The sequence below is a fragment of the Pipistrellus kuhlii genome, unplaced genomic scaffold (assembly GCF_014108245.1).
Source record: "Pipistrellus kuhlii isolate mPipKuh1 unplaced genomic scaffold, mPipKuh1.p scaffold_m20_p_11, whole genome shotgun sequence".
NCBI classification, from domain to species: domain Eukaryota; kingdom Metazoa; phylum Chordata; class Mammalia; order Chiroptera; family Vespertilionidae; genus Pipistrellus; species Pipistrellus kuhlii.
The window spans coordinates 1838017-2126374 of NW_023425416.1; the positions used below are offsets into that span (position 1 = coordinate 1838017).

Here is a 288358-nt window from a genome sequence, read left to right on the forward strand (position 1 = left end):
AGGTCAACAAGGCTGAAAGACAGGCCATATGCTACCTTCCTTCTTGAAAAGTGAACACAACAAACAGAAATAAAAGAAAACCTGATATGGACATCCCTCATTTACTTCGCAGGGCAGGCCCTCGTTGTTGGTCCCCTGGCCGGGAGGGAAGGTGCTGGGGAGGACCAGTCACGGTGGCTCACATCCTGATTGGTCCTCCTTGCTCTGACCTGTGAGGTCTGTGCCACAGGCCACCGTGTCTCTGGCGGGAGGATGCAGTCCTCCTCAGCGAGGCGGGCGGTGCTAAGACACAGGCCGGCTGAAGCCACGAGTCCTAAAGAGATGCCGACACTGGCCCTCGTACAAACAGCACGCCTGGCTTCCATGAAAATAACTTTTCTCAGCTGCAGGGGGCCTCCTGTGGGGAGGCCAGGCGGGTTGGCCGGAAGTCGGGATGATAGTTTCTGTCCTTAAGCACCCCAGCGCCCCCCTTCAAGGCCGAGGCCCTGGGTTCTGGTCACGGTTGGGAAAGAAGATGTCCTCGGCCTTCTCTTGTTCTTTCAGCCTCGCTCCCTGGCGGAAGGAAGGCAGCTCCGAGGAGATGGGGGGGGGGGCCTGCCCACAGGCTCTGCCTGGAAGGGACCACAAAGGGGTGAGCACGGTGCCACAGCTGTCCTGTCTCTGGGCCAAAGGCCGCATTGTCTCCTGAGCCAGAGCCCTTTGTCCCGTGAAGGTGCGGCGCCCGCAGCACCATTCCGTCCACTGTTCCAGAACGCATTTCCGTTCCGTCCACTGTTCCAGAACGCATTTCCGTTCCGTCCACTGTTCCAGAACGCATTTCCGGACGCGCTCTTCAGTAATTGTGCTTAAAGCTGAGCATCCGCATGCGATGATGTCCCATCCAGGCCTGAGGTCACTGTGATTCCCATGCGTCATCACCATCGAGAGGATATGCTTGTTTCACAGCTCGCTTTCCCGGACCCCCCCCCCCCCACCTCCCCCTCCCAGGTCCATCTGAATGGGCACCTCAGGTTTCCCCTCCTTGTTTCCTTTGCTGTTAGAGAAGTGGAAACTGAAAATATGCCCAGCTTTCTTTCAGAAACTTCTTAACCAATTGAAATCACTTTTATAATTTAAAAATAAATATATGTTCATTTCAGCCTTGCATGCAATTCTGAGATCTTTCTCCCCCTTGGATTTTGGATTAAATCAAAGTGGACATGAGCCGAATAGGCTTTTCATCCATTCTGAATGCCTCAGAACAAAGCACACGGAACTCTACCCACGTATGGGGAGGGGGAGGGGATGGGCTCTGAGAGAGAGAGTGCCATCGGTCAGCCCCTGACTGCAGGACTTTCTGCACTGCGGCCCCTCCTTGGGGATGAAGTGGAGTTTGGAGTCAGAGCAGGGAGAGGGTTGCTCTGAGTGAGAAGGCAGGAGGCTTCTCCTGGTCTCCCATAAAGCAGCCCAGACGATACTGAAACAAAGGAGAGCAGCGGGCTCCAGCCAATGCTGGACAAAGCGGGGAAGGACCAGATGCGGCCATGGACTAAGCCTCGGGTTAGTGCTTTAAGTCAATAAGCTCACCCTCACTTTTGACATGTTTTTCCTTTTCTGCTTGAGCTGAATTGGTTTGGGATGCTAAGTGGAGCCGTGTTTCCTTTCTGTTGCATTGCAGTGTTCAGAAACAGGACCTGAGGTGACTGCACTGTAGTGCCCCGGCTTCGCAGTGCAGAGGAGACAAAGAGCCTAGAGCACGTGTCAAACACAAGGCCCGCGGGCCAAATCCGTCCCGCCAGGCCTTGCAATGTGGCCCGCACCGCGCTGTCATCACTGCACTCCGCTGCGTTTCCATCACAATGACAGTTTATGACTGTTCAGTAAACCATTCGGCCCGCGATTTAGGCTGGATTTTGGATTTTGGCCCCTTCTCTGATTGAGTTCAACACCCCTAGCCTAGAGTGACACCCGAAGAGGGAGAGCGGGGCTCTGGTCACACAGCCTCAGGGACCCCACCCCACCCCCCGGGGGACGCGGTGAGCGGTGAAGAGGTCTGGGAAGGAGGCGAAGGGCTGAACAGAGACCAGAGGCGTGAGGACGCCCTCGGAGAAGAGCGCCCCTCCTGCCCTGCTGGGTGCGGACACCTGAGGGGCCCTGGGGTCAGCTCGGAGTGATTTTGTTCCCTTTGGGACCGCCTGGCGGCTGGAGACCACAGAGCTTTGTCAGGCCCCGAGCGAGCCCTCGGTTTGAAGCCACTTCCATCCCTGCGGAGCCGCACACCTTGGACTCCTTACCTACCCTCCGAGCCTCCGTTTCCATCTCTGCGAACACTCACAGAGCTCACCAGGCAACAGCGGAGAGCCGTGGAGGAGGCGGGCGTGGAGGGCTCTCTCGCTGGCCGGGGTCCTCTCCTCCGGTGGGTGTGCAACCAGAGGCCGCAGCCCACGAGCAGGCGGGAGCACAGCTGCCCACGGAGAAAATACTAAGTCTTATCCCATCACTGGTGCGCATTCTTTCTTTCCTAGTGGCACTCACCTGTTTTTATCTTAGTCATTTAACTGAGTTTCATGATTAGGTGTTAGGGATTTAACTCATTTGTTTGATGCCTGCTTTTAGGGTTGTTCAATTGTTTATGAAAATCAATAAAATCTGCTGCATCAACTAGTTATTAAAACTATAATTCTTTTATTGACTACTACCAAGAGGGTGAAGCAAATGAAAAGCGATAAAGCATTGCATGAATCTCGACTCTAAAGCAAGCTTCTGCTGGTGGCCTACATACTCTGCATTGGCTGCAGCCTGTTCAGGACACGTCCATTCTATCTTTAGTCAAGAAGGGAAGGACCAAGTGGGTAAGCATATGTGCAGCTCATGTTCTAATTTATGCTTTAAAATAAACACGGGTTTGAAAGAAGCAATGTGTTCCGGTCTTCAGAAAGGAAAAGTGAAACACTTGCTAAAGGAAGGGTGTGAATAGTGTCCAAAGACGCTTCCCTCGTCCTTCCCCCGAGCCGGACGCCACAGGCCTCGGAGGCAGAGCGTGTGCTCCCTGCATCGCCTGCCCTGAGGGCTGCTAGCGGAAGCTGCCTCGGCAGTGACTCTGCCAGCTTGCGACCTTCGGAAGCCTCCAAGGACCCCGCCTCAATAGGAAGCCAGATCCGCTCCCTGAGGCAGCTCAGGCCGGAGTGCTGACTGGCAAGCCCTGCAGAGAGAAGGCTGTGGGGAAGCCAGGCTGCCAGGCCAGGCTAGTAAGCACCACCTTCTGGCACCTTCTACCCCGCCCGGCCGCATGGCACAGAGCCCTGCCCGGTGGGCTCAGCCAGGACGCCCGCTGCCCGTATTGTGCAGGACGAACATAATGGTTTTAATGTCGCTCTGCGTCCCCCAAACAGATAACTTAACGGAGGCCGGGGGTGGAGGGGTGGGTACAACGTTTTACAAGAGCTCAAAAGGAAGAGCCTGGTTGAGTGGGTGACTCTGCTGACCTGGGATTCTCTCTTTCCCGCAGACTAATTCCCTCCTGTGCAGCAGGCAGGGAAGGGAGAGAATGCCCCACGTGTCACCCCCAGGAAAGGCCGCTGGGCCAGGAGCCCGTCCTGTGAGGTCCGAGGCTGTGGGGGAGACTTTCATGCCCCCGTGTCTGTGTTTTCGTGGCCACATCTGTTCAGTCAGCAGCAATACTGCCCCACACAGACCGCCTCTCCCTCCGTTATGGGAATCTCACCTCCGTTTTCCTCATCTCCAGGTGGGGGGGGTGGGGGGGGGGAGGTGCTTTTAACCTAAGATTAAGTACCTGAGAGAAGAAATAAAACAAGTAGCAAAAATATAAAATACATGCAAATTAAAGCAGTATAATGCTATTATTGTTTATCAAACTGGACAATTAAAAAATAATCCTTAATGAAAGCCAAATAAAGACATTTTCATTCTAACACACTAAAAGAAACTGTCACCAGCACATGTCCCTCCACCGGAGAATGTTAAAGAGGATTCTCTAAGCAGAAGAAAGATTATCCCAGAAAAAAGAACCGAGTTACAGAAAACAGAAAAGTAACAAAAGGGCAAATACGTGGCTGCATCACACTGGAGATCACATGTACAGAACAACAGCACTAATGCTTCATTTGCTCAGTGTCAGATCAATTAAAAGGGAATAAATAGCATTAAGATGACTAGCACTAAAGTCCTCAGATTACCTATAAAGAGGTTAAAACACTAATACTCAACTTTGATAAGTAAAGGATAACCATGTAAGTAACAAAATATGAGTAAAACTTTCAAATCCATAGAAAAAATTTAAGACAATTAAGAAGTCTTTGATTCATTTAAGATAATACCCTCCCCCCAAAAAAATAGATGATGGAGAAAGAACAGGCTGACAGATAGGAGACATGCTGCAATTTATTAGCAGACACATTAAATATAAATGTGCTAAGCACTCCATTTAAATAACAAAGACTACTCAAATGGCCTTAAAAACACCAAACAAAACAAAATTTAGGGAAACCTGTTTATAGTGATAAGCAAAATAGGTTGAAAACAAAAGATTTTAAAGAAAAATATGTTATGTCATACAAATTAAAAAAGGAAGCTGTGAAATAACAGAAAACAGGTTTTAACTAAAAAATACTTAGCATCTATAGAATTACTATATTTTCCTGATGAGTTAAATATTTATTATTTAAACTGTACTCTTCTAGCATTGAAGAGTACAATTTAAATAATAAATATTTAACTCATCAGGAAAATATAGTAATTCTAAATTTGGGTACACCTAAGAACTGAGCTTCAAAATATAGGAAGCAAAAATGGACAGCAATGGAAGGAGACAACCCCGTAACTGTAGCAGGAACATTTAACACGCTGTTCCTGCAAACACCACCAGCAAGGCTGCGGAGATGAAAACAGCGTAACTAGCAAACCCAGCATTAAGCAAGTACAGCGAAAGCTCTTCACAGCGGATAAGGCACTCTTAAAGGCACATATGCATGTAACCACAACTGATCATACAGTGTCCATGGCCTCAGGTTCCAGCAAACCTCAAAGACTTAAAACTGATATAGACCACACTCACAATTAAATTAGAAATCAAAGATGAAAAGTTAAATAGAGAATCCCATGTACTGGTTTGGAAGACATCCTAGCTGTGATGGAATTGGTTCTTGATAACAATCCTTTTCAATACATCTATAAAAGCTGGATAAAAACATAATGGTGATGAGTGAATGTAACTCAGCCACTGTGGGGAGAGAATCGTAAGTAATTTGATGGATGGCTTTTCTTTACATTCATATTATTTTCCCAGTTTTCTAAATTTCTAAGAATTACTTTTTCTAAATTCAATCAGTAGAATGACCGTTCTACTTAGTGACCATAAACAGTTATTACAAACAAAGTGTCATTAAATGTTTCCATTATTTCCATTTCAATCAATAGTTACAGCTGTTCTCATGTGAGGCCTTCCCCACGGGTTGGTGTTATTAAAAGTGTGTGTATTCAATCTACAATAGCCAGAATTTGGAAACAGCCTAAGTGTCCGTCAGCAGATGATTGGATCCAAAAACTATGGTACATCTACACGATGGAGTACTATGCTGCCATAAAAAAGAAGGAATTCTCATCATTTGCAGCAACCTGGATGGAATTGGAGAACATCATGCTGAGTGAAATAAGCCAATCAATGAAAGAGAAACACCACATGACCTCACTCATTTGTGGATAATAAAGAGCATTATAAACTGATGAACCAAAAGATAGATATAGAGACAGTATATCAACAAGTAGACTGTCAAATTACAGCGGGGAGGGGAGGAAGATCTGGGGGAGATAATAGATCAACCGAAGGACTTTTATACATGCATATAAGTACAACCAATGGACACAAAACTCTGGGGAGGGAGGGGATGTGTGGGAGGGAGGGAGGGGGGCAAAAAAAATCAATAAAATATATTTTAAAAAATAAATAAATAAATAAATATAAAAGTGTGTGTATTATTTCACCCACCAATTTCACTTCTAGAAATGTGCCGCCCAAAACATACTCATCCATCTTTCCAGAGAAAGAGCACAGGAATCAGTGCATTGGTGCAGACGCACGTTCTGAAGGCCTTGCTGGTAGGACGCCAGCAGCAGCCTGCGTGGCCGCGGGACGGAGACTCCGGAGCCACAGGACAGCTGGCACAGCAGGGGCGGGTCTGTCTCGGCCAGCGCACTGCACTCTGTGGTTTGGTATCTTCGGTTGCGAGCAGCAGAACTCCCTTCTGGAATGCCCAAGCCAAAGTGAAATGACTGGAGAATAGCAGTTGGTCCACAGGACAGCCGAGAGGCTGGGGAACAGGAAGGGGTTGCTGGTTCCACGTCACACAGCATCGGATCACCCCATCATCTTGTCTGGGTGTGGGACAGGACCCCCAAAAACTGCAGACCTTGAGTCACTGGGTGAGGATACCTGGCTCCTGGCCACAGGGGACCAGGGACTCCGTTTACCGTCCCACAGAGCATGCAAAAGGAGGAAGAGGGGATTTCCTGAACTGAAGCGAGTGCTGCTTGGAAGGGAGAGAGAAGGGAGTGCCGTTGGGGAGTCCTCCGCACACTGTGACAGAAAGAAAACAAACAGCAAGTGGAGGGTAAGTCCCCGGTCACCAGCTCTGTTCTTAAAGATGAGAGAGTACATGTTACAAGTACCCACTTAAGATGGATGCTTAAAAACCATCAAAACACCGGGAGGCATTCAAGACCTAAATCCCCCGGGACCCTCACTCCCACGGGCCCAGGACCTGCGTCTGCCGCTGGCACGGCTATGCCCTATGCCCACGGAGGCTCAGGGGCGGGGGACTGGCCGCGGAGAGAACAAAGCAGTGTGCTTCCAAAGAGAACCGGGGACGGAGACTTACTTCCTATTTGTTAATCTTAATCATTAGAAAAGGGGGAAAGAGAATAGCGAGTAAAACCATATAGTATACACACACACATCTCCGCGTATATACATTTATGTTTGGGAATTGTTGTAATGATCTTGTAACAGTTATTACAGTGTCATTACATTTCCATCCCCCCTTCTCCAACACCATCTGACCGTGTGCACGCGTGTGGCTACAGAACACAGCAGACAAGGCCTCCTGGTCCCTGGGACAGACCGGCTCCAGCGGGCGCCCCCAAGGCACACGCTGCTCCGGTCCGGGAAGCCACGCCCGTGGAGATTCACCGCCCAGTGCCTGGCCCTCACGCTCCGGGTCTTCCCTGTCTCACTGACACAGAAACATGCCGAGTGTCTACGTGTCTCCAACGGTGACCGGGGAGACCCCGGGAAGAGGGACAGCATGCCTGACCACCGGCCGACGGGGCGGATGAGAGGTGAGAGGATTGCGAAGGCAGAGCTGGTGGCGCTGACCTTCTGGTGTCAGTGTGCGGCGCTGCGATTTACGGAGAAGTGGGATTTCACACAAAACAAACAGACTTGAATTTGTGAACTAACACAGTGAGCACAGAGCGCTCTGCCACGTGAGCAGAGAACCGGGAATGTTTTATTTGCTCCTGCTGTTTGATAAACAGAAAAACGTTTCCATTATCGTTGCTATGCCTTTGATGCAATCTTGCAAACAGACATGAAATGGGGGTGGAAGTGGGATATTGTGAGTCCACATCACTGTGTAATTACGTTTCTGTTTCTAAATTGCCCAAGAAAAACCTTCCAGAAAAATCTAAAAATAAAACAACATTTTGAAATTATAATAAAAAGTCACTGTCACCCCCAAAAACCTAAACACAATAAAAATAAAAGAATAACTCCAACAGCTCATTAGAATTCACCTGGTTGAAGTACACTTGCAGTTTTATATTCAAGCCTTATTTAATCATGGATGTGGTCCCAGGACAAAGATAAACAAGTTCACTATTTTAATGACATTTGGGCGATATCATTGGAGCATTTTCCTGAGGGCTGGAGAGCGTGCTTTCAGAGCAGGTGTTACTATGTTTGCTGTGCAAAGTAGCCGCCCGACAAAGGCTTCCACGAGCTCTTTAAAAGTGAGCTGTGAGCACACAGCCCTTCGAGTGGCTCTGTCTTATTTATTAATTTGTGGGCCTGCCGTCAGGGGACAGGAATAGCGGCTGGGGGAAATTTTAAGAAATTAAAGAGACCTTTGGCTTCATGCCCAGAAAAAAAAAAGCCAGCCCTGTGCGGAAAACCAGGCAGAAGATAAAAAAGGCCCATTATCTCTGTAATGCACTCTCCTATGGCGTTAGCACAAGCTTCTCGCTAGCTCAGGCCTGCAGAGGGGCCGCCCAGCTCACAGTGTCATTGGCAAGCGGAGCTAAATCGAATCATGTAAAGGGCCTGAGAGCCCCAGGCCCACCCCAGACCCTCCTTCCCGGGAGTCGGAGAACTCGGTCTCTGGAAACCGGTTCTACGCCGATTGCCGGGAGCACAGTCTGCTTTGTTGACATCAGTGCAAGCTCTTCTGAGGCCAAAGAGAAGACAGGAAGCCATTAGCTCCTCGTGATCCTGCTCTGAGCCAAACCCCGCTTCCCCTAAATGAACGAAAATGCTTGTTACGCGGCCCCACGAGCGCTCTGTCCATTTGGAAGTTAATTAGACCGTAGCTCCGTGAACAGCCGTAACGCGCTTCCACGGTGTTCTCAGATGGATGACCCTGGCCGAGGTCCCAACTGCAACAAGTTCCCCCTCAGGGAAAACACGGCCTTTTGGCTGAGCCTCTGCCTCTGATTGTAATGCTCTCCTGACTGGTGGCCAGCTGCTGGGCACAGCCCCCCGGAAAAGGACGTGAGGGAGGGGGCACACAGCTAACACACCATCTAATAGATGTTCTGGCAAGGCAGTTTTTGTTTCAAGGAGCCAATTTAGTTACTCATTTTACAGCTGGACGTGAAAAATCTTGAAATCTGTTGTATGCCATGATCCACTCCTTGAGGGCACAGCTTCTGTTTTCCTTGCAGTGCTTTCAGCAGAGGGAGACCAAGTGTGGAAGGATAAACCACATGGAAATTTGGTTTTCACAGTATCAGGCCAATGGTGCTCTCTGCTGGCTACAGATCAGAGAATCTTTGGGTGCAAGATTCTGAGAAACTCCACTCACAGGGACTAATCACTACATTCAGAAGTAACCAGGACATGACTACCCGTAGGAAGGCCCAGAATAAAGATATTAGTTATGACCATAAGGCTCATGCTTAATTATTTGTAACTAGAGGCCCAGTGCACGAAATTCAGGCACTTAGAGGGGTGGAGGAGGTATCTCAGCCCAAATTGAGAGAGGTGCAGGCCAGGCCAAGGGACCCCACTGGTGCATGATCTGGGCTGGGGAGGGCCATGGGAGGTTAACCAGTGGGCAGGGACCTCAGGAGGGCTCCAGGGCATGTCCAGCCCATCTCACTCAGTACTGATCACCAGACCCCAGGAGTAAGCTAACCTACCAGTTGGAGGGCCTGCCCCCTGGTGATCAGTGAATGTCATAGCAACTGGTTGACTGGTTTGTCTGCCTCCTCTTGGTCAGTGCATATCATAGCAAATGGTTGATCAGCCTTAGCATATCATTAGCATATTACACTTTGATTGGTTGAAGGGCCGACCAAATGACCAGAGATTTAGCATATTAGGCTTTTATTATATAAGATGTGGAGATGAGAGCAGTGATAATAGGAATTGAACATATTGTGTGGAAAATAAAATTCCAGAGACTACCAAAAGTCAAGACATTTGGAAAGTTTGCCCAACCCACATCTTTACTGCTATGTAATCTTGCAAATTGACTCCATCCTATGACAGCTGATTGGGCAAGAATAGATATATGACTCTGATGGAGCCTGTTCATTGGCTGATGCTGACTGATTACATTCTTTCTGTCTCCATTGGGTTCTCTCAATCTCTTCTGCCCAGGTTCTCTTGTTCTGAGGCAGACAATGGAGCATTTTGGGGCATAAACATGACTATAGTTGGAGAAGGAAAGGAGTCAGGTGTTGAGAGAAGAAGAGAGATAAGACTGCATGTCCACTGTAGTTTCTTAATCTGTAAGAAGACCACAAAAGCTTAAGAAGAAAAACAATGGAGCTGGCCATCATGAACTCTAAATTCTTTCTGCTCGCCCACCCCCAACCAGGAATTTGTATGGTTAGAGTGCAGAGACATCAGCATACAGAAGCACTTCTGGGGGTTTCCTAACGTAGAAATTGTTTTTAGCTCTTCCCCTTTTTGCTCTATGTCCTTTTGTGACCTGAATAGTTCCCAATCACCATCCCTCCACACATCCCCCCAAAGAGAGTTCTGCAGGCCTGGGCTCTGGGACCCCAGCCCGCAGTGGCCGGCAGCCTGCGCTGCAGCTCCACGGGCCCGAGAATGCACGGGGGAGGGACCTGGGGAAGGGCTAGTGCTGAGCTGTACAATATGGCTCCACAGTCATCCCTTGCACTGAGTTAGAGAAGTCACACTGTTTGCTCCTGAGTGTGATTTTGTCTGCTCCAGTCTGAAACATCCCCAAGTTGCCTGCAGAACTGGCCAGGGTTAGGCCATTGGAACCCACAGGAGGTCACTCTGTGGCCAGAGAGTAAGAAATCCCTTTTTCCATAAGGGAGGCTGGCTATTCTGGATTTGCTGAAACACCACCCTATCGTTCCAATAAGCTCCCTTCAGTTAGGCTCACTTACACCAGATTTTGTCCCCAAGCTTTTTGTCAAGTCCTTTCACCCTCTGCCTAACAACTGAAACTTTCACAGAGCACCCAACAGCATCCAAAAACGGACAGATGTCAGGTTCCTGTCTCCAGAACCTTCTCTTCCATTTAGGGAACTCACAGCTGGGACAATTTTCACAAGCGGACTGACCAACAGAAGTCTATGAAAAGGCTACCAGACTCCCAGGCTGGCTTAGAGGCCCTAGGATAAGCATGAAATATAGAACAGGAAACTTTATCCAACAAATATGCAAATAGGACTCATCACAGTCAAATTAAAGTGTTGCATATAAAAACACAAATTAATATTAGCAATTTGCGAATGAATAAATGAGTGAATGAATGAAGAAGCTTTATACTCAGAAACCCTTGGGGAGCTGAGGGAAAAGGACCATAACAGAGCAAGAGCTGTTCTCTTTGCACATTCTCCCAAACGGATGCATTTGCAATAGCTTTAAAGAAATAGCACCATTTAATTATGCAGCTGGTTAAGAATCTTTGGGTGCAAGCTCAGATGAAAATGTAACTTTGGAGGGAGAGTGAAACACAGTCTCACTTCAGAGGTCAGACCCTCCGCCAGGGGGAAGACTGTTCCGGGGATGCAGTGTGAGTCTCGCCTCCCTCTCCTGCTCCAAACCTGGCACACCCGCAGCTCCAGCCTCTGTTGGCCCAAGCTGAGATCAGACCTGCACACATCTCACCATTTTGGGACTGAATGGAACCTCAACCTCCTGACCTCCATCCCAGTTTTCTATCACCCCATGTGACCTTCGGTGCCCCCGAGAGGATTCCATAAATGGACTAGGATCCAAATGAAAGGACAGATTGAATTTAGGCAGAAAAGTGAGAGTGTCTTTTCAATGCCAGTAGGCATTGCCTTTGGCATAACAAAGAAGTTAAGACATAATTAAGATCTGAAGACTGATTACAGGAATGTGTATGATTATTTTTATTATTTTCCTCTTTCTATTTTTGTGATAGGATGTGATCAACCTCTGCCATGCTCCGTTGCTTAGTAGCAGGCAGTGGAGTTTTAATTATACACTAAAATAAGCCAAAGAGCAGGAACCGCTCTATGTCTGATGCGTATGTATCCAGAAAGGCATGTGACAGCATCTAAATTGCTTTGGTAGCTGATAAAGAGCCTCCGTCTACGGTTGTCATTAAAAGCCCACGAGCGGAGAGGGAAGTATTATTAATAAAGCTGCTACTCTATTTATATGTCCTCCATTGTTTGTGACTCCTTGTTCAAAGTTGGAAATGAATTTTTATCTACCACTAATTTCATCAGGGGTTTTTTTTGAGTCAGAGAAAAAATTAAAAAATAACTTTTGTCAATTCTACTGCCAACCCCAGTCCTCCAAATAGAATTCTTTTCACTCCTCCAGATTTGCAAGTCCCAAAATATTATATCTCACAATGAAACATTAAAGAATTAGTTCATTCATCCTCTCAATGTCCAACAGAACCATGTGCCAGCAGCACACCCCAGAGGCCCGCTACCCTCACACAAGTGAGTCCAGGGCAGGGAAGATAATGAACAGGTGAAGCAGGGGGTTTATAACAGAAACAGAGTCTATGGCTTAGGCTTTGGCTTAGCTGCACGTGGCAGATTTGAAATCAATGTGGCTCTAATCAAAGCTGTGTTCAGCCAGTGTGCATCAGGGCAGTCACATTTTTTAAAATTTCTTTATTGATTAAGGTATCATATATTTGTCCTCATCACCCATTCCCATCCCAAACCCCTTCCCACTCATGCCCCCATCCCCCTGTTGTCAGTGACCACTGGTTAGGCTCATATGCATGCACTCAAGTCCTTTGAACACTGGCATTTATTCTGATTGATCAGTGCTGTTCCGTTAGGTGGTTCAGAGACATATGCTGGACAAGCTGCTATATTTGTGGAATATTGCCTGTGGCTTGTGGAGTTTATTTATTTCTCCCACAGTAAAGAATGGGCACGGCAGCTTCATGAATTCATCAAGGACTTGTGTTGTCCAGCCTCAGCACGTGGTTCCACCTCATGGGCCAGGATGACCGCTTGGGTTTCAGCCATTACACATTCAAGAAAGACTAAGAGAGCCAGACCTTCTCCCCTTAAGGATAATGTAGTGTTTCTCTCAACATCCAGAACGTAGCCCTGGCTGCAGGAGAAGCCAAAGCAGGTAGCTTTGTTGCCCATGTGGATGTGGGAATAGGCAGTCTTTCTGTCACTGAGACAAAGGAAGAGCAGAGGGAAAGGCAGGCGGTGGGCACTGAGGCGTGGTGAGGGGGAGCGTGACCAGCATGGGGGGGAGGTTAAAGGGGGGTCCAAGGCCCTCCCCAGTTCACAGCTAAGTGAGGCCTTGAGGCTGCAGGGAGTTTCCCCTGGGACTGGGCTGGGGCAGGAGGGCTCCTGCGCAAAGAATGTCAGATTTCAGACCAGAGTGACTTCTGCTCAGAATGATTTTGACCTCGTTTCATAGTTTTCCTGGGCTAGATGATATTCTGTTTCTTCATTAATTTGTAGTTCTCCAAATTTCCAAGCATGTTACATTATATTATAGAAACTTTTGATTTATTGAAAGTCAACTACTGTCACCCTATAATATTGGTAGGAAGATGTTTGAGAATATATTTAGTAGCAAAATACTATTTGATATATTATTTAGGCTGTGTGTATTGGGGATAGCCAAACCAAATAAAGTGTGTCTAGTCTGTCTTAGAAGCCACCCCGAGTGTTGTAAATAACATGCTAGGCTCAGACAAAATCCCTTACAAAGGAGGTAGTAAATCAGCACGCACATCACAATAACATGACTTGGCTGGGTGTTCACGGAGAATAGAAGCATTCGTACGGAACTAATGGGATGTTTTGTGTGAATGTCATGTTAGTCATGCATTTGTAACGGGATTTCTATAGATGCCAGAAAATAACTCATTGGAATAAATGGGAGAGCTAGGGGCCTTAAAGCTTTAAAGGGGAATTTGCCTCCTTCAAGCCTCCACACCTGTAATTAAGGTGACATTATATCCAGAGCATTTTCTTAATAAATATCTTACACTGACATCAGACAAAAGAAGAAAATCAGCAATACTGTTTATTCCTGCAGATTTTATGTGAACAAGATCATTAAAAAGTAAGTGGGTTTTGTCTAAATATATTATGCAGTGCCTTTGTGCCCTCCCACAGACACAGCGATGACACATGTGGATAAACGTGGACGTGTTTCAAGACATACTCTTGAGTCTGTTGGCAAGCCACGGGAGAGGTGAACGGCCCCAGAGATCAACACAGGCTTAGAGGGAAAAGCTCTAAGGATATCCTTTTTCAAAACTGACCAGATTGCCCACACATTTCTACATGTCTCACTATGAACATAAGGCTGAATTTATGGAACCAAGAAATCCTATCTATACTAAAACTGTTAGAATGTGAGCTTCATTTTCATGAGCAAAGACTATGTCCTTTTCACCTCTGTAACCCCAACACCTAAGACAATGTTTGACATATAGAAGTTACTCAGAAAGGTTTCAATGAGTGAATGGTGGATTTCCTTTATAACAATTTCCACTTAGTCCGCAGCTCTAATTCCCTATCAATGAATTTGACAAACCCAATGTGTAATACAATTCCAAGACAAGAGAAATCAGAATTAATTCTGAAGAGACCAATGCCAGATAGTGCTCTATTGGGTACATCCATCAATCTCCAGAAATCTGTCTCAACGTGAAACATTGAAAATATCTAGTGAACATGTGCTGAAACTGGTTTGGCTCAATGGATAGAGCGTCGGCTTGGGGACTGAAGGGTCCTGGGTTCGATTCCGGTTAAGGGCATGTACCTTAGTTGCGGGCATATCCCTGGTAGGGGATGTGCAAGAGGCAGCTGATCGATGACTCTCTCTCATCAATTTTTCTAACTCTCTATCTCTCTTCCTTCCTCTCTGTACAAAATCAATAAAATATATATTTAAAAAAAATCTAGTGAACATGAACATAGACTATAGTACATACATTTTGATGTGCAAATATATAGAACTTGTTTTATTTTTCTAAAACTTATTTTTATTTTTATTAATAGCAAAAGAAACCATCAACAGAACAGAAAGACAACCAAGTGAATGAGAGAATATATTTGCAAAGGACACTTCCTGTAAGAGGCTAATTTCCTAATTTCCAAAGTATATAAAGAACTCATACAACTCAACAACAACAGAAAACAATCTGATAAAAAAAAATGGACTGAGAACCTGATTGGACACTTTTGCAAGAAAAACATACAGACAGCCAACAGATATATGAAAATACTGAAGGCCAAGTGCACAAAATTTGTGCCCAAGGCATGAGGATCCCTCAGCCCAGCCTGCACCCTGTCTAATTCAGGACCATTGGCTTCTAACCTCTCACCTGCCTGCCTGCCTGATCACCCCTAACCAACTCTGCCTGACTGCCTGATTGCCCCTAACCATCTTTGCCTTGGCCCCTGCCACCAGAAGGACATCCAGTCTATCCCATCTAATTAGCATATTACCCTTTTATTAGTATAGATGCTCACCTTCACTAGCTATTAGGGAAATGCAAATCAAAACCAGAGTGAGATACCACCTCACACCTGTGACCATGGGTATTATCAATAAGACAAGAAATAGCAACTGTTGGCGAGGATGTAGAGAGAAGGGAACCTTATACATGCTCATGAGAACGTAAATTGCTGCAGCCACTGTGGAAAACAGTATATAGGTTCCTCAAAAAATTATGACTAGAGTTACCATATGAGCCAGCAACCCCTCTTCTGTGCATCTAAATTTTTAAAACATTTATTTGTAAAGATATATGTAGCCCTATGTTCATTGCAACCTTATTCACAATAGGTGAGACTGAGAGACAGCCCAGTGTCCTTCAACCGATGATTAGATAAAGAAGATGTGGTACATATATACAATGGAATGCTACTTGGCCATTAAAAAAAAAAAAAAGACACTAGATTTAATTTCTAATTTGAGTCTAATTTGGGGGTTTCCTTTCTTTTCTTATATAGGGTTTTGTCCAAATTTCATGGGAATCTATATAATAGCCATTGGGCCTGCTAAGCACCATGTTCCCCATGTCCCTCTCTCTGGTCTTTGGCGATGGGCCCATATGAATTACTGATGAGTCTTTTCTCATCCTCCTCTACAAATTCTTTGCAGAACCAGCTGCTTCCTCCTTTAATCGGGGAGTTTCTCCAAGGTGAATATGCTAATGCCTACAACGTCCCTCTGTTAACCTGCACTTGCTCCTTCCGCAGCCCAGACACACTTCCTGTTACTACTGACCATCCTTTCTGTGCTTACAGGAAATCATCAGGTAGAATAGTATTTTTGTAATACTAACCAAACTTCTGAGTATTATAACTTCCTCCTGGTCTGGCAGCTCAATTGTTCTGTACTATGGGTTTGGAACAGCCATGTTTCTCGGAAAGTAGAAAGCAGAGGAGGCTTTTCATAGGAAAACGAAAGACACACAGCATAGAACAAGTATTTGGATGCAGTTTCCCTCACAGACTCCAAGGAGACTCCAGCTATGGGAGCAGAGGAGGTCAGAGGAAGAGCAATGAGAGACCAGGGTACCCTGGGCACTGTAGTGCAGGCCAGGCCTGGGGAGCCAGCAAGCATCTCAAGGAATGTTATGAGAGCAAGAGACTGAGGCTCTTCCCAGGCACATCCTGGAGAGGCAGCATGAGAGGAGAAAGGACCACTGAGTGCTTAGGTAGAACGGGGCCTTAGCATATTACTTCCTGGATGGGCCCAGGATGAGGCGGTAGTTAAGTGAGACAGCTGGGAAACAAAGCCCAGGAGCACACCAGAGTGCAGTGAGTGGGGCTGTTACTGCAGGGTAGGAGGACGGCCAAGAAAAGGAGGCCTGGCAGCCAGCAGAGGATCTGGATGCCACGCCCAGCCTGCTTCCAGCAGCCAGGTTCCAGGTCACTGCGAGAGCCTGTGTGGCCCCACAGGCCCTATGTGGTCCCACAGAAATCTAGAGACTAGAGCAGGTCCTATGGCATTTTTCATAAAAGCAAAACAATTACTGGCTTTCCTTCCAAAGTGCATTTGAATAAAGAAAATTAATTCTGATGTCTTACACCATTTCAAATGCTAAGGCCAAATACAGTTGGGCTTCAGAGCCACTAAAAGATGTTGGTTAATAACAGAGTTATTTTCTATGGAGAAAAGACAACTATTGTTTGAAGAAAGACACTATGATATAAACACAATTGAAGAAACAGTAACAGCCATCAAGTGTTGCCAAGTGTGGAAATAGGTGCTTCTGTATTTTCTCTCAAACTTCAGAGCGGCCCTGAGATTGTACCTCCTTTCTCTAGAGGAGGAAACTGAGACTCAGAAAGCTTATTTGCTCTGGAAGTTGCCATGTATTCCACGGCCTGAAACTCAGCTGAGAAAAATGACACTGCAGCCCTGCCTGCGCCAGGCTCCACACAGGACTGTCCTGGAATCCTTAAAGTGAATTTTTTTTTCCCCAAAAGCAAACTGCCTTTCCCATTTAGCAACACTGTTGAGACTTATTGGAATTGGATCCAGTCCTATTACTTGCAGTATGTCTGGGTTAGGTAATGGGCTACACAGATTGTAAGCACCAAACAAGTCTGGTTAGTTATGCTAAGTTTCACACATAAGAGAGCCTGACAATTTTAATATGACAAAGTACTTGGAACTTCTTTTTTTTTGGGGGGGGGGGGGAAGACAATGCCTCTTGGAAACAGCAGGAGTGAGTGCAATGGAAACTTTTTCGTTTACATTCTGCATGAGGTGCAGACTAAAAGCCCTGCTGTGTGAGGATAGAAAGCCGTTGCTGGTAAGCTTTTACTATGGCAGCAAACATGGAAGGTCATCCCTGCCCTTGCTAAATGCAATGAGTCTAACTTGATTACACTCCCATAAATGACTTTTCCTCATGCTACTCAGCTATGCATTACATCTTGGCATACAAAAACAAAAAACGAAAACAAGAACAGTAGTTCTAAAGGTTCATTCATGTGGGCTGGATGATGAATATTAGCTCTCAGATGCACTTTTGAAGAAGTCAGAAAGTCCTGCCAAGCATGGCTCAATGATTAGAGCATCAACCTGAGCACCAAAGGATCACTGGTTCAACTTGCAGTCAAGGGCACATTCCTAGGTTGCTTTGAGTCTTTGCCTGATCTTATTAGTCAGAAACGTTTGACACTGTTCTGCACTAGAGATTCAGAGGCATAGCAGACTATCTAATACATAGTCACAAATGCAAACAGGCAGCCAAAATGAGGAGACAAAAAAACAACCCCCAAATGAAAGAGCAAGAGAATTCTCTAGAAGAAGAGATAATGAAATAGAGATAAGAAACTTATCTGATATAGAATTCAAAGTAATGATGATAAAGATGTTCAACAGCGTGAGAAAAGATATAGTAACTATGAAAACAGAAATAAAGAATGACATAGCACAAATAAAGAACACATTGGAACTAATATATAGCAGACGAGGGGAAGCTAAGGATAGAATCAGTGAATTAGAAGACAGGGTTGAAAAAATTACTCAATCAGGGAAACTAAAAGGAAAAACAATTAAAAAACAGGAAGACAGCTTAAGGGAGCTGTGGGACAATGTAAAACATAATAATATCAGAATAGCAGGTGTGTCAGAAGAGGCAGAGAGGGTAAAGAGATAGAGATCATGTTTGAAGAAATAATGACAGAAAACTTCCCTAAATTGGTGAAGGAAAAAGTCACACATGTTCAGGAGACAAGAAAACCCCAAATAGGCACATTCCCAGACACATAATAATTAAAATGTCAAAAATTACAGACAAAGAGAGAATCTTAAAGACACCAAGAGAAAAGTGAACTGTTACATACAAAGAAGCTCCCATAAGACTGACACCTGATTTCTCATCAGAAACAGGGCCAAAGAGACTGTCATGAAGTCCTCAAGGTAATGAGAAGCAAGGATCTGAAACCAAGATTACTATATCCACCAAGGCGATCATTCAAATGTTTCCCAGACCAAAAAAAAAAAAAAAAAAAGAAAAAAAAGGCTAAAGGAGTACATCACCACTAAGCCATCATTACAAGAAATGCTAAAGGAACTGCTGCAATGAGAAGAAGAAATAGGGAGAGAAACCTAGGCATACAGAATTAAAATTGTGGTAAGTACCTATCAATAATAACCTTAATTGTAAATGGATTACATGCTCTACTCAAAAGGTATAGGGTGGCTGAATGGATACAAAAACATGACCCAAATATATGTTTTCAAAAGAGACCCATGTCAGAACAAACAACACACACAAGATGAGAGTGAAATGATGGAAAATTTTTTTTCAATGCAAATGGAAATGAAGAAACCTGGAGTAGCAATACAAAATAGATTCCAAAATTAAGGCCATCACAAGAGACAACAAAGGTCACTACATATTACTAAAGTGATCAATCTAACAAGAGGATATAACCTTGGTAAGCATATATGCACCCAATATAGGAACACTTAAATACACACACACACACACAGACACACACACACACTTCTAGAGGACTTCAAGGGAGAAATCGACAACAATACAGTCATAGTAGGGGACTTTAACGCACCATTGACTTCACTGGATAATCTGCCAGACAAAAACTGAACAAGGAAACAGTGATTCTAAAGGACACATTGGATTAGATGGATTTGATGGACATTTACAGAACATTTCACCCCAAAGCTGCAGAACATACATTCTTCTTAAGTGCATATGGATCATTAACAAAGACAGACCACATGTTAGGACACAAAACATGTCATTGCAAGTTTAAGAAAACTGAAATCATATTAAACATCTTCTCAGATCACAGTGGAATGAAATTAGAAATCAAGTACAGTAAAAACACCCCAAATATTCAGACACCTGAAGGCTAAATAGCATGTTACTAAACAATGAAAGGGTTAACAATGAGGTCAAGAAAGAAATAAAAATCTTCCTTGAAACAAATGAAAATGAACACACAACAACCCAAATTCTCTGGGACATAGCAAAAACAATCCTGAGAGGAAAGTTCATAGCAATACAGGCCTACCTAAAAAAAAAAAAAAAAGAAAAATCAACAATAAACTATTTAACCCTGCAACTTATAGAACTGAAAGAGAATAACAACAACAACAAAAAGCCCAGAGAAAGTAGAAGGAAATAGTGAAGATTACAGCAGAAATAAATAATATAGAGACTTAAAAAAAAAAATCAATGAAACCAAGACCTGATTCTTTGAAAGGATAAACAAAATTAATGAACCATTAGCCAGACTCAACAAAAAACAAGAGAGAGGAATTCAAATAAATAAAATCAGAAATGAAAGAGGAGAAGTAACCACTAGCACCATATTAATGCAAAGGATTGTGAGAAAATACTATGATCAACTATATGCCAGCAAGCTGGACAATGTGGATGAAATGGACAAATTCCTAGAAAAATACAATCTCCCAAAACTGATCAGGAATAATCAGAAAACTGTATAGGCCAATAACAACTGATGAAACAGAAGCAGTAATCAAAAAGCTCCCAGCAAACAAAGCCCTGATCCTGATGGCTGTACAGGGGAGTTTTACTAAACACTCAAAGAACTAACACCTATACTTCTCACACTATTCCAAAAAATCCAAGATGAAGGAATACTTCCAAGCTCTTTTTATGAGGCCAGCAATATCCTAATTCCAAAACCAGAATAAGACACTACAAAGAGAGGGAATTACAGGCCAATATTCCTGATGAAAATAGATACTAAAATCCTCAACAAAATACTAGCAAATCAAATCCAGCAATATATTAAAAAGATCATATGCAATGACTGTGCTGTGTTAGCATGGCCAAGGGTGAATCTGAGGGGTGGCGAAGGAGTGAAGAAAAGACAGAAAAGAGAATACAGATGGGGCTTGGTAGATCTCCCATGCCTGGATGAGGACACATAAGACCCAGCCTGCAAGCCAGTGCTTTATTTTACAATCTGATTAATCTATACAAATGTTATTTTGGCAACACTTGCTGCACCTCCTATTAGCTAATTAGGAAGGAATTAGGGAGGTCTACAAGGTTGGATTTAATTAAGCTAGGAAAGCTCTGTCCTCCAGGTTGGGACTTGTTTGTGGCCCTGACACAGGTCAGCCCAAGGCTTGTCCCTAGAGCTGTTCCCTACCCATGACCAAGTGGGATTTATTACAGATATACAAGGCTGGTACAATATTCTCAAATCAATAAACATGAAACATCACATAAACAAATTAAAAGACAAAATTCACATGAAAAAAAACCCATATAAAATAGATGCAAAAAAAGCATTTCACAAAATCAAACACCCACTTTTGATAAAAACTCTTAGCAAAGTAGAAATAGAAGGAGCATATCTCAACATGATAAAGGCCATATATGACAAACTTACAGTGAACATCATACTCAAAGGGCAAAAACTAAAACCATTTTTCCCTAAGAACAGGAACAAGCCAGGGAGGTCTGCTTTCACCACTCTTATTCAGCATAGCACTGGAAGGCCTAGTCACAGTGATCAGACAAGAAGAAGAAATAAAAGGCAACCATATTGGAAAGGAGTAAGTAAAACTCTCATTATTCACAGATGACATGATACTGTACATAGAAAACCCTAAAGATTCCACCAAAAAAATACTAGATCTAATAAATTAATTTCACAGGGTAGCAGAAGACAAAATAAACACCCCAAAATCTATGGCTTTTTTATACACCAATAATGAATTCTCCCAAAGAGAAAGTAAACAATACCATTTAAAACTGCAACAACAACAAAAAATAAGATACTTAGGAATAAACAACAGAGCAGGTAAAAGACCTGTACTCAGAAAACTACAGGACATTGAAAAAAGAGATAAACAAGAGGAACAATATACCATGTTCATGGATTGGTAGAATCAATACCATTAAAATGTCCATACTTACCTAAGGCAATCTATAGATTCAATGCAATTCCTATTAAAATGTCAACAGCATATTTACAGATATAGAACAAATATTCCAAAAATGTATATGGAAACAAAAAAGACCCCAAATAGCTGTTGTAAGAAAGTAAACCACAAAGTTGGAGAAATCACAATACCAGATATCAAGTTATATTACAAAGCCACTGTATTCAAAACAGCCTGGTACTCACACAAGAACAGGCATATACATCAATGGAATAGAACAAAGACCCCAGAAATTGACCCAAACAATTACACTCAGTTAACACTTGACAAAGGAGGCAAGGGCATACAATGGAGTCAAGAGAGTCTCTTCAATAAATGGTGTTTGCAAAATTGGGCACATACATGCAGAAAAATGTAACTAGACCACCAACTTACACCACACACAAGAATAAATTCAAAAGGGATAAATGTCTTAAATGGAAGCAGGGAAACCATAAAAACCCTATAATAAACCATATGCAAAAAACAAACAAACAAACAAACAAACAACCTCAGACATCTCTTATAATAATACTAGAGGCCTGATGCATGAAGATTTGTGCAAGAACAGGCCTTACTTCCCCTAGCTGCCAGCACCGGCTTTCCTCCAGAACCCAGGCCTTCACTCCAGCCAGAGCCGCCTACCTGTATTTCCCTCCATCCCCTGCTCCTGCCCCATCCCACCCCGGCCACTCCAGAGCTTCAGAGGTGGGGCAGAATGCCTGCATCATCACAAGTGTCTTGATCCAGCCACTGCCATGTTTGTCACATCAATTTGAATATTTCCTCCTTATTGGCTGTGGGTGCCACCATCTTTGTCACAAGATGTATGGTCAATTTGTATGTTCTGTCTTTATTATATAGATAGAATGTTTACGGATACATCTCCTAGTGCAAAGTAAACTAAGGAGAAAATAAACAAATGGGACTACCTCAAAATAAAAAGCTTCTGCATAACAAAAGGAACCATAAACAAAATGAAAAGGGAGCTCACTGTATGGGAGAACATATTTTGCAATGATACATCTGATAAAGGGGTAATATCCAAAATATATATAGAACTCATACAATTTAACAAAAGGAAGACAAACAATTCAATTAAAAAATGAGCAAAGGCCCTAAATAGACACTTCTCCAAAGTGGACATACAGATGGCCAAGAGGCATATGAAAAAAATGCTCAAAGTCACTGATCATCAGAGAGATGTAAATTAAAATGACAATGAGGTATCACCTTATACCTGTCAGAATGGCTGCCAGCAACAAATCAACAAATGGTAAGTGCTGGAGAAAAGGGAACCAGTGCACTGCTGATGGGAATGCAGACTGATGCAACCATTATGGAAAATAGTATGAGTATGGAGTTTCCTCACAAAATATGGAAATGCCATTTGACCCAGTGATCCCACTTCTAGGAATATATCCTAAGAACCCTGAAACACCAATCAGAAAGAATATACCCACCCCTGTGTTCATAGCAGCACAATTTATAACAGCTAAGATCTGGAAACAGCCCAAGTGCCTCTCAGTAGATAAAAAAGCTGTGGTTCATACACCATGGGATACTACGTAACAGTTAAAAAGAAGGATCTCTTACCCTTTGCAGCACGGGGAACCTGGAGAGCATCATGCTAAGTGAAATAAGTCAGTCAGAGAAAGACAAGTATCACATGATCTCACTCACATGTGGAATCTAAGTAATAAAATAATTTGATGAATGGAATGGATCCAGAAATATAGGAGCATGGAACAGAGTGCAGAATCTCAGAGGGAAGGTGGGGGAGGGTGGGTGGGTGGGAGGTAATTATCCAAGGACGTTGTATGCACATATGTATGGCCCATGGACACAGACATTGGGGCAGTGAGGGCCTGGGGCGGGAGGCGGGGGCAGGGTACAGGGAGTTAAAAGTGGGGGTGAGGGGAGACATATGTAATACTTTAAACATTAAGAATTATTTTTTTAAAAAGAAAATGGCTCCTGCTTAATGGAAATGTAAAAAAATAATAGAATAAAAAAATAAAGACCAGTTCACTTGTGCTGAAGATGCATTTAAAAGGTGATGAGTTGGGTTTATTACTAATTCTCTACAATGTTCTGATCCTGGGTCCTGGAGACAGCCAGGGCCTCTTCTCTGAAGTGCTGTAGCTTCCGGCCTCGGCTGGTTCACACCCGTTAGCCTCTGCTCCAACAGTGTGTCCCAGATGCCTGCTGCTGCGGCACAGCCTCGCCTCCGCTGCCCGGAGCGTGCTGGTTCCCTAATGAAGCCGGTGATGACCATCATCTAAAACAGCTGCCATGTGCTACGTGCTGCATTGATGTCTGGTTTCCACAAGACCACCGAGTGGCTGGTATTACCTTCATTGAACAAAAAGTGGGACGCAGCAGCCAAGTAACTTGCTCAAACCACACACTGGACACAGGCAGAGAGAAGATCCACACTCAGAAGTCTGCCGAGTCCACGCTCATGTGAGGGCACCACGCCACACATGCATGTGGTTTTGGTGGGGGCTGTGTAAGGGGAAGCTGGCGACTAAGGCTCTCTGTGGAATGTGAGCTGAGTGACGGGCACCGCAGTGTTCCGGTGAAGTCCTGCTGCCGGCCTGGCCTTCCGACAGGCAGTCCCAGCACCCCGCTCACCTGCTCTCGGCACTCGGGAACCCCCTGTGCAGCAGAGCTTTTTCTTTTACACGTTTTACACAGGACACCACATAACCACACTTCTATGGGAAATATAAATAATTCAAATGAGTCTGAAAAGAAAGAGCTCAATCATTGTATATTATAATTTTAAGGGGAAAAAAAAAAAAGCTGACAATCAGATCAGAAGCATTAAACGAAGTTTCTTGCTCATTTTCTCCAGAGGTTCAACCAGAACGTTTTTAAGAGGGCATAAGTTTAAGGTCTAGCTAGGGAATAAAGACATGTTCTGTCAGACCCAGGAGTTATCAAATTATCTCTAAGTGCTGTATTTAAAAAAAAGAAGGCGGGAGCTGGCAACCTGCATCTACTAAGCTCTCATTATTATAAATTTGTGTTCTAAAACCCAGTACCTTTTTTTGTAAATATGCAAGGGACCCTTCTCTCCTGGAGAAGCACCTCTCACTAACACATTTAAAATAATACCCTTATATCTATAATGAATTCTTGGCATTCAGGAATTCAAATCTCCTCAAGAGTCAGAGGGGAAAAGCTGCATAATTATCGTTCATCTGAGTGCAAGTTATAAAGTAATCAGTGTTTGAAACAAAAAAGCAATACCTTAGAATGACATTTAAAACAAAAAAGCGTACTTACTGGCACTTAAATTTTTTTTTCATGCAATTTGTTATTCATTCAATGGGAAGAAAACGTGCACTACCATTTTTTGATAAGGCAAACAATATTCAAAATTGGCATTAACTAAACACAACTTGCCAGCACTGTGTGAAAAACCAAATGCTTTAATGAAGCTATGGAGAACAACAGTTCAAATATCACGGATACATTAATATTGATCCACAATATACAGTGCTGTGGACCACACAGAAAGCACTGCTGCACCCCAGCAGGTGACTACATTACAGTACCGAGTGTCCGAAAGAGACAGTCATTTGTCTTTTTTTTTTTTTCTTCAAGAAATAGGAGTTTTGTAATACACTGTTATCAACATAAACTTTTCCCCAGTGCATTTTTAAAAAATATTAGTAAGTGCATTCCTTTGTGCTTTATTTTGTATCTTTTATCTTCCTATGAATTTTATTTATTCTTATTGCTTTGTATTTTTAAAAAACAACCAGAAAGAACTTTGTCATCCTAGCATGACCAAGTTGGTTGCATGTTTTTGGCAAAGTCAGGTTTGGTATCTCCATCACCAGAGGCTAGTGGACAAGTTTGGCATTTCAGTCCCCCCAGATGGAGGCCCAGGCCCAGGCCACAGCTCTGCACCCGGGGACGGGGTGAGTGGATCGTTCTCTCATCACAAGAGGCAAGCCCAGACCGCCCGCTCCTGGCTTAACTAGTCCCTACAACAAACCCGCACACTACTGGGCAAAAAAGAAATAAATAAAACCACTCCCGCAGCTGCAGCCTTCTGGCTCACTCGCCTGCCACTCCCAGAAACTGTCTGCTAAGAAGGTTGGGGCAGCAGGCGGCGAGCTCGGCGTGCGAGACCCAGGGAAGTGGTAGGAGATGCCATGCTTTCCCTCTCAGGGCTTCCTCTGCATTCGCTTAATCCTGGGCCCCGGGTTTTTAAAGAACCTTGCTCTATTTTTAAGAACCTCCAAATCAGCACAAGAAAACTAGCATCAGGCTATCACCACCTTCGACTTTGGCACCAGGCCCCCTCCCCCACGTCAATCGGGAGAGAAATGGACGATGCTGTGATTGTGTCCGTGCCACGGTGGCACAGTTACTTGCTCATGCACACCCGTGTCACTATTCTAGGAGAAGAGCTTCTGTACAGTGAAGGAGGCTGAAAGAATGGGAACCAAGTTCCCTGCCCCTAAGTAATGAAGCTATAAACGGACAGCATTCTCCAAGTTCCAAGGACTCCCGCTGCCCGGCGTGCCTGGGAGCCAGGCATGGGCTATTTCACGTAAGTCACCCATTCACACGTTCGACAATCACTCCTCCCTGAACCTTCTAACAGCCATCGCCAATTCACATTTGACACTTAAACTCAGCCTCGTTTTTTATAAAACCCTCCTGAATGAGGTTTCCTGATGAAAGAAGTTGGCACTCTGTCACTAAAATATATCTAATATTAAAAATATCTGGAGAACTGGAAGCTCTGGTACTGTCCACAGAGGCACCCTGCCACACGCCGCTCTCCACGAGACCAGCTCAGCCGGCGCCGGCCCACGCGGCTCTGCTCTGTGTAAGGCACTTCATTCCGGATGGGTGTGCTTGATGCCACCGGCTGCTCAACTGCACCTGCTGCTGAGACATCCACTCCACAGCCTGGCTCCCGGCCCGCGCCCGCATGACGCCTAGCCCGACGGAGCACGGGGCCGCTGCTGCCACCTGGCAGGACCGCCCGAGCCCGTGCACGGGAGGTGGTGGGACAGCAGCTGCCTGTGTGGCACTGCGCTCAGCGGAGCAGAGCTACCAAGCACCAGTCATCTGCCAATACACTCTCTCTCTCCTTAGAAAAGTTCAGCAAGCTTGCTGAAATAAACTTCAATTTAAATGACCATACTGGGCATATTAACACTATGGTTACCAGTCTCCAAGAATATTGCTACTTTTATATCACTAAAAATAAATATGTGAGTTTATTCTCTCTAAAAGGCCAGTTTTACCTATTAATCTACACCTTAAATGCGTGGAAAACCAGTCCTGAGACTGTAATATACAAAATATTCGCAAAGCTCTCTTTAAACACAAGACCTTGCGTGAAAGTTTTCTTTCATGTGTGTACAAATAATGCAGAAAACCATCAGTGAGTTGTAAAAATATTGAAAACTTGCCATTTTAAGATGCATATTCTTACAAATTAATACAAACATACTGAAAAGAACGATGATAATAAAGAATCTGTACAACTCAAATGAACAGTAAAACATAATTTAAAAATAAAAATAGGAAAGCCAATTAGAAATGTGCCGTTTGGTTTTCTTATCAAAAGCAACATTAAAGAAAAAGAGAGTAAAACATTCAGTGCTCCTCAGTGTCTTACTTTGAGTGGACATTCATTTCATTTCAAAATAAAGCAGAGGTTGGCAAACATGGCCCACTCCTCGGTGAGGAAGACCGTGGCAGCAGGGCAGCGAGCCCCGGCTCAGAGCCCTGCCCGTCCCTGCGGGTCAGCGGTCAGGACACATCAGCTACTTTTCTCACCAGCCAATCCTCATGAAAATGGTTGCATTTTTTCTCTTTTGCAGAATATAGCATTTCTTGAAATAGTTTGCAGTATAAAGACTGATGCTAGAGGGTACTGTATCTTTAAGGCAGTACCAATGAACACATTTACAAAATGGAAAAGGTTAGTGTGAATTTTTTTTCTTTTGTCTGTCTGTCTGTCTTTTTATTTACTTATTTTTGGTTGGTTTACATCCCTCTGATTAAACTTTCAACTTAATTTCCAAGGAAGTCACAGGCATAAAAATCTCCAACCTGCGTCCCCTGAATAACAGTGGAGACACATTTCTCTGATGAAAATCCTTTTGCTCAGGAAGCTGGCATCCAGGGTGAGTTCGGTTCACAGGTTCTGTACGCTTATTGTACAATACTTTGGAGGCATATATAGTTGCAAAATAGAATATACAGGTCCGCTTCACAAAATTCTAAAAATAAAATATATCCTTGGCTATTGAGAAAGCATGAAAAAAATTCATATTAAAGGAAAATTATCGAGAAAACCCCTCAGGTCAGTTACGGAATCCCCCGGAGGTGGCGAGCGGGTTGCTAACACGCGTGCTCGGGCTCCTCCATGCTCACGCTGCTCCGCCGGCTGCTGGTTTTGGAAGCTCCCGGGGACACGGACGAAAGAAGTGGATCCGTTACGCCAACAGGAGAAAGAGTGTCGTCCATCAGGATGTCTTCCAGTTTAGAGCCCATTTTTGTGGGGACACCGAAGGCCTGGCTGCCCTCGGTGCCGGCGCCCAGGCTGCTGCTGAAGCTGATGGTGCCGTCGGTGAGGTCGAGGGTGCTGGTGCAGGAGAGGTCCGCGTGGCGCGGCAGGAGGTCCTGGCTGCAGTTCTCCAGCGAGGGCTCCTGCTTGATGATGCGGTTCACCAGGTCCGCGGAGCAGAGGCCCGAGGAAGGAAGAAGGGAAAGGCCATGCGCTCGGGCCTGCATCTCAAGTTCCTGAAAGAAAAGGGAAAGTCAGACCCTGGACCCGAAGGGGCACAGAGGGCTTGGGGCACAGACACTGTCCATGCCCACAGGACGCGGTCGGGGAGGGACAGAGGGAGAAGGGGGAGGGAGGGGGGGGAGGGAGGGAACCTGGAAGGGTGAGGACTTGCGCTGGTGAGCACAGGCTCCCCGCCTGTGGTAAATGCACCCCGTGGTAGGAGAGGTGGGTCATGGGGGGCAGGAGGTGTATGGAAAGGCGCTGTACGTACCTTCTGCTCAGTTCTGCTGTAAACCTACACTTGTTCCAAAAAATGAAGTCTATTTTTAAAAAAGCATACACTTAGAGAGAAAACAATAAATATTATTTATGTTCACAATGAGGAGAAGTTAAAAAATCAAAATAAAATTTTCAAATGTAAGCTGCTGATTAAAGGGAAATGTTCAGTAAGCATTATTGGTCCGTGGTCACTAAACTATGCACTGAAGTATTCGGGGGCAGCAAAGCACGCACAGGGCCCTGGGGAAATCACCTCAGGGGAGTGGTCATACGCTGTGAGGGCCCTGCCCACGTAGGGGTCCACCTGGGCCAGCTGCGCCTGGGCTCCTCCGCTGCATGGAGCAGGGCCTGGAGGGGGTGGGGTGGCAGTTCTGACAGACGTCAGCACTGTGTGGGAGTCACCCTGCAGCGGAGATGGTGGCAGCTGCCACCTCCCACATCCAGGAACAGGCCAAGAAGCAAGTAATGCAGGTATCCTATCCTATCTAATAAAAAAGTAATATGCAAATTGATCATCACTCCAACACACAAGATGGCTGACCCCATGGGGACACAGATGGCTGCCACAAGACAGCCAGCAGGAGAGGGAAGTAGGGAGGGACTAGGATTGGGCCTAAACGGGCAGTCAGACATCCCTCAAGGGGTCCCAGATTGGAGAGGGTGCAGGTTGGGCTGAGGGACATACCACCCATGCACAAATTTGGTGCACTGGGCCTCTAGTTTTAAAATAATATAAAAATGCTATTTTTCTTAATTTACATGTTTAAATTTTCAAATGCCTACTAAGTGGTCAGGATCTAACAGAAAGGGGAAGAGTTACTAAGACACCAGGGCCAGCAGCACTAAGAAAGTGGGCAGTAGTGGCAAAAGTGATAAAGGTTTGCACAAGAACTGGAGGTTGAGAAGCATCATTCTGGCCATTTCATCATGAGAAATGAACATTTCTTTTAATTCCAGAAAAAAAGTTCTCCTCTGACTAATTCCTTCCTCCACCTCCTTCCCATGTGCTGAGCTGACACCTGCCTGCAGTGCCTCAGCATGGGGCTGTTTGGAGACAGTGTCTTCAGAGAGGTCCCTAAATCACCACAAGGTCACTGGGGCCACACCCAGCCTGCTGCAGCCCTGGGTCCTTGCGGAAGAGGAGGCCAGGGCGCAGGCGCAGAAGGAAGGTGCCTTCCACGCCCAGAAGTGCTTTCCGGAGAAACCAGCCCTGCCGACTGCCTTCCCGGGACTGCACTGAGAGGAAACGAAGTCTCTGCTGTCTACACTGCCTGATGGACTCCAGCACTCATTTCAAAAGGGGCCCCTTCTTCCCTCCTGAGTATCCCTGCATCCTCCCAAAAGGAACCCTAGAGACCCGGACAGACTCCCCAGTGCGCGTTCTCCCTCCCAGTTCAGCGCCCCTTCTGCTAAGAACAGCAGTGAGGCTGAGTGAGCCCCATGGCCTCCTCGGAGAGGAGAGCGGCCCTGCAACATAACGAAGCTGAAGCCTCGGCCCACACACCCAAAGACCTACCCTGCGGAAGAGTCGTGTTCAGTCTTTATTAAAGGCTGTTTGACCTGCAAGACCTTTGGATGCAATACATCCAATTACTTGCATACAAATAAGAGCCACAGCCAGCAGCACCTGCCTGTCCCCTCCTCTCACCCTCCAGAAACACCTGTCTCTTAGCGTCAGGTCAGAGCCTGGCTGTGGGGTAAAACGGGGATTCCAATGCCATTCAGCCTCATGCTTTCCTCTGTGAGACTCTGTGCGGTCATCACTTAGGATGGAAACGGAAAGAAGCCCTGGCTGAGAGCGGCCACTCTGTAAATCCATATCAATGTGCTAATAAGAACGCACTCCCACACAAGCAGTTTGTCTTTCAAACCAAATAATAAAGTTGAACTAAGAGAGGCAAACATCCTACTCTATCTTCTGTTATTTAATTTAAAATATTTGTCAGCTGACTAAAGCCTTACTTATATTTCTAAACAATGCAATGCCTCTCATCCAAGTGCAGGCTTGAGCCAGCCGAGCTGTCCTGACCGTTCACACTTCCAGGACACGCTAAGCCTGAGGACTGCCTCACTAACACGTAGGAAACCCTGAGATTCTCCCCTTGGGGATTTTCCAATTCACTGTTTTACAATACTTGCATTTCACACAAAAAGACATATTTGGAGCCTTAAAACAAAACCTAGACTCTCTTTCAAAAACAATTACTATCCTATATAATAAAGGCCTAATATGCTAAGTGTTTGGTCAACTGGTTAGCCTTCCAACCAATCAAAGCGTAATATACTAATGATATGCTAAGGCTACTCAACACTCAGTATGATGTGCACTGACCACCAGGGAACAGATACTCTGACCAGTAGGTTACCTTGCTGCTGGGGTCTGGCCAATTGGAACTGAGCAAGAATGGGCTGGACACACTCTGGAGCCCTCTCGCAACCCCTCCTAACTGGTCAACCTCCCACGTCCCTCCCTGGCCCTGATCATACACCAGTGGGGTCCCTCGGCCTGGCAATTCGGAACCCCTCAGGGGATGTTGGAGAGCTGGTTTCAGCCCAATCCCACAGGCCAGGCTGAGAGATCCCACTGGTGCACGAATTTGTGCACCAGGCCTCTAGTATCTAAATATTTGTATGAGGAATGAGCACATTAGTACAAGCTGCTTTTATAAACTAGTGCCTAGATTCAATAGATCCAAGACATGTAGCTCCTCAGTGAAGAACGGGACATAGGACCAACAGCAAAAGCCAAATAAAGGGAGGGCAAGAAGCAGAAATCTACATTTCAGCTGACTGCTTCTTCCCTGCTGAGGTTCTAAAACGTGTCCCCAGAGGACAGCTGTCCTCACCCCCCTTGCGGTGCCCACAAGTGTCACGGTGGTGTGGCATGGAAAGATCAAGAGCATTGTTATCCGTGAACTACTCAGCCATTAACCCCATGTCTGGGACTCCCAGCACTATGGCAGACAACTGGTTGCTAAAGTGCTGCACTTTGCACTGCCATTCCATGAACAGTTGCCTTGGAAACCTGAAACGAAGCCTCTGCTTTATGGCAAAATCTGGTACGAGGTGGGTTCATCTACTCAAGAAGAAGGCAGTGACTCCTACTGGTGGGCCATGTTCAGTTGGCCAGGACATTAAAAATACTCCTGCAAACTCCTTCATCAGTAGCAGCCTCAGTTTTTCTTCCTCTTTTTCAAGGCAGTTTCAGAGGAAGCTGTGTTTACACTCGGCGCCAGAGTCCATGACTGAGAGAAGGCCTGGCTGACACTGGGGACCCTGCTCACCTGCACTGTACACACACCCCCTGAATGAAATGGCGGTGAATCCTATAGACCCGTAAAACTAATATTTTTCTCGCTAAGAAAATACAGTGTAAACTAAAGATGCACCTGGTATAAGTTCACTCTCTGTCCTACTTCTTACACCTATGTCTTTGATGATAAAATCCTCTGGGCATCCCCAAGTTGCCTATTAACATGGGCTCTGACCATGGACTAACCCCTCCCCCCCAATACTAAGGCATCTTTGTACTGAGCAACCACAGTCAGTTCTCGTCATGCGCAGGAATCAGTCACCACAATGAACTGGATGTACGTGCTCCCCAAATTCCTCCATGGAAACCGATGGCCCGGGTTATGGCGTTTGGAGACAGCTTTGGGAGGTGCTGAGGTAGTAAGAGTGCAGCCCTCCTGGGCGGGACCTGTGTCCTTATATAAATACCCCGAGAGCGCCCTCGCCCCTTCCCCCACGTAGGACTTGGGCAAGGAGGCACTGTCTCTGAACCAAGGAGCGAGCCCTCCTCACCCTCAGGACCAGCTGGCGCCTCAGAACGGTGAGACAGTCTGTGCGGTAAGGAGGAGGGTGAGCCCTCCTCACCCTCAGGACCAGCTGGCGCCTCAGAACGGTGAGACAGTCTGTGCGGTAAGGCAACTCTGTCAGCCGCAGAGCGGACTGGGCTGCAGTCGCAGAGGGACTCCTCGCTCCTGGGGACACAGCTGGGCCTGGGGGCCTGCGGGCCTCTGGCCAGACTCCGTCCCAGAGCCAGGCTCCCTCATCTAATATGTAATGTTATTGGTGAGCACTGAACTCGCTAAGAGCACTGCAACTTATGTCCCACGTCAGCTGAGCTCCATCAGACCCAGCACAGCCCTAACTGCTTGGGAAACTAATCAACACTCTGGCATGGTGCTTACAGGCCACCGTAATCAGCAAAATCACCTACAAAACCCTCAACAATATAAAAAGCCTGGCACTAACCAGACTGTGAAAAGGACATGGTCACAGGTGGCGCTGAGAGCAGAAGGCAGAGCCTCGCCTGCTTCCCCTGAGGCACATGTCCCAGGCAACTCAAGTCTGCCCTCTGCAATTTCAAGAATGACCAAAAGGTGCCTTGAATGTTTCTCTGGGTTACAAACATATTGTTACAAGTGGCAGATCCAAATGGGGAATCCACAAATAATGCGGATCATGTGAGTCAACTCCCAGGGGGGGGGGGGGGGGGGGGGGGGCTCCCTGCACCCTTTCTTCCCAGGTGAAGCCATACCTGGATGCGGAGCAGCAGGTGCCGGTTGGCATGCTCCAGCTTCTTCTGCCGCGTCTCCAGCTCCTTCGCCCGCTGCTGCTCCCGCTGCAGCTTCCGGATGTAGTCCACAGACGCCTTTAAAATGGTGCCCTTGTTCCAGCGCATGTCCCTGGTGAAGGGCAAGGAGACAGGCTCTGTATGACTGAGGCTCAACGAAATGCAATGGTCGGAGCAATTTCTAAAAATGCGCTACGGAGTGCAGGTTGGTACAGCTACCAGTCGCTGCCATCCCCTCTCCCCCATGTACCCCGAGGAGCACCCTGGCAGGGAGGGTGTGCACGGGCTAGCCTGGGTCAGAGTTACAAGGTGTAGTCAGGACCTAAACACTTAGGTCTGTTGGTTGCAAAGTCAATATTCTTAACTTAGTTATCATAGTAAATAGTTACAGCTTTCTATCACATTAACTATCACATTAACTCAGAGAATAAGCTGTGGCAATAACATCCCATGATGTCTCACTGCCTGATTGTGTGAGGCACACAAGTGGCATCCTTGAATTGAGTCGTGATTTCCATGGACAGGTTATCTACTTCTCCGTCTTTATTTCCTCCTGTAAACCGTGATATGACCCTCGCAGGAGCAGCCTCCGGGATGTTATTGGAATCAAAGGGAGCACTCTCTATAGAAATGCTGTGAGAAGCTGAGGGTGCAATTGTGTGAGGGGCTCCATGTACTCACCGATGGCTATCTTTAAATAGCTTTCACTAGGTACCAGGTGCTTTGCCAAGAATCTTACAGCTCATTTACTCCATCTGACAGACTGGGAAACTCAGGCACAGAAAGGTCAAAGCATTTGCCGAAGGCACATGGCTGGGAAGCAGTAGGCCAGGAAGCTGAGATTGCCTGGCTTCGGACGCAAGCTCTACACCACTGTGCCATTCTTCCTTGTATGTATCTGAGTCCTCAAAACCACTCGCCTAGGCAGGATACGCTGACTGCCCCTTTGACCAGCTGAGGAGGATGAGCCCGAGAGCTCCAGGCCTTCCCCACACAGACGTCTAGGAAGGTGCCGTCTGGGAATTCACACCCAGCACCTGCGGTCCAGGCCCCTCAGTCTGTGATCGCCACAGCTCTAATGCACTCGTATGTGGAACAAACAGAACACCACTTAGAGCACTCCAGATCAATGACTAAGGATGAAGTTATAATTACGTAAGTAATATTCCTATAGCACTTTATCTGAGCCCTTTTATAGACAATATTCATGATGATGACAATGATAGTGATGACAACAAAAACAATTTTAATGCATGAAAACCTCCAAAGCTTTACTCTACAGCTGCTCAAAGTGGACCAGAAGTATCAGGTGGCCGGGTGAATGGAGGGCGGTTAACACAAGTCTCCAAGTCATGGATCCTCACATGGTCAGATAAAGAACAAAACTGAGTTCTCCCAGGAGAGGCAGCGTTCAGGCCCCTGAGAGCTCCTGGGAGCTGATCCCCAGGGCCTAAACACCAAAGATGGCAGCACAGGAGGTGTCCTGGGATTGAGCCAGCTGGCTAATGTCAGGGCTAATATCCAAGGAACAGAAACTTCAGCAGCCAGCAAGAAATGCAACTGCACTGAAACGTACGCCTTGCTGAGGCCAGCAGGGTGAAGAAAGTTACTGAGACACGCACACAGCCGCTTCCTGTGGAAGAAGTGGCCATTTCAACCAGTCATCTTGGGTTTACTTCCTTGTGAGAGCCAACCAATTAATTATGCTTCGGGGCTTAAAAGAAGAGTTTTTAAACTCCTTTGTTGTAACGAGAAAGAACCCATTTTCACATAGAAGTGTACACAAATCCCTACCATGTAAATGGACAAGAGCAGGTCTGCTAAGGGCAGGGAGGGCATGGGGCAGAGACCATGGTCTGTGACTGTCTCTTCAGTCGCCCCAGGGTCTGCTCCCGGACCTGGCATGGGGGTTTGGGGGTTTCCGTAACAGATGACAGTCCATTTTATCTTAAAACAATGCCTACCAATTCAGATCATTATCAGTTTAGATGGTAAACTTAAGTAATGACTAAAGGAGAAAGGAGATAGGCAGGGGAGGCTTTCACTCCCGCCCAGAACTTCATCCTTCGGTAAAGAGATTCCCATGCTAGCCTAAAAGTACATGCTAAGAAGCAAGAGCTGATGAAGAACAGGAAAGGAGGGATTCAAGCTCCGCTATCATGCCAGAACGAGGACAGGAAATGAAGGTCACAGCCCTTTCGCAGAGCTGAGAATGCGAATGTTCTGAGTTTCAAAATGGTTTTCCTTGATAAACCTGGAAAATAAAATGTGGATGATGGAAATTGTGCTTGAACATTCATTCATCAGAGCCACCTTACAATGGTTTCATTTTATTTTGTCACAAATACCCTGACAATAATGTGAATAGCAAACTTAATAAGCCGTGCATGAATAATGGCTGATTTCATCTTTCCATTTTATTAGATAGCTAAAAGGTCATATTCACCCGCTAATTTCATCGAATGCCTGTGGGAGCCATTAAATGTGTTCATCCTGGAGCCCCTCACTTCAATGGGCCGGTGTCTAATGGATAAAAACTCTGTGTTGTCCTGTTTGCTGCTGCTGCCAGCAGGAAAGAGACCTTTACACTGTGACCCCCCAAGCAGTGGGCGGGAAGATAGCTGAATCCCCAGAGCTGACCCATGTACTTAGAAGAGGATTAAAACGTACTCTTTTTTTTTTTTTCTAGAAAGGAAAAACATACAAAGAACACGAATGTTTAAAAAACACACACAACTGTTAAACGTGAAGTCTGCAATAGCAGCTCTCAGTGCCTACAGATGCCGTTCGAGATGAAGAGCAGCCAGCAAAGCCTGGCTTCAGCAGGCACTGCGATCGCTGTCCTGCAGAAGCTGGTACGTTTTGCTTAGCAGCTCAGCGTTTGCTTGCCAAGGATTCTCCTCACACCCAGAGCTATCTCATGTCCAATCACCCTGCTGTCCAGTTCGGTGCACTTCCCTCAGCATCTTAGTTGATGAGACTATCAAAAGCAAGGTGTATGGCGTATTTAGGATGAAACCCAAGAAAAGGGGGACTTCTTTACACTGGATTTCATAACGGTGCAGTTTTTGCAATATATGAAAAAAACATTAAGGTACAAAAATATACGATGCAGATTAACATGCAATTGTACTCACGGATCATTGGACTTGGGAATCAAAGTACCTAGTTCTTTAATGCGGTCATTTATGTTAAATCTTCTTCTTCGTTCAACTTCAAGAAAAGAGCACAAGAAGAACTATTAGCAACAGCATTGCATTGGCATGAAAGTATCTCATTAATGACATGCGTGTATCAACCTTATGGCTCAGGACCACGGAAACCTGACCATGTATTTCCGTCTTTCTGTGGTTTTGGTACTGAGGTTAAAATAGCTTTTCAAATGAGCTATAATTATTAAGCCCTCAGATACACATTTCTCATCTGATCCCATCTGATCCCATCACAACCCTGAATTGGGGTTCCTATACACCATTACAAACAGGAAAACTGCCCTGAGACTAGGGAGGCAAGGACACAGCAGGAAGTGGGAGGGCCAGGTCCCCACCCTGACTGCAGACCAGGCAGACTTGCTGCAGAGGGCCCTGGGGATTTCGGCTCTGCTGGCTGAGCTGCAAGAACTGAGGCCACTATGTAGGCACTCACACAACAGGAGATAAAACAGACTTCCACACTTATTTACTGACCAAAGTCAATGTCAACGATCACATTAACCAGGTGAAACGTGTGTGCAGTTCACGTCTACTAGTAAAAAGCCTGGCTGCCGAAGCTTGGACTTTATATAACTTTTACATATCCCAAAATGTCATTCTTGTTTAGATTTTTAAAAACTATTTAAAAATGTAAAACACTTTCTTTGCTCAGAGGCCACACAAAAATTCCTGCTCTGGCCCAGTGCTTCCCAATAGGAACATAATGCAAGTTGTAGATGAAATTTTAAATTTCTAGCAGCCACATTAAAAAAGTACAAAAAGGTGAAATTAACTTTAACATTTTAATAAACCAATATATTCAGATTGTCATTTCAACATGTAGTCAAATTTACATTCTCTCCTTTGTACTGAGTGCTGTACTCATACAGCAGGTGACCGCTTCAACGTGCTCGCCAGGCCCTGTGACGTGTGGCTGTGGTCCGGATAACCCACCAGAAGGTATGTCCAGCACCCTTACCTACATCACCAGCCCAACAGTGCCCCCACTCATAAATCTAGTTGCATGTTCTTCTTAGAGGAAGGTGAAGGAAGTAGCAAAGCATATGTGTTAATAAATGTTCTTAATTTATTAATTCCAAATAACTTAAGGTCTAATAAATTGAATTAAAGATGTTAACTTTTTACTTTAAATATATTATAACCTAATACATATTTATTATTAGATTATTTTGTATAACTGAGTACATATTTACATTTGATTCACTTGAATAAAAAATATTGTTCACTACTTCCCAAAATATGTTGCCTTTTTAAGCTGAGTGATGATCTCTATCATTAAATCAGTCATATATCTTACTGTCTGTCACTGAGCTTTTATAAAAACAGAAGTAGCAGGTCATATGCAATGGTGCCGAAGGAGGAGCTTTCGCACCTCTGATCTGCTTAGCTAACCTCCTCTGACAACGTTCCTTCCTTTTCCAAAGCACATAATAATCGTAACATTCACACAACACTGAAATACACCGAGTGACATGAAAGCCTCCTACAACCCAGCAACTGCTTTTACATGTCTTACATGTCCCTGGTGATTATTTTTAACCCTAAAAATACACACACACTGGCTCCCAGCAACAGTTCTGGGCCTCTTCTAGGTCCACATTCACTTCCTGTGACTGGTGCCGCCTCCGGGTTGAATGCCACACACCAGCTGAGACTCCACAGGTACACATCTAGCCCGGCATCCTCCTGGAACTCCAGACTCGCAGGTCCGCCTCCTTGCCTCCCTGGGGAGCTCTAGGGGTGGCCTACACTCCGCCCAGGTTCCCTCTCACTTGGCAGAACTCTCTCCTGGAATCAATACTGCACCTCTGTCATCTCATATCCCACCGCTGCTATAGCATCAAATCTGTTGGCTCTATCCTCACAGTATTTCTAGAACAGTCCATGCAGCTTGTATGGCTACTGATGGAAGCCACCATCTCCCACCTGGATTCCTGCAATCCAACTACCTCGTCTCTGTGCTCCACCCAGACCCACCATTCCCCACCCCCATTGGTCTAGCCAGAATACCCCAGCCGGAGGGGTCCCGTGAAAAGTAAGGCAGAGCACGGCTGTCCTTGGTTGAAAACCCTCCATCACTCCCCATCTCACCTGGACAAAAGCCCCGCCCTCAAGGCAGGCCACAAGCACGGGCACCTCCATCACTCCCGCTTCGTTTTCTATCCTCTCCCACTCCAAACCTATCTTTTATCGTTACTCCTCTGGGTCCCCCTTCAGCCCCAAACTTCTTGCTATTCCTCAACCTCTTTGGGACTCCACTCCCCACTTAGAGCTTCATACTGGTGTCACCCCTGCATGGAGCACTTGTCCCCAAGCATCTGAGTGGCTCTGCTTCAGGGAGTGACCCACATTATCCTGTGAGCCTTCCCTGGCTACCCTATTTAAAACCCAATACCCACTCCATCCTGACACTCCACTGTGTGGTTGCATTTTATCTCCTCATAAAACGTCCTGCCATCCGACATCCACATCATTCATTCACAGGTTCACTTTCTACCATCTAATGCCTGTATTTTCTGTATGTATGTACATACTTTCACTGAGGCTTTCAAAACATCCACATGAGCTTGGATCATAGTAGGCCCTCGGTAACTAAGTATTAAATAAAGAATGATGCAGTTGCATTAGAGTAATTTTAAAAAATAGAGGCCCGGTGCACAAAATTCGTGCATGAGGAAGGGGAGGTGTCCCTCAGCCCAACCTGCACCCTCTCCAATCTGGGACCCCTTGAGGGATGTCCAACTGACTGTTTAGGCCCGATCCCACTCCGGGATAGGGCCTAAACAGTCAGTTGGACATCCCTCTCACAATCCAGGACTGTTGGCTCTCAAATTCTCGCCTGCCTGCTTGCCTGATCACCCCCCTAATCACTCTGATCAACACCTAACTGCTTCCCTGCCAGCTAGATGCCCCTAACTGCCCTCCCCTGCCGGCCTGGTCACCCACAACTGGCCTCCCCTGCAGGCAATCTTGTGGCGATCATCTTGTGTCCACATGGGGGCAGCCATCCTGTGTGTTGGAGTGATGGTCAATTTGCATATTACTTCTTTATTATATAGGATGATTCTATATCTATCATTTCTTACTTAACAGCATATTGTAGACATCTATCCCTGTCAACATTTAGATGTACTACATTTTATTTTTAATTCAATGCCTTCTTATAGCTTTTTAAAATTATGCAAGTGGTATAAGCTTATATAAACTTGCAAAACATACAAAAGTATATAAAGGAAGAAGTAAAAACCACCTTTTTACACCATCAAACACCTATATTTCTTGTCAAGGTTGAGGGTGACGCCCAGAACCTTCCACCATGCACTCATAAACACACACAGGTGCACATATCAATACATTTCACTCTGGAAATCGTCTCTCTCTCTACCCCTCAGAGACCTTCCCCTGGGAATCAGCAACCCGAGGCAGCAGCAGACAGGAGCCGGGACTGAGGAATAGAGCTCTACAGCAGAGAACATTCTGGCTGGGCTGTGTCAGCTCCTGAGCCCCGAGGTGGAATGGCCCCCTGGCTACTTTCCCATGAGACCAGACAGAGCTGCGCTCAGGAACTGATTCCCTGGCCCTCCCCTGCCCCGGCAGCTCCCGGTACAACTCGGAATCCCAACCCACAGTGCCCTGTGCTTTATCCTATAGAATCTGTAACGACACGCCATGCCACCGGGAGTCCAGGCTCTGAGCACTAGCTGCCCGCTCTCCGGGGTGGCATCATTCATGATAAAACAGCCAGTCTTCCTCCCCAGTGCTCAGGACTTCCGGTGTGGCTCTGCCAGCACTGGGTGGGGGGAGAGGGGGTGGCTGGTGGGGGGAGCACAGGTTCTTTCTATTTGGTAACAAACACAGAGGCTCATGCACAGATGTCCACGTGGCATTGTTCACAGCAGGGACACATGGAAAGAGCTCTCGCAGCAGGCGGCCACGCTGTGGGACACTCAGCAGCAGTCTTTACCGGCAGCGGGTCAGTTATTACTGCGGAGTCTCCAGGGCCCACCACAGAGGAAAGCAGCAGGCATGGAGTGTGCACCATGCGACAGTGTCTGTTTCCTCATCACAGCGCAGTGCTTTCTATTTTGGGTGTGGCTTAAAGACAAGGAAAGAGGCCGAGAAGACCGACAGCAAATTGAGAAAAAGAAAGATTATCCCAAGGATCAGAGGAGAACTCTGGCCTTATTCTATCATTTCCGTCAGAACAGAGCATTTTATGTAACCTACATTCTTAAACATCAGTGTCGGAAAGAGAGCAAGGCGGCCATGGGATGAGACACTGACTCACAAGCGAACGGTTTCCTGCCTCCAAGCCCAATCCTTTTTGTTTTGTTTTTAATGCGCAGCCTCTTTACTTATTTATGAAACAAAAATCTTAAGTTTTTATAGGAACAGCTTAAACATTTGATTGAGAGTAAATTAAACACATACAAATAATTTTAAATGTTAAATTATTTTTATGTCACAGGTAAAGTAAAAAACTTGGAAGGCTACCTCACCTACTGATAGACTACCCCCAGAGGATTCCCTTTTTCCTTTCAAATCTCTCCGGAGAAGGTGCTCCCCTAACCCTGTATTGTTAATAAGTTCCAGTGTGAACAACACTTACAATTGGGTAGTTGGGGATCAAGTGTCTTTTACTCACACACATACAAAACCAATACTATAAACAAGGAAAACAGTCTTCAGGGTACTGGAAAATTTCAATTTGATATGAGATAAAGCATGGGAAAAATACCTTGGTTTCTCTGAAAAAATAATTTTCTGCTATAAAATATGCCTTTGATATCATAGAAGTCAATTTCCCTCTAAATTTTCTGGGGGAAAACTTGATAAAAAGTGAACATCAATTCCAACATTCACTATGACAAACAAAACCAACTTACTCAGGTTGTGATTGTCCTTTTTCTGTCTCTCTTTAGCCAAGGCTCTCGCTTCCGACTCTGTGGGGAAAATACACGCTGTGCACGTGAATGAAGCAATTAGAAACTGGAACTGGTCACGGCACAAAACAATGTGAACACAGAACAGCCCCGTTTCCAAGAGGCCAGCTCACCTGACCTGACTCCACACAATATGAAAAAGCAGGCAGTTTTCAGTCTAAATATATATCAAGTAAATGCAAACCTGGGGTTTCTACAAAATAGAGAGACCAGTCCCCTGGTCACAGTGCAGGCGCACTGGGAACAGACAGGCCGGAGGAGAAAAGCAGCGAGTGCGAGCACCTCGCATTCCTCCCTCAGGAGCCAGACCAGCTTTCCCGGCAACAGAACTTTTAAGTCTTTCTTTGATGCCTTTATAACACACGCCCTAGAACTTCCAGCTAGAGAAGCACATGGAGTGGTTAGATGTATATTACTGTATATATTTATATCCGGAATTCACAGGCTGAATTAGTGCAATTGGGGAGGCCAGCCTCAGTATTTCCAGGCACTATTATTTATGCCCCTCCACCTCAGGATTTTAATTTGTTTGGTTTCCTTTTGTTTCTGGGTTCCAGCCAGACCCCACAGTTCTCTGCCTGCCAACCTCAGCTCACCAGCTGCGGGCCAGTTCTGGTCAAGGCCCCCAATGGCTTCTGTGCATCTGCTGTGGCCACGTCCACCCGCCCTGGCCCTGGGAGGAGGCTCCCTCTCGAGGTCGGGCACTCATTAGTATCCACCCCTTTTTAGCAGTTCATTGCCTCTCTATGGTTAAAGAACATTTAAACCTCTGTTCAAATCACTGCCCGGTTTCCTCCTCGTGTTAATAAAGACCACTCCTCCCCTCCCTTTAGGTCAGACCCTGGCTCCTAAGCCTGTCTGCCTTTGGTGACATCATGCACGCTCCCCTCTAGCACCCCAACTCCTGCCCATTGCTCCCTTTCCTGGCATGTTACCCTTGGCCTGTCCACAGAAGTCACTTTTTTAGAGGCAAGTGACTTTAGAAGTATACTCTCCATTGTATCTGCTTTTTAAAAATTTAATACATCCATGCCCCTTCACCCACTTCTCCTACTCCTCACCCTGTCTCTGTGGTTTTCCTAGGTTTGTGAACAATCATATAGTACATAATTCAAACTCTACTTCGAACTCAAGTAGTAAGAATTTTAGTCATGTCACTCTAACCATATTTTATTATTTAGCAATATTTTCTAAAACCTCATGGTACTTTTCTTTCCTGTAGGGTATTCACTACTTGATTGGCCTCTGATGGTATTTATTGTATTAATTAATTAGTTATCTTTTTTAGCCCAAATCAGTGATTTTTTTAAAAAAAATTTTCTCCTGCCACAATTTTCTGAAGTAGTTTTTAAAGATACCATTGAATAGGACAGAGATTTTTGGCACCAAATCTATGTACCATATTCTCAGCCTATTCACCCAACACCACAGGATGCAAGGACCAAACAGCAACAGGGGGTGGGGGGAGTGCCCTACAAGTCAGCAAGGAGGAATGCCTGGCCTACTATCCTCATGTTTTAATGGCCTACTGCCTTCCCTAACGTGTTGAGCAAAAGGGAGAAATGGGTCATTTCACACTTGCCTCAGAACAAACAAGACCTGTCACTCCATTTTGTAATTTATTTTTCACTCTGTGTAATACGTCTCTTGCACTTAATACACAAAAATAATAGGAGGCATGTGAAAATGTAAGAAACACATTCTTCCCCATCCCAGCTGCGGGCTTCCGGGTCTGTGGCAGGAAAATTCACACAGGGGCCCTCAATGCCTCCAGGGCTTGGCAAGTGACGTAAACATGGGCCGGGCAGCAGCTTTTACAGTTCTGTCAGCTGCCCCCCCCCCCCCCACGCTCCCTCCCCAGAGCAGCAGCCATCACAGATACACGGGGCCACAGAGAGGTAGTCCAGGGGCAAAGGCAGCCCTGACTCCCGGAATCTCACAGAGTCCTGGACACGAGGATTTTTAAGTCAAGTCCTCCACCTTAAAATATTGCTCCCAGTTTCACCTGCTGCACAGATGTTAAAAAGTATGTCTGTGAGTGGGAAATAGACTGGAGGTCACTGTTTTGATTACTTTACTCATGAGAAAATGAAGCAGCACATTTGCTGGGTGTTACCTGTGAGCTCCCTTTTGATGTTGGGAAGGTTGGCTGGACAGGAGTTGCTGACGGTGAGGCCAGGGGGGGGCAGTCCTTGATTGCCATAGAGGTCAATCAGGTTTCCGGAGACGGGTAACTGGAGAGAGAAATCAGTAACGGAAATGAGTTGCTGAACAAGTCCTAAGTTACTCAGACAAAACCCATACCTATATTAGACTTTATTTAAAAGAAATGGTTGATGTAAAGTGGTTTTTTTTAAATTAGAAAACATGAGAAGTTTGCCTTTTTGTTCGCTTACAGTGTATAATCTCCTTGTCTAGTTCCCCTTGTGAGAGGAAGGGACAAAGCTCACACCCACAAGTGGTACAAGACCGGCTGGCAGAGGGCACCCCGCACAGCTAGGGCCCGTGCGGGTGCTGGCTGATGCTGTAAAATAGGGTTCTATATGGCATGCCTTTCTCACTCAGTCGGGATTTTCACCAAAGCCAATTTCTTCCTTCCCTTTCTTCTTCTTATTCTTATTCTTACTTATTGTTAATCTTATTCTTTCCCCCAGCCCCCCAATGAAAAGCATCTTATTGGAAATAAGCATCTCCTTATTGCCAATGAAAAGCTTTTTTCTTGAAACTGAAATCTTTCACAAAGCCACAAGAGGGAGCTCACAGACTTTAATAAAAGTAAAAAATTATACTTAAAAAAAGGAGAAAAGGAAGCATTTAGCTTTCTTAAGATAGATTAAAAGGAGCTTTCTCTAGCTCTGAACTGAATATTTTACAGTAGTAAAAATATTTTCCCCTAACAATGGCTTCCTTTTGTTGTGTATATATTTTCCTCTGACTAGTTCATAGTAAGAGTTTGATGGGCCCATTTTTTGTAAACATAACAGGTCCAAGACATTTTGCTTTTCCCACTCCCTGAAATAAATTCTAAGGATTAACTACAGGGAGAGTGAAGTGAAACTTCCCATTTCCACCCAGTTCAATTCCTGTAACTACTACTACCTGGTAAGGCTTTGCATCCCTCAGCATGCCCTTCCTTGATTACATACCTGAGCTGTAAACTTAGACAGCATTCAACGTGATTAAAATGGATAGTGACCAAGAGGTATTGCGTAAAGCTGTACTGCATATTTTACCTTCCATTCTCTCAAATAGCCACTGACATGCAGATGTAAATATTGCACAAATAAAGATGGATCAAATGTGTTTCCCTTCCTGGGCAGCCACCAGCCATTCATTTCTTTCATGGCTTCTAAATAAATACTCTATGAACTAAACTCCACGCTGAAGAGACAGGAGGCCTGCACACAATAAGCTTTTTCCTGGCAGGAATAGGCGCCAGCTCTGCTCCTGCTGCGTGGGGGAGGAGACGCCTACCAGCAGAGCAGGGCTCTCTCTTTGCTCCTAGGCTGTAGCTCCTTTTGGAAGGACACCTCTCTCCCGGCCCCGAGGCATATAAACCAGGCCATGGGGTAATGTAAAAAGCTCCAGGACCACCTTTCAAGACCCTCTAACTAAGAAAGTGATAAAAAGGTGACTTTGATTATTAGCTATCATTTCATAAAATTGTTTTATTTTAATTAGGTCACCTTTTTAGGGTCAACCTTGCCTTGTGTATGTTCAGTTTTATTCTTGTCCAGCTTAACACAGCCGAGCGAAAGGTACTCCAATGTCTTAATATTGTAGAATTGGAGTTGAAATTATAGAGCTGCTGTGACTTCTCGTCACCGTCTGGATCACAAAGACTCCGCCTCCCAGCTTTCTGAAATTTCGGATTCAGGAAGAAGTATTGGGTACTATTAAGCCAAGAAAATGACTCCAAAATTCAATATAACAAGCTAAATAACTATTCCTGTAGCTCTGGAAATAAATCATCTGTATCATGTTTTCAAATGTAACTTGAAGGGAAAGGTGCAATTGTGTATGATGATGATTGTTAGGAATTTTAAAATCCTGTCACCGATGCATCTGGAGACACCTAACTGACAGCTTCCCCAGGACAAGGACATATTTCCTAACCATTTTCTAAAGGACGATGGTCTGTGTACACAGATTTAAGTGCAGAATCACAGAAAGAGAGACAGAAGGTGAAAGAATAAAAAACTGGGAACAAGACAGAGACAGACACAAGGAGTGTGGGGTAGAAAACAGGACGAGAGAGCCACAGAGGCAGAGGGGACAAGGGATGGAAAAGCAAGTAAACTGGCCAGCGGGTGGGGAGATAGAGCCAGACAGGGGAGACTGGAGGCTGGAGTGGCATGGACTGGCGGTGACTCCTGGAGGAGAGGACCTCCAATCTTCAGAGATGCCTCACATTACCCACCTAGTCAGACAGCGTTCCTTCCAGTTAGAAAAGCAGCGCAGAAGCCTCCATCTGCTTCAGCGTCCTTCCCTATCCTATCCTCACGATTAGGAGTTGGCAACACAGAGCCCAGCAGCACGTTTTGCTGGGGAAAGCTGCATTCTGTGGGGGCTAGACTGGCCCAGGCACAGAACTAGGCAGGCTCTTGTGTGTTATATTACTGATTTTGAAGGGAGAAAAGCCACAGTTCTAGCTGCCTGCATGATAGGAGGCCCATGTTCCGCATTCTTGGCAGTAGTGGGGGAGGGCAGTTTCAACCTGCTGATGTTAGTGAGAAGCTGCAGTGTTCAATTAATTTCCAACTGGATCTGAACAATTCAAAGCCCAGAACAATTCAGAGTACGGATAGTCAAACTCACAAAGTAATAATGTGGCGACTCTACACCTGGGCTAGGGAGTCAGAGACCAGTTCAAACCTGCTTTGGGCATGATTTGCTTTGATATAGGAAACCGTGCACCATGTTCATTTGTCAGCCTGCAGCACCATTAACACAGGAATCAGAGTCTGTGGGGCTGAGATGCTCACTCAGTATCTCAAACCAGTGATTTTCCCTCCAAGGAACACGTGTCAACGTCAAAGACATTGTTGGCTGTCACAACTGGGAGGGGTGCTACTGACACCTATGGGCGGAGGCCAGGGTGCTGCTACACACTGTGAGGTGCACAGCGCGGCCCACGCCCAGGATTACCCACTCACATGTTAACAGTGCCACGGCCAAGGGGCCTGCCCTAAAGGGTGGCGTCTGCTCTTTGTATTAATGGCTGTGATTCGCTGAAGCTACAATAAGGATGGCTGATTACAATGGTACGGCTTTCTAACTGAAAGTCAGTCTCCTAGTCGTGATGCTGTGGTTCCCCTTCTGGATTAGAAAAACCCCTCATAAACACAGTGAACATCAACATCAGGTCAAAACCACACCTTTGGAGCTAAGCAAGCAGAGGCATCTCCTCCTCCAGGGAGCGGTGTCTGCTGGACTTTACCAGCACCTCCGCCTGGAAGACCAGACCTCCCTCCGGCCCACCAATGACATGGACAGTGGGAGCACAGCCCCTGGCACACAAGAAGGTGGACTCACTGGGGGTGTGACCCCAAACTTGGTCTGGATCGAGTTGTTCAATTTTCTGATCCACCAAAAATGATTACTTTTTCAAGTAAATGATCATTGTAAAATATCTCCCTCTGGATGGTCCCTTCCTCTGAGAATCAGTTGGGCACTGTTCGCACAAGCAAACTGGGACTTCTATTCTTTGTTTCTGATGCCACAAGAGGCCCTTGTGCTCTCAGAAGAGTGGTTTCTAGACTCCAATCCCCTAAGGACAGTTTCCTCTCTGTGTTCCTTCCACTTATTTTTTTTTTTTTTAAATAACTTGAAACAAAGATTTCAAAGAATCAAATAAAAGGGGGAAATGCCTAACATGAAAAACATTGTTTAAGCTTCACTGTGGAAAAAATTAAAATGTTAGTAAGTTGTAGTAGCTTTGTTATTTAATTTTGATAACCAAATTTATCAAAAATAAAGGCTTAACTAACATTTAGTGAGGGCATATCAGGGCCAGGACTGTTCAAATGCTGTTTTGTAGATGCATTCTTAATTCTAATGTTTAGATGCTGTTTTTATCCCCATTTTCTGGACTAGAAAAGTGAGGCAGGGAATCACTTAAACTTTGCCCAGGGGGTCGGGGTGGGGGTCCCATCTGGAAACTGCTGAGACAGCCTTCCCGCTCCTGATGCCCTGTTCTCAGAGGAGTAGCCCCTGGCCTGCTGAGGCCTCACCCAGCGCGGGCTGGTTATTCGGCATTTAGTGAATGCTAATCCAGCCTTCCTTCACTGCAAGAGCATTCAGACAACGAGGGAATGACAGACTGAGGAGACACATGGGTTTAGGCTAAAGCAGAGAAGAATGGGTCATGACAACTGTCTCCAGAGGTACTGTCAGGGCCGAGTCCTCCGTGAGGTGAGCTGCGGCCCTGTCTGGGATTCCCAGAGACTCCCGGTGAGGACATCTGGGTTACTAAGTATGAGGCTATTCTAACGTGCAGCTGGACACAGTCAGGTGCTCAATAAATAGCGCCGGAATAAAATACTATCACAATTATTTTACAGTGTAATAAATTACACTTAATAATTAAATATGTGAGTACAACTTGTGTTGATGCTAACTGCTTTCTTGGATGACCATGTGAGGGAGAGACCATTATCAGCCCCATCTGACAGAGGGGAAGTGCAGGGCTTCAGGGAACTAAGTAACTGCAAGGCCACCCCGGACTGGAAGCCAGGCCTGCTGGGAATCTCCGGCTCCTGGCCGCTGTGCATCGCTGCTTCCCTGAGAGGAGGGCACTCCTTCCCTGGAGGCGCCAAGCAGCTTTCCGGCTGGGGACACAGGACATGCAAGAGAAGGTCAGTGCAGAGAAGGGTGGCTCAGATGCCCTCACCCTTGGAGGAAAAGAAAAGCGATGATGATTTTTAAATTTTATCGATTCTACAGTTGTCCTGAATGGGGCCAGCTGTCCGCCACACACCAGGGGCAAAGAGGCCACCTCACCCACCACCACGTTCTTTTGAGATGACTGGGGCAGGCTGATGGATGCGGCCGGGCATGGAAAACACTAGAAATATACCCCTGGCTTGGGGTGCATTTATAAATTCCCGAGGGCAAGCTCACCTGAGCTTTTGCCTGCCGACAGGTGTGGTCTGCCTCACAGGGGCACAAAGCTGGAAAGGGAAGGGTCCACGGAAGCCAACCAAGGGCTCAGAGAGGACGGTGTGTTTGCATGGACACATCTGTCAAGATGGCAGGATATTTATCAATAGTTCTTTCAAAACCAGGGAGTGACTTTAAATGGGAAGGAGTTGAGAAAACTAAAGATCCTAGAAGAGGCCTGAGGTTGCAAGGAGTGTCCTCACTCTTCCAGGCATCAGGTGACTGAACTTGATGGAAAAGAAAATGCTAACTCTAAACATTGAGCTTACTAGCAATGTAGGTGGAAATTTTTATAGGTTATCATGCTTCCTGGCCAAGAGAACTTATTACAGGAATTTAGTTTGTAAAAATTATTCTATTGCAGTAAAAAAAATCATATAAAATATACCATCTTAACCGTTTTTAAGCGTACAGTTCAGTGGTGTTAAGTATATTCACATTGCTGTGAAACATCTCCAGAGCTTTTTCATCACGCAAATTTTAAACTGCGCCCCGCAACCAAGGGCTTCCCTGCACCCCTGTGCAAGTCCGCGTTTACACAGCAGTCATTAACGACTACGATAGCGCATGGCATTGCTCTCATAGAAAGCGACAGGCCTGGCTGGGCACACAAAAACTCCTGAGGAGCTGACAGCCACACCACACTCCCTCACCCTATGACGGCAGCAACGCTAAACCCCACCTGACCAACAGAACTCATAGAATGACTGCGAGGACAAAAATACCTGCAAGAGACTGGCAGAAGAGTAACATAAGACACACATGTAAGGAGTGAAATACAGTAAACAATACAGGCAGCGCTCCAAATTATAGGGGGCAGTGACACCTAAGGGCAAATATTCTACTTTTTAAAAATTCACTAAAACAGGAATAAATTTTGCTGCTGACGGTAACCTGACTGTCCCCCGTCACCTGTGAACAGCAGGACGCTGCCTGTCAGACTGCACTATCCTCCGGTCAGAGCCCTGCTGGCGAAGCCAGCGGCCGGGCAGCGGTGCCCAGCGGGAGGAGGACGCCGGGGGACAGGAAGGCCTGTCCTGCTGAAAGTGGACCTGGCCTCTAGGGAAAGTGGAGTTTTGTAAACTGAACGTTTGATGTCCAAGTCACTTCTTTGTGATCCTGAGATAATTCTGTTTTATTATTATACATTTCTTGATGAATCACTTCCAAAGATAAACTAAAAGTTCTGGGAAAGGAAGCGAACACTGAAAACAGCTTAAGGTTTTCCTTAAAGAAAAGTCATCAATACCGTGTTTGCCATTTGCAAGGCAGGATCCATCAAGCTCAGGATTTCTTCATTGTAACTTGACTCTAGGCTAATGATGTCATCGATAACATCATCCATCTGCAGGAAAAAGGGCAATGGGAGAGATGTAAGCAAAACCAGGCAAAGCAATCCAAAAAGAGATCCAACTCTTTTCTGATCCAAAGCAATGATGCTCTTTAGTTAGATTCTCAGAACTGTCCTTTCTCCCAAAATGTGAGCATGACTGAGGCCGTTAGCACACACAGGTGGCGGGGATGGCACCCACCAGCGCTGTGTGCGTGACGAGCGGGCACGGCACTGCGCTCAGAGATTTTAGCTGCTGCAGGAGCCCACACAGGGACAGTGCTGTTATTACAGCTGTTTCCAAGCAGGATAAACGAGAAGCAACTACCCCTAAGTCACTCATGCAAGGCTCAGCATCCCAAATAGAAACCAGGCTCTCATCTGCGGTGGTATTTCACTTCTGGGGCCCTCCTTGGAGGAGGGAGAATATGGGGCAGTCCAGCCCTTCGCTCCCGTCAGGGTGTGGGGCACGGCTCGAGGGCCCTGGTAGCCTGCTCTGACCTCACAGTGACTTGTAAAGTAAGTTTCTCCTGGTGCAGGTGCCCTGTGCCCTGTGCTCCCCGGGGACTCCCCCAGGACGGGGTTATCATCACAGCCCTGAAGCTGACATCCCACGGGACAATTTTATTCCTAAAGTGTCAAACCACCACCGTGACAGTAAACAGCAGTGATTATGTGCATATCGCAGCTACTGGAAGACGAGTCTGCGAAAACATTTCTCCACCAGCAAACACCTTATGTACATGGGCTGGTTGTGTCTGTGTGTCTGTGTGTGTGTGCGCGCATGGGCACGCCACAAGGCCTGGATCTTAAGAGTCCTTCGTAAGCACATGACGAAATCTCAAGATTCAGAGACATGGTCCTGTGGGTCTTCTTCTTTTTTTTTTTTTTTTTGACGCTTCCAATTAAAGAGGACAAGCTCCAATATCATGGGACTTGTTGGAACTTTTGTTCTCCCTCTTTCTGTACTGGATGCAAAGCCCCCAATCCTTAATGCTTCAGTGGGCCTGTCTGTAAAATGGGTTCATAATGCTCACTGCCTTGCTGGATTCTTATAAGGTTTCAGAATAAATCATGCAAAGTGCTCACAGGGCCTGAGAAGAGTGACTGCAAGTCAGTTTTGAATAACTGCCAGCATACTTTATTAAGTTCCACCTGTAGGTATACCAGCTTTGTTTTTAAGAGATAATTTTCTAATTATGCTAGTGAACAGGCAAATGGACCAAGGGACTTAAAAAAACCTTCCTTTGTAAATTTTTATTTTCTTTTTACTATAAAAATTAGAGGACCTGGTGTGATAAAATGTTTTAAATAATTTTTTTCTTTTATGAAAAAAGTAATGCAAGCTGATAACGAAAAATATACAAAAAGCAATAAATTTTGTGGCTTATTTTGCTTTCTCTTATACATCTAGACATACATTTTAAATATATAACTATATCAATAAGTGAATGTAGCATAATTTATATACCCATTAAGTAGACTGTCATAGAACCTTTAATTACTTGGGAAAATATCCATGAAATATTAAATTAATAGTTTCAGAATATATGCTCCATGAGATTCCATTTTACAAAACAATATATAACATATGAACCTATTACTGATAATAGCCTATCAAAACTGCTAAACTACACATTTGCATAATGTGCACATATGATGGTATCTAAATGAATTATAGCATTTTAACCTTGTTTACTGAACTTTATGTATTATACGCACTATTTAATTGCTTAAAGCAACTTAGGGAAAATGCATTTTAAGTCTAATCTCTTAGTAACTATTTAATCTTGAGACACTGTGGAGAAAACGGCTCTATTTATAGCTTTTTATCTTTAAAACTAAATCAGTAAAGGGATTAAAGGAAAATTCACTTTACAAAGTGTACGGACTCTGACCTCATGAAGCTGAGAGCTCTAGGGCACCTCTCATCATAAGTAAAATAGCTGAACGGTTTTCACTAACGACAATTACTGGATATCTGAGTCCCATGGGATACTCAGTACTGTGTAAAAATGGGAAATAGTGTATATGAGATAGTCTACTCTGATAGACTATCTGAATAAGCAAAATTCGCAGTGAACATGAGAACTGAAAAGGCTCTCACTATCCCTAGAGAAAAAACAAACAAAAACCTGCTTAATTGTATTTATTTATACAAAATTCTCTCTTTTTGGACCACAGCATATTCCCTACTCCCTTGGCCACGCGCAGTAACCCTTGTTAGTATCCTGTAGCGCAGCCCAACAGGAGGAGAAACTAGAGAAGTGACCGCCTGCGAGGTGAAGTGTTACATCTGCGGTCAGGGGGCATCCAGACACATGGACGTGCCGGGGTGTCTTGAAGGATAAGTAAGGACCCAGTACAATCCAGAGAGAGGAGTCTTGGCAAAATATAAGAGCATGTGTGAATGCCCTGAGTTGTGAAACAAAATGGAATATAATGGAGTGAGTAGGAGTGGTATGAGTTCAAACTGAAATAAAAGGCATACTATATAAATACATAAATAAACAAAACAAATACAAAAATCAAAGGGTGGGGGGGTCTTAAACATCAGGATGGTGTGATTAGCCACAAATTCCGATCCTCATTCCCAAGTGTTCCATCCTGGGCCCCAAGCCCCTCAGTACCTGCATGCAGGATGCTCGGGAGTGTGTGTTCATTGTTGGGCATTCACTCTCCGCCCTGTTTTGTTCTTCAAACTTATAAAATCCCTGCAAAAACACAAGCGAAATCAGCCCTTGACTTGGGTTTGCAAATGACCCTTCAACCACATGTTCACATGAGGCTGATTGTGCAGCAACAAGATGAACTACATTTTCGAACAAAGGTGAATCTGAGCAAGAAATGAAATAATGAAACTTGCATCAAATCAGCCTGTTAGATGACAAATATGGACAGAGAAATAGGACAGTTTGTTTGGGCAGGGGGTAAAGACTTGGTGCCTTTAGAAATTAAAATCAAGCAAACTTCTGAAAAGTCACCTTGGAGTACACCGAAACTCCATTAAAATGAGGCTCAGCACCTCGTAATCTGGAAATGACAGACTTAAATCACAACTCTCTTCTCGGATTTCCATGCACCAGATTCTGCGGCCACAATTAGTGGCAGGTGTGTCTGAGTCTTGTCTCCAATTAGCCTTTACAAAAGCAGGTTGGATGGGCAGCAGCTTTTATGATAAACTGAATTTACCCAGCAATTAAACACTTGCCTTTCTGTTAGATTCTCATGGGCTGCATTATTCAAATCCATCCACACACATTCTGTACTATTTTTTCCACTCAGGGAGAAATACAAGCGGAACTTCAAACCGCCTGTCCCACACCTTGTCTATTTTTGCTTTTCCTTTTCCACCTTCCCTCTCCTCTCTCACTGCACTTTCACTGCTTTGTAAATGGAAAGGCATTGAAGAGAAGAGAACCCTGAGCAGAGGCAGTGGAAACTGGCAGAAAATGGCCAGGTCTCCACATGCACCATCGCCCAAAACCCAGAGAGGCTGCGAAGGGCTGGGCGCTGGGCAATCTGGGACAAGGCCCGTGAATGGAGCCACGCAGATAGACCATAGTCCACAGTCAAGTGCAGGAACAATATCCAACAGACAGTCATTTAGTGTAAGAAAACAGGAGAGGGAAGAGACATGAATTACCTCTTTTTCACAGTTGGAGTTAAGTGTGAGCATAGCCATGGGGCTGTTGGGTGCGCTGCTCCCCGGCACTGGTGGCATGACATGATCGCCAGGCTGGTTTGGACATGGCAAGCTCAGGACTTGGTTGGCATGTTTATTTGCTAAAGTGGTAGAAAGGTACTGCTTTACCTGCTGCCTTTGGGCTTGCTGTATGTGGTACTTGGTGGGGTTTTCCAGGTGGGTCTGCACCTGAACATAGCCGCGGAGGGAAGAGAAGACAGCACTGTTATTGGTGAGTTCAGACAGCTCTGGTTTCAGGCACAGATGTGAGGCGTGCCAGTCCACCAACAGAATCAAGACCAGTCCCGGGTGCATACCAGGCACTGTGCTCATGGGTTCTCATATCACTGAAGTCCAGAGCCTCACTCTGAGGACTTGGGCTCCCACTTTGCCTGTCTGGTTTCCTGGGGAATGAGGGTATATCTCTGTAAACCGGCCCTTCTTCTCAAGTAGAACTAAAAATATGAAACTAACTGTAGGGCAAAAATTTCCCCAGTACACCTGAACGGATTTATTAAGGTCAAAACAATAGTCTAGAAGAAGGAGCATAGCATAACTCAACTTATTTCACTTTCCCTGGCAAACAGAACAGCTTCTTGTTTTGTTTTGTGTGTGTTTTTTAATTCCATAAGAAACACCTGAAAAATGGTTACTGAAAATAAAAACGTTCTGATGATTAAAGCAGGTGTCGTGGATTAAATCCTTCACTTTCATTGGACACAATCAGTCAATATCCTAATTAAGATCGTGAACTCAACCGAAAAAGCAAATGCCCATTAAGCAGCTTCTTACAAAGCACTAACACTTATCTGTGTTTTTAAATACATGAGTATTAAGTTACCAGAATATTTCTCCTCCTTTCTTATTTCTCATAAACATTAATACAGAATTAAAAATGTTTTTAAAAAAATCAGTGATACTCAGTCATTTTTCCTTGACAAACATAATTTACTCTTACGAGCTAAGCACAGCCAAGCTCTGGGGGGAAAGCCTGCTAATATTTACCTAATTTAAAAGTAAAATTGAATTACTTCTTAAGGTAAATAGCACCAAACTATAATTATTTCAACAGTTACACTTCTTGAAAGTAGTGTCTATTGCAATAATGTGAAAAAGCAAATTACTCAATACATTGCATTATATCTCAGAGACGGAATAGGAAGAATAAAGCTCACCTGATAGTGATTATATTCTAGCATTTCCAGCATAACAACGCTTTGGGTGGCCCACTCCAACGAGAAACGGTAGGCTATTCGCTCCCTCTACTCCCTGCAGTTCCGATCGGAGACTGACTGGCATAGAGAAGGCACTACACAAGGTGTCCCGAGGCACCGCTGGAAACTGCCACAGCAGCCTGCTTATAATAACCTAAGCTAATTAGTTATGCATGTAAAAGCCCGTTCACACAAGGGTTGTTGTTATTTTTTCTGGAAGCACTACAACTTGGTCTTAAATATTGATATAAATGTCCCCCCTGACTTGACGTCATGCTTTTTTTCATAAATATAAAAGAACCTTTTAAAGTGACGAGCTATCAAAGTCAAACTCAGTGTCAGATCAAGGCCGCTTCACTATTCATCTTTAGTTCCAGTAGGATTAACAGACAATGGCGTTTCTCTTCCAGCCGAAGGTCAGAGCTCTGTCCCTTCGGAGAGCACTCTGCCTGGAAGCTGCTGCTACACATGAGGCTTCCTGAAGGCTAAGCAGCCGCCACTCTGACTGCAGGACCATGATCCTTCCAGTGTGCAGGCGTCTGTGCCGAACCTGCAGGCCCGTCAGCCTCACCTCTCATCTGGTCTTCAGTGCACCTACCCCAGCTGGACAGATGTGTAAGCTCCCTCCAGACCTCACATTAGGAAGAGGGGAGCACTCCTGAATACAACAGAACGTGTGCACTTGCACACACACACACACACACACACTCTGAATGTACCTTTATGTGCAAGTATATTTAAGTGGAACATCTCCCTGATTTAACCCTCAAATTAGAAAGCATGAAAATTTACGAAAGATCTTTCAATACAATTCTGGGGCTAAAGGAGAACAAGAGTTATCATATACACAACTGATGCATTTATACATTTACTCATTTATTCATTCTATTACTCACTGTTACTATATGCTAAACACTGTGCAAGGCATTGAATTTACATTGTGAACAAAGAGATGGTTGCCAACTTTATGAAACTTATGGTCTGGAATGAAGCAAAGGAAGAAAAAGGCTAACAAATATACACCTAAAACTATGATAAGATTAATATTCACTGGTGAATTGGGAGCTATTTTAAGCATAAAAATTTGAAATGTCCACATGGCAGGGTAATGAAGCCCTTTAGATTACGGTCTCCGGTGGTTTCAGACCACTGATCTGATGAGCACCAGAGGTTCAGAGACACTCCAAGTTTCAGGAAGCGCCTGGACCCGGGAATAATGAGGACAACAGACATTACTAAAATAAACACAAATGAGGCCAGTGAGTGCAAAGTGCTTATCTCACTATTACACTTAGAAAAGAAAAGGCTGCACATTTAAAAATAAATGGCAATTCACTGGCAGATCCTCATTCTTTACTGAATCAGAACTTTGTGCTTTAGTGAGGAGAGAGGCCACGTGGTCTCCATTTAGCTTTGCCAGTGAGGTCTGCACTACATTTGCGGTGGGGTGACCGGAGCGGGATGTCAGTGCCTTTGTAGGTTTCAGTTAAGTTGAGAACAGACTGGCTATAAACACTACGCAGTAGATATATCATCTCCAGCCATTCCATCCAAACACCTGGGTCAGGAAACCTAACGGAGGTTCATGAACTATGGGGCAATAATAGGGAGTGGTGAGGTCTGTGGCAAACTAAGGGATGCGCACTTCACCTAAAAGAAACGGCTGACTGGTGGCCTGGGAATAGCAGCCAGTAGAGCTAGATCTTCCACTTCTTCAATGTAGCTGGAAGTCTCAACTTTTTTGAGTGACATTTCCCAGATTAAGAAAATGACACCCGATTGTTTGATTGTACAAATCAAACTCAGCTCACAAGTGACTAGAATGTGGTCTCTGCTCCCCACATGAGGACACCCTCATATCCATGTTCCCTGGGGATGACCCCAGTTATGAAAAGTTAGTCCCTCTTCTGAGAACTTAGTGTCAAAACCTGCTGTTTCTCTGAGAGGCGGCCGCCTGGCTGCAGTCAGCAGAATAGGTAGTAAGAGTTCTAGAACTGGGGTTGAATTCTGCCTTTGCAACTTACAACTTATGTGATCTTCCAGGAATCAGCACCCTTTGTAGGCCTTCCTTTTCTAGGTGCTCCAGGAGGTGCTAACAGAACCCACCACACAGTATTTCTGGCTTTAAATTAAACCATGCTTCTGAAGACTACCTGAAACAGCTGTTCTCAAACTGTGTATGTCACAGCACCCTTTAACTCTTTAAGTTTGTTGTGTTTCTGTGGATTACACCTATCAATATATAGCATATTAGAAAAAATGAGAAGTTTTTAAAACATAAGAATATACACTAGCACATACTCCACTGAACATGAGAATAATGACATTTTAACACATCCTGTAGCATTTATAAAACTATTCTGCATACTCGTGAGATGAGAAGGAAAAAAGGAAACTAACAAATTGGTATTATTATGAAGACTAGAGGCCCGGTACACAAAATACATGCACGGCAGGTGGGAGGGACGGGGAGGAAGGGAGTCCCTCAGCCCAGCCTGCACCCTCTTCAATTTGGGACCCCTTGAGGGATGTCTGACTGCCCATTTAATCCCGATCCTACCAGGATCGCACCTAACTGCCCCCTGCCCAGTAGGATAGGACCTAAATGGGCAGTCAGACATCCCTCTCACAATCCAAGACTGCTGGTTCCCAACTGCTCACCTAATTGCCCCTAACTGCTTCTTCCTGCCAGCCTGATCACCCCCTAACCACTCCACTGTCAGCCTGATCAAGCCTAACTGCTCCCTAGCCAGCCCGATTACCTGTAACTGCCCTCCCCTGCTGGCCTGGTGACCCCTAACTGCCCTCCCTGCTGGCCTAATCGCCCACAACTGCCCTCCCATGCAGGCCTAGTCCCCCACAAGTGCCCTTACCTGCAGGCCTAGCCCCCCAAACTGCCCTCCCCTGCAGCTTGGTCCCCCTAAACTGCTCTCCCTTGAAAGCCTTTCCCCCACCCCCCCAACTTCCTTCCCCTGCAGTCCTGGTCCCCCTACTGCCTTCCCTTGCTGGCCTGGTCACCCACAACTGCCCACAACTGTCCTCCCCTGCCAGCCATCTTGTGTCCACATGGGGAAGCCATCTTTGACCACATGGAGGTGTCCATCTTGTGTCTTGGAGTGATGGTAAATTTGCATATTACTCTTTTATTAGAGAGGATAGCTTTGAGCTGGTAAGATCCCTGCAGGCCCTGACCTGGCCCAGCTGTACTCTAGGATTCTCACCCGCCAGCCTGCCTGCCATTCACGCCTGAGTGAGGAAGCAAGGGGCACAGAGGCTGCCAATCACCTTCCAGAGATGCCGGAGGAAGGCAGGAAGCCTGCATTAACTTCCTCGTCGCATGTCTGTGAGGGTCTATAGTCCTCTATTTTAAAAGACATATAAATATAATTTTCTGTCTTCAAGACTCCTAAACCATAGCTTTTAAATTAGTGACTTTTCCTTCATTAATTTTAAATAGCCAGCAAATGAGCATGCAAATGAAAATATATGTGGCATTAAACATCTGCACAATTTCTTAATCATTTCTGCATTCTTTTTTGGCTTCAAACCAACTATTCAAGTTGAGAAATTAGAACAGCGAAAACTTGAAGCACAAACCACAAAATAAAGCTAGAAAACTTTATACCCTATCAAAACATCATATTTTATTGACAAAATTTTTATTTCACATAAAGAATGATCACTATCTGGATAAAGTGCAAAAAAACAAACAAACAAACAAGCAAACACAAAGCCTTGAAACTTTTCTTCCTTGTTACTGTGTTGTGCTGCATACCCTTGACTCAGCAGTGACCCCTGGTGACCCTATGAATGAGGGACATCCACAGTGCCCTGTCCTCAACAGCCTGCCCAGCTCCTGCAGACTCAGGCCTGTGATTCTCTCTGGGTCAGCCTGCCTCACCATTGGTCTTCCTCTCTGCCTGCCGCCTTCTATTTAATTTCCCAGCACTGTTCCCTTTCCTAAGAACCTGCCTCCTCATGACGGGCCGGAGTAGGACAGCTTCGGGGTGGCCACGTTTGCCTCCAGTGGTATTCCTCTCCACTGGCAACTCCTCTCCGCAGCCCTCTTTCCTTTCTTCATTCAGAAGTTGAGCTGATAGTAAGAGAACTGAAATGGATCACCTTCTAACTGTCCCAGTTGAACTCTGTCACTTCCCAGGTGACACTGACAGGTCATTTGCCATCAGTTTCATTCTGAAGACATCCTAGCACACTCGTATGAGACAGTGCAGCAGACACTACTGTCTTGGCTAAAAAAATAGTTCACTGGAGGAAAAAATATCCCCATCTGATGTCCACTGTTCTATTCCCTGTACTATTTATAAACCAGAATATTATAAATAAAATTGAGTGAAAATCACATAATCCCTTTAGTTTATAATTGATTTTATTTTTTTAACAAGTCAAAAAAGTATTTCAATTTCTCATTTTATGTTTAGACAGAGAATGTGTTCTTTTGCTCATTAAATTTAAAGAAAATTAAAGTAATTATAATTCAACAAATTGCTACCCACTGTCACCAACACACCACCATTCTTCTCATAAATCTAAAGTTTAGATTCTAAACGACAGTTTATAGAGGTCAATTATGCAATCACCATTCTAAAAAAAATGGGGAGACTAGGATGGCAGAGGAGTTAGTGAGGGATGACCAAATGACCAAGCAGCAGGCTTAGTGGGGTGACCAGGCCAGCAGGGGGATTAGTGAGGGGCAACCAGACCGGGGTGGGGGTGGGGGGCAGTGATGAGTGACCTGGTTGGCAGAGGGGCAGTTAGGAACAGCCACACAGGCAGGGTGTACAGTAAGGGCGACCAGGTTGGCAGGGGGGCCACTAATGGGCTACCAGACCTGTGGGGAGGGGCAGTTGGGAGATGAACAGGCCAGCAGGGGGAGCAGTTAGGGGTAACTATGCCTGCAAAGGGGGGCAGTTTGGGTGACAAGGCCAGTGGGGGTTGGGGGGGCAGTTAGGTGCAATCAGGCAGGTGAGCAGTTAGGAGCCAGTGGTCCTGGATTGTGAGACAGATATCTGACTGCTGGTTTAGGATCAATCAGGCCCCAGATTGAATAGGGTGCAGAACCCCCCCACCCCGAATTTCATGCACCAGACTTCTAGTCCTATATAATAACTAGAGGCTCAGTGCATAAAATTCGTGCATTGGGGGGAGGGGGTGATGGTGTCTTCAGCCCTGCCTGCACCCTCTCCAATTTGGGACCCCTTGAGGATGTCTGACTGCCCATTTAGGCCAAATCCCACCAGGATCTCACCCAACTGTCTCCCCCCCCCCCCCCCCCCACAGTGGGATTGGGCCTAAACAGGCAGTCAGACATCCCTCTCACATTCCAGGACTGTTGGCTCCCAACTGCTTGCCTGCCTGCCTTCCCGATTGCCCCTAACTGCTTCTGCCTGCCAGCCTGATCACCCCTAACCACTCCAATGCCAGGCTGATTGATGTCTAACTGCTACCCTGCCAGCCTGTTTTCCCCCAACTTCCCTCCTCTGTCAGCCTGGTCACCCCTAATTGCCCTCCCCTTCAGGCTTGATCACCCCAACTGCCATCCCTTGCAGGCCTGGTCCCTCCCAATTGCCCTCCCCTACTGGCCATCTTGTGGTGGCCAACTTGTGTCCACATGGGAGCAGCCATCTTGTGTGTTGGAGTGATGGTCAATTTGCATATTACTCTTTTATTAGGTGCATGGGTGGGGGCCAGCTGGCTTGCCCTGAAGGGTGTCCTGGATTAGGGTGAGGGTTCCCTTGGGGTGTGGGATGGCCTGGGCAAGGGGTCTGTGGCGGTTTTCAGGCCAGCCACACCATCTGGCAACCCAAGCAGAGGCCCCTGTATCTGGCATTTATTTACCCAAGTCTTCCTCCTACTCTCTGTGGCTGCAGTCATCTTGGTTGGGGTTAATTCGCATACTCGCTATGACTGGCTGGTGGGCATGGCTGGTGGGTGTAGCGGAAGTATGGTCAATTTGCACATTACTCTTTTATTAGATAAGAAGAGTTAATATGCAAGTGGTTGTCACACCCTCACACCTTAATGGCTGAGACACTCAACACTGGGGAGAGAGGAATGGTGACCAGCCAGGCTGCACCTGGGAGAGGGACAAGCCGCCCATCCCACAGTCCCCGCGGTCTCAGACACCAGGGGCTGCACCTATGCCTTCGAGAGCGAAAGCCACCCACTCCGAGGTCCTGGGTGCCACGTGCCTATGGCTCAGGAGAGAGGCAAGCCTCCAATCCCGCAGTCCCGGGCGCCTGCGGCTGTGGCCTGGGTAAAGCCTCCCACCCATGATCCCCGTGGCTGCGGCCTGCCCAGGCAAAGCCAGCTTGGGTCCTGGATGCCTTTGGCTGGCCAACGGGAGGGAAGCCCAGGTCCTGGGTGCCTGTGACTGGCCAGAGGAGAGAATCCTGGGTCCTGGGTGTGGGGCGAGGCAAAGGCGATTAGGGGTGATCAGACCAGCAGGGAAGCAGTTAGGGGCGATAGGGCCAGTAGGGGAGCAGTTAGGGGAAATCAGGCAGGCAGGCAGAGGTGGTTAGGGGTGAACAGAAAGGCAGAAAGGCAGTGGTTAGGAGCCAGCAGTCCTGGATTGTAAGAGGCAGTTGGACATCTGCCAAGGGGTCCCACATTGGAGAGGGTGCAGATCAGGATGAAGGATACCAACCCCCTGTGCACGTATTTCATGAACCTGGCCTCTTAGTCCTTAAATAAAGGAAAGTTAGAAGTGTCTAAGGTTGATAAGCCCAAGTCCTTTTTCCCTCTCACAGGAGTCCGCCCAACCAGCCCAACCTGTCCCTCCCAATGTTTGATAAGATCTATAAAGTAAGGAATATATTTTACATTTTTAAATGGTTAGAAAAGATCAAAAGAAGAATGATACTTCATGATACAGGAAAATTATATGAAACTAATCAATGTCCATGAAGTGTCCTTGCACACAGCCAAGCCCACTCCTCACATGTTGTTCAGGGTGGCCACGCCCACTCCTTACACTGTTCAGGCGGCTTATGCACTGCAGAGGCCCAGGAGAGTCCTTGCACCATTACTGCAGGGCCCCCATACCTAACATATCTACTCTCAGGATTTTTACAGAAGGTGCAATCCGGCCCTGTAGGACATTTCACTGGGCTAGAATTCAGCTTTCCTATTACACTGACGTTTTGGCCAGGTTTGAAGAAAAGAATGAGGTCATTTTTCTAAAAACTAATATATGTCTATATAATTTTGTGTAGTTGTTTTTCCAAAGACATCTAAACTGAACAAGTAGCCATGTAAGAACCCAGGGTGTGCTTAATTATCCCATTTTAAATATAAAGAAACAGAAACCCTGAAAAGAAGGTGAAAAGACTTGCCAGGATGAGAAATCAAACCCAGGTGTCCATCATTCTGTCCCCAGCAGCAAAGGAGGACACAGCCTGCACTGCTGGCGAGTCTGGATCTACGGCACTGAGTAAAGAGGAGAAGGTAAGCTACGCACATCCAGAGGTGAACTCACATACCCTTTGTCTCCACATGGAAACACACATGAATTTATGTCCCACTTTTAATGGTTTATATACTTTCACATTGCTTCCTGTCATGCTATTTTGTAGGATTCTGAATTCAGACAAATCAGTTATAAATGTGCACATAAGGGAAGGATAGTAAGTACATTTTTCTAAACATTTGATGTTGTAATGGAATAAACTAGACCAAAAATTCCTAGCCAGTCATCTATCCTTAGCTAATGTGCATGTTATAATCCTCAAGACGGGATGCTTTGCGATTAGGACAAACAATATTTAGTAGCCTCAGGAAAAAAGGTATCCTCAAAGAAACTCCATATATATATATATATATATATATATATATATATATCTCAGACTAAAATAAGGCAAAGATCCAAAAAGAATTCCACATTTTAATGTTGGCCAAATAGAAATATGAGAGATTTAAGTGTGGGAGCCATTATCTGCAGAATATTTATAAACCTAGATTAAAAACATCACTTACAGAATCAAATTTCTAGGAGAGAAGCAGCAAGACATAATAAACTTAATCCAATACTCACTTTGGGAGAAAACCATGCATGTACAGGTCCTGCTCTCTGAGGATCATGCCAGTCATTATGCATGGGTATTAACTAGCATGTCCTATTAAATGGCGAGGCTTAAACTACAGAAAAGAGAATAAGAATTCCTTCATTCAAAAGTGTCTATTATGAATGAGATGCTGTGCAATTTATATTCATTCCCAGTGCAGGTCATTCAAAATAAAACTAAGAAATCACTTGAATGACCATATAAAATATTCTTGAAAGCCTCTTCACACAGTGTTTTAACTACAGGATGACATTTGATGGAATATAGAAGCAACTATAGTAGACGTATGTGTTCTTGGTACATCTGAGAGTATACATAAAGAACTAAGTACAGGATTGGGTACAAACCTTAATGTGCATGTAAATCACCTGGGATCTTATTAAATAGGGTAATTCCATAGATCTTGGGCAGGACCCACGATCATGCATTTCTATAAAGCACCTGGGGGTGCTCCATGGACCACACCACACCTTGATGCTTCACGCATTCTCAGCTGGAGTTCTGCTCCCATGAAGAGAGTTATATGATCACCATTCATTCAGCAAATATTGCTGAGTGCCCACCAGATGCCTGACAACTATCCCCTTCTTCCACAGGCTGTCCAGGGAGGGCCTCTCGGAGGTGGCCTGCAGCACAGACCTGAGGCAGGGAGAGGAGCCAGGCAGATGCAAGGGAAGAGCATGGGCAAGGGCGGAAGTAGGGCCACAGCAAATGAACAACCTCATGATTTGGGTGAGAAAAGAAAAGAAATTGATGTAAACTTTGAAAAGGTCCATACATATCCATCAGCCATTATACTTTCAAGAACTTTTCTAAGAAAATCATCAGCTACAGCAGGAAAGATTTAAGGACAAGGATGGCAGCCAGAGCATTATCTGGAACAGGAATGGTCACAAGTTTCCCAGGCACAATCATTAACATTCCATCAGTGGCAGTCAAACAAAGTCAAGCAGTGCTGGAGCAAAAGCTTAAAACACAGTGGAGACTCGGTTCTCAGGTTCTATGTGTTCCCAAAGGCTGTCTGAGAAGCAACTTGTTCAAAAATGAAATAATTTTTCCCATTAGAAATAATGTAAACTAAATTAATCCATTTCAAATCCCCAAATGATCACACACCCCCCCCCCCCCTTATTTTTGTTAATCCTCAACCAGGGGTATTTTTTCCATTGATTTTTAGATTGTGGAAGGGAGGAAGGGAGAAAGAACGAGAGAAACACCGATGTGAAAGAGACACATCTATTGGTTGTATCCTACACACTCCCTGACCAGTGCCAAATCTGCAAGCAAAGTATGTGCCCCTGACCGGGAATCAAACCCACAACCTTTCATTCCAAGGTCGGCATTCTAACCATTTAGCACACTGACTAGGGCTGATTCCCTGTTTTAATCTTTCTTATATACAATACATGTCTAATGCATTGTTTAATCTATAAGTAAACACTTTAAAAACATAAAGGGCATCAAATGTAAGTGAAAATTTAATAAAAAGGAGATGAAATGTACAGTAAAAAATAAAAATCACACTAGAACTCACCTTTCCACCCATCTATCTCTCCATCCTTCCATCCCTTCACTCCTCCACCCATCCTTCTCTCCATCCATCAATGTCCAGAACTACCAATGACTGACTATGGAGAGGAGGGATGGAGGAGAATAGGGGAGGTGGGTGGATGGAGGGGAGGATGGAAGGATGGATAGGTGGAGGGGAGGAGGGAAGTAGGGATGGAGGGTTGGAGAGGAGGGATGGAAGGATGGATGGGTGGAGGGGAGGGGAGATTGAGAGATGGAGGGGTGAAGGAGATGTAGGGATGGAAGAATGGGGGGAGGAGTGAAAGAATGAATGGGTAGAGAAGGATGGATGGATGGAGAGGAGGAGGGATGGTTGGGTGGAGGGAAATAGGGGTGAAAGGATGAAAGAATGGAAGGGTGGAGAAATGGATAGGTGAAGGGATGGAGGGATGGAAGGATGGAAGGGTGGAGAGATGGAGGGATGGAGGGGTAGAGGGATGGCGGAATGGAAGGGTGGAGGGATGGATGGGTGGAAAGATGAAGGGATGAAGAAGTAAATGGATGGAGGGAAGGGTGGAGAGATGGAAGGATAGAGGGGTAGACAAATGGAGGAGTGGATGGATAGAGGGGTGGAGAGGTGAAAGGATGGAGGGGTGGATGAATAGTCAGGTGGAAAGGTGGAATGATGGAGGGGTGAAAGGAGGGAAGGATCGAAGGGTAGGGGGGTGAAGAAATGGAGCGGTAGAGAGATGGAGGGGTGGAAGGATGTTAAGGTGGAGGGATAGATGGGTGGATAGGGTGGAAGAATGGAGGGGTGAAAGGAGGAAAGGATAAAGGGTAGAGGGGTGGAGAGATGAAGGGGTGGAGGGATAGATAGAAGGATGGAAGAGTGAAAGAAGGGAGGGACGGAAGAGTGGAGGGATGTCATTGTTAGGGAAACCCCTCCATAAAAGCATCATGTAGCTCTTCTTTCTCTTTGCTCCACTAGAACTTGCTTCAAGCTCATTGGGCCTGTCTCACTAAACACTCTGATGATTTTGCCTGTATTTTATTAACACTTGCCTAAAGTGAAACACTGCACTGTCATTGAACAAGTTTATTGCGTGGCTTGCTACTTCTTTGTCAGGATATTTCTCAATAAAACTTTACACTTCTCCCCATTTCCCAAGCATTGCCTTGATTAGTGAGGTAGAAATCGCCTCATTTCCCTCCCCATCCTCTGAAGAGTGCTCCTCAACCACTGTCTGTGGCTGGCCCTCTGAAGGGCTTGGAGTTCCAGAACCCCTAAGGGTTCAATCAGTGTCACAGGTCACCTCAAAACACCTCTGAAACAGGGCCCTTGTGTAGAGCTTCCTAAAGTTAGAGGTGACCTGCCGGTCCATGGCTGGCTGAGAGGAGCTGGCGGATGGCGAGGACCTAGCAGAGATGAAGCTGTAGGTGGCCAGGACCTCGCAGAGAGGAAGCTGTACGCCCCATCAGCTGTGCCTCCAAGCCCGGAGGGTGGCAGGAGCCCTGCCCATTACAAGAAGTGCTCTGAGCAGTGACTGTGTTTCCTGGAAGTATTTCTTCAGACTCAGGCAGACACTTCATGAATTCACTAAAAAACTGCCTAGTTACCCAAGCTTTGCTATTAGGTCTCTCTGTCACATTCAACTTATTGTTCATGACATTCTTTTTCTTGAAAACTCGCAGGTTTTCAGGTTGGTAGCTGAGTAGAGGGTTCCATTGAAAGTCCTCACTCACATTCCCACTCAACAGTAACATCAGCTTGCCCACCGGCTTGTGTCCCAGCAATGACTTCTCCTGTGAAATGGGGGTCCTTTTCAGCGCTTTCTTCCAGAAGAGTCCTGTCATATCACAACTGAACACTGTTGGAAACAAATCCCTCACCTCTACGTATTCTTGAAATTCTGTCATGAAATTATCTGCAACTACAGTATCACCATAAATTAGCTGTCAGGTCAAGAGCCAAAGTTTTGTTCAACAACCAAGACATTCTTTCCATGAAGAACTTGATGGAGAACTGAATTGCTCGCAATGGGAGATCTTCAAGAACAGAGGTTTGACTCTTCATTCTCTGGCCCTTCACAGAAAGTGTGCCAACCATTAATCTCCAATAACAAAAATATGGGAAACAAATGCCTAGTACTATGCAGTGGATTAAATTCATCATGAGGCAACCATGTAAGTTCAGGGTTCCTGAACTTGTACACTAATGACCCTGGGGCCAGATACTGCTGTGTGGGGGGCTGCCCTGTGTATTATATGTAGCATATGGAGCAGCATCCCTGGTCTCTGCCCAGTAGATGCCAGTAAAACCTTCCCCAACACCAGCTGTGACCTCCAGACCTTCCAATGTCCTGTGGGGGCCACTTAGGCCCAGTGGAGAACCTCTGCAGTAGATGGATACAACACAGTCCTAAAGCCCTTATTTTATAAAACAACCTAATGAGGGAAAAGATGCTTACGTAAATAGGAACCAAGCAGGTTAGAAACAGTACATACGCAGTGATCCCAAATTGCCCTAAACATGTTGTTTATACATATGCAGAGACCAGAAGACCAGTTATAAATCATTGGGCAAAGTCTTAGTAATAAATATCCTGTGATGATGAAATTATAAGTGACTTTTACTTGATTCTTTTCTATATTTTCTATTATATACATGGCACTGATTTTGTAATTTTAAAAAAATTTATAAGTTCCACAAAAAGTGAATTCTGTAGATCTGGACAAATAAAAATATATTCAGGCAGAATTCCTCTACTGAAAATGTTGCAAGCAAAAAATAAACCCATGAAGTTATTATATTGATGAAACTTGTCTCATCTCCACTTTTTCTTTACGTCCTCCGTCAGAGGAAGAAGACCCTGCTATTTATGATGCTTTACTCTAACATTCGCCCAGTGTGTACAGTGTTTAACACACTAAGGTTCTGTAGATGGTGGTGATTCCTAGCTCAGTGGTGTCCTTACAACAGGCCACTGTGAGGACCGTGCAGTCCCCCACCATGGGAGGTGTGAGAGGGGTATGCCACGTGCTACAACTTTTCCATGCGCCCCAGTTTAGCACTGCTTAGAATTGCAGACTCCTTATATTAGCCTTTCCCCCCAAAAGCCCCATTGTTTGCAGTTTATCGGGTATTAGAGATCATTATGGCACAGGCAGATACACTTATTTTCATGAGGACAGACACTCTTAGATAACTGGCAGGGGTCAAGTGTGTGAGAGATGAAAACCTTGCCCCAGGCCTAAGCAAAGGTCAGCCAGAAGTGAGAGCTGCATGCTGCAGGTTTGAAGGTCAAGTCCTCAAGAGCTGACAACGGGCACAAAGCAGCTGCCTTGTCATAACACAAAATTCAGGACCTAAATCATGAGACTGGGGTCTCCCGTGTTTGCAGAAGGTCACTGTCTGGGGCAATTCTGAAGACGGTACAGAAACGTGAGGATGAAATCCCAGTTTGGGATTAACAACCCAAAGTAGCAGCAGCTCAAGAGCTGTGCTAGCACTGTGCTAAGCTTTACACGCAGACGCCCTAACTATCCCCACCTAATGACTCAGTCATTCATTCAATCACCACTTCCAGGGCACTGAGGTGAGAGCAGAACTCAAGGAAAGTTCCTGATCCCACAGAAACCAGGTTTCAGTTCTGAAGCAGCAACAAACTCGATGGAAACAAATCAACAAAGAAGGAGCCTTGCAGAGAACAGCAGCAGCTTGAAGCAGGAGAGAAAGCAGACAGCCACTGAGAGGGAGGAGGGAAGAGGGAAGAGGGAGGAGGAAGGAGGGAGAAAGGAGAAGGGAGGAGGGAGGAGGGAGGAGGGTTTGGGGGGAATTCTGCAGCCTGGCCTGCACCCTCTCACAGTCTAGGACCACTTGGGGTATGTCCACCTGCCAGCTTAGGTGAATTGGGCCTAAGCCAGCAGTCAGACATCCCCCGTGAATTGGGCCTAAGCCAGCAGTCAGACATCCCTCTCACAGTCTGGGGTCCTTGAAGTCTGGGAACCCTGGCTCCTTACCACCCATCTGCAGCAGAGGCAGGAGAGGCTCCCACCACCACTGCTGCACTGGCTGCACTTGCCAACTGTGAACCTGGCAAGTGCACTGTGGGAGTGCACTGGCCACCAGGGATGCAGCTCCTGTGTGGGGCAGGGTGGGACACGGGAGGTTGGCCAGGAGGGGCGGGATTGCAGGAGGGCTCCAGGGTGTGTCCAGCCTGTCTCACTCAGTCCTGATCGGCCAGACCCCAGCAGCAAGCTAACTTACCAGTCAACTGTATACCCCCTGGTGGTTAATGCACATCATAGCGAGCAGTTGAGCTGCCTTAGCATGTCATGCTTTGATTGACTGAACAGATAACCAGACACTTAGCATATCAGGCTTTTATTATATAGGATGATGCATACGATTATAATACCCCGTATATGCCTGCTTGGAGTATACAAACTAAGTATATTGCCAATTGTCAGAGCACAATGGAGAGGGGTAGCTTAGTATTGTTAGAATCTAGCTGGAGTTTCACATAGATCTCAGTTCAAATCCTAGGCAAGTTGTTTCAGTGTTTTTGTTTGTTTAAATATGTTTTTATTGATTTCAGAGAGAAAAAGGGAGGGAGACATAGAAACATCAATGATAAGAGAGAATCATTGATCAGCTGCCTCTCACATGCCCCTCTGCTAGTGATAGAGTCTACAACCTGGGCATGTGGCCTGACCAGGAACTGAACCATGACCTACTAGGTCATGGGTCAAAACTCACCCACTGAGGGCTGCTTCTATGTTTGGAACTTGAGTTTTTTATTTACAAAATGGGACCATGAATACTACCTACCTAGTAGTTGCTGATCTTGTTGATTAAGTGATAAAAATGCATAAAAGGTACTCAGCACACAGTACATGCTCAGTAAATAAACAATGTTCTCTTTCATGGTTAGTCTTGGACTTTTTGCTTTCACATTCAAGTAGACCAGTGTTAGATCATTTCGTTCATCCACCTCAAAACAATTTAAGGCCAACTTGAAGGAGTGGAAAGGGCAATGAGGAGAGGACACATGTTAGAAATCTTTTCATCTTTGTCTTTTTAGCTGGCTCAATTATCATGGCTAGATGGTAAGGGTATTAATCAATGAAAGAAACAACAGGAAATAACTGCTGGCCAACTATGAGTCTCAGATCCAAGGAGGATGTCTTGTCCATTAATGAAAGGATAAGAAACTTCATTATTGCTGTGAATGGCTTAATTCAAAACCCAAGACTTCATATCACCTTGAGTTCTGGACAGCAAGATGGGCAGAAAAGTTATGCTGACAAACCCAATGTCCAGATGACAAAGCCTTAAATATTCAACACATCATTTTTTATAATAATAAAAATGTAACTGCAATCACCAACATTAAAATAATGGCAAAGTAAGTATATTCATTTTAATTTTATGCAGTTACTGAAAATAATATATATGGGGAATATACAGCAGTATATAATAACACATGATTTGAAAATTAAATGCATATGCAAAAGTATAAAAGCTATGAATTCACAAACTCAAAAATATATTAATTGAAAAAATATATATTTTAAAATTGTTTTGTATCAGAATAATTTAATATGATATTCCCATCCTTCCAAACTTTCTGGTATAATTATGATAATAAGAAATTGCCCTTTATTTTGGCTGAGGAGATAGCCTCCTACTGGAAAAGTGGGAAATACAGGCATTTCTTTTCCAGCCGCCCTTGCAGTGCAGAAGTGAACATCATTTAGCATCCACCAATGAGATAGACTCTCAATGACTCCGGAGCTAGAGATGAGAGGCACACACAAGGGGTCGTTTGCAGGAAGACTGAGTCTGTGGGGGTGGGGGACCAGTGGAGCAGGTTCCAGTGATTAATTTCCAGACCAATTCCGCATGGTTTGAGGTACAGCTTCTGGCAACATTGCTCCAAGCCTGGTTCTTGATATAGAAATATTAGAGGCCCAATGCATAAAAATTCATGCAAGAGCAGGCCTTCCTTCCCCTGGTGCCAGAACCGGCTTCCCTCCGGCACCCGGGACCTGGGCTGCTTCCCTCTCGCTGTTGCCAGGCACCCGGGCCCTGGGCTTCGCTCCGGCCCCAGCTTCATCTAGATTAAAGGACATTTGGAATGATGCCCAGGAGGATGTCTGGTCTGATTAGCATATTACCCTTTTATTATCATAGATGTATATACTTAAATATGTGCCTACATATAAATACAAGCATCCTTCCAAAAATATATACACATTTTAACAGCTGGTAGCTCAATTTTGTAAATGAAGTATATTTTAATAAAAACTGCCTTTATAATTATTCAGAGTGTATATACATTTTGGGGATACCCTGTATTTACATGTATATAAAGGGGAATTATTATTCCTTAATTTTTATGTAGAAATGTTTAACACAAATAAGAACTATATGTAAGTCATTGTTATTACACCTGATTATGATATACACTTCTTATATTTAATAGAACACAGGCTTAGCTTAGAAAATAATTCTGCAACATAGAAAAACCTCAAATGAATGGATTCTTAAGATTTCCTTTCATTGGAAGCAAGTGAAATGAATTGTTAGCATTTTTCTCTGGGTCATATCTTACAATTGAATGTAATTATCTGGAAGCAGATACTATTTCCTCTTCAAATTTGGAGAAAAACATGACTGATTGCCTTTCTCAGTGACTGACCCACAGAACACAGAAACTATTACATACAGATGTTTATATTTCATTAGAACCTAGTAAACTAGGATTTATATCTCCTTCTATGCTTAGTACAATACATTACTATAGCAGGTGTTCAATAAATATCTGCTCCAGTATTGAACTGATATGAACAAGCCGGGATAGTTCATTATTTTCACAGGTCAAGCCCCACTAGAGGAAGTGAAGCTCAGGGGTCCTTGACTTAGTCTCCTATTTTAACAACCACCCCTGTGCACAGCACCCTTAGCAACCACCCTCATTCATGTATTTACTCATCCACCACTGCTCAAGTATGGCATCTGCCCAACTGCCACCTCACCAGTGGATGGAGAGTCCTGCAGTCTGAGAAAGTAACTATTTGCACACAAAATAGACAATAAATACACAACAGTGCCGAGTTCAGCTGTTGCAGAGTTTCTACTGTTTGACCATACCCTCTGAAGTGCAAAATTGTCCATAAAAAAAAGTATTCAAATCTAGTAGTAAGTATCGATGAGCATGAGTCGTGTGTGTGTGTGTGTGTGTGTGTGTGTGTGTGTGTGTGTGTCTAATAAAGGAAGGAGAGGAGGGCAACCTCAACAGAAACAATGAAAAGGCCATGAAAACCGTTCTTCCTAAGAAGAGGCGTTTTGTTAATTCACATGAGAGAGAGAGAGAGAGAGAGAGAGAGAGAGAGAGAGAGAGAGAGAGAGAGAGAGAGAGAATATGAATTCCCTTTCTCATTTAAAGTGCCATAATTCATTGGGTCACAGTTAATAAAAATTACTATCAAGTCTATACTGCATTTGAGAAAGCCAGTCACAGCTTAACAGCATCATGGATCCCAAGGGCTAATTCACTTGGCTCCTGCTGGGATGCCCGGGCACTGCAGGCTCTCTCTCACCGGAGAGCTGAGCTATTATTTACATCGAAAGAGTCGACTGCAGCCCCCTGATCAGATGCAGTCCATCACTGCACATGATGATCAGGTATCCTAAGGGCTGAAATCCAAGTCACCTTCATGCAAACTCAACAATGAGCTGTTGTCACTGCTCCATTACCTCAGCCTTCTCTTTGGAACCACAGAAAAGCCTTCCATTACAAATGCAGGGTGAATGAGTGCTCACAGAATTCATCCCCTGAAGAAGATGATGGCACATGACAGGAAATGCAATCTATGGCAAGCTCCCTTCACACAGTCAGTCAGAAGTGTTGTTCAAGCCTCAGTAACACGATGATGTTCATTAAAAAGGGATAAAATAAGCTCATTAAAAAAATCTTAAAGACAAATATAAATCCAGGCCACAAAACCCCATCTTAATGCTTCTATTTCTACTCCCCAGAATTAATCAATTTCAGAGTTTACATGGATTAAATTAAATAGAATTAATAAAATATAATTGTATACATCTCTCATAAATTGCATATGCTCCTGCAGTTTCTTTAATAATGTGAACTTTCCAGGTCAACACACCCACATTTCCCCTTTTTAAAAAGCAGCCATCTCATGTTCCATTCTATTATTACAAATGTTAAATCATTCCAGATTGAAGGCCATTCAGGCGATTTCCAATCTTCACTATTATAAGTAAGATGGGATTGCATCTACCTGCATCCATGCACATCCCTCTGCCCCATGAGCTTCTGGCTGGAGTCTAAGAAAGCAGACGCCAGGAAGGGAAGGAGAGGACCTGTTTTGTGTCGGACAGGTGCTGCACAACTCCTGCAAGAGGCTCCTCCCTTTGCATGTCCAACAGAGAATCCCAGTGCCCATGTGCCCTAACCTAACACCAACTCCAACAGGTTTGAGAAGCTTTTTTAACAAATTGGTGAGCAGCTAAGCTAACAGAATTAATGTCACACTTTCTTTGGGAAATAGCATGAAGCTTGACTTCAAAGAAACCATAGGAGACATCACTGCCCTAAAGATAATTACAGTGTAAAGAAAAATCGGCCGAAACCGGTTTGGCTCAGTGGTAGAGCATTGGTCTGTGGACTGAAAGGTCCCAGGTTCGATTCCGGTCAAGGGCATGTACATTGGTTGCCGGCACATCCCCAGTAGGGGGTGTGCAAGAGGCAACTGGTCGATGTTTCTCCCTCATCGACATGACATTTCTAGCTCTCCATCTCTCTCCCATCCTCTCTGTAAAAAATCAATAAAATACATATATTTTTAAATCGCAATACAGAAAACAACTAAGAAACGACCAAAACAACCCTGGCCAAGTGGCTCAATTGGTTGAAGCATCGCACTGATCACCAAAAGACTGCGGGTTTTATTTCTGATCAAGGCACACACATACCTAGGTTGCAGGTTTGCTCCTCAGTTGGGGTGCACAAGGGAAGCAACTTATTGATATCTCTCTCTCTCTCTCTCTCTCTCTCTCTCTCTCTCTCTCTCTCTCTCTAAACATGTCCTTGAGTGAGGATTAAAAATATTATCCATGCCAAAACCAGTTTGGCTCAGTTGCAGGCACATCCCCAGAAGGAGGTGTGCAAGAGGCAGCTGATCAATGTTCCTCTCTCATTGATGTTTCTAGCTTTCTATCCCTCTCTCTTCCTCTCTGTAAAAACTCAATAAAATATATATATTTTTAAAAATAAACAAAACACATAAATGTTGACCATATGTATGAACCAACTTGAGTTCATCACTCAGAATTACATTTCTGAATCTATCCACATTGATACAAATGCTCTCATTTATTTTCTTGATGCTGAGTGTCCATGCAATCCATCCCTTACTGATAGTCATTTAAGTTGATTACAATTTGTTGTAAACACATATGTACTGCAGTTCATGAATCCTTTAGGATTTCTGTAGGGTATAAACCTTAAAGTGGAACTGCTAGATTGTAGGTTCCACATATTGAAAACTTTATTAAATGTTGCCAAATTATAACCAAGGAGTCCGTACACTCTATGCTCATACTGGCAACATATGAGGGTTCTGAGTTCCCTGTTCTGTCCAAACAGGGAATTATCAGGCTTCCTAACTTTTGCCAATCTGAACATTTGTTGTAAAATAATATCTGCAGTCCCTCTGACTAGAAATCAGGTTGAGCTTCTGTGAGCCATATTCTTTACTTTTGTCTTGTACCATTGATTTCTTATTGCTTTTTAAGAGTACTTTATATATTCTAGGTACTAATCCTATGCTGTTCCTTATATCACTGATATTGGTTTCACATTTATTGTCTTTTACCTTTGTATTTCTGTAGCTCCGCCTGCCTTTCTTGAAACCAGGCCCTCAGCACTGCCCGCATCAGCTCTCCAGAGCAAAGCAAAAAGCGCTTATAAAAATAAAATGTACGTTGTAAAAGATTTCAAATAAAAGTACATTTAATGACCTTATTAGTGAACTATTCCATAAACATTATAATATAGTTATCAATCTATAATATCTGGTTTCTAAACACTGGAAAATCGCTGTTTTGAATGAGAACTTTTGTATACAGACAGACTCAGCATTTAATCACAATCACTAACTATGATATTCAAATTCAATACCGAACATTAAAACGTGTGTGATAACCAAGAATCAACTCTGTTGCACTCAACTTACTGCTTATGTAAATGTCATACAATCATAATTTTGACGTCCCAACATTTACAATACCATCTTTGGAAAGTGTGGTTAGAAACTTAACGGGTTTTAGCAGCTGGTAAAGGAAATCACTGTAGTCTATAATCAGAAGCATCAAAGACATTTTCTAAGGACTTAATTCAGATTAAACACATTTTATCACAGAAATCATCTACCTCACAGTGACAATGTATCAAATGTGACATTCATTAAAAGTATTTAGCGCAGCGACGGACACATGTTAAATAGCTAATAAATAAAAGCTGCATTTACTGTACCAGTAAACATGTGGTCAAGAGGCAGAATGGGGGCTGTGTTGATAGCTCCTACTATAAATCATGCCCAACATAAGCTGTCTCCACTCTAGATCCTTACACTTGGGCATCATTCTAAACAAGAAAACAAAATCCCAGCCACTGTCCTCTAGACAGATCTGTAATCCAAGTCAGATCTATCAGGGTTTAATCAGTTTTATGACAAGCATTCTGAAGTCACTGTCTAAATGGTAAATAATTATATCATTAAAGACCATGTTTTAAAAAGGCAGAAAATTTAAAGATTATACAAATGGACTTGTGCAGAACTCATCCTTCTGCTATTTGGGAAAATTGTGAAATGTCTCAGATAAATTATTTTAAGAGAAAGAAACCTGGTGGAATGCCAAATAATGGCCCTTATTAATCAGAGTGGTAAAGCAAGGTTTCGGGTTTACCTCCTTAAAGACTGACACCATAGACATGACTAGTCACCATTAAATCTTACTAACAGCAGCAGAAGAACCATCTAGAGGGCAGACATTACCTGACTTCAAGACATACTAGAATGCTACAGGAATCAAGGCAGTTGGTAATGGTGACAAGATAGATCAGTGGACAGAGAGTACAGAAATGGATGCACATGCATGGATCAGCTCATCTGGCAATGCAATGGAGAAATAACAATTTTTCAACAAATGGTACTGGACAACTGGACATTGTATTTACAAGGATGAACTTTACTCACATCTTACAGCAATACAAAAATTACCTCAGAGTAAATCTTAAAATGTAAAACATTTAGAATAAGACATAGGAGGAGTTTCATAATTTTGGGTTAGGCAAGGAGTTCTTAGATATGACACCAAAAGCATAATAAAAGAATTAACTGATAAATTTGGCTTTGTCAAAATTAAAAACTGCTCAACCTGTACTATTAATAGAACAAAAAGACAAACCACAAAATGGGAGAAAATATTATACCTGATACAGGACTTATAGATCCAGAATAAATAAAAAATTCTCAAAATATCTATAATAATAAAAGCATACTATGCTAATTAGACTGGACATCCTTTCAGATGACCTTCTGGATGACGCTGGGGCTGCGAGGGAAGCCGATGCAGGCAGCTGGGAGAAGGAAGGCCTATTATTGCATGAATTTCGTGCATCTGATCTCTAATAAAATAAACAGCCCAATTAAAAATTGGGCAAATTTCCCCAAAAGAAATGTATAGACAGTAAATCAGAACATGAGACAATGCTCTACCTCATAAGTCATTAGGAAAATGTAAATTACAACCACAATAAGATAGCATTATGTATTTAACAGAAAAAGAATTACCAATTCAAGTGTTGGAGCAGATGTAAGAAAATGCAGCCCTCATACACTGCCAGCAGGAACATAAAATGGACCCAGCTAGTGTGGCTCAGTGATTGAGCTTTGACTATGAACCAGGAGGTCATGGTTTGATTCCTGGTCAGGGCATATGCCCTGTTGTGGGCTCAATTCCCAGTATGGGGTGTGCAGGAGGCAGCCAATCGATGATTCTTTCTCATCACTGATGTTTCTCTCTCTCTCTTCCTCTCCTTTCCTCTCTGAAATCAATAAAAATATTTTTAAAAGAATATAAAATGGCCAATCAATTTGGAAAAGGAAAGAATGCATTCATGAAAAGATTTGTACGTAAATATTTATTGCGGTTTTACTGATTAAAAATTGGAAACAACTCTGAATGTATGTCAACAGATGAATGGATAAACAAACTGTGGTATATGCATCTAAAGCAGTGGCTCTCAACCTTTTTAATGCCGCGACCCTTTAATACAGTTCCTCCTGTCTGGACCAACATGTTGAAAACTGCTAGCAAGGTCGCCTAAGACCATCGGAAAACACAGATATTTACATTATGGTTCATAACAGTAGCAAAATTACAGTTATGAAGTAGCAACAAAATAATTTTATGGTTGGGGGTCACCACAACATGAGGAACTGTATTAAAGAGTCGTGGCATTAAAAAGGTTAAGAATGACTGATTTAAAGGAATACTAATTAGCAATAAAAAATGAGCTATTTATTCATGATGCAACACTATTGAACCTCAACTTAACCGTAATTACGCCTGAGTGAAAGAAGCCAGATCCCTCCCCAACCAAGAAAAGACTACATAATGCATAAAGCCATATTTATTAAACTCTAGAAAATTGAAACTAACTATAATGATGAGCCACATCAGTAGTGCCTGGGGATGAGAGGACTGAGCAGGATGGGAAAGAAGAATGATAAGGAGACACAGGAAATGTTTGAGGGTGAAGGGATGTCATCAACTTAACTGTGGTGATCAAGTCACAGGTGTGTAATACATCATGGGTTATCAAATTCCATACTTCTACAATATGTGCAACTGATCATATACCAATTATATTTCAAAAAGCTGTTTTATAGATTAACAATTATTAGTTACTGAAACGGTGCTATTAATGCACTGTGGCCACACACACACACACACACACACACTCACACACACAAACACACACATACACACACACACACTCATACACACACACATATACACACACACACACACACACACACACACACACACACACACCATGCTTTCTTCCAGCCTCTGAGATAGGTATTTCTTATTTTACTCCTGTTTTACAGAGGAGTGAAGAGAGGAAAATATCATTAGTAGACTAAATTTCTTTCTCTCGATTAACTCTGTGTCATACTGACTATTAATATACCCCGAGGACTGTCCTCAGAGCCAGGATGGGGCCATGTGGTCCTTCTGACACGTTACTTACACAGAGGAGGGTATAAATAAGTAATGACAGTATTAAGGATAAGCTGGTTTGTACAGTAGGTGGAATACGAAGAAACTTCTAGGAAGGAGTGGGTGGAAAGTGGAGAGGAGCAAAGAGGAAGGAGAAGAAGGAAAGTCCAAGACATCTCCCTGGAAGGCAGTGCTCAAGCTGGACCTTTGAGGCTGAGTAAGATTTGGCCAAAGATGGAGGGAGGCAGAAGGGCAGACAGAAGAAGACATGGTGAGCAGTCTCTGCTTTCTGCTATTCTTCCTGCTGGCCAGTGCCTGATCTAACCAAATACGCTCACAAAATCTAAAAATGGTCAAGCATCTCAGTTCTTCCCTCTCTCCAGGGTGCTTAAATGGGGGAGGAGGGAGGTGTTAAAGGGCAGTTCAGAGTCATTTTATAACTGTCATTATGTTTTCTCTCTGTTCATGGTATCCCTACTGCCTAGTATCCTACTTGGCACACAGTACTAAATAAACATGTGTGAAATGCATGAATGTTTAAAAATACCAAAGGAGACAATTAATGAACAATCAGGGGCAACACTATTTCAACCCAAGTTGAAGAGTATTTATTAAAAATGTATAGTGTTGTCTAGAGTTTTCATTAAAATGTATAGTGGTAACAGCAGTCATTACATTAACATGTGCAGTCATTACCTTAACATGTGCAGTCATTACCTTAACATGTGCAGAACACTTACTTTCTGCACACATTGGCATTTTGTCAGCTATCCAACAACCTTGCAAACTATTATTGCTGGCTTGCTTATGGGGAAATAGAGGTACAAATAAAATTGATGTTTCTATCTCTCTTATGGGGAAATAGAGAGGTTAAGGAATTTGCTGCCAAGATCACACATCTAGCAGGTGGGAGAAGCAAAATCAGCCCAGGTGATCTGGACCCGGTGCTGCTTGCTCACAGGTTCCTGAAACACCTCCACGCCTGGCAGTCAGAGGTGATGACTCCCGGGAGGGAGTTACGCTTCTGAATTCTAGCCCCAGTGGGAACTGGGAAGGATCCTGGAGTCTCTATTAGTGGCAACTCATCACTACCCCTGTGCTGAGCATTGATTAGAAAAGAAGGAGAAAGCCCCGTGACAAGGCTGCTGTTTGACACAGTTACCAAAGCGGGCTGGCGTTAGAGAGGATGATCATAGCTGCTGGGCGTCCATGAGCGCTCAGAGTCAGACGGGTCTCAGGCCACAGACTCCAGCACAACTGAGCACAGACACATGCCCATGGCCTTGAATGCTGATCCCGTGTTCTGAAGCAGCCTTCGCTCATCATCAGAAACTCCTGGGAGTCGTGTTGTTTTTAAAGTCCAGATTGAGAGGGCACTTACAGGCTCTAGGTCTGGGCCAGCTATGTTTATATTTAGGAGCCTGAGTAGGGTACTTCTATGATTAGCTTGTTTGTAAATCGCTGTTCTCAATCACAAACTATGCCCACATCTTAGGGGAAAACTGTTCTTGTGATACACATTAAATTTTCAACTCTATGGTTTCATAATAATTGAAACTAAAACCCATAAAATGTGGTCAACTTAAAAAGAAAATGTAGTTCCTGAACCCTTTGAAGATTCACAGACCAGAGCTTATAAACTACAAATGAAATAAAAAATGATAAAACATGCCAGTGTTTTAATTATTTTAAGAACAATTTATTTAAAATTAAAAAAACAAACCCATTTGGATTGGGGGGGGGGGGGAAGGCTTTGTCTTTAAAAAGATAAAGTGCATATTAAAAATGTTCCAGAGGCAATTCCAGCTAAATATCATGAATTGTCAACAACCAAGTCAGAAGGCAAGATCTCTATAAACAAAGAGCTGAATGTGCTGCCATCTCAGTGCTGAAAGGTTGAGTATAACTAAAGACTGCAGTCATTAAAAGTAGTATTTTTGTCAGAAGATCAAATTAACGTCATACTTTTTTTAAAGGAAGCCTCAGGCTGGTTTTCAAAGGATCTGTTTTATAGGAGAATTGCCTCTGAGCTGTTTAACCCTTCCTTTAGAGAGACTATACATCTCCCACAAACCCACTGCACAGCTGGTCACTCACACGCAAAACTCCCGGTGAGGAGTGAGTGAGTTGCGAATTACACGTTAACCCCCTTCAATGTGCATCAAGGCCATGGTGTCTCCTAGGTGCCAAGCCCCAGCAGTAGCCAAGTATCAATAGATCCATGTTCTCGTGAAGTTAAGACAGCTTTAAGTGTGATATTAAGTGTGAAATAGCTATGAACTTACATAAATACAGAGAGGAGGGGGAAGCACAATGACCCGTCACGCAGGAACAACCACACAGCATGAGTGTGTTTCCTCCTGGTGGCTCTTATGGCTGAGGGAAGGGGTCTCCCTCCCACTGACTCCACCTCTCAACCAGGGGCACCCTCTGGAAGGTGCCCCCCTCTCCTGCCAGCTGGCCCGGGGCTGCCTTTGGATTTCTAATGCAAAGCCAATGGGACTACGACCACTGGCCCACACCTTGCCGCCCAGATCAGGCTGCGCCCCCACTGCTGACCCCCTACGCTCGCAGTGGACAGCTCTGAGTTTCCAACATTGCCTCTTGCTGAGATAAGTGGGTCAGGTGACTGCCTGTACCACATGAGCTCTTCCACTGAGCCCACACCATACCACGTTTCCACAGATCTCTGGATTAGATAGAGGGGCAACACGTTAAATGTCTATTTTCAGAATTTTCTATAAAAATCATTGTTTTCTTCATCTGCTTACAAAGTGTGCAGAAGTATGAGCTGCTCATCGGACAGGACCAGCTGACCCTGGGCTGTCCAGGAAAACAGCTGAGCACCAAGTCCCCCCACGGGCACACACCAGTCACTGGGGGTGCGCTGACAAAGATGGACGTGAGGAATTCTATGATTGGGAGGGATGAGGATGAGCAGAGTCACATCAGGTCACAGTCAGGGCATAATGGAAAAACCTTGAGTTCTTGAACCCATAAAATGTATCTAAACCTTGGATACATTTTATGGGTTCAAGAACCCAAGGTTTTTGAGTTCTTTCTATTTCTATGGAAATAGAAAAAAATGATATAAAACATGTATAATAATAATCTATAATAATAAAAGGGTAATATGCTAATTAGACTGGATGGCTGAATGACCTTCTGGACAGACGACCTTCTGGACGAAGCCGGGGCTGAGAGGGCCGAGGTGGCAGCCTTTGGAGCCCCTTGCATGAATTTTAATAAAGAACCAAACTAGCCGAAACCAGTTTGGCTCAGTGGTAGAGCGTCGGTCTGCGGACTGAAAGGTCCCAGGTTCGATTCCCGTCAGGGGCATGTACATTGGTTGCGGGCACATCCCCAGTAGGGGGTGTGCAAGAGGCAGCTGGTCAATGTTTCTCTCTCATTGACGTTTCTAGCTCTCTGTCTCTCTCCCTTCCTCTCTGTAAAAAATCAATAAAATATATTTTTAAAAAAAGAAAGAACCAAACTAATTGCATTAGTAGCACACTATTCATACTTAGGAAGAAAAGGATCCAAATGAAGTAAATACTACTAATGTTCACCGGGACAGAAACAAATCTAACTAAGAATTGTTGGATTTTTAAAAATCACTGCTGCCGAAACCGGTTTGGCTCAATGGATAGAGCGTCGGCTTGGAGACTGAAAGGTCCCGGGTTCGATTCCGGTCAAGGGCATGTACCTTGGTTGCGGGCATATCCCCGGTAGGGGGTGTGCAGGAGGCAGCTGATCGATGACTCTCTCTCATCGATGTTTCTAACTCTCTATCTCTCTCCCTTCCTCTCTGTACAAAATCAATAAAATATATTTAAAAAAAATAAATAAATAAAAATAAAAATAAAAATCACTGCTAATTTGGGTAAAGAGTAATTTATTTTATATAGCTGGTCTAGGAGTATGTTTCTTGAAATTATAAGCAACCCAAGTCATAGATATATAGAAAGTTATACAGTAGCAACTTTCATCCAAAGAGTTCAATGTACTTCACACATATTTCATTCCCTCCTCACAAGTTTTTTTTTTTTTTTTAATTGAAACAACTGTTCTGAAGAAATTTAAAAAGGGGAGCTTCTTTTCTGCACAGCAAAAGAAGCCATTAACAAAATGAAAAGGGAGACACTGTATGGGAGAACATATTTGCCAATGATACATTCAATAAAGGGTTAATTTCCAAAATACTTAGGGATCCCATACACTTTAACAAAAGGAAGACTACCAATCAAATTAAAAAATAGAAAGAGGAAATAGACACTTCTCCAAAGTGGACATACAGATGGCCAAGAGACATATGAAAAATGCTGCCCTGGCTGGTTTGGCTCAGTGGATAGAGTGTCAGTCCTGGATTCGATTCCAATGGAGGGCACAAGCCTGGGTTGTGGGCTCAATCCCCAGTAGGGGGTGTACAAGAGGCATCCAATCAATGATTCTCATCATTGATGTTTCTCTCTCTCCCTTCCTCTCTGAATTCAATAAAAATATATTTTTTAAAATGCTCAATGCTATTAATTATCCAAGAGATGCAAATTAAAATGACAATTTTCACCTTACTCTTATCAGAATGGCTATCATCAACAAATGACAAGTGCTGGCAAGGATGTAGAGAAAGGGGAACCCTAGTGTACTGCTGGTGGGAATGCAGACTGGTGCAGCCACTGTGGAGAACAATACGGAGCTTCCTCAAAAATTTAAAAATGGAACTTCCATTTGATCCAATAATCCCACTTCAAAGACTATATCCTAAGGAACTCCAAACACCAATCTGAAAGAAAATATGCACTGCTTTGTTCATAGCAGTGCCATTCACCATAGCTAAGATTTGGAAGCAGCCCAAGTGCCCACCAGCAGATGAGTGGATAGAAAAGCTGTGGTACATTTACACCATGGAATACAACTCAGCTGTAAACAGGAGGAAAAGTTTACCCTTTGTGACAGCATGGAGGGACTTGGAAAACATTATGCAAAGAAAGATAAGTATCACATGATCTCACGACTGTGGGATTTAATGAACAAAATAAATTGATGAACAAAACAGATCCAGAGACACAGAAGCATGGATCGGACTGCTGAATCTTAGAGGGAAGGCAGGCAGGGCGGGTGGGTGGGAAGAGCACTTGTAAGCCTATATGCATAACCCTTGGACACAGGCAACAGGGTGGCGAAGGCCTGGGGTATGGGGTGGGGGTGGGCTAGAAGAGGTCAATGGGGGGGGGGGGGCGCGGGGGGGGTGGAGGGGGAAAAGACATGGGTAATACTTTCAACAATATTTTTTCTAAAGGGGGGATTCTGGTGCTTAACATATTTTAAGCCCAGTTTTCCTCTGTAGCTATCACTTTTCCAGGCAAATTCTTCTAATTTTAATAGGTAACAAATACTGTCTCTATAATAAACTTCATCAATCACTTTTCACTCTGTCCATCTATCATACCTCCTTAGTAAGCTTTGCCCCTATCCTTTATTTGCTTTAATTATATTAAACTTCTGTTCTTGAGTAAATTATCTAGTCAAACATTCAAACCATAACTTCCTCTTAATGTATTCACTGCGCTGCTTCTGCCTACTGAAATATGGGCCAGCTGCCTGCTTTCATCCCCCTTGTTGCCTTCCAGCAGCTTCTGTCGACTCGAGCTGGAAAAGAAGGTCACTAGTTTGCCCAGCGTCAGCTAGTGTCACCTCCTGGGTGGATCAGGATGAGCAGGAAGAATGGAGACGTGGGAGGTGTCTGGTTAAGCAGCGCCAGGAAAGAGAAGAATTCAGGTAATTATACCACATATTTTATGCAAAGCTAATTAAGGAGACACTCTTTGGTGGGAGGCTTACAAGGGAGAACACAGGTAAGAACAGGACAGGGAAGTATCACAATTTTTTCATTCCGGAGAGAAAGTTTATTTATCATCAATGTAAAAATAACCCGGCCACATCAGAGTGTGGGAGGTAAGGAAGGGGCCGCCATGCGCTGGGACCCAGGGCGGCAGAGAGAGCCAAGGCTGCCTGCCTTAGCCCCAAAGGCCCGCCAGGACTTGCTCTGAAGACCCATCCCTTTTCCTTCTCCCCCAGGCCAGCAGCAACCACCTCCTCTGAGCACAGACCCGCCACCCGCAAGGCCAGTGGCCAGCAGCCATCACGCCCTCCGAACACAGCTGCTTTGGAGTTTATCAAAAGTGAGGACACTTCCTGAGGCCTCTTGGTCCAGGTCTGGGAACAGGAGAAGGCAGACGGGCGGCATTTGTACAAATGCTCTCACAGGGGGAGCCTGAAAACACCTGTGCTTTATGATCATGTCCCAGGCAGAGCCCAAGGACAGACACCGCCCAGAGGTAACTCCAACCAAAAGCCAGTGAGTGGCCTTTGAAATCACTCCCGTCAGAGGCACTTGCCTTTGTTTCTTTCCTGCCTACCACTGGCTGACGCAGAAACTCAGGGCTCCTGCAGGCACAGCATGTAAGTCCCTGAGGACATCATTCTCAGCAGAACTGTCTCAGGTGCCTTAGGTAGGGCAGCACCCCAAGGCCAAGGCAGGCGGCTGCAGTGAGCCAGGCCCAGGTCCCGGAGATAAGGATGCTTCCGAGGGTTATCTGCCTGTACGTCCTGAAAGGTACTCCAGTTCTCACACTCTACAAACGCTGGACTATAATTCTTACGTTTGGCTAAATCTGGCTCCGCTGGTCTATGCTGCTCCACAGGTCCTCACTGCTCTTGGGAGAAAGACAACACTCCTCAGGACCTGCAAGCCCTGCCCACCTCCAGCATGCCCCTTGCTTCTCCACACCAACCTTCCACTTCCCTTTTGTTTCCTGGGGCTGCGGAGCCTCTGGCACCGCATCTGTCTCCTCTCCTAGCAGTAAGCTTTCGGAAAGCACATAAAATTCCTCACACTGCCCTGGCTGGTAGGCCCAGTGGTTAGAGCACCAGCCCATGCCCTAAAGCACCCAGGGTTTGATTCCGGTCAAGGACATGTACCTGGGTTGCACTTTGAATCTCCTGGGTGTGCAGGAGAGGCAACCAATAGAAAGATAAAGATGTGTCTCTCTCACATTGATGTTTCTCTGTCTCTTCTCTCTCTCCCCCTCCCTCCTTTCCTTGCATTCTCTCTAAAAACCAATGGAAAAAAATCCTCTGGTGAGGATTAACAACAAAATTATCAAACCAAGGACAAAGCCTTGTACTTTGTTTTGTATGTTCCTACTCAAGATCTTTATAATAATTAATCCTATCTAATAAAAGAGTAATATACAAATTAATCGTCACTCCACTACACTCTCAAGCCATGCCCACAAGCCACGTTCAACAGGCAATCAGAGTGATTATGCAAATTAACCCAACCAAGATGGCTGCAGCCACAGAGAAAGCAGGAGGAAGGCTTGGGTTGCCCCCTGCGATGGAGGAAGCCAAGCTTTCGCACACCCTGGCCTCTTCTTAAGGTGACAAAGTTTCAATTATAGAAGATAAATAAATCCCCTGCCTACAGGGATCGAGCAGAAGGCTTGGCTCCGATCCAAGCTACAAATAATGCGTATAATTTGGAAGAAAGTTAAAAACTGTGCCCAAGCATACCACTCACTGCCTCACAGAAAAAGTCACTGTTAGGGAACCTGCATCGCCAGGTGATGTTTCAGAATGAAAATTCCTTGCTGCTAAAACAGCTCCATAGCTATCAGTTAAGAGTCTTTGAACACCCCTTATGCCTCTAGAACACATGTGTCAAACACAAGGCCTGCGGGCCAAATCCGTCCCGCCAGGCCTTGCAATGTGGCCCGCACCGCGCTGTCATCACTGCACTCCGCTGCGTTTCCATCACAATGACAGTTTATGACTGTTCAGTAAACCATTCGGCCCGTGATTTAGGCTGGATTTTAGATTTTGGCCCCTTCTCTGATTGAGTTCGACACCCCTACTCTAGAAAAATCAATGCCAGAATCAACTTCCTCCCTTTTGCCAAAGCATTAACATTGTGGTCATTTCTCAAGAGCCCATTATGTGGCTCAGTCACTGCGGACTTGGTGTGTGTCCCTGGTGGAAACATTGCCTACAGGGCTCCGCATTAGTAAGTACTGTGCCCATGCTAAGTGCTTTGCAAGCCTCGTGTCACTTACTTCTCACAGTGACACTGAGCTGGGGACTTCTGTCATTCCTGCTGCACAGACAAGGGAACTGAGGTGGGAAGGACTTGGACATAGCCCATCTAACCCTAGGGCCCCTGCCCTACATGAATGCTGCATGCAGGGAGCAAGTGTGACACATAATCAAACCCCTTTGGGCAAGAATTCTTTGAGTGAATTTTAATTGAAAAATGGAAACCCAAACAGAGAAGCAAAGTAGGTCCATGTAACAAAGTTCATGGTTAGTGCAGAAGTTTACAAGGGCGTTTTAGGATTAATTCTGAGTTTTCCTCTCACAAGAGGGAAGTAAGAAGACACACCGTGTGGGGGGAGGAAAAGCGCGCCTTGTTCCTATGTGAGCTGCTCTTCCAATGCGGGGCCGGCCCGAATGCTGAGCGCACAGCCAGGCCCCCAGTGAGAGCATGCTCAGGTCCAGCATCAGAAAGTTTCTCGATCCCGGGAAGCTTCGAACACATGTTTTATTCCAACCAGGAGGCAAGCAGGCCACATGCGTGGAGGGACTGCCTTCTGGCAGAAAACTAATACTGAGAAGAAAAAAGAAAACCACTTTGTGTTGATGACAAGGCTGCAGTAAAAGGCAGAGCCAAGAGGATGGCCGGCCAGGGCAGCCCTTGCTGCCAGGGCCCACCAGGGCCCACTGCTTGTTAGAGTAGACATGCCAGGCCCCTCACACTCTGAATGGGCCATTTTGTGTTACATTTAGTGAATCCAATGTATGAAAAGAGAGTAGACTATGCAACTGTAATTTAAATACTTGAGAGTTTTAAAAAGTTTCCTAAAAAGAAGTAGGTCTTAACTTTTTTAAAAGTCAAATATTTCAAGACCCCATTTGATGAGGCCCTATGCTTAGTTCTCATTGATTAAGAAAATGTGAAAAATGAAGAAAGAAATATATGGCTTAGGTATCAACTTGTACTGTGTTCAGCAGAAACTGGTTTGGCTCAGTGGATAGAGCGTCGGCCTGCGGACTGAAGGGTCCCAGGTTCGATTCTGGTCAAGGGCATGTACCTTGGTTGTGGGCACATCCCCAGTAGGTGTACAGGAGGCAGCTGATTGATGATTCTCTCTCATCGATGTTTCTGGCTCTCTATCCCTCTCTCTTCCTCTCTGTAAAAAAAAAATCAATAAAATATTTTTTTTAAAAATTGTACCATGTTCATCACAGCAGTCTACATGTATTTGGCTGGTGGGCATGGCTGGTGGGTGTGGTGGAGTGATGATTAATTTGCATATTACTTTTTTATTAGATAGGATATATATTACAAACATTTGTGGACAGTGGATTCATTGACCTCTCAGAGTTCCTCCAAAGGCAAAGGATTCTACAGCTCTGAGTGGGAACCACTGTGTAATGTTAGAGTTTTTTTCTTGTATTATTTGCAAATCATCTCCCCTGATTTGACAGGATTAATCTATTTTCTCAACTTTGCATATAATAGAATGCATATAATGGAATGTGTACAAGAGAATCAAAAGAGATATTGGGCCGAAACTGGTTTGGCTCAGTGGATAGAGCGTTGGCCTGCAGACTGAAAGGTCCCAGGTTCTATTCCCATCAGGGCATGTACCTTGGTTGCGGGCACATCCCCAGTAGGGGGTGTGCAAGAGGCAGCTGATCGATGATTCTCTCTCATCGATGTTTCTAACTCTCTATCCCTCTCCCTTTCTCTCTATGAAAAATCAATAAAATATATTTAAAAAGAGAGAGAGAGAAAGAGAGAGAGAGAGAGAGAGAGAGAGAGAGAGAGAGAGAGAGAGAGAGAGAGAGAGAGATATACTGGGAATTTTATAATTTCCACTAACAATTTTACACAAAGCAAAAAATCCTAAAATCCTTTGCTTGTCTTCCTCTTCCCCTAATGTGTCCCTGCGGGAGACTTGCCCCAGCTCTCCGCATGGCTACTGGAGGTCTAAGAAGCCCCTAAGTAAGGAAACTTGGTGGAGCCCTGGCCAGCTGCCTTAAGTTGGTTGGAGCATCATCCCATCCCATACCCCAAAAGGTTTCAGGTTCGATTCCTGGTCAAGGCACATTCTTAGGTGGTGGGTTTGATCCCCAGTCAGGGCATGTATTGGGAGACAACTGATTGATAAATGTTTCTCTCTAAAAATCAATAAAGAAACAAAAACATATCCTCTGGTGAGGATTTAATAAAAAAGAAATTTGGTTGATTTTATTTGCACTAATATTGCCCAATTTTTCTCATGTTTCTTACAAATTAACTCGCAGGTCCCTACAGCAGTGATTCTCCAATATGAGCATGCGCTAGGCTCAATCTGAAAGCAGCTAAACCCCGATAACAAGCCCCACTCCAGAGCTTTAGCTCAGAGACTTGGGAGGGACTCAGGAGTTTGCCTTTCTGAACAGCTCCTAGTGGTGCCGGGACTGAGGCCCAGAGGACCCTGCGAGAATAACCCCAGAATACTTTCCAAGAAATTCCATTGAAGTCCTACATTCCTTAGATTCACATCAAACTGAATGAGGGTTTTACATAAAAATTAACGAACCTTTTAGAATGTTCTGGTTTTTCTCTCATCTATGAGATAATCGGTGATCCTATGTTGTCAATAATAATGAGCACAACAATCCATACTGGTAACATTGCAATATAAATTCTATCAAGATTATGCCAATAATTGAGCTGGAAAAATTATTGTGGCATATGATTTTAATGTACATTTGGAAAGCTACTAGAAAATTAAAATCAACTTTACAAAGGCCTGCATGCTTATTCACATATCTTATAAGACAATAACAATATCGTTAATAAGCAGTGAGGAGAGTGTGTAATTCTAAACTAAGAAAACCAGGGTCTGCCAACTCAGTGGCTTTTTTCAGGAAGTCGTGAGTGTTGGTAGCCCTGCTCTCTTGTCCTTCTTACTGTAACTGAGGGAGCACAAACCTTTGTGGGCGCTTAGTTTTATATGAAGATCACATTAAATATCTCCAACAGTTTTCTGATTCCAACACAATAAACTCATTTGCATTAGGAAATGACAAGATACCTAAAATATATAAATTATCATTTAAGAATATTAATTCTAGTTTAATAAATGGTTAAAAACTAGTATCAAAACAAACGTTGGCGCCTCATCCGGTTTGGCTCAGTGGATAGAACATCAGTTTGCAGACTCAAAGGTCCCAGGTTCAATTCTGGTCAAGGACATGTATCTTGGTTGCAGGCACATCCCCAGTAGGGGGTGTGCAGGAGGCAGCTGATCGATGTTACTCTCTCAATATTTCTAGCTCTCTGTTCCTCTCCCTTCCATTCTGTAAAAAAATCAATAAAATATATATTTTTAAAAACTCACAAATGTTGGCAAAACACACAAATGCTGGGTGCCTGGTTGGCTTCACTGAGTTACCAGCCGTGCTGTAAAGTCCTAAAAACATACTGCAGTGAACAGAGAAAAGAGAGGGCCTTACCGCCACAGCACAGATAAAAAGTATCTGAAAGTCGCCAGAACACTGGTCTTCAATACCCTGCCTGTCAATGTGACCGCTGTGGAAGTGCAGTCAAAGAACAGCATGGACGTCCTCCTCCCTCATGAGCATGCAAATTCAGATGTGCTTGTAGGTGTAAAACGTACACCTGATTCTGAACACTTAGTGTGAAAGACTCAGATGAAGACTTATTATAAAAAAGAACTTTAAAATCTTTTAATAATTTTTATATTGATTACATGTTGAAATGATAATATTGTAGATACATGGGTTATATAAATATATTCTTATATTGATTTCGCCTGTTTCTTTTTTCACTGTTTTTAGTGTGACTGTTATGGAATTTAAATCTTCTATGGCTCATATTCTATTTCTTGTGCGGAGTTGTGCTGGTAAACCCTCACCTTACCCTCACCAAAATGAGGGCACTGAGGCCCGCGAACAGGAAATATGCCAAGGTCATCCATGTCAGTAGTGGAGTCAGGCTAATCCTAGACTTTCCACAGGGATGCTGAAGATGGTCACACCTCAATACATAATGAGGCACATCAGTTGTCATTAATGGGGATCTGGCATCCAAATAATAATTTACTGTTTGGATGCCAAGGTTACAGGGCTGAAGTTATATGGTTCTGTGCTTCTCATAAATTCAATCTTTCAAGGTTAACCTGGCTGTCCTAAATCTCACCGAACACTTGGCAATGCAGGAGGACCAAAGGCCATTACTACCTCCTGTCTAACCAGAGGAAGGACTCCAACTACATTCCATCAAACCACAAGGAGCCAACACACTCTGACAAGCAACTCACAGCCAAACCTCCAAGAGCCCAATTTGCTCCCGTCTCTTCACCAGGAGACAAAAGGAAGCCTGGAATATGCTGATGGGGTAAAAGAAAACACAGCAGAGTTAACAGAAGCCTATAGATGGCCCTTCAAAATTTGTAAGAACAAATACAAGAGGGCGCGTTCCCATCGCCGCACAATATAGCTTTGTTTAAGAGCCAAGTCTCAGTCTTGAAACGTGTTGGTCATAAATCAGCAGGCATCACTTTAAATCAACCAGTTTTATGAAATAAGCCAAGAGTTGAAAGCGGCAGGCCTAATTACCAGCATTCCTTGGTGAATTACTTAGCAGGGTGTGCTAAGTCAGAGTGCCGCTGCCTCTTGATCCCCAATTTCAGCCTGTACTTATTTCCCAGGAGGTGAAAAGAGCATGTGGCTAATTAAGGCACGGATCCCCACAGTCTGTACTCAAGGTAAGATTTCTTTTGAAAAAAAAAGAAGAAAGAAAAGGTTCTTTGCCTGGCACTCATTAATCTAATTTTTACTACTTCAGTAGAAAAATAGAGCTAATCTTGTCACCTTTAGGCATCTGAACTACCTTGCAGTGTTCAGAAAAAATGTTACATATTTGTAATTTAGCCAATAGGAATTTCTTAAGCCTTTCCTAACCATCAGGAATGTCTCTGGTTTGTCGTTTCTAATTAACTCTCAACAAAATTTCTAGCTCCTAAATTTTAATTATACAAAACTCAGGGCCAACAGAGGAGATTACGCCAAAGCTATGCGGTGGTAAGGTAGCAGAAATCTGAATTTTTCTTTTTATGTTGGGCCTCTTAACTACTTTAAAATTTTATTCACAAGCTAGTGATTCAAGGCCTTTTATTCCTTTTTAGTTTTCAGGACCTTGCTGTCTTTCTGCAGAAAAGACCACTCGTCACATAATGTACATCAGCAAGTCCAGTAAGCCTGCCCGACTGAAATGTGCTACCCACCACGGGGGTGAAGAGAACACCCAGAGACTCCCAAGTGAAAGGCAGCCAGGACACTCTGCATTACATTCAGAATGAACTCATATGCTCTCCTATAAAAAACAGCAAACAGGCTCAGACCACCACGGGCTCCACTCCCAGATCTCACCCTAAGGGTAACTGGTAGGAACAATCTGGGGTAGATTCCTGTATACACTGTTCTAGGACAGTCTCTCTTTTCTAAAAGACTGACAAAAACACCTACTTTCCTAAGATCACTCTCTACTATAACAGCCTCTTACTTCATCTGCTGCATAAGCTCCATTTTTATTCTTCTCATTTTCAAAGTTATAAATCAATACACAAAAACATTCAACTTTATAAACAAGGACCGGAAGACTATTGTACTGCCAGGAGCTAAATTTTCCTTAAAGTTCAGGCTCACAGAAGTCAATAAAAAGAGTCATATTCAGGGCAAGAGCCAAGATTCTAGTACCGACTGCAGCTATGACCTTAAACAAAGCCACTGTTCTGATTTACATATTTTTAACACAGATCCCACCCACTTTTTTTTTAATAGGGCAATGTTAAAATTAGATTCTGCTTACGCATGTCCATAATTGCTACTATTTAAGAGCATGTCTATAAAACAGTGATTTTCAACCCGTGTGCCATAAGAATGTTTAAAACCTGCAATACCTGAGTGTGTACCTCCAACCTCTTTTCCCTAAGATTGTCAAATAAAAAGAATGACAACAGCCAACACAACAACAGCTATCTGGTATGAATGAATCAAAAGTATACCTATTTTTCTGCATTTTGGCAAAATATATATATTTTTCATATGTCACAGAGTTTTAGTAATTAGTTTACATGTGCCACTATAGAAGGTAGTCAAGTCAATGGTCTTTAATTGTTGAGATTAAGTAGGTAACATTCATAAGACTTGGTAACCTTTTCATACAGTTATTTAAAATTTATGACAGCTGACATTATTCATTTTAAAACAAAGAAAAATAACCAGAACCAAAGTTCCAGTTTCAAGTGTTAGAGCAAAGCGCTAATACTGCAGGGAGGCAGTGAAAGAAACTCTACAAATGCAACCACAATTTCAGCAGAAAATTCATATGGAAAGATGTGTGTGAGTCTATCAAATTGAGTATTTAAAAATCCTTTAAAATAAAACAAATTTATTAAAATAAATAGAACTGTAACACATATTGAATTCTGATAGTCTGGCCACCAGGACCTTTGGAACATAGGTGACCTTGAGTTATGTTTCAGAAACTTTCACTGTAGTTCCTTTTTTATTTTTTTAATACTCACCTAAAAGTATGTTTTTATTGATTTTAGAGAGAGAGGGATGGAGAGAGAGAAAACAACAACAACAACAGGGATCGAACCTGCAACCCAGGTCTGTGCTTTGCCTGGGAATGGAACTTCCATCTTTCAGTGTATGGGACGATGCTCCAACCAACTGAGCCACGAGGCCTGGGCACTGTAGTGCTTTTTAATGAATAACGATGGCTATTACTAACCATAAAGTACTATCGTGGTCAAGGCAAGAACAATTCTAGATCTTTAGTCAGGCATATGGTGGAGACTAATGGAGACGTGTTCAGTATTCAATGTGGATGATCTTACCAATTCCAAATGCCTAAGGTCATGCACCTTTCTGTTAAGTCTGGAGACCCCCTGTAGTCTCTCTGTGCTCCCACTTTGCTCTAACATAGTGTTACTGGTGATTCTTTGCAAATGTTTAGGGCACATCCTTGAACTCTGTAGAAGCCAGAGGCATAAGTTGCTAGGGTAGAATATGGAGCTTAACTCTGTGACCAGGAGCCAGGGACAATATTTCTACACCTATTTCCTCATCTGGAAGACAGGCTTTTTCCTACCTATTCCATAGGGTTGCTGGAAGGATATGGCCTGTCAGCCTACCACCCAATTCACCCACTAACTCACCTCGCGGCAGTCACCTCCTTCCTTCCTCCAGGCTGCTTTAGGTACTACCACCTTTATGCCAGTAATTCCTGTTAGCATTTTAAGGCATGGCCTGAAGCTCTATAATAAACATTTGCAATACACCCTAGGCTGCCATGTATGTGGGTGACTGCCTCTCCCTTCTGGAGTTCCTCAGGCCATTCACTCTGGGACAGGTACTCCCACCAATAGTTAGGAGTCTGGTGTTCAATCAAGTGGATTCCAATCCCGCTGCCTCACTTACTTCAGCGACTTTGGGTGAGCTACTTATCCCCTTTGTCTCAGGTCCCATCTGAGACACAGGATGCTGGACATGCCAACAGTTCTCCTAGGGCGACACAGACCACTTAGAACGTGGCGTTATGAGCCTTGATAAGTGTCCTCTACACACAACGCAAAGGGAGTTCAGATGCTGATCCTCTGCCAGGATGTTTCTCCACCCTTCTTTCATAATCAGCACCCCAAAGAGCCTTTCTATACCCTTTCCCAATTCCCTCTCACACATCCCCATCCCCATCGCCATCCCCATGCCCAGGAAATCTCAACAGGCACATATTCCATGGGGCAAAAAATGAGCCGAAACCAGTTTGGCTCAGTAAATAGAGCGTCAGCCTGCGAACTGAAAGGTCCCAGGTTTGATTCCGGTCAAGGGCATATATCTTGGTTGCGGGCACATCCCCAGTAGGAGGTGTGCAAGAGGCAGCTGATGGATGATTCTCTCTCATTGATGTTTCTAACTCTCTATCCCTCTCTCTTCCTCTCTGTAAAAAATCAATAAAATGTATTTTTAAAAATCATTCAAATTAAGACTTTTTTGCCCTCTAAGATGTAATTTTCACTCCCCTTGGGGCAATATCGCCGCTGCTGCAGAGGGATGTCACCAGAGAAAGAAGTCACCACTCAGAGCCACTCCTAAGCTCCAGCCCCCGATAGTCTCCTTAGATGCTAACCTGGCTCCAGTAGCATGGGTCACCATAAGAAACGTGCCAGTGAGGGTGAGAGCCCATCAGTCTGGCTCCTCCTCCAGCAGACAAAGAGCTAAGGTGGTGACCCTCACGGAAACCCAAGGTGCCTTCAGTGACTGCGACGCAGCACGCTGACGGCACAAGGGGCCTCCCAAAGCTCCCGGAGCAGCATCCACACACAGTGGGCCCAGCCACATACTCATGTCCTGTAATCACGGGGGGGGGTTGGAGGGGGAATCATTTCCACTTAGTGCCACGTTCCCAAGTGACTGTGGGATTGGAACAGATGTCCCAGTGTTTTCAGAAAAGTGAATTAATTCAGAGGCTTAGCTTTGTCAAGGTGGAATAGCTTGTTTTAGATAGTTGCTCTGCCTAGGTCTACCCTTTCAAGTGGACTAGACCTAAACTTCTACGTGAAGCGCACTTTCTTCAGCCAGTGTCTCATCACCAGGTACTAGTGCAGACAGAAAACATCTCAATAGCAATCAACAGGCTCCACTAAGACGGCCGCACTACTTGGCACGTGTCACTTCGTGTCACCATGCAGGACAGTTCTAAGAGCACCTTGTGGTGTCAGCCCTGAAATTACATGTCCTTCCCCACAGGGTCACACAGCAGGCAGGCAACTGGCCGCCAGCTGGGGCCCATGCAAACGGGGCACACCTATGACGCCAAACAATCTAATTGCTTTCAGACCAATCTGCCTAAGGAAGATTGGAGGCTGGAGCCATATTCTCAAAAGTAGAGACAACCCAGAAAGAGAAATTCTGTTTCTTTTGTTCTATTTGCAAATGTGACCAAAGAGCAAGCGTTTATGTCTACCTGACGGAACTGCTCACCAAGTCTCTTTGAAGAGACCTCTCCCCACTGCAAGGGCAGGTGGGCAGCTCTGGCAGGAAGGCTGTGCCCTCCCTGAACAGCAGCCCCAGGCCCGCGAGGGAGGGCTGGGAGCCCAGAGCGGCACTGGGCGTTGTTTCTTCTGCACTGGAAATCTGTACTAGTCAATAAAAATGAGTTTTAAACGAAAGAACACATCAAAGTGATACTTTTAGGAGACTCCTGCAGGGAAATGTGGTCTCTTGCTCTGCGAACCTGGAAACGGAGTCCCTTTGTCCCTGTGAAAAAGAATGCCTTACACATACAGAGTTTGATCCAAAAACAAAAGGACTCTGAAGTTCACAAACAGTCCTGGATCAGGCTCGCTGAATGCTCCTGTGGCTCACAAGGTGACAGAGGACTTAACAGCCAGGGACAATGGTATTAGAAGAACGCTCAGCTGTCCTTTCTTATGGAGACAGGGCCTCTAGCGACAGATTCCCCTAACTGAGGGGCTGAGGCAGCCGATCTGAAAAGCGAGTGCTGGGCCTGCTTCTTATGCTGCGGCAGCTCTGCCCCCAGATACATAAACCGAACGAAGCCTAATGCACAGGGTGCTGTGGGAGCTTCCCTCCTGCTGCATCGGTGACCGCCAGCCCTCTGTACCTCCACACCCCTCCAAGGTCTTCATTATACCCAAGGAATAAGCAGCACCTAGGACGGTCTACACCAGGTACATTTCCTAAGTTGTACAGAAAGGCCAGCAATTCAGTCACCTGCCCTTGCCTTCATTAGCAAAAGCCCGGATGCTGGGTGTAGAACAGGGAGACAGGTAGGACTTCCCTAGAATAACTGTCCCAACAGGACGCCCACCGATTATGCCGGAGCAAATGAGTACCGTGTGGGCCTGGTAAGAGTGTCTGTTTAAGGAACAGCACAGCAGCTGCCTGGTCCCTTAGGCTGCCTGAAATGATCTGCAAACAAGGAACATTTAAAAATAAAGTTCTCCAAAACTACTTAAAATATCCTAACGTTACAAAAGTCTTCTTTGTTTTGTTTTAAATTCTTATAGCCTTTCTGTAGAGCAGAAAATGTCAATGCCTGATCTATTCCAGAGAGAACATCTTCCTTTAAAGTTTTAAATTCCAAGGCAAAGAAAGGAAGGGAGAGTGTAGAAATCCTTGGCAATTCCCTACAAAGCTCTAAACAGAGGAAAGTTTTCAAAGTATAAACTAATTTTCTCAAACGATAAGCTGTCTGTCAGAGGCTGTGCAGGCCGGGTGGGGAGAGGAGTGAGGGTGGGACTGAGCACTCGGCGCTTGGCGTCCTGTTAGGCAGACGGGACAGTGAAAACAGTGCTCCGTGCGGGTGCGGACAGCGGCCAGGGCTGGGCGCCATGCCGCTCTAGCTAGGACACCCGGCGTGTCCCAGGGCCTGCACCTGGGTGCTCTGCTTTCCTCTGAAAGAAGGTGCATCAAACTTCAAACCTCAGGTTTGTGTGATTCCTATGTCAACAAAACCCACCTGGAGAAGAAACTGTTTCCATTAATGGTCTTAATGTTCCTTTTTTATAATTCATAATTTAAAATACAAGGTGTGTTCACCACTGCAAAAAAACATATTATGCACTACATTGGTTAATTTATGATGAAGCAACCTTAATTACAATATTCAACTGAGCAGGGCTGTTCAAACCCAGAGGATATCTCTAGTACTTAAATACATCGCAAAGCGTCTAACATTCCATGTCACCCAACAGGAAAATCAACAACAGGAATAAAGGTACAAACTAATTAAATCAATAGGGAAACTCAAGGCTGATCCTGCAAACCTTCACAAATGTTCAGACTAAATGACGACCGTGGGAGGATAAGTAAGCAAATTTCCAACCTCTATTATGAATTCCAAGGACTAGACCTAGTTTGCCAGATGCTGTGAACAATTTTTAAACACACTTTATAGTTTCATATATTTTAAGCATTACTGCCAAAAAAAAAAAGGGGGGTGGTGGGGGTGGCGATTAACCTGAAAATACCCATTTAGCTTTTGAAATCCGTTCCTCAGCCCACTGACAGCCTGTCCGTGTCAGCAAGCTGGCCCTGTGTGCGATCCTCTCTCACGTTCTCCAGGCCGGGGAGCGGAGATTTCCCGGGGCTCTCCCTGCAGCACGGGCACCGCTGCCTCCGCGGAAGCGGGGTTCCACCAGGGCAGTATCACTCCTTAAAACCCAGTGAAGAGTTTCCTCACTACACTCAGAAAACACACCTTCCATTAAATCAGTATCATAACGCACTCAATTGGTCAACTTGATATTACTCATTCAAAAATTAAGCATATTAACTTTTTGCTATTAACCATTTATTTTATAAAATTATGCTTATGATTTAAATGGGAAAAGAAAAAAGTACATTTATCTCACCTTTCTACAATATAACAAATATTTCATATTTTATACATAACACTTTTAAAAATATGTAAACAATTTTTATAAAGTACTATGTCATTAAGTATCTAAAGCAATCACTAATATGATAACTCTCCTTAAAACTTATTTGTGTTTCTTAGAATGTCACATGAAATCATATAGTTTTATTTGGTCTTAAGGTTACTAAAATCTGCCTAGCTTTCAAACCATCATCATTGCTATGCCAACAATTCTTGTTCTTCATTTACATGACACACTTCACTACTTTACGCAGTGTAAAGATGCATGGCAGAGATCACCTGTATTCAACATGAAACATAAATTTACCAATTGCTCGTTTTTAGTTGGATGAAGTCTCCTGATTCTAACACTTTAGTTGTGCTTTAACTCTGGACATTTTCCTGGCACACCTAGTGGGGACTGTAGCTCAAGCCATTAGTATGGTATTACCAGTTAACCGAAACATATGAGGAAAACAAATACATTATTCAAACCACTTACTAAAGATTTTAATATTAATCATTTTTAAAATAACATATTTTAAGTAACAAGAACATGTAGGAATAATGTGCATTTTTAAGATGATATGAAAATGGTTCAACACATTGCATTTGGATAACTTCCCCACCATGGAATATAATACCATTAATAGGAATATTGATTTCAATTAATATACTTTAACATAATATCAAATATTACCTTTGAATTGGACATAAACTACTAATAATACAACCCATGTTCTCTTCTAAAATTTGACCTTCAGATATTAAAAGTTGATTAATACAGTAAATAAAATGAACATATTTCTCTGTATTTTTTACTAACTCATACTTTAAATAATCTAAAGTATAGATAAAACAATTACGATTTCTGTAATTAGTAGACAACTTAAGTCTTAAATAAATCTTAAGTCTATAAAAACTTATTGACTGCCAATCTTCACCCAAATAGAACACAAAGATTTAATATACAACCTTTTCCCAAGAGAAAACCTTGCCTTTAGTTGGGGTGACTGGGGTGGGGTAATATATCTGTTAATTGAGCAATATCCAGAATTTCAATCACATTAGAGTAAACTTTTATGCTAAACTGTTTGGGTCTTTTTTGTTCTAAAAGAATTTTAATCCTTTTTTCCCCCCATTAAAGAGTTTTATGATTTCATCATTACATTTTTAAAAAGTCTTTGCAAGTAAAAAACAATTTACTTTAAATTATTTTTAAAGAATCTCTGTCCTACTTCCTGGGTAGGATCACATATTGCTTCCCAGTTATAACACATCATCCCACTACTTGTTTTAACAGAAAAGTCTAACTTGTGGGAGATGGTTTTGTGAGCACAGAGGAAGCAGAGACCAGCAATGAATCTCTGGTGTGTTAAGTTCACAGTGTTTAAAGAGTAGCTAACTCAGACTCTTCAGAATGAGTCAATCAGGTGAATGGGTTAAAACTTTTTTAAGGGAACTTTTCTTGCATCAGTCATATTTAAGAGTTGGGGTGTTTATCTTTAAACTAGAGAGTCTCTCCCAGATGCGATGTGGAGTACGCCTATGTGAGATGGACGGCTACGCTCACGTTACAGCTTTACCAGCAATGAGGAAGCGGTGGCTCTGCTGGAATGAAGCTCACGGGCTCCATCCACAGCTTCCCCTCCAGCACGGAATCAAAGGCCCACACAGACAACTCCCTGCAGCCCAGGGTCATGCCCTCTGGCAGTGAAAGCCAGGGACGAGAGCAAGGGAGCTCTTCCCGGTTACACCTGAAGAGCCTTCTAAAAGAGTCAGGCTCTAGAGCCAAGATTACTCACTACAGAGAGAAGAAACTTAAAGAAGGGCCAGGAGAAAATGCATACAACTCATTAGAAGAGGCTCCTTTTACATTTTCAACTTTCCCAAAGGAGGATGGGAAGATACGGATGCAGCAGACATCCATTCCTACTTGTGATTTCTCATGGAACTTCCCTCTCCTCAGTAAACAAGGTCAGCACTAGGTGACAAGAGCATGCAGGTAGGTATCTCACAGTCCAAAGCATGGAGGGACAGGCGGGTTGGCGATGACTGGCATGATTCAGACAGGTCGCTAGGACCAAGTACACATTCAGACAAATAAAACGCCTAGAAGCTGGAAAATGCTGGTTTGGCAGAGGGCTCGTCTAACCAACAAGAGCCACACTCACGTACCTTAAGGACTTCCATGGGCACCTGGGCGGCAGAGGGAAGGGTGGTGGGCACGCTGACGTTGATGGCTGGCGTCGGGCTCGCAGGTACTCGCTGCTGCATGAACTGGGCCGCCTGCAGCCTCTGCTGCTGCTCCCTGCGCTCCTGCTCCTGCATCTGCTCACGCATGAGCTGCTGGCGTAGCAAGATGCGTGATGTCATGCTGGAGGAGCTTAGCGGAGGCTTGGAGGCCCCAGGATGCTCCTCGGAACTGCTGTGGGAAAACCAAAAAGAGAAGCACTTTAGTTCCCTAGTGAGACTTTTCATTTGCATTTGGGGTATCCTAACTTGTATGATGCCCCATGAAATGAAGCTGGCAAACGTAATCAAGTTGCACAGTAGTTTCCACATAACTGAGAACGCATGGTGATAGAAAGTCATTAGCAGTTGAATTAAAATAAGTCATTGTGATTCCACTGAGGCATTTTATCACATGGCTGAGAAGCGATGTACACAATGGCACCCGATTCCTACATGTAAAAGTGAATTGCTAGATTTGCTTCTTTGTAACAGAATCTAACTAAATAACTACTACATGCTGTCGCAATTCCTCGAAGATGTCTGAAATGTTTACTAACATGGAGTACTATAAAGGAAAGGTGTATTTCGCCAATGGGGTCATTTAAGATACAGAAAGTAAAAATCATTAATGAAAGAAGTAATTGGAGGGAAATATTCACACTGAAGTTAGCTGCTGGGAAAGGGAGCAGAAGCTGGCTTGACCCCCAGCTCCTCCGCCTGGTTTTCTCTGTGAGTGTCCTCTGACATACCGGGCATGCCCTTTCCTCTGAGTTCCCCAGGAAGCTGCCTTCTGGCAGGGACTGCCTCTTCCCAAAGCTATTTCTAAGGCTTAGACACCAGTCACCAGTGAAGAAGAAATGACTTCCTAATTTTCCTAAATAGGTTTTTCAATCACTTATCTTGCCAGTTCTATGACATTGGCAGTTACTAACACTTCCAGAACAGAGGGATGACAACAGGTGTTGCCAAACTATCCATTTATGAACGTGGGAGGTGTATTTTTTAAATTTCCATTGCATCATTATATTTTAAAGCCCTGGCTAAGAAGGGTTTTGTGAGAATCAGGTAAAATAAAATAATTCACATAAATCCCCTAGTACAATGAGCACCATACCATGTATTATTGCCTCAATAAATAGTCACTGTTACCTAGAACATTTAACTGTTTTTTATTTCCATTTTTATTCATCATACTTTATTATTGCATCTTAATTGTCCATAAAAACGTAAGTGATCTTAAAATACAGTAGGAACAGAGGAATGTTTACAGCAGTCTTACAACATGGGACTGTTTTTCATACTTAAAGGACTCCTATCCCTTTGTCCACTTTTACTAAAGACACTAACAACAGGAATGAGGTTAGATTTAAGCTGCCTAAAGGGCTACACTGAATACAGAGGGCTTTCCTCACTCACTAAACGGTAGGCAGAGCCCGCAGTGATGCCAAAGGGAAGTGTACTGGGCTGGGCTGAAGTCTGAAAGGCTCTTCGCCTCTCCAATGTGCTTTTCTAAAAGCTATGTTCAGAACAAACAATGCAAAATCTTAGCATCCAGAAATGGAGAAAGGTGACATTCCAGAAAAGATTCACTCCTGTGTCACTCTTCAAGGGAAGCAGCTTGTTAGAGTATGATCCCCAGTATTGTCTTTACCTTCTAAGAAAAAAACAAAATAAAGCCTTTAATTCATCGACCACCCTCAGGAATTCTTCCAGACTCTGCCGGTGGGTGCGGATGAAGAACTGTCTATGCTTGCCCCGCCCACACGTCCAGAAAACTCCATCACAGAGGGCTAGCTGGCAGTTTACCTATTTAACCGTTTCCCTACTGTGGCAGGTTCATATAATACTACGCTGCCATTAAAGTGGTAGAGAAATATATGTATTGTTCTGAATAAGAACCACACAGTATAATCAACTTACTTTTATTTGTTCTTTTAAGATATATTTTGTTACATATTTTATTTTATTATAAAGAACTTAAAGTTTTACTTTTCAATCACAGTTTACATTCAATATTATTTTGTATTAGTTTCAGGTGTAGAGAATAGAAGTTAGACAACCATATACTTTACCATTTGCAATAGCACAGATGGACCAATAAGTCATTCAGAGAAACACAAATACCATGTGATTTCACTTATATGTGGAATCTAAAGAACAAACTAAATGAACAAACAAAACAGAAACAGACACATACACACAGAGAACAAATAGTTGCCAGAGGGGAGGGGCTTGGGGGACTGGTTGAAAAAGAAGGGATTGCCCTGGCAGGTGAGTCTCAGTTGGTTGGAGCAACGTTCCATGCCCTGACGGGTTGTGGGTTCGATTCCGGCTTAGGGCACATACCCCGGGTGAGGGTTTGATCCCCAGTTGATCCCTAATCAGGTCATGTACAAGAGGCAACTGATCTATGTTTCTCACGTCAATGTTTCTCTCTCACACCCTCTTCCTTTCTCTCTCTCTCAAAATCAAATAAAAATGTAAAACATATCCTCCAGTAAAGATTAAAAAAAAAGTTGAAGGGATTAAGAAGGACAAATTGTTAGTTATAAAATAGTCACAATAGGAGATGTAAACTATAGCATAGGGAATAGTCAATAATATTGTAATAACCATGTATGTAAGGTGTCAGGTGAGTAGTGGAAATATTGGGGGACAAAATATAATAAACTTAGAAAAGCCAGATGCAAAATAGTATTCTATGTATGATCTAATTTTTTAAAAGTGCACCAATGAAGAAGTATAAGGATACCATCACTCTGGACCATTGCAGGTAAGTATCATTACAGTCTTTTAAGAGCACAACTTAGAGGTCTTATTAAAAGCTGTGAAATTGTTCATACAATTTGACTCAAAATTTCATTCGTGGAAATTTAACTCAAAATGTAGAAAACCTGACATTAAAAAGCTATCTTCAAGTTGCTAAAGGTTCTGTGTACCTAAGTTTGTTGAGAAGGGTTAAGTAATTAGGAGTGAAATGCTGGTCAAAGGGCACAACGTTTTTGCTACACTTTGAGTAAGGTCTGAAGACCTGAGGTACAGTGTGGAGGCTGTAGGGAACGATTCTCCTTGTTACAAAAATAAAAAATGGAACTATGTGAGGTGACAGGTGTGTTCTATAGCTTGATTGTAACCATTTCACAATACGTACATATAGATATATACCTCAAATACAGTACATACAATTACACCTGAACAAAGTGGTGGTGGTGGGGAATAAAACCATTTAAGAGATTTAAGCATAAAATAGGTTTTCAAAAAGTAAATCAGAATACATGAATGATATATGAATTTGGTAATGTAGCATTTTTTAAAATAGAGACTACAAAGCAAAGTGGAAAATACCTGTAATAAGAGTACATTAAAAAGTAGGATTCAAAAATGTATTTACATTTTAATTTAAAATAAGAACAGCATGTGTATGCTCACAAATACACATAACTACAGGGAATGCCTAGAGATGATCATAGTTGCCAAGTTGCCAGAATCAGAGTGGAATTACAGGAAAATTTCTTGCTCAGTCTTTCCCTCACTAAGCTAAATAAAGCCATAATGATTTTTCTCAATGGCAGACTATATGCTGCTAATTTCAGAAAATGAAAAAGTGACCTGAGTGGTCAGTCACCACTTGGCTAGAAAAGGGGACTGGATCCATCACAGACAGGATACTGACAACCCGATAGGAACGCAGGGACTGCCTCCAGCACAGGGTGCTCTGAGCCTTCAGAATCCCAGAGCAACCCATCCCTCTTCCATCACTGTTTCCTCCAGGCACACCGAGTGGACAATGCTGATACCCTGCTTATGAGTAAACCATGTGCTCATCCACATCATAAAAGTAGCCATAACTCAAAATAATCTGTTCAACTGGCAGAAGATCAGCAAAACTAAAATGCACTAGTACTTCCCCAAACTAAGGAAAAAGGGCAGGGTGGGGAATTACTTAAAATGAATAAATAAATAGTCTTAGCAATCAAAGCCTGTCAGGTTAGGACATTTCCAGAGAGGCTGATCCTTTTGATAGGAACATGAGCAACCCTTTGTGCAGCAGCAAATGCAGCTGCAGAATAATTGCACTAATTAGCTGCCCACTGGCTGTGATATGGGGAGAGGGGGGAAGAGGGAGGGAGGAATCCTGTCAATTAACAGTAAAGCATTCTGGAGACTCCTTAAATTAAAATTATGAGCTACCAACCACATTAAGGCTTTGGACTTTAATGTCAATAACAATGTCATTTAAAGTATTTACTGAACTATCCAATCAGAAAACAAAACATATTGAGACAGTAGATCCATGTAAATAAAAGGAAACCCCACTAAGAAAATCTAGCAGAGCTCACTAGCTGACATTATTAACAAATGTTCAAAAATAAAGTGCACAGGAAGATTGCAGTTACTTCATTGCACACATTCCTTGTGGGATATTTCTATGTCATTAAGATAACTCCAGGTTCTCAGCTTCACTTTCAACCTTTTAAACATCCTTTTCTCTTCAAAAAATTGAATCTGTAATGAGCACTTTATAGACAAAAATGAAGATATCCACACTTCTAAATGGTAGCAGGACAAATAAGCATAAATGTTTTAAACTCATAATTGAGGTGAGAACATTACCAGTGACCATAAGCATATTTTTTCTTTTTCTTTTTTAATGTTTATTGAATTTATTGGGGTGACATTGGTTAATAAAATAATATAGGTTTCTGTACAATTCTATAATACAACCTTACAGAAATTACCGTATTTTTCGGACCATAAGACGCTCCGGACCATAAGACGCACCAGTTTTTAGAGAAGGGAAATGAAGAAAAACAGATTCTGAAACAAATAGTGTCCTAAAATATTTTATGTGCATTAAAACCCAACATCACAGTCATAAACACATGTAATCAACCCTGTAAAGTAAACAGCAGCATTTAGAACCATTTTAGAGCCGGGCAAGCACACAGAGACCACACAGAGCCGGGAAAGTAAAAAAACTTTTTTTTAAAAGTATATGTGTAGGCTATATTTGGACCATAAGACGCAGGGACTTTTCCCCCCCACTTCTGGGGGGGGGAAAAGTGCGTCTTACGGTCCGAAAAATACGGTACTTTTTAATTATTAGCTCCTCTTTTTTTTAAAAAAAAAATCTTAGTTCTTAAACTGTCTATTGTAAAATAAGACCCTGATACTGAAGTCTCTGATATGAGTAAGCAAGGAGAGCTGTCCAAATGCATTTAATTCTAGAAGCTAACTGAACTCATCCAGGGCCAAAGAAACTCAACCTGCCTTAGATAATCTTAATTCCACAAATCTGATTCCTTTTAATCAGATTATTTAAAGGTCATTTATTCAATAAATTCAGGGTGTCCCTAAAAAGGTACAGCTAACAGCTCAATTTTCAAAAATGAAAAGTATTTCAATAAACACTGCCTTTTAATTATTCAGTGTGTGGGGAGATACCGCTCGGTTAGGGAGTGCTTCCTCTCTGCCAGGTGCTGGGACCACCTGGTCTCTAATCTCAGAAAGTTTAAAGCCATGGACATATAGTTTAAAATTAAGTCAATCATCTAGATTATCTGACCGTTACCTAGTTCTGTGTGGGAACTAGAAGAAACCTCACCAGAAGAAACCACCCTTTGAGAGCCAAGAGGCCAAAGCCTGCACTGGCTCACACAGGACTCACGGAAGCCATTCACACCTCCCTGCACAGTGACCTGGGACTGCCATCAATGGGGCTTGCATTCCAGTTCAGTCCCTGGTAAGCAGTGATTTTTAAGGAGCCCTCCCACCTCTCCATACCTCTCCAGAATGTTCCTCCCAAAGCTATGATGTTGATTAAATGAGCTTGTTACTAAGTTAAAGTGCTGGACCCAGTAGCTAGAATATGGACACCAATTAGCCACAGATACTTGAGGACTTGTGCTCCACATTATTTGGCCCACTCTAAATTCAAATAGTTAATCCCACTGCCTTCGCTGGCCACTTCAGAATATCAGGAACTCCATGTAACGCACCACCTAGCACCTAAGCACCACCTGCCGCCTTCTCCTCCCGGTTACAGCCAGCGCTGCCGAGCCCTTCACTAGGCCCAGGTTCAGGCTCTGGCCTCCACGCCGGGGTCTCTGTAGGAGACCGAGGTCATTTGGAACTTGTCCTGTAGGCTGAAGGAAACGACAATCTTTCCCCTGCATTTCCTCTTTTCATTTCCTCACACCGAATCAAGCTCTGCCATTTACTAACTTGTAACTGTGGCCAAGTTAGTCCATCTCTGAGCTTCAATTTTCCTTATTTATGGAGTATTTGTTTAATACCTCTGTCTGTCAGCACTGTGATGATGATTAAAGTTTGTAACAGACGTAAAAAGCTAAGCAGACGATGCTCATTTCGGCAGCACATCCCTAAAGTTGGAACAATACACAGAAGGTGAGCATGGCCCTGCAAGGGTGTCATGCGAGTTTGTCAAGCAGCCCACATTTTTTGAGTTGTTCACTTGCAACCTGTATAGCCTTGTAAACCAATGAAACCCCAATAAATCCAATTTAAAAAAAGCTAAGCACATAACTAAAACATAGTCCAATAAATGGGAACAGAGTTCAAAATTTAGTTAAAAAAAAAAAAAAAAAAAAAAACAAGGAGAATACAAAACTGAACATTCTACTTTATTCCTGATGCACGGAAGCGACTTCCTACATGCCTCTACGCAAGTCTGGACCATCTCAGATTTGTCTTTTAGGGTTTGGGCATCCATATTTAAATCAGAGAACTTGACAACATGTTTCAAAGGTGAAGAGAGAAGATAATTTATCCTGCAATTATCACGAGTCATAAAGTCCTAGTATCTTTCTCCAGGAAAAATTAATATTCATGATAATCATTCAGTTGCTAGAGCTCACAGCCTAGCACTGGCCTGCACTAGGGCACAGTGTGAGACTGCACAGGAAAGCACAACGTGATGCTCACGTCCGCAGTGGAGACACAGAAAGGCACAGAACATCAGCTTCCCAGAGTACAAGTGAGGAAGCTATGTCATGGAGGAACGAAGCCACTGGGTTTCCAGACGCACAGGCTGGGTGTCACTCCATCAGCTGAGCACCTGTCTAAGATCAAAATGCCCAGTCTCTGTCCTTAGAAATTGATTTAGTTTAGGTAAGTCCCAGGAATCAATATGTCTACCAAAATTCTATAGTTGCCCTGGCTAATATGGCTTGGTTGAGTGGGGATGTTCTGTGCACTGTTTCTGGTTCAATTCCCGGTCAGGGCACATGCCCAAGTTTTGGGCTCAATTCCTGGTAAGGGGTGTACATGAGGCAGTCAATTAATGTTTCCCTCTCACATCAGTGTTTCTTTCTCTCCCACTCCCTTCCTCTCTCTCTAAAAGTCAATTAAAAAAATCTTTTAAAATATATTCTGCAGTTGATTCTGATGTCTAGCCATGTTTGGAAACTAACAAACACCCACGTTCACCCAGCCCTTTAGTTGCAACTTGCACGTGAACCCACACCTTTGATTCTTAGACCAGAGTTCTTCCGTCCTTATCTGAGAAAATTCGCACTCCATGCCTACCTGCAGAAGGCTGGCAGCTCTGAAGAGCCCTTACAATACTGAATCAATGTGTGAGATGAGGTGGAATAGGAGGACTGGCAGACAAAAGCACCAGTCCTGAAATGCCTGTGCACCTTTATGGTTACAACAGAAATCTTCATCACAACTAAAAGGATCGCAGGCTGTATCTACGGAAACTGCCCTGACCAGATTGTTCTGTCAGCTGGAAAAAATTCTCAGGAGTCTTTTGAAAGTGCCTTCAAGTGCAAAACCCACTGAAGTACGCGCTGGAAAATGGATATGTCTTTCTAGGTGACACTCGAACACTTTGGAATGATTGCACATCTTCCCAGTCCTTCCAAGGCAATCACTTTGCAAATTTAAGGAAGACTTTTTCACCATGTACCATGGAGGCAAGTACCAATAAGAAAATATTGAAAGTGAAATAAGAAAGTAAGAAACTGTCATTTGTACTTAAAATAGCCAAGTCTAACCATGGAAATGTGAAAGTACCAGATTTCACAGTTCGGCTTCAAAAATTGAGATCTTCTGGATTTTTGCCAACCTCGGGTTTTACTAGTCAAAACTCAAACCAAAAAATGAAGACCTGCCAAAATTCCAGCACGTCCCAGTAATATTACGAGCCCAAACAACCAATACTACAGGTTCCTGGTGCAGAAAAAATAAAAAGTTCTTGCAAGGTGTTGTTTCTCTCCTCTTCTTTCCTTCAACCAATATCTGAATGTTTTCAAAGGCCAGGCTCTCTGCCTGTGAGGGACATCATGGTGTCCACAGTGGATGGGACTCCTGCCTCTGGGGCTGTGTGCCTTTCACTGTACAGAAGGAGGAAAACATACTAAAAAGACCAGCAATGATATATAAGTTAAAATCTGAAATCTCCTTTGTTCAACATGTAGGCCCTATCAGTTGATAAAAATTGAAGGCGCTCGTTTATTTAAGATCAATATTCCTTAACTTGGACCTTTCGCAGGTACCTTTAAAAGAGTAATCTCAATAATTGATTAGCTCAAAATCAAGAGAACCTTAATAATGTTCCCAATACATCAATATTCTCCTAAAAGAGGGTACAAAAAAATGACAGGCTGGAGCACAGGAAGGAAAAATTTACAGACACTCTGTGATCGTGATGCCGTCACAATGGAATGACCAAAGGCTGGTCACCAGGAGGATGCATGCTGGTGAGGTGCACACGGGTGTGTAGGGACTGACTCTGGGTCTCACAGCATGGCAGGAGTCAATCTGGGTCCCACCTGTGCGGCAGGTCTGGGCCTCTAGCATATATACGTATATTAGATGCCTGGTGCATGAAATTTGTGCACAGGGGTGGGGAGGGGGTAGCAGGTCCCTCAGCCGGCCTGTGCCCTCTCACAGTCTGGCACCCCTTGGGGGATGTCCACTGCTGGCTTAGGCCTAATCTCCCCGGCACTCAGCCATCCCTCTCACAGTTTGGGCTCTAACAGACTGAGACCGCTCATTCCTTACCACCCACCTGCAGCAGAGGCGGGAGAGGCTCCCATCACTGCTGCTGTACTTGCCAGCCATGAGCCCGGCTTCTGGCTGAGTGGTGTTCCCCCTGTGGGAGCAAACTGACCACCAGGGGGCAGCTCCTGCGTTGAGCGTCTGGCCCCTGGTGGTCAGTGTGCATCATAGCGACCGGTCGTTCTGGTCATTTCACCAGAAAGGTCGCTTGGGCTTTTATTATATAGATGTGTATGCATATATACATATGTGTATGTGTATATATTTCACCATTTTTATTTTGTGTTTTTGTACATCCTGCATACTATAATACTATTCCAGTGGCACATGTACACAATTTATAAAATAAAATAAAAATAGCCAAAACCGGTTCGGCTCAAAGGATAGAGCATCGGCTTGGGGACTGAAGGGTCCCGGGTTCGATTCCGGTCAAGGGCATGTACTTTGGTTGCGGGCATATCCCCAGTAGGGGGTGTGCAAGAGGCAGCTGATCGATGACTCTCACTCATCGATGTTTCTAACTCTATTTCTCTCCCTTCCTCTCTGTACAAAATCAATAAAATATATTTTAAAAAATAAATAAATAAAAATATATTAAGAGAGTTTGCTTGAAAAAAACTCTTCAACTAGGAGTGATGACCAAAAATGTTTAACAAACCTCAGTAATATATGAACAATGTTCTTCCAAGCAATTATTATCATCATATTTTTTTTAAATTTGGTTATTTTCACCACTCCCAAAGAGTTTCTCACTTCTATACACTCCAACTAAGGAGACGGTGCATCTCAGTATTTTCAATCAAGGATATGAGGATGCCATTTCCTCACTTTATGAAACTGCTCTCCATCTCCAAGATGCCACTATGGTGTGACATACTCTTAACACTCTACTCCCTTCAAGAAACTGTCCAAGAGCATCACATGGTTCTAAAGCAGATGGGGTTGGTGTGGCCCACACTCAAGCTTTCTGTCTTCACACCAAGCCCTCCTTCTACTAGACCACACTCTGTTCCATTCACACCCAGCTGCCATGTCTTAAAAGGTTCTGAAAAATGCATCCCCTATGAGTGTGTGTAATTGGCACAGCAAGGCTCACCTAGAGTATTTTAAAAGGGAGAACTTTTTATCCCAAACTTGGACAATCTAATGACTGAAATCAGTCATCAATCTGAAAATAATTGCAAGGATCTCTTCAAAGACAGAAAGCCCTTCTAGACTTACTCAAACAATTGCCTCAAGTATGCTCTGTGGGCCTGTCTGGTCCACATCCTAATAGGTCAGAGAAGACTCGGAAGCCTTACCCTACCATCACTTAGTAATTACTTCATGCCGGCCAAGTGTGCATGCTGTGTGGAAATTGAGACAACAGTACAAACTGTGGTCTCAGGAGCAGTTGAGGGAGGCACTATCAGGTGGAGGAGGCAGCCTGACACATGGGAATGATGGCCTATTGTGGTCACATGTCATCGATGCGTGCCCAGGATCCTGTCCCTCTTCTTTGGCAAAATATTTTGATTTCACTTTGAAGAATCAGCCTGCTCACTTTCAGTTCATGAGGTTAGGATGGTGCTACTAATTCCAGACATAGAGACACACCCAGGCTGGCCAATCACATTGAAGCTCATGCTACAAGATGGTCCAATAAGAGTCAGCTCTATGCCCTTGACTAGAACCACTACGGTAAAACAACTCTCTTTAAACTCAATTTTGGGAAAGTAATAGAATGTAGAAGGTAAATCTGAAATTTCCTGGACCTATCTAGGAAAAGAAAAAGCCAAACCAGATGAAAGAGGGGACAGAGAACTGAGAAAAGGAAGATTGAAAAAGGAGCTGGTGTTTAGATGACAGTGAGCACCTGAATCAAACTATCCTTGAAGACTTGATAAGCCAGAATGCTGGATGTTGATTTACAAGGGCCAATATCCATTTCTGATTAGGCCATTTGATGTGCTCTGGTGTACCACAAATGGCTTTTGTGACATTTTAGAAAATACCAGTAAAGTGGCAGGATACAAAATTAATACCAAGAAATCTATGGCATTAGATTTCTCCAAATCTACTCCAATAACAAATTCACAGAAAGAGAAACTAAAAATACAATCCCATTTACCACTGCAACAACAAAAAAATAAGATACCTAGGAATAAACTTAACTAAGGGGGTAAAAAACTGTACTCGAAAAACTACAGAATGTTGAAAAAAGAGATAAAGGAAGATATAAACATGTGGAAGAATATATTATGTTCATGGATTGGTAGAATCAACATTATTAAAATGTCCATACTACTCAAAAACAACCTGCAGGTTCAATGAAGTCCCAATTAAAATACCAATAGCATATTTCACAGATGTAGAACAAACTCTCCAAAATGTATATGGAATAAAAAAAGACCCAGAATAGCTGCATCAATCCTGAGAAAGAAGACCAAAGTTGTAGGGCTCACAATACCAGATATCAAGCTATATTACAAAGCTATTCTCAAAACTGCCTGGTACTGGCACAGGAACAGACATATAGACCAGTGGAACAGAACAGAGAACCCAGATATTGACCCAAGCTATTATGCTCAATTAATATTGGACGAAGGAGGCAAGAACATACAATGGCATCAAGACAGTCTCTTCAGCCGAAGCCGGTTTGGCTCAGTGGTAGAGCGTCGGTCTGCGGACTGAAGGGTCCCAGGTTTGATTCTGGTCCAGGGCATGTACATTGGTTGTGGGCATATCCCCGGTAGGGGGTGTGCAGGAGGCAGCTGGTCGATGTTTCTCTCTCATCAACGTTTCTAGCTCTCTCTCTCTCCCTTTCTCTCTGTAAAAAATCAATAAAATATATATATATATTTTTAATCTCTTCAATAAATGGTATTTGGAAAATTGGACAGATACATGAACTAGACCACCAATTACACCATACAAAAAATAAACTCAAAATGCATAAAAAGACTTAAAAGTAAGATGGGAAGCTATAAAAATCTTAGAAGAATCCATGGGCAGCAAAATATCAGACATATCTCATAGCAATATCTTTACAAACACATCTCTTAAGACAACGGAAACGAAAGAAAAAAATAAACAAATTGGATTACATCAAAATAAAAAGCTTCTACACTGCAAAAGAAACCATAAACAAACAACAAGAGAACCCACTGCATGGGAGAACATATTTGCCAATGTTATCTCTGATAAGGGTTTAACTCCAAAATTTATAGGTAACTCATACAACTTAACAAAAAGAAGATAAACAATCCAATCAAACAATGGGCAAAGGACCTAAATAGACACTTTTCGAAAGTGGACATACTCAAGAGACATATGAAAACATACTCAAAGTCACTAATCATCCAAGAGATGCAAATCAAAACAACAATGAGGTGCCACCTCCCTCCTGTCAGAATGGCTATAATCAACAAACAAGTGTTGGTGAGGATGCGGAGAAAAAGGAACCCTCGTGCACTGCTGGTAGGAATGCAGACTGGTGCAGCCACTGTGGAAAACAGTATGGAGTTTCTCAAAAAGTTAAAAATGGAACTGCCATTTGACCCAGTGATCCCACTTCTGGGAATATATCCCAAGAAACCAGAAACACCAATCAGAAAAATACATACGTATCCCTATGTTCATAGCGGCACAATTCACCATAGCTAAGATTTGGAAATAGCCTAAGTGCCCATCAGCAGATGAGTGGATTAGAAAACTGTGGTACATCCACACAATGGAATACTATGCTGCTGTGGAAAAAAAAGAACTCTTACCATTCACAACAACATGGATAGGCCTGGAGAGCATTATGCAAAGTGAAATAAACCAGTCGGAGAAAGATAAATATCACATGATCTCACTCATTTGTGGAATATAATGAACAACATAAACTGATGAACAAAAATAGATAGAGACACAGAAGCATCGAGCAGACCGTCAAACCTCAGAGGGAAGTCAAGGGAAGGGGAGCGTGGCAAGAGTTCAACCAAAGGACTTGTATGCATGCATATGAGCATAACCCATGGACACAGACAGTAGGGAAATAAAGGCATGGGCTAGGGATGGAGGCAGATAGAGAGAAGTCAATGGGGGGAGAGGGGAAGGAGACATATGTAATACTTTCAATAATAAAGAATTAAAAAGAAAGAGAGATATACCATTCTTTGAAACTTCTGCCATCACATTCCCTGGAATTTGACTGTAATGGCAGAAGCCCCAGCAGCCATGTTGGACCATGAGGATGAGGCCCCTAAACTTAGTGATGGAGCTGGAATATACCTGGTTATTCATGAAGACAGGAATCACATTTCTATTCTCAGCACCTACAATATCTGGCACATAATAGGCTGACATAAATACATGTTCGATGGGTAAATTTGGTGTATGTACTCTAACAAATATCCCACCTCATAAAGTCAGATAATACTAGAATCTTGGTATTGGAAGACCTTAACTCAAACAATTTGCTTAAATCATCCAGTGACAGAGAAACGTTTTTTCCAAGGAGATCTGAGTACTAGAGACCATATTTTCTTAATTCTAAGACAAACTTTCCCTTTGCATTTTAGACTTTCCAAATAAAACAGATCTTATAATCAATGTATAGATTTAATAGAGTTTCCTCCTCTCTCAAACAGCTGCCTTATAATCAATAGCTGATTCGACATAATAAATACACTTGATAGACAATTCTGTAACATCGGACTCTTCCTGGCCCCTCAATAACTGAACATTTGGTTAATTCAGAATCTGGGCTGGGAGAAACCCATCCATAAAAAGGCAGAGGAAGCCGAAACCGGTTTGGCTCAGTGGATAGATAGAGCATTGGTCTGTGGACTGACGGGTCCCAGGTTCGATTCCGGTCAAGGGAATGTGCACTGGTTGCAGGCACATCCCCATGGTGGGTGTGCAGGAGGCTGCTGGTCAATGTATCTCTCTCATCAATGTTTCTGGCTCTCTATCCTTCTCCTTCCTCTCTGTGAAAAATCAATAAAATATATTAAAAAAAAAAAAAAAAAAAAGGCAGAGGAAGAAATGTCACCTCATTCAGGATCTTGAATGAAAACCCAAAGGACAGACAGGAAGCAGCACAGGCACTGGAGCCCCACACCCAGGCTGACATCCTGGCTCTCCCCCTTCAGTTCTGTGACTTCACCTGCCCACACCTCCATGTTCTCATTTGCAAAACAGGCAGGAAAAAGTACCTGTCATCCAGCGGATATGAGATTCAAATGTGTTAATGAGCTGTGGTCAACACCCCATACAGACAGCCAGTAAAAGCTTGGCTAGGATTTCTTCGCCATGCGTTTTAATTCCTGCACTTGCACCCCCTGAACATCTCAGCATCTCACAACTAGTGAAAACTAAAGTGATTTTCGAGGAAGCCCAAACTCTTAGACTGTTGCTAAGCTGTGCCTTTCTCTCCTGGAGGAAAATACAAAGAAACAATTAACTCACAGTGCCCGCCCTGCCCTCCCTGAAATGACAGGCACAAAGAAGTTAATGGGCAACAGCTCCCTGGACAGGCTGGCAACAGAAGCGCTAAGAATGGCATTCTGCGAGTCCGCAGGGAAGCATGCTCCCACGCAAGTATTTCTGTTCACCGGAAGGAAACTTCAAAGTAATTAAGCAAAAGTAGTTGAAATCAAGATGAACTTGGCACTCAAGGGTTACAGCACGACTGCTCTTATGCTGCATCAGAATGACACGTTTAGCCATTCACAACATCCAGCAATTTAAAATTAATATCTTAAAAATTATTAAGTCATAAAGGACATTCTTATGGAGTATGAATCATAAGGGGTGATTATCATCTCACTATTATCTGCATTACAAAGTAGAAATTTAAACATTTCTAGCATAATACCATTTAAAAGACATAAGTATATACGTGTATACTTTGTTCATAGAAATTACCTATCATTTTAAAGAGATAAGTGATTAAACTGTTTTAATGACATGCAGCAGGGGGAAAAAAATCCATAAAAGTAAACTCCATGCAGCAAAAATAGCACAAGAAATTTGAAATAATGTTAGTAGCTTCTATAAGACCTTTTAAGATATACCTACTGAACATGAACTCTAGCCACACTTAAATTTATGGGAATTTTCTTTCAAGAATCAAATTCTCAAAATCGTTCAGCTACATCTAGTATTTTTCCATTATTCCTGCCGTCTTTGAACACCTTCACAAGCTGCTGAACACAATGCTCTCCTGACTTAAACAGAGCCTCTCTCATGACCAGGGAATGCTCAGTAAATAATTATTAAGCCCAGAGGTGGCTTTTGCATAAGTTGATTTGCCTGAATGCCTATTCACCTATGAATACAGCTCCTAGTATTATTTGCAAATCTTACCACCTAACATTGAAAGTAAATGTTAAAAAAAAAGGTGGGGAGAGGTATCATCCATTTAGTATTTCTCCATTTTAGTACTTTTTTTGAAACTGACTATTTCAGAATTCGTTCTACATGTATATGTCCGGCAGATGATTCTGATGTTTGGATGTTTTGTTTTCCCTCACAAAGAAAACAATCAATATGAAGAAATGCAAAGATGTTTATTAATGCTGTTACCATTAATAAACTGTTACCATTCCAGTCAGGAGTGAAAAAGAAGCAAAAAACCAAGTGTCTGCAGGGGACAGTTCTAGCAAATGTAACTAGTAAGCACACTCTTCTTCCTGAGAAAATCCTTTCCAATTCCTAACGAAGCTGGACTACAGTCTACCTTGTAATTATACACCAAGCCCTGTTCTGAGGTTTTGTTCAAGCAGTCATTTTTAGCATTATTAACTTAACACCAACATTCGATTTAAACATAAAGGCAAAGAGGCTAACATTCCAATTCCCCCCAATTTTGCTGTTCTCCTCGTCATGCCCGCCTAGAGGCACAGTGCAAGCTGAATAAAGCCACAGGAAACAGTTCCAGTGTTTTACTCCCAATAAAACCTTCCCTTTCTCTGGCCTTCCCCTTAAAACAAAAATAACTCCTGCTAAGTGGTCCCTGGATTATTTCCAGAATAAGACTTCACTTACAGATGCAAGCTCTCAAAGGCACAGGGCATGAACATCTGAACTCTCAGCGCCTCCATCTTTTTCCTTTAAGGTGTTCTGCAAGCCCTTGGCGAAGAGTGAAAGTCAAAGTCAGTCCTGGCACTGGCTGTGTCACTAGGGGTGGCTCCTGATAAGGCCCTGGAAACTCCAATCCAAACACAGCTCCTGCTAAAAGGTGCCCGGTGTCTGTCTGTGACAGCAGACCTGTTTAATCCAGTACCTACTGTACCTGCAGGACGAAAGTGCTGCCTCGCACAGCACAGGGCTCTGCAAGGACCCGGGCGGCCAGACCGGCGTGGGCCACTCAGCCCTCCAGAGTGCAGGGACCTCTGAGGCTTGCGGCGCTGGCCATTCTTAGAGAAAGGAGAGATGACTTCACATAGCAAAGGGTTTTTAACACTGAACAGAGTCACAGAATCTAGGAGAGCTCGGGGGCTGCTGTGCCCCTTCTTGGCCAGGGATCTCAGCATCCACTCAGCACACACCACTGGCTGCCCTGCCCCATGAGTAGGCACTTTTGGAACCGGAGCTTGCTCAAGGCACATGCTCCTCTACTGCCAGCAGTCCTTACCCTCACACCCCAAGCCCCCAGGAAGGTGGCCTTGCCCAGTCTTGGGGGAGTCAGAGGCAAGCTGCTTCGCACCGTGGGCACCACCTTTCAGGACACGCACATCTTTAGCCATGAATCGGTGCATTTTTAGACTGTTATGCAATCAAATTCTAAACACACTTGATTATAAGAAAAAACACACAGAGGCACATGTTCTTAAGAGCCACTAAATGCCAACATGAAAACTGCAATGTTATCAAATGTTGATGCTGTTCCTGTGGGCTCGCACAGCAGAGATGCCAGCAGGGATGAAAATAGGGTCTTTCTCCCCACACACAACTCCAAGGTCAGAACAAAGACATCTGGCAGTGACTAGCTGTGACCCTAGGAAGGTTCCCTTACCTCTCTGACTACGAGTTTGTCCAAAGTAACTGGCTGGAAAACAACGCAGTCTCTATAAGTTATAATCAATCTCAAATTCCATACTGTAATGAAATTATCTTCCTAAACTTCCCTTTAATAATAGGAAGCATCCAGCCAGAAGTCTCAAACAAGCTATTTCCAGCTCTTTTTATTCTGTTAATTTTTTTATTCATTCATTCATTCATTCATTCATTCATTCATTGTTTAATATATACTTCTGGATCGCCGACTACGTCAGGCACTGTATAAATTCTTGGGATTCACAGTGCAGTGGGACACATATAAATAATCACACACATATGTAATGACATGTGATGATCACTCCAGGGAGCTGGACAAGCCTCTGAGGCAGGGGTCAGGAAAGGCTTCCCTTAGCAGGCCCTGGGCTGAGTTCCGTGTGGAGGAGTGCCTGAGAAGGGGTAACAGCATGGCAGAAGCCCTGAGGTGAGAAGCTACAATAGAAGGAAGACCCATGTGTCTGACAGGCACAGAGCACGGAGAAGGCGGGCACCCATGACATCAAAGCTGTGCCTGCCCACGCTTGTAGGACCTGGTGGCCAAAAAAGGGGCATTGGTTCTGATCCAAGATGAGCGGGTACAATGCCAGGTTGTAAACAGGGGAGCCATGGGCTCAGATCGGAGTGTTAGAAAGGCCCCTCTGACTGCTGTATGCAAAACCAAAGGGAAAAGGGGCAGACTGGCAACTGCAGGTCCTGGTGGGAGGCAGACAGCTCATGGGAGGAGGGCAGGAGGCAGGAAGGGGTGCACACAGTGAGCAGATTATTATAAAATTAAAGACCAATAAAAAGGAGAGGGGAGGGGGGAGGAAAAGGGGAGAGGAAGAGGGCGAGGAAGAGGAAATGATACAGAATGGTGTTCATTCACATTATTATAAAATTCAAGACCAATAAAAAGGAGAGGGGAGGGGAGAGGAAAAGGGGGGAGGAAGAGGGAGAGGAGAGGAAATGATACAGAATGGTGTTCATTCGCCCTTTACTGAGCACTTCCTCCATGTCAGGTACAGCTGGGTGCTGCCGTGGACACCACTCTCCCCTCACAAGCCTCAGCAACTCGCCTCCTGCCTCTGGCTCGGATGGCAGGAAAATGCAAGACACAGTGCTGGTGTCAACATATCCAGGAAATCCCGTCCTTACAGATCCCAGGACCTTTCAGGAGCAGGTTACTGAGTCTCTGTGCCCGGATTCTTCACCTGAGGAAGGGAACAGCCACCCACCCATTCCGGTTAGAGACAGAGGTGATGGCATGTGCCAGGTGACTTGGCATGGTCTCTGCCACACAGCAAAGCTCACACTTTAAAAGTGGCTCTCACGCTGTGGTGAGGCCTGTTACCCCAGATCACCTTCCCCAGAAACAGAGCAAGGGTGAGACCAGGGAAAATGGAGACACAGGACATTACCATGTCAGGACAGTCAGGGGACTGTTTCTAAAAAGCTGAGCTGGCCTCTCCCCCTTGGGCACTATTTGTGACGGTGCTAAGTTATAAGCTATTGGGTACATTTTAGTACTGAAACCCTGATGCATTACATGCTTACACACAGAAAAGGTCTGTCCCTGCACGGGCTCTCAGGGACCATGAAACCACCAGCAGGAACTCCCCTCCGCCAGGAGGGACCTACGATGGTGCCCAGTGCTCCCTGGCTGTTCACACAGTGACATCGCCTGCTTTTTACCCTGGCAACCGACCCAAGGAAGCTATCCATTGACCATTTATATCATATTTAAATACCATTACTTCTGAGGGGCATAAGTCCCACTTATGGATGGTATTCTGGAAAGATCTTACTGCACCAGTGCTCTACAGGAACCTGCATGGACACAGCAAGGCAATGGCCACCAGTAAATGCACTGAAGCAGGACTTCAGTGTGCACATCTGCCACCACCTACACAATTCTCCCCTGGACTGAGACTGCTTCCCAAGTGGGCACCCCATTACTCTGCAGATGTCCTCTGAGCGGCAGGTGCCACATGGTCTGGTTTCCATTGTATCCCTGACAGTCCATGGTTGGTATTAAAATGAATTACTCTATAATACATAAGCAACTCTCTTTAGTACATTTTCGCCATCCATATGAGTACCTAAATGCATATAAACACACACACACACACACACACACACACACACACACACACACACACTGCTAATATGCTAAGTGTCCCGCCGACCGGTACCTATGACACACACTGACCACCAGGGGGCAGATGCTCAACGCAGGAGCTACCAAGCTGCAGTGACTTGGCAGCAGTGGTGGTTCTTGGATGACGCACCCTGAAACTAGAGAGGGGAGAGCCCGATTCCTCCCCTGGCCGCGAGATTCCACCTTGGGCCGTGGGTGATGTTGTTGCTGGGACACTGTCGCCCTGAATCCAGTTTACTGCACACTTGCATTTGTGTTCCACACCCTGAACAACAGCAACTTGGCAGAGTGCCCTCTCACACTTTGGACCACTAGGAGGATGCCAGAGAGCGGTTTTAGCCCGATCCCCGAAGACCAGGCCCAGGGACCCCACCTGTGGGAGGGACCCCACTCACTCCGCAGATGCCCTTGGAGCCACAGCACCACCTCAGGTGCAGCTGGCAGGGGAGGGACTGTGGGAGGCTAGCTCCAGAGTGTGTCCGGCCCGTCTTGCCCAGCCCTGCCCTGCTGGACACCTTCTAATTAATTTCCTTTCAATGTGCATGAACCTGTGCACTGGGTCACTAGTAAATGTATATTTGTACACACACAAACCCTAATTTAAACACAAACTAAGATATGATAGTAAAGAAAAATAAATATTTTAGAAAACAAACCACTGAATGCAATGTGAAAATATTATCTGTATTATAATGCATTTCAAATCTTAATTATACTTCTCGCCCCAAATTCCAGCAAATCAACTAGAGTCGGCAGAATTTTTACTGGCCCTTTTAAAAGATGACCTTGACTGAAATGGAACCTAAAACTATCAATCATCCTAGAGAGAGCCAACTTTTTCTTTGGATATAAAATTTGGGTCTCAGAATATTTTTGGAGGAAAAACTCAGTCACTATATTAAATGGGTTAGAGAAGAGAGAGAGGCATTACTTGTTATCCTTTTCAAAACTCTACTGGAGAAAAGCAGAAACACTGCTTCATCATAGTCAGAATTCCTCTTATTTTATCTGGGTATCGAACGCTTTACTGCCCAATGCAGTCTTCTGTCTTCTTCTGACAGCCAATGCCCTTCTCAGTGAGCTCACAGCTCGGCAGGGCCTCGAGCAGCCAGCACTGAGGCTTGCCCCGGGCAGCACTGTAAGGACCAGGGACTAGCTCCTCCTCACAGCCAAGGAAGCAGCCCCAGGTGTCACAGGTCTCCACTGCGGTGCCAGCCACTGGCTCCCACACCTGCAGTCCTACAGAAACACCTGGGACCCTTCTCCCCACACCACCCCCTTAAAATTAACTCAAGAACATTTAAAAGCCTAAATGTCAGGGATTTTTCCTGAAACATATAGGAGCATGGTTTGGGGAAAAAAAATTTTTTTTAAGATTTCTTATAAAAGTCTAATGTAAAGTCAGGCCTGGGAACCAGTAATATATAATATCACATATTATAATGCCCTTAATTATATACAATACTAGAGGTCCAGTGCACGAAATTCATGCGTGGGTAGGATCCCTAACCAGCCTTGGCTGGCCTGGGCCTGCGGGCTGGGGGCAGCTCCTGCATTGAGCATCTGTCCCCTGGTGGTTAGTGCACATCATAGCGACTGGTCGACCAGTCAACTGTCTGCGCCCTAGTGGTCAGTACATGTCATAGCAAGCAATTGAGCAGCCTTAGCATCTCATTTGCATATTATGCTTTGATTAGTTGAAAGGACGACCAGATGACCAGACACTTAGCATATTAGGCTTTTATTATATAGGATATTCTTTGTAGAAACCTCTCTAAGGGTGGCAGTAAAACATTCAAGAATGTAAGCTCCCTTTATTTGTTGAATAAAGAAGTCTTTACTTGTACAGTTCGATTATTTAAAGTGTCCACCTGGAATTCCTATGGATGTCTTTTGACTATTCAATGAAAGCCTTACTATGAGGTGATGAAGAGTACATGACGGTGGTTAGAAAGCTCCAGGAGTCCTCTCTCAGCACCGCCCCTCTCAGCACCACGCTAACTGCAGGAGAAAGTGGACCACCACGGACAGGCCCGAAGCCACCACCCATGACGCTCCAGACAACAGTGAGGTGTGAGAGGGTCAGCGTTTGAGGGGCTCCCACCAGAGAACCCCAGACCCCAGGCCCAGGCCTATCACCAGTAGAGAGAGCGGGGAGTGGCCACTCCTCCGTCTTCCAGGTAAGTGCTCACAGGTTACACTTCTTCCCCAGAGAGTCTCCCCTGCCCATCTTTCCTGAGGCAGAAACACCCATGTCTGTTTTGTGCTTTCTAGGAAATCGTTTCTTTCTTTTACAGCACTTACTCCAACTGGTAATCATTCTTTTTGTTTAATTGTCTTTTTCCCTTCAGAGCAGGGTCTTTTGTATTTATTTTATTCTCAGTGATGGCATATAGTATAAATGCTCAATAAATATTTTATGGAAGGACAGGAAGGAGGGGGGAAAGAAAGGAGGGAGGGAGAGAGTGAGAGAGGGAGGGAGGGAGAAAAGGAGGGAGGGAGGAGCATGATAAATGACCAGGTAAGGAAGGACCTATGAAGCATAATTTGAAGGTGGCACTTAACTATTAGGAAGGAAGTCAACAGGCATAAATGGGACACACAATTGTATACTCTTTGAAGCCTTGTAGTTGCTGAACACAACTAACTTTCCATAAAGTACTGGATACAAAGTTACAAGGAATGGATTTAGCAGTCCTCATTTGATACTCTTTCAGCAGTGAATAAAGGACATTTAATGACTTCCTATCTGCAGAAGTAACTGTTCAGTACACTCAATCACCTTCATCCTTCCTTCCCGGTTCTATTTTTTCTACCACCAAGAACAAGTCTCTCAGAAGCAATAATGGTACTCGTTGTAGCTGGCACAAAGCAGATGCCCTTTAAGGCCTTAAAGGAAAATACAGACAAGACCAAAAGGATCCCAGATAAACCTGATTGAAGCTCATGCAACATTATTAAAGAACTGTTCAGATGTTTACACAAACATCCGAAGGGAAAAATTAATGTTTTTTAAAAACTGTTTAGAAAAATTTGTCCTAAGAATAAAAGTATAATTTACAAAGAGGTGTCACAAATTCCCTCTGAAGTTCATTTTTAAGCAAGTGAGGGGAGAAATGCATGAAATAATATGTTGGACTTTTCTTTTAATATAACAATCAATACAACAGATTAATTTCCTATTTTGGAATCCCTGATATTCTCTCTTAGGGTTCACTTTACACAAAATATTTGTTCCTCATTAAAGGAATATTTGGAGGTTGTTTCTTATCATAAAAAGCAACAGAGTGTCTTCAATAAGCAGAACACAATCTACAATATAAACAAAATTCATGAGAGAGCACAAAGTTGGAGAGGGAAACGCTGAGGAGATTAGGCCATTTTGAAGGTAGTTCTTCAAGTGACAAATTTAGTAAAACTGCAACTTACTTTCCTAATCTAGATAAATAATCAGTAAAAGATGATATTGCTGCCACTGGGGGGGGGGGGGGAGGTGTGCAAAGTTATTCGCAATATGACTTCACAATAAATAAAATCTTCTACTCCAATACTTTAAATTTGTGGAGTATTTCTCTCTATTTAGTGGTTGTCTTCTTACTCACTTAATAAAAATGTGGACCTCTCTTTCACTGTAGTGTCTTTTAAAAATTAATTAAGGATAGAAAAACAAATGAAACTTGATCACCAACTTACACCATACACAAAAATAAATTCAAACTGGATAAAGGACTTAAATGTAAGACAGGAAACCATAAAAACCTTAGAGCAAATCACAGGCAGCAAAATATGAGACATTTGTCGTAGCAATATATTTACCAATACAGCTCCTAGGGCAATGGAAATTAAGGAGAAAATAAGCAAATGGGACTCATCAAAATAAAAAGCTTTTGGATGGCAAAAGAAACCATCAATAAAACAAGAAGACCCAGTGCATGGGAAAACATATTTGCCAATGTTATCTCTGATAAGGGTTTAATCTCCAACATTTACAGGCAGCTCACACAACTTAACAAAAGGAAGATAAAAAATTCAGTCAAAACATGGAGAAAGGACCTAAACATCACTCCCCTCAAGCGGACATACAGAAGGCCAAGAGAAACATGAAAACACGCTCAAAGTCACTGATCACATAAGAACTGCAAATCAAAACAACGAGATTCAATGCCACTCCGCTCAGAATGGCCGTCATCAGCAAATCAACAAACAATAAGTGCTGGCGAGGATGCGGAGAAACAGGAACCCTCTTGCACTGCTGGTGGGAATGCAGACTGGTGCAGTCACTGTGGAGAACAGTATGAAGTTTCCTCAAAAAGTTAAAAATGGAACTCCCATTTGACCCAGTGATCCCACTTCTAGGACTATACCCAAGAAACCAATCACAAAGAATATATGCACCCCTATATTCATAGCAGCACAATTCACCATAGCTAAGATGTGGAAACAGCCTAAGTGCTAATGAGTGGATTAGAAAACTGTGGTACATCTACACAATGGAATACTATGTGCTACAAAAAAATGTTACCATTGCCACAACCGGTTTTGCTCAGGCAGGGGTGTCGAACTCAATCAGAGAAGGGGCCAAAATCTAAAATCCAGCCTAAATCGCGGGCCGAATGGTTTACTGAACAGTCATAAACTGTCATTGTGATGGAAACGCAGCGGAGTGCAGTGATGACAGCGCAGTGCAGGCCACATTGCAAGGCCTGGCGGGACGGATTTGGCCCTCGGGCCTTGTGTTTGACACATGTGGGATAGAGCATCGGCCTGTGGACTGAAAGATCCCAGGTTCGATTCCGGTCAAGGGCATGTACATTGGTTGCAGGCACATTCCTGGTAGGGGGTGTGCAGGAAGCAGCTGGTTGATGATTCTCTCTCATTGATGTTTCTAGCTATCTATCCCTCTCCCTTCCTCTCTGTGAAAAATCAATAAAATATAAATAAGGAAAAAAAAGTTACTATTTGCAACAGCATGGATGGGTATTGAGAGCATTATGCTAAGCCAGTGGTTGGCAAACTCATTAGTCAACAGAACCAAATATCAACAGTACAACAATTGAAATTTCTTTTCAGAGCCAAATTTTTTAAATTTAAACTTCTTCTGATGCCACTTCTTCAAAATAGACTCGCCCAGGCCGTGGTGTTTTGTGGAAGAGCCACCAGTTGCTTGCGAGCCGCAGTTTGCCGACCATGGCTTTAACCAAATGTCTGTGAAGCATTTTCCCGTGCCTTATCTCATTTGATCCTTCACAGAAGTCCTGGAGTAGGCAGATAGGAGACTCGGTGGGATTCTATTTTCTTTTCATTAGCCAGAGAATGGAGATTTAGAAAGCTTAGAAACTTGACCCAACTGAAAGTAAGTAAGAAATGTTGGACCTTGAAATTGACTTCAGGTTTTCTCACTGTGCAGAATATAGTCAAACACTGCTACAGTTAAAATATTTTACCCTTTGTTCTCCCTGCATGAACTACAATAATAATCTGCTTTGTGTTGATATTTACTGTTGTGTTGCTGAAAGGGAAGGGAAGTTGGGGTGCTTCACTGGGCTGGAAAAAGTTTAGCTAAATCAGAAAGCAGGCCTAATTAATTAAGTTTATCTATCTATATATCTATATCTATATATCTATATCTATATCTATATATAGCTCTCTCTAGCACCAATGACATGTGTGTGTTTTGAAATGTCATTGCTGATCATGAATTTGGTTGATACTTCTATTACAGAAAAGGCCACATAGCGATATTAAAGTATTTCTTCTAAATTAACTTCCTTTCAATGTGCACGAATCCGTAAACCAGGCCACTAGTACATCCATAATAAGTAAATAAAATCTAAAGATGTTGGTGATGACAAATAACTTTTTATAGTGGGTAACTGACAACGTCTTTTCAATGGTTGTCTTAGCTACAGGCAAAAAGTTCTTGACAAGGAAGCCTCCTGTTCTCACTCACTGCAGCAATTACATTTTAACTTAATAAGTATAAACGTATCCAGCGGTCAAGCAGGAATGCATGTATTTAAATAAGCAAAACTGTAACCAATGTTCAATAGATTGCCTTATGGTAGTTTGTGTTAATAGTCAAAGTTCCCAAACTTCTAAAGTATCTCAATACTCAAGTCTTATACTAATGACTTCCTGTTTCCGTCACGCTAGGCAGACAAGATTTAAAATGAGAAAAATAGGCCCAGCCAATGTGGTTCAGTTGTTGAAGCATCATCCTTGACACTGAAAGATCTCGGGTTAGATTTTTCGATCAGGGCACATACTCAGGTTGCCGTTCAATCCCCAGACAGGGTGAGTACAGAAGGCAACAATTGGATATTTTCTCTCAAATAAATTTTTCACTCTCTCTCAATCCCCCCTCTCCCTTCCACTTTCTCTGAAATAAATAAGAACAGAACCTGGAGTGAGACTTTTAAAAACTAGATAAATAAAATGAGAAAAATAATATTTGCACAGAAATCCTTCCTGTTGATTAAATTCAATGGATCATAATAAACTCAATACACATTAGCAGCTGTATTTCATTTACACTCTCAGGCATCCTGCCTATAATCTAACTGTATATTTATGTTAATAATAAAACATGAAAATAAAAATATCAATATTTTAAATTAGTAGCCTATGTAATTTTAAGGTATACTGCTATTAAGTGACAAAAAGGAAAAAATAAATCTTTGCTTACAAAAACTAAGTCATGTGTCCTTCAAAAAAGTGTGTAACAAAGCTACGTAATTATTTCTTTAATGTTTAGTATTAATTACCTGCCAGGTATTACAGGCCAGAAAGGTAATATAGATGCAGATAATAACCACTTCCATTCACGATTTCTTCACATCTTAGGTCAAATAATATTGGTTCATTTAAAAAATATATGGACAAATGATGAAAAAACTTCAAAATATTTTTATTAAAAGTCATTTATTCAACAAATGTGTACTGAATACTTACTATGTCCCAGGCACTGTCCAATATGCTTATACCTCAGTGATATACCAAGGACCTTAGATTCTAAAGAGAGAAATATTCTGAAATAATTCTAAATTTTAAAATCGTTAATTAACTTAAACTGACAATCTGGAAATTGAATGGATTTGCAATTTTTAAGCACCTTCCACCATGATATTCCCATTTATAATGATTTTGTTTCTACATTGGACAACATATTTTTACTTCCTAGTGTGTCAGGCAGAAAATTTTAAAATTTTAAAAACTAAGATCATGCCCTAGCTGGTTTGGCTCAGTGGCTAGAGTGTTGGCCTGTGAACTAAAGGGTCCCAGATTCTATTCTGGTAAAGGGCACATGTGCTGTTGTAGGCTTGATCACTGGTGATGGTTGTGCAGGAGGCAGCCAATTAATGATTCTCATCATTGATATTTCTCATGTTTCTCTCTCTCTCCCTCTCCCTTCCTCTCCGAAATCAATACCAAAAAAAAAGGGGGGGGGGGGTTGGGGGAAGGGAGACAGAGAATTCATCATCCTATATTAGGGGTGTCGAACTCAATCAGAGAAGGGGCCAAAATCTAAAATCCAGCCTAAATCGCGGGCCGAATGGTTTACTGAACAGTCATAAACTGTCATTGTGATGGAAACGCAGCGGAGTGCAGTGATGACAGCGCGGTGCGGGCCACATTGCAAGGCCTGGCGGGACGGATTTGGCCCGTGGGCCTTGTGTTTGACACATGTGTCCTATATAATAAAAGCCGAATATGAAAATAGACCAAATGGTGGAATGACCGGTTGCTATGATACACAATGACCACCAGTGGGCAGATGCTGATCATAGGAGCTGCCCCAGGCCAGCCAAGGTGGGTTGGCCCACAGTGGGAGGCAGGTGGCAGTGGTGGGTGATGAGGCCAGCAAGTGGGTGGTGCCAGGCTGGCCAAGCCAGGTGCCAGCGGGGGCCCTGCTGGTTGCCCCACAGATTGGCCCTGATCACTGGCCAGGCCTAGGAACTCTACCCATGCACAAATTTCATGCATTGGGCCTCTAGTATCATAATGATAACTGTACCTCCGATTGGCATATTACAGCTCATGTTTATTTCATCTCTTTTCATTTAAATAAAGAAACTGAGGGCCAGGAAGTGAGGTATGTGCCCCAAATCAAGATGATAATGAGCAGATGCAGATCTGGGGTCTGAAACTCCAGAGCCACATACCTTTCACTGTGGTTCTCTGACCAAGTTTTGTGAGCCACCCAACGCTCACGAAAGCAAACAAATTCTAAAATTAGAACTTATATTGGAGTTGTCTTTACCCAGCACCCCACACTGGGTCCTGAATTCCATTAATTCATTCCCTCTTCATTCCTGAATCAGGCACAAGTCCAGGCCCAGACAAGGTGCCCAATAACTATTTGTCAGTGGGTTAAATGATCAACTGACCATGGCGCTTTTTCTGGCCTCTTTTGGCCATCACCTTCCTTTAAAATAAAACAAAACAAAAAGGAGAAAGAAGTAGGCTTCCCTGGATATTTATACAGCAAGAGTGAAATTAATGGCACTGATTAGAAAGAAACAAAGAAACATATAATGTTTGTCCTCGAAAACTTAATCTAGTTGGAAGACAGAGTGATTAAATGTGGTTACAAGGAGGGGAAATATCAGCACGATTCATACTTGCTAATGGGAGAAGAAATGAGGAAGCCCTCAAAAAAATAAAGAATTGTTCAAAAAGGCTTTCAAGGAGAAACAAGGTCTTCGGAAATTTGGGGAAGAATGACGAACTTCCTTTGGCAAAGTTGATACCGTAAGTAAACCTTAGGCAGTTTCCCAAAGTGTGGGAGATAAGATGGTCTCAGGTCCAGACACACAGACTCCACGGTAAATAGCCATGGAATCGCACGAGGAGAAAGGCCCTTTCACATCTTTCATCCCGGGAAAAGTCCCTGTTTGATGCTAATATGTCTTCAATCTCTTAACAATTGCCCTTTGTAACAAAAAAAGCTCAGACCTCAGGCCCTTCCAGACAATACACCTAGTAAGAATCTAATGATTTTCTTCCAATTCTATTATATTTATTTTACTTCCATTTGTGGTGTCCATTTATTATAACATCTCCATTGAAATATACTTTAGGTCCTGGCCGGGTAGCGCAGTTGGTTAGAGCAGTGGTCTGCAAGCTTGGTTTGCCGCTCTGTTGACTAATGAGTTTGCCACCACTGCATAAGGCATTATTATCCTTACCCAGAAGTTTTGACTTCAGGTTAAAGACATTAGTACATTAGTAAAATGTTTTTTAAGTGTTTTTTCCTAGCAGTGGTCAGCAAACTCATTAGTCAACAGAGTAGCAAACTGCGTCTGGCAAGCAGCATGTGACTTGCGAGCCGCAGTTTGCCGACCACTGGGTTAGAGCATCATCCACATACACTAAAGTTGTGGGCTCGATCCCGTCAGGTTTTAAAAAATGAATAAAGTACATCGTACATCTTTAACTTTTGAAGGGGGAAAAGTCATGAAGTTAGCATGAGAATGCCTAAATCTGGAAACACTGGCGGAGAGAAACAAGTAGCCAGCATCCTGCAGCGGAGACAGGCGAAAGGAGCCCACAGACAGTGGCCCCTCTGCTTCAGTGAGAAGGTAACAGACACAGAGAATTTCAGTCTGAAACTTTGCCGGGTTCTGAAATCAGAGCCCAGCAGGCCTGGCCTAACGGCTCCCTCGCAGAGGGAAATGAGCAGAATGCTCAGACACGTCTCCACACGGGAAGAGGGGGGCCTGGCCCAGCGGGCTGAGAACATCACATGGAGCAAATGTCGGGCGTGCTGGATGCTGACACTTCAATACTAGTGTGATAGCACAAGGCCCTCTCCTCTCGGGCCGTGGTCCCTTCTCCTGGGGCATAAATAGAGCTTACAGTCCAGTTCTGCTTGGGTTTGGTTTTTCCTCCTCTCCTAAGGAAGTAGAAATGAGTGGCCTAGGACAGAGACCCAGCTGTGTACTCTGTTCACACACTAATGGAGCCAACTTTGTAAGCTTCAGGGTCCATGTACAGGTTTGTGTGGCACGTAAGGAAATCCAAACACAAAGCTATGGGCAAGCTGTATACCCTGACCGGTGAAGAGCTCTGTGTGCCCAGTTGTTGCCTGTGGGAGGGGGTGCTTGTGATAGCACAAGGACAGGAATTTTCTGAGACTCTCACAGAAGAATGAGTGGCATTATTAGCATGGAATTACATCTCTAAGTTTCCAAGGTCCTTTCATCTCACCAAGGTGACTTGAGCAGAGGTAGGATAAAAGCCCAGAGTTTCCGTTCCATCACTGCACAGTCCGGTCTAGCACCAGGCTACCTCCACTGTGTTTCCAGCTACAGTCCATCAGTCCATCGCGTGAGGGCCCTGCATGGCTGTAGGCCACGTGGCTTCTAGGGACACGGAAAACCAGCAAATGCAAGGAAGCAGGAGCGAATCAGGGACAAAAGGGAACCAGAAAGCTAGGCCTCCTTTGTCCTGGGATTATATATCCCCCGTTTTCACATGCTTACAGGGCTCTGCCCTGCTGACCAGTGAGTGATCTCTGTTCAGGTTAGACTGACAAGCACCTCTCCTGTGTCACCCCGACTTCACTGCGCATGCATCGTCTCCCCTTTTGTTGGACCCTTTACCCCAGTGCTCTACAGTGGCTCCTGGGGAGGGTGAGGTTGCAGTTTCCTGGTGAAGCTTCCCAGATGACCATGCTTATAATGTGTGACCTCCCCTTTGCTTCTTCCTAGTAATATTAATGTTAACTAGCTAATTACAGCAGTAACATAACCTGAATATATTTTAATGTAAATTTCTTAAAATTTCATTTTAAAGATCTAAAGTCCCCTCATTTTACCATTCCACATTATGTTTTATGACCCTTAAACCCAAATTAATATTAAATGATCAATCATGTTATGTAAAAGTATGTTTAAAACATGTACATGTTCTAGTTCACTGGCATTTTAAACTTTGGTTTATTAAATATGTAATTATAGTTTTAATCTGATAATTTCAGAAAAATACTTTTTTTGCCTTGGGGAAATGGAAAAGACTTATTAATGCAATGAGCATGGCTGTTCATCAGACACATAAGAAAACTACTGCTAGGATAGGCGGCTTTAGGATAGAAAGTCAGAGGTAGGCAGAATGGAGACTCACAGTCAAGGAGAAAAATAGAAACCGGTGGTCAACACCAAGGAAATCAGCTAGCACACTTGCAAGAGGAATGGCTGACCTCCTGAATCAAGAGAAGGTCCGCTGTGTAAGACAAGAACATGCCATTGCTCACAGTCACTAACCTGGGGCCTTTTCATCAGCCCCTAACACTTTAAAGCAATGACTCCCACCTGGGGATGACTTTGTCCCCAGGGCATATTTGACAAAGTCTGGACACACTTGGTTGTAAGTGGGGGGAGGGAAGGGGAGGGGGGGAAGGGCGGGCGCAGCGGGGAGGCGCAGTGCTACTGGCATCTAGTAAGCAAAGGAAAGGGATGTTGCTAAACTGCTATGCTGGGGACCATCCCATCAACAGACAATATCCAACCACAAATGGCCTGTGAATATCGCAGGCATAGGATTGCTGAAACCCAGGCAGTGCCTCCAGCAACAGATTCAGTTTCTCAGAAACACCAGGCTGCTGGCCAGACTGGGAGAGAAAGAGAGAGGCAAGTCCTGATCAAAAGCTGCCACAGAGGCAATGGATCAGTCCCTGCTTCTCCCTTCAGGCCTCTCTCTGGCCCTCATTTGCAGCCCCCTCAGCAGTTAGTGCTAGGGCACCATGCCTGCAGCGGAAGCAGTCAGCAGTGGTTGCCATGGTTTTTATATATTAGAACATTCCAGGCGTCTTCAAACTATGGCCCATGGGCCACATGCGGCCCACAGAGGAGTCTGATCCGGCCCGCCAGGTTTTTTGGGCAGTGAGCGCAGCCAAGGTGTTACAGTAGGAATTAGTAGTTCATATAGTCCGGCCCTCCAGCTCTCTGAGGGACTGTGATCTGGCCCCCACTCTAAAAAGTTTGAGGACCCCTGATTCATCCTAATATATAATATACTAATATATAAAGTGTTTTTATATGTTAAGATATGTAATATCCTAATATATAATGGACTTTATATATTAGGATAACATTCATACATAAGTATATCTCACGTTGCACCCTATAGTCAAACTACAAATGTTACTTTAGATTTTGCCTTGATTTATATACTTGTGATGTAAAAATAATATTTCTGCTGGTAAGAGCAATGAAAATAATTTTTGTAATAAATGGTACATTGTATAGATGCTGAAAACTTCTGTTTAATACTAAACCCATAAAATTATCTAAATTATCTGCAGATAATTTAGATAATTTTATGGGTTTAGTATTAAACTCCTTTTCCATTTTAGGGCATCTACTTACTACAGTAATACACATATACAGATGTGGTATCATTTCTGAGACATAAATGCTAAACAGAAGTTTTCAGTATCTATACAATAAAAAGTTACCAAGTTCAAAAAAAAAGATCTGTACATGTATGTTCACAAAACCATAAAGCAATAATGTTCACAGCAATCATGTCCTACAATGCAAAAGTGTAGGAACCCAAATGCCCATCAAGAGTAGAAGAGATAAGCCCGGCTGGTGTGGCTCAGTGTTGAGCATAGAACCATAAACCAAGAGGTCACCTGTTTGATTCCAGTGACAGCACATGCCCGGGTTGTGAGCTCAATCCCAAGTCTGGGGCATGCAGGAGGCAGTCAATGGATGATTCTCTCATCATTGATGTTTCTATCTCTCCAACTCTCTCCCTTCTTCTCTGTCTCAAATCAATATAAACATTTTTTTTTTCAGTAGCAGAGATAAACACTGTATATACTCATACAATGGAATATTCCACAGGAATAAATTATTGCCACATACAACAGAGATAACTTTCACATATGTAATGTTGAGAATCCAGATGTGAGAATACACGCTGTATAATTCCATTTGTATAAAACAAAAACAAAACAAAAAACAAAAAAAAAACCACCGGACATTGTTAGTCTATCGTGTTAGAAGTCAGAATGGTGATTATACATGAGGTAAGGGTTGCCTAGTAGAAGGCATAGGGGTGCTGATAACTTGGTAAAGATGCATCATGTCTATGCTTTTCTATAGGGTTGCTATACTTATTTAAAAAAATTTTTTTTTAATTTACCAATTCTTCAAAATTATTGCTTAACAAATCTACTGCATTTTCTAAAAAAAAAACCCAAAAAAACAAAAAACAACCTGTGATCCCAACTAGGTGTCTCTTTCTCCCCTAACTTCCAATAATATAATTTTAACCTTAAAATTACCTTGCAGCTTTTTGTACATTTACCAAAGTCTATTGTTATACCACCAAGCAAAAGGACCAGTATTTCCTTTATAATTTCCCATAACACACTGTATCATAATAGCTAAACAATAAACATTTATGGAATTTAAATGACATATATTGCCCTTTCAAAGCAAGCCCACATTTCTGAGTGTGCTGAGTAAATGTTGTCATTCCCTTTTTTATTATAATTATAATTTTATTTATATTTATATACATTATAATTCACCTTTCTTGGCATGCAGTTCTGTAAGTTATGAAATACCTATCCTGTTTCCCCGAAAATAAGACAGTGTCTTATATTAATTTTTGCTCCCAAAGATGCACTAGGTCTTATTTTCAGGGGATGTTGTATTTTTCCATGAAGAATACGGTACACATTTATTGTTAAATGAAAATAAAGAAAATTTATTGCTTGTATATGGTAAGGTAGTATGGTAGTTGTCAACACAAACCAGACAAACTGTGAATCCTACAGTATCAAGAATTTACTCAATTTATTCAATGACAATCATGTCATCATCTTCTGAACATCATCATAACAATCCAATTCCTGAATTTCCTGGTGAATTTCTTGTGACTCCATTTCTTTCAGAATCAGTGGACCAAATCTCTCATGTTTAGTCTAGGGGGGCCTTATCTTCGGGGGGCTGCTTTATATTTCACTCAGAAGGAAACCTATAAGTAGGTCTTATTTTCGGAGGATGTCTTATTTTCGGGGAAACACGGTAGATTCATGTAACCACCTCCACAATCGAGTACATACAGTCCCATCTGCTCACACTACCCCCTGAACTGTGCCTCGCAGTCAAAGTGTCAGTCATCCTCAACTCCTAAAAACACCTTGACACCCCACACTGTCTATAGTTTTGTCTTTCCCAGAATGTCATCCACAAAAAATCCTTCGGCTGCAAGTGTCAGCAGCCCGCCCCTCTAGTTACTGGCTCGCCTTCCCTGCAGGGAGGAAGCACAGCCGGTCTGTCCTACCAGTGGAAGGACATTTGGATGGTTTCCAGGTTTTAGTGATTGTGAATTAAGCTGCTATCCAGTTTTAAGATTTTTTTTAAAGGAATACTTGGAAGTAACTTACATTAGTTTTTATTGGTGATTTTTAAAAAATGTTTATGGACTGCCCTAGCTGGTTTGGCTCAATGGATAGAGTGTTGGCCTTCCGACTGAAGGGTACCAGGTTAAATTCCAGCCAAGGGCACATGCCTGAGTTGTGGGCTCGATCCCCACTAGGGGGCATGCAGGAGGCAGCCAATCAATAGTTCTCTCTCATCATTGATGTTTCTATCTCTCTCCCTCTCTCCCTTCCTCTCTAAAATCAATAAAATATATATATATATATTTTTTTTTAAATGGTATGGAATGATGATGGGAAAAGTAAGAGTAGACTAGAACCCTTTTCTAAGGCTGCTTCTGGCCCATGGGCCCTCTGACCACATAGCTGTAATGATGCACATCAGGATCCGGCCCAGCTCTGCCCAGTGCCGCGTACACAGGAGTACACCCACCAGCCACTGCCTTTCAGCTGGCCTCCCACGATGTCCAGAGGGGATGGCCAGTGACAGGCAAGGAAGGTTAGCTCCAGGACTGCAGAGGTGGCTACAGCTGCATTTTTTTCTGTTGATTTAAACACAAAAAAACGTATGTCCAGACCCTGAGGGGCACAGTGCCCACATCACAAAATTTCCATTAGCTGGCGTTCCAGGTGTCCGTCTGTGAAGTGACTGCGTGGTGGGGTCAGGCCAAGGGGAAAGAAAATGCCCAGGAACATTTCAGGGAGGACCTGAAGCTGTCCCTCCTCCCGGGGCTAGAGACAGCGTGTTGCTTCCAGGCTTCCTTAAAACTCATATGTTACTATCTGTGTAGCTGTCACCAGGAAATTCATGACAACCTCCTTCTCCAGCCATTTAAAAGTTCTTAAGTTAGTAATATCAATAACTAATTAGAGCAGGTATGCTGTGTTTCAATCCTCAATAGCAACTCTAACTTAAAGACTGTTTAGATGTCCCCACTACCAATGAGGGGAAAGAGGCTTGGATAGATCCCATCACTTGCTGAAGGGTTTGCAGAGGAGGAATTCAGTTCAAGGACCAGTCATGTTTTTAACGCAGACGCTATACCACCGCAAGCTCTACTAGTATTCATTCATTCATCCAGACACTCAAAGACAATTATATTGTTCCTGGGGTCCCAGTGCACGAAATTCATGCACAGGGGTGTGTGTCCCTCAGCCCAACCTGCACCCTCCAATCTGAGACCCCTCAAGGGATGTCTGACTGTCCTACCAGGATCGGGCTTAAACAGGTAGTCAGTCATCCCTCTCACAATCCAGGACTGCTGGCTCCCAACTGCTTGCCTGCCTGCCTTCCTGATTTCCCCTAACCGCTTCTGCCTGCCATCCTAATCACACCCTACCCACTCCCCTGCCATCCTGATTGATGCCTAACTGCTCTCCTGCCAGCTTGTTTGCCCCTAACTGCCCTCCCCTACAGGTCTGGTCACCCCTAACTGTCTTCCTCTGCAGGCTTGATCACCCACAACTGCCCTCCCTTGCAGGCCTGGTCCCTCCCAACTGCCCTCCCTTGCTGGCCATCTTATGGTGGCCATTTTGTGTCCACATGGGGGCAGCAGCCATCTTTGACCACATGGGGGCAGTCATCTTGTGTGTTGAAGTGATGGTCAATTTGCATATTACTCTTTTATTAAATAGGATAGAGGACTGGTTCATGGGTGGGGGCTGGCTGGTTTTCCCTGAACGGTGTCCCAGATCAGGGTGGGGGTTCCCTTGGGGCATGAGGAAGCTTAAGCAAGAATTCTGTGGTGGTTTGCAGGCCAGCCCTACCCCCTGGTGACCCAAGCGGAGGTCCTGATAGCTGGGATTTATTTATCTTCCATAATTGAAACTTTGTAACCTTGAGCGGAACCAAGCCTCTGTGGCTGCAGCTATTTTTGTCGGCATTTAGTTGTCTTCTATAATTGAAACTTTGTAGCGGCGGCCAAGGCAGGCCAGGGCTGCGGTAGCTTGGTTTCCTCCATGGCTGGGGGCAACCCAAGCCTCCTGCTCTCTCCAGCTGTGTGGCTGTCGCCATTTTTGTTGGGATTTATTTATCTTCTATATTTGAAACTTTGTAGCCTTGAGTGGAGGCCTGGGCCTGCCAGGGTGTACAGAAAGCTTGGCTTCCTCCATTGCCAGGGAAACCCAAGTCCCCAGCTTGCTCCATGACCACAGCTATCTTGGTTGTGTTAATTTGCATACTCACTCCTGATTGGCTGGTGGGTATGGCTTGTGGGTGTAGTGGAGTGGTAGTTGGTTTGCATATTACTCTTTTATTAGATAAGATATCCATCCAAGCAAGTCAACTGAATAAACTATGCCCCACCCCTCCAGGCCTCATTACTTGGGGGTGGGAGGACCCCATAATAATATCTTAACCTTTTTGGTCAAATACCTTCCTGTGACTCGTATGAAACCTACAGTGTCTCTGGAAAAAAATTCACCCAGGCAAAGACACACAAAACTCAACTGATTACTTGGGCCATAGCCTATCTAAAGAGCAAAGGGGAGTGAAGTAGGAAAATGGGTGGCATGTTAGTGCAATATTCCAGGCAAGTTCCTTTTAGAAAGGCTGTGATAAGAATGAGATCTGAGCCCAATTACTCAACCCCACCAAGATAGTTTCCTCAAATACAGTCGGGGAGAAGAGCCCCCATCATAGGCTGCTGTGACCATGGAATAATGCGTGGTGTGCACCGGGCCCCAACCCTGACATGGTCTGGCATTCCATGCACTACAGCATCATCAACAACATCACCAGCACCGTCACCACCACGTTCTACCAAGGCCACTCCTCCATAGCCGCAGCACACTGAGCTTCTGGGTCTGTTTGGGCCCACGTGCTACCTTCTCAGGCACAAGCTACTATAGAAAGATCTTTGCCCAAAAAAGCCCCAGTGCAAAAGCCACCTCTCTAACTACTGTCCTTGTAGACTACTTGTAAATTCAGACCCATTACTTGTTCTCATTAATCATATAAAAGTACAAAGAGTACTCTAGAAAAGGGAAGAACATATTGTGGGTTTGGTTTGGTGTTCAACATCATCAGTGTCCACTCTTCTCAAGTGAGAACAGTGACCATTCTCAAGAGCTAGAGAGATGTTGCATGTTATCATCATTACTATCATGTCCATAGCAAGAGACGGGGGGAAAGTCTGGGAACATCAAGTCTTACAAAGCCTCTCTGCCCCCAGCCCATCTCTGTCACCACTCCTGGAATGGTATACTCTGTAGAAAAGAGAGATGGTACTATCAATATATACTCTCCCCAATTCTTAATTACTGTGTTTTCAGTAACATTTTATTTTACATTCTTCATGTGGTCCAGGAGTTAACATAAAGAAATATGCTGGAATCCCCCATGAGTGCACAAGGAAATGAGTGCAGAACACGTTGTTTTCATTCCTCAGCCATGGCAATAGACGGAACATTCATGAAACCCTTCTTCTTAAAAATGTTCCATGGCCAAGCAATATTTGCCAGTGACACTGCCATAGAGTCAGCACTGGAAAAATAAAGTCATGAGGAACACAATCATTCTCATCTTCCCCAGAAAGCTGGCCAGGGTATCTGCTTCCCCTGCCATCTAAGCTGACACCACCTACAACATCCACAATGTCCCCTCACTTTAAAGCACACAAATCAGAGGAAAAGTTGGGATTCCAATGATCTACTCTGAGCCCAAGAGACTGTAACAAATTCACCAAGCTTTCATTAGTTCTACATTTGTTCCCCTGAAAAAGCATAGTAATAAATGAATCCATGCCATGGAAAATGAAAATATCAGTAGAACAGCCAATTGTGCTAAAACAAAAAGTAGCAGCAAGGTTCATCAGTTGGGGACAGGAGGAAGGAATGAGGCTGACAGAGATAATGTTGCTAGCACATCAGCACATCGTTAAGTGTGAAGGCGATGGAAAGGACTGATAGGCTGTGCAGCATGTGGAATGTGACTATGGCAGTTAGAAAATGCCTGTCTCACCAGAATCAAAACAAGGATGCACGCGAGGACAGGGTTCCCAAATGGCTCTCAGAAAACCTAATAAATCCTCAAGCACCTGAAGCAAAGCAGTCTGAGGTTTACACAAGGAAACTAAAAAAGTGTGAGTCACTAAGCAGCTTTTCCTGCTTCTAAAACCTGTCATGTGTGAAAGACACTTATTTCGACTGAAAGGATCATCACTTATGCCACCAACAGAGCTCACTTAGCCTCAGTGGGTCCTTGCATATTTCTGTTTCCATGCTTGCTAGTTATTCTTTCTTGTAAGCAACACACTCCAAGGGTTAAGAACACAACCCCTGCACTCAAACTATCTGGTCTTGCCACTTATTAGCTCTAAGCCTCCATTTCCCACCTGAAAATGAGGATGATAACTAAATGAATTAAAGCAAATAAGACATTATATATGGCCTGGACACCACCTCACTTTTCCATCTTCTCTAGTCCCAGTGTCTTTCTTGAGAAGGAAACAAGCAGAACACATACCTTCCCAGCGTGACCGCGCATGGCTCTAGGAGAGTTGCAAATGTGTGCATGCTCTGGTTGAGTTGCACTTTAACAAATTGTATTAAGTTCCTACTATGAATCCATAGCTGCTATGCTAGAAGTTAGATAACAACAAAGACACAGACACTGCCTGAAATAAAGGCCCTTATTTCTTTCTGGAGGGTGACCAATATTTAGCTGAATTTGGGGAACTACCCCTCATTGATTAGACTGATGCCTTCAAGGTGAAACCTTCATAGAACCCCAGATCCCTTTCCTGAATCATAACTACCGCCAATTATGCACTTAATGTGTCTTGCTCAGCATGAGAATCTGGAGTCACTGTTCACAGGCTCCAGAACTGGTCACGGTCACCGCCATCAGCTCTGTCGTTAATTCCGAGCGCTGAACGGTGCCCCTGTGACCTCTGTGGTTGGCAAATAACCTCTAAAGGGGTTTGTGGTGTCCTAATCCTCTCTCTTAGAACTGAATAAACTACTCCAGCTGTCTTAGCTTTTCAGTTCTTAATGCAATACTATGGAAAGTAACCAATCTTAGGTAAAAAACAACATTTTCTCAGTGTCTATAAAAAAATTACAAAAAAGAAAAAAGAATTGCAGAGCTGTTAATGGAACTAGACTCAAGTAGACTCTAAAATAGGTCAGAGGAAGAGCTGAAATCGCTTAAACTCTTGCCAGGCCAAAAATACAATGATGGGAGGGAGGGAACTCACTCTCTTATTTTTATTTATTCTTACTTTGTTTCTTCTCAAAAGATTATGGAAAAGTACACAACATCCCAAGATGAAACAAGAGAAATTTAATTTGTGTGGGTGAAGAACATAGGATGAAAAAAATAGAATTCACGAAAAACTAATAAAATGACCTTAGGAATAAGATTAGCACACAAATTGCAAGTAAGCATCATCAGGTATTTTAGAGGTGAGTTGCAAATTGCTTTCCCAGCCGGGGCACAGAGTCCAATGTCTGTCTACCAAGATGGGCAGTTAAAGGAGTAAAACAAATTGAAAACTGTCTGTTCTATTTTAAGAAAAATGGCATTACTTTATTGGATCCCATGGTTACCATGGAGACATGTGAGCCCAATGTTGCCAGATCTGATTTTTCAAGAGATGCTGGAAATTCAAACACAGTTGTGTACAATCTTCTCATTTGTTAACGTTGATAAACTAGTTTTTCTTTTGGTTAAAAAAGAAAAAGAAAAAAGTGTGGGTTAAAAAAACATGCCTGCAGCCATAAAGAGGAAGAAGACATGATCAGTTTCATGACTAACTATATCCATAAAACACAAACCCAAAGATGTGTAGAAGTACAGTCATTTGTGTTATTGAAACCAGAGAGACCCTTCTCCCACGTCTTCCCCAAGGCAGGCACCGTACACTCAGGTCCACGGCTCTATCTTATAAGGCTCTCAACAAGGCTATGGCACAACACTGAGCATAAGTTGGTAAAAATAACTCCGGGGTGGTTGCAAATTCTCAGATACAATGGTGTCTGCAGGTCTACATTATTTTAGGTATTGATTTTATAGATTTCCCTTAACTACTTTTTAAGCAATGTCCCCTTCTGACAAATGTAAAATACACATTTCTTTAATGTTATTTCACAAATCAAAGCCAAAGCTACCATAGTAAACTAGAGGCCCGATGCACGAAATTTGTGAAGAGTAGGCCTTCCTTCCCCCGGCTGCTGGTTCCAGCTTCCCTCTGACATCCGGGACCCAGACCCCCCTCCAGCCGCCGGGCTTCCCTCTGCTGTGGCAGGCACCCAGGACCTGGGTTTCCTTCACAGCCCAAGCTTTGTCTGGAAGGTCGTCCAGAAGGACATCCAGAATGACGTCTAATCAGCATATTGCGGTTTATCATAGATGATTTTTCAAATGGCATTATTTTCCTTCTCATTGCTTAAGTGTTCAGACAATGAAGGAACCTCTATTCTTCAGACTGCAATCCATAAATATTGGTTTTTTACTGTAGCATTTGTTAAGAACCACGTTCAAGGTTAGATTCTCTGATAAGGACCTGGAGTGACCTATTCTAGGGGCCATTAAATTCAAGGCCACTGACTTTCCTGGGCAATCCCCTTGCCATTGAGACTGAGACTGTGAATGCCTCCAGTCACTGGCTAAGGAGGCTACACAGGTAAGACTAAGTGTCCCACAAAAAGAGCCTTGGTCTGGACCCCGCTGGTTTGGCTCAATGGATAGGACACCAGCTGTGAACCAAAGAGTTCCAATCCGATTCTGGTGAACGTCAGGTACCTCAGTTGCAGGCTCTGCCCGGGCATGGTAGGGGCACATGCGGGAGGCAACCAATCAATGTGTTTCTCTCACATCCATGTTTCTCTCTGTCTCTCCCTCTCTATTCCACTCTCTCTAAAAATCAATGGAAAAATATCCTTGGGTGAGGATTAACAAAACAAAGAGAGAGTTTTGTTCTGTATCTGTTTCGGCCAAAAAGAAAAGGATGACCAAATTCTTTGCCACACAGCGAAGCTGTGGAAACCCTGGGGTGGCTGCAGGGAGGTGGGACTCCTGGCTCCTGACAAACCCCAGAGCCAGTGGAGCTTTATTTCATTTATCTCATATGCACTCAGTTCTGCTACCACCTTGTTTTGAAAATTCAAATTTGCTCAAATTCAAATACATCAGGAAACAATTTAAAAGTAACCCAGATGAATTTCTGGATTGCTTATGCACAATATTATCTGCAAGAAACACCAGGTGAACACAGAATACTGCACCGGCTAAATCTAGCAGTGGAGAAGACACGAAAAGCACATGCCTGAAACACCCGTGAGCTGCCTCAGTTTCCTATGCATGTCATGCACTACACCAGCCACATCTAGTGCTCCAGCTTCCTGTCATTCACAGATCTACCTTGTCTTCCTCTTCACCATAATGTACAATCTGCAATCCTTCCTGCAGCCACTTCCACAGCAAACGAAGACCAGGTTTACTGTTATATTTATATATTGCTTAACCATTTATCAAGTGTAACACTGTCTACTGTTTTTACTAGATTCCTATCTTTTCTTTGTTAATGTCACTGAGGAAGTTCATGAGCACTGCTTCCCTAACCCCCTTTTCCCTGTGGACGGCGGTGCCTGCTGCCTGATCCCGCAGAGCTTGGGGATTGTTTAGAAAGGCATATGCTATGCTGTGGCAGAACTGAGTACACTGAGATTCAATATAAAATATTATTTGAAAAAATTAATTTCGTCAATCTGTAAGTTATACTCAAAGCCACCACACTGCTCAACTCCAGGGGACACCATTCACATCATATTTTATGTACATAATTTTTATTATAAATTTATTAACTCGGCATTTAGCAAATAGTTATGTGAAGCCTAATATGTATCAGAAAAGTACTGTTCCAAAGCATGCATTTGCTCATTTTGAAAAATTAAAGGAAAGTAAAAATGTGTAAAAAAATAAAAATGTCATTTTAACATGCAAACATTTTGATTTTTTCCTAACAGACTTTTCTCTTTGCATGGAACAGTGCTATCTTGGCTATGTGCAGAATTGGCCTGACCTATTTATCTTAACTTTGCTTTACAACGGACCTTCCACTTCTAAATCAAATATGCTTACTCTTCTTTTAAAAAAATAAAATAAAGAAAAGAAAAGAAAAGAAAAGAAAAGAAAAGAAGGAAGGAAGGAAGGAAGGAAGGAAGGAAGGAAGCACTCAACCCCAAATTGACTCCCTGTTTTAACATTAACTAAGCATACCCTGTCTGCCCAGCACCATGCTCTAGGATGTAGGAATTATAGTACTTAGCAGGCTGGGTTTAACCACCAAGATAATCACTTAAATTTCCCAATTTTAGAATAGTTGCAATATTTCTTGCCCTTAAGAATAATTACTATTTTTATTTTAAATCTAGTTCTAAGATTTGTTAAAAATATAAATTATATAAATGGCACATTGGGAAAAGAAAGTGGACATGTATTAGTCCCCTGCAATTACAGCTTAAAGAATTGCATTCTGCCTTTTATCTGTCACCTCTTCAAATACTGTACCACCAGAATTAACTATCTAATACAGGCTGTATTTGAATACTTCTAAGTAGTAAATACATGCATTAAAGTTTTGTGAAGAAGGGCTACTAATTTTCCTTCTTTATTTCTTCCAACAAGGTTATTTGAAGACTAGAGGCCAAGTGCACAAAATTTATGCATGGGGAATGCACCTCAGGACTGCTCACCTGCCTGACTGCCTGATTGGCCCTAACCATTCTGCCTGGCCACCTCATCACCCCTAACCACCTGCCTGCCTGCCTGATCACCCCTAATCTGTCTCATTTGCATTTTCTCACCACTCTGCCTACTGTCTGATCGCCCCTTATTTCTTCCTGCCTATTCGCCCCTAATTACTCTGCCTGCCTGATCACCTCTAACTGCTTTGCCTGCCTGCCTGATAACCCCTAACCACCTTTGCCTTGGCCTCCGCTGCTATGGCTTCATCAGGAAGGACATCTGGCTGTTGGCCTAATTAACATATTACACTTTTATTATTATAGATTTGACTTTTGTGGGAATATTGAATTTAAGAGTATAGTAAATTTTATATAAGATATAAATAAATATAAATACAGATACACACATATCTATGTATGTATCAAAAACTAGGCTCAAATATAGATAGTTTTGAATTGTCTCTCCTACAAAATATGAACTATGTCATTGTGTCTACTAGTAAGGTAAATTCTCAACAAGCAAAAAGCCAGTTGGAGTAAGTAAATAGCTATTTGGTATTTCATCCTCTCTGGCCCTTTGATGCGATGCTGAGAAACACTAAGAAACAGGAGCCACAGGACAGAAACAAAAGAGGCAAATTGACCACACACACCTGCTGTGCCATCAGCTCTGCCAATACCCTCTCCCCACAGCATCCTGGGAGGCTTTGTGGAGAAGGGGCAAAGTGACCCAGGAACTTGTCTGGCAAGGCCCCTCTCCCACAGAGCCCTGTCGGCAGGAGGCCTGGGGGCTGCCCACAGAAGGTCTGTGTTCACTGTCAGCCGGAAATACACCTCTTTGTAGCCTCATGTTTCATCTTGCATTCAACTCCATCACATAACCCTGCTTCTATCAGCAGCAGAAAGTTCCTGAACTCCTGACCAGCTGCTAGCACCCGACCCCAAATATGCAAGAGCTACTGGCACTGCAGGAAGAGGATGCCTCTACCTCCAACCTCAAGCAGCTCAGCTCCAGCCTGCAAACTCCGGTGAAACACACAGCACTAAAGGTGTGAGTGCTTTAACTTTTTATGTCTCAGACTTTCTTGAGGTCAGACTGCATTGGAGCAGGTCTATTTTCTCTTCCCTGGGGACAGTAACAGTCTGGAGGCACGTTCCCTTCTGAGCCAGCAGCGTCAGAGCCCCTCGGAAAAGCTCTCAGCCACCACCATGCCCAGGCACAGCGCAGTGACCTCTTTCTGCTTATCTGATCCCTGAGGAGTGAGCAGGACAGCCCACCCTGGCTCAGAGGGTGCCACTGGGCCTTCCACACCCTCCGGCCCAGGCTCCTCTAGACCCCTTTTCCTCAGAGAGCTCCTCACACCCCACTGAATCACGGGGTGCCCTGAAACGATACAAGTTGAAGTCCTGGACTGTGCTCAACACCAGAAGGGGAAAAGCAGCCACAAAACGAAGCTGCTTTCAGAGTCGCTGTGGTTAAACATGGAAAACATCCCGTGATGTGCCCCCTACTATAGTTAATGAAAAGAGGCATTTAACACCCTGTCGGAAAAGCAGTGTTTTCACTATTCATCAGCAATTGCTACAAGGCTCAGTTGTAAGAGCTTGGTGAATCCTTACTTTCTCTGACCTTGACAACCAACATGCTCTGGAGCCGGAAGCTAGGGATTTATTCTAATGTTCAATGTTCTCCCGAGCCCATTTGAAAGAAAAAAATATATAAACTTCACAATGACTGATGCATGACAATGCTTAATAAAAAAATAAAAAATAAAAAACATGTGCAGGGTGAAACCATTATAACATGTCATAAAGCATCAATAATGGTCACTAAGCAAAATCTGAACAATTTTTAAGGCCATAAACAATCACATAACGTGTGCTCTTTGTTTGTTGGAAACAACCCTTTAGGAGAAGGGTTCACAAGGCTCCGGCTCCTTCACAGCGCTGTCCACACGGCAGCCACAGACGCTCAGATGACCTCGCAAATCCTTTCAACACTTGGTCATTCGACTTTAAAAATTAGGGGGAGGAGAGGCACAGCTATAAAAGTCAGAACATCAGAATATGCTGGAATCTGATAGAGGTCTTTCTAATAGAAGACACACAGGCACCATTCACCTACAGAATCCAGATCTCCTTTGCCACCTCCACTGTACGCAAAATCAGACTTACCCTGGGAAGCCATGGAGAGGCTGGCTCAGAAAGCACCTGTTGACAAGCCTAAGACAGCTGCAAACTGATGCCCCGCGCGCTCACTGGGCTCCACCTATAAAGCCCGCCACCAAAGCATCTGGCTTTTGTTAAAGAACTTCTGCAAATGTACAGTGGATGAGTAATCTTTCAGACTTCGTAAAACGTGCCAAACCCAACATTAGTAACAGCAGCTTCATTTACTCATCATATATTTGAGTGGATCTACTTTGCTTTCTAAAGCAAAATTAGTGTTTTTACTAACGTAACTGCCCTGTCACTAGAGCATGAACACATTTAGGCTGCCTGGTGTGTGTCTCCCTTTTTGGAGGTCCTCATCAGCAGTCAGTGATGTTGAACTAAAATGTGAAGGCATGGCCTGCTTGATAAACTATTTTTTAAAATTAATATTACCATTTTTTTCCTAAATAAATTAAAACCTGTAGCCAATTCTATCCTTCCTTCTCTTTCATTGAAAAAGGCATTCATTTTATTATAATAATTTTTAAAACAATGAAGAATATGAAGCATAAATTCACTTCCCACTGTCTCTCCATCCAATTCCTTCTCTTGCAGGTAATCATTGGCAGTTTTTCATCTATCATTCCAGAAAAATCTATGTACATATTATTCATGTGTATTCACATTCATACATACACACACACACACACACACACACACACTTAAAATATTATTGGGATTCTACGTGCTTTGGATCCGAATTTTCCAGATTCTATAAAGGTAACAGAATACATACACAGTATAAAATCCCCAGTAGCTCAGGGCAACAGCTAGTAATCAATTTCTGCCAGGAAACATGAATATTCAACTAAGTGGGATAATAATGACTATAAATAGTCTCATGTCATTTCAGGTCAGAGAATTCTGCCAAATGAGGTAAAGAAAATAATGACATCCTACAACATTCAGAGACTTTTTAATTTTGGAACTATGTATTAGAAATTTCAGACCTAAATTTTTTTTCTCCTAGCTACTTAAGTTTTCAGAAATTTATTTTTATTACAAATATTTATGATAGGAAATTTAGAAAATATATATGAATAAAATTAAAGTCCCCATAAAATCCCACCACACAGAGAATGGAGTTTATATTTAGTCATGTACTGAGTACCTCTTGGGACTCTGGAGGCACATTAAAAAGGCAACATAATTCCTATTTTCACACAAGGCAGAAAGTAAAACCTATTCTAAAATCAGAAGGCACTGTACTATCAAAGTTCAAAGGAGGTGTTAGGTACACACATAGGACGCTTTTGACTACCCAGGACCTTTTAAGACAGACATTTCCTATCTGTGGAGAATTCCCCTTAGGAGCTGTGAGAGAGAGAGACAGAGACGGCTTTGACTTTGGGATCAAAGGTTCATGTTCTCAGACTCCCTTGCAGCTAGGATAAACCCATGTCTTCAGTTCTGCCTGTGGGATATACCTGGCCAGACTGTGTGGAACTGGACCCTGCAAGCAAAGCAGCAGCTACGTCTGGCAGCTTTGGTGCTAGGAGTGTGGTTGTGGGGCTAGTGGTCTACTCTGGCAGGATCTATGCTGCTAACTACAGGCAGCAACATCACTGTCTCTCCTGGACAGTCCTACAGGGAGCCAGGGCAGAGTTCAGGTCAGCTTCTCTGTCCTACCAGGGATCCTGGGCTCCTAAAAATCCTTTAGCAAACTATTTTTCCACTTACACTAAAGAGTGTTTAGGTTTACGTTAATGTAAATAAGAAGACTGCTACATAGAGGAAATTTAACAAGCTAAGGCAGAATGATGTAGTAAAAAATAACTGAAAGTCAAAGCGGGCAGCATTCAAAATATTACTCGTCTCCCCACTCTGTACCAACATGTCTGGGCACATGGAAGCCTCATGAGGTAACTTAGCCATCCGCTCCTCTAACTGTGAATTGTACTACTCACTTTGCAAACTGAACTGAGAACGTAATGAGTGACTATTTATTCACTCATGTGTTTATTAAAACATTTATTGAGGTTCTATTATGTGCTACATACTGTGCGAAAGAGCAGGTAATAGAGTGGCTAGATGTAGCAAATAAAACTAGCAGACATTATATTAGTTTCAAATAAACCACAACTAATATTTCAGTATAAGCCTGTCCCACATTTGAGATATATATTTTCAAGGATATAATTTTTTAAGTTTTTCAGATGCATTTATACCTTTAAAATGTTCCATACTTGGGACATATTTATTTATTTTGACCTGAAATTCAAATTTTGCTGACTGTCCTATATCTAATCTGGTGACCCTAGGTCCGTGGTCAGCAAACTGCGGCTAGCGAGCCGCATGCGGCTCTTTGGCCCCTTGAGTGTGGTTCTTCCACAAAATACCACAACCTGAGCAAGTCTATTTTGAAGAAGTGGTGTTAGAAGAAGTTTAAGTTTAAAAATTTTGGCTCTCAAAAGAAATTTTAATCTTACTGTTGATATTTGGCTCTGTTGAGTTTGCCCACCACTGCCCTAGGTAAACAGAAAAGGGGCGGGGGCGGGATTGTCATGGACCTTCCCTCTAATGCTAGGCTTTGAGTGAACAGACAGTACACAGGCAAAAACTAAAAATACAGTGTAAATAAGTGCTACAAATGTAATGAATTGAGCAATATGATAAAAATAAAAAGCAAAAGTATATTTAAATACATTGCTGTGAAGGAAAGGGTTGTGTAGGAAGTTAACTCTGAAAGAAAGGTTATGCTGAAGGAACTAAAACCTTACATCATAATAGAGGATCTCACACAAAGCCTAGCACACAGTAGATGCTCAATAAATGTTCACTTCATTCCTTGGCAGGACCAGAACTTCTACTTCTCTTCGCTCATCCTAGTCTGGCCCTGTCCCTTGGCTATAAACTGACCACCAATGGCTTCCTTCTGTAGATGGTGGACCACCACCATCTGTCTCCAGCCTAGTGAGCCTGCGGGCAGTACAGGCAAGCTGGGCACAGCACCTATGCAGCACTGCATGGCTCACCATCACAACACTGGACATTTCTGGTTCTTTCCAGTTCCCACAGTGTGACCCTGCCCTAATTTTTCTACAGCTCACCTTTAACTGTGTCATTTATCACTCAAAAAGTCCTCCAATATGGTATCTCCCTCCCCCTCCAAAAAAAAGGTATATATACATTGGTTGCCAGAAAGAAACATCAATTGAGCTATCAGCAATTAAAGTGTGTATATATAGATGCCAAAATCCTCAACAAAATTCTAACAAGTCAGAGTCAGCAGTACATCAGAAAGATCATATATCATGACCAAATAGGATTTTCCCCAAGTATGCAAGGATGCTACAATATTCGCAAATCAATAAACATAATACATCACATAAACAAATTGAGAGGTAAAAACCACAGTCATTATCAATAAATGCAGAAAAAGCATTTGACAAAATCCAACACCCATTTTTGATAAAAACTCTCAGCATGGTGGGACTAGAAGGATCATAACTCAACATAATAAAAGCCATATATGACAAACCCACAGCCAACATCATACTCAATGGGCAAAAACTAAAACCATTTCCCCTAAGAACAGGAACATGACAGGGATGCCCACTTTCACCACTCCTATTCGACATAGTGTTGCAAGTATTAGCCATTGCGATTAGACAAGAAGAAATAAAAGGCATCCAAATTTTTTTTAAAAGAAATAAAACTGTCCTTATTTGCAGATGACATGATACTGTACGTAAAAGTCCCTAAAGACTCCATCAAAAAACTATTAGACTTGCCGAAACCGGTTTGGCTCAGTGGATAGAGCCTCGGCTTGGAGACTGAAGGGTCCCGGGTTCGATTCCGGTCAAGGGCATGTACTTTGGTGTGGGCATATCCCCGATAGGGTGTGTGCAAGAGGCAGCTGATCGATGACTCTCTCTCATCGGTGTTTCTAACTCTCTATCTCTCTCCCTTCCGCTCTGTACAAAAATCAATGAAATATATCTTTTTAAAAACTATTAGACTTAATAAATGAATTCAGCAATGAATACAAAATTAACGCCAAGAAATCTATGGCATTTCTTATACATCAATAGTTAACTTACAGAAAAAGAGACTAAAAAAGCAATTCCATTTACCATAGCTCCAAAAAAAAAATAAGATACCTAGGAATAAACTTAACTAAGAAGGTAAAATACCTATGCGCAGATAACTACAGGACACTGAAAAAAAGAGATAGAGGGAGATGTAAACAGATGAAAGAACATACCATGTTCGTGGATTGGTAAAATCAACATCATTAAAATGTCCATACTACCCAAAGTAATTTATATATTCAATGCACTCACTCCCCATTAAAATACCAAGGACATATTTCACAGACCTAGAAAGAACACTCCAAAAATTCATCTGGAATAAAAAAAGACCCCAAATAACCACAGCAATCCTGAGAAAGAAGAACAAAGTAGGTAGGATCTCAATACCAGATTTCAAGCTGTATTTCAAAGCCATTGTTCTCAAAACAGCCTGGTACTGGCACAAGAACAGACATATAGATCAATGGAATAGAATAGAGAACCCAGGTATTGACCCAAACCACTATGCTCAATTAATTTTTGACAAGGAAGCATGAACATACAATGGAGTCAAGACAGTTTCTTTAATAAATCGTGTTGGGAAAATTGGACAGATACATGCAAAAAAAATGAAACTAGACCACCAACTTACACCATACACAAAAATAAACTCAAAGTTTATAAAGGACTTAAACTTAAGACAGAAAACCATAAAAATACTAGAGGAATGCACAGGCAGCGAAATCTCAGACATATGCGAAGCAATTTCTTCACCAATACCAATAGGGCAATGGAAACTAAAGAGAAAATAAACAAATGGGACTACATCAAAATAAAAAGCTTTTGCTTAGCAAAAGAAAAAATCAACAAAACAAGAAAGCCCACTGTATGGGAAAACATATTTGCAAATGTTATCACTGATAAAGGTTTAATCTCCAACATTTACAGGGAACTCATACAACTTAACAAAAGGAAGATAAATGATCCAATAAAAAAAATGGGCAACGGACCTAAACAGATACTTTTCAAAACAAGACAGAAGGAAGGCCCAAGAGACATATGAAAACATGCTTAAAGTCACTAATTATCCCAGAAATGCAAATCAAAACAACAATGCGGTTCCATCTCACACCTGTCAGAATGGCCAACATCAACAAACGACAAGTACTGGTGAGGATGCGGAGAAACAGGAACCCTCTTGCACTGCTGGTGGGAATGCAGACTGGTGTAGCCACTGTGGAGAACAGTATGGAGTTTCTCAAAAAGTTAAAAATGGAACTCCCATTTGACCCAGTAATCCCACTTCTAGGAATATATCCCAAGAAACTAGAAACTCCAATCAGAAAGGATATATGCATCCCTATGTTCATAGCAGCACAATTCACCATAGCTAAGATTTGGAAACAGCCTACATGCCCATCAGCAGATGAGTGGATTAGAAAACTGTGGTACATCTACACAATGGAATACTACACTGGTATAAAAAAGAAGGAATTCCTACCATTTGCAGCAACATGGATGTAACTGGACAGCATTATGCTAAGTGAAATAAGCCAAGCAATGAAAGAAAAATACCACATGATCTCACTCATTTATGGAAAATAAAGAGCATTATAACCTGATGAACAAAAAGATAGATACAGAGGCAGTGAAGCATCGAACAGACTGTCAAATTACAACAGGAGGGCTGGGGATTGTTGGGGAGCGGGCGGAAAGAGATCAGCTGAAGGACTTGTATGCATGCACATAGCACAACCAATGGACACAAGACACTGGGGGGTGGGATGAGGGCATGGGACAGGAGGTAGGGGAGGCCGGGGGAAGGTTAATGGGGGGAAAAGGAGATAGATGTACTTCTATATGTAATACTTTAAACAATTATATATACAGTATATATATACAGTATATATATATATATATATATATATATATATATATATATAAATTATGTGCATATTTTGGGGGGACATCCTGTATATTTAATAAAAAATTGCTGATTGATTACTTACGAGTTCAAATCTGGGAGTTTTACTAACCTGGCACTGAGGGAATAAAGACAGACAGCAAACAACCCAGGCATTCACAGACTTACAAGGCAGGTCTGGAATAGCCTCCAAAAATAAAACCTGTGCCAGAAATATGCATGTGGAAATACATCTCAAAGACCCAAACAAGTTACTTATTGCTATCTAACAGAACATCGCAAAAAGAGCAAGTACTGCAATAATGGTGACAGCCAACATCACGTGGGACAGCAAGGAACACGTTTTGAACCTGACAAGTCTCCCACTGCACAGTGAGGGGTGAGACACAGCTTGTCCCTACCACAGAGAAGGAATGGGGAGGGGAGGGGAAAGGAGGGAAGGGGGGGAAAGGGAGAGGAGGGAAGGGGAGAGGTAAGGGAAAGGAGGAGAAGGGAGGGGAGGGAATGGTGAGAGGTAAGGGAAAGGAGGGGAGGGGAGGGGAGGGAAGGGGAGAGGTAAGGGAAAGGAGGGAAAGGGAGGGAAGGGGAGACAATATAATCTTTTTTAGAATTTTCTGCTAATGCCCTACATTCTGATGCTGGTCTGGTAACAGTGGAGGGTGGGAGGAGTAAGAAACATAACTGTAATATCGGTCATTTACTCTGTGCCTGCCAAGAGCTGAACCCTAAGATACTTCATCAGCATGCTGCAGGCCCTGTGCAATCCACTTTATAAGCATCTTGGTGTGTCACCCTCACCACAGACTTGTAAGACAGTATATTTATTATTCCCACTTTACAGATGAGGAAATCTATGGATGGAGAGGGCAGCTAAGTTGCCTAAGCTCTTATCTATGGATGCTTTGAGAGTCTAGGGTAAAATAAGATTTAACAAACAGCAAAAACCAGTAAGAAAAATATGAAAATGCCTCACGGGAATATTTAAAAATCGAAACAAAAATAAAGACATGTATTTGAAAGCTTATTTATGGCAATGTAAGAACTGAGATTTACAAAACTGTAACCAATGGGATAAAATACACACTACAATGAATTTCATCTAAATTAGCTGAATTTAAGCTCCATGCTGTATACTCTGAAATGAAGAATCAGATCCCATATTCATTCATTCATTCATCAAATATTTATTGACTACTATGTGCCAGACCTGTTGGAGGTGCTGAGGATACTGCAGTAAACAGGGACAAAACCCCCACTTCTGGGGAGCATCAGAGGAGGGAAGGAAACATGGATAAAAAGCTCAATAAATATCTAAGCCACATTCTGGTCCCCCGCACCCCCAGGAGTCCTACATGACCCATATGACAGGCTGCAGCATTCATATCGAAAAGGGGAACAAAAGAGCAACTGCTTCTACCTTATCATGAGATACAGGGTAGAAGGAAACGAACTTGACACGTACGTTTAATCAACTTGTGATTATCAGTGCAGATGCTCCAGCCCTGCACACAGCCCCCAGAAACAAATACCACCCCACTGGCCCAGAGCAGCCTCCTTCACACATTCTGAAGCTCCCGCACACCACTCAGAATGGTCAGTTTCTCAAATTCTTTGTGGATCTGTTACTCTAGGATCATAAGAACCAATAACCTTCTCTTCTACTAGAAATAACTGCAAATCTCTAAATTTTCCTACAAATTGTTCATTCAATCAGAAGAATGCTGAGAAATATGTAATAGCATAAACATTCTGATTTTTTGCTCCTTGTCCAAATCCACTGGACTCTCACCTACTTCCTGCAATGCCAGCATAGAGCCTCATTCTACTGATCGGACCCCACATGCCACTGTCAGGGTCCTCTCAGGAAAAACCACACTCCCGTTTGGGGAAAGTTTAACATCCGAACTTATTCACTATAACACAGATTAGCTAGTAAGAAGTAAACAGAGCCCTAAAGAATACAGGAATGGCAGATGTGAGGAACCACCACAACCCCTAGTGCTACGGCACAGGGCTCAAAGGAGGGCCTTCCCCCCGGGCTGAGGTCGGACTCGCTGCGAGCAGGGACGTGCTGTGGTACTGACTGCTCCAGAGGGATGCGCTGGAATCCATCCCCAGATGCCAGGGAAACTGTCCTAGAGAGGTGGCTCATGAGACACTGCTCCAACAATGCCCCGCAGGGATGCCAGGGGAGCTGCTGGCTGCTAGATGCAGCTGTGGCCACCATGCGCTCGGGAGCTGGTCCTGGACAAGGGGCCATGCCTTAGGCACCAGCGAGGGAGGAGCTGCAGGCATTGTGGGAAAGGAGCACGGAGAGGTCTCTGCTATGGAGCCATAGGCTGCAGAAGCCAGGAGGGAAAACACCTTCCCCTGCAATGTCTCTCCAGCTCCCCCTCCTGACAAAGTTTACCCAATGCCAGCTGACAAATGAAGAATATTCAGAGTCCAGATCCTTTGTCACAGAGCAGGCAATAGAGGCAGCTGGCCCTGGCCCTATAGCAAGCAGCCTCAGTAAGTTCCAACAGCCTGCCGCCTTGCAGGCATGCCACAGGTACTGGCTTATCCTATGAGTACTCCCTGGTACAGATGACAAAACTGACGCAGAGGGAGGAAAGCTCTCTTGTCAGGAGGCGTACAAGTCTGATGGTAGTACAAATAAGGGAAAACTCCTGCCGAGTCAGATACAGGAATGCATCGAAATTGCCTTTCTTTAAAAATAAATATATATTTTATTGAGGAGAGATAGAAAGATCAATGTGAGAGAGAATAATTGATTGGCTGCCTTCTACAGATTCCCTATTGGGATCAAACCTGCAACCCAGGCATGTGCCCTTGACTGGATTGAACCCGGGACCCTTCAGTCTGCAGGCTGACACTCTATCCACCTAGCCAAACCAGCTAGGGCAAACTGCCTTCTTTATACTGGATTCTGAGTTTGTACCAAGCCACTTTTTAGATGGTCCTGAGCCAGGCAAAGACCTTGATAACACCAGTCCTCTGACAAATGATGACAGACTTTGAATATCCAATCTCTCACTGAGCCATAAATAATGTTGCTCATATTTTGACCTTTGCTTAGACATTTATATGAATATGATGAGTATAATAGGATAATTTCAGGTCTGTGTATGTGTCAGTCGTGGCCTTTGGTCCAAGCTCTGGTCACTCTGCTAACCAAAAGGCAGGCAAAAGGACACATTCTAAACCAGAAGGGACTCATACTCAACTAGGCATCTGATCAGGAGAGCAGGAGAGCCGCAAAGGGTTCAACAACAGGAACGGTCCAAAATCAAGACACCGGCCCAGCTCGTGTAGCTCAGTGGTTGGGTATCGATCTATGTACAAGGCGATCACAGTATACTTCCCAGTCAGGGCACATGCCTGGGTTGTGGGCTTGATCCCCAGTACTGGGCATGCAGAAGACAGCTGATTAATGATTCTCTCTCATCACTGATGTTTCTATCTCTCTATCCCTCTCCCTTCCTCTCTGAAATGAATAAAAATATATTTAAAAAAATAAAATCAAGGCGCCAGGCGAATATCTGCGATTACTCTCTCTGGTGCAAATCACCTCACACAGACTTTTCAGAGAACAAGTTTTGGGAAAGACCCTGATGCTGAAAGCAATAAAATAATCATAATCCATGTTTCCTAGAAAGAAAGAAAAGCAGAAAAGACTAAAGTTCAAAATCCAATTATCAGCTGCATAAAAGCAATAATCCTTAAGTGCAAGGACCCCAGAAAGCTGCCTGGAGAAGGTGGGGTGAACAGACCTTGTGAACACCAACCTGTGGCACTCGATAAGCTTGGGCTGGATAATAAAGCTCCACTGGGGGGAAAAGGACTTTGGGAAAGAAAGAAGAGAGAAAATAAGAGAACCACAAAGAAACACAAGCAGGTTTGGGCACAAGGAACTGCAAGTCCGGGAAGTAAGGAGTCACCGTCCACAGCTGAGTCCGGCAGGCGAGCAAAGGGTGCCACAGGCCTCTGTTCCTCTGCCTCACACTCAGCGGCTTTGGCTGCCCAGCACTTCAGTTTTCCGTTTCTGATTTCCATGTAACCTGGTTGGTTTGGGCTTTTTCTCCACAGGAATGTAAGCTCTGTGAAGGTAGAGATGTGCCCCCTTTTTAACTTTATTTCCCCAGTATCTACGACAGTGCTAGGAACCAAATGCTCAACAACCCCGCTGGGAGAACTAACAAACCCAGGAAAGGAACGCTTTGTGTCTGGCAGGCACAGTCTAGAATGAGGGTCTCCAGGTGAAGATGGCCTCTATGCACATTTCCAGTTCTGTTTTTCTCCTGCTCTGATCCTTAAATGGTTGAAAACAATGACTAATTATAAAAACCATTCCTAGTTTCATGGCTATACATGAACAGGTCTGGATGTGGCTTATGGTGTATAAACACCTGTTGTAATCTATCCTATCTAATAAAGAGGGGATATGCCAATTGACCTTCATGCCATTACAAAGATAGTGGCACCCACAGCCACAAGATGGCAGCGCCCAGTCCCCTCAACCCCACCAGGGTGACAGGCACGGCCACTCTGCACATCTGCCTCCAGAATCCCCCATTCTCCTCAGCCCCCCAGCCACCCAGGGCTGGCCCAAAGCGCAGGCAAGCCTCGGATGGCAAGCTACCCAGCTGATGCCTGAGGTGCAGGCAAGCCTCAGATATTGGCTGCCCAGCCAACCAGGGCTGGCCCAAGGCACAGGCAAGCCTTGGATGGCGGCTGCCCAGCCGCCCAGGGCCGCCTGAGGCTCAGGTAACCAGGGCCAGCCAAGGCTTGCACTGCCAGCAGTGGCAGCAGCAGAGATGTAGTGGGGCACTGTCTTCCCCTGATCACTGAGTCGCCTCCTGCCCCTGAGGGCTCCCGGACTGTGAGAGGGGGCAGGTCAGGCTTAGGGAACCCCTCCTCCCCCTGCCTCCAGTGCATGAATTTTCATGTAGCAGGCCTCCAGTCATATATAAACTCAGAAATGTAAGAGCAAAATATTTCAAATATATATAGGACTATCAAGAAACCCTGGCTTGTACTTCTGATGGCTGTGGGTGCCACCATCTTTGAGGATGGGACAGTCAATTAGCATATTCCCTCCTTATTGGCTGTGAGCACCACTGTTTTCATGATAGAGTTTCTATTCTAATAGAGGTCTCAGGATCTAATATCAGCCTTGATGGCTATTTAACTTTTGATTTAATTTTTTCAATCTGAGTCTAACTTGATCTATTGAAGGAAAAAATTAATTCAAGGGCCTGAAACAAAATGCAAAGTGAGAAATGGCAGGACTGTACCAGAGAAGTCGCTTTGAATACAAGCTCTGCTCTCTGCCATCTCTCATCATCCCGTATATCCTACACATTAGATAAATTTCAGCACACTCATTAGTTTTTCAGGCTTTATGACTCAAGTGCAGGGGGTGGGAGAGAGGGCAGTGACCCACAAAACAAAGACTTCAATGTCCCCAGAAGCTGAGAAAGTTCCAGCATTGTCAGGGCAGATACTATTTATAACCCACATGATGTGCATGCTCCTGCATGCATTTGCTACGGAGAATAACTGCTCTGCGCCAAGTTCCCGGCTGTGGCAACAGGAAAAAGTCAAGCAGCTAAAAGCCTGACAACTAAAGGAAGAAAACCAGCTCCTTGATATTATTATTTTATAACACCCGGCATCACATGACAGAATTAAAAGGTTCCTGTTTCTTACGCACCTTGGATAAGAAAGTTCCTCATTGCTATGAGTTCTGAGTTTAAATTACTGGGAAAATGTGAGGGTCAGAAAATACTCCAAGATTAGGCTGGAAGAAAAAAAGTTGTGGAAAACACCATTTAACTTTTTTCCATAAACTCACACCCACGAAGCAGCGCCAAGCAGCTTTCCTGAGTGCGTGTAACTTGTGGCCCGTAACGACACGTATCCGTGCCTGTGCTGCGGCTCCTCTCTCACGCACACTAGTGGGATTTTCCAGGAAGGATCCAGACAGGCTGCCCAGGGAGCAGGTGTGGGACGTGGGACCTGGGCAGTGATTGATTATGAGGGCCGCTGCACGCCTGGCACAGCACTGCCACTCATGGACTCCACCCAAGTTAATTTCCTCCTCTGCCAATTCTATCGCGTCCCCGGGGCTTACAAAGAGTTTTACCAGGCCATCAGAACCCGAAAGGGAATGAACATTTTCGTCCTGGCAGAAACTTAAAATAGAGCTTGAAAATAAAACAATGCAAGTGAATTTTTAGTTCTGCTAAGCCCTTAGTTTTTAGAAATTTCTTTTACAACTTAAGAAAAATCCTTTTCTTTCTTTTATGCTACATTCCAACTATAAGTTATTAAGAAGCTAACTTAGGAATTATGAGGTTCTAATTCTATATCTGACCTGACATATTTCACACTATATAGCCACATCGAAGTTGGAGTTGGACTAAGTTCCATGTACAACCCTGATAAAGACTTTCCAGAAAGCAGCATATACATATGGAACCATATACATAAATTCATATTTTCTAGTACCATACTAAAAAAAAAAATGAAACGTGAAATTTTACCTTAATTAACCCAGTGTGCACAAAATATTATTTCAACATCAATCAATATTAAAACTGTAATGAGCTATTGTACATTCTTATACTACAAAACCTGGTGCACATCCCGCACTTCTAGCGAGCGCCTTCCAACCTGGATGAGCCATGTCCTGCTTACTCTGCACCCACACATGGCTGGTGCCACCGCAGGACAACACTGACAACCTCATGCTTCCTGGAGTTTGTTCTTCCAACCTAGAAAGTTCCAGTTTTAATGGCATGGCTCTGGTCTGGACAAAATGTCTGAGAAGTTTCAAGTTCGTGGACGAGTTCACCCTCTTCCCTGCCTGCCGCCCTCACTCGGGCCCCTGCTCTCAGGGGACACCGCCCCCCAAAAGCAGGTACCAGCCTCTGGAAGCAGACCTGCAACCTCAGCAAGAAGATTCTCCCGCATAAGCATTCCACACACTCAACTTCTGAACTCCGTCCTCCCAGGTGCTGCGTCTGGACATTTAGCAGGGCTCAGATTAGTACCAATTTTGAGATACTGTCTTTAAAAGACAGCGGGGGAGCTGAACTTTTACCAGACAGAACTTGGAGGAAGGAAGGACGTTACAGAAAACACAAGCTAACACCGGAGAAGACCCTGGACCTTTTACATGACTTACACTAAAAAATTTTGAGCCTTGTCTGGGCAGCTCAATTGGGTGAAGGATCATCTGGTGCACCAAAAAGTTGCAGGTTCAATCCCCAGTTGGAGCACAGACAGAAGGCAACTGATTGATGTTTCTCTCTCCCTCCCTTCCTCTCTCTCTAAAATCAATAAACAGCCCGAGCTGGTTTGGCTTAGTGGATAGAGCATCAGTCTTCGGACTGAAGGGTCCCAGGTTTTATTCCAGTCAAAGGCACATTCCTGGGTTTCGTGCTCAATCCTCAGTAGAAGGAGTGCAGGAGGAAGCCAATCAATGATTCTCTCTCATCCTTGATGTTTCTATCTCTCTTTCCCTCTCCCTTCTTCTCTGAAATCAATAAAAAGATATTTTAAAAAATAAAGTAAAATCAATAAACATAACCTCAGGTAAAGATTAGAAAAAGAAAGAAAAATCTTTAGTGTGAACTTTATTCCCACACTCCTCAATTGAACAACTGCAGATACTTCTCTTAAGTCATTTTCTACTTGAAGGTGAATCTTACTGAAATTTTAACATTTAATCACACAGGACTGAGAAACAGTGGGACTAATGACTGATGCTTTTCATTCTAAATCTCTCTGAGTTTTCTCCTAAATCATGAACTACTTGTAAAATTTATTAAATGAATTTTCTTAATAGCTAAATTAAAGAAAATAAACCTTTAAAAAAATTTTTCAAATACAGTTCACATTCAATATTATTTTATATTAGTTTCAGGTGTATAATTAACATAATTCCTGCAAACATCAGGTGGTCATAATAATCTGGCCATTCAGTGTATATATGCTGTCTCCAGTGATCCACTTCATATCCAAGTCACACACTGACTGTAAAGGGATGGAAAAAGATATTTTGTGCAAATAGAAAAAAGAAAACCTAGGATACTAACACTTAATGTTAGACAAAATAGACTTTAAAATAAAGCCTCTAAAAGAGACAAAGAAGACACTACACAATGAGAAAAGAATCAATCTAACAAGAGGATAAAATCCTTGTAAACATTATGCATTCCAACATTAATGCCCAAATATAATGGGAAATGTAACAGCATTTCCTGGAGGAGGAATTATTCCACTTGGTGCAAATAGCTGCATGAAAGATAGGAAAGATTTTATACATATTCTACCTAATGAACGATCCAACCTTCCTTTTTTCCACCTTGTCATTCCTAGTTCCCCAACTATGTCAATGAACCGAAGAGGCTGCGGAAGGGTGAGAACTCTTGTCTGAGTCAGGCTTCAAGCTATCCAAAGGCAAGCACGCTCCCAGCAGCAACGATTTGCCTCCGTTCTGAACTGCGACACCCTCACTGTTCCAATCACAGGCCTTTCCAATTGTCCGCCCGTCCCACTAGTGGGAGACAGCATGTTCATTTTAGGGTGTGCCAACTGAGGACAAGAGAGAAACGAACTGACTAAATTGTTTACATGTATGACCCAATTCTTGCTCTTCACTGAATGCAAAGAAAAACAATAACTTTATCATTAACTCATAACACATAGAACATGTTATCCATGTATTCTGCAGGACTTTATTAAAAACTAAACTATATCTAAGATATATACTTTAAGAAATCTATAAGATGATTTAGGCAACAAATAATTAGAAATTCTGAAAATAATCATTGGGAGAAAAACAAGCTACAAAAATTTAAAATTGACAGAAGTAAAAATGTATTCTGTTCAGAGTTAAATCAACACTTACAAACTTAGTCCTTCAACATATTTTATAACTCTTCTCTACTATCGATGTCTTGGAGGCAAACGCCTCAAAATATGTATTCTGGAAATATCTGTTAACAAGATGATCCCCTCACAGATATGCCCCTTTACCTTTCAAAGCATTTCTACAACTGCAACGACTTTTCCCTGTGCATCCCTCTGAGACCGCGCCGTTCCCGTTTTAGACAAACCTGGTCGTGTGAAGCACCTTGGGTAAGGTCAGAGCTATTTTTGTAAGGGCTCTGATCTTAGCTTCCTATCCTCATTCTTTCCACAACATCGCACTATTCTGCTTATTCACCTTACCCCATACCTATTTTTATTATTGTCCCATTTGTTTCTCAAAAGTTTCTACACACCTCATGTTCTACTCAAAGCAAAGGACAGAAGCCCACTGAGGGGCATCCCGGGAAGAAGAAATGATAAGGCAACAGCAGGCACATCACAGTTGCAAAGGGCAGGAACTAAACCCAACTGGGGCCCTGCAGATAGAGCTGGCCAAGGGGTCTCTCCCAGGGGTCAGTGCGCCTTGCTACGCACACCTACCCATGTTAGACTCTCCTTGTGCGTCAGCCTCAGTCCACACATGGCCCCAGGTGACCACTGTGCTCTCACACCTCTTCCTCACCCTTCTGTCTCTCGGGTGTAATAACATTTGTATATTTATTAAAACCCTCTCAAGAGTGAGTTAGCTGGCCGAGTCCGGCAGACTTTGGTCGGATATTCCTCACTGCTTTGGTGATAGAGAAGGGAGGGAGCGAGGCAGCTGGCCAGGAAGTCTTTAGTAACAGCAATTCGTACACTGGGGCACTAAACCAAATATCACAGCTCAGCAAAATGCGAGGAAGGCCAGCAGCCTCACTGCATTTAACCAAACCCCATTTTAAAGATGAGGCTACCAGGGTCTGCTGGTACAGTGACACAGACCCATTGTGGCAGGCACGCCCCAGGCACACATCCTGGCTACCTGCAACCACATAATGTGTAAGTACTCATAAAATATTCCCACCTTTAAGCAGTAAATGTCAACCATCCCTGCCCCTCAGAATCACCTTTCAAGCTTTTTAAAGATTACTAGTGCCCAGGTCCAACCCTGACCAATTATATACATTAGAATCTCTGAGGACAGCCTCCTGGCATTTTGGTTTTTTAAAATTCCAGAGGTCATTCTAATGTTCGATCAAAGTTGAGAATCACTGTTTCAGAACATTAAAATTAATGTGCAAATTTTTCAACCCCTCTAATTTGATTCAGATTCAAAACAAGAAAACTTCTTAAATACAATAATTTAACAACTTATTTTAGATCACAATTTTATAAAAATTTGGATAGCACCAATTAGAGCTACCATTTGTTAATTACCAATAATGCACTTTAAAATATTAATATATAAGATCGGTGAGAGCAAGGACTTGGTTTAGTTCTCTGTCATATCCCTAATGTCTAGTTGCAGTGCCTTATACATTTAGATGCTTAACAAATATTTGTTGAATGAATAAATGAATGATCTTATTTACCCTCAGAGTGGACCTTGTAAGTAGCATTATTACTTCCTTGTCACTAATAAGGATTTTTAAGCAATACAGTTGCTCCACTTACCACAGGGATAATGTTGAAATTACATGTCTTTTCAGGGAGTTAATCAAAATTGATCTTTTAATCAAAGATCTAAACTTGTATGTTAAACAAGTGATTTTGAATACTACTACTTAAATTTCAAAAGCTGAGTACATTGCTATCAAATAAATATTTGGACTATCCAATTCCAATAATCCAAAAACCCCACAATGGCAAACACAGTTTAAATTCCAGCCACATATCTAACTCAGTGTGTAAGGTTTTAAAAACTGAATGGAAAAAATCAACCACATTTAATCTAAAATATGATTCAGTGCTTAGTAAAGTAATGAGTTGGCAAGCAGTAGTCAAAGTCACCTGAACACTGGCTTCGGTCATTCTCAGTATCAAATCCTACAACAAGATATCAAAATCTACACTGAGCTTTTGAAAAATAATATCCAGCTCTTTTGGTCAGCCGAGGGTCTGCTTAGAGTACTCAGCTAAGAACAAATAAAGGAAAGCAGAAAACCAAAAAGGGAAGAATACTCAGCTGATAACAAATGAAATTTTAAAAATAAATAAATAAATAAGGAAAGAAACAAAAAAACAAAAAACCCAATAACATCCTTTTTCATCTCCAATCAACCAACAAGATTGGCAATGGAAATTCAATCCCTATGTATAAAGTGAGGTAGTAATCTGTAATTTGCCAAGATTAAGGAGCTAAACAAAAGAAATAAGGAGAAGCTCACATCAAGATCTAACTTTACACTTAAAGGAACTTGAGGAAAAGAACAACCAAAGCCCAGCGTGAGTAAAAGTAGGAAGGAAATAATAAAGATCAGAAAAGAAATAAAATGAAATACAGTCTAATAAAAAAACAGTACAAAGGAACAATGAAACTAAGCTGGTTCTTTAAAAAGATAAACAAGATTAACAAACCTTAACAGATTCATCAAGAAAAAAAGAGGGCCCATATAAATTAAATCAGAAATAAAAGAAAAGTAACAACTGACACCAAAAAATACAAAGAATTGTTTAAAAAGTATTGTGAACAACTATATGCCAACAAATTGGACAATCTGGATGAAATAGATAAATTCCTAGAAACATTCATTCTTCCAAAATTAAATCAGGAAGAATCAGATAATGTTAATATACAGATTACAGCTAGTGAATTTAAAGCAGGAAAAAAAAAAAAAAAAAAAAAAAAAAAAAAAAAAAAAAAAAAACTCCCCAAAAATAAAAGTAATCGACTGGATGGTTTCAAATGTAAATTTTACCAAATATTCTAAGAAAAATTAACACCTATCTTTCTCAAACTATTCCAAAAAATCCAAGAGGGGGAAGATTCCCAAGTTCATTTTAAGAGGCCAGCAATACCCTAATCCAAAACCAGATAAAGACATGACAAAGAAAGAAAATTATAAGCCGATACTTCTGATGAACAAAGATGATAAAATCCTCAATAATATATTAGCAAACATCATCCAGCAACGCATTACAATGATCATACATCATGATTAAGTGGGATTTATTCCAGGGATGCAAGGTTGGTACAAAATCCACAAATCAATAAACCAGATAAACAAATTCAGAGACAAAATCTCATGATCCTATCAATAGAAAAAGCATTTGATAAAATCCAACACCCATTTATGGTAAAAACTTTCAGCAAAACAGAAATACAGGGAACAAACCTCAATGAATAAAAGCCATGTATGATAAATCCAGAGCAAATATCATACTCAGAGGGCAAAAACTACAAGTGTTCCCTTTAAGATCAGGAACATAACAGAGATGTCCACTTTCCCCACTCTCATCTATAATAATAAAAGTGTAATATGCTAATTAGACCCGACAGCCAGACATTCTTCTGGACAAAGCTATGGCGACAGGGGCTGAGGCAGAGGCTGTTAGGGGCGATCAAGCAGGTAGGCCAGCAGTTAGGGGCGATCAGACAGGCAGGCAAGTAGTTAGGGGTGAACAGGCAGGCAGGCTAATGGTTAAGGGTGATCAGGCAAGCAGGCAGGTGAGCAGTTAGGGGTGATCAGGCAGGCAGAGGCAGTTAGGGGAGATCAGGCAGGCAGGCAGACAGGCAGAGTGGTTAGTGGCAATCAGGAAGGCAGGCAAGCGGTTAGGAGCCAGCAATCCCAGATTTCAAGAGGGATGTCCAACTGCCAGTTTAGGGGGTGTCCTAAACTGTCAGTCGAACACCTCCAAGGAGTCCTGTATTGCAAGAGGGTACAAGCCGGGCTGAGGGACCCCATTTTCCCCCAGGCATGAATTTCATGCACTGGGCCTCTAGTCTATAATAATAAAAGGATAATATGCTAATTAGACTGACATCTTCCAGGAGTCATTCTGAACATCCTTCCTGATGAAGCCTGGACCAGAGGTAAGCCACCCTAGGTCCCAGGTTCTGCAGGCTGCCCAAGGGAAGCGAGCCTGGGGACCCGGGTGCCTGCCAGCAGCTGGAGGAAAGCAAGCCCAGGTCCTGGGTGCTAGAGGGAAGCTGGTGCCAGCAGCCAGGGGAAGGAAGGTCTATTCTTGCACGAATTTCATGCATCAGGCTTCTAGTCTATATAGATAGAAGACTAATATACAAAGTGTCCCCTCGGGAGTTTGGCTGGCAGCCAGAAGGAAGGCCCTGGCCAGCAGCTGTAAGGCCCCAATTGGTCCTGATCACTGGCCAAGCCTAGGGATGCTACACGTGCATGGATTTCTTGCACTGGACCTTTAGTTCAACATAATAATGGAAGAACGAGCCACAGCATTCACACAGAAAAAATAAATGAAAGGCATCTGTAGGGTGCGGTTATAGGGTTAAGCCTCAGACTGACCTCCTGGCAAAGTCACAAACAAGTCCCAGCTTGGAGGGGACATCCCTCTAAGCATAATTAAGCTGGATCTTGTGACTGCTCCCTAGATCTTTCCTGGGTAGCTAGTGGGCTGTGGGAGGGGCAGCAAGTACTGCCAAAACAAGTGAAACTTACAAGAACATTGTAAATTACCTTGTTTGTCCCTGCCTATAAATAAAGCACCAGCTTTGCAGTCTGGATGGGTTCTGTGGCCTCAGCAAAGCACAGAAGATCACCTAGACCCAGCTTATTCTCTTGTCTGTCTTTTCTCCATCCTTACTGCCCTCTCTCAGGCTCGCTGAACCCTTGGCTGTGTTGGCATAAAACAGGCATCCAATTTGAAAAGGAAAAAGTGAAACTGTCACTTACAGATGACATGAAGCTGTATGTAGAAAACCCTAAAAACTTTACCAAAAGACTAGTAGAACTGATAAATGAATTAAGTAAAGTAGCAGGATACAAAAGAAATATCCAGAAATAAGTACCATTTTTATACACCAATAATGAACTATCAGAAAGGGAAACTAAAATAATAATTCCCTTCACAATGCTTCAAAAAGAATAAAATATCTAGGGATAAATTTAACCAAGGATGTAAAAAAAAAACAAAAAAAAAAACTGTACTTGAAAAATGATAAGACATCGAAGAAAGAAACTAAAGAGGGTACAAGTAAGTGGAAGTATATACTTGTTCATGGGTAGGAAGAATTAACATTATTAAAATATACATATTATCCAGAGCAATCTACAGATTCAACACAATTCCTATCAAGATACCAATGGCATATTTCACATAACTAGAACAAATATTCCGAAAATTTACATGGAACCACAAAAGACTTGGAATAGCAACAGTAATCTTGCAAAAGAACGAAGTTGGGAGAATCATGCTATCTGATATTAAACTACACTACAAGGCCACAATAATCAAAACAGCATGGTACTAGCATAAAAGCAGACATTTGGATCAAGTGAACAGAACAGATAGCTCAGAAATAAACCCATGCCTTTATTGTCAATTACTATTTGACAAAGGAGGCAAAAGCATACAGTGGGCTAAAGATAATCTATTCAATAAACAGTGCTGGGAAAATTGGACAGATATGGGCAAAAAAATGAAACTAGACCACCTTCTTACACTGTGCACAAGAATAAACTCAAAATGGATTACAGACTTCAATGCTAAACTCGAAATTATAAAAATCCTAGAAGAAAACATGCACAGTAAAATCTCAGACATTTCTCGTAGCAATATTTTTCTGATATCTCTCCTTGAGCAAAGGAAACAAAATAAAAAGGAAACAAATGAGACTACATTAAATGAAAAAGTTTTTGCACATTAAAGGAAACTATCAACAAAATGAAAAGACAACCTACTGAATAGGAGAACATATTTGCTAATACATCTGATAAGGGATTAATATTCAAAATTTATAAAGATCTTATAAAACTCAACATAAAAAAAAAAAAAACACAACAAAGAATCAAATTTAAAAATAGGCAATGGCCGAAACCATTTTTGGTTCAGTGCATAGAGCGTCGGCCTGTGGACTGAAAGGTCCCGAGTTTGATTCAGGTCAAGGGCATGTACCTTGGTTGTGGGCACATCCCCAGTGGGGGGTGTACAGGAGGCAGCTGATTGATGATTCTCTCTCATCGATGTTTCTAACTCTCTATCCCTCTCTCTTCCTCTCTGTTCAAAATCAATAAAATATATTCTAAAAAAAAAATAGGCAACGGACCTGAAAAGACAACTCTCCAAGGAGGATATACAAATGGCCAATAGACATATGAAAAGCAGCTAAATATCACCAATTATCATAGAAATGCAAATTAAAACCACAAAAAAATTATCACCTAACCTGTCAGAAATATCACCTGTCAGAATGGCTATCATCAATAAATGAACTAACAAGTGTTGGCAAGGATGTGGAGAAAAGGAAACCCTACTACACTGCTGGTAGGAATGCAGCCACTGTGGAAAGCAGTATGGTGTTACTTCAAATGATTAAAAATGAACGACCTTATGACCCAGCAATTCATTCCTGGAAATAGTAGTATATTCAAAGAATCCCAAAACACTAATTTGAAAGAATATATGCACTCCTATGTTCAATGCAGCATTATTTACAATTGCCAGATCTGGAAGCAGCCCAAGTGCCCACCAGCAGATGAGTGGATAGAAAAGCTGTGGTACATCTACACCATGGAATACTACTCAGCTGTAAACAGGAGGAAAAGTTTCCCTTTTGACAGCATGGAGGGACCTGGAAAACATTATACTAAGTGAAATAAACTAGTCAGAGAAAGACAAGTGCCAATTTCACTCATATGTAAATTTTAATGTACAAACTGAATTAATAAGCAAAATGAGATAGGCTCACAGATAAAGAGTTGGGAGGGGGTTTCAGGATGAGAGAGATTGAGCAAAAAAAGAACCAAAAAGAAAAAGAAAAAGAAAAAGGACTCATGAGCACGGACAACAGTGTGCTGATTGCAGGAGGAAGGGGTGGATGAAGGTGAAAGAGGGTATAGGGGGATAAATGGTGAAGGGAAAAAAATAAAATAAAGAAAAAAGAAGTAAAGAGAAACCTGTGAAAGAACCTCTGCTCTGAAAGTATTTTTGGAAGAACATTCAAGATACCATCTTAAGAATGCCATAAAATTGATATTTAATACCTAAAAAGTAAACAATTTTGCTCATTAATATAAATTTTGATGCTCTTAGTACAATATCTGTACTAAGATTTCGAGATTATCCCAGAAATAGGTCTGGTTCAACTGTTGCTAAAAAGTGTACACACACATCAGCTATAAAGGCAGTGTGAGAGAAACAAGAACCCAGAGTCTAGGAAAAAAGCATCTGCAATATTTCACCATGCGGCAAATGCACAGACGGCAATGTTAGCCTGATGCTGTGCCAGGTACAAAAAGCAAACGTCTTCCACCCACAACAGCAAGTTCTACAGACACATATGCTTAGTTCATTGGTGTTTACACACATGCACGTGACCCTGTGGATTTTATTTCTAATTCATAGCCTCCATTACATCACACTTTAATATGAGCAACAACCTTATAAAAGAACCATGTGACAAACCAGCTGGTCCAATGCCCACCATGCACCCTGATCACAGACAAAGTATCTGGGAATCTTTACCTTAACTCCTTCAGGGCACCTCCAACCCGTTATTGAGAAAATTAATATTCTGGCATCCTAAATGACACCTTTGTCACGGCGCCCTACGGGCTAATAGGATAGATCAGGTAAGAAATCAATGACACAGCAATACTCGTTAGGATCATACTATAGTTCAACTCTTGCAAAAGAACATAAAGGCCATACTCTCCCCAACACCCAACTCATTCTTTACGCCACAGACTACATGGTATCCTGGAGATACCAAAAGGGAAGATATTTTCTGGGTTTGTGACTTCTCAGAAACTATGTGTAGTCATTTGGGGACTGTCTCCAGAGTCAGTGAGGCCAGCCCTAAATGTCCTGTGGTTTCTGCTCTGTGCTCCCATTACTAACTTATAAAATAGGCAGACAGAACACAATGGAACTGTATGTCATTACTAGAGGCCCAGTGCATGGAACCGTGCACCACCAGGGCCCCTCGGCATGGAGATCAGTAGACCTCCACACCACAGCAGCCGGGCCTTACCCGCCAGCTTCTGGGGCTCCAGCCCACTGTCCACATCAATCCCACACAGCACAAAGTAGTGCGCAAAGCGTGGGCAGCCGAGGAGGAGCCTGAGCCTGGGCTGGGTGCCACGCCGCTCCCACTCATCCAGACCCCGCTGCACCTGCCGCTGCCACTCGCTCCAGCGCGCAGGGGGAGTGTCCGAGGGAGAGGTTCACACAGCTCCACTTGCCAGCCGTAAGCCTGGTGTCTGGTGCCCATCTGTCAGCTGAGTGGCGCTCCCTCCATGGGAGCACACTGACCACCAGGGGGCAGCCTCTGCATTGATCATCTGCCCCTGGTGGTCAGTGTGCATCATAGCTGTCGGACGGTCATATGGCTGTCCTGTCATCTAGTCACTTAAGATTTTATATATATACTCTAGAGGCCCAGTGCACAAAATCCGTCCGGGGGGGGGGGGGGGGGAGAGTGTCCTCAACCCAGCCTGTACCCTCTCCAATCTGGGACCCCTCAGGGGATGTCCGACTGCCCGGATCGGGCCTAAATGGGCAGTTGGAAATCCCTCTCATAATGCAGGACTGCTGGCTCCCAACTGCTCGCCTGCCTGGCTGCCTGAGTGCCCCTAACTGCTTCTTCCTGCCAATCTGACCACCCCTAACCACTCCCCTACAAGCCTGATCGATGCCTGGCTGTTTCCCTGCTGGACTGATTGTCCCTAACAGCCCTCCCCTGCCTACCTGGTCGCCCCTAACTGCCCTCCCCTGCTGGCCTGATCGCCCACAACTGCCCCCACTTGCCGACCATCTTGTGTCCACATGGGGCACTCATCTTTAACCATATGGGGGAAGCTATCTTGTGTGTTGGAGTGACGATCAATTTGTATATTACTCTTTTATTAGATAGAATGATAGATATGTGGCACAAAAGAATTTTAAATACCCTTTATTTTCCCTAAACAGTCTATTTCCAAGTCCTTTTGAATGTTGCTTTCAAATCCTTCTGTTTGCTCCAACTCCACTGTTCCACCCTAAAGTCACCAGTCTCTTGACTGGACTAACACAAAAGCTACCTAAACACTCTCCTCAGAATGACTCTTGTCCCCATCAACCTCTTCCTCACATTGCAGCCCAAGTCATCTTTTCAAAAACCACACATGACCACCACCTATTACCCCTCCCACCTTCAACTTCTAAAAGGCTTCATGCTGCTTTGGGTGAAATCTACATCCATGCCAGGGCAGCCAAGGCCTGCGCCGTGTGTGCGGTATGGAGCTGACGAGCTTCCTAGCCTCAGCCCCCTCCATGCTCTGCACTGAGCCCTATATTGGCTCCATTTGGGTCTTCTCATGGTTGTTCGGACACACCATACTCCCTTCCCACCCCAAAGCTTGTGGCACATTTTTTTTTTCCTTCTGAAATATTCTCCCCATACTCTACTCGTACCCTTCCCTATCTCAGCATAAAATTTACCTCCTTAGAGAGGCCTTCCCGAACCCCCCCTCTTCAGGTCACATCCCCTATTACTTGGTCCTTTATCACTTTTACAGCTGTAAACCAGCATTTATTATCTGACTGTTGGATTAATTTCCATCTCCTCCACTGACTACAAGCTCCATGCAGACAGACTGCCTGCTGTAACTGGATGGTCATCGCCCAGTTTTCCTGGCACAGTCCCAGTTCATAACTATTGTCCTAGAGTAATTAAGAGTGGTATCTTTGTGTCTCAAAGGGATCTAACCAGACTAAAACTTACATGGTTATCCTAACTATAGTTCATCATTGAATCCCCAGCAACTACTGCTTAGCAATATATAGTCAGTTAATATTGACTGAATTACTCATGAGCATAAAGTCTAATTATATATGTGTATATATTCATATGAAGGGGGAAAAAGAGATTTACCAAGTAGCTTTCCAACATACCAAACTGCTAACCAGAGAGAACTAGCAAATATATAGCTCTCACTCTTAATCTCTGGCAGTTCAAGTAACCTAGTTACTAAACGCACAACACTTAGATCAAGTCTAGAGAAGCACCTTTGTAGCCATACTGTTCCAAAATGGGTCACGGGAAGGTTAACTGTTTCCATGAGGCCAGTACTTCCAAGGCTGGTGAAGAACACTTTGACCCAAATAAAAATATCGGAGTGGTTTATCCACTAAGAAGCACAGGAAAAGGCATTCTACGTGATTACTGCACTTAGTAAACAAAGGTGTTGCCTTAATATATCATTATAGGCAAGCAAGACTCATCAAATTCAACCACCATAGGTGTAGAAGAAATTAAATTATATTTTCATTTATTAATTGCCTTTAATCAACATAAAAAGCCTTGTTGAACAATGGCATTTGAGAAGGGAACTATAAAATAAAAACATATTTCATGCATTTGCTTTGGACACTGGACAATCTGTGATCATTAATTCCATCACAGCGATAATAGTTCAGGTAAACTATCTCCTAACTGCAGTTCTGAATTCCCCATTGATCAGACTGAAGCAGTAGGAGATCCACAAAGTGCCAAAGGCAATAAAATAACATCCCAGCTTCCCTCAGGTGTGAGGTGTGCTTTGTCATCCCTACACAGCTCCAGAGGGCTGGATGTACCACAGGAATCTGAAATAAAAAAGAAGTTCGGCAATCAGACCACCAACCAGCATGCTGGGAAACAGCCCAGCAAGAAATACTTCCTGAGGCTTCCCCAAGAAAAGGCAGACACTTTGTTTTCCTTTATGTTTCAAACTGTGAGCAATCTGTGCAGCCGAGATAAGAATCTTCCCCAGAGGACGGCCAGGGATGAATGTATAAAACCCTCTTCCAAAGGGAGCTCTGTATCAGAATTTCCCTGCATTACTCATTGTACTGGCTTGTGTTTTTTTCCTGTCTTAATTACACATGGAACCAATCTAACAATAATTACAGTTTTGATTACAAGTCCATAGGCTCAAGTGTTTTAAGTAAAAGACTTCCATTTTTTATTTTATTTTTGTAAATATATATTTTATTGATATTTTACAGAGAGAAGGAAGGGAGAGAGATAGAGAGCTAGAAACGTCGATGAGAGAGAAACATCAACCAGCTGCCTCATGCACACCCCGTACCAGAGATGTACCCGCAACCAATGTACATGCCCTTGACCGGAATCGAACCCGGGACCTTTCAGTCCACAGACCGACGCTCTACCACTGAGCCAAACCGGTTTCGGCAAGACTTCCATTTTTTAAACTATCAGAGTTTTGTTCTTTTTACACAGCTTCAGAGAGTATAGCCTGAGTTCTTAGCTGATGGATTCAAGGGCTCACCTGTAAAGGTCCAGGAACCTTACTGCTGTAAGCACAGATTTATAATGGGCTATATTGTTTTTCCTAGGGAAAGAATCCTTAGCTTCAAATTATAAATTGGTTCTTGATCTCATAGTTAAGGACCCTCTTATTATCAAAATAATTCATTTTTTTTAAAAGCTCTCAATTAAAAGAACAGTAAAATGAATCCCTCAGTTTAAAAAAAAAATTGTTTAGTACTGCAGAGTGCACCCAAAATTTGCTCTACAAGTTGGATTTCATATAACCATGTACATTAAATAAACCAATGTGCCATTCTTCTAAAAATGCATTTAATCACTTACCTAATATTTACTGAGTGTCTATTATATATCATGAATATATTAAGTACTGAGGTATAGTGAACTTTCTTCCTGCCCTTGTAGCATGGAAAGTCTAGTGGAAAGAGATGACAATAAACAAGCAAATAAGTAAATAATTAAAATCAGCATCACAAAGGTGAAGGGAATAAGAAATTACCAAGCAGTCATGGGCATGGAAGAGCACCATGGGGAATATAAGCAATGATGTTATAATAACTATATATGGTACCGGGTGTGTGATGAAAATATCAGGGATCACTTCATAAATTATATAATTGTCTAACCATTATGCTGTACACCTGAAACAAATATAATAAAAAATTATTGTCCAGAAAAAAATAAATAAAATGCATGATCAAATACCTTCTGAATCCCATGACAGACACCAGCAGGCAGCTATGCCACCAGGTGACAGGAAAGGACCCACTCTTTTTTCCTCCATTCAAGAAACAGAGTACAAAGCTTTCAATATCAGAGCGAGAGGCAACTGTAGAGCTTCTCGTTTTTAGCTGCTAGTACCTTTAAAGTAACAAGTTATCATTAAAATCTTAGTTAAAATAGTGAATGGTTGTTAAAATATTAGTTATTTTAAAATTCTAATAATGTCTATGAATAAAAAGTTACAAATGGCAATAAAATTCTTTTTCTAATTTGAACTGGTTAGCTAAGAAGGCACTAGGAGCCCTAGCCAGTTTGGCTCAGTGGGTAGAGCATAGATCCATGGACTGAAGGGTCCCAGGTTCGATTCCAGTCAAGAGCACAACAGTCAGTGTGCATGCAGGAGGTAACCAATCGATGTCTCTCTCTCACATCGATGTTTCTTTCTCTGTGTGTCTCTCCCACCCCCTTCCACTCTCTAAAAATCAATGGGAAAATATCCTCAGGTGAGGATTAACAACAACAATAAAAAAGAAGGCAATAAGAAATTTACAAGGTCATAAAAATTAGCAGACAAAATTATGACTGAAAAGTCAGAGAATGATTCCTGCAACATCTGTCTCTATAATACATCCAGAAATATGACAAGCTTTGGTCAAAACCTAGATTTAGAATCTGGCAGTCCCCAGGCACAGAGATGTGTGACCTCTGTGTGTAACATAATGTGTGCTCATAGCTCCACTAGGCAGAGCACAATTGATCCACAGCTTTTCAAGTTCAAGGAGTAAGATTCCATGTGGTGAGGTCTGGGGCTGCCTCGTGCAGGCCTTCCACAGAACCAGCACGCATGTCTGCCCTTCATTCACAACACCCTTGCTGAGGATGGGCTCAGATGGGGGGAGAGCAGAACAAAAAGAAATTGAAAGTATATACATTAGAGGCAAATAAAAGTGTGTCCTCATATATCACAAAAGTAAATCAGATTTTAAGACTATCAGCTCTTAATTGCACTTGCATACATAAACTTTCCAAAGTGCCAGTGAAAAGAATAAACGTCAGAATAACATCAAGTGCTAGCATATGTTATTAAAAAAGAATTAACCACAAAATTATAAAGTGTTGGTCATGGACGAATCACAGGGAAAAAAGGTAAATGCTAAAGAACAGAAAAGGGGAGAGAGAGGCCAGAATACACAGGGGCCTCAACCCCTAAAGTGTGCAAAGGGTTGGAAGAGATTGTTGACAGGAGGGAGGAGAGACAAACCAGACTGGCAAAATGGATCAAGAAAAAAAACTATTCCACAATCTGTCCTCACAAACAGTAGTGTGTTTCAGGACTTCAGGAGACGGGGAGCTGGCTGTCCACAGTGAGAGAGTGGCACTGCTGGCTGCACATCGGGGACCAGCGGTGGCATGAGACTGCCCTGGGCTGGCCGTCCCTCCTGGGGCAGCGCAGGCTCGAAACCTTGGACTCTGCTATTCAGATGAGAAGAGAAACAAGCACAAAGCAGCTGGCTCACCTGTGAGGAATACACACTTCTAGAGGGGGCTTCCCAGCATTATGGGAGCTGTCTCTCTTCCTCGAGAAGGGAAAATTTGTAGTTACTTTTAAAAAAAACTTGAATGATTGAGTCAATGGAGTTAATAATATTAACAGTTGCAATTCTTGTTTTTTCATGGGATAAAAGTAGAAAGTGTTGAGAATGAAAGCCTTCAACGTACCCTAAGGTGTATGTATGCACACTGCCTTATGGTCATTAAAGTAATTTCTATCAAGAGACACATTTTTAAAAAATAGAATTGCTTCATTCCAATCATTTTATGAGTTGAACCTTTTTTTTAAAAAATTGAGTATTTTATTATATTTACCACAAACCATTTCATACTAAAATAATTATCAATAAATATCCAAGGAAGACCTTCCTTCCTCATGCATTAATCTCAATTCCAAGCCTTCTGAGACATACATCAATACAGCTCCAGTTCCTGAAAAGATGTACACTGGGAATGAGAATAAAAAAACTGAAATACTAGGTTTTGTACAGCAAGATGGCGGTGTAGGTAAACACCTAAACTGCTGCCTTGCACAACAATTTCAAAAGACAAAATGTCTATCACCCAGAGCCACAGGAAAGCTGCCCGAGTGGAAGTTCTACAACTAGAAGGAAAGAGAAAAGAGCGTTCAGGGCACAAGTGCTGAAAAGCTGAGGTATGGAGGCGCGTGTGATCTGGGCTTGTGGCGGATCCCGGCTGGCAGTAGGTGTTGCTTTCTTCAACCCAAAGGGAGATGAGCTCCTGATTTCTCTGAAATCCAGTTTCTGGGGAGACACGGGGAACCCAAACTCCTATGGGGAGAAGCTGGACTGTCTACCATCAGGTTGGAAAGTGAGGGTGGCTTGCTTGCAGAGCTGCATGCAGGAATAATTAGTTGCTGCGCTGGGACGCTGGACTCAGGGATGCTGTCAGAAATGCAGGGACAAATGGCTGGCAGCCATCGCTGTTTGCCATGCCCTACCCTGGTGGCAAGCCATCACTGTTTGCCATGCCCTAGCCTGGTGACGCCCTGAGATCCTGCCCTGCAAAACCTACAAGCCCACCTCCTGCAAAACCTCCAAGCAGTGGCTTTTGCATATGAATGGCCTTCCCTATCGCAGCTTAACCTAGCAAACTTGCAACCCGGTGTAGACAGCTCCACAGCCTCCAAGCCCTGTGGTTCTTGCTGTAGCTCCTGCAGGGTGGCCGCAGACAGTAGCTGACCTGCACCTCATTGGAGATCTAGAAGCCAGGGTACCTAGTGGTCAGTGTGAGACACCAGATTTCAACTCCTCACATCCATAAGTGACACATTCACTGAGCACCAAAGCCCCACTGAAACAAGACCTGCACCATAAGCTTGTCTCCAGCGCAGCAGTCTTCCATTATAGACACAGCGGGTCCTCACAGCCAATTGGCCTGGAGGTCAATTCCTCCCAGTGTACCAACAGCAATCAAGGCTTAACTACACCAAGACTTTGCATTCAGCCCACAAAAGGGTATACCAAGAGCATCCACTTCAGGTGATTGGGGAGGCTGAGCTACTGGCCCCTAAAGGTCACCTACCACACAAAGCCACTCCATCAACACAGGGAAGCAGCCAAAATGCGGAGACACAGAAACATGTCATGAATAAAAGAAATGGAGGAAAGCAAACTACTGGATGACAGAGTTCAAAACCACATTTATAAGGTTACTCAAGAATCTTCTAAAAACCACTGAGAAACTTGAAGAGACCTTCAAGGATCTTAATGAGAATGCCAACAAAAATGGAAAAGGACCAGTCAGAAATTAAGCATAAACTATTTGAAATAAAGATTATACAGAAACTCAACTGTAGACCAACATACCCCAAGAATCAAACCAAAGATTTGAAATATGAGCAAACAAAAAACACCCAACCAGAAAAACAAAAAGAAAAAAATAATCCAAAAATATGAGGATAGTGTAAGGAGCCTCTGGGACAACTTTAAGCACACCAACATTCGAATTTTTGGGGTGCCAGAAGAAGAGAGAGAGCAAAATATTGAAAACCTATTAAAAGAAATAATGACAGAAAACTTTCCCTACCTGGTGAAAGAAATATACTTACAACTTCAAGAAGTGCACAGAAACCCAAACAAGAAGAATCCAAAGAGGACCACACCAAGACATATCATAATTAAAATGCCAAGGGCAAAAGACAAAGAGAGAATATTACAAGCAGCAAGAGAAAAACAATTACCCACAAGGGAGTATCCATTCAACTGGCAGCTAATTTCTCAACAGAAACTATGCAGGCCAGAAGGGAGTGTTAAGAAATATTACAAGTGATGAACAGCAAGAACCTACAACCAAGATTATTCTACCCAGCAAAGCTATCATTCAGAATTGAAGGTCAGACAAAGAGCTTCACAGACAAGAAAAAGCTAAAGGAGTTCATCACCACCAAACCAGGATTACATGAAATGCTGAAGGGTATTCTTTAAGAAGAGGAAGAAGAAGAAAAAAGTAAAGATAAAAATTATGAACAACAAAAAGACATCTAATTCATACCTACCAACCAACAAGTGAATCTAAAAATCAAGTGAATAAAAAATTTGAAGAACAGAATGAACTGGTGAATATAACAGAATCAGGGACATAGAAAGGGAGTGGGCTGACAATTCTCAGAGGGAAGGGAGTCTGAGGGGTGTGGAAAGAGATTGGACAAAAATCTTACACCCATGGATGAAGACAGTGGCAGGGGGATAAGGGCATGAGGTGGGGTGGGAAATCAGATGGAGGGGAGCTATGGGGGGTAGGGGGGAGAGGAACACCTGTAATAATCTGAACAATAAAGATTTATTCAAATAAATAAATAAAACTGAAATTCTTTCTGAGGGCTACACCATCGTTTATGGGAAGATGAACAGGAGACGCAGTGCCAGGACCTAACCAAGCCTCTAGCAAAAGGAAGCTAGGGTTTAAGTAAATGCCTTCGAGTAGTCAAGGAATAAAGAGACAAATATTGATGTGTGGGTACCAATTAGACAACTTCATAGCTGGCTTTTCACATTTTAAATCATTCTTTTCTCTTCTCATGCTACATTTCAGAAATGTTCCCTTCTATTTCTGAGTGATGTTTGACTAGCATAATAGAAGCTGCGTGAGACTATGAACAGTCAACTAGCTCAGAGTTGGGGCTTATAAAGTGTCTGAAGAATTAATGATCAACACATGTATCAAATCAATGCATAAGTGAATGGTGAAAAAATAAGTAGATGGCCGTTTGCTCCAACATCACTTCATTGTCTCTGGGTGTGGCTTGTCACCCTCCCACAAAGCCATATTTAGTCACAAGCCATGAGACTATCCTAAAGGGACTTGTCAAAAATTTTACTTCATTTCTTGGATTCTCATGAAGAAATGGAATGTATTCAAGAGGAAAGCACTAATAAAAACATTATTTAGAAAAGTTGATTCCAATCCTACTTCTCTATCTAGAAGTCTATGGTTCGGCCAGGGCTTCTCAATCTCAGCACTACTGACATGTAGGGCTGGATAACTCTTTGTTGCAGGGGCTATCCTGAGCATTGTAGCATGTTCGGCAGCATTCTGGCTTCTACAATATTTACTAGACCTCAATACCACCCTATATATCCAGCTGTGACGACTAAAATCATTTCTCCAGACATTGCCAATTCAAAATCAAGTTTGCATAAAAATGACAGGAGCAATACACATTTTTTAAATGAAACAGGGTGGGGTAAGGAGAGAACTAATAAAGGACCCCCAGAAAACAGCATCCAAAAAGTCAGACACAAGAACCACTTCGAGCCGAAACCGGTTTGGCTCAGTGGATAGAGGTAGACTGAAAGGTCCCAGGTTCGATTCTGGTCAAGGGCATGAACATTGGTTGCGGGCACATCCCCACTAGGGGGTATACAAGAGGCAGCTGGTCGATGTTTCTCTCTCATCGATGTTTCTAACTCTCTATCCTTCTCCCTTCCTCTCTGTAAAAATTCAATAAAATATATATTTTTTTTTTTAAAAGAACCACTTCGAATACACTAGAATGGCTATAATTTAAGAAGACTGAAAAAAGCAAATGTTGTCAAGAATATGGAGAAACTGAGGACTGGCCCTAGTCTGCTGCTGGTGGGTATGTAAAATGGCACAACTGCTGTGGGAAACAGCCCAAAAGTCCTCAAAAGGTTGAACATTAGAGTTACCATATAACCCAACAATTATACTAGGTATATACAAAAAATCAGAAAACATATTCATACAAAAACTTGTACAAAAAATATGTGCAACATTTTTTATAACAGCCAAAAAGTAGAAAAAACTCAAAGGGCCATCAACTGAGGAATGAATAAACAAAATGCCTGTCTTCACAATGGAATATTACTTGGCCATTAAAAAGGAATGGAGTACTGATAGGCCACACAACAAAGACGAGCCTTAGAAACATGATCTGAAAGCAGCCAGACAAAAGGCCATTGTGCACAACACTGTGTATATGGCCTACTAGTACCTAGTAAGTAGATCCATGAAGACGAAGTAGATTAATGGTTGCCAAGGGGCAGGGAGTAAGGGAAATTGAGACGAATCAGCAGATGGGCTTTGTTAGGTAGGGATGGAAATGTTCTGAAATTAGTGGTGAGAGTTGCACAAGACAGAGAATATATTAAAAACGGTGAGCTTTATGCTATGCGGACTATAGCTTTATTTAACGTAATGCTAGAAAACAGGTAGAGACTGAAAAAAGAGAAGCACTAAATGTACAGACATGCAGTGGTTCCTAGCCCTGCGACCTGACCGTGGTCCTGCCGCCGCTTCCTCCCTGGAAAACCTCCCTCCCATGTAAGTGCCTGAACCACTGAGAGCGGAGGTTTAACAGTTAGAAATGGTGCCGGGCTCTGTGAGGAGACTGAAATCCTGACAGAGCAGAGAACCACGAAAACATGAAAGTGTTGTTTTGACAGAAGAAATAGTAAGAAAGTGAAAGAAACTGAGAAAGGGGAAGGAGGGTTTGTCATAGGACAGAAGACAAAATAAAGGTGAAACTGTGTTGCTCTTTGCTCATCTCTGGTACACACATGAACAAGGGGTCCTAGGTGGGGAAACACAGTATTGTAAATCAGACTAAAAAAAAGAAAAAGCACCAGGTAACAAATGTGTACATTTGAAAAAATAAGTACAGCACAGAACATACAGGAACAATTTTCTATCAAGTCACCTCTCAGTTATTTCCTCTTCCCAGCACTCCACAGCTATTTCCTGCTAACCCTTTTCCTCCCTCTCTCCCTGTGCTTCTTCATCCGCACAGGCTTTCATCCTGCAAGCACATCACTCTTCCTCCGCTCAGTGCCAGACCATTCGCTAATCTGCCTCCTTCTTATGCATTCTCCCAGGGGTGACCCTCACACCCCACAACCTCCTCAAATGTTGCCCAGATATGTTCTGCTACCATCTCAGTCATTCATCCATTTATTTACTCCCTCCCACAACAAATAATTATGGTAGGGAACCAAATGAAGATACAATGGAAACCCAGATATGACATTATCTCTGCCCTGTCAGAACCCACAGTCTAGGAGTGGGGCTTAAAATGCATTAAAAGAGCACACACAAAAAGCATAAAATGACAAGTGACTTCAATAATTAAGTACAAGACAAAGTTCAAGTAAAGTACCAGGATCCCATGAGGATATTTAATGAGAAGATGAGCAGGGAAGTGAAGTAGTAGGAAGGGAGGTGAAAAGAGATCAGGACTGCTCCAAGGAGAAAAACCAGCAGATTCAGAGGCCTGTGCAGGGAAGTAGCATAACATATTTGTTAAATCAATTAAGTCTGTGGTGGGTGAATCATGGAAAGAATTTTGGGGAGCAATTTGGGAAAATGGGGAGGTAGGCAAAGGCCAGGTCATGCAGGTCCTATATAACATGGGAGAAGGTCAGAGGGCTATAAAAATGGCAGCAAAATTTTGCTATATAAATAAATGGTCAAATAATAATAAAAATTATCATAACAGCCATAATAACAGCAACACTATCATTTGCTGGATACTATTACATGCCAAAACCCATGCTATGCACTTTAAATATATTATCTTTTTTCCTCCCCACTCTGAATGGTAAATATCTGGATTTTTATTTTGCAATTGAGGAAACTGAATAAAGTGAGTTAAATCAGCTGGCTGAGACCCCAAGAAGCAGGCATATGATAGGAGCAGGAATTGAATAAAGTCTGTCTGTCTGGAATCCACTAATACAACAGAATTTCTTTATCATAAAAAAATAATAGGAATATCAACTAATCTGGAACTGTGCTTCCATCTTAAAACCAAAAGTTGCACTTTTAATCCTCCCACATGGGGAACAGCATCCCCACTTAACAGATGGAGAAACTCAGGCAGAGCCAGGTCAGTTGTGGCATTAGCTAGGTACATAAATATTTCTACCTCAGAAAGTCACAGAATGGAGATCCAAACCCAATGAAGACAAGAAAGTCTGGAGGGGTTTCCTTTCAATTAGGAGACTGATCAATTACAAACTAAAAATGTGACTCACCACTGTATCTATAATCTGTTCAGAGTCCTCCCTTACATCTAAGATGCAGGAAGTCTGAAACCCACATCCCATCTTCACTGTGACTCTGACCACAGCACTGGGAGCCCCAGATCTGCATCGCTCATGTGTCACCACAGCACTGACAGCACAGAAAGATAACCTGGTTCTAGAGGAGATTTTTGAGTATTCCCACCAAAATGGGAAGAAATTATTTTGACAATCAAATCACCTATAAGGAGTCATATTATTTTTTTATTAAATGTATAGTGAAAATATTAGCATTTCAAAGTCAATATTGAAAATAAATGTTGCTTATAATCGAAGAGGACAATGTTAGACAATAAGAATTCAAGAAAACAGAAAAGAATGAATGGGGCTTCCTGAACTCCTAATTACTCACCTATCTGAATCTATCCCCCTTCAAAGTATCCACTGCTGCAACAGATCTATTTTCATGTCTCCCACCGAGTCCAGCAAAACAGAAAATCCTTCTTGTTTTGCCCGAAGAAATATTTTTTCTATAATCTATTCACTGTCCAAAATTATGTAATGGTCTTTAGTATCTAATTAGTAGATGCCAAAAGAAGTGTTCATTTATATGATTTGTAGATAATGCAACAAATACATCTGTGAATATGTACAAAGTGAGGACACAGCTAATAAAAAAAATTAAAAAACTACATATGCATAAAGATTGATATTTTTGTGTTTCCCTGTATCAACCTAACCTTCAGCTACAGTGACAGGAGTGTCCAGTATTCTGTTCACATGTGGCATTAAATTGGTTTGCCACAAGCCAAACAATTAGAGGTACACCCTTAAGACTAAAATACAGAGCAAATTACCACATGTTGCTATTAAAAATACATTTTACACTTAGAGCAAAGGATATCTCATTGCTAATGTGTATAACTTTTAACAGAGTCAGAATCCTATTATGTGAAAATGGTTTCTGCAACCTTTATCAGCTCAAGAGTCTTAGTGCTTCTGCCTTAAGGACATATCCTTAGACGTGGCTTGTTTTTGACACCCGAGTATTCTGAAATGTTTAATTTATTGTCCAGCCAACAAAAGTAACAGGTCAGTCCTCCCAGATTTGTTTTTATAACTCTCAGGGAGAGAGCACATCTGTCAACTTCCCACACTATGTGCATCGGAAAGGCATTAAAGGTTTTCCTACCTATTTCAAAAGATTCCTCACAGGCACTGACATCCTGTTTTAAAAAGTCCTATCAGATCATATCCCCTTTTTCCACCAAAAAGGATGGCTGCCATAATCCTCAAAGGAATAACAACTAAATCAAATCTCCCAAAATAACAACAGAAATTTTAAAAAAAAGAAAAATCTGTAAAAACAGATTTTATGGACATGAGCAAACAGAGAGAAATCATAGACCATCTAAGAGTGTGTATTTGTGTATTGATAATTTTATGTGCATTTATAACATGTAAGATTGATTTAACATACTAGCTATATACATATCCTTAAATATTATGAACAGAAAGTTTTCTAAACAAAGAAAATTCATTACTATTTCTAAAACCAAAGATAATTTCTTTGTAACGTGAAGTGATTAGATAATTTTCTGCATTTTTTAATTGAAAGTGTTCTTCAAAGGAATGAGCATTGGTCGATTCCATTTACATGAAGTTCAAGAACAGGCAAACTGAAGAGTGACAGAGGTCAGACTAATGGTTTCTCTTGCAGGTGGTTAGTGGCTAACACACAGACCATTCTACAGTGCTGGGATCCTTCTAAATCTCGATCTGGTAGTAGTAGTTGTGAGTGTAAATGTGTGTGAGTGAATAAATAAATCACAAATGCAAAGCAGCCTGGATGACTATCATCCTATATAGTAGAGGTAATATGCAAATAGACCATCACTCCAACACACAAGATAGCCACTCCCATGTGCTCAAAGATGGCCTCCCCCATGTAGACACAAGATGGCTGCCACAAGATGGCCAGCAGGGGAGGGCAGTGGTGGACGATCAGGCCAGCAGGGGAGGACAATTGTGTGTGTGTGGGGGGGGGGGGCAAGAGAGGGAAGTTAGAGGCAATCAGGTCAGCAGGAGAAAGCAGTTAGGGGCGACCAGGCTAGCAAGGGAGGGAAGTTAGGGGTGACCAGGCCTGCAGGGGAGGTCAGTTAGGGACAATTGGGCTGGCAGAGGAGCAGTTAGGCATTGATCAGGCTGGCAGGGGAGTGGTTAGGGGGTGATCAGGCTGGCAGGCAGAAGTGGTTAGGGGCAATCAGGCAGGCAGATAGGCGATCAGTTGGGAACCAGCAGTCCTAAATTGTGAGAGGGATCCCAGATCGGAGAGGGTGCAGGCTGGGTTAAGGGACACACACTCCCCCCACCATACACAAATTCCCTGCACCAGGCCTTTATAATAAAAGGCTAATATGCAAATTGACCAAGTGGTGAAATGACCGGTTGCTATGACATGCAATGACAACCAGGGAGCAGATGCTCAATGCAGGAGCTGCCCTGTGGTGGTCAGTGCACTCCCACAGGGCAAGTGCCACTCAGCCAGAGCCAGGCTCACAGCTGGCTAGTGCAGCGGCAGTGGCGGGAGCCTCTCCCGCCTCAGCAGCCCTAAGGACTCCTCGGAGGATGTCCGACTACGGGCTTAGGCCCGATCCCTTAAGCCGGCAGGCAGACATCCCCAAGGGATCCCAGACTACAAGAGGACACAGGCCGGGCTGAGGGATACATCCCCTTCAGTGCACGAATGTCATACACTGAGCCTCTAATTTGTTTAAATAAATGTATGTGAACTTGAGTGTTTGCATGTTACCTTGACAATAAAGCTATCAAACTAAAATGCCAATCAGGACACGAATATGAACTCTCAAATCATCTTAGCTGACTATTAAGGCAAAAGAAGGGAAATGCACACAGGCTTATTACCCAGCCCCTAGGAACATCAGTAATCTTTACAGTCAGCTATTTGAAACAGGCACTAAGTCAAACCAATGAAGGCAATCTGACATGTTGTTTTAAAAAATGCTCTGATAAGAGGACACAGTTCTAATTAAGGGCATGAAGCCCAGCTCTATTCAATCACAGATAGTCACTTGTTAAATATGAAACTACTTAAATCATTATACAATCCATCTATTTGCAGAAAATAATTACAGAATATATTGAAAGTGGAGAGCCCCCTAATGATCCTCCCAAGCACTGTTCTGCCCTCGGCCAGAAGCCTGGGAGACCCCGTAGAAGACAGACAAGGAGGCAGCAGATATGTAGCTATCTGGGTGCCACTGCTTCCTCCACACCTGAGACAAACAGTGTGCCAGAGGAGGATGCGTAGCACACCAAGTGCTGAACCTCGTTCGAACACAATGACGTAAGACTCGGATGGTGTTCCCATGCTTCTCTGGCTGAGCAGGTGCTCCCTAGCCACAGCCAGGAAACCCTCACTGTGATTAAGATAGCATGTGCATAGTGAATGGGCCAGTATGTCACCAAAATGGCATAACCTAAATAAGACTCTAGGGCTGTTCGGTACACATGAGCCAATTGAGGCTCATCATTTGGAACCTAATATTGAGGTTCACTTCTAATAATACTATGTGACATTAGACTCATGTTGTCAAATGTAGATGAACATATACGAAAATAATTCTGCCACATGACTAAATTTTCATTATGCATTATCTCAACCAGCTGATTCACACACACACACACACACACACAAACCAGGGAACATCTGAAACTGTCTGGAAATATTTGAGGTTGTCACAATTGAGCGGGGGGTGAAGGGGGTTGGCATGCTACTAGAATATAGTGGGTGGAGGCCAGGGATGTTGTTTCATATCCTACAATGCACCGACAACCCCCTCCACCCCCAAAGAACTATCTGACTCAAAATTACAATAGCACCAAGATTGAGAAAGCCTGCCTGCTGGCATAATATCAAAAATGCAAAGATCCCAAGAGGTAAATTATTAATTAGAGAAGCTAAGCTCATAAAACCAGATAAAATCATCAATAAGTAAATGAAAAAGAAGAAGCCCTTAACCTCCTTCTTCAAAGCCTTTGGAAAGGCTTTCCAAAAATGCAGTTAAATAAGCAGCACTATTTGGGGAGTTTGGGGAAGAGGGGGAATTTATAAACAATCTGAATCAATCAATAGGGGGTTATGTGAATGAATTACGATAAAGTCATACTAGGAAATGTTCTGCAGCCGTTAAAATAATAATCTTAGCTACAAATACTAATTCAGTACATTTACTAATTTTGGAGAGATGCCCATGAAATCATTCTAAGAGAATAAAGAAAGTTACAGGGCACTGTATATAGTATGAGACCACTTTTGTAAAAATGTAAGCAAATAAAATTTTTTACTTGCATACATGTGTATACAAGCAGAAAACATTGATACAAACCAAACTGTTAATACTGATTTTTTTAGAATGGCAGGATTGGTGATGGTGAGGAAGAAACTTAAGTTTTTTTCTTTATATGTTATTGTTCTTTTGGAATTTAAAAAAGTTTATAAAGGGAAGGAAAGAGAAGATAAAGATAGAGAAGAAAGGGGAAAGAAGAAAGCATCACGCAAGCTCCAAGTACTGGAGTCTGCTGTTCCCGGCTTCACCAGCGAGTGCTGCTCTTGACCAATTTAAGGAATGAAAGAGGAAAATAACTTGGTAAAGTGACTCCAGGCATCTACTACTTTGTTCACTCTCAGGCCCCTGCAGCAGCAGTGCCTCGTTTGGTTCGGGTGGCCTGTTTGTGGGGTTTCTCTGATCCACTGCCCATCTGCACAAGCCTGTGCTGGGCCCAGCTCATCACATCTTCTCACGCAGCGGCCAGGGCAGCCTCACTCTGTGTGGCAATAGGGTGAGGAAAATGCTCGCACAGGAACCTTACTACTCAAGTCTCATCACCACCAAGGTCTCAGACCCCCTGCAGCCCCCAGAACTGGAAGCTAAATGCCAGTTACTTTATTCAAAGCACGAAGTGCATTTTCTAGTTCTGCTGCACAAGCGAAGCAGACCCAGTATGAAGCGTGCAGCTTTTCTACAATGCCTCAAGCACACGCTTCCGCACACACGGACATGTCACACGCAGCACAACTGCTGCTCCTCCAGTGCTTTGCCTCTATCTGGAAATACTATGTTATAATAAGATAAAAGATACAGATAAAACACCGGGCCAACATCAACTTTCAAATAACCACGATTTTTATATTTTTCATCAGTAACTATTCTTCTTAGCTTCCTAGGAGGGGCAGCCCCTTCAGTCTCCGAATTCCTTTCTAATACACAGGTATTTACTTACAAATGGCACGTTTTAAAAAATAAGAAAACATGATTTTATATTTTTATTTTTATTTTTTTGCTTGCAAAAATGACTCATCCAGTGCTATTAATCCAGTGCTCGTAAAATGAACTAAGTATGACACTCAAAGAAGCACCACACTGTGAAGAAGAAAAACAACTTGGAGGACTTTTCAACAGTCCACCCAGTTCCCAGAGTTCCAGTCTTCAAGAGCAGCTAGAAATAGAGACTTCATGTGAAATGTCCTAATCTTTGCAAATATTGACCACTCACGCATATTTTGTCAAAAACAGACTGTGGACCACATACAGCCCAAAAGATTGTGTTTGGCACCTCCAGCCAGAGATTCCAATAATTCAATTAAGTATTACATAAGTACCAGGAGACAAACACAATTTTTTTAAAAATCTGTTAAGAAAATTTATCATCTTTTAAGCGTTCAGTTCGGTGGTGCCTAGTACATTCACATTGGTGTGCAATCCTCTCCAAATGTCCTCATCTTACAAAACTGAAACTCTTTATCAACTTAAAAACCCTCTTCCCTCAGCCTTGGCAGCCACCACTCTACTTTCTGTGTCTATGAACTTGACCATTCCAGCTACTTCATGTAAGTGGAATCATTCAGTACTTTTCTTTTCTGTGACTAACTTATTTCACTTACCATATGTCCTCAGGGCTCATCGTGTTGTAGCATGTGTGGCAGATTGCCCTTTGTCAGGCTCAATGATATTCCATTGTGTGTGTATAGCACAATTTGTTTATCCATCTGTTAATAGACATTTGGATTACTTCCACCTCTTGCCTATGATGAATAGTGCTGGGCTGAAAATCTCTCTCTTTGAGATCATGCTTTCAATTCTTTTGGTACATACCCAGAAGTACCATGTTTTCCATGGCATTTGCACCATTTTACAATCCCTCTAAGAGTGTACAAGGTTTCCAATTTCTCCACATTCTCACCCACACTAATGGTATGTTTTCTTATAACAGCCATTCTAATAGGTATGAGGAAACATCTCATTGTGGTTTTTTATTTGAATTTATCTGATTAGAGATTGTTAGCATTTATTCCTATCCTTGTTGGTAATTTGTATGTCATCTTAGGAGAAATGTCTTTTCAAGTCTTCTGCCCATTTTTAATCAGGTTAAATTAGGTTTGTTGTTGAACTGTAATTCTTTATATATTCTGGATATTAACCCCTTATCAGATATATTATTTACAAATACTTTACCATTACATATGTTGCCTTTTTACTCTGATTCCTTTTTGATGCACAAAAGTTTTTAAATTTAATGTAGTCATACTCATTTACTTTTGTTGCCTAGGAGTTTGTTGTCATATCCAAGAAATCACTGCCAAGACCAATGTCATGAAACTTTTCTTCTATTTTTCCCTTTAGAAGTTTCATTTGGAATCTTATATTTAAATCATCAATCCACTTTGAATTGACTCTTGTATATAGTGAAAAAAAAGGATTCAAATTCATTCTTTTGTATGTGACATTCTAGTTTTCCCAACCCCCTTAGTGAAAGAGACTGTCCTTTATACATTTAGTGACCATTTGACCATGTAAGTAAGGATTTATTTCTGAGTTCTCTATTGAAGTCTACTGGTCTATTAGTGTGTCTTTATGTCAGCCCCACACTGTTTTGATTACCATGGTTTTGTAATATGCTTTGAAATCAGGAAAAGTGAGTTCTCCAACTTTGTTCTTTTTCAAAATTATTTTGGCTACTGGGGCAAATACAGATATTTGTGAAGAACTCTTGGGTTAGGATTTTCTGAGACACAAGCTAGTAAAGCTCTCTTTCAATCCTCTACCACTACTAGTATACAGAAGCACTAACATCAGAAGAAGTTAAAGACAATGTGACTTTCCAAGTATTCCAAACAGGGCACTGGATGAAGCAGACTCGAGTTTCTGAGCTGCGATGCAGGAAGCAGTGGCACAGGGCCCAGAGTTAAAGTTCTGTGTTTTGGCTTCACCATTTCCTGTCTATGCATGTAACTTTATACATTCAACTTTAAGCATATAAATTTACCTCTGTTTCCCCATCTGTAACGGGGATGTTATGACAGCATCTCTTTCCCAGGGCTATTGTGATGAACAGAGCAATGCGGATAAAGCACTTGACATAGTGCTTTCCTGGCATACAGCACTCAGGTCAGCTCTGCCTACTACAATCCTTCTTGGTCTTTATGCCTCTCAATAATAACTATTTTATTTTTATTAGTGTTGTAATTTTTGTAATATTATGTAATGTCAGGCACCTAGGAGACACATGTGGATACAGATATATTTTATTTATTAAAGCATGAAGTTCGATGTCAGATGCAAGGAACAGTCATCATGAGATCAATAAAAAGGAAAAAGAAATAAAGTTCAGGTAATTTATACTATCTTGATGCAACCTCAGATTCACTCATCCAAAAGGCATTTGGTATAGAAACACAATGGCCAGATAAAGAATCAATTTAATGCTTTACAAATTCAAAACAAGACACCAAGACTTTTCAACCAGCTAAAAGGAAGATAATCCTTCAATTTGGTCTGATCTAGCCTGTATGACTAAGAAAGAACAGAGCTTAAAACTTAATTCTTTGGAAGTTAAACTCTGATCTCAGTCTTTTATTCATTAACAAGCCAGTTTCACAAGTAACTGCTAACATCCTATATAATAAAAGCCTAATATGCAAACTGAACAAATAGCAATGACAGGTAGGTGGGGGGTGGGGCCAGCGACAAGCCAGCCAAGGTGGGTGCCAGCAGGCACAGGGAGAGGACAGTGATCAGGGGAAAGGAGGGTGGCAGAGGGGCAATGTGGGGCAGGGCCAGCCGCTTGCCAGCCAGCGCCTTTCCCTCATCAGCCCGCCTGTCACCTCCAGCAGAGGGAGTAGGAAGTAGTCCTAAGCCATTAGTTGGACATCCCCCAAGGGCTCCCGGGCTGCAAGAGGGTTCAGGCAGAGCTGGGGGACACACACATACACACACATACACACACATACACACACACACACACACACATACCAGTGCATGAATTTTTATGCACCAGGCCTCTAGTGAGGGTATAAAAGAAAACTACCAGGTAAGTTGCATCATGACTTGTTGTCAACTCTAAATCTGCAGCCATTCTCACTTATTGTGCAAACTCCCCTGATTCTCCTCTAGGACCCACACCTGCTTTGGAGAAGCTCACTCCACCGCAAAATCAAGGAATAGAACATGGAGCCACTGTCTATCCTAATCAGCCTCAATTCTCTCAGAGGCACTTGCTCACAAATGAGAACATGTCAATTCTGGCCAACAAAAAAGATTTGATAGTCTTTCTTTCTATTCTAAAATAACTTATAGAAATAATATGTCTCCCCTACAATGGTATTCCCCCCTCCTTCTTTCTTGACGTGGAGAAGGGAGTAAGCAGCCCCAGGGGTACTTGGTAGACATCTTTACATAAAGTTGAATCAACAATTGAGTCAAGGTGACAGGCCACCATGAAGGCTGAGTGGAAGGGATCACAGACAAGACACACAATACTAACTCTAGGCCTCGAGTCAACCAACCCTAAAGTTCAAACCAACTCTGAAAGTATGTGAACTCATCACCTAAATGAACCCATAAACCTTTTTGCTTGAGTTGAATTTTATATCTCTTATAACTGATTAGATTTTTAACCTTACACTAAAAAAACTAATGCTAAAACAAAACATATTAAATAACATACAATTCCAAGGATATATGCCCCAGATGTATGTATTTGGATCTCTGGCCTCAAATATTTGGACTTCAAAAGGATAAGACCATAGAAACAAACATATGGCTTCCATAGTCTTATAAAGACTCAATATTAATGTTACTTAAGTGACTGTTGCCAATCATGACATCTCAATGCCACATATGAAAACTTGAAGATTTGGCTCCTGGGAGCAATGAACATTTTCCATATAAATTTTCTTTCCTTCTCGGCATAAGCTAAAACTACTTAACCTGTCCTGTTAGGATATACATTCATTTTTTCAATGATAACCAAATTGAAGGAACTCTACATATTTATTAGGACATTACCAAGACCTTGAACTTCAGTAGCTTCTTTTTCTAAGAAGCCCAAAGAGCTTTATAATCATTTACTGTCAACATTCCCATAAAGTAGACAGAAGCAGGAATTTGTGTCCCTGGGGCACCAAGGTGGAGCTGATGAAGGTCACAGGCATGGGCAGTTGCAGAATGAAGCCAGACTCTCTGCTTCATTTTGAAAATAAATCATGTCTCAAACCTGTGTTTGAGAGGAAGCAAAGTTAGAATAAGATGATTTTCCTGTTAGTAATTTCCTAAAGTGCACACAGACAGATACTGTCCCTTCAACTCTCCCCCTCCAAAGAGAGGCAGGAGAATCCCATCTTCAAGTAAAGCTGAGAAACACTGGACACAGATGAACAAGTTTCTGATTGCTGGACACTTCAGAGCCTTTAATGTGCTGATGCACATTATGATGCTTGAGAGGGTTAAATGAGTCAACATACATGCATGAAAGACGTCAGAAGAGGGCCTGGTGCATATCTACGTGCCACCAGGGAAAGCAGCAGAAGACAGGAAGGAGTTTGGTGCCTGGGACCAACTCCCTTCACTGGGATCCCAGCCACACAACACCAGAGCAGGATGACCTTTCTTCATCTGTGAAACTGATACTGAAATAACGCCTGCCTCACGAAGTGTTGGTACATTTAACATGCACACAGGAAGCACTCAGTAAGTGTTAGATGCTGGGAGTGTTTTGTTGTTGTTGCTCTGCAATTGATTGTTAGAATGTACAGTTTCCCAAATTTATTTGATCACATAACCTTTTTTCATAAACCCTCCTATGACATTACCACATAGCTGACCTCTGAACTCTAGTTCTTAAATTATATTTAATATCACTCCTTCTCCACCTATCTATCTCCTCTCTCACCTTTCCCTCCCAACATTCATACACACACACCCTGATATCGTTTTTCCCTTGACCATTCAATAGGTGGACATGACCTTAGGCTGAAAGTCATTCTTAGTTTCACAAGGTTAAACTTTCTCATGTTGTCTTTTCCTCTCACTCAAAATCTAAACTCATTAAAAATAAGAAAAGAGAGTCTTCAGGTCCCTGGATTACTAAGTAAAATCTGAATATGATGTGATTTAAGGAGTGGAAACGTGGGTAACAATGTGTACTTGGGTCTAAGAGAGTAGTGCTGTTATCAAATGCATGGTTTTAAGCCAGAAGATCAGAATTCAAGGCCACTCCTACTTCTGACTAGTCATGTGACTTTGAGATGGTTATCTGTAAAAGGAGATGAAAGATGGTACCTAGCTAATGGGACTGTTGCCAATTTAAGTGAGATAATACATGTACAGCAATTAGCAGAGTACCTGGCACTTTGGAAGCATCAGTAATGCTAAGCCAGCTACTGCTATTAAATTGTTGTTGCTACTGCAGCTGCGATTTCAGGACACCTGGCCCAGCACGCCATGACTCAGCTTGCCTTGCCTCAGCCCTAAGAGGAATGTTCAAGCCCCTCGCAGGATAACCTGAATTATTCTCAGAGCCATGTCCATCAGCAAAGCTCCACAGCCAAGGGTTATCTGCTAGTACAAAGCTTTCATAGAAGAGACAGCAGAGAGAGAGATTTTACCATTAAGAAAAGCCAACTGCAGCACTTTGACAAAGATAACAGGTTCTCACTTGCATTAACCAACCCAAACAAACAAAAGCCAACCAGCTGGGTGCTGGAGCTCAAATCCAGGCCAATCTTTCCCGTTTGAGATATGGGACCCTTGAGATTTACTTGGGGTCTCCAATGGAAACCAGACCTTGGATCTGACACTTTAGGGGGGAAAATCACAATGTCTTAACTTCACAACAGTTAACTTATGATTTTCCTATGTTACTAAGTCGTTTATAAAGAAGGCTCTCCCTCGAAAACTATTGTTTAGATTTCTACTCCTTTAGGATAGCCACCGGAATCACTGAGGATATTCCTGCTCTCTAGATCTTTACCAGGAGTTAAAGAGGAGCCTCATTTGCTAATTCAGCTTCTCAACAAATGGGAACTCACCTGTCGGAAAGTTTTAGCTAAAAACTTCTTCTCTTTGAATATCCATTAGGACATTTGGTTGTGACTGTTTCACATACTTAGAGAATTCAAAATCCTAGCCACTAAACACCAAGAAGTCATTACTACCTATTCTGAATCCCAGAAATCCTCAAAATCACTTTTCAAAGAATACTGATTCCGCCCTAACCGGTTTGACTCAGTGGATAGAACGTCGGCCTGCAGACTGAAGGGTCCCGGTTTGATTCCAGTCAAGGGCATGTACCTTGGTTGCAGGCACATCCCCAGTAGGGGTTGTGCAGAAGGCAGCTGATCGATGTTTCTAACTCTCTATCCCTCTCCTTTCCTCTCTGTAAAAAATCAATAAAATATATTTTTTAAAAGAATTTATTTCCTTCTCTCACCCCAAAAAGGAGCCTCCCTAAACTTGAGAAATATCTGCACTACAGTCTGGGATGTATAGAAAGGAGAGTCATAATTTGCTGAAAAGCACTGAGAACAGCACTCACTGGCACAGAAACCCAGGGCTCATCCTCAGAAAGAACAAACATGTTGTTCAAATGGAACTGCTATCTTCCCGAGATCTGCTGTGGAGAATAGCAGGTAGTAAACACACACATACACACACAGGTGGCAGGCAGCTGGCTATTGGTGTGCAGTGTGCAATGGGGGAGGAGGGGGGGTGGGGGAAGGTGAGGACAGCCCTGGAGTAGCTGACCCTCTGCCTGCGAGATGGAGCCTCTGGTGGCCACCATGGCATGTATGATAGCAGCTCAAGAATATGGTGTCCAAGTACAAATACAGAGACCTAACTGGCGTGAAACTATCAATATGATTACGTTATACAGAGATCTCCAACCTGTATTGGATTCATATGTTTTTAATGATAGCAGTTTCTAGGAAATGATGAATCTCACTGGAACAGTTCCTGTGCATTATAGAGGAAATACATATAATATTCCAATATGCATGTGGCTACTGGACACATACCCATATAATCCCCCTATCTGTTTTGTTGAGCCTACTAGTTCAATGACTATGAAAACAGGAGAGCATGTTGATGCAAATGGGAAGATATATCTTTGTTATCTACATGAATGGAAATATCCTCAGTCAGACGTGTTGAGGCTTATTCAGGTCATGACAGTGGTGTTTGGAGATGAACCTCCAGCCTGCTCCTGACCTACAATTTAACATTTTACCCATCATACCAGGCAACAGGGCCAGGTGTGCCCAGTGGAATCTCTCCATACCCATCCAGATACCCTTCCAATCGCAGTGGTTACCCAGGCTGTCCTTACCCACCTGGGGGTCCTTATCCTGCCACAACAAGTTCTCGGCACCCTTCCCAGCCTCCTGTGAACACTGTTGGTCCCAGTAGGGATGGCACAATTAGTGAGGACACCATCTGAGCTTCTCTCATCTCAACAGTCAGTGACAATCTGAGATGGCGGATGAAGGAGGAAATGGCTGCCCTAGGCAAAGCTCAATGCCATGCAACGAACAGAGAAAGACCTAAAATAAGGTCACCAGAATCTAGAAGAGATGGTTACTCGTTCAGATCAAAAAGTAGCTGAAATTGATTTAAACACACACACACACACACACACACACACACACACACAGAACTTTTGAGAAAGAAGATGAAGAACTCAGCTCTGCTCTGAAAAAAGAAGTTGGGAAAACAACCTGTAAATGATATTGATGAAGTTATCATTCCAACAGTCCCACTATATAAACAGATCCTAAATCTGTACACAGAGAAAAATGCTGTTGAAGGAACACTCTTTTACCTGGGAGCAGACCTGCGGTGGGAGTAATAGACCTGCAGGTCTTCTGCCCCCGTACACATTTCCAGATGAAAGTACCAATGCAAAACATAAAGAGACTTTAGCCATCAGCTACCTCATCTAACTTCTCTGATACCAGCTGGAGACTGAGCTCTTCTTAAAACATTCTTTTCTTCTCATTCTTTCTCTCGTCAGTAGGTGCCCAGATAAGTTATTGCAGTTTATCTTTCAAGTGTAAAATATTTTGAATCAATAATATATTTTCTGTTTTCTTTTGGTAAAGACTGGCTTTTATTAATGCATTTTCTATCCTCTGTAAACTTTTTGTGCTGAATGTTGGGACTGACTACCTATGCTAAATAAAATCTGTTGCATAAAACACACACACACACACACACACACACACACACACACACTCTCCTTCCCCAATGGCTTCTTTCATATAGACCACAAAAAAAAAAGATAGAATTGTGATATTGCTAAAATTAACAAAGTTCTTCACAAACAATTTTTAAAAATAAGCTATTGGAACAGCCCTTAAAATCTTTTTCTTTACTACACTTGGGGTAAGGAAACAGTAGGAGAGATAGGCAAGAGGAACATGAATCAAATAAGAGGAAACTGCATTGAAGCTTCATCCTCATGTTAACACACTTCAGACTATGGTGAGGCAAAGCTGGGCAGCATCTCGTGGAGCCCTCAAATCCGGAGGGCTGGCATCCAGGACCCCGGAATTCATATCTTTAATGTGTTCCCTGATGACTTTGCTCCCCAAAACATTGCTATTAGACACAGGAAAAGCACAATAAAGTATTCCATAGCCCCTATGCAAGTACTTCAATTAGAAAAGGGAGGTCCTCAGCCAATATTTGTGGTACTAAAAGCAATAATACCTGAGTTGGTATTTTAACAAAGGTGATAACTCACATACATAGATACATGTTCGACTAAGTATACTTAATGAAATAAAGTATCTTAGTGAAATAAAGTGAAAAAAAGTGTGATCCATTTCTCTGCCATCTCAGGTTGTCACTTACTATTGAGATGGGAGAAGCTCAGATGGTGTCCTCACTGATTGTACCTTATCTTTCTTTTCTACTTGCGCAATATGAACTATTAGTCAAGAATAATCAGGATTTTTAGAAAGATGACTCTGTCATATTGTTTGCAATTTAATACTGTACACATGGGCAAGTGAGATAAAAAGCATCCACACAAAATGTAATTTCTGGTATCCGTCAGAGGATACCAGGCTCTGCTTCCAAACCAACACTGTGTCACGCCTGGAAAGGAACTTATCTCTTCACAGGCCTGAATTCAAGTGAACTATCACTCTGAGAGACAAGAGGATTCAGTTGCTACCAGGCAAAGAATGAACAAAGTGAAAGGTATTTACCGAGGAAATCAGTCGAGGTCTCATCACAGAGCAAATTATACTGAGCACAGTGATAAATGAGTTGAACATACTTTTCCTGATCACTAGTAGGAAATTCTCTGGTGGTTTGAGGGCTCTATTTTCATCTGTGTTGAAGAAATCAGTTAATTCCTATGTTCTCCTAAGGATCTGAAAACACACAATTCAAATATATAAGCCCACTCACCATTTACATTTGTAATTTCAATTACTTCAGATTGAGTTTTCCTAGATTTACAGAAGTGCAAATCCTTCCAAAAAAAAACCTATAGAAGGAGAGGTGGTTACTTTGAAAAGGATTAAGAATCCTGCAAAAAATAAATTTAGGTAGAGAATGTTTCATCAGGGAATGATCTAGGAAAAAAAAAAACTTTTGATGAATAGACATTAAACAGTAAACCGTCATATACAAGTATTCCTCTAAAAATGTGCGGCAGCCTGGCCTGTGTGGTTCAGTGGTTGAGTGTTGACCAATGCACCAACAGGTCACAGATTCAATTCCCACTCAGGGTACCTATCCAGGTTGTGGGCTCAATCTCCAGTAGGGGTCATGCTGGAAAGAGCCGATTGATATTGCAGTCTTTCTCTCTCCCTCCCTCCCTCTCTCTAAAAAACATTTTTATTTTTATTTTTTTATAATATGGGGCACACCCTATGTAATGTTGCTTGGGTTTGGAAATGAGACAGAAGTGGGTTCAAATCATAGCCTGTCTCTTAATTAGCTGTGTGACTGTGGGCAAGTCACATAACCACACTTAATCTCAGTGTTCTCATCTGTTAAGAGAAAGAATAACAGTAACTAATAGACTTGTTGTGAAGATAAAATTAGATAATGCATGCAGAGTTATAAGTACATAATAAGCATTCAATAAATGTTAGCTATTATTATTCTATTATAAGGATCAGGCATGTGGGTATGAGAGTAATTTGGCCCTGAAATCCACTGATTGACAAGCATAATTAAAAAATTTTAAGAGCCATGATGCCACAATCAGGAGCCTAAACAAGTAATTCAACGTGGCTCATGTATTTAAAAAGTCACCTCCACAAACACATCTCTAAAATAGTAAAGCAGACGAATTCTTACACCGCAGAGCTTCCGTGCACAGCCACTCATTGTGAGCTCTACAATGCCAGGGGCTGCCATTCCCAGATATAACCCGAACATGCCTTGTTATGGATTGAATTATGTGTCCCCAAAATTCATATGTTGAAGTCTCAAAACACCACCCCCCCCCTGTACCTCAGAATGTATTGCAGATGATTTAAGATGAAGTCATATTGGAAGAGAGTGAGCCACTCATCCAATTTGACTGGTGTCTTTATAAAATGGGAAAATTTGGGCGCACACACATACGCACAAGGAGAAGCCATTTCGAGTTGAGTTAGCACAGGCCAAGGAACTCACGGAGACAGGAGAAAGGCCCAGGCCTGCTCCCTCCTCGGCACTTTCAGAGGCATGAAGGCCCTGCTGACATCTCAATCTTGGACTTCCAGCCTCCAGAACTGAGACCATAGATTTCTGTTGTTTAAACCACTCAGTCTGCGGTTCTTTGGTACAGCAGCCTGAGCTGACTAATACACTCCCTGAAATAGTGCAACATTGAAGCCTGTCTAGAGTCCACCAAGCACCTTCCAGAAATGTTGACCCCAGATTCTTAGCTTAATGAACTATGTTCCAGTCTGTTCCAAATGAACACAGTGCCCATCAGTTAGACAAGCAATGTATTCCGTATGCTTCCGAAACAGGGCTGAGGGGAAAGGAGAAAAGCACATTCAGTAGATATCAAATACTTAATGGCATACATATGTTGTATTATACCTTCTGAGACAGAGCCATTGGGACTCAGGAAGGCTACAAGGCAGAAAGCTCAGCCTAGGCCTGCCAGGACCAACTGCTCGGCCAAAAGGAATGGTGCTGCTTCGGAACGGAGCACTTACCTAGCACAAAGCTTCCATCTTTTCTGACGTGTCTACACAGTGCTTCTAAAAAAACATGTGGGTGTCAAAACGAAATGAGAATTTTATTAGAGCCAATGGCCCTCTGCTGGAAAATTACATTTTACTCCAATATTTGCCCATATTTTCAAGGGTCTAAGCAGGGTGGGCTTGAAAGGTGAAAGACCTGTACAGCTCATGGAGCCTGGGGCTTGGTTTAATGCTTTCCTGTCAATATCTTAAAATTCTTCATTTTTAAACATTTTCATTTTGTACAGGGTCCTACATATTATATAGACTGGTCTTCTGTCTTAGGAACACATGTCCATGCTAATGGGCATTTCAGCTAAACCTGTCTTGGGTCAGTAAAGATTTGTAATTCTTAGGCAACATTTTATTTGAGGGCCCCTTTTCTAAAGGAATACGTGTTTAAGGACCCAATATTAATTATAACATCTGGTCACATATTTGAAAAACACACATTCACCAAACCAGAAAAGTTTGGCGGGGGGGGGGGGGTGTACCCTAAGCCTAACCTGCTGTCCGACTGCCCTCTCACAATCCAGTACTGCTGGTTCCAACAGCTCACCTGCCTGCCTTCCTGGTTGCCCTTAACCGCTTCTGCCTGCCAGCCTCATCAACCCCTAACCACACGCTGCCAGCATGATTGATGCCTAACTGCTCCCTTGTTAGCCTGTTTGTCCCCAACTGCCCTCCCCTTCAGACCTGGTCACTCCTAACTGCCCTCCCCTTCAGGCCTGGTCCCCCTAAACTGCCCTCCCCTTCAGACCTGGTCACCCCTAACTGCCCTCCCCTGCAGGCCTGGTCCCCCCCCCCAAACTACTCTCCCCTTCAGGCCTGATCCCCTCCCCCCAACTGCTCTCCCCTGCAGGCCTGGGTCCCGCCCAACTGCCCTTCCATGCAGGCCCAGTCACCCCCAACTTCCCTCCTGTGCCAGCCTAACTGTCCTCCCCTGCGAGCTTGATTGCCCCCAACTGTCCTCTCCTGCAGGCCTGGTGCCTCCCAACTGCCCTCCCCCTGCTGCCCATCTTGTAGTGGCTATCTTGTGTCCACATGAGGCAGCCATCTTGAGTGATGGAGTGATGGTCAATCTGCATTTACTCTTTTATTAGATAGGATAGAGGCCTGGTGCATTGGTGGGGACCATCTGGTTTACCCTAAAGGGTGTCCCAGATAAGGGTGGGAGTTCCCTTGGGATGTAGGGCGACCTAGGTGAGGGGCCTGTGGTGATTTGTAGGCCGACCACACCCCTGGTGACCCAAGCAGAGGCCCTAGTATCTGAGATATATTTATCTTTTACAATTGAAATTTTGCAGCCTGGAGCAGAGCCAAGCCTCCTGCTCGCTTGGTGGTAGCCATTTCTGTTGGAATTTATTTATATTCTATAATTGAAACTTTATAGCATTGAGTGGAGGCCTAGGCCATCAAGGGCAGGTGGAAAGTTTGGCTTTCTTTATTACAGGGGAAACCCAAGCACCAAGCCTCCCTCCTGCTCTCTGTGGCTGCCATCTTGGTTGGATTTATTTTCATATTTGCTCCTGATTGGCTGTTGGGTGTGGCTATTGGGCATGGCTTGTTGGTGTAGTGGAGGTATGGTCAATTTGCATATTACTCTTTTATTATATAGGCTTTTTTTTTTAATGACTAAAAGCCAAATAGTTATAAATTGAGTTGTTTCCATTGTATTAAAACACACTTTCCCCAGAATCACTGTCACCATAAAATATACCGTATTTTTCGGACCATAAGACGCACTTTTTTCCCCCCAGAAGTGGGAGGAAAAAGTCCCTGCATCTTATGGTCCAAATATAGCCTACACATATACTTTTAAAAAAAAGTTTTTTTACTTGCCCGGCTCTGTGTGGTCTCTGTGTGCTTGCCTGGCTCTAAAATGGTTCTAAATGCTGCTGTTTACTTTACAGAGTTGATTACATGTGTTTATGACTGTGATGTTGGGTTTTAATGCACATAAAATATTTTAGGACACTATTTGTTTCAGAATCTTTTTTTCTTCATTTCCCTTCTCTAAAAACTGGTGCATCTTATGGTCCGGAGCGTCTTATGGTCCGAAAAATACGGTAGTATTATGCACTTCTCCAAAAACTTCTGAGCAACATGGGCTGGCAGCAGGAGAACATGCCCCTTCTTCTAACTTTTCTAGATGAAAACATCGCCACTCGCTGGAGATCCTGCTTCAGCTGCAGGCAGTCTCCAAAGATGGCAGGCCTCGAATGAGCGCCCCTCCCCCAGTGAGCCTGGGCTGCCTTCACCAACAAAAGGGGCCAAGGTGATGCTTTGCAATCCTGGACCTGGCCATAAGGAGGCTGGTTGTTCTCACGTATCCTCTATTGGAACATTCACTTTGGGAGGCTCAGAGCCACCATGGAAGAAATCCAATTACCCTGGTGAATGGAGAGACCAGATGGAGAGGCCACAAGAGCCCCTCAAACTGTATGAAGAAAGAGAAAGTTACATTGTCTCAGGTCCCAAGATGGACCTGTATATTTCTCCAGCCCTGGCCATCATCTACCTATAATTATTGCCCAGCTGAACCCAGACAACCCTCAGAACTGCGAGAAATTATAAAATGATGGTCATTTTAAGCGACTAAATTTGGGGTGATTTGTTACACACATTGAATAACTTCAGCTCTAAATATTCTATCACAAAGGCTGAGGCTAATCTGTGAGGTGAATCTGGCCCATAGATGCATGCTAATAGTTTGTTTTTGTTTTTTTAAGTTGTATTAGGTAACATTTAAAAATTGGGAGATCTCGCATAAAAATCTAGATTTCTGGCTTCGGACCTACATTACCACATGGTAGAAACCACCACCAGCAGCAGCAGCAGCAGCAGCAGCAGCAGCAGCAGCAGCAGCAAAGTAGTTGCCTCCTCCACAGGTGTAGTCTCACCCTATCTCTTCCAATCTAGGATAGTTTTATCTGCGCCCCACCTCCTCTCTGTCACACTGCCCAGTCTCCATAAGATGGTCTTTAACCTCTGCAGTGCTTAGCAGAGTGCAAGGCACAGCACTGGCCTTAAATCCCTATTTGCTGAGCAATTGCACACAGCATCAACTGCTCTTATCCCACATGACTGCCAAATCCTGTTGTTTCCACCTGCATATCCTCTCCTTTCAAATCCCATCATCACTCTTCATGCCCTCTCTTCAATAATTCCAGGAACCTCCCAAGGATCTGCTGGCCTCCATTCTGTGCCTCCAATCCATTCTCTCATCCCTACTAAGATCATCCGCTTACAACACGGATTTAAGCATATCATGGACATTCCTCAAGTCTTCAGCTGGTTTCCTGTTGTAATATTGTGCCATGTGTTACCCTGGGAAAACGGGAAATGCTCAGGATCTCTAGGTTGTTTTGTTTTTGTTTTTGTTTTGTTTTGTTTTGTTGTTTGGGTTTTTTTTACTGACTTCAGAGAGGAAGGGAGAGGGAGAGAGATAAAAACATCCTATATAATAAAGAGCTAATATGCAAATGATCATCAGGCCCTCGTGCTGTCATTCCATAAGGTCTCAGACACTCAACACTGGGAAGAGAGGAATAGAGACCAGACAGGCACAAATGAGCTTGAAGAAGAGGAATGGGGACCAGCCAGGATGTGGCCCTGGAGAGGGTCAAGCCACCCACCCCATGGCCCCGGACACCTGCAGCTTCAGCCCAGGTAAAGCTGCCCTCCCATGGTGCCCGTGGCTGTTGCCAGCCCAGGCAAAGCCAGCCTGGGTCCTGGATACCTGCAGCCAGCCAGAGGGAGGGAAGCCCGGGTCCTTGGTGCCCGCAACCAGCGAGAGTAGGGAAACCTGGGTCCCGGGTGCGGGACGAGGCAGAGGTGGTTAGGGGCGATCAGGCAGACAGACAGAGGGGTTATGGGCAATCAGGCAGGCAGGCAGGCAGGCAAGAGGTTAGGAGCCAGCAGTCCTGAATTGCAAAAGGCAGTTGGACATCCCCCAAGGGGTCTCAGATTGGAGAGTGTGCAGGCCGGGCTGAGGGACTCCACCCACACCTCTCCTCTCCCCCATGCACAAATGTCATGCACGGGGCTTCTATTGTAATTAATGGTGAAAGAGAATCATTTATTGGCTACCTCCTACACATGTTCCACACTGGGCATCGAGGCTGCAACCCAAGCATGTGTCCTGACCGGGAATCCAACCATGACCTCCTGGTTCATGGATCAACACTCAACCACTGGGCCACACTGGCCAGGTGGTACTATTTCTTATAACTGTGTGGTATAAGCTACAATGATCTCAAATAAAAAAAAAGTTTAACATTTGAGATCTATGGAAACTTTATACATATTCTTTGACCAATAAATTCCACTTGTATCAAAAGTAAATTCTATGAATTTTTAAAATGTCTTGGTTGCTCCCCAACACCTAGAGAACAAAGTCCAAACCCACTCAGCCAGACTTTCAAGGCTTTCTTCATTTTGTCCTTTATTGAAAACAACTCCTAATCCCTGAACCCCTCAAACACACACAGTGTGCATTTGCTCAGCCTGGGGCCACAGTCCATCATCCTTTAAACCCTCTTCATTCGCCAACATGGAGTTCAAACCCACCTTCCACAACGCCTTCTTAAGCCTGCCCACAGGAAGTAATCTCTACGTAACATCCCGCTAGATTATACTTGTGCCTCCGAGAGCCCTGCCACCAGGTTTCAGAGGTGTTTTGTACATACATGTGGTAAGGACTACATAATTATCTCCTGCTCTCTCCTCCCAATTCCATAGACTAAGCCAGTTCAGAGGGTTTTCCTGAGATTATGTGACAGGATGCTAGGCTTCAGATGCCACTTACAAAACCTCTGCTCCTTCTACTCCTCAGGGACTGGCATTATTTATCTTCATAACCACTGTCAGGTAACACAGTCACTAACAGAATTCTGCACGTATCAGTAGTGAGTCTACCTTGAATTAAACCGGAGTAGAGGACAAATATTAGCATCATATGATTCCCAAATAAAGTTACCTTCAAAAAGGGTGAAGAAGCATTTCCCCTCTCCGGTTTTAAACACAGAATCATTACATCTTTCACAGATACAAAAAAACAACAGTAAAGGGTGGGACATTCTCCATCATGTATTCCCTGCTTTCACTTACACATCAGTAAGTGAACACCAAGTGGAATTTTCTACATTTGTTCTAAACCCAAAAAGGTCCACTGACAGTTTAGGGACAAGGAAGATTTGGAATAAATTTGAAAAAATATATTTTGTAGGTTGAGAATTTTTATCAGATAGAAAAATGTGTTTAGTATATTTTAAAGACAATTCAATGCTATATGTATTTAAAGATAACTAACAAAAATATAGGCAAACTTTAAATGCATTTCATAATTTATATTAATGTGAAATTATAGTTTGGGGCTGACTGCAGAGTTGAAAGAAAATGTGCCCACTGACACTCCTCACCATGTGATTAAACTCCTTCATTCCTCAAACTCTTCCTACTCCTCCCCCATTACAGGACCTGGTGAAGCAAACTGGGCCACTCTGCATATAGAAGTTCCACTTCCTCCATTTCCTGTTCTCAGAACCATTGCTTGATCAGAGCAGCAATGTGCCAGTGAGGAGTTGCCATTTGACCCAGTTCTGACCAATGAGATGCAAGGAGACATCACAGAGGGTTTCTGGGAAAGCCTGTGTTTTCCCACTACAGATTTCATCCCTTTTTTCTCTACCCTCTCCTTAAGCAGATATGGCAACTGGAGGAGCAGCAGCCATCTTGCAATCACGGGTAAAAACCATGAGAAAAACGCCAAGACAAGTCAGTGTGAGGACCCCTCATGGAGCCACTAGAAGAATGCCGTGGTCATGGACCTCTGACTTCTTGTACAGGAGTAAATGGATCCCTATTTGTTCAGGCAACTGTTAATTGGCTATTGACTTCCATGCATGAAAATGTAAACCCGACTGAAACAAATCTGCCCCAGAAGAGTGCCAGCCCTAAAGCTCTCCCAGTGAAGAGACACTGTTCCACCTTGCACCCCACACATGAGGCGGCGCTAACACCCACTCTATCCAGCCTGAGTCTCTCTCCTCAGAGTTCTGTATCTGTAAGATCTCTGCTCTACCACATGGGTTCAATCCTTCCCCACTCTGTCACCACTTAAGTCTAAATAATCACCCAGGCCTGTGCTGCTTCACTCCATTGCATCTCTCCATTCAACGCCACTCTCTTCCTTTCTGCACCACCATGTACACCCAAGGCAGCATCCTCCCTTGTCTGCACTGTTCCTCATTGGTCTTTGCACAGTGATCCTTCAGAAACACAAATAGGATCCTATGGCTCCTACTTATAACTCTTCCATACAACCCTCTTGGCCTTTGAATAAAGCCCATCTTTCTAATCATGGCTTAAAAGGCCCTCTATTCTATGACCCCAAGGACACTAACCTCGGATTCACTCTCCAGGTTCTAACCTTCAAAGCATTCCATACTCTCAGCAGATATCTGCACCTACCCCAGAAGAAGTGTTCCTATGCATGTAGAAGTTGTACCCTAACATGAGAAGGCACTACATCCACTCTACCCAGCCTGTGTCTCTCTCCTCTAACTTTACTCATCTCTCCTGAACATATAACCTAGAAATTTCATCAGCACCTCCATGTGGTAACTTGAGAGTTTGAATCTAGGCCTGGTACAAATATCTGCTCATCTGACAGCTCAATGCAAGCTCCCACCTTCCTTGAAAACACAAGGTACTACCGTGTCAAGTGCTAGTCAGAGCCCTGCCTTTCTCACAGTCCTAAATTCTAATCACTGTTTCCTTATTCCCTACCCTCTTAAAAAAAAAAAAGGCGGGGGGGTAGGAGGAGCTGAACTTAAGGATATATTGTGAAACAACACAATGGTTTAAATTTGGATACTGCAGACACAGTGACCCAAATGACTAATGTGGAAAATGTTACCAACAGGAGAACAAGTGCTTATCCATTCATTCGCCATGGTGTGTGGTTATGATGCATGGTTTTCAGTCATAAATGAGATATAACATCAGAAGTTTAAGAAATGCCAAAACTCTATGAACACAATCCCAGTGAAGATATGAAACAGATACAGACTTGATTTAAACACGGTTTATGTGACGGCTTTTTGTTTTTCTATTTTGGAAATTTTAGTTCCTGGTGTTTCCTATGAGTCATTTTCCATGAATGTAAGGCTGTCCACCTAAAACTGATCCTGATTAACTTCTATCTTCTATAACCTATGAAATTATAAATACATGATTATAAGAATTTTACTGAATATTGTCAATTTTCTGAAACAGCTCCATTTATACAAAAATACCCAAAGTAAGAATAGACCTCAACATTATTTCCCACATACTAGCCATATTGATTTCCATGGAGGGTTTGTGTAATCATCTTAGAAAACTTTTACCTACGCCAGAGACATATTAACAATAGAATTAAAAATAATGGAAACAATAATAGTGATAGTAGTGATAATTGTAAGTATTCACTGTAGTTATGACTGAGTATTTCCATGTTCCAGACCCTATGTTAAAAATAAACACTTTACATACGCATTATCGCACTGATTTCTAATAAAATTTGGGACTACCACTAGAAGCATCCCCATATTACAAAGAGAAGAAACTGAGGCTCAAAAAAGTTAGCAGCTTATTCATAATTGTACATCTTGCACATGGTGGAAGCTGGCGTGTGACTTCGCATCCTCTGCAGATGCGGGGGTCTCAGCACAACTGCAAACCTTTACGCAGCACTTGTCATGGACCAGGAGCTGGCAAATGCTCAGTCTTCCTAACAACCCTCTGGAGCAGGTATCACTATATCCTTACTTCATATATTTGAAAGGTCAGGTCAGGATGGCCCAGCCAATAAGCTGATGATCCAGGTTTCAAACCTAGGCCAGGCCTCTGGAATCTCTGCACTTCACTAACATCTACCCACTGTGCCATCCCAAGTAATAAAAATCTCTCTAGGGCAGTGGTTGGCAAACTCATTGGTCCACAGAGCCAAATGTCAACAGTACAACGATTGACATTTCTTTTGAGAGCCAAATTTTTAAACTTAAACTTCTTCAAAAGCCACTTCTTCAAAATAGACTGGCCCAGGCCATGGTATTTTATGGAAGAGCCACACTCAAGGGGCCAAAGAGCCGCATGTAGCTCGGAGTCGCGGTTTGCCAACCACTGCTCTAGAGCATGTGGAATGTGCTGGGCATGGTGAGTCTGCCCATGCATTAGCCCATGAAACACTTGTAGTAAGTCTGAGGTAGGTGGCTTTGCTCCAATTTGCAGATGAGGTTCTGGGGCTCTGAGAATTTAATTCTGTTTTCCAGGGTCATACAGGCAAGAAGTGCCGCACTGGCAGACAGAAGCAGCAGTCTTGGGTTTCATTCCCACCTCCCCACATCTTGTCCTGAGGCAAGAGTGGCTGGGAAACAGTGCACATCAGACTTTCCACCTCTTTAAAACTGCTCAGTTTGTGTAGTTTAGGGTGTGACTACCCATAGATACCTCTGAGCGAATCTTCTGGGAGCCAGTGCAACCACAATGCATCCTGCAGAACAATGATGCTTTCTCTATGAATTAAACACCCACCCAGCTTGGGAAAAGCCTATCTTTGTGATATGAACATGTGGAAAAATTTCATTTTAGAAATAAACAGAGCCCACTGTTGTTTTTTCTTTCACCCAGTAGGAAACTCTGCTCTTTCTTTCTTCTGAAGCAAGTATCACTCCGTTTTCTCTTCCTACCCACTTCAAAGTTCCATTAGATAAGCCAAAACAAATCCTCCCAAAAGCATTATGAATCCTAATAAGAAAAAATAATAGTTCTCTAGTAATTTTTAATAAATAGAATGGAAGTGGATCTAAATAGAATTAAAGCTCATTTCTGAAAAAGAATTAAGGAACAAAAATGGAGGAAAAAAAAAATATATATATGTATATATGTAATATGCAAATTAACCATCATTCGCTACACAAGTCACGCCCACCAGCCACACCCACCAATCAGAGTGGATATGAAAATTAACCCAACAAAGATGGCGGTTAATTTGCATGCAAGGAGGGAGGGAGGAGTGAAGACTGAAGACAATCATAAAAGGAAGAGGGAGGGAAAGTGGAAAGCAAGGCGGCTGAGGCTGCTGGAGGGAAAGCACTGGCAGCGCGTGTGGGCAGGGCAGGACTGGGTGCCCAGTGGCAGGACACGTGGCCACAGAGGCAACGGGAGGCAGTGGGGGCGGCAGGCACAGCAGGTCGTGTGGACAGGGTGGAGCACCAGCAGCGGCACTCGAGGCCCCAGAGGCGGCGGCAGCATGCGCTGCCGCAGAGGCAGTGTGGCAGGTGCGCAGGTTGGGCATGCGAGGTGAGGCGCACAGCCACAGGTGTGACAGGCGGGGAGCCCAGCCAGCCCACCCCACCCTGTCCCGCCCACCGCAGTGGGAGAGGTGGGGGGGTGGTGAGAGGGGGAGAGGTGGCAGTGGCAGGAAGTAAGACCTCTGGAAGTCTTACAAGAATATTCCTGCAACAGGTGCCTAGTAGCAAAATAAGTTGATAAATTTCAGCCCAACGTGTCAAGGCCATGCCAGTTAAAGAATGCTGATTTGCATATGACACTGAGTTCTGGTTTTTGTAGTCAATTTTAATAAAGTTCCACAAAACCACAGAATTATGCGGCAGACAAAAATCACATCTTCAGTATCTCCAATAATATGCAATAACAGTTGTTACCCTTGGCCAGCATGGGCACATTCAATATGAACAGACAAGAGAAAAGGCAAGATTGCCTTAGTCTATGAACAACCCTTAATGTCAATACATAAAATTACTTCACAGTTTGCAAGGTTTTCAATGTGAGATCTTTACAGAAATTAAATAAAGTGCAATAAGTTAATTCATACAGCTCTGCAAGCTCAAAAAGAAGCTGTATGCCTCAGATATGAAATATTCAAACAAACTGGGATGGGGAGGGATCAAAGAATCTGCAGACAGGTAGTATCAAAATCTGGACAGTCAATAAAAATGGTCTATTGCACTAGCTTTGTTTCATAAGGAGGAAACATTAAGTAGAGAATGCTGAATTACTTTGCCCCATCAAGTGACAGATCCATGGTCTATGATCTCTAAGTTCTCAGACCACTGTTTTCCCCTCACTGGGCTGCCACCTGAATTACTCAGGTCACCTTACTCCTCCAGCTGGAAATCTGCAATGGCTCCCCATTTTTTTAATGAACAAACAGCAAAGTCTTGCCCTGGCTGGGTGGTTCAATTGGTTGGAGCATTGTCCCATACACCAAAGGGTTGCAGGTTCCATCACCAGTGGGGTGTATATGGGGGAGGGGAAACAACTGCCTGGTGTTTTTCTCTCTCTCACCCTTCTTCCCTCCCTCTCTCCCTTCCTTTCTCTAAAAATCAATAAAAAGCATATATTCAGGTGAGGATTAAAAAAAAAAAAAGGCAAAGTCTTTACAGAGCCCTATGAGTCTACTGCATTCCTATCTATTTTTTTAATATATATTTTTATTGATTTCAGAGATAAAGGAAAAGGGAGAGTGAGAGAGATAGAAACATCAGTGATGAGAGAGAATCATTGACTGGTTGCTTCCTGCATGCCCCCTACTGGGGATTGAGCCAGCAACCAGGCATGTGCCCTTGACCAGAAATCAAACCTGGGACCCTTCTGTCCGCAGGCTGACGCTCTATCCACTAAGCCAAACCAGCTAGGGCCATTCCTATCTATTTCGTCCCTGACCTCGTCTCCTGCCATTCCACTACCTTTCCCATTGCTCAGCCTGCCCCAGCCAATGTGGACATCCATCCCCTGCTGAATGGGGCAAGCTTCCATCAAGAGCCTGCGTATTTACCCCTTCCTCTGCCTGATGAGCCTCCACACACCCACTCCCCCAAGAAAATGGCACAACACCCTTTGTCACATCCTTGGAATATCTCCTCAAGGGCCACGTTCTCAGTGAGGCCTTCCTTATCGCCCAACTTTAAATTACTACTCACCCCAAACCCATCAGTGCTTTATTTTCTCTCTAGCACTTAGAACCATTTAACATCTATACATATAAGAAGTAATATGCTAATTATCCATTACGGTGTCCCAGTAATGACCAATTTGCATATTGACAAACCAGCAAGAGGCTGGAGCCAAGTTCCCAGGGGTCTGAGCAGAGGGCCTGACAAGAGCCCACACTACAAAGGAAGAGGAAGCGGCTCTTCCAATCCCCCTGCATAGACATCCTACCCCAGTCCCCGCACACTGGGGGGACAGAGGCTGGCCGGACAGGGAGAAGACCCAGTCTCGGGGTAGCTGCAGCCCACACCTCCAACTCCCGATCTTTTCCCTCACCACCCCCACCAGAAGTGCCCACAATAGCACGCCGCCAGCGACCACCCATCAGCACCCCCAAGACACCCAGGGCCAGCAGCCCACTGCGGCCGGGCCCCCTCCACTGGGGCTGGGCACGCCACTCCTCCCTACAACTCCAGACCCGGGTGGAGGCAGGCTTGAGCAGCCCCCCAGGGTCAGACCCTTTCTCCCCCCCCCCCCCCCCACCCCAGCAGCAGCACCATCTCCGCAAGGAAAGCACACTGAACCTCGCTGGGGGGCACAGCTAAACCCGCCCTCCTAGCCAGCCTGCCTCCTCCCTGGCCCAGCACCCTCCCCCTCCAGGAGAGTGGGGCCCAGCCCTGAGCAGGTACAGCTGCGAAACAGCCAGGTATAATTTAAAGAATGGTGCCAAGAGGGAAGGTTTGACAGTTATTCCCCCTTCGGCCTCGCCACTCCCTTTGCCAGTGCCTCCAGAGACAACCACCGCTACAGGGCTGCTGGCCAGAGCCTGCCCCTGCGAGGCCTACAGAACCCTCTGCAAAGCTTCCATAGCTACAGTCCCAGGAAACAATCATGGCCTCCTCCCCTAATCGGCACCTGCTTCCTGTGAGGGTACCGGTGAGCTTAAAATAGCAATCCCTTCCATTTAGACATCACTTACTGGATGGAACATTTCTAGGTTTATTATCTCAGAACCTCCTCATGACAACCCAGTGAGGGAGGCGGAGAAGAGATTGCAATTCCCATGGTATATGTGTATATTCAGAAATGAAGCTCAGAGAGAAAGTGTCAAGCCCAGGGGTTCCCGAGGTGCAGCACACGCCCCACAGGGGGGGGCAATTTGATTTTAAGTGGGGGCAATTAGAGAATGAGTTAACTGAATTTTTGCATTTCTTATTATTCTAGAGGGCCTCATCTATAGAATATCCTACATAATCAAAGGCTAATATGCAAATGATGGAATGGTGGAATGACCCGTCACTATGATGCATGGTGACCACCAGGGGGCAGACACTCAATGCAGGAGCTGCCCCCTGGTGGTCAGTGTGCTCCCACAGGGGGAGCGCCTTTCAGCCAGAAGCCGGGCTCATAGCTGGCAAGCGCAGTAGCAGTGGTGGGAGCCTCTCCTGCCTCCATGGCAATGCTAAGGATGTCCAAGTGATGGCTTAGACTCACTAAGCCATCAGTCGGACATCCCCCCAGGGCTCCCAGACTGAGAGGGAGCAGGCCAGGCTAAGGGACACCCCACCAAGTGCACAAATTTCGTGCACCAGGCCACTAGTATTATTATAAATTTACTTATGAATGCATTCCCCCTTCCCCACCCATAAACTCCATGAGTACAAAGATTTCAATAGCGTGGTTCACTACTGTATTCCTTGTACCTAATAAGAGTGACTACCACATAGTCAATGTTAGTTGAGTAACTGGTTATATGGATTAGTGGATGGAGTTTAAAAGTGGCCCAAATCCAGAGAATGCAGGAGCCATGAAGTGTCTGATGGTGTCGGGCAATCCCTGGGAAGCAGCTGGGTGTCATCTACCATCACTATGTACCCACTCTAGAACTGGCATTCACTGATAGCCTGTGTGAAAGTCAGGAAACTAAGGAATGAAGTGACATAAATACTTGTCAACGCAATCCCCTTTAAGGCAGTGTGACTCTGGGCTGAAGAGTGACCTAGAAAGCCAATAATTTATCAGAAACAAGATGGTCTTACATGTACAGATGCAGAAGTCACTTCTGAATGGCTTCCCAGTGCCCTTCAGCTAGACTAGAAGAGATGGCTTGCTTAGATTGAGCATCCAAAAAAGAGCCCAGATTTCAAAAACTCTGGCATGAACCAACATTTGCTATTAAGCCTACATGGCTGGCATCATTCAAAATCTAAAACCACCAGGCTTCAATTATAACTAATGACAGATACATAAAGGAAGATATTAAGAATTGCCAAAAACAAGGCAGTAGGAACCAAGGGAAGATATTAAAACTACATAACATTTGGCCCAGCCATCAAGGAAAAAAAAAAAAATAACATCCAGACCAACTCAAACTAACATAAACAGTCTGTGCTCATTCATGTTTAAAACCCCAGTGAAGTTTGCACGCATGCTATATCTCATCCAGTACCTGAAACAGCGAACACAGCCACAAAGGAGTACTTGTCCAAACTTGAAAAACACAGGCTAATTCTAATTTACAAAACGAAGTACCAAGGATCACTAAATGCCTTGCTAATTCCCAGCCTAATTCAGAGCTTTAGAGCCCAACACACGTGAATTTAGAATCAAAATCTTCCACTCTCAGCCTTATTAGTCCCTCTTAGGGGGGCATGCTATCCAAACCAAAGTTTTTTCATTATGTGTCTTACTATCTCCTTGGCAACATGAACACCTGTCTCATTTTAATTTATTTGCTGGAAAAGTGATTGATTTCAACAAGTTTTGAATCCTGGGTCATTTTTAAATGGCATTAATTTAACATGAATTGCAAAAAAAGAAAAAAGTACTAGAAGACAACTATTGAAAATGATTTTAGCATGTAATGAATTGTCCTCTCCAAGATTCCGAATTTCCACAGCTAAATCTGAGATGTTCTCCAAAGTCCATGATGGCTAAAGCAGGTGTTTGCTGGTGCCCCTGTGCTAATGGCATATTGCTGGGGAATCATCTGGGACTAGTCAAAGCCATAAGGCTATTAACTCTGACCTAGGCCAAATCCAATAAACAAGTGTCATCACCACAGGAAATGAGTTAAGCTGGCCTTCAAAGTCATCTAAGCAAATACTCAAAGAGTGCCTCACAGAAGCTGCTCATGAAATCCTTCTGCTGTTGACTTAGCCCTACTTAAATAAAAAATCACTAGAAATATTCATTTCAGAAAAGAAATTTAAATGGAGTGACTTTTAGTTGGTTTTAAGTGACCAACTAAAAGAATCTCTAAGCTAGGGGTGTCGAACTCAATCAGAGAAGGGGCCAAAATCTAAAATCCAGCCTAAATCGCGGGCCGAATGGTTTACTGAACAGTCATAAACTGTCATTGTGATGGAAACGCAGCGGAGTGCAGTGATGACAGCGCGGTGCAGGCCACATTGCAAGGCCTGGCGGGACGGATTTGGCCCGCGGGCCTTGTGTTTGACACATGTGCTCTAAGCACTGCCCTAATCTCTCTAGCCACCACCTACATAGCAACAATCGGTGCATGATAAATATTTAAGAAACTGACATGGAATGAATCCAGCTCCACCTACATAAATCAAGTTTCTGATCTGGAAATTCTAGACCACAACAGTCACACATGAGAAGAGGTCACGGCCAGTTACTACGCTATATATATTCTTCTCGTGTCTGAATAACATACTCATTTCCAAATGTAGCCACCTCCAGGCTTTTGTTAATTTAAGCCTACACCTAAAACATTTTATTTCTCAGGTGAAATGAGTCTCATCTTTGAAGACTTCTCTCAAATATGACCCACCAGAAAGCTGTTCCTACCTGTTCTTCAGATTTCAGCGCTTCCTACATTCAACCATCTGGGCTCTGGCTTTACTTGCCTTAGACCCTAACAGCATTTGCTCTGTCTTTTGTCGTCGTTTCTTGCCTTACCACTCCATTTAACACTAAGGTTTTTGAGGGACAGAACCAAACATTACAAGCCCTCTCTCCTGTTAGCAGGTTGTTGTATCTCCAGCAAATAGTCAGGAAAAATGGGTCGAACTGAGAGGATCTCAGTCTTTGACTTAATTCTCTCAAAATCTTCAACTAGTCTAATAGTTTAAGGACCAAACCCACTTAAAAATTAAATTGGGCATACAGCAACATCACTCTAAATTATTAACCTACCCACTCTGTGTGTTTATTTTCCTACTTGGAAAACCAGGCCAGCCATAAGAACAACCTTCCCTATACAGGCGACTCTAAGAGTGATGAGGTAATTTCCTTCAAAGATGATGAGGTTTTCAGGAATCTCTGGAATGCATACCTATGCATTTATGTGTCATTATTAATAGGTCCTTCCAGGTAGACGCAACACTAGAACATTTTCAGAATTTTCAAGCAACTGCACACTATATACTCAGGTATCAATATAATCTCAATTTGATGGTCCCATTGCTTACAAAGGTATATAAAAATTTAGGAGACAGATTTGCTAAAGATACTGAGAAATATTTCATCAAATTTGTGTAACTATTTCTATACCCAAGTTCCAAGGATGTTATTAACTGTTTTTGTATAAACATCCATTCATATATCTGATTGAAGAAATGGATGAGAGGGTAAAGGGTAAGTTTTACCCCCATACTAGGGTTTCCAGATTTACCAAATAAAAATACAGAATGCCCAATTAAATTTTAATTGAGATTAGCAAAAATAATATTTAATATGCATACCTCATAAAATTTGGACCATAATTATACTAAGAAAGTATTCTTTGTATATGTGAAATTCAAATTTAACTAGACACTCAATATTTTATCTAGCAACCCTACTCCAAACCCAAAAATTATATTACTGAATCTTCAATTAAAAAAAAAAAAAAAAGAGGAAAGCATATAGCAATGAATTTATCTTGTGAAGCCTTAATCTTCAGATAGAATTCAGCAACTCACCACTTGGGGCACAGACACATCAGAAAGCTCGGGAAATGGTGTGGTGGCAAGGAACCAGCAGAGTCAGGTGCTGTGTGCTGTGTGCCAGATACTATGCCAAACCCTTGATGTGCATTATCTCATTTAAGTCTTACCACATCCACATGGGCTAGGAATTAGTAATATTACTATTACAATTATTACTTTACAGATAAGGAAAGCAAGAAACAAAGAGAACAGGTTGCCCCATGTGATGAAGAAGAAGAGAGAGTTAATCCCAGGCAGGTTTAACGAAAGGACTTACATGCATAAGTGTTACCTCACTTTACAGGTGAACAAAAACTGAATCCCAGTAATCTGCTCCAAACTCAAACAGCAGCTAATCAGTATGGCAGGGATTAAAACCCAGGACAGCCTGATTCCAGAGTTTTAGTCCTATAATATATATCTGTCCAAGTCATGCAAAATGGAAAATGTGCTTGTCCCAGCTGAACCAGCTGTGGTTACCATAGTAATAAGTGAGAAAGTATTATCTTCCAAGAATGGTGCTAGAACTTAGAATTGCTTCCTAGGACTTTTTATCAGATCCACCCAGCTGAATTTTGCTTCCTTATGATCAAAAGGTTTGCCTAGGTTGGATGGAGAATGTAATAATTTGCGTTTAGGAGAAGAGTTTGTTGTTACTTCCCTTTCTATACCAAAACATCTCTTTAAAATAAGCCACTTATGATGAAACCAGTTTGGATCAGTGGATAGAGCGTAGGCCTGCGGACTGAAAGGTCCCAGGTTCGATTCCGGTCATGGGCATGTACCTTGGTTGAGGGCGCATCCCCAATAGGGAGTGTGCAAGAGGCAACTGATCAATGATTCTTTCTCACCGATGTTTTTTTTTTTTTTTTAATTGATTTTTTACACAGAGGAAGGGAAATGGATAGAGAGCTAGAAACATTGATAAGAAAGAAACATCAACCAGCTGCCTCCTGCACACCCCCTACCAGGAATGTGCCCGCAACCAATGTACATGCCCTTGACCGGAATCGAACCCGGGACCTTTCAGTCCACAGGCCAACGCTCTATCCACTGAACCAAACTGTTTTCAGCTCTCATCGATGTTTCTAACTCTCTATCCCTCTCTCTTCCTCTTTGTAAAAAAATTAATAAAATACATTTAATAAACAAATAAATTAATTAAATAAAATAAGCCACTTATTCAAAGTCCACCAGTCTTAATGCCTTGAGGCAAATTCTTGCTTCTGCACAGGAATCCCAAACAGTGGAAATAACCTGGAACATAGACATGAAAGCCAATTTGAAGTGGCCACCAAAGTCAGCTTCAATATCCAATTGTGTGTGGAAGGACCACAAAAGCCAAAATGTTTCCTCTTGGATCTCAAATTAAAAGCCAGGATTATCCACATAAAATAACAGAGTTCAGAAAATATCGAAAATTCAAAGAACTTTACCCAAAGCAGATTTTCCTATGCGAGGCCTCATATCCTTTATTTTGGTGCCTGTCTATGTCTGGAATAAAGACAGATGTCTTTAATCTGTGCATGGACTGTGCACGTGCAATACAATACATATACAGCACAGTGCTCATCTAACTTACCCTCAAAACCTACGATAGGGAGCAGAGCCCAAGGCAGGGCATGGCTGTGAATGGGATAGACATTTAGAATTTTGCTCATGTAACTTATAAAGAATACACAATAATCTATCACAGTCTGTTTATCTGGCTGTGTCTCCCATTAGCATATGGGCTTCCCAGGTGTGTGGTACAGAATAAGCCCCAAATATATTTTGAATGAATGAATAAGCCCTCACCACTGCCACTGGTAAGCAGTGTATAGCCTTTCGCCCTCGTTGCTCTTAAAATCTGTGGCCAAGGTCCGTATCCTCTTGCACTTATAACCTCTTTGGGGATCAATAGTGCACATGCATCCTTATTTCTGACAAGGACTGTTAAGCTAGAACCATCCTAACTGGCCTCTGTAACACTAGACCTGGCCAACCTCCAACCCATTCTTCATTTGGCACCCAGTGCTGTTCCTCCATATCAGGCCACCTATGCTCCCAGGTGCTCCATCCAGGCTCCCTGGTGCTCCATCCAGGCTCCCGGGTGCTCCGGCCACACTCCCGGTGCCCCATTCAGGCTCCCCGGTGCCCCATCCAGGCTCCCCGGTGCTCCATCCAGGCTCCCCGGTGCTCCGGCCACACTCCCGGTGCTCCATCTTGGCTCCCTGGTGCTCCTTCGAGGCTCCCCAGTGCTCTGGCCACCCTCCCAGTGCCCCATCCAGGCTCCCCGTGCTCCATCCAGGCTTCCCGGTGCCCCATCCAGGCTCCCCGGTGCCCCATCCAGGCTCCCCGGTGCCCCACCCAGGCTCTCCGATGCTCCATCCAGGCTCCCCAGTGCTCCATCCAGGCTCCCCGGTGCTCCGGCCACACTCCCGGTGCTCCATGTTGGCTCCCCGGTGCTCCTTCCAGGCTCCTCAGTGCTCCGGCCACACTCCCGGTGCCCCATCCCGGCTCCCTAGTGTCCCATCCAGGCTTCCCGGTGCCCCATCCAGGCTCCCCGGTGCCCCATCCAGGCTCCCCGGTGCTCCATCCAGGTTCCCAGGTGCTCCGGCCACACTCCCGGTGCTCCATCTTGGCTCCCTGGTGCTCCATCTTGGCTCCCTGGTGCTCCATCCAGGCTCCCCAGTGCTCCGGCCACACTCCCGGTGCCCCATCCCGGCTCCCTGGTGTCCCATCCAGGCTCCCCAGTGCCCCATCCATGCTCCCCGGTGCCCCATCCAGGCTCCCTGGTGCTCCATCCAGGCTCCCCGGTGCTCCATCCAGGCTCCCCGGTGCTCCGGCCACACTCCCGGTGCTCCATCTTGGCTCCCTGGTGCTCCTTCCAGGCTCCCCAGTGCTCTGGCCACATTCCCAGTGCCCCATCCAGGCTCCCCGGTGCCCCATCCAGGCTCCCCGGTGCTCCATCCAGGCTCCCCAGTGCTCCGGCCACACTCCCGGTGCCCCATCCAGGCTCCCTGGTGCTCCATCCAGGCTCCCCAGTGCTCCGGCCACACTCCCGGTGCCCCATCCAGGCTCCCTGGTGCTCCATCCAGGCTCCCCAGTGCTCTGGCCACACTCCCGGTGCCCCATCCAGGCTCCCCGGTGCCCCATCCAGGCTCCCCGGTGCTCCGGCCACACTCGCGGTGCTCCATCTTGGCTCCCTGGTGCTCCTTCCAGGCTCCCCAGTGCTCTGGCCACATTCCCGGTGCCCCATCAAGGCTCCCCGGTGCCCCATCCAGGCTCCCCAGTGTTCCGGCCACACTCCCGGTGCCCCATCCCGGCTCCCCAGTGTCCCATCCCGGCTCCCCGGTGCCCCATCCAGGCTCCCCGGTGCCCCATCCAGGCTCCCCGGTGCTCCATCCAGGCTCCCCGGTGCTCCGGCCACACTCCCGGTGCTCCATCTGGCTCCCTGGTGCTCCTTCCAGGCTCCCCAGTGCTCTGGCCACATTCCCAGTACCCCATCCAGGCTCCCCGGGGTCCCATCCAAGCTCCCCGGTGCTCCATCCAGGCTCCCCGGTGCCCCATCCAGGCTCCCCGATGCTCCATCCAGGCTCCCCGGTGCCCCATCCAGGCTCCCCGGTGCTCCATCCAGGCTCCCCGGTGCTCCGGCCACACTCCCGGTGCTCCATCTTGGCTCCCTGGTGCTCCTTCCAGGCTCCCCAGTGCTCTGGCCACATTCCCAGTGCCCCATCCAGGCTCCCCGTGCTCCATCCAGGCTTCCCGGTGCCCCATCCAGACTCCCCGGTGCTCCGGCCACACTCCCGGTGCTCCATCTTGGCTCCCTAGTGCTCCTTCCAGGCTCCCCAGTGCTCTGGCCACATTCCCAGTGCCCCATCCAGGCTCCCCGTGCCCCATCCAGGCTCCCCGTGCTCCATCCAGGCTTCCCGGTGCCCCATCCAGGCTCCCCGGTGCTCCGGCCACACTCCCGGTGCTCCATCTTGGCTCCCTGGTGCTCCTTCCAGGCTCCCCAGTGCTCTGGCCACATTCCCAGTGCCCCATCCAGGCTCCCCGTGCCCCATCCAGGCTCCCTGGTGCTCCATCCAGGCTCCCCCGTGCTCCGGCCACACTCCCAGTGCTCCATCTTGGCTCCCTGGTGCTTCTGCCACGATCCAGAGCTCATAGGGTCCCATAGGCACCACAATCTGCTGCCCTCCAGCCCATGCCTCCCGCCTGCTAAATGCCCTCAGCTTGTCTGCTTGGCAACCATCTTTCAATAATAAATTCAAACTTCATTTCTTCTAGGATATTTCACTCTTCCCTTCTTCCCTCCATCGTGTGTCCCCAAAGTTTCCACTTCACGCCTAGCATCACATCCCTTCCGCTGTGGGTATGAGAACCCAGAGCTCCACCTTAGGGGCGGCCCACTAGCACCAGCAGTGGCTGGCAGGCCGCAGGTTTGAAGCAATCATTTCTTAGATGCATAAATGGACTTCAGAGCATAGAAGGGAAAACTGTTAATCTAATCATTCCTTGATATCATATCCAGCAGAGGAATATGGCTGGACCCATTCACTGAGTTCTATCTATATCTGCTAAATCTACCAGGAAAAAAATGACTAAAAGGAGAGACAATAATGTGTGCCGGTGCCATTGCTGCTGTTTAAGTGAGCACCTGCTGACCAGAAGCGTCACAGAATACTTCCTACTTGTAATCGGGCCTGAGTATCAAAATCAAAATCACTCAAAACCAAGGATTATAAGGACTTCAGAGAGAAGGTTTTCTTAGACAGCAAATAAGTTTCCCTTCCAGTCTCCATGGTGAGAGATGGAACCCCAAGGCTCCTCCAGGGTCCACAGGGCAGAGAGTGGGCATCATCTGCCACTGTCCTGGGACAGCAGCACGGCTCGTCTACACTGTCCTGGGACAGCAGCGCGGCCCGTCTACACTGTCCTGGGACAGCAGCGCGGCCCGTCTACACTGTCCTGGGACAGCAGCATGGCCCCGTCTACACTGTCCTGGGACAGCAGCACGGCTCCATGTACACAGTCCTGGGACAGCAGCACGGCCCGTCTACACTGTCCTGGGACAGCAGCACGGCCCCGTCTACACTGTCCTGGGACAGCAGCGCGGCCCGTCTACATTGTCCTGGGACAGCAGCACAGCCCCGTCTACACTGTCCTGGGAGAGCAGCAGGGCCCCGTCTACACTGTCCTGGGACAGCAGCAGGGCCCCGTCTACACTGTCCTGGGACAGCAGTATGGCCCGTCTACACTGTCCTGGGACAGCAGCGCGGCCCGTCTACACTGTCCTGGGACAGCAGCACAGCCCGTCTACACTGTCCTGGGACAGCAGCGCGGCCCGTCTACACTGTCCTGGGACAGCAGCACGGCCTGCCTACACTGTCCTGGGAGAGCAGCACGGCCCGTCTACACTGTCCTGGGACAGCAGCATGGCCTGTCTACACTGTCCGGGGACAGCAGCATGGCTCCGTCTACACAGTCCTGGGACAGCAGCGCGGCCCGTCTACACTGTCCTGGGAGAGCAGTGTGGCCCGTTTACACTGTCCGGGGACAGCAGCACGGCTCCGTCTACAGTCAGCAGGCGTCTTCAAACTACGGCCCGCGGGCCACATGCGGCCCGCAGAGGAGTCTGATCCGGCCCGCCAGGTTTTTTGGGCAGTGAGCGCAGCCAAGGTGTTACAGTAGGAATTAGTAGTTCATATAGTCCGGCCCTCCAGCTCTCTGAGGGACCGTGATCTGGCCCCCACTTTAAAATGTTTGAGGACCCCTGGCACTGTCCGGGGACAGCAGCAGGGTCCCATCCAGGCTCTCCAGTGCTCAGGTTGCGCTACCCGGTACTCCATCCAGGCTCGGTACTACACTGTCCTGGGGAAGCAGCACAGCACCACCTCACTACTCTGGCCTAGCCTGATCCTTCACTGTACGTAAATGAGACCCGGTCCTGGTACATGGTTAGCTCTGGTCACAGCTGGGCCTGGAAAAACACCCACTGAGTAACTGTTAGGTCCTGCATATTGTCACTGGCTGGACTAAAATGGTAAATAAAAGCATTCATGGTCATCAACTTAGTGAGATTTATAGCTTATTCAATACCTAACTTATAATGCCCACTTCCCTTCTGCTGTTAAGTTCCTATTTTCTTATATTTAATGACATTTCCTAAAATAAATATAAGAATTCATTTTTTTAAATATTTCATCCCAAACAATTCAACCAATTCATAACTATTCTTTCTTTCCCTGCTTTATTCATTCAAACTTATAGAAACTAGCATTCAACCCAGAACTCCTGGCAATATTTGATATTTTTTAGATAGCTGCACCAGTCCCAAATCCCAATTCAAAGAACTCGTCAGAACATGCAATGGGTGCGTGAGGTCCTGCAGGGCACCTGCTCTGAGACTGAACCCCCATAACTGCACTTGGGAACTCCCTCCAGTGCTCAGAGTTCTTAGAGTAGGGACATTCTATTTTATGCCTAGTCCAAATCTTACCACTACAAGGTAAACTAAATCTACTCTGTCATCAAAGACAGTGAGAAAGAACCAGTCACCACCTTACACCAAATAATGTAGTTCATGTGACTTGGGGCTGCTCTTCTGTTTAATCTCTTTTTCTCCTTAAAAAATTAGCAACATTAATTAGTGGGAAAATTAACCAGGAAAAGGGACTGCTCTGAAATCTTAAATAATTTAGCACAAAAGCAAGTTTTTTTTCAAAGGAAGTAATTGACCCCAAATGGAAATACTTATGTATCTATAACTTTCACTAAAGAGTTTACATTTTGACTCTGGAGTAAATAGGTGATTTTTCAAATCCATGGCTTGCAAAATCCCAAGGCACCAAGTAACACTTATTTCCATAAAGTAAAAAGACACATTATTGTCTTATTCTAAACAGGATACCAGAAAACAAAACTGACACTGTGAACAAACAGATCTTAGCTAAAACTCATTGAAATAATCCAAATGGTTTCCATTCCAGGGGAAACAGTCAGTCAGCAGTTTGCATTCAGCTGCCTTTTCCAAATACACAAAATAAGCAAAAACGCCACCAGAGGAAAGTGCAGACTCTGAACCCTTTCTATTTCTGTTTCCACAGGACTGCAATTCGATCACTGCCACCCGTGCATGCCCAGCCACCACGATGCTCACTTCCAGGTGGCCTCAGGGCCCGCCCAGGAGCCCAGAGAACTCCCAGGAAAGATACAGGCGCCATCACCCAAACCACAAAGAGAACAAACAACAAGAAAGCCTGGGCTCTGACTCCAACTGCTGGGGCAAGACTGCAAAGCCAAAAAAATAAATGTTTGAGGGTGTCAAGCAATCCGAACTGTCATAAAGAACACTCAGATACTAAACAAGAAGACAATGGGGACAGAGCGAGGCTTTCCTTAAAGAACAAAGGGCTCTGGAAAAAAATAGTAATGAATCACAACCCTTCACCTAATACCAGCAACAGCCTGGAGTTGGCGAAAGACTGTTGAGTAAAAATATTCTATATAAGGAAACTTACTTAAGGGAAGTATTCAAAACCCTTCACCCAGGATAGAAGACAAGCGATGTGCAAAGTCAGGACTGGGAAAGTCTGTCTGGGGTTATTACAGGGCACATTAGAGTAACATCCTGGACATGAGATTATTATTGAAGAAGAACATTAACAGAAAAAGGAAAAATAAAAACTGATGTTTTAACTTGAAGACAGAGAACTCACGTCCAAATCCCCACCCTCCTACAGACTTGAAAGGACAATAGTTAGTCCAGAAAAACAGCCAAAAGAGGAAGTGGTATTCTCTTACAATTTCTGTTAATCCCCTCCAGCTGAAATTGAAGAAATACAGTGACATCAGCATTTATGTGTGATCCAGCAAGAATGGCAGAACCACAACTGCAGATCATCTGAGGGGAGGAACTGGAAGGCACCTGGCGAGCGCGTGCGAAAGCGTGGAAAATGAATGCACTTTGCAGAGATTGACTTGAACAGTTTCAAACATCAACACAGCCAAGAGTAACATAAAAAGTGGGAAAGAAAGCGTAAGCCTCCAAACCTAATCACCGACCCAGTGGACCTTCTGAAAATGTTCACTGAAACCAGTGAACTGGACATTTCTGAAAACAGAAAGGAGTCTTGCCACTTACAAACCAGAAGCAAAGATCCAAAGTGACATGAAGCCAGTCCCTCTGCAAAAACATCTGCTGTGCAGGGAGCGGCAAGCTGAGTTCCTGCGATGCCGCCTGCATTACCTTCTTGAAGACAGGCACAGACTCAAGTCCGTGGTCTCCTTTTCCCAGAAGAGAAAACAGCTCACGGGAAAACCCACTGAAGTACTAGTATTTGAAGATGTCCCACTTGAGTTCAGAGATGGACCAGGAATAGGTCTGAATTCCCAACATAAATGCCAACCATTAACTTTTCTTCAGGTCAGAGTCAAAGGGAGAAGAAAACCACACCAAACCTGACTGACCGAACAACCCACCAGAGAGCGGGACACTCACCGGAGCCGCGGGGGCCCTCTGGCTGAACATGGAGTCCACGGAGCCGCCCTGGAAAGGAGAGGATTACAAAGATGCCACCGCAGCTCTGCCACACGCTCCTCAACACCAGGAAGGCTAAACTAGAGATGGACTGATAATTAATAGGCTCCTGGCAGCAGCAGCCGGCTGCTGTAACCACCAGTAATTGCTGCCTACTGAAGATGGCATGTAACCCTGCCAGGAGGAGGGCGGGCACATGACAGGAATCATAAAGGTGAAACAGACTACCTCACAGATTACCTGGCACCCATTCCAAACTACCTCCTTATCTCCAGATGCAGTTAATAATGATGGCAAATAAATTCAAAGTCATAATACAAGGACTGGAGATCAATCGTTCTTCTGGAATATCTCCACAGATGCAAGGAAATTCTGATGAAAACACATCTCTCCACATACCTTCAACCCCCAAATGTCATACATTCCTAATTCGGTCATGAAAATAATTATTCTTATAAGATGCCCTATTGGAAAAGAAAAGTAATCCCATAAGTGACATATTTTGACTTGGACAGCCTTTGAAAATATCCCGTGTGCTGAGAAACTTTTCCCAGCACATAGAAGCAGTTTACGCTCTCTATTCTGACATTAAAGCAATGTCCTTGTTGGTAAGTGCTATAGGAGAGGACAGTCAGCACAGAAGTTGTTCACTGGAACAACTGAAGACTGCTGGCAGGGTAAAGGAGGGGATTCATGGTGCCTGCACTTAAAACCTGCAACCCCCGAAAACAAGACAACACATCAACCTGTTAAACTGCTTACCAAACTCTCATCTACACAATATTTCATCAGAGAACACCAATACCTACTTCACACTCCCCAGCCAGAAGCAAACCACTGTTCCTCTGACATCCTGAGATGCCCAGAAACATGGAGACCTGAGGAGTCAGCCTTCTGCCCTGGGAGACATCTATAGAGATAAAGCAGGGCAGCAGGCACATGGTTGCACAGTGAGTAATACTGACCAAACTGTTCATAAAGTCAACTCCACAGGCAAAGACTCTTCTCCTTCGCTCAGAAAACCCCTGGCTCTCTGCTGGAGTTGCGAAGGATGCCTTTGGCTTGCCAAACAGAGGTCATTACAAGGCTCCAGGCTTTCCGACAAGATGCAGCCCAGGAGACCCTATTGATAATAGCTCATGAAAATCGCCAACGTTTCTCATGGTAAAGATACACACAAGGTAGCAAATCCAGAGCAGAAGCATTGAAAACTCAGGAAGTTTATGCTTGGTCTGTATGAAAATTAAGTGGGGTTTTTAAATTGTTGGTCTTCCTCCTCTCCCATCAATAAGAGTTAGAATGCTTTTACTTCATTTTGTGAATCTCTAACTCATCACTAATGGAACCCACTAAGAATATGGCTCATCATTAAAGCCATCAACTAAGTATTTTTATAACTTCTTCCTATTATATCATTATATCCTTTTATTGAAAACCCTTTAACTCAATGCTTTGCAATGACTAATGCTCTTAACACACATATCAAAGCAGAAGCTATGTTCATTACACAACATTATGTTTCAAGACCTTTGACATTCAAAAATAAACAGTCCAAAATGGAACAGACTGGCTACAACTTTATGAAGACACACAAGAAAAGCAATTAACAAGTCAGGTTAGGGGTGAAAGAGAGAGAGGGGAGTGAAAAGCATCAAGATGTTTGGAGCTATGTGTTCAGTGGTGAACCACAAGGATGGCTTTGTAGGCAAGACTTCTAGATATCATCAACTAGGAACAAAGATCCTTAGTGAGGAATGAGGAAAATGTACAACTTACACACCACACCCTTTAGAATGATTACCCACCATCTCATCTTTGCTGCCTTTCCAGGAGCCCTGACAACCTATCTCCCTTCCTTCTTCAGAAACAGCTTTGAAAACAAAGGACTGTGCAGCCAAGTGTGCTAGGAGCACCTTTAATAGATAGACCTGTTTATCTTGGATTCAGATCTCAACCACACCCAGAGTCTCTTGTCTTTACTTCATCAGAAAACTAGTCCTCTTTCTATTCCAAAATCAACATGAGTTGTCTTCCTAATCACTTCATATCCTGACTCACCTAGGTACCCCAATATATACAGCAGCCATCACAGCAAATATAATAGATAAGAGCGTGAGCTTTGAAGTCAAACAGTCCTCAGTTTAAGTCTTGGTTCCTCCCTCATTTGAGTGATTTTAGACAAGTGATTTAAGATGGCCCAGCATCAGTTTCTTCATTTATAAAGTGGGATCCTACCTACCTCATATGAGGATTAAATTACTATATAAAACATTTGAAATACTTAATACAGTTCCTGGTAGATATTAGTTACCTTAATGTTTGTAACTCAACTAGATCTGAATTATTCATTTCTGCTATTTCAGCTTCTTGACTTTTCTAGCACAGGAAAAATATTTGGGGGGGGGGGGGGGCGGGGGGAAGATTACATAGGTACCTTCCTTATCCTAGAACCAAGACAAATAGATAGCTACACATACACACAAGCAGAAACATGCATAGACACATACAGACTAAACAAGCCATTCTTTTTATAGTGCACAAGGATGCAGTGCAAAACGCAAATGGCAGGCTGCAAGTGCAAGGCAGAAAAAAATGCAACTTTTGATACTTTAACTCCAGTGACATGCAACTTTTATTACTTCGACCCCAGTGAATTTCAGTTTCCTAAACATATAATAAACCAGAGTAAAACCCTAGCACAAAACACAGCCTGTTAAAGGGGGCTTTAAAAATGGTAGATGCTGCTGTTATTATTACTGCTGTCTGTATTTCTTTCTTGTTATTAAATTGTGGGCTCTATCTGATAGATAACTAAAAACTACTACAGCCACTGACACAAGCTTTCTCTGCCCTCCTCCTAAAAGACCCCCACGCACACCCAACTAGTGCTCAATTAATATCTGCAATAATGGCTACGCTGACAGTTACAATATGCTAATTTTCAGTGCACTGAGAAGTCAAAATCTTCATCTTTATCTTGTAAGTTATGCGTAAATTGAGCCTATTTCGAAGACTTCCAACAGAAGAATTTCCCAGCACCCACTGCTTTCTGCTGGATTCTCCAGCAAGGTCCCATAATCCCTCTGACCTCTTTCCTAGGTACCATTCTTACACTCCACACCCTAAGAGCAGAGAAATTATAGCAAAAGAAAGAGAAGCATATCAGAACTGTCCCACTGAATTTTAAAGATCTGAAAGTGATGAGCTATTCTTACTGGTTAATAAACAACTAAAAATGGAAGGTCAGGTCCCTGAAAAAGATGTACTATAGTGGCTTCATTTACAATATATAACCCATAACAGTGTTGGGGAGACAGTGTTTTAAAATGTTTTCCCAGTGAGCATATTTTGTAATCAGAAAAGGATTGCTAGAGAAAGACAGCTAGATTAAAAAAAAAAAATTAATAGCCAAACATCATTATAGATGGATTCCCTATTTGCGAGTTCACCTGCTTGCTAAAATTTATTTGTAACCAAAATCAGAGTTCACAGTATTTTTGCAGCCATCTGAAAACAGAAAAGTGAAAAATGCATTCCCCAGTAAGGTCAGAGCAGGAAGGCAGACACTCTGCCTTCCAGTGTCAGCTCTTACGTAGTAAACCAGTGTGCTAGTGGCGGGACTTCACTGCTTCCAGGACCCACCTCAGCACAAGAAGGCCCTGCTGTGCCTTGTGGAGAACATGCAGGTATCAAAAAGCTTCCTTCAGACAGGACTGACAGTGCTGCTGGCCGGGGGTTCATTGTTAATAAACCTATAATATATACCCTAAGTAAAATGTCTTCAACCAGAAACACATATAAGATAAGGTTATATTTCAACCAGCTGACAAAAATGTGACCACAGGCTCATAGGAACCTAATCTTATTTCCCTAGGGCACATGTGTCAAACACAAGGCCTGCGGGCCAAATCCGTCCCGCCAGGCCTTGCAATGTGGCCCGCACCGCGCTGTCATCACTGCACTCCGCTGCGTTTCCATCACAATGACAGTTTATGACTGTTCAGTAAACCATTCGGCCTGCGATTTAGGCTGGATTTTAGATTTTGGCCCCTTCTCTGATTAAGTTCGACACCCCTAGCCTAGGGGCCACAGTTCACTAATCCCTAATTAAATATCCATGTGACTTCATAAAAATACACTTACTTTTCATTATTTGTGGTAACTACCACAAATAATGAAAAGTAAGTGTATTTTTATTTCATCTCTTTGGACCAATAGTACCCTGTTTCCCCGAAAATAAGACAGTGTCTTATATTATTTTTTTCTCCCAAAGTTGTGCTAGGTCTTATTTTCAGGGGATGTCTTATCTTTCCATGCGCTAGGTCTTATTTTCAGAGGATGTCTTATTTTAGGGGAAACACGGTAGTAACAATAGGCATTGCCCCTACTAGCCTAATGGATCGAGTTTTCATACACCAGGAATGTTACCCTTATCCTCCAAAACCTTCACAGCTATTCCAAGAAGGAAATATTATTCTCATAGTTTAGGTGAGAAAACTGAGGTTCACAAAACCGTAACAAGGGACCATCACTAATAAGAAGAAAAGTTGAGGTAGAGTTTAACAGAATTCCCCAAAGTTACTGATCCCTTCTAGCACACCAGAAACAACACTCCATCCATTCTTCTCATTCTTTCTTCAAGAAACATTTATTGGACACTCACTATCCTGGATGCTGGAGATGCCCAGTGAGCTAACATGTTCCCTGTTCCTGTGAGCCCACCTTCAAGTGAGGACTGAGAGACAATGAAATAAGTCTCCTACTAGCCTATCTATAGGAGGAAGATGCTTGATTTCTTAAAACTGAAAGTTGTCATTAGTGAATATAAGTTAAATATATATTTCTCACTTATATATGATCTCTTACATTAAATATGATCACTTATATGTGGAATCTAAAATGGAAAAAAGAAAAAAAAAAAAAAAGCTCATCAATATGGAGAATAGATTGGTGGGTGATGGGGTTGGTGGCATGAGTGAAGGGGATAAAAAGGTACAATTTCCAGCTATTAAATAAATAAGTCCTGGGGATGCAAGTACAGCATGACTATAGTTAATACTCCATTGCATATTTGAAAGTTGCTATGAGAGTAAATCCTAAAGTTCGCATCACAAGAAAAATAAATTCTGTAACTATGTACAGAGATGGATGTTAACTAGACAGCATGATGATCATTTTATAATATCAAATCCTTATGTGGTATATATAAAAATAACATAATTTTATATGTCGATTTTACCTCAATAAAAAACCTATATTGATTACCTATATTGACTTGGTAATATGTTGGATGTATTGTTTTAAATAATGTACCACTCCCAATCCACATAATAAAAGCCTAAAATGCAAAGTGTTCGATTGTCCAGTAGGCCATTCAACCAATTAGACCACAATATGCTAATGATATGCTAAGGCTGCTCAATTGCTATGATGTGCACTGACCACCAGGGATCAGAGTCAACAGGTCACCCAGTCACTATGACATGCTAAAGCTCGGACTAGGTTAGCTTGCTGCTGGGGTCTGGTCAATTGCGACTGAGTGAGATGGGCCAGACATGCCCTGGAGCCCACCCAGGTTCCTCCCCAACTGGCCAACCTCCTGTGATCCTCCTCAGCCCCAATTGCGCACCAGTGGGGTCCCTCCGCCTGGTCTACACCCTCTCACAATCTGGTGTAGAGTGCACGAATTTCGTACACCAGGCCCTCTAGTAAATAAATAAATACTGTTTATTTTGCAATGTAAGTAATATGACCACCAGGGGGCGTTTTCCCTCCCCCAGAAGAGAGGTCCTCTGGCTCCTGATCAGCTCTGACTTCATGTAGGCTCCATAGCTGCCCCTTTGCTGACAGTGACAGTGGAGTAGTGCTGACCCTTTCTGTTCGCATTACTTTCTGACTCCATAGTAGACTCAATAGATATATTCTGAATATTATTTTACCTCACGGGCAAAAAAAACTTGCCCAAGGATCTTGCAAATAATTCCCAAACCATGACGCTAAGAAAGTAGGAGTCAGATCTCTCTTTTTTTTTTTTAATTTTTTTTAATATATTTTATTGATTTTTTACAGAGAGGAAGGGAGAGAGATAGAAAGCTAGAAACGTCGATGAGAGAAACATCAACCAGCTGCCTCTTGCACACCCCCCACCAGGGATGTGCCCGCAACCAATGTACATGCCCTTGACCGGAATTGAACCTGGGACCTTTCAGTCCACAGACCAATGCTCTACCACTGAGCCAAATCGGTTTCGGCGGGAGTCAGATCTCTTAATGTCCACCTATTCAGATGCCTAAGAAATAAATCTGTTCTGAAAACTTCCAAAACGGTCTTGTCCATTTCCTCTTCCCCTAGTTACGAGTGTCTTAACTCCCAACTCCGGCCTACACAGATGATTCATCCTGTCCTCTCACTGATGTGCAGAGTCAGAAGCCCATCAAACTGGCCATCGCTCATTCTCTCCTGCGCTCATTTATTCTCCAAGTATATTGGTTCTCACTGTAAGGCATCTAATTTGATGCGTGTTTTGATTATGTGAATGTATGTTTCAATCACAGGTAAAAAGGAAAACATCATTTTCCCTGTGTTTTTTTACAAAATTCCAGGATAGGAACTGTGTAACAGAGTCTAGTTTTGGTTAGTCGTGACAATACAAGAGAATGGCAACTAGTGCTCTGAAAACCACTCTGTGCTAGTATAAAGTACGTATGGATTCTGGCGGATGTATCCCATTAACTGGTAATCAAATTTGCTCCCATCCCTTTGCACACAGCAGCTGACAGTTGGGATATATGTAAGCACATTTGAAAACATGCTACATATATCCCAAACACTGGAGAATAGACTCTATGCCTGGATGTTTTTCAGCTCTAGAAAATCAATTATCTACTTACTTAATAGAGACACAATGGTAGAGTCAACAGTACGTGCCCAGATTAACCACTCTTACTCTCATGTAAACTCCTTAATTCTAGTGGCACTGAACCCAAAGAGGGCAGCCGGGTGGCACAGCAGGAGTGGCAGCCACCAGGCAGAATTGGGCCCGTGCACAGGCAGTGCTCTCTGACTTCACTATACCCTCACAGCAATCTGTGAGGCAGGAGCCCTAGGCATCTATGCACCAGGACCAGGCTGTATTTGATGGATATGCGTGTGTGTGTGTGTGTGTGTGTGTGTGTGTATGATCTGGGGCACTATCCTAAGAGGGTGATCATTCTGGCTAATCCCCTGGTGCTTGCTGGTGACCTGGTTAACCACAGATTTAGGGATGAAACTTTTAACAATCAAAAAAAGCAAGTATTGCTGTGGTAAACACTTCTCAATTGTGCACAGATAACAAAACAAATTATACACCTGAAATATATACAATTCATATTTGGCAATTAGACCTCAACAAAGTTGGAAAAAAGAAAAGCAAGCTATTGTATTGGTGTGGATTGAAACTTAGGTTCCAGTCTTTTAAAAAAAAAAAAAAAAAAAAAAAAAAAAAAAAAAAAAGCTATAATGGAAGGGAAACCTTTAGAAAAATGAAAGTTGTAAGGATTTTAAGATTCGATAATATAGGTATAATGACTTTTACTAGGTAAAGTTAACTATAGACTGCCGTGCTAAATGTGAAAAGCTAAAGCGGAAGCCACTGCAGGCCAGCTGACACACAACAGTTAGGAATGACGGAGGCCTGCATGGGGGCGGCAGAGCTCAGCTGCTCCAGCGTGCAGTATTGTGAAACCCAGCTACGCATCATGTTATTTCTTCCTCTGCCTCGCTGCAGTCTGTAATTATGATGAAAGGAAGCATGTGATAGGGATGAAGACTGTTCTGGCCACAAAAGTCAGGCCTTACCTGTAGCAGCACGTGCCATCTCAGAACCTCCTGCGGGCGTCCTACAGGTCAGCACTACTTGACCTGCCTCACTGCCAAGGATCCTGAGGCTGCCTGTCCGGTTTGGGGACCACTCTGTCCCATATCCCTTCTCTACAGAACCTCTTCTTTTCCTGCTGGCTGCCTTTGTGCTCTTTCTCTTTATTCAAGTGTCTAAAAGTAAAAATGCATTTCAAGTCAACAGCCTTGCTGAAGTCATGGATACAGAGCGAGCCGCAGTGAGGGAGGCGGTGTCAGAGCGCTGACCAAGGCCAGGCCTGGGCTGAGCACTCTTCCGACTCACTGCTTGGAATGCACACGGCTCCTCCTGACTTAAATCCACTGTTACCCAGGAGCCCTGCTCAGTCCACTGTGGAAACAGAGACTACAAAATAATTTGCCCAATGATAAAAGAGCATGTAGGTAGTCAAACTGAAATTTAAGTTAAAAACCCTTCTTACTCAAAAGGTTAAACCCAGAACTTTATGCTGATTGGACTGGTTACGGCTCTTAACCAGTTTACAATAAGAGCAGATTCTTTGTCCAAAAACATCAGGGCTTTTCCTCTGGAGAAGGTCAGATGCAGAAAAACACACGCTTGGGTTCTCAGCCTCAGTGGACTAATCACAGGTGGTGAATCTCCTGGCGAGGAACAAGTCCAGAGCTTTTCCACGGGCTCCTTTGTGGGCACACACTGCCGTGCCTTCCCTCCACAGCAGTGAGCAGCCTGGGAAGATTCGGGAGGGATGACTGTTCGGTCAGCTCAGCCCTACGTCTGACAAAACAGATGCTGGCTGGTCAGTCATTCCACTCCTCTGTTTTGGAAGCTCCCACACTCTACAAACTGTCTGGAATTCATTAGGACAGGAAAACAGGCTGACAGTCATATTTCAAGTTTTATTCAGCAGAAGTTTTGAGAAAAACAAATTTGGTCATGTGGGCATGCTCACAATCACGATCACCCTGTTTCTCAACCAAGTCTCTCAGTCAAGTGACTACAGTACGCTTCACATTTCACAAGTGTGAGTCCAGATTAAACTGCAAGCCTCTTGTGCGAACTGGGCTGGCTGCTATGGTGACAAAGCTGGCTAATGCCAAATCCCTCAGCGAGCACATCTGGGCAACCAGGAGCCACCCCGGTCTCACCGAGGCCGGCTGAGGGCTGACTTTCTAGAGGGGGTTTTCCTTTTCTCTTTTTTAATCGGCAAGGAATTACTGTCAGTGATTACCTCTGGCCTGACCGTGATCAGCAACACATTTCTTTACTAAATGTATTGTAATCCAGAAAATGTTTCACTCTAGAACAGTACTATAAGGATAATTCAATCCGGGGACATGGGGCTTATGGTAAAAGCATTAGGGCAGCAGTTCTCAAACTTGTGGGCATCACCATCTGCTGTGGAGTTTAGAACACAGTCTGCCAGAACACACCTCCAACAATTTCTGACTCCAGGTGCCTCACTGTAGGGTCTGAGAATTATCAATATATTCGAACAAGTTGCTGAGTGATGCTGACGCTGCTGGTCTGAGGCCACATTTTGAAAACCAATGCACTAAGATGGTAGTGGTGATGGTGGATGGGAAGCAGGGTGGTGATTTTAATAATAATAATTAAAAAAAAAAGGACATGAGACTGGTCTTCACTAACAGAAGCAGCACAGAAGGGATGCCAGTCACGTCTGGACCTCAGTGTATACCTTCTACTCATCTTTCTCTTTCCACCACTGGTCACAAGGGCTCCTGAGATCTAGGCAATGACAGAACCAGAAGGTGGAAGGAGCCTGTGTTCTGGATTTGGCATATGGAAAGCTTCCTGCCAACCAGGAACTATTTATTACAGATATGACGACCTAATATAAAGACTTAGTTTTTCACTGTCTCCAAGGTATGGTAGCAGTTTATTCTCAAGCTTCCCAAGTTCAAGATCAATGGAAATAAAGGGAGCATCTCTTCCTGATAGCACCTGAGCAAAACCCTGAGATTCATTTTCATGAGCCGACATGTACCTAACTGAACCTAATCCCTGCAAGGAAGAAATGTGGCTCGGCCTGTGTCAAATTCTCTACCCCTAAAGCACGTGAGCTGAGCATGGAGGAAGGGGGTGGTACAAGGTTTGGAAAGGAGACTGTGTAGGCAAAGTGAAAATGTCCACTAGAGGAAATATACATGGTAAGGGAATTTGGCTGCCAGCAAGGACTGGTTAGAAAGATGTCAAGTACATGAACCCAAGTGAAAAAGAGGAGTACACTAGGCCAGCAAGGTGAAATACGGTATAACTGACTCCAAAAGTGAATCCCCAATTCATTGTCCTTGCCATGCAGGCCCCACAGGTAAATTTAAGTGACTATAATATATGACCAAAGAAGGTCCGTAAAACCCTCTCATTCCTCTCTGCACCAACAAAGATTTAAAGCTTCCGTATATAATCAGTATCATTAGAATCGCATTCCAGGATCCCATCATTTAGCACTTACATATCTAACATTTATCTATTATAGTTAAAACATTATTAATGTTTATCTACCCAAAGACCAGTTGGACAAATGACCATCTACATTATGCAAGATGTGGAGGTTCCAAAAAGTCTACATAGTCAATGTCCCATACACCACTAGCCAGTGCCCATCTCTCATGAGCTTCTCTCCATGCACACCTCTTAGCAGCAAGTGGACAAACTTTTATTTGGACAAGGAATCATGCCTGTTGCTTATGTTTACATAAGCTACTGTAAAATCTTCCTTTAAAAATAAATAGAATATTTTCAATAATGCAGAGTTGGTGCCATTCTCTTCTCGTTGCAGTAAGTGATCCTAACCAGCCAATACTATGTGAATGTTCATCCTCATTCTTTGCCAAAAGCATTGTAAGTTCACTGCAAAGAATTCCATTGGCCGAGGTGCCAATGTTCTAAATTTAGATGATGCTGTTATGTAGGTTCAGTAATACAACAGAGCTAAAGAACTTCAAAAAATGTAGCTAGTCCTTTTGATGGAGAGAGGGCCGCTACAATATCTGTGTGTCCGTCTCCAGCTGTGAGGGCTGCTGGAGACTTCATTAGGATGGTGCCAGGTTCCAAATTAAATAGGAAAACCATCTTCAGGATTTTTATATGCTTCTCCTTTCAAAACGTTTCAAATTTCCAGTTATAAAAATAAAAGGTATATTGGGAAAAACATGTTTTTTAGAACCAGTTAGTATTTGGGAGCATATTACAGTAAAGGTACCAAAGACAAGATAGCATTCCTATCTGTCATTTCATAATCCCACATATGATCTCTGCCATCAGGCTAAATGGCTGTTCTCTACCTCAAATCCTCTTCCCATGGAAGCCGGTTAAGAGTGACTCAGCAACTTATCCCACTTTGGGGAAGGGGTGGAGTGGGAGGGCAAAGGCCACAGATGCTTCCTCAAGAATTGCTCAATAACCCACAATTTTCTTCTAGCCTAGGACTCTACCCTTGCCCTCCCTAGACCTGTAACTCACTAGATTTGAATTTTAAATATTTGTTCCCACACAACTCAGGACTTTTCCCTTTGAAAGTTACCACTCCATGTGTACTTCAACTAAAGAACCCAGCTACTGAAATTAAAACGCTGTGAAGACTCTTTGTAAATGACTGAACTGAAGCACACCATTGCTGTGGGTCTCCAGGCTGATAAAAGCTTGAAGCGGTGTGTGGGAGAGGCTTCTTCCTTTTCTGCACCAGCACTGACATCTTCACAGCAGCGCACGCAGGAAGGGTGATACAGGGCCGACACATAGGACTGGGAGTCAGGAGTTCTAAGGAGTTATTCATTTGTGGTGTGTGTGTATATTTGTTGAATCAATCTTAGGCTTTCCTTTTTTTAATTTAAATATATTTTATTGATTTTTTTACAGAGAAGAAGGGAGAGGGATAGAGTTAGAAACACCAATAAGAGAGAAACATCGATCAGTTGCATCCTGCAAACCCTCTACTAAGGATGAACCAAGGTACATGCCCTTGACTGGAATCGAACCTGAGACCCTTGAATCTGCAGGCCGACGCTCTATCCACTGAGCCAAACCAGTTAGAACTTCGGCTTTACTGTTTAATCCTAGGTTACTTGGACCTCTTCCTTATATCAAAAAGTGATTCAAAATTCAGCCAAAAACCATTCTTAAGCCAAACATAAGGGAATCATGTTCAGACATGAATGATCTCAATCAACCAACAGTGAGATGAACTAGGCAACAACTCACATAAGACAATCCTAGAGGAAAGAAAGGATAATAAAATAACAAGACCCATCTGCATTTTTAATCCAGACAAGCATAAATCTCTGAGTCACTCAGCATTAGGAAAACACTTAAGACTAAGTTATAAACACTTAGAGGGAAGATTAATGTCTGTATTTCTTCTCCACTACTCAGACACAGTTGACAATGTGGGTATTACTTTTGCCAGCCCCAACCATGGATTAAAAATAGTGTTGCCTTTACCTAGTCCTAGCTGTCTTCAAGTTAGCTGCTTTACATGCCTTACCTTTTATCTTCATAGCAGCCTTGCAAGGGAGTACTGCCCCATTTTACAAAAGAGGGAATGGAGGTGAGAGGTTGAGTAACTCATCCAAAGACCCATAGCTACTGAGTGGTAGTGATAAAATTTGCACATTTATTTTAGACATTCAGGTCTTGCCTCCAAATCCCTTTCTCCATGAATGAGCTCATTCCTAATGACCCAATCTAATAAAGCCCCCTTCTTTCCCAGTCACACTCTATTAATAACATTCTGTTCCTCTATTAATTTTCATGACACCAAAAATTATCTGACTCAGCTTTGGCCAGTGTGGCTCAGTTGGTTCGATGTCTTCCTGTGCACTGAAGAGTTGCTGGTTCAATTCCTGGTCAGGGCACATGCCTGGGCTGTGGGCTTAATCCCTAGTAGGGAGCGGAACATGTAGGAGGCAGCCAATGGATGTTTCCCTCTTATTGATGTTTCTCTCTCTAAAAAATAAAATAAAAATTAAAAAAAATCTCTTTAAAAAAGTTATCTCACTCAACTCTGGTTAATTATTAACTGCGTCTCCACCTCCAAGATGGAAGCAGGATGCACAGAACCCTCACCTGTCTCCTTCTACCTTTGATCCTCATGGCCAGCAGAGGTGGCAGCTAGAGGCACTTAAAAGTGTTGTAAGAAGCCGAGACCGGTTTGGCTCAATGGATAGAGCATCGGCTTGGGGACTGAAGGGTCCCGGGTTCGATTCCGGTCAAGGGTATGTACCTTGGTTGCGGGCATATCCCCAGTGGGGGGGGTGCAGGAGGCAGCTGATCGATGACTCTCTCTCATCGATGTTTCTAACTCTCTCTCTCTCTCTCCCTTCCTCTCTGTACAAAATCAATAAAATATATTTTTTTTAAAAGTGTTGTAAGAAGAGCTCAGGGGGGGAGGGAAGGAAAAGTAGAGGAATAAACAACAGGTCCTGCTGACACCAAAGTCCTGCCTCTGCTTCAACTGATTGAGCGATGATTTAGAAGCATCCTGGGGAGGTCAACAGAATCCTCATGACTTCAAGGTTCCATGTCCTTCCTTGGGGATCTTTCTCTCACTGTGGTCTCCACTCTCAGAACCTACAGCCCACACCTGCCCCAGCTCAACACCAGCCAGTGAGCGACCATCTGCAAGATGCCCAGCAGTGCCCAGCGCAGTGCCTACCATGCACAGCACAGAAATGCTGCCACGGAAGAGAAGAGCCTCAATCTCAGGACAGCTGTCTTGTATGGACATTCTAAGGTGTCTTCATTCCTCAGGGCACATGTGAGAGGTGGCAGAGGGAAGAGGTATTGAAGAAATGGGGAAGCCATGTTTCAGACCCACCCCTGAGACACGGGAGCTGGTCCTCCTCCCCAATTCCTCAGGAACAGAGTGGGTGTGGGGCCTTCCGCAGCCATGCCAGCAGTACAGCCAGGCCATTCTGGCCCTGTGCACACACTTCCATGGGCGTGCAAAGCCTCCTACAAACTGCCCTCACAGTGTCAGCGGCGTGTGGGCGACCGTCCTCCCTGTTCTCAGTGTCAGCGACGTGTGGGTGACCGTCCTCCCTGTTCTCAGTGTCAGCGACGTGTGGGTGACCGTCCTCCCTGTTCTCACAGTGTCAGCGGCGTGTGGGTGACCGTCCTCCCCACCCTCACAGTGTCAGCGGCGTGTGGGTGACCATCCTCCCTGCCCTCACAGTGTCAGAGGCGTGTGGGTGACCATCCTCCCTGCCCTCACAGTGTCAGAGGCGTGTGGGTGACCGTCCTCCCTGCCCTCACAGTGTCAGAGGCGTGTGGGTGACCGTCCTCCCCGCCCTCACAGTGTCAGCGGCGTGTGGGTGACCATCCTCCCTGCCCTCACAGTGTCAGCGACGTGTGGGTGACCGTCCTCCCTGTTCTCAGTGTCAGCGACGTGTGGGTGACCGTCCTCCCCGCCCTCACAGTGTCAGCGGCGTGTGGGTGACCATCCTCCCTGCCCTCACAGTGTCAGAGGCGTGTGGGTGACCGTCCTCCCTACCCTCAGGGTGTCAGCGACGTGTGGGTGACCGTCCTCTCTGACCTCACGGTGTCAGAGGCGTGTGGGTGACCGTCCTCCCTGCCCTCACAGTGTCAGCGACGTGTGGGTGACCGTCCTCACTGCCTTTGACCCATCTTCTGGATTATTTTACCAAAATAATGCATACTTGGAGTTAAGTCAAACATATTTTTGTAATTTACTTCGATGAATCAAACCTAACAGCATAATATATTTTATACTTAAACCACATGCACACAAAACAAATGAAACTCTTGTTTACTGTCCCTGAAAAATGACCCCAAAAATGTTAACTAAGGATTTGTTTCCTATTATTTATCCTAATGCTGCTAGTTCTGAAACAAAGCAGTTAGAGAGAGAAATTTAGTAACTTTGATTTGTCCCAAGATACTTTTTTTTACACTGAGGTTCTATTCCTGACAGTAAGCACGTGACTGTTCTAAAAAAAGGATATTTTCCACTGCTTGCACAACTGGAGCAGATATAAACATCAGCCTGTGCAAACTGCACTGCAGAACTCAACGGGAATAACACACTCACATACATACATACACTCTCATCTTTCCTATAAATAGCAGTACTTGGGAAAAGGAAATCTGCAAACACTCAAAACCACACTTACAACCCCACTTTAATCAAGCTTCCCAACTAATCACCCACACAAGTCATCTGCAAAGCAAGACTGAACATCTGCCAGGTAAAGTGCTTCAATTTTGTCCATTTTGCTTCAGACACCACTAGGACATTGCTCTGCAGAGGGAAACTGTGATCGAGACAAAACAGAAAAGAAGGGATTGTCATCACCTTCCAGCCTGGGCTGAGCACTCTGCAAAGCGCTTTTACACATCTTATCACAACTTTAAAACTTCTACAACTCTCAGAGGACAGATCTTCTGGTCCTATCTTCAGGTAAAGAAACTGAAACGTCAAGAGTTGGACACAGACATCGCAGTTAAGTGGCGAAGCCAAGGGCACAACCCTCCAGCCAGTTCCCTCTGAACCTGTCCGCATGCATCCCAGCCAGCCTCTCAGCCACCAGGTGCCCGTGGACCACGAGGAAGACTTGGCACTCTGGTTGGAAGTTAAAAGGGTAACCAAACACCCTAAAAGTCTGTTTTAAGAGTATGCCTTCCAAGGCATCTAACACTTTATCTAATGTGGGAGAAAAATATGTTTGAGCATGCTTGACCTTCAAACTCAAATACCCCTATTAACAAAACTGCCCCCAATTTCTGTTCCTCTATTAAATATACAATGCTGTGGCCACCCGGAGGAGATGACACTCTTGCTCGTATGCTGAGCTGAATCCACACCTCCCCTCCCGACCCACAAGGGGAGTTTTGGAGAAGGCACGGCATGACGCACCTTTCCCACAGTCACACACAGAGCCCTTGAAATGAAACAGAGTCATGGACAAGAGCCTGGGCTACACCCAGGTGGCCTCTCACTGAAGCAGGTCCATCGACTTGCTATGCCTCTGTTTCCTTCTTTGTAAAATGAGAGTGATAAAAATATATATGCCCAAGGTTGAAGTGAAGATTATCTGAGTTAATATAAGTAAAATATTCAGAATTATTCCTGGCAAGCACTATATAAGCGTTACTTGTTTTTACAATTATAATTAAAATGTCATTAGTTTTGCTGAAACCGGTTTGGCTCAGTGGTAGAGCGTTGGTCTGTGGACTGAAAGGTCCCAGGTTCGATTCTGGTCAAGGGCATGCACATTGGTTGCGGGCACATCCCCGGGAGGGGGTGTGCAAGAGGCAGCTGGTCGATGTTTCCCTCTCATTGATGTTTCTAACTCTCTATCCCTCTCTCTTCCTCTCTGTAAAAAAAAAATAAATAAATAATTTTTTTTTTTTAAAAAGCACTTGGAGCAGGGGCTGGTATAAGCTCAATAAATGTTAGCTACCATTATTGGTATTGATTTGCATTAGAACTCAATAGGTACCCATTGAATATGAATTTTTATGTATGTGCTGATGCCACAACAGCTTTTCTTAAATTACCTTAAAGAAACCATTGCAGATTGGAATAAAAATATAAAATTAAAAAATTTGTCTGAACGCCTCATTAGGATGAAAGCAAAGAAGAATTTATTAAAATTGGAATAGTTTTACTGTATAACACTGGCTTTAGAGAAAAAAGCCAAAGTCAACAAATGCAAACACTTTCTGGAATGTCAGGTCTCACAGCTAAGGAATAAAATAACAAGAACTACATCTGTCAACTGAGCACTTCCTATGTACCAGCCTCCATGCTAATACTTTTCCTCATTTAATGTTCTTAAGACTGAGGAGGCAACTGAAGTCAGAAGTTAGCGAGCCTGCCAAAGGTCACTCAGCCAGTTAGGGACAGATAGCGATGCAGACAATGCTGGTAACCCTCATGCTAATGGGTCCCTACAGACCAGACCACAAAAATCAAGGAAACTCTCAGAAACCAATAAAATATTGACAGTTTTGTTTTTCCTAGAATGGCTATCTATAATAATAAAAGTGTAATATGCTAATTAAACCAGAAGACCTTCCAGAATGAAGCCGCAGCTGCAAGGAAAGTCTGGGTTCCAGGTGCCAGAGGGAAACCGGTGCCATCAGCCAGGGGAAGGAAGGCCTACTCTTGCACGAATTTCGTGCATCGGGCCTCTAATCACTTCATGAAATAAAAGGCTTTTTTAATAGGAAGACAGGAGGGAATACCTGAGAATGAGTCCATGAAGTGGCAGTGGCCTTATACCAAGCATGTTCACATGACTACAGATAACACTGCACCACCAACCTGTGAAAACTTCACACACCGATGAGCCAGCATTTAGGAACCAGACTATATCCTGTCCCATTAAAAACTAATTTCTAATTTGTAGGAAGTTATCTGAAACATCACTAAAAATCTGAGAAGAGAAAACAACTGAAATTAGATTAAGTCCATTTTGAAGTCTGCCCAAGAAACCTACACTAGCCACTACAAGCCCACAGGACTGAGTGAACCAAACTGAAGAAACGTGAGCCCAAAGATGCTACATATTTTTAAATGTTTTCTTCAGGTCCCGAAGACTGACAGTTTCCCGGCTCCTAGGAGCGCATTCAGCAGCCTGACCTGACTGCTGGTGTGGCTTCTAGGCTCACCCACGACATTGGCACTTTTCCTCTGCCACCCATTCAGAGCGCATCCCCACCACGCACAGAGGCTTCAAACCTGTTGGGGAACCAAACTGCTCACCAGGCTTCCTTAGAACCTTCGCTCTGCTCGTGGCACGTGGCTTCCTGTGGCACAGCTGTGCCAGGGAGCAGAACCAAGATGCAGTTGCCATCACCTACACCCCCGGCTCCCCCTCCCTGAAGGCAGGCAGTCTGGCTAAGGAAGACACGTGTCCTTCTTCATGACACACTTGCCTAAATGCCTCTTCGGAGAGGCCCTGGCGGTGTCTGTCTTCAAAGGAATGCAATGTTGAATGCTAAAACAAAAACCAAACATTCATTGTGCCAGGCGTTGTTCTAGGCCAGTAGTTCCAAAACAGGTGTGACTCTGCCCCTCACGGACACTTGGCAATGTCTGGAGACGTTTCCGGTTGTCACAAGTGGGGAAGGGATTTATCTAGCCTCTAGTGGCAGAGGCGGGACACGCTGCTAACCACCAGGCGATGCTCAGGCACCCTGCCCCCACAGCCAGGAATCACCCAGTTCAAAATGTCAATGGTGCAAGGTTGAGAAACTCAGTCCTTGACTCTGGGGCACGACAGTAAACAAGGAAGAGACAGAAAGCCCTGCTCCCTTGGAGCCTGCAGTCCAGTGTGGAAAACCATAAACACATCATATCAGAAAATTGCAGAATGTGTTATAAATACCATGGAAAAACAGAGCAGGGCGAGGAAGATGGGAGTTTGCAAGATTAGCAATTATAAATAATAGTGTGGTCAAGGTAGGCTTGATGAATGGCATTTAAAGGGAGACTTGGAGCCCTGGCAGGTGTGCTCAGTGGTTAGACCATCGGACCATACTCCTAAGAGTCATGGGTTCGATTTCCAGTCAAGGGCATGTACCTGGGTTGCAGGTTCACTGCCCATCCTGGGTCAGTTAGAGTGCCTGTAGAAAGTGACCAGCCCAGTCAGTGTGGCTCTCTCACATCGATGTTGCTCCTCTCTCCCCCACTTCCTCTCTCTCCCTCCCACTCTCCCTGAAAAAACAATGGAGCCAGGACAGGCTGGCTCAGTGGTCAAGCATCCACCTATGAACCAGGAGGTCATGGTTTGATTCCTGGTCAAGGCACATGTCTGGGTTGCAGACTCCATCCTCATGTGGAATGTGTAGGAGGCAGCCGAGGGATGATTCTCATCATATTTCTAGTATCTCTCTTCCTCTCTAAATCAATGAAAATACATTAAAAAAATAGAAAATAAAAAAGCAATGGAAAACATATCCTCTGGTAGGAGTAACAACAACAAATAAATCAATTAACTAATTAACTAATTAATTATAAAGGGAGAGGGAGCCCCATGGCTTTCTGGCAAAGGGCAGTCCAGGCCAGGGGACCAGCAGGAACCACTGAAAGGCCCTGAGGAGGTGGGGTCTTTTCCAGGAGCAGGAGACCAGCCTGGCTGGAGCAGAGGGAGCCTGGAGTGGCAGAAGGAAACAAGGCAGAGCTGAAGGCAGCCTGACCGTGCAGGCCCCCTGGCTCTGGAGTTTTAGTAAAACTAGGAGCCACTGGAGGTTTTGTGAGTAGGGTACGACATGATGTGACAGTTTTAACATAGGGTTTCTCAGCCTCGGTGGTGACAATCTGGGGCCAAATAACTGCTCCCTTGTGCCCTGTAGAACGGAGGCAGGCTGCTTAGCAGAGGCCAGCATGATTCCCTCTGCTGTGGTGACCAGAAATGTTTCCAGCCATTGCTAATCAACTGGGAGGCAAAATCACCCCTGGGCTGAGAATCAGTTTTAACAGGAACGGCATAGCTGCTGGGTTGAACCCCCATGAAAGTGGGTAAGGGTGGAATGCAGACCAGGTAAGAGACGACTGCAGTAAGCCCAGGGAGGGCAGCAGGGGGCTTGAACCCAAGTGGTAGCAGAGGAGCTGAAGGGAAGTGGACAGATTCTGGATGTATTTTCTACGCTAACACACACTCCTGAGATGTGAGAGACAAACAGCTACAGCAGTCCTGACCGTTCACTTCAACTTTTCCCAATCCATACTTAAAGGGAGGAAGGTGCCTGTGGAAGACGTCAAAGAGCCACGAGGAGGCCCTGCACAATGTGTGGTCCCTTTAGAGACACACAGCAGATGCTGATGACAAGCCCGCAGGCACCGACGAAAAACAGTATAGGGAAATTCTGCCAGCCTCATATGTTTATTAACAGATTTTATTTAACTGCTTTCTTTCAAAGAGCATGTGTGTCTGTTCCACAGACAGTTTGACAACTTTTTAGATTTAGCTTTGCTCTCCACCCAGGTGCTGTCCCCCACCTGCTTCCAACTTTGATGTGCAGCCATTTCTTCCCATCCCACAGGCGCCTGGCACGTGCCCGCCAGCTCCCCAGCACGCTCGTTCACCTGGCAAGCAACTGACTGAGCGAGAACAGGCACGAGCTCCGTGGCACTCATGTGGGTTTTCCAGATGGTATTTTCTTCACTCTCTCAAACTCCTTTAATTATGTATCGGCTACCATCAGAAATGTTCCAAACAGTCCGGTTAATTCATTTCTTTCAGGACCTCCCCCCCCACACACACACACACACACATGCACACGCACACACACGCACGCTGTCCCCTCATTCTGGCCAGGGAGCGTTTGCTCACAGCAGCAGCAGCAGAGGCTGCTCCGTACCACACTGGTCCCTTCAGGGAGCGCACACACAGCCCCGATGAGCATAACCAACAATACCCTTTGCACAATATCACCCAAACTCCCAACCCCCAACACACACAATCCGTCTCGCACACAAGACAGCCATTATGAGGAGGGATCGCCAACCACGGGCCCGCTTCAGGCATCTAACAGTCTCCGCGGGCATCTGCGAGGCGGGCGGCCGCGGCGGCCAGCGGGGTGCTGGCATCGGACTTTCTTCCCCAACTTGAAGGATTCCGTCCGGGGCTGCCAAGCCCTCAGCCCAGTGCCCGACCGGCCCCCTGCACCCAGGGGCGGGCACAGGGCCCCTGACTCGCTCCCTTCCTCCATCTCCCTGGATGCTGGGCCCCTGGCCCTGCCAGCCCCACCCCCTGCGGTGAGGGGCACCGGGCGCCCCGCTACACCGCCTGCCTCACCCTCAGCTGCGAGGGCGGGACCCCCCGCTCCCACCGCCCTGACCCCCTCCTCTCCGGACACCGCACGCGCAGGGGCGGCCCGGAGCGGATGGGAGGACCCGCCCTCCGGCAGAACGCGGGCGGGAGTGCAGGCGCGGGCACCAGGTGTGCACGGCGGACCCGGCTCCGCTCCGCTCCCAAAGTTCCGCCCGGCCAGGGGGACGCCGGCCGCCGCGCGGGCCCCCCAGCCCTCCAGCCCCCCGCCCCCCGGGAGCCGGGCCTCGGGGTGTGCGGCCCGCGGGCTGGGCCGCACGGAGACCCGCCCCGCCCGCAGGTGAGAGGCGGGGCGGGAGCGCACCTGGGCGGCGGCGCCCGGAGCGGCGGCTCCAGAGGCCACGCGCCCGCCCGGCTCCCCCGGGGTCCCGCCCGCGGCCCGCGGCCTCCGAGCCCCGCCGCCCGCGCTCCAGGAAGGGCTCACCTGCCGCGGCCCCCTCCCGCCCGCAGCGGCCCGGCCGCTCCGCCCTCGCCCTCCGCCGCCGGCCGCCCGGAGGGACCGGCCCGGAGCCCCGGCTGCCTGTGCCCGCCGAGCGCCTCGGCCGCAGCCCCGGCCCCGGTCCCCGGCGCGGCGCAGCCCCCGGCGGGCGCGGCAAGGGCGCGGGGTCCTTGTCCCGGCCGGGCGCCCGCCCTCCGCGCCGAGCCGCGGCCCCTCACCTGCTCTTCAGCGGCTGACTTTTGAGTTCGTAATAGGTTTTGGGTTCTTCATGAAACTCCTCCCCAACTTCGAAATCCGGCACGATGCCCGACTCGGACTGCATGGCTGCGGCTCCGTCCCCGCGGCGCCCGGGCGAGCGCCGAGCCGGGCGAGGGGAGGAGGCGGGCCTGGGTCCGCGCCCGCAGCGCCCGCTCTGCCCGCCGCCGCCCGCGCGGCCGCCCGGCGCCGGGGGTTCGCACTCGCCGGGGAGGGGCCGCCGCCCGTGCCGCCGGGGCTTGTAGTTCGGCCGGGCGGGGCCTCCCCGGCTCGCGGGGCCCGCGGGAACTACAACTCCCAGCGGCCCGCGGGGCAGAGGCCGCCAGCCGGACCCCGCCGGGCAGCTCCGGTTCGGGATCCCTGTCAATGTCAGCGGCTCCCTCTCGCCTCAAGGGTACAGACCTGCCCATTAAATATTAATTAGGACGGACCCAGCCGGCTCTCCGACCGTCACCCCTCCTCGCAGCTCAGACGTCTGAGAGGGAACACCAAGTCCTTATTTGAAACAAACCAAAAAAACAACAGCGAAGGGTTTGGCACTAGAAAGTTTTAGCCCTCAGCCTGCCTTAACCGAAAAGGATGCCCAGCAGCCTGTTTGCTTCCAGCGCCGCTGCGGCAAACGCACTGGCCCGCGGGCTGGCGGAGCGGGGCGACTGGCCTCCGCTTGGGGAGGAAAACCTGGCTGTCCAGGGGTTCCTGCGAGTCCTCGCCACAATCAGCCGAGCTTTGCAGGACTGTCATCCAGCTCCCCTCGTCCAATCTCACTTCTGACTAAAGCGGCGCCCCGTGGTCCCCTTCATTTAAAAAGGCGCAGAGAACAAAACAGCGTCCTCCCTGACTGTCTTTCATCTCCCAGCCGCCTGGGCGTCCAGAGGAGACTGTCCTAACATTTCAGGAGTGACGTTGCGGGGCAGTAAACTGTAAAAGTGTCACACACACCCCCCACCCCACCCCCGAGCTTCCCGCACCCGCTTAGGTAACTGACAAACAGGCTGGGCTGCGGCTGTCTTCGCTTCCAGCCCTCACTGATTACTTCCAGCAGGACGTCCTGTCTTCCTTCTCTGAGCAATGCGCTCAGCAATAAAAGTGTTTCTAAAAGTGCCTTGAGGCGCCCAGGAGCCAGCACAGAGTCCGCGGCATCGAAAGTTAAGACCTGGAGTCCTTCTCCAAAGCCCTGTGTAATCTTGGGCATGTCACTGGGTTCCTAGAAGCCTAATTTCCTCATCTGTAAAAGAGGAGATTGGCAAACGCCTTTCGGAAGATGTTGCAAGGTCAAAAGCAAGGGAGAGTGATTTGTGATCTACAAAAATGCTGCTCAATGGCCATTCTTTTATTTATTGAATAGTGAATCTACTCTTTTCACACCAGAATTTGATCTGTGAGTTTCTCCTTTCAGAGTTAATAAACTAAATGATCGTTTCAGGAGAAAACCCGAAGGAGGCTAGACTATTAGCGGGCATCTTCCAGGAGTTGCCCGTTCTGCCTCACGGTGAAACATTTTAATTTTACATCAGAAAAGACCGACCTTAAGAGTTGAGGATATGCCAAAACTGGTATGGCTCAGTGGATAGAGCATCAGTCTGCGGACTGAAAGGGTTCGATTCCAGTCAAGGGCATGTACATTGGTTGCGGGCACATCCCCTGTGGGGGCTGTGCAGGAAGCTGCTTCTGGGTGTTTCTGGCTTTCTATCTCTCTCTCTTCCTCTCTGTAAAAAATCAATAAAATATATATCTAAAAAGAAAAAGAGTTGAGGATATCATTTTCTGCCAGAAGGAAACAGAAAGGTAACACACAAGAGAACATTCAACTTAAATTCTCAGCTGTAGGTGCTTGAAAATGGGATGGGGCAGTCTTGATTTTCACAATGACTTAGGGGGATTACAGTCATTTCAGCTCTATGAACTAGAAATGCTATGCAGGGGCCCAGTGCACGAATTTGTGCACCTTGAAAGGAACTGTGGGCCGTGAGGCTGTGAGGCTTGGACTCCATCCTCCAAGTCCCTGCTCAGCCCCTCCCACCAAGGCCCCAGGTCCCTTGTCTGCTCCTACCACAGCTGCTTCCTCCTGCTGATGGTGCAGAGTGATTGGGACTGGCACCAGCAGTGGGTGACAGTGGCATCTGCTGCCCCTGATTGCCCCTCAGGAGCAGAGGGAGGTAAATAAGCCCTCAGGGGCAATCAGGGCCAGCATCAGCTGTGGGTGCAAGTGGGGTCAGCACTGGCAGCAGGCACGAGCGCCGGGCGGGACCACAATGCGCAGGACCAAAGAATTTTACTAACCACCAGAGGCTCTCCCTATGACAGCGAATGGTGCCTCACCTTGGTCTGGCACCCCTGTTCACCTGTTCCACCAGCCTGCCTCTGCCAATGCCCACTATGTTCCCCACATGCCCTCTGGTGGTTAGCACACATCATAGTGACCTGTTGTTTGGTTGTTCTGATTGTTCCACTGTTCAGTCTATTTGCATATTAGCCTTTTATTATATAGGATATGACAATCATTCTTGTCCAATATAGGTGATTTCCCTGTTGAGAAACACTGGGGTGTTCTTAATCTTCCTAATCCCCAGAAGCTTTTCAATCAGAGGAAAGCTATGGACCCTCTCCATATAGATGTAAATAAGATTTTGTACATAATTTTGGCCTGTTGATTCCTTGAAGACTATCAAAGACTTCATCTTGGAAATGCAGTTCATAACCTCTGAACTGTAATGAAACAATTCATTATGTCACCCGTAAATCAAAGAGTGACCTGCTCTAAGGGACCAAACCTACCAGGATGAACCTGTCAAAAAAGCTACAACTCCTGAACTTACCTCCAACAAAGTGTACCTTCCAGAATATCCCTAGAATGCAGAGCTCTGAGCTGAGGTTGTCCTGAGGTACACACAGGTAGCTTTCCCCCCTACACCTTTCATTCTTGTCCCACCCTACTCTTGGTTCAATGAAAGTTCTCTTCCATTACATATGTCAGGGTTATTGATTACAGTGCCATCTGCTACCCAATGGGGGTGGGTTTGTGACTTAATCCTGACCAATCAGTGGGCCCCATTACCTCAGCCCAGTGGTTGGCAAACTCATTAGTCAGCAGAGCCAAATATCAACATTACAACAATTGAAATTTCTTTTGAGAGCCAAACTTTTTAAACTTAAACTTCTTCTAACATCACTTTGTCACAATAGACTTGCCCAGGCCATGGTTTTTTGTGGAGGAGCCGCACTCAAGGGGCCAAAGAGCCACATGTGGCTTGAGATCCGCGGTTTGCCTACCACTGCCTTAGCCACAATGATTTGGGACTGGACATAGGACCCTAACATGAGCAGAAGTCCTTTGAGCTTTTCTGCTAGGACAACTGGGAAGACTGTCTGATCTCTGGAAGCATGGTGCTGGCTTAGAAGAAAACTTAGAGCTAATTACTGTGGCTACATAGGAAAGCTGATAAAAAGTAAGAGCGAATGAGATAGCATCAACAGCTATACAATATAAGATATCCTTAGATATTTACAGATATATAAACCAAAAGAACTTTTTTCCTTTTTTGCTGGAAAAGTTTCTATGCACTGCCATACCATTTATCCCCATAGTGGAAGTTTGCCACCTGATAGCTGGCCCTGTGATCCCTTTTCATTAATGAGTTAAACTCTAGGAGTGATAGCACTGTAATATTAGCTAGTTATTAATAAGGAAAGGATCAAAGGGAAAGCCACACATTATAGGTTTGTCATTTGGGCAGCTTCACCAGGAAGATGCAACTTTGTGCTCCTCAGGGAACCGCCAGCTTCTCCCTTGAAAAACCCTGGGGGAAAGGATCCAACAAAGAGAAGTAACACGTGCCCAGTAAAATCGGGGTTACATGGGGAAAGCACTTGACTGTCAGTCACACCCAAGAACAGAGGTCATTGGCCAGATTGAAAGTTTGGAAATATATAATCTTCCAAACAAAGGAGTCTCTCTCTCTCTCTCTCTCTCTCTCTCTCTCTCTCTCTCTCTCTCGTGCTCTTTGCTCAGTCTTGGCTTCCTGCATTCACCGGTGTTTCCTCCACAGCCATGTGGACCCACAGACTGCACATGCAATGGACTGATGTGCTGCAGTGGGGAAACACAAATTAAGCCAGTCTGATGTTGTATTGGACTGTGCAGACAGGGAAAGGAAATTCTAAAATCCTGCTACAGGCAAAATGGGACTTCTTCCATGGTGGGACTGAGGAAAATGAAACCTTGGAAATTCAGGAGTTTCATTCCATAGAAATAAAGCTTTCTACAAAACCGCGTCCTAGTGTTCGAATCTCAGGAGGAAAAAAAAAACCTCTTTCTTTCACGATCTCACAAGAAATCCACCCCAATGGGCAGGACAAGACCTCCTCCCCTTTGCTAACAGGAGTAGATACCTCTTCTTAAACAAGGTGATTTAAAGTCAAAACTCCATGCATTTCAACCAAGGACTATCTCTAGTAAAAGCACAAAAGCAATGTCTAGAGATTATAATCATTGTCACTACCCTGTTTCCCCGAAAATAAGACAGTGTCTTATATTAATTTTTTTCCCCAAAGTTGCGCTAGGTCTTATTTTCGGAGGATGTCTTATTTTCTGGGAAACACAGTAGTAATATGACCTATATTTATAGAATATTTTTACTTTTTTACAAATGCTTGTCACGTGCACGTCTTATCTGAGCTCATAAAAATCCAGCAAGAAACCGGTTTGGCTTGGCTCAGCGGATAGTACATCGGTCTGCAGACTGAAAGGTCCCAGGTTTGATTCCAGTCAAGGGCATGTATGTTGGTTGCAGGCACATCCCCGGCAGGGGGGGTGCAGGAGGCAGCTGGTCAATGTTTCTCTCTCATCAACATTTCTAGCTCTCTATCCCTCTACCTTCCTCTCTGTGGAAAAATCAATAAAATTAAAAAAAAAAAATCCAGCAAGGATAGATGGGCAAGGTTCCCATCTTAGCATACATGAACATACGCAATATAGGGGTATGCATTGTACTGGGTACCAGACTACAGACATGTGCTGGGTACTAGACTACAGCTCTCCAGAGACTCACAGTCCCGGAGCCGAGTCAAAGCTCGCTACACAATGAGAAACCACGCATCACGCAACAAGTGCTGATCCGCAGATCATTGGTGTATGATTTGTACTTTCATATCCATTTAACTCAACAACTATTTATGCAGCACCTGCCTTGAGCTGGCCATGTTCTGTGCTAGGTATGGGGGAAATCACAGTGATGAGTCGTATATGGCCCCTGCACTCAAGGCGTGGTGCAGGCCTTGTTTCAATGGGTAAATAAGTGACAGGAAGGGGGAATGCCATGAGCGTCTGAGAAAGGAGCAGAACTCAGGGCAGTGATAGTGAGGAAGTCAAGAATTCTTAGGGGAGAAGGGACTAATCTAGAGCTAAACAAAAAAAGAAAGAGAAAGAAAAAAATTAGGATATAAAACATAAAAATAGAATCTAATCAAGCCACTAGATCCATCCATGATTTACAGAACATTTTTGAGAGAGGAACATATTAATAATACCACAAGGATGCAATCAGACAAACCCAAAAATTGAGAAATTCCACAAGACATTGAGAAATTCTTCAAAAAAATAAATAGCATGAAATAAAGAGGAAGAATGAACGCCTAGGGCTTTTTAAAGATTTAAGAGACACATTAGAAATATAAATTATATCTCATTGTAAAAAATGAACTGACCCAGCCAGTGTGGCTTAGCTGTTAAACGTTGACCCAGGAACCAATCGAGTGCTGATTCGATTGCCCATCAGGGCACATGCCTGGGTTGCAGGCTCAATCCCCAGTAGGGGGCGTGCAGGAGGCATCTGATCAATGATGTTCCTCTCTCATTGATGTTTCTATCTATCCCTCTCCTTTCCTCTCTCTCAAAAAATAATCAATTAAAAAACATACTTTAAAAATGAACTCAAAAAAAGTCATATCACTCAAGTATGCAGGATATCCTAAAAATGTATATATACACTTTGAATAATTGTAAAGATAGTGTTTATTAAAATACAATTCATTTTCAAAATAGACCTATCAGCTAGTATGTATACATATTGGGGGGACACCCTATATATGTAGACTCTCTGGAGCATGATTTGAACAACCAATTTTCAGAATTCTTTTTGGAGAGAACGAAAGAGTATGAACGTGAGCTGGAATTAGGTGATATTAAGGAATCACTGTTCATTTTATTAGTTGTTATAGTGGTACTATACTTATCTTTTTAGCTGAAGTTCTTACCTGTTCAAGTAAAATGTTGAAACTGGGTAATATCTAATGGAAATATACTATACTACTCTCTCTACTTTTGTGTATGTTTGAAATTTTCCATGACACAAAATAAAACTTTAAAAAAGTGAGAAAAAGAGGAAACTGTCATGACACTTTAAAAAAAATGGGGTACACTTTCTGATAAAATTAGATAACAAGGCATGTCATTAAAAAAGAGAAAAGGGAGATATAGAAGCAGGGTTGCACTTGGTGTGTTAGAGGAAAGAGCCCACAGAAACTGACTATGGTTGATTTAACTAGAAAGGAAGTTGCCGAAAGTGTACTGAGAACCTCACAGACCTTCCGGAGGGACAGCACAACCTGCGCAAACAGGAACAACTCCAAAACCCATGTCATGGAACAGGGCTAGGGAGCCGCCCACCAGTGCCCACCGGTGCCCTCGCATGTACTCACATCACAGCTTGCACCTCTGATGTGACAGAACACAGCGTGCTGGTGACATGCTGCCTCTGGGAAATGAATAGAGCCACAGCCACCATCCACCAAAATGGACTGTACAAAGTTCCAGCTCCTCCGCCCACTTATCCCCTCCTAGTCTGAGGTCAAGGGTGGATTCGATTGGTGGGTATAGATTTTGTGCCCAAACTCTACCCAAAGCCATTCAGTATCCTTTACTCTCACTACTTTAGAGACTTAAATTTTTTTTAAAGATAACTACATAAAACTATTTGTCAGTCTTCTTGACAGCAATAAATTCAGTTCTGTGTGCCAAACCCATAGTTTCCTCATCACCCTCTTTTTTTTAAGACAAATTCAACTTTGTTTCTCTTCCTTGAAATATATCTTAATAAACACCAGATTCAATAGTAATGAAGCTATTTAGTTATTTTAAAAAAATGGTGAGACAGGCCCAGATGAAGAACAATATGAAGAACAATATAAATAACATAAAAATGCTAAGAGAAAAAGATGATGGGGTGAGGGAAGGAGGTGTCAAGAGGCAAGTTTTCTGCATAGTTCTCTGAGCACACTAGTATGTCCTTCCTATGAGTGCCAAGGTGGTAGAATATATGCCCAGACATGGGTCTGCCCCAAGAAAGCAACATAAGTTGTGCCAAGTTCAGCCATGAAACAGTCAAGTGGGAAGATCATTGATTTTCAAGGCATACATCTACTTAGTGGCTATGTAGGACTTTTTAACCTGTTGGATCCCTTTAAGAAGCTGATGAGAGCTGTAGACATTCTTACTAGAAGAAAATGAGCATATTCAAAATGCTATTTGCAACTTCTGAGGTGCCCTTGAGCACTCTGGTCACCCACTGTACCTCACCCATGTGCCTCACAGTCTACCACATACATTGTTCATACAAGTGCTATAGACTGCGGCTGCCTAGAGCCTCTGGAGGAGGGAGGGAGGAGTGTTCTGTGCTGTGCAGACTAGCAGAGGAAACTGGTGTGCTCTTCTCAAAGTGCTATCCATGAAGCATGTTCATCAACGTTTTGTTGGAGTGCCCATGAAAATGCAGATTTCCAAGCCCAGAACCAGAAGTACTAAATCATAATATTGAAAGGTGGGGATTGACAATCTGCATTTTCAGCAAGCTTCTTGGCTAGTGGTTAGACACGTGGAAATATTAGAACCACCATTTAAGGGATGGTACCAAGCCAGGCAGAAAGAAAGCACAACAAGAAGGAGGTGCCAAAGAGGTGAGAAGCAAGGTGGACAGAGGATGGTTGACTAATAGTCCGGGGCAGTTCCTGAAGCTGGGGCCTGGGTATAAACGACATTAACGGCTAAGGAGAGGCTGGCTGAGACCTGCAGTGAGATTTAAGTGACCTTAGGAATGGAAATCCGACAGGTCTCAAGCACAGCTGATTAGACGGAGAAACTGAAGAGCCAAACTGAAGAGCCACCTGGGGTAAGAAATGAGCAGGAGTTTGGGGGATGGTTTTACCTAGTTAAAAGCTGTTTAAAACATTATTCTACCTAAAGCACCAGTCAGAAAGAATGTTTGCACCCCTATGTTCATAGCAGCACAAGTCATAATAGCTATGATCTGGAAACAGCCTAAGTGTCCACCAGTAGATGAGTGGATAAAAGTGCTGTGGTACATTTATACCATGGAATACTATGCAACAGTAAGAAAAAAAGAATCTCTTACCTTTTGAGACAGCATGGATGGACCTGGAGAGTATCATGCTAAGTGAAATAAATCAGGCAGAGAAAGGTAAGTATCACATAATCTCACTCATATGTGCAATTTAAGTACCAAAATAAACTGATGAATGGAGTGGATCCAGAGACATGGAAGCATGAACAGAGTGTGGAATCTCAGAGGGAAGGCTGGGGAGGCTGGGTGGGTGGGAGGTAATAAACCAAAGACCTTGTATGCATATATGCATAACTCATGGACACAGACCATACGGTATTAAAGGCCTGGGGTGGGGGTGGGGGGGCTCTAGGAGGTTAATGGGAGAAAAGAGGGGCATATGTAATACTTTCAACAATCAAGAATTATTTTAAAAAATTATTCTGACACTTGTTGAAGAGCTGAGGCCAACTTAATATTGGGATAAGTATGGTGACTACTGCCATGGGCTTTGCAGCAGAGGAGACAGATTGGGCTCAGTTCCGAATACAAGGAAAGGTTGGGGGTTCATAGCCAAAAAGTAGAATTGGGGGAGGCGGTTGAGGGTAGGAAAGTACTAAAAGAATAATATAATTCTTTGCTAAACTGACCTAGTAAGATGATCTCACCAAAGGCAAGCTGTGGTCCTCAGATATTGCCTGGGGTTGTGGGGATGAGGAAGATGATCAGATGTCAGGAGTGGGGAGTGTTGGCTAAACTGACTTGGATTTTTGTTAAAATTGGTCAATGGGAAATAGAAGTCCAATAGTCAAGGCCTATGTGGGAAAAGAATTCAGAGAAGATTGACTGAAGTCTGGTCAAGAAAAGATTCAAAGCAAACAAATGCTTTTGGTGGCTCATGATGCCCCAAACCAGGCTGGTGACAACAGGTGGCTGTCACTGCACAGCTACAGAGGAAGAGTGGTTAGACCCTGGTGTGGGCAGTAACAGAGGAAGAGTGGTTAGACCCTGGTGTGGGCAGTAACAGAGGAAGAGTGGTTAGACCCCGGTGTGGGCAGTAACAGAGGAAGAGTGGTTAGACCCCGGTGTGGGCAGCAATGGAGGAAGAGTGGTTAGACCCTGGTGTGGACAGCAATGGAGGAAGAGTGGTTAGACCCTGGTGTGGACAGCAATGGAGGAAGAGTGGTTAGACCCTGGTGGGGGCAGCAATGGAGGAAGAATGGTTAGACCCTGGTGTGGGCAGCAATGGAGGAAGAGTGGTTAGATCCTGGTGTGGGCAGTAACAGAGGAAGAGTGGTTAGACCCCGGTGTGGACAGTAACAGAGGAAGAGTGGTTAGACCCTGGTGTGGACTTTGTGACTCCAAGCCCAGAGCTCCCCGGGGGCTGGGACCAGCCTGTGAAACATCCATACTAATAAAGGGTAGCATGCTAATGAGGGCAGATGTCTTCTGGAAGACCTTCTGAATGTCCTTCTGGACAAAGCAACAGTGGCTTCAAAGGGCCCAGGCTCAGGCTAGCAGTAGCAACAGCAGTGGAGTAATGGGGCGGTACCTTCCCCTGATCTGCCAGGTCACCTCTCACAGAGGGAGGCTTAGGCTGAGGGACAAGGCAGAGGCATAACTCATGGACACATGATGATCAGGCCAGCAGGGGGGCAAGTTAGGGGCAATCAGGCCCTCAGGCAGAGGCAGTTAGGGGTAATCAGGCAGGCAGGCAGGTCAACAGTTAGGAGCAGTGGTCCCAGATTGTGAGAGGAATGCCTCACTGCCAGTAGGTCCCATCCCGGTGGGATTGGGCCTATAACATTCAGACATCCCTTGAGGGGTCCCAGATTTGAAAGGGTGCAGGCTGGGCTGAGGGACCCCTCTCTTCTCCGCCCCCCTCCTCTGCTCCCCTATCCCCTACCCCCATGCACAAATTTAAAGGGCTGGGCCTCTAGTATTCAATAACTGTCTGTGGAACAAATGAATGAATTAGCCGTCCAGGAAAAAAAAAAAAAAAAAAAAAAGGTGTTTTCTAGCGAACTCACATTTTTCCTCTTTGTAATGATAGACTAAAAATACAAATGAACATGGGATTTTTACTACGTTTTCCAGTGTCCATTGGTATGTCAGATATTGATTAAACAAAATAACGGTTCCATCACTAGGGCTCTTAGTCTGAATTGATTTATCGGAGTAGAATTTAGCCTGTGTTCCAGTGGCATTGCTGATAAGGAGGCTGAGATCTCGTCTTGAGAAGCAGCAGACACATTCAAACTCGCTGGTGGGTGATTTGGAGGAATATGCTGGAAAATAACTGAGTGGATCCCATCTATCACTTATTAAAGGAACTACAATCAGACACTGAAGTGAGCCAAGATGCGTGCACATTTCCGGTCGTGAAGGTTACAGGGACAGCCCTCAGGGATTTGATGTCCCCTTCCATGTTAACACAGAGAGTGGTCAGAAAGTTTTAGAAGATGAGGGTTCATTTGCCAGGCTACGGATGAAAATATATTCATCTTTGTTCGCCCTAGAACACAGCAGGGGTCAGGGCTCCATGTACTGCTGCTGAATTGATGGGCCAAAGTAATACTAAAATATAAGCCCCAGGGGTCAGCAGTCTAACAGCCAGGGAAACAGAAAACAAACAGAAACCGCCAGCCTCCTCAGGGCGAGGGCGGAGGGGGAGGTCCGCAGGGACCTGGGTCTGAGAGATGAGTTACAGTGGGCCTCCGGGCTGGGTGGAGGACTGAAGGCATTAATGCTTGTAAAATTCATGGAAGAGTGCTTGACACATGATACACTCCATGCAAGATTTTTATAAACTAAATACATCTCTGTTTCTTTGTTTATTTAAAAAAAACATTTGTTTAGTACCTACAACCGCTTGACAGCTCCAGCGAAAAGTTTCCAAAGGCGGTTCGATTCGGGCACAAGGAAAGAGGGTTACAGCGTGTGCCGGTACACTGACCTCCATGGAGGGCACGCTGGCTGGCGTCAAACCTTGGCTCCATTTATTAGTCCTGGGGCCTTGAGTAAGATACCTCAGTCGCCCTAATTCTAAATTCCCTTATTTGTGAAAAGGGAATAATTGAACCAAATTGTTGTGAGGATTAAATAAAGAAATTGGTGTAAAGCACTTTGCTTTATTTTGTCTGGAACGCCTAAGAACTTTTGGCTAATGTTATATCATCCATGTTGATTGTTGTTGTTCTGATTCTTCGACCACACTTTAAATTAGCTTTTAGGAACCCATTGATCTATTGAGGTATGTTTGAGGCAGAAAAGACAAAATTAATGTTTCTCATGTAACATTTCTCTTTTGAATTAATTTTTTAAGAAGCAACTTTTTGTAGTTATGAATCCTCACTTGAGGCTATTTTTTCCATTGATTTTTAGAGAATGAGAGGGAGGGAGAAAGACAGAGACAGAGAAACAGCAATGCGAGACACATCAATTGGTTGCTTCCTGCATGTGCCCCAGTCAGTACCAGGGATCAAGCCTGCAACCGAGATACATGCCCTTAACGGGAATCAAACCCTCAACCCTTCAGTCTGTGGGCTGATACTCTAACCATTTAGCAACCATCCAGTGCAAAAAGAAACTTTTGGCCCTGGTCACTGTGGCTCAGTAGGTTGGAAAGTTCTTCAATACACCTAAAGGTCATAGGTTTGATTCTGTTTTAAAAAAAACAAAACAAAACAAAAAAAAAAACACCAAAAAAAAAAACACAAAACAAACAAACAAAAAAACCATTGAAACCTGTAAAGAATTTTAGTGAGTTTATTTGAGTCAAACTGTGGACATGTGCCGGGAAGCAGAACCTCAGCTCCGAAGAATGGTGGGTTACATTTCTATTTATACACTGAAATCAAAGGAGGGACATAGGTGGGTTACATGAAATTCATTGGTGATGGAGTAAGGAGGCGGGAGAAAGCAAAGCAGTGGGAAACCCCTGGGATTGGATAAAAAGTAAAACAATGAATTTGAAGCATCTGTCCTGGCGCCCACCACATTTGGTTGTGCCCCAGGGGCTTCTGAAAAAGGGAAGTAACAAGTTACCCAGACATCTCACAGATATGTTATCTTAGAGGCAGGAAGGCAGATGGGCTCAGTAAAGAAGATCTAAGTTGATCTTTGTCAGGGAAAATATCAGCCTAGGACATGACTACCCACTATAACCTGTTTGTAGTTAGATATTTAATTTTCAAACCATCTTTTGTGGTTATGTTAGGTCTCTGAGTTTGCAAGACTGCCATGCAGGCCTCCCCTGAGCTTGTCAGGTCAGCCTGTGGCTCTTTTCCTTCACAATTCCCAGGCACATTCCCATGTTTCAGGTTCCTTCCCTGATCAGGGTGTGTATGGGAGGCAATCAATCATTATTTCTCTCTCTCGTCGATGAGCGCTCGCTCTCTCTCTCTCTCTCTCTCTCTCTCTCTTTCTCTCTCTCTCCCTCTATCACTCTCTCTTCCCCCTTCTCCCTTCCTCACTCTCTAAAATCAATGGGAACATATCCTCTGGTGAGGATTTTTAAAAAGAAGAAAAATTTTTGCAACTATAAAATATATTACACCTTGGAAAAGTGCATAAAGCCTAAGCGTATTCTTTTAAAAGTAATGACCCTTATCCACTCATGACTTCCTCCCTCCAAGATATAAAGACTTTTGTGGTAACCATTGCCTCTTTTCTTCGTGTTAATCCTCACCCAGGGACATTTTCCCACTGATTTTTAGGGAGTGTAGCGCTTCTGGGAAGGCACGCTGGCATTTCTTTTATGGTCGGCAAAGCCACGCCCTGGAAACACAGTCTGCCAAAAGGCAGAAGTGTTATCAGTTTGACCTTCATTTCAGCCCAAATGCAGGTTTTCTTCGGTAAATCCAGCGGAGCACCAGGGACGAATGGAAAGCTTCCTGGTATTTGGGGTATAAAATAAACCCGAGGCATGGCTCTGGGTCACTGTCTCTCTATCAGAAGAGGGCAGCGGTCCCACCCGGTCCCAGCTTTTTCCTTCTATCTCTGTATCTTGTCTCTTTCTTTCATTTTCCTCCATCCCCAGCTGCCCCTACTCAGGAACTGGACTTCTTTCTAGCCGTTTGACATGGAAAAGAGAGAAATATTTATAAGCGAGAGTGGATGAGAGAGAGAAAGACAGAGTAACAACAATGTGAGAGAAACACATCAACTGGTTACCTCCTGCACCCACCCCCACAGGGGCTGGGCATGGAAGGAGCCTGCAACCTAGGTACGTGCCCTTGACTGGAACTGAACCAGGACCCACTGTCAACAGGACGTCGCTCTATCACTGAGCCAAACCCATTGCTGCCTTCTCTTTCTTTCTTTCTTTTTTCTTCCCCCCCCCTCCCCCCATACGTATGCCCCCTAAGCAATATAGGCACTTATGCTTATTTTTGGACCTTACCTACATGAAATCATAGTCTCCTAGGGGTCACCTCCTACCCTGAGTCAGGACAGCTCTGTGTGACCAGCCGGTAAGGCTTTCATGAATGTCTGCTGCCGTTTGTGCCTAATTCTCAGGTTGTTCGCTCTGGCGGGAGCAGCAGAAAAACCAAGCATCCTGAGAAGAGGCCCGGGGTAGGAGTGAGCCCTCCACCCACAGCCAGCACCAGCGCCCACCTCCCGATGAAGCACAGGGACCTGGAGCTCCCAGCAAGTCACCCCAGAGACTGTGGCTCCAATGTGCCTGTAACCTCAGGAGCAGCCCTGAGCCAGCACTGTCCCAGCCACTCCTTTATCTCACCCAGGGAAACCAAGCGCAGTAATCCATTATTCCTGCTGTACTGAGCCAAGAAGCTTTGGAATAATTTGTTATGCAGCAAGAGATAAACAACCAGGAATTGTATTAATTATTTTGTATTTGTTTCTTTTACCCATTTTTTTAAAGATTCTTTTAAAAAAAATCTTTATTGTCGAAAGTATTACATATGTCCCCTTTTCCCCCACTGACCCCATCCAACCTGCCCCACTCCAGCCCTTCACCATCCTATTGTGTGTCCGTGGGTTATGCATATATGCATACAAAGTCTATGGTTTATTACCTTCCACTCATTCACCCTCTTACCCCCCCTTTCCTCTGAGATTCCACACTCTATTCCATGCTTCCATGTTTCTGGATCCACTCCCTTCATCTGTTTATTTTGTTAACAAGGTTCCACATATTACTGAGATCGTGTGATACTTGTCTTGCTGAGACTGACTTATTTCACTTAGCATGATACTCCCCAGCTCACTCCATGCTGCCTCAAAGGGCAAGAGATCCTTTTTCACTGCTGCATAGTATTCCATGGTATTAAACCACAGCTTTTACCCACTCATTTACAGATGGGCACGTGGCTGTTTCCAGATAAAGATTCATTTTTTATACTGTATGTAGTTTGGTTTATTTATTTTTTATCAATATATAGTGTCCCATTGTATGGAAACATTTATTTTTTATTTATTTTTTTATAAACATCCCTGTCTGTGGAGGACATTTTTAACCTGTAGGGTCTTTCTTTAGTTGGGGGCAGGTCTCTACAGAAAAGGAACGGAAAGATAAATAGCATTTGACACAATGAAAGCCAAATGTACCATTAGTGTCTTAATCCAAATATTGTGAATAACAAAAAGCAAGCAGGTTTTACAAAGAGCTTCTCTGGAGCAACTAGGTCGGGAGCGGCGGTGACCAGACCCGGAGCAGCTGGTTGTGGAACGAACCAGAGCAACGGAGGCCAGTCCCGGAGCAGCCAGGACCGGAACAGCTCGCTTCTCGCCTGCCCCTGCCCCACGGATGCCTCTCAGACATGGCTGGAAACTTTTGAGGGAACTTGAGGGTCTGCTGAATCAAGTGATGAAGGCTTAGATCTGGATGTGTTGAGTTAGTATAGCGCTGGGGTGTTGATCTGTGAATGCCTTGGGTGGGGCCTACATGAGGCTGGTTGACCTATTTGGAAATGTCTTTTGTGTGAAGTGTATCATTGGGCATGTGAAGTTATTATTGATATGAGAAAATGCTAAGTAACAGATTTACTATCTGAAAAGGGATTTACTATCTGGGAAAGGGAGGGAGGAAGAGACTGAACATAAACTGTGCACCTATGGATGAGGACAATGGGGGATGGGGAGGGGGCGGAGGGTGGGGTGGGAACCTGGTGGAGGAGGGAAGAAATGAGGAACCTTTGTAATAATATGAACAATAAAGATTGATTTAAAAAAAAAAAAAAGAAAGAAAGAAAGAGCTTCTCTTCTTTTCACTGACAACATAGTCATGCTGAGTGACATCCTTGCTGATCCTCAGATCCCCTCAGTCACTGGGCGACTCGTTTCTCTTTCAGAGACTGAAAGAGGAGATGGGTGGAGACCATCTCTCCAGGATCTACAGTCATGTGCTGGGTATTGACATTTCAGTCAACAAGGGACCACATCTAGGAGTAATTCTGTGCGAGTGTAACAGCTGAAAAACCCTTGCCGCCTAGTGGCACTGTGGTTGTGGTAAGTGCCTAACACACACATTGCTCGCACGTTTGAGGTGATGCCGATGTAAACAGCCCACTGCGCTGCCAGTGGTCTGAAAGCACAGCGCATACAATTACAGGAGTAGTGCATCACCCAGGTTTGTGGAGGCACACGCTATACTGTTTGCACAACAATGAAATCGTCCAAGGACGCACTGCTCAGGCGTGTCCTGTTGTACCTTGAGTTGCATTGTACAGTGTTTTCCTCTGACTGACAATTAAACCAAAGCAAACATGCTGTCTGCTGCGGACTCAGAAGTGCATGTTTTCTTTTTAAAAATATATATTATTAGTGATTTCAGAGAGGAAGGGAGAGGAAGAAACATCAATGGTGAGAAAGAATCACTGATTGGCTGCCTCCTGCATGGCCCCTACTGGGATCGAGCTGGCAACCCAGGCACATGCCCTTGGTCGGAATCAAACCCTGGACCCTTCAGTCCACAGGCCAATGCTCTATCCACTGAGCCAAACCGTTAGGGCAGAAATGCATGTTTTCTTACCATGTAAGCTGTTCAGCCAAGCAGGAACCTGAGCGCCCGCGCCCACTGCTGGCTCAGCCACTCCCTGTGTGCTGCCACTGCCTCAGAGCACACAGAGGCACCAAGAAATGAGATCAGTCACCTGGCTGGAAATTCAGAATAAAAATTTGAGTTTTAGGGGTCTAGACATCAGAAATACTCTCACAAAGGTGCAAAAAAAAAAAAAAAAAAAAAAAAAGCATAAACAAGAATTTTATTTGCAATATTTTTCATTATTTTGAAAACCTGGATCCATGGCATGGGAGCTGGAGATGAATCATGATGCACTCTTACCGCGAACTCTCTGCAGGCAGAGGAGGTCCAAGAGAGACATCACATGAAGAAAAGGACATTGCAGACAGTACACTGTATGTTACTTCTATTCTTATTTAAGGAATAGTTTGTGAGAGAGAGGTGGTATATATAGATTAAACCATTAGCAGCTATTACTAGGACTGAATGAGGAGTTTTAAATAAATTCTACTTTCAAAAATCACACATTTTTGTAATGTTTCATTTTGTCACAACACATACATATGGCTTTTGAAAACTTAAACAAAACCTGTCATTGGCTTCCAAACCTACGACATTGATAGGCAGAAGAAAAGCACAAAATTGAGAAATTCGTAACAGCCGGTAAGAGAGAGGAAAGGTTAGAGACAGAATGAGGGAAAGGAGGACACTGGTACAGTGACATCTGTTTTCATTGAGTCAACCTCCTTTCTTCTTTCAAGGAGCACCTTCCTTTGTCTTTAGGGAGCTGCCCGCCCTCCAGTGCAGGTGGTATTGGGGTGGTTGTCAGTCAGCAGTGCCCAGCTCCCCCTGGTTAGAGGAGTAGTCTGCTGGCTCAAGCTAGAGCAGTAAGCCTCTCTTTCCCACAAATCCAAAGCTCCTACGGAGAAACCTAGGAGGGAAGGCTGTTGGAGCCAAGTCATCCAGTGGCATCCCCCTCCAAAATCAGCCCACGAGTCCCTGCTCCCGAGATCACCCAAGAACCTTGGTCCTGCTCCTCCTCAGAAATGACTGTTCAGTTCTTCCTCTGGTCTCTGAGCTACACAAGTCTTCCAATTAGTTCCTTCTTGTGTCAGTCAGTGAGAGTCAGTGACTGTTTGCAACAGCCACACAAATTCTAATAGTTAGAATTAAATCCATAGATATAGTGAAGACATATGGTCCACCCTTTGATTTTTTTTTATTCTCACCAAAGGATATGGTTTCTTTAAATTAATTTTTAGAGAGAGAGAAAGAGATGGGGAGAGAGAGAGAGAGAGAGAGAGAGAGAGAGAGAGAGAGAGAGAGAGAGAGAGAGGGAGAGAGAAGAGAGAGAGAGAGAGAGACCTCAAATGGTTGCCTCCCATACCCATGCGCCCCTACTGGGGATTGAACTAGAAATCTAGGTATGTGCTGTGGCAGGGAATCAAACATGCAACCTTTTGGTGTATGGGATGATGCTCCAACCAACTGACCACCGGCCAGGGTCACTCCTTGATTTTTGTTGTTGTTGAACAAAAGCACACACAAGTGTAATAATGCCAAAGTATTTTGCAAAGCTCTCACAACTGTTAGGGATAAAGTTGGACCAAATGCAGATCTCTCTTCAGTAGAATATAAAATTCTGAGGACAAGACAGTGTCTCATTTGACCGTGGGTTTTCTATCCACAGAACAGTGAGAGACACAGCCAACGTGTTCAATAAATGATTGTTATTAATCTTTTTCTAGTTGTTTCTTGGTTTAAAACCAGGAAAGGTATCCGAGATATAGTGTTGAATAAAAAAGCAAGTTGTAAAGTGCTACATATTGTGTGATCTTATTTTTGTAATTTTAAAAACACTGTAATATTAATAATTACATTGAATAAAAATGATCTGGATTATCTTTCTTACCCTACCTGTTAAGGAGGAAATTAGACTTTGTATAGTGATCATACAATATGCAGATGATGTATTGCAGAATTGTACACTTGAAACCTATATAATTTTATTGGCCAAGGTAACCCCAATAAATTCAATTTAAAAATTAAAAAAACAAAGAATGATTGTCTCTAGTAGGAAAAAAGACCTGAGCAAATGTTTATTGTTTCAGTGTCATGAATTCTTTTCAGTTTAAATCTATCATTTTTGTGATTAGAAAATAATTGTTTAAGGAAAGGGAAGGAGAGAAAATAAAGAAAAGTAAAAGAATAAAAAGTTAAAAATATAGGAAGGAAGGGAGTAAAAAGAAGGGAAGAGGTGGGAAGGGGTGAGGCAGCACAGGGCCATGAGGCGGCAGGGTCCCTTCCAGCAGTAACCATTAGGACTGTTCCCCAACATCCCATCTCCTTCCTCCATCACATGATAAGATTGAGCCGCCACACCCTCAAAGTGCTGCCTGCCCATGTGTCTCGCTTTGATCAACAAAATGGGATGGAAGCAATGCATGTCACATCCAGGCAGAAGCCTGTGATTTGTCACAATCTCTTCCTTTGTCTACAGCAATTGCTGATGGTGGTGGCTCCTTATACCCTGGGATCCTGAAAGAGGATAACAGAAACACAGCCCCCACCCACCATCTGTGATGGACATGGAACATAAATGAGAAATAAAACTTTATTAAACCACTGAGATTTAGGGATATAGGGATATCTATTTTTTAAAAATAATTTAACTTTTTTCTTTTTTTTAATATCTATTTTATTGATTTTTTACAGAGAGGAAGAGAGAGGGATAGAGAGTTAGAAACATCGATGAGAGAGAGTCATCGATCAGCTGCCTCTTGCACACCCCCTACTGGGGATGTGCCCACAACCAAGGTACATGCCCTTGACCGGAATCGAACTTGGGACCTTTCAGTCCGCAGGCCGACGCTCTATCCACTGAGCCAAACCGGTTTCGGCAGAGATATCTATTTTTATAACCTCAGCATTCCAAGTCTATCATGGGGTTTATCTCCTCACAGCTGAAGGATATAACATTGTCTCATGAGATACCTGCTATGGACTGAATGTTTGTATCTCTCCTCCTCCCTGCCCTAAATTCATAAGTTGATGCCCTATGGCAGTGCTCAGCAAACCTCAGCTCAAGAATCACATGCAGGTCTTTGGCCCCTTGAGTGTGGCTCTTCCACAAAATACCACGGCCTGGGAGAGTCTATTTTAAAGAAGTGGCCTTAGAAGAAGTTTAAGTTTAAAAAATTTGGCTCTCAAAAGTAACTTCAATGGTTGTGCCGTTGATAGTATTTTGCTCTGTGGACTAATGAGTTGGCCCACCACTGCCCTATGGGATGTATATTTGGAGGAAATTGGGTTTAGATGAGGTCACAAGGGTAGGGACCTCAGGATGGGGTTAGTGCTCTATAAGAAGAGGCACCAGAGAGCTCCCCCCGTCTCTGCTCCCCAGGTGAACACACAGTGGGCAGGAGGCCCCTGCAAACCGGGAGGAGGGTCCGCACAGAGCCAGCCATTCTGCATGCTGATCTCACACTTCCAGCCTCAGCACTACGAGAAATAAGTCCCCGTGGTTTAAGCCACCTGGACTATGGTATCACGTTTCATGGCAGCGTGAGCAGATTAGGACAATCTCCTAGAGAAAGTCAGTGCTACCCAAAGAACTCAGGACTAGCTCCCAGCATTGTTCTTTCTACTGTTTTTCACCCCATCTACCACCACTGCCCCATTTTGTGGAGCCTGCATGATGTTATTAGAAGTCATCTGAACATTTCATGCTGCTGCAGCAGTATTCTTTGCTGGCTTTTGCATGGAAAGGCCCTCTTTCTCTCTGAAAAGTCTTCTTGGAACATCCCCTCCACTCACATCCAGGAACAGATCTCTCTATGGCGGGTGGTCCTACCCAGAGCTTGTCATTTTACATTTTGCTTTTTATTTTATTTGTTTGGTTAGTTCTGGTGGAGATTTTTAAGTTTTTAAAATATATATTTTTAAAATTTTAGGGTAAGTATAGATTTACAGAAAAGTTGCAAGTATATCACAGAGCATTTCCATACCCTGTTCACCCATCTTCCTCTATGGTGACGTAGCTATGGTGTGTTTTTCAAAACTGAGACGTTAACATTGGAACAATTCTATTAGTTTAAACATAGATTATTCAGTTTTCATGAGTTTTATACTAATGTCCTTTTTATGTTCCAGGTTCTAATCCAGGATACCGAATTGTATTTATTCATCTAGTATCTGAAATCTCCAAAGTCTGTGACAGTAGCTCAGTCTTTTTATTTAATTGCCTTAAAACTTTTGAAAAGCACTTGTTGATATTTTGTAAAAATGTCCCTAAATTTGGGGTTGTCTGCTGTTTTCTCAGAACTAGCCTGGGACTATGATTTTGAAGAGCAACACAGAGCAAGGGGACCTTGTCATCACGTCATATCAGGAGCACATGACATCACCAGGACTTCTCACCGGTGATGTTAACCTTGGCTGCTTGGTTAAGCTGGCATTTACCATATTTCACCACTGAATAATTTCTGTTTTTCCCTTTCCATATTTTTCCTTTGGAAGAATCACTAAATTCAACACATACTCAAAAGGAGGATTAAGCTCCACCCCTCTCTCTGTTTCAGCTCTGGAGGAAGTCTGCTGCCTGTCATGTGAACAGCATGGTGGAGGGTCATACCCCACAGCACTGACCTCTCCTGCCAGCAGCCCGCAGGGAAGTGCACCTCCAGCTCCAGCCAGCATCTTGCCTGCACACCCATGAGACACCCTGAGCCACAAGCACCATCAGAAACTCTGTGAGCTAATAAGTGTTGGCCATTTTAAGCTGCTATGTCTTGGATAATTTGTTGTACAGCAATCTATCCTCCGATATAATAAAGAGAGACTATGCAAATTGACCATCACTCTGCCACATAGATGTGGTGCCCACAGTGAAGGTGGGGGTTTCCGTAATATAATACAAGATGGCTGCACCCACAGCAGAGGCCTAGTTCCCATAATGAGCCTTAATGAGCAATCAGCAGGGACCTCAGGCTGCACCTCCCCTGCCCCCATGGGGTTTGATAAGGGACATCAGGCTGCACCCCCCACCCTAGTGCCAGGTCGGGGGACCTCAGGCCATGCTCCCCAACTTGGAGGGCTTGACTGGGGACCACAGGCCATGCCCCCACCCAGCAAGGCTTGATGGGGGACCTCAGGCCACACGCCCTGCCTGGTGGGGCTTGATGGTGAACCTGAGGATGCACCCTCGACCTGGCGGGGCTTGACAAGGGCCCTCAGGCTGTGCTCCCATCCCTGACACTGGGCCAGGGATCTGAGGCTATGCCCCCCACCCAGTGGGGCTTGACAAGGTTGGGACTGGCTAGGTCTGGATCTAGCCTAATTTGGGGGGGAGGAGTTGAATCTGGGTCTTGTGTGATTTTGAGGTGCATGTAGGTGGGAGGACTCAACTCTGGGTCATGTGGTGTGCCCCAGATTCTGACAGGAGGAAGATTTTTATATATATTTTACTAATTTTCTTTCATCTATGACACTTCTATTAGAGAGAAAGGGCAACTAGCAATATTAAAACATTTCCTCTAATTAAACCCCTTTTAATGAGCATGAATTTCATGCACAAGGCCACTAGTATATATAAAAGGCTAACATGTTAAGTGTCCAAACATTCGACTATTCACTGTGACGCACACTGACCACCAGGGGCAGACGCTCAATGAACAGGCATGGAAATATGGAACAGACTGATGAATCTCAGAAGGAAGTGGGGAGGAGGGTGGAAAGGAAGAGACTAACCAAAGGTCTTATATGCATACTAGAGGCCTGGTGCACAGATTTGTGTAACGGAAGTGTGGAGAGTTATGAGACCTCTTCAGGGTCTCCCAAAACATCTCCATGGCTGGGCTGATTCCATGTGATAGGCAGGAAGGATAATATTTTTACAAACAAGGGGGGGGGGGACCCCAGAAACAAATGTGCGAACCGCAGCAAGCTATATTACAAACGGCAGAGGTCACGGCTATGGGATCCCAGCTCCCAGGGACAGGCAGGGATATTTTCAGCCCCAGATCTAGTAAGTCTTTGATTTATTTGTCAGTAAAGTGATCGCCCTTGCAAGGACTGGTTTAAAAATAAATACACTATTGGTGAACTCCTCAAGGCGAAGCATGAGCCAAGGAGCAAGTGTCAGGATGAGTTACTGCCAGGCGTGGAAGGAACCCCCTGGGGTTCCAGGTGCTGATGAAGTCTAGCACTTCCCTCGTTGGCGTCCACAATGGCAGGACGCTGATGGCAAAGCCTGTCACCCCGTAACTCAGCAAGTGCATGTAGTTCCTGAAACTACATAAATGGGTAAAAATAGCCTTTTACAACTTGAGAACTGCCTGGTATTTTCAACAGCTTTGATACTTTAGTCAGATGCTATTAGAACACACACATAAGCGTGACTGGAGAGATGGTAAAGCAATACATAAAATATTACCTAAAATTCAAAATCCATCACCAACATAGGTTGTGCACAAACATTTATGCTGTTTTTAAAACCCTTGAGATTAAGGATGCAAAAAAAAAAAAAAAAAAAAAAATCCCTTCCAAGTGCAAAGTTATCTAGCCCAGTTCACAGATGGCCTCCTGCTAGCATTTCCTCCAGATCCGGAGAGAGGGCTGACCACGTTGACAATCAGGATTTGCTATAACAAACCCAAAAAATAGCCTCTGAGTCAGCAGTCTTCGGCTGTAGCTAGAAACCCTCAGGCAGGAGCTGCGGAGTTCTGGGAGTCTAAAAATATCCTTTTACTTTAAGCCTGTTCTCTTGAATGTGCCTGCGGAATTTCAGTGATCCCCTTCTCTTAGCTCTCACCTTCAGAGGAGGAAGCACAGCCCACTCAGAGGCAGTAATACGCATCTTCCGCAAAAAGTGTGGCTTTAGCAATTCCAGAGAAACACCCGGCAGTGCCCTGGACGACACGGAGCAGCCTGTGTGGCTGGTCCTGGCTGGTCCTGGCTGGTCAGGGGCCATTTTGCTCTCAGCTGCATTCCTCAGGGAGCCACAGTCCTCAGGGCCTGTTGCCTCTGTCTTGCAGGTGGTTTGACCAACGGGAAGCACTAGTGCAGGGCTGAAGGACAGGAAGGCAGATGCCGATACTTTTCTCTCTGCTTCTGGGAAACAGACTTAGCTGGACCTCCTTTGTGCCTCCCTTTTCTGCAGGATCACCCCCTCTCCCTCATCTCAGGTCCTGCCTGGCTGCCTAGTGTGGCTCCAGCTTTCAGCAGATGGTCCCAAATCCAGGATTTTGGCAACTTCCATCCTTTCTCCCTCCTGTCCCAGGGCTAGCTCCCCCTGTTGCTAATCTCCTATCCTGCTTCATTCTTTCACTCTTTCACTGCCTTTGTAATGGTTCCCTATATGAAATCCCCCATTTGAGACACCTAGAGTGATTGTCTGGAGCCTGTATGGTGCAAGGACACAAAAGCAATACATGCACATTCCAAATAAAAAATGTATAACAAAGAGTAAATCAGATAGTCCGGTAAGTGCTGGTCAAGGGCCAAGGGCCGAGGGCCGAGGGCAGAGGGCAGAGGGCCCTCGGAGCTGAGCTTCCCTGTGGTTTGTCATTGTTCCAGTGTGATCTTTCTTCTACATATTGACCTTTCAGTCTCAGTTTCTAGAAGTAATAGCCTTTTCCTGTTAGCATCAGCCAGTCACATGTGTGAGGGCTGTTCAGTTATGGATTCTTGGCATAGGACGCTGGTTAGTCCATTCCCTGGTGTTTAATCTGTTCATTGGTCTCCCTTCCTGATGGTTTACTCGGCCCTGACCCGGAGAGGACTGAGCACAATGGTGATCGCTGACATTACTGATGCTGGGCAGTGAGAAACTTCTAATCAGTTGTCTCCTTTAATCTCCAAAACAGCCTCCTAAGATAAATGCTATTGTCTCCATTTTAAGATGGGGAAGTTAAGGCATAGGAGTGAACTATTCTCTCTGAGTGTAGAAACGCACTGCTGTATCTGCAGTGAGGATTGCTCCTCACTGGCCCGTCCCTCCAGGAAGGTTCTTACTGAGGACAGTGGAGGAGCCATAGGAGGGAGCTGGGCGGGGGAAGGTCTTGCAGATCAAGGCCAGGAGGCACATTTGAGCAGTCAATGGATTCTCCGTGAAGTGGATGTACTAACACAAAGCATAACCTTCAAATTAGCAACAACCCACTCAGTGTTGTTGTTTTTATAGGAATGGCCTTGGCCTGCTTTTGGAAGGATCTGGAAATGTACTCTTGTTTACAATGAACAGTGCCAATACTGCGTTCATGGTCATCATATGAGCACTATTATTTGAATCCCATTTATAATTCCTGTCATTAAAAAAAAAAAAAAGCAGAGTTACTAGATTCAGAAATTGAGTAATCACATCTACCCCAGTGAACATCATTACCATCCACATCCACCTCCACATACAATGTATAGAGACGGTCCGGTTTGTGGGTGCACTCACCACAGCCCAGGCACTGAGTAATCACTCCTGCCTGCTGTGTTGAAAAGAGTAAATGCTCTTTTCAACAAGTTCTCACAAGGAGTGATGGGGCTGCCTTCCTATGCAGACGCCTGCTAAGGGTTGTTTTGCAATTGTACCTGTTCCAAGTAAGTATGCCTGGGGTTTTGCATGAGCAAGCAAAAAGCAAACTCAGTCTGCCACCCACAATCACCACAGAGACACATAGGACATCCCGTTGCACAGGCATGTCCTGGCTCAACTCCCTTTCCCGCCTCAGAAGCGGAGAATGCAGACTGTACCTCTATCCAGGGATGAGGCTCCATCCTGGAGCAGGATGGCTGAAATAAAAAGTTTTAAAAACAGGGCTTAATGCCCGGCGATGCGGGATGCAGACTGGCCAGGGGAGCCGATTGAGGAGGAGGAGGAAGCTCATGGCAGCTGCAGAGGGCTGGCGTCTGGGCTGGGAAAATAGAGAAACACACTCATTCTTGATGTAGATCAAAAACCAGAAGGAAAATGTCTTTCCTCCCCTGAAACTGGAAGTCTGATCAGATTGTCAGGAGTAACTGAACATCCTGGCTGAGAGGGGGAATGCATTAATGCCAGTTCACTCCATGAGGAGGAATTCCGAGAAAAGGTGCAAGGTACACCTGAGTCTGGTTGCCTTTCCAACTGTCTCCTGAATGTCTCAAATCCACCGTGCTGTGAACCAAATAGTCCTGGGGATCCAGGCTTGTCTCCCACTCTGCAGCCTGGGGTGGACTCTGATGCTATCTATCACAGGAGCGTGTCAGCCTTGGCCTGTCCGGAAGAGAATGACGTGGGCGCCCGCTGTGCACTGGCGTGGCTGCAGCAGATGATGAAATATTTAGGCAGTTACACGGCCACGCGCTCAGGGTCCTGCTGGCTGTGAAGGGCCTCAGGCCGAGAGGGTCAGCAAGCTGAGGGCCAGGGCCTAGTGTGAGTACCCGCTGCCTGGTGTGAGTAACTGTGGTAGAGGCATGCAATTGCTTGCTGGTCTTTATTGCGTGTTTTGGGGCTGTGTGTGGGCTTCACGGTCTACATGCGGGGCCTTGCACAGAGCCGGGCGCATACAGCATGTCAGAAAAATACTGCACATATGTGATTAGCTCAGACCCACAGCACTCCCAGGTGAGTGCAAAACAGCCTTCACCTTTGATGCCAAAGCTGACCTCGCCGTCTTAATGTCAACAGGGTACTCTCAAGTCCAAGGCCAAAAAGATATTATATGAAAATTAACTCTCACCGTCAAGAAGTTTGGAAATGCAAGCCACATGTGTAGTTTTAAGGTTTCTGGCTGTAACATTAAAAAAAGGTAAAAAGAAACAAATAAAATGAATTTTAATGGCCACATGTGGTGAGTGGTCACCACAGGACACAGCTCCGCACGCAGGGACATCTCCGTGGGGGCCGGTTAATAATGAATTTAATCCAACATATCTAAGTTATCATCATTTTAAGGCTAATCAATGGCAAACATTTATTAGTGAGATTTTGGCCTTTTCCCTCTGCACTGTGTATTTTATACTTTCGCATTTCCCAAGACAAACCACTCACCTGGTCAGGCCTCAACGGCCACACATGGGGAGTGGTCACCACAGGACACAGCCCTGCACACAGGCACGTCTCCATGGGGGCCGCAGAGAGCACAGCAGTTCATTGCAGGCTCTGAGCAAGCCTATCCATAGACCCACTGAGCTTTCTTGACCTCAAATTTCTCAAATGTGTTTGCCATGAAACACACACACACACTCATACACGCACAAAACATACACACATACACACACATACACAACACACTGATTTTAGAAAACCTATTTAAATACCATGGAATTAGTCTCCTGAAAATATTTGTTTAAAAAGCACTTTGATTGGACCAATACAAAAGAAAATCACTTCTTAGCTATGAATATATACAGTATACTCTAGATAACATGATGAAGAACATGCATAAGAGGGAATGCATACGTGGCGTGTGAGAGGATGGTGAGGCTGTGTGAGTAGGTATGAGGGTGTGTATGAGTGTGTATGAGTGAGTGTGTAAGAGTGGGTGTGTATGAGGGTTTTTATTATGAGGGTGTGTATGAGTGTGTATGAGAGAGTGTGTATGAGTGGCTGTATTATGAAGGTGTGTATGAGGGTGTGTATGAGGGTTATATATGAGGGTATTTTGAGGATGTGTGAGAGGGTGTGTATTATGAAGGTGTGAGAGGGTTTGTATGAGAATATGTGTATAAGGGTGTGTATGGGGGTGTGTGAGAGATGTGTTTGAGGTTATGAATAAAGGTTTCTCTGAAGATGTGTGAGAATGTGTGAGCACACAGGAAAGTATTTTCCCCCCTCATGATAATCTCTAAGATAAATGTAAAATGATTTCTTGATTTCTTTGTGAAAATAACATTCTTTAGACAAATACTTTAAATGTTTACGATACATTTTTCTTAATTCTAAAGATGATCCTGGGGAAGATAAGAACTGGAGCACTATTTTCTTTCTGGTTTTGTAACTGTGGTAAAATTAATATAGTCAAGGCTAATGGGGAAATCCCAGGAGTTACACATTTGAAAAAATAACAATTAAGAAGCATATATTGAACATTTATATATAATGATTAGAAGATACAGTATCTTCAGGAGGTGGGTTTATATAAAATATTTTCTATTTTTAGTATTTAAACAAACAAACAAAAAAATGCCAAGCACTCTAATTTCTAGGACAAACCCTAGAAATCAGAGTGCTTTAATCAATATCTCATTATCACAAAAGAGTTAGGACTCTCTCCAAGCCAATGTGATGGAGCAACTGCCAGGGAGGGAGAGCCTGCGCTCCCATGTGCCACGTCCTTCACTCCGGAGACGACGGGAATGTGGCCAAGCCGGTCCCTGCGATGCTCGTTAGCGCTGATGGAGGGAGGTGGCCACGCTTGTAATAGTGTGCAGCTTTTGAAGTGTTAGCTTGTTCAAGGGACACATTAGCTCTGAGTGAGCAACAGGTTAGTGTTTGTCATTTGAGGACCCCTCCTTTTCCAGGGAGTCTCTTGCTATATGTTCAGTTGCTCTTCACACCATCTTTTTGAAAGCAGAATACCTCTCTTTATTGGCTTATTTCCCAATAATTACCAGGCAGGCAGAAAGCACTTCAAGATCCATAGTCCTTCCCTTACTCCTTTTAGATTCAGACAGTGGATTTGAACAAAGCAAGTGGTGTCGTTAAGAAACAATGGCAACGCGTTTGGACTTCGCTTTGGAAGGTCAATGACAAAGGCAGCTCCTCTGCCCAGGACTTTGATCACTGGCCGGATTTGGTGTAGATTGATTCCAGCTACGCGAGGTTGGACAAGATGAAGCATACAATGAAACACACACAAGCACAGATTAAGCCAAATGCTTATGTTCTAGCATGGCCTCATGACTCATGGCACAATGGGAATTCCTTCTCTAACACAGCTGTGCTACCTGTTCAATGGGTAACAGATTCACAAAGTATTGAAGCTTAATTAGTTAGTCTACCTAACCCAAACCCGGAGTCAACCTAGTGCTGTTTATCCCTTAGCTCAGTGGTTGGCAAACTCATTGGTCAACAGAGCCAAATATCAACAGTACAACGATTGAAATTTCTTTTTGAGAGTCAAAACTGACTTCTGCACATTGGCCATGAAGTTTCAATCGCACTGTATGTGCGCGCACACATGTGGTATTTTGTGGAAGAGCCACACTCAAGGGGCCAAAGAGCTGCATGTGGCTCGCAAGCTGCAGTTTGCTGACCACTGCCTCAGATATTCAGGTTGGGATGTAGGGAAAGACACAGCTCACCACAAACTGAGTTAGAGGACAGACAATCCCAGGCTTTACACACCTCAAACCAGCTGTCATCACTAGCCTTTCAAAGGAACGCCCCACAAAGGATGTGTGTAAATGACTGGTGTTTGTCCTAAACACAGCAAATGAAGCTTTTTAATCATCTAAGTGATCTATAGCCATGATGACACAAATGCATTCAAAATAGGAAGCTTTTTATGTCTTGAATTTGGGGAAAACAGTATCTAGAGTCTAAAAATATAGCATCTCACATTGGAAGCAAATCTCTGCTTCTTTGATGGCACAGCAGATGAAGGAACTGACTTAGGGCTACTTTGTGCAAATGTTTCTGAAGTGTGTGTGTGAGTGTGTGAGTTTGTGTGTGTGTGTGTGTGTGTGTGTGTGTGTGCAGCACACACTGGTAGAATTTGCTTATGCTATAACTCTGTTGTAGGCAACCTGAAGTCAAGAACTGTTTTCAATACCCATTGCGTAAGAAGAAGTACTTAATGGATGTGATCAATGGTGTTTGTTGTTAGTGCAGTAGCTAATTGTAGCTCCTAACGTAATTACTAAGGTAAAGCAGCTTTGTCTGAGCCCCTGAAGAACAGGAATACGCTGGGTCAGTGCTCTGGAATCCTTCCCAATAATAACACTGCTTTTGGTTCTGATTCCTTCTCATCTCGTTGCACACATTTAGGTGGAAAACATCCCTAAATTACTCCCCCCGTGCACACCTGGCCAGTGGCCATCATGAGCCTGTTGGGAGGCAGATCCCAACAACTCAGGTTGTCTGCTGCTGACGACGGGAGTCCGGCCTGGCCATGCCACCTGCCATTTCCTCAGTCTTTCTTCCCTGGGCCTCGATGGCCACACGTGATTGCAGGTTTCTAGGTCCATGAGACCCGCTCTCTTCATGTGCCAAGAGGGGGTGTGGACTCCGGGAACATGAACCTCCAAGGGAAGGAGCAGCACAGCTGTGCCCCCCTGCTGGACAACAACACACCTCGCTGTGCCCTGGCCAGGGCCTGCGCGGCAGACGCCGGCATGGGGCTCTTCCGATGGCGCTTTGGCATGGAGCCTCCTGGGGCCTTGCCGGGTCCCTCAGCAGCCTCCTCTCCGCACAGGGGACAGTGTGAGATCTGACAGCTGCCCCGGCCATTTCTCCGACTAAGCGCTGTACACTTAATCCCTAGTTCTTTTGGAAGGGACTCAACAGATCGGTGGAAGGTAGGCTTTGACACGAGGGTGGCAAACTGCACACAGGATGTCAGCCCGTTGAGGAGTCCTGGAGCTGGGACAGCGCCTCAGATCCTCCCCATGGGAGCTTTCAGGGCTTGGTGCGGAGAAGGGCTCTGAGGCCATGGGCTGGGGCCCTGGGTGCTGCCACCCCGGCATTCTGTACCGAATGCGGCCTCGCTGAGGCTCACACTGTGCGGGGAAACAGCAGCACTGAGTGCGCAGCGTCTGCCAATTAAACCATGATGCCCGAGGTCAGGGTAGATTTTTTAGCCCCAGCTGGTAAGATGGCCCCTAACTTCGTTCGAATCCCATTTAAATCCATTGAAGGAAGGGCCGGATTTGCAGCTTTGCCCCCTTCTCCTGACAGGAGGAGAGGCTTCGGGAACCCGTGGCCAATTTGAAGCTGACAATTGCCTGCCAGTCTGAGCTGCTTCTAGATGAGTGAGAGTGAGGAGTTTCCCAATTACCAAGGTTTCAGGCTTGTCAGATTATAAGTCTCTTCATGAGATGTAGCTGATTGGTTCTGTCAAGGAGAGAAATTCAGAAAGACCGAGGTAATGAGCAGACCTGAGATTCAGTTAGGATGGCTGTTCTCTACTGTTTCTGTTCCTAGCCCTCTTACATGATTAATCCTCACCTCTCTGTTCATATCTCAGAATAAAGGGACTCTGGTCCCTCCTCCTCCCGTTTCCTCGCTGCCTTGCTAAGAAGAGAAGCCTGTGGGTTACTATACCTACTCCTACTGGAGGGTTTAAAAATCTAGCCCTGAAAGCATGGAGCCAACATCTCACCAGAGTAGTTGTGAAGACTCTGGTACCATGACTTATGGGATGAACCTGGACTTTGAAAATGGGAGACGAAGTTTCAAATCCAATCCTGCTGCTTGCAGTCCATGAGAACCCTGTGGCTCATGTCGCTTCTCAGACTCAGTTTCCTCATCTGCAAAATAAAGAAAAGAACAGTCGCTTCACAGAGGGTTTGGTAAGGAAAATTAGACACAACCATTAGCATAGCCCATAGTAAGCAGTCAGTAACTTTGAGGGGACCACTCTGGAAAGTACGCGATTGTCTAACCACTATGCTGTACACCTGAAACTAATGCACAGTAATATTGAATGTAAAATGTAATTGAAAAATAAGAATAAGTATAACTCTTCTTATTAAATAAATTTTTAAATAAAAATTTCAGGCACTTTATTTTCCTAAAAAAAAACACACTTGTTGTACTCCAAATCCAAACAAGTAAACCTGAAAAACAAAATGTCTGAAGAGAATTCATAATTCAAGTTCCCATCACTATCAAAAAATTAATTTAAAGCTCTCTGAAATGGATGCATGTGCATTGAGACACACATACATGCATATCACATTACTGGTTAGTAACCTAGCTATCCTTCAATGAAAATAATACTGTGCAGACAATAAAACTACTTAGATCACTCTGTGTCTTCAGATATCATGTGATATGCTCAAATAATAATATTAAGTGAGAAAATGGCAAGTGTGCATGGTTTTCTGGCTTTGGTATAAAAAAGGATAGATGGACACATGCTATCTCTGGAAAATGTACCAAAAACTGGCCACTTAGCACCTCTGGGGATGCAGGTGGAGGACTTTGGGTCACAGGCCATAGGAAACTTTATTCTGTGGCATCTGAATTTTTACAGATGCCACATGATTTATTTACAAGGAAAAGAAAGAAGAATTTCTGAGATGGTGTATAGAATTTCTACGTCTCTTTTCAGGAAGCTCTTTGGAAAGTTCTCTGGACCTATATTGACACAATATAGTCTTCAAAATGTCATCATCTACTTTAGTCTTCATTTTGGTGGTGTACGTTTTATGGGTTTGGCATGTGTAATGTGATTATACATCATTATAATTACATGCATAGTGTTTTCACTATCCTAAAAATCCTGAAAACACTCCGCCTGTTCTTCACACACTCACAGTCCTGGCAACCACCGATCTTTTTCCTGTCTCCATAATTTTGCCTTTTCCAAAATGTCATATAGTTGGAACCATACAGTATGTAGCTTTTCAGATTGGCTTATTTCACTTAGCAATATGCATTTAGGTTTCCCCCATGTTTTTTCATGGCTTGTACACTCATTTCTTTTTAGTGCTGAATTATACTCCATCGTGTAGATTTACCATTCACCTTCTGAAGAGCATCTTGGTTGCTTACAGGTTTTGGCAATTATAAATAAAGATGTTGTAAGCACTTGTGTACATTTTCAACTCCTTTATGCAAATACAAGGAGCCTGATTGCCCAATTGTAAGATAAAAAGATGTTTAGTTCTGAAAAAAAATCACCCAACTATCTTCCAAAGTGGCAACTTACTGTAATTCTTATGGGTCATGAAATTATATTTATTCAATACTTTTTATTTTTTTTCTACCATTTACAAATGTAAGAACCATACCTAATTGTCTAATATTCAAAACAAGTGGTGGACTGAATTTAGCCATTCTGCAATAACTTGTCAACTTCTCTATAATTTAGTTTAATTGACATTTTTCCTTCTTTGAAATTTAACTAATTTATTCCTCTTAGCATCAGAGTTCTCCTCTTTAAAATAGAGTGTTAGTGGGCCCAATTAAGAGCACTGAGCATTGTGCTGGAAAATAAGTATCTGGTGCTCTTCCGTCCTCATACACTAATGCATTTACATTTTCTTAGAGTTTAATAGTCAGCACTCTTTCCATTGCAAGTAATAAAATATAATTTGCACCTGCTTCAACAATAAAGGATATTTGTTAACATGTACAGTCCTAAAGCTCAGGCATAGCTGCTTTCTGAGATTTAGGCACTGTCAGTCGGGAGCAATCACTCTCCATTCTCCCACGCTGTTTTTCACCTTATTGATGATATTGTCAGACAATTCTCTTCCAGTGGTGGCATCTGGCAGCTTCAAGTTTACATCATCTCAAGTTTATGCTTGAAAAGAAGGTCAGGGAGATTTCACAACGGTGGTGTATTAAGTGGAAACTATGCTGACATTCTCCAAGGACCAAATTAGAATTACAACTAAAATGTAGAAAAATCATCCTGAATAACAACCGAAGACTAGCTGCAAAGAACCCTTATAACCAAGAATGGAAAGAGGAGACAACATCAAGACTATTAGAAAGTGCGGAGGCACAAGAGGGCGGGCCGGGCTCCCGCAGGCGGCACCTGAAGCTCCAGAGAGATATCTCAGCTGTGGGGCATTCCCCCTGAGAAGTCTGGGGTCTGAATGCAAAACTGGGCTCTCCAGCCCAGAGCACCAGAACTGGGAAAGGTGCCCATATAACATCTAGCTGTGAAAAGCACTTAGAATTCTGTCCACAGGGAGGGACAACTAGAAATGCAGACATCCCTTAAAGGGTCAATGCATTAAATTTCATGTACAGCCACTCACTTTGTGCTCTGACAGTGGAAAAGCAGAGTGGACTAGAGCTGTGTGAGGGGAGTCTGGGCTTGGTGGCCCTGCTGGAAGAAGCAGAGAGGATGCTGGGATCCCTGTGCTGAGTCACTCTCACACTCTAAAGAAGCCACCTTTCTCAGGCATAACTTTACACATCCAGGCAACTTTAGCCTGGGGGAAAGAAATTGCCTTAACCATTGGAAACCCTCTCACCTCACCCTGTGGAGTGTATGCTTGGCTCAGCTCAACAGCCTGAGGCTCATCAAGTGACTGAGACTAATAATCAGTCTGCAGGCAGAGGTGGATCTCTGAGTGGTAAGAGTCTTTGCCTGAACTGCCTCTGGGACTTGGGCTAAGAAAAGCAGACTTTGGTGTACAGCCTGGTTCCTTCCAAATGCACCAAGCCACAGCAGTTGGAACCACAAGCTGTGGATTGCTGATAGCTCCAAACATCATACTTAGGACCAGTCACAAATAGCATCTGACATTGGACAGCATGAGATATCCTAGGAAGAAGCCCCAAACCAATAAATCCAGTGGCCAACTTCAGACAACAACAGAACAGGACCCAATAAGCTCCACAAGCATGTATGTGCAGGAAGATACTGGCAAACACTGCAGAGGAGAATATCACTTCATGTAAACAGCCCCTCCACAGGAGCCTGCACACTGTGTTGTGGGTTGAGCCTGAGAGTCAAGACCAGGCATGAATGAGCCAAGAGTAATCAAGACTGAATTACAAATGGAGGTCACACGCAATATGCACAAATGACATTATTAGAGCATCCAGGATTGCTGATCTCTCATTAGGTCTCACAGATTAAACACTACATAAGGACACCCTACAAGACTGGGAGTCACAGCAGATCTACCTAATACATAGAAACAAACACAAACATGGGGACACAAATAAATTAGCCCTAAATGAAAGGATAAAAAGAGCTTAATTAAATAGAGATAAGAAATTTATCATGTATAGAATTCAGAGTAATGATTATAAGGATGCTCAGCTGCATGAATAAGTATATAGAAACTATAAAAAACAACCAGTCAGAAATGAAGAATGACAGCACAAATTAAGAATACTATTGTAGTACACTGGAAAGAATAAACATCAGATTAGAGGAATCCAGGGATCAGATCAGTGAATTAAAAAGACAGGGTAGGAAAAAATCATTCAACAGAGAACAAAAAAGAAAAAAAAACAATAAAAAATCAGAAGGACTGTTTTAGGGAGTTTTCAGACAACATAAAATGTAACAACATCTTTATTATGGGAGTACCTAAAGGTGAAGAAGGTGAGCAAGGGATAATCTGAAGAAATATTGGCATAAAAGTTTCTAACCTGGTGAAGAAAAAGTCACACAAATTCAGGAATCACAGAGTCCCAAGCAAGAAGAACCCAAAGAGGCCCACTCCCAGATACATCATAATTAAAATGCCAAAAATTAAAACAAAAAGAGACTTAAAATAGCAAGTGTAAAGCAACTTGTTACCTTAGAAGGAATTCCCATAAAGCTGTCAGCTAATTTCTCAACAGAAACATGACAGACCAAAAGGGAATGGCACTATGTATTTATGATAATGAAAAGCAAATATCTGAAAACAAGACTACTCTATCTAACAAGGCTATCATTCAAAATAGATGGTGCCCTAACCAGTTTGGCTCAGTGGATAGAGTGTCTGCCTGCGGATTAAACGGTCTCAGGTTCAATTCCAGTCAAGGGCATGTACCTTGGTTGCAGACACATCCCAATAGAGGATGTGCAAGAGGCAGCTGATTCATGTTTCTCTCTCATTGATGTATCTAACTCTCTATTCCTCTTCCTTCCTCTCTGTAAAAACTCAATAATATATATATATTTTTAAAAAGTAGATGGTGAAAAAAAATTCACCAAAAAACCCACTAGATTTAATAAAGGAATAAGGAAGTAGGAAGATACAAAATTAACATCCAGAATTTGAGGGCATTTTTATATACCAATAATGAACACTCAGAAAGAGAAACTAAAAAACAAAACAAAACATAAAAACCAAAACCAAACAAACAAACAAACAAACCCTTTACCACTGCAAAAACAGCAACAAAAAAGATACCTTGGAATAAACTTAACCAAGGAGGTAAAAGACCTGTATTCATAAAACTACAGGACATTGAAAAAAGAAATAGAGGAAGATACAAACAAATGGAAGAATATATCATGTTTATGAACTGGAAAAATTAACATCATCAAAATGTCCACACTACCTAAAGCAATATATAGGTTCAATGCAATCCCTATTTCACAAATCTAGAACAAATATTGCAAAAATTTATATGGATCCAAAAATGATCTTGAATAGCCATAGTAATCTTGAGAAAAAATAACAAAGTTGGAGAGAACACAATACCAGATATCAAATCACACTACAAAGTCATTGTAATCAAAACAGCCTGGTACTGGCACAAAAACAGGCATATAGGTCAATGGAACAGAACAGAGAATCTAGAAATTGACCCATACCATTATGGTCAATTAATTTTTAACAAAGGAAGCAAAGACATACAATAAAGACAGTCTTCAATAAATGGTGTTAAGGTACAATGGTGACAGGTACAGTATAATACATGCAAAAAAAAAATGAAACTAGACCACCCACTTAGACTATTCACAAAGAATAAAATCTAAGTAGATAAAACACTTAAATGTAAGTTGTCAATCTATAAAAATCCTAGGAGAAACCATAGGCAGCAAAACCTCAGATATCTCTCATAGCAATATGTTTGCTGATATATCTCCTAGGGCAATGGAAACAAAAGAAAAATAAACAAAGGGGCTATATCAAACTAAAAAGCTTCTGCACAGCAAAAGAAATCATCAGCAAAATGAAAAGGGAGCCCACTGTATGGGAAAACATATTTGCCAATGATACAACTAATAAGGAATTAATTTCCAAAATATATAAAGAACTCATGCAACTTAACAAAAGGGAGACTAATAATCCAATTTAAAAATGGGCAAAGGACCCAAATAGACACTTCTCCAACATGGACATAAAGATGGCCAAGAGACATGAAAAAAATGCTCTATGTCACTAATCATCTGAGAGATGCAAATTAAAATGACAATGAGATATTACCTCACACCTGTGAGAATTGCTATCAATAAATCAACAAACGATAAGTGTAGCAAGGATGCGGAGAAAAGGGAACTCTAGTACCGTGGTTGGCAAACTGAGAAACTGAGGCTCGAAAGCCACTGGCGGCTCTTTGGCCCCTTGAGTGTGGCTCTTCCACAAAATACCACAGCCTGGGTGAGTCTATTTGAAGAAGTGGTGTTAGAAGAAGTTTAAGTTTAAAAAATTTGGCTCTCAAAAGAAATTTCAATCGTTGTACTATTGATATTTGGCTCTGTTGACTAATGAGTTTGCCAACCACTGCTCTAGTACACTACTGGTGGGAATGCACACTGGTGCAGCCAATTGGAAAACAGTTTTCTCAAAAACTTAAAAATGTATCTGTCATTTGATTCAGTGATCTACTTCTAGGAATATAGCCTAAGAATCACAAAACACCAATCAGAAAGAATATATGCACTGCTATATTCATAACAGCACTATTTACAATAGTCAAGCTCTGTAAATAGTCCAAGTATCCTTCAGTAGATGAGTGGATAAAAAATTCACTTGTGGCTCAGTGGTTGAACATCGACCTATGAACCAATAAGTCACAGTTTGATTCCCTGACAGGGCTCATGCCTCAATTGTGGGCTTGATCCCTAGTGTGGGTCATGCAGGAGGCAGCCAATCATTCTCTCTCATCATTCGTATCTCTCTATCTCCCTCTCCCTTCCTTTCTGAAATCATTAAAAACAGATATTTTTTAAAGCTGTGGTACTTTTACACCATAGAAGAGTATGCAGCTATAAAAAAAAGAAGGGTTTCTTATCTTTTCAGACAGCCTGGAGACAGCTGGAGAGTATTATGCTAGCCAGTGAGAGAAAGATGAGTATCACATGATTGCACTCTTCCGTGGAATCTAATGAACAAAATAAAATGATGAGCAGTAATTTAGATCCAGAGACATAGAATCATGGAACAGATTGACTAATCTCAGAGGGAAGTTAAGGCTGGGGGTATGGTGAAGAGATTAACTGAAGAATTTATATGCATATATTCATAGCCTATATACACAGACAATAGTGCAGTGAAGGCCCGAGTAGGGGCAGGGGCAGGGTGGAGGGGGTCAATGAGGAAGAAAGAGGATGTCTGTAATGCTTTCTCAATAATAAAGATAACTTTTAAAAATGAATGAAAGAAAAAATAAGAAAAAGAAAAATAGCTCAGGCAACATGTCAGAATCATCTCTGACTGGACTGGATTGGCTTGGCTTCAGGTAAATGCTCTTGTCTGACTGGATCACCGTGGTACATGGATGTGATAATCTGCTGTCTAGGTATCTGTCACACACACCTACTTCTGGAGCAGAGGATGGAGGGGAAGTAAAATCAACTTCATCCAAAGATATAAACAAAATCAGGACACCAGTATCCAATAAAGAAAAATGCACAGCAAAACTCACAAATGTAAACATCAGAGTTCTCACCCTCAAAATCTGATATCCTTAAGAGTCTGGCCCAAGTTCTTTCCAGTTCCAGGGCAATAGAAGGAGAGATATTTGCCTAACTGATGAGTCTGTTTTAGAGCCATTGGTTTTATTGTGTGTGTTTTGCAATGTTTCAAAGAACTGTATCTTTTTAATCTTTATGTTGTTTGTCTCCCAGGGATGAATGACTTCAGAGCATGGGATCTCTGAAGGTTAATCTCTCCCAAGAGGCCTAATGTGAATAGTGCTCCCTTTTCCTGGACTGTTTCTTAATCCTCCACGAATTCCTTCCTACCAGTGATTCCACTGGACACCGAAAGCCCAACCACATAAAGTTCAAACTTTCTTATCACCCACCAGGCACTCAGTTGTCATTACAAAGAGAAGAGACCTCAGAAGCTGCCTTATCTATCCACTGTCTATAGTTATGATGCAGTTAGATCACTCAAGAGAGCCTAATCTTTTTCTTTGAAGAGTTCCCTTCTGACAGTCTGAAATTTAATAAACACAGAAAAGTACACCCCATAAAGTAGCAATGTTGATTTGGGTCTTCCTTAAATCTCTGCCCTTTTTCAGCCAGTAAAATATACCGTCTCTTGGTTCTTTTTCCTGATATTCCATTTGATGTGCTGCTTCCTCTCTTATTCTCTCTTTCTCCCTCTCTTTCTCTCTCTCCTCCTCTCTCTCTGTTCCCCTCTTCCTCCCCCTCCCTCCCCCCCCCTCTCTCTCCCTCTCTCCCATTTTCTTTCTTCTTTTCCTTACTTGTCTTCTTCAGGCTCACAGCTCTTCTTTTCCTACACTTTCCCTTATTGATTTCATTTGCTCTCACATTTCAATGGTCATTTATTCATCATCAATAATAAACCTATAATTTATTGAGTGTGTACTAGATATTTGCTCCTCTTGAAGGTTCTGAGAGGTACCTACATTTTACAGTCAGAATTGGTGGCTTCCTAAAGATCTTGCTTCTGGGAATGGGGAGGGTTGGAGTTCAAGCCAGGTCTTTCTGATTCCAAGGCCCATTCCCTCTCCACTGCCCTTCACCATATTCATTCCCCTGTTCAATTATTTATTTAGCACAGATCTCTTAAGCATCTGTTTTGAAAGAGGCATAGTGTATTAATATTCACACACACACACACACACACACACACACACACACCAAACACACAAACCAACAGTGCCTGTCTTCAAAAAGTTCATAGTCTAGTAAGAGAAAGCAGTCAATATAATTCTAACTGCTATGACAGAAGCACACATATATTGCAAAATTAGATCTAAGACCCAGATCTCTTGCCTGAGCTCCATGTCCATATCTCCAAGGACTTAGTGAACATTTTTATTTGAATGCTGCTTCCATCACCTATTGCTGTCCAACAAAATACCCAGAGCTTAAGACAATAGTGTATTATTTCTCATCTATTAATATTTGGGGTTGACTGAGTTCAGTGAGTGGTTTTTCGGCTGAAGTTGCTCCTATCCTCCACTCATCTAGGAGATGGGCCTGGAATGTGCAGATGAGCTCACAGCCTTGCATCTCACCATTCAGTGGGGTAGCCTGAGCCTCCTTCCATCATGGTGGCTGCTCCAAGAGGACAACCTCAATAGCAATCACTCATTAAGCCTCTGCCTGCATTATGCTAATGTCTCATTGGCCAAATAAGTCACATGGTCAAATAGAGTCAATATGGGAGGGGACTATACAGGGACATGGCTACAGAGGCCACCAATAAGACAGTCCACCTTAGGGGTCCAGTTTTCACCTCACATCTCAAACTGAAATCCTAATGTGCTTTCAAAACAATCTTATGTTGTATTTTTACTTCTGGTACCACCATCCTCAAAATGTGGGACTTACTGTCAACTCCAAAATCTGGCCTACCTACATCTAATGAGTTCCTAATTGTTTTCCATTTCATCTGTAAAATACCTCATGTTCTTCCCTTTCTCTTTCATAAGCCTATTTAGCGCAGGAGAGTCTGCTAACTAAGCGGATCCCAGCTGTGCTATAGCTCACTGCCAGGCAGTAAAAGGTTATAGGTGTGAGGAGACAGTGATCCTCACTTGACAGATTTGAGATGAATGCCCAGAGCAGCTGGAGTCTCTGGGCGGGTCACTTCCCAGCAGCAGCTGTCGCATCCATTTGCCCCAGTGAGCAATAGATGCATCATTTTGCAGATGTACCACAACATGAGAGATTTGGAAAACACTGTTGTAACTGAATTTCCTGCCTTGCAGCCATCTTTCTTACCATCACCTGGTTAATCTTTCTTACCATGATCAGGTTAATGGTTTCCCAGGAAAACACTTCATGCTTTACTCTTCTCTCAACAAGCTAAGTTGCCTACTGCACGCAGTCCAAGCTTCTCCATTAGACACCCAAATTTCTCCATTAGACTTAAACCTGCTTTTGAGGTTTTTGCCCACTCCTCCACAAAAAACAAACAAACAAAAAACTTTGCCAAACTGATCTTCTTAACCTCTCCTAAGAATGCCTTATTATTTCTGCTTTCCTGACTCAGGATAAGCCTATGCTCTTAGAAACTTCTAAACTCCAACTACCCTTCAAATCCATTTTTCATCATCCCCCATGGAAGTCACCAAATTATTCTGGCCTAAAGTCTGTTTCGCCTCTGACCTCCAAGAAAATATTTCTCATTTTCCTACAATGTACAGTATGTAATTACTAGCCTCATGTGCCTATTTAAATTTAAATAAAATTAAAATTCAGTTTCTCTGCCATTATCATACTCAGTAGCCATGTTGGATATACAGATACAGGGCATTTCCATCATCACAGGAAATCCTATCGGAAAGCTAACTCGGTGCCACTTATTTGGCAGCTAATCATTGTTTCTGACTTTGGGTTGTCTTTTCTTTTTCATTATTGTTTTTTCAATTAAGATTTACATTCAATCCTATTATGTAACAGTTTCAGGTGAATGGCATAGTGGTCAGTCAATTAATACTTGACAAAGGAGGAAAGATTATACAATGAGGTAAAGACAGTTTATTCAGTAACTGGTGTTGGGAAAAATTGGACAGATATATGCAAAAAGAAAAATGATACTGAGCCACCTTCTTACATCATATACAAAAATAAACTCAAAATGAATTAAAGACTCAAATGTAAGGCACGAAACCACAGAACTCCTAGAAGAAAACATAGGCAATAAAACCTCTGACATTTCTCTTAGCAATATGCTTCCTGTCATATCTTCTCAAGAAGGGAAAACAAAAGATAAAAAAATAAACAAATGGGACTATAACAAACTAAAAAAATTTTACAGGAAAGAAACTATCAACAAAAGAAAAAGACAACTCACTGAATGGAGGGAGATATTTGCTGATGTAACATTTGGTAAGAGATTAATAACTAAAATTTATAAAGAACTCATACAACTCAACACCAAACAAAACAAACAATCCAAGTAAAAAATGGGTCAACAGCCTGAATAAGCACTTCTCCAGAGAAGACACAGATGGACAACAGACATAAAATATGCTCAACGTTACTAATCATTCGAGAAATGCAGGTGATATCACCTCATACCTGTCAGAAAGGCTATCATCCATAAGTCACCAACTAACAAATGTGGGTGCAAATGTGATGAAAAGCAAAGCCTAGTGCACTGTTGGTGGGAACGCAGATTGGTGCAGCCACCTTGGAGTTTCCTCAAAAAATTAAGAGTGGAACTGCCCTGTGACCCTGCAATTCCACTTCCATGTATTTATCCAAAGAAACCCAAACCCAATAATTTCAAAGACTATCTGGGATGACTTTTCAATAGCCAATTCCCATCCTTTACTTCTTTGTTGCTTCCTATCACAGAGCCTGGAAAACCCAGATACTTCCATTGTCATGTTCCATTGCAGCCAGGCATGTCCTTGTATGCTTGCTGGGAGGGTTTCTGGACAAATGTCTATTTAAATGCTAAAAGAGAGAGGTATGCAAGGAGAGCTTTCTCACTAGAGAGCTTCTTGCTTTTGAACAGTCATGTGAGGATGTCTTACATACTAACTAAGACTATTCAGAGACATTTACCCTAAAATGGCAGGACTCAATCAACCTGGAGACTACTAATCCCCTGACACCTTTGTATGTAGTTAATTACATTATTTTATTATTTAAGCCTTTATTAGTTATGGGTCCTTATTAGTATTCACTAACTGTACCATTAGTGAAATTGCCTAGTTTATGCCTACCTCTTCAACTACATTGCAAATGCACATTAAGGCAGAACATCCCTATGATGTCTCTGACTCACCCACAACACATCGCAGCTGCTCGGTAAACTCAGGTGAACTGATTGCTTTCTTACTATGTTGCACAGTTAACAGTAAAGGGGCTCCTGGACTGTACCCCACGCTTGTGAATTTCTTTTCTGGAGCCCTCTAATCTTAGCCTATGTGAGCAAGTATGTCACTGTAAGAACAGCAACACTTCAATCTATATTTGTACCTGAAAGTTACACTAGAAAGGTGAGGAAGGATACATCTCCCAGATACATCCAAGACAAATCAATTTTTTAAAAATTAATCTGGTAGTGTGATGTCAGTGACCATTTGAAAAGAAGTCCTTCAGTGTTCTTGAAAGTTTTGCCAGGTAATCTACCTACTTATTCTGAGGCTTGAGAATCATTTGGAGTGAATAGTGTGGTGTATGTGTGTGTGTGTGTGTGTGTGTGTGTGTGTGTGTGTGTGGTATTTTCTCCTCATTGGGTTATTACTAAAGATGTGTAAGCTAAAATAGGATATCATTGAATTCACTTTATCTGTTTCCTTTTTACTTTTGTTTTCTAACTGGTGCTGAAATTCTAGATGTTGACCCAATAGGAATTCTCATTTCATTCATTCATTTAATATTAAGTACCCAGCAGACACCAAAGATCCAAAAATGAAGACACAATCTCGTGTTAACATTTTAGTAATTCTACCATTGAGAAAATTACCTCCTTTCACCCGCTCCCCAGGGCTGGCGCGTGAGGCTGGCCCATGGCCCCATGTACCAGGCCTCGGTGAGGTGACTTGCCTACAGGCGCACACTGAAGGCGGGCAGAGCAAGGCCGGGGAGCACTCAGTTTTCTCCTCCTGGATTTCCCTCCCTGACAAGCCAGAAGGTATGCCCCAAAGGACACTGGCTCTAGCACCAGAGTCATTCTTACATGTGCCCTGAGCTAGGTGTGACAATGGTGAAGACACACCTCTCTGTGCCTCTGTCCCTCTCTCTGCTTCATGGAGGTGACATATAGCTATCCCACAGCCTTAGTAGGATGCTATAAAATAGGACCTTTTTAATGAGCATGTAGCAAGTGCTCAATACACAGTAGACTGTGCAGTGACCCATTTGAAAGCATCAGTTAATGTGAAGCTGTGTGGTGCAATGAGCAACAATCTCTGGAGATGACCCTGTATTCAATGCAGACTAAGTGGACAACACGCAGCTTTGAGAAGGTCAGTGGTACCGCTTCTCCTGAAAGAGGCTGAACTTGAGCTCAGCTTCTCCTGAGCCAGGGGCTCCCTTTCCCTTGTGAGAAACGTTGCAACATCCCACAGGTCCTAGTTCTCAGGTGCTGGGCAGCTGGTATTGCCGGGAAACTGTAAATGGCTGACTCCCAGTCCCAATTCCCCACAGAAGAGAAGGCAGCACAGGGCCCTGGGGTGGGCTTCTGCGGAGAAGTGAGAGGGTGTGGAACTCCTGTCTTCTCTCGCTGACCTTGGCCTATGCGATTTCCCCTTTCTCCACCAAGGCCATTCTTTACACCATGGAGTTTGTCTTGAGCTCTGCATGACCGTAAAGCATCAGAGGGGACCCACGTGGTCTGCGGGTCTAATAGGTCTGCAGAAGGAGAACCAAACAAATTTGGAGAGAAAGAGCATCCGAAGAAGCTGAGCATACTCAAAAGAAACTCCATAATTTGAGTCCGAAACTCCCCTTTTTCTCATTCTACTATATATGCACGTTGCAACAGAACTTTTGTATTTGTGATTTTTGCATTCTTTTTTTTTAAAATATATTTTATTGATTTTGTACAGAGAGGAAGGGAGAGAGACAGAGAGTTGGAAACATCAATGAGAGAGAGTCATCGATCAGCTGCCTCTTGCACACCCCCTACCGGGGATATGCCCGCAACCAAGGTACATGCCCTTGACCGGAATCGAACCCGGGACCTTTCAGTCCCCAAGCTGACGCTCTATCCATTGAGCCAAACCGGTTTCGGCTGCATTCTTTTTCTTAAAGGAGTCCTCCAATTGCACAGGATTCAGGCCTCGCTAACCGGGCTGTGATTGATCTTCAGTGCTGTTTTGTGGAAAGAGGGGAGCGAGTAGCTGCATGTCACAAATGCAGCGCCCTGACACCCCCCTCTGAGGACAGGAGAGAAGTCTCCAGCTCTTTCTCAGCCCCGCAGTCCATCAGTGATGATAATGGAACCTTCATCTCTCCTCATGCTGTTTAGCAACTCACTGAAGTACACTTCCAGCCCTCTTTTCCTCCCTCATCTTCTCTCCTCCCCAAGAAACAAGAAATGTTTCTGAAGCAGTTTTGGGGAATAGTTAAGAGTGAACACCTGAGGCCAGGTGGGGTTCAAGTCCACGACTTCCCAGTAACGCCATATGTCATCTCTGTGTTGCCGAGCGTCCTGGGCTCAGACAGGAGATGGCATGATGTTTCCTCACCCGCCGACACGAGGACCGGAGGAATGGCTCCCAGGGTGAGCGCCGGCAGCACAAAGGCCCGGCCAGAGCTGGCGGAAGAACCGCTGCCCTGTCCATCCCCTTTCCCTCCGGGCGCAGGGTTGGCCTGCACCGCAGTCAGAGGGCGGCGAATGCTCTGTTCCTCCTTCCAAACAGTCAGGATGTAAGAGTTGAACCCAGGACTTCCTTTGAATCAGGTTCAGAGGTTTATCTTTCTCCTCTGTCCCTGGCAGAGGACAAAGAGCAATCCTATGAATAGGAATTCTTGCTCAGGTGAGAGGCACCAAGGTCTAGACTGGGGCCAAACGCAGGGTCCAGAGTGGCTGCCAATTACCAAAAACAACAAAAAAACCCTGTGTTTTTATCTTCTCCTGTGGCATGTGAATCCACCTTTCACTGGGTTATGAATTTGAGGGGGAGCTAGTGCTACTCATTGATCTCCTTCAAACACCCACAAAAGTCAAACCAACTCTACCGTGTAGGACAACCAACTCCAAATACAGTGCCCTTGAACGTCACTATTAAATAGCTGTGCTTATTCAACTCCCAACTAGATGCCATGAACAAGTTAAAGAGAAACTTGGCCACAGCAAACCCTGCATTCTTTCTAAAATGGTGTGAATTTATTTAAAGAGGAGAAGGTAAGAGAGGAGAAGGAGAAGGAGGAGAGGGAGGAGGACAGGGTGGAAAATGAACTCCACATAGCTCATCAGTGATAAGTCCTTGTAACTGCAGCCAGAGCTGAAGTTCGCAGGAATAAAGAGGACTGCGTGGACCGAATCCAATCAGGGTTCCGGCCAGCACAGAGGTCCCCCGACATGCGGTGCCTTGGCTGCAGGGCCTTCCTCTTGTGAAAAGAACCCCTGGCGGAGTCTCAGGAAGCGGCATCTGTCTCCCTCCCTCCATCTAGGCATGGATGGGAATGTAATGGGCGACACACTTCTGTGTAGAGCAGAGAATGGAAGAGTAAGAGTAAGAGAACATTTTAAACTTCTGTTTTTCAAAAGCTCTGTTTAAGGAGAAAACCTCCGAAAATTCAGAGAAGATAACATTTAAGAATGGAAGCCTGCCGAAACCGGTTTGGCTCAGCGGTAGAGCGTCGGTCTGCGGACTGAAAGGTCCCGGGTTTGATTCCGGTCAAGGGCATATACAATGGTTGCGGGCACATCCCCGGTAGGGGGTGTGCAGAAGGCAGCTGGTCGATGTTTCTCTCTCATCGACGTTTCTAGCTCTCTATCTCTCTCCCTTCCTCTCTGTAAAAATCAATAAAATATATTTAAAAAATAAAATAAAAATGGTAGCCAGCTCTGGCCAGTTTGTCTCGTGGTAGATTGAAGGACCTTGGGTTCAATTCTGGTCAAGGGCACAGAACTCAGTTGTAGGTTTGATCCCTGTCTCTGGTCAGAGTGGGTGTAGGAGGCAACCAAATGATGTGTCTCTCTCACATCGATGTTTCTATCTCTCTCTCTCTCCCCCTCCCTTCCACTCTCTAAAAATTAATGGGAAAAATATCTTCAGGTAAGGCTTAACAACAGTAAGTAAAAGCTGGACGGCATCTTCTATGCTCATTTTCAATCTCTCTCTCTCTCTCTCTCTCTCTCTCTCTCTCTCTCTCTCTCTCACACACACACACACACACACACACACACACACATGTTCACGCACAGCAACTGCTTCCTTTAATGTTTGGCGAAGCTAAGAATGAGGTGTCAAACGCAAACACTAGATGCTATTTGCTGCCATAGCCAGAGGGACCCTTAGTGCCAAGGCCCCTTCGGCCCCCACACTGGAGCGAAAGCATCGGGGTTTCACAGCTGCCCCCCTCCATGTTCCTGCACAGTCTCAGCGCCGTCCTTTCTCTGGACTTCTGCAGGGCACTGGCTTTAAAGGGAGTGCCATTTAGTAATGAGGTAGTTTTGAAAAAAAGAACTACAAAATGAGATGCTTATATAATCTATTATTATTTAACTAGTAGAGGCTCGGTGCATGAGAGTATGCACTCGAGTGGGAGTCCCTCAGCCCAGCCTGAGACTTCTCGCAGTGTGGAAGCCCCGTGATCGATGGCCTGCAGAGTGAGGCCCGCCCCCCCCGGCTGGGGCTCTAGGATCGAGTGCCCCTGGCCGGTGGCCTGACCTCCCCCTGCCGGGCAATCGTGGGGCAATGGCGGGGCCCCCTGACCAATCACAGCGCACCCACCTAGGCTGGCCTGGCACCAATATGTGTCATAGTGTGTGGTCCGGACAGTTGTTCTGCTGCTCGGTTGATTTACACATTATGTTATTATTATTATATATTTTTAAATAAATGGCCCAAGACAACTGGGGCTGGCCAACCAGGAAAGACTGGGCCCGATGACTCCTGTGGTGCCCAGTGCTCCCGAGAGGCCAGGAGAGCAAATGGCACTCAGCGTTTTAGAGATTTGATTTCTGCTTCTTCGCTTCCCCTACAGCATATTTTGACATATGTGTGCTCCTTCTATAATT

General features: G+C 43.8%; 1 protein-coding gene, 1 non-coding gene and 1 pseudogene across 10 annotated transcripts; 2 read left to right on the plus strand and 1 right to left on the minus strand.

The window, feature by feature from the left end:
- Positions 1-25046: 25046 nt before the first annotated feature.
- On the minus strand, positions 25047-241585 carry MITF (melanocyte inducing transcription factor). 9 transcript variants are annotated; one of them, XM_036430558.2, is made up of 11 exons: positions 241324-241582; positions 99409-99658; positions 53713-53772; positions 53545-53637; positions 52529-52612; positions 49818-49913; positions 43524-43641; positions 41351-41425; positions 36390-36465; positions 33217-33364; positions 25047-28408 (listed from the first exon to the last, which is right to left on the minus strand). In XM_036430558.2, exons 1-11 carry the CDS (start codon positions 241425-241427, stop codon positions 28007-28009), a joined length of 1506 nt encoding a protein of 501 aa, XP_036286451.1. In that variant the 5' UTR covers positions 241428-241582; the 3' UTR covers positions 25047-28006. The 9 variants fall into 9 exon arrangements, with proteins under 9 accessions (XP_036286451.1, XP_036286450.1, XP_036286449.1 ...); XM_036430557.2 differs by adding an exon at positions 115510-115593 and having other exon boundaries at positions 41351-41407; positions 53545-53772; positions 241324-241427; XM_036430556.2 differs by adding an exon at positions 115510-115593 and having other exon boundaries at positions 53545-53772; positions 241324-241427.
- On the plus strand, positions 105827-105928 carry LOC118715843. The gene has a single exon (XR_004986986.1). It is a non-coding gene; the product is annotated as a U6 spliceosomal RNA (small nuclear RNA).
- On the plus strand, positions 128125-191954 carry LOC118714999 (annotated as a pseudogene).
- Positions 241586-288358: the final 46773 nt, after the last annotated feature.

Coding starts and splice junctions, on each gene's coding strand:
- MITF (XM_036430561.2), bottom strand. CDS start 241,427: ATGCAGTCCGAGTCGGGCATCGTGCCGGATTTCGAAGTTGGGGAGGAG. Junction 53,773..99,408: donor TGCCCATGGAAGTCCTTAAG/GTACGTGAGTGT, acceptor GGCTATGTTCAG/GTGCAGACCCACCTGGAAAA. Junction 36,466..41,350: donor AAAGGACAATCACAACCTGA/GTAAGTTGGTTT, acceptor CTTTTCTTGAAG/TTGAACGAAGAAGAAGATTT.